The 288358-nt window shown below is 39.6% G+C and overlaps 6 protein-coding genes and 1 non-coding gene across 26 annotated transcripts; 4 read left to right on the top strand and 3 right to left on the bottom strand.

The window, feature by feature from the left end:
* The first annotated feature begins 15174 nt into the window (after window positions 1-15174).
* Window positions 15175-62194, top strand: OCLN (occludin). Of its 4 annotated transcripts, none has more exons than XM_061393334.1 (9): window positions 15175-15379; window positions 22648-22763; window positions 26023-26701; window positions 29806-29967; window positions 48358-48503; window positions 55020-55235; window positions 56885-57056; window positions 59441-59482; window positions 60825-62194. In XM_061393334.1, the coding sequence occupies exons 2-9, from the start codon at window positions 22714-22716 to the stop codon at window positions 60924-60926; spliced, it is 1569 nt and encodes a 522-aa protein (XP_061249318.1). In that variant the 5' UTR covers window positions 15175-15379; window positions 22648-22713; the 3' UTR covers window positions 60927-62194. The 4 variants fall into 4 exon arrangements, with proteins under 4 accessions (XP_061249318.1, XP_061249320.1, XP_061249319.1 ...); XM_061393336.1 differs by lacking the exon at window positions 15175-15379 and adding an exon at window positions 15490-15565; XM_061393335.1 differs by lacking the exon at window positions 15175-15379 and adding an exon at window positions 15493-15612.
* On the bottom strand, window positions 60123-60195 carry TRNAK-UUU (transfer RNA lysine (anticodon UUU)). The gene has a single exon. It is a non-coding gene; the product is annotated as a tRNA-Lys (tRNA).
* Window positions 62195-67550: 5356 nt separating the features above from the next.
* Window positions 67551-98241, top strand: GTF2H2 (general transcription factor IIH subunit 2). 7 transcript variants are annotated; one of them, XM_061393339.1, is made up of 17 exons: window positions 67551-67698; window positions 70508-70570; window positions 71203-71280; window positions 71602-71638; window positions 71858-71944; window positions 72597-72647; window positions 72964-73018; window positions 79005-79110; window positions 80567-80657; window positions 80848-80935; window positions 81432-81539; window positions 82012-82075; window positions 83927-84030; window positions 84587-84689; window positions 87317-87356; window positions 88806-88917; window positions 92088-95492. In XM_061393339.1, exons 2-17 carry the CDS (start codon window positions 70515-70517, stop codon window positions 92300-92302), a joined length of 1395 nt encoding a protein of 464 aa, XP_061249323.1. In that variant the 5' UTR covers window positions 67551-67698; window positions 70508-70514; the 3' UTR covers window positions 92303-95492. The 7 variants fall into 7 exon arrangements, with proteins under 7 accessions (XP_061249323.1, XP_061249327.1, XP_061249324.1 ...); XM_061393340.1 differs by lacking the exon at window positions 67551-67698 and adding an exon at window positions 67705-67829; XM_061393343.1 differs by having other exon boundaries at window positions 67593-67698; window positions 88806-95492.
* Window positions 98242-103971: 5730 nt separating this feature from the next.
* Window positions 103972-146122, top strand: NAIP (NLR family apoptosis inhibitory protein). Of its 8 annotated transcripts, XM_061393325.1 has the most exons (15): window positions 103973-104076; window positions 107483-108056; window positions 110351-110450; window positions 114481-114562; window positions 116193-116244; window positions 119581-119709; window positions 121920-122019; window positions 126870-126951; window positions 128657-128714; window positions 128973-131078; window positions 137117-137278; window positions 138441-138593; window positions 139173-139259; window positions 141443-141607; window positions 143552-146122. In XM_061393325.1, exons 2-15 carry the CDS (start codon window positions 107486-107488, stop codon window positions 143923-143925), a joined length of 4221 nt encoding a protein of 1406 aa, XP_061249309.1. In that variant the 5' UTR covers window positions 103973-104076; window positions 107483-107485; the 3' UTR covers window positions 143926-146122. The 8 variants fall into 8 exon arrangements, with proteins under 8 accessions (XP_061249316.1, XP_061249309.1, XP_061249317.1 ...); XM_061393333.1 differs by lacking the exon at window positions 128973-131078; XM_061393328.1 differs by lacking the exons at window positions 103973-104076; window positions 107483-108056; window positions 110351-110450 and adding exons at window positions 114924-114963; window positions 115114-115195 and having other exon boundaries at window positions 114478-114562.
* A 2507-nt stretch (window positions 146123-148629) lies between these two features.
* Window positions 148630-177271, bottom strand: LOC133233483 (survival motor neuron protein). Of its 3 annotated transcripts, none has more exons than XM_061393318.1 (9): window positions 177136-177271; window positions 164005-164076; window positions 162460-162576; window positions 161169-161366; window positions 160886-161041; window positions 159401-159493; window positions 158499-158609; window positions 153348-153398; window positions 148630-148979 (listed from the first exon to the last, which is right to left on the bottom strand). In XM_061393318.1, exons 1-8 carry the CDS (start codon window positions 177208-177210, stop codon window positions 153351-153353), a joined length of 870 nt encoding a protein of 289 aa, XP_061249302.1. In that variant the 5' UTR covers window positions 177211-177271; the 3' UTR covers window positions 148630-148979; window positions 153348-153350. The 3 variants fall into 3 exon arrangements, with proteins under 3 accessions (XP_061249302.1, XP_061249303.1, XP_061249304.1); XM_061393319.1 differs by having other exon boundaries at window positions 148630-148995; window positions 177136-177267; XM_061393320.1 differs by having other exon boundaries at window positions 148630-153398; window positions 177136-177268.
* A 10334-nt stretch (window positions 177272-187605) lies between these two features.
* SERF1B (small EDRK-rich factor 1B) lies at window positions 187606-191772 on the bottom strand. Of its 2 annotated transcripts, XM_061393323.1 has the most exons (3): window positions 191255-191460; window positions 190147-190255; window positions 187606-187872 (listed from the first exon to the last, which is right to left on the bottom strand). In XM_061393323.1, the coding sequence occupies exons 1-3, from the start codon at window positions 191259-191261 to the stop codon at window positions 187800-187802; spliced, it is 189 nt and encodes a 62-aa protein (XP_061249307.1). In that variant the 5' UTR covers window positions 191262-191460; the 3' UTR covers window positions 187606-187799. The 2 variants fall into 2 exon arrangements, with proteins under 2 accessions (XP_061249307.1, XP_061249306.1); XM_061393322.1 differs by lacking the exon at window positions 187606-187872 and having other exon boundaries at window positions 190168-190255; window positions 191239-191772.
* Window positions 191773-197526: 5754 nt separating this feature from the next.
* BDP1 (B double prime 1, subunit of RNA polymerase III transcription initiation factor IIIB) lies at window positions 197527-282771 on the top strand. Its single transcript, XM_061393324.1, has 40 exons — window positions 197527-197980; window positions 199390-199666; window positions 201484-201593; window positions 202459-202518; window positions 204496-204624; window positions 205741-205874; window positions 207078-207172; window positions 213058-213112; window positions 214831-214974; window positions 218442-218711; window positions 219851-219998; window positions 223638-223793; window positions 226312-226471; window positions 228320-228396; window positions 229243-229438; window positions 230357-230490; window positions 233136-233359; window positions 233510-235407; window positions 236078-236262; window positions 236712-236934; window positions 238549-238727; window positions 239644-239851; window positions 242847-242983; window positions 246475-246676; window positions 246936-247123; window positions 247937-248318; window positions 248943-249068; window positions 254245-254281; window positions 254755-254850; window positions 256540-256768; window positions 257252-257412; window positions 259860-260010; window positions 261971-262151; window positions 264059-264122; window positions 264512-264695; window positions 265436-265640; window positions 270487-270526; window positions 272273-272537; window positions 274898-275144; window positions 280028-282771. The coding sequence occupies exons 1-40, from the start codon at window positions 197769-197771 to the stop codon at window positions 280157-280159; spliced, it is 8301 nt and encodes a 2766-aa protein (XP_061249308.1). The 5' UTR covers window positions 197527-197768; the 3' UTR covers window positions 280160-282771.
* The last annotated feature ends 5587 nt before the right edge of the window (window positions 282772-288358 follow it).

The following is a 288358-nucleotide window of genomic DNA, read 5'->3' as shown; positions in this document are numbered from 1 at the left end:
TGGATGATTATGGATATTTGGAATAAAATCTACTTACTTCTGTTAAAGGCTGGATTCTATTTACTTCCTTTAGATGAAAACAGAATTTCTATTGGAAATTCTTAAAGCTCAAAGCAACTTTGATTCTTTCAAGAGCAACGATGATGACCTAGTATCATGCATAACTCCTCTTGTACAGAAAGGAACAAATATTTGATATCCATCTTCATTGTTTGCAGTGGGTTGGTTTCCTGTTATTTTTTTCCCTCTGTCTAGAGGAAGGGAGTAAAGGAAACTTCCTTATTAACCTACTACTGTAAGGAACATGTTTGAAAAAATTAAGCACAGGCAGCAAGAGTAGAGTTTCTCATCACGATTATGACCAGCATAATTCAACTCCAATATACTTAAGTATAGTTTATTGAGACATTGACTGTTGTTCATTTACTCAATTAAAAGTAACAGAAGTTCAAAGTACCAGAAGGAGAGGCTTACAGGGAGCCCAGGTGAATCACAAGGAGAGCTCACCCACAGAGAGCATTTAGTTTAGAAAGGCCCACACACTTAAGTAACCCGAGTTAGACAGTGATTTAACATTGGACAGTCAAAAGATTGAGGTAAATTGTTTTTGGAATATGTAAGGAATTGGGAGAAGTCACTTCTTAGAGAAGAAGTTAAAGAAGGTTTTAATAGAAGAGTTCACTCTTGAACTACTGGTAATATTTTGGTAATGAACCTGCAGACACAAGGGTGGATGGGGAACATTCCAGGCACAGGAATTAGTGTGAGCAAAGGGCAAGCCACAGAGACAAGGGTGGGAGGGGCATGTGGGCAGCCAGGTGAGCAGTTCCACCTGGCTGGCAAAGAAAGTATCCTTATCTCTACCACTCGTCCAGTGCTTATCTGTCCTCTTATTATTTTTGTTTGCACAAGTATACACTTCATCTCCTAGACTACGTGAGGGAAGACTGCCCTACAGCAGCGTGCCTTGATTTCTTCCCACATCACCTACCTTCCTTAATAAACAAGCAGTACATACACTGTGCAGGTGAGGACACAAACCAGAAAGAAATCACGTCACAAAATTCTTTTCTAATGTAAGGTCAATATTTTAATGAATTAGAATGTTTTCCACCTGTTTTTTGATCATGCTTTAACATTCTTGGGCTTTTGTTTTTTTTCTTCGGAGTACTAGATGTTGTTTGTGGGGTTTTGATGTTGTTGTTTCTTTGTCCACATTGCCCGCATGTGGGATCTGAATTCCGCAACCAGATTTCAAGCCCATGCCCCATACAGTAGAAGTGCAGAGCTCTAGCCACTGGAACACCAGGGAATTCTCTAGATAGTACTGATACTAGTATTTGATAGTACTAGAAAAAATATTATGCAGCAACTGATGCAATACCTGAGTCAACCAAGAATCAGCAATGGGCACTAAAAGCTTTCAATGGATAAAATGTTGTTGGAGAATAAGACACGTCGAACCAAAGTATTCACCCCTCCCCCACATACAGAATACTTACAAATTATAAAGGGAAAAGGGAGATCTGGAAGGTAGTACCCGATTCAAACTGAGCATCATTCATCCTGGGACAGCTTGATAGTGTCAGTCTCTGGACATAATGAACTATGAACTCCGCAGCATTGCCGAGATGGTATACTTGCCAACAGCGCTTCTTCCAAATCTCATAGTGATAGGAGAGCCCACATATCCAAACTGTAAGACCTTCAACAGGACAACTGGACCACATTCTTTTTAAAAAGACAAGGTCATGAAAGATAAAAATGGCATTGGTACTGTTCAAGAATTAAGGAGACTAAAGAGACATGACAGTGAAACGCAAGGAATGATCCTTGATGGGCTCCTGAATTAAAATAAAACAGTAAACCATAAAAGACATTTTTGGTACAACTGGAGCAATGTGAATATATTCTGTATATCAGATAAGATTATGTATTAATGTTCATTTGTGGGTATATGTTAATTGTATGTTAGTTGTTACGGAGTGAATGTTTGTATCCCTCCCCCAAATTCATATGTTGAAATCTTAACCCCCAGTGTGATAGTATTAGGAGATGGAGCCTTTGGGGAGATGATAAGGTCATGAAGGTAGAGCCCTCCTGAATGGGAAAAGCACTCTAACAAAAGAGAGCCCTCTTGTCCTCTCCTCCATATAAAAAGGGGGTTCTCACCAGAACCTGACCATGCTGGCTGGCATCCTGATCTCAGACTTCTAACCTCCAGAATTGTGAGAAATAAATTTCTGTTGTTTATAGACCACCTGGTTTATAGTACTCGGTTGAAGCAGCACAAACCAAGACAGTTGTTGAATCGGAAAATGGCTTTGTTCTTAGGAGATGGTGCTGAAGTATGCAGGCGTGAAGTGTCATTAAGTTTGCAAATTACTTTATTTATTCGTGGTTACGCTGGCTCTTCATCGTTGAGCGAGTGCCTTTCTCTAGTTGTGGGGGCTGCTCCTCACTGTGGTGCTCAGGTTTCTAAGTGTGGTGGCTTCTCTTGTTGCAGAGCCAGGTTCTAGGCACATGGGCTTCAGGAGTTGCAGCTCATGGGCTCCAGAGCACAGGCTCAGTAGTTGTGGCTCACAGGTTTTAGCTGCTTCTCAGCACACGGAATCCTCCTGGACCAGGGATCAAACTTGTGTCCCCTGCATCGGCAGGAGGATTCTTACCCACTTCCCCCACCAGGGAAGTCCTGCAAATTAGCTTTAAATGGTCAGACCAAATATAAAAGTATGAATGCTGTGTATGAATGGTTGAGCAAATATATAAATATATATATATACACACACACACACATATATATATATATTTTGTACTTATTTTGTGTCTGTGTTGTGTCTGTGGGGGGAAGCAAGCAAACAAATATGAACAATCTTAACAATCTGTGAATTTAAGGGAAGAACGTAATTCAGTGTGCCATTTTCTCAACTTTTCTACAGGTTGAAATTTTCCAACATAGTAAGTTAGGGGAAAATGAAATATCTTTTCCCTAACTGTCAAAAATAATACAGGCTTTGTATAAACAAGATTTTACTGTATAGCACAGGGAACTATATTCAATACCCTGTGATAAATTATAATAGAAAAGAATATGAAAAAGAATGTATGTATATATGCATAACTGAGTCACTTTGCTGTACAGTAACTAATACAACATTGTGATTCAACTAGTGTTCTTGTTCAGTCACTAAATGGTGTCCAACACTTTGTGACCCCATGGACATTAATGCTCCAGTCTCCTCCACCCGTGGGATTTTCCAGGCAAGAATGTTCAAGTGGGTTACCATTTCTTTCTCCAGGGTCTCTTCTTAATCCAGAGATAGAACCTGAGTCTCCTACATTGGCAGGCAGATTGTTTACCGCTGAATCACCAGGGAAGCCCAGTTCAACTATATATCAATAAAAAAATTAATTAAAAAAAATACAAGCTTGTGCAATAAGAAATTCTTTAAAAATAAATAGAAAAAGCAAGAAAAATAAGCAATTTCTCTAACCCTCTCCTTTTCAGTCCCTCTGCATCTGGAACTTCTTAGGTACAGAAGCCAACCTTTCTAATTAAGATTCATGTAGGAAGAGGAATAGGAGTGGTTTACATTTCTCAAAGATCGTATCAATTGAGTTTCAGATTACCCTGGCTCTCTTTCTCAGGTTTAATCCTTTCCACTTAGAAACTACAAACTTGAAAGACAAATATTCAAGAGTTACCAAAAATTATTTTAAAAAACAGGAAAATGCTGAGTTTGACACAAAATCCTATGGGATTCAAAATATAAATTTGTCACCATAGAATGCCTAAAACCCTCCATAGCCTTCTGGCTGCATTTAGAAGAAAATGAACACTCCGGTGGAGCGGCATCCAGGATCCGACTTCTGTCTTCCCCAGGCTTCATCTCCCCACTCTCTGCCCTTCTTCTGGCCTCTTGTGCTTTGAAATTCCAAAACAGCCCTAGATTTTGCCCTAGGATATTCTTGGCCCAGATCTCCACATGGCTGGCCCCTTCTCATCATTCAAGTCTCAGCCCAAATGTCACTTCTTCAGAGCAGCGGCCCAGAACCACTCTGTCCTGGGCAGCTTCTCCCCCTGCCTCTCCCAGCTCTCTCTGTCCCCGTATCCTGTTTCATTTCCTCAAGCCACTCATCACCACCTGACCTTATCTTGTTCATTTCCAGTTTAGTCATCATCATTGCATGTCTTTTCCCAACTAGAGTATAAACCTCCACAAGGGACTCTGTCTGTCCTGAGTCCACTGTATCTCCAAGGCTTAGAGCAGGATCTGGTACATAGGGGATATTGAGTAAATATATTTAAATATATATATATTTATTTATTTTTGGCGGCACTGGGTCTTCTTTGCTCCACGTGGGCTTTATCTAGTTGTCCTGACTGGGGGCTGTTGTGATGCGTGGGCCCTAGAGTGCGGGCTCAGCTGTGGTGCACGGGCTTAGTTACCCCACGGCATGGGGAATCTTCCCTGGCCAAGGTTCAAACCCGTATCCCCAGCACTGGCAGGTGGATTCTTAACCACTGGGCCACCAGGAAAGTCCAAATAAATGTTTTTTGACTGAATAAATATTTCTTTAGGTATACAGTTGACAAATGTGCCCCATAGACCACACCCTATGTGTGAGCATCAACATTTCAGGAGCTGTAGTGAGTCCCCTTTACAGGCTCCGGAAATTTCTCCTAAAGAAGTTTCAAATAAAGGCAGTTCCCTGGTAGTCCTGATGTTTAGGACTCAGTAAGTGCTGTGGCCTGGGTTCAATCTCCAGTCCAGGAACTAAGATCCTGCAAGCCACTCAGCGAAGCCAAAAAAATAAAATAAATTTAAGAAAAATAAAGTAAGAAATTCCAAATAACATTAGAAAAGCTGTCATGTGGAAGACATGGTAGAGGATAAGAGAACTATGTCTTATAACCAACAGAATGTCATGGGAAGTTAGTTGTCCATTTAGAGTATATCTGCTTCATACCGACCCAACTCAGGTGACTTTTCTAGGGTTAGAATTCCTTGTTGTAAATTACAAGCTCATTTCTAAAGTTTTGGAACACAAGAGGTAAAGAGCCCCAGGAAGTTAAAATTAGATGTGAGAACACAACATTCACACTATTTGGTTAATGTTTACTTTTCCCGCTTTCTATTTTTGAGCTGAAAATATTCAGGAAGGCAAGTTCCTGAAAAAGCTTTGTGAGGCCAGTTTTCCACTGCAACGGATGACTGATAAAACCCCAAAACACCCAGCTCTCAAATCTTTTTCTCTGCATTATCCATAGAATTCTGGATCAAGACCCTCTCTCTCCCTCTTTAGAGGATAAGCTCTACTTACTCTGATCCCATAGAGTAATCTTCTATTAGTGTTTGAGGAATATTACACACAAAGCAAAAAGCCTAGAGATGGGTATCCAACCACCTTTTAAGAAAGTCCCTAAACTCTATTATACTTTTAAATAAAGTTTTTATTATAAAATAGAAAATTCCTACCCAAAAGTGTATAAACCATATGTGTACAGTTTAATAACTTAATAACTTGTTGTAAGGCTCACAGCCATGTAACCTGCAAACAGGTGAAGGGACAGGCTATTGGCAGCCCACACCAGGAGCATCTCTACTCCTGCTTTCCCATCCTTACCTGCCCTTTTCTCCCACAGGTAACCACTCTCTTGGCTTTTATTGTAACAATTTCTTTGCTTTCCTTTGTTGCTTTGCTACTTACGTTTGAATCCCCAAGTGATGCAGTTTAGTTTTGCCTGTTTTTGAACTTTATATACATGGAACCACACTGTTTGGGGGTGGGGGGAGCTGCGTGCATGCTCAGTTGTGTCTGAGTCTTTTGCAACCTCATGGACTGCAGCCCGCCGGGCTCCTCTGTCTATGGGATCTTCCAGGCAAGAATACTGGAGTGAGTTGCCATTTCTTCCTCCAGAGGATCTTCCCAACCCAGAGATCGAGCCTCGTGTCCTGTGTCTCCTGCATTGCAGGCGATTCTTTACCACTGAGCCACCTGGGAAGCCTGTATGGGAGGGATGGGGACTTCTTTATTGTGTTCAGCTTTATCTTTGAAAGATTCACCCTGTTGTTGGGAGTAGCTCTAATTGGTTCCTTCATATCCATAACACTGAGTTGTACTCAATAATTTTTTATTTTAAAAATGTATTTATTTACCTCATTGCAGTGGCTTCTGTTATTGCGGAATATGGGCTCTAGAGCACAGGCTCAGTAGTTGAGGTGCACAGGCTTAGTTGCTCCACAGCATGTGGGATCCTCCCAGACCAGGGATTGAACCCATGTTTCCTGCACCGGCAGGCAGATTCCCATCCACTATGCCATCAGGGAAGTTCCTCAATTATTTTTTTATTATTATTTTATTTATTTATTTATGGCTGTGCTTGGTCTTCCTTGCTTCCCCGGGTTTTTCCTCTAGTTGCCATGAGTGAGGGGGGCTACTCTCTAGTAGCAGTGCTCAGGCTTCTCATTTCGGTGACTTCTCTTATTGCAGAGCATGGGCTCCAGGCGCACAGGCTTCAGGAGTTGCAGCATGTGGGTTCAGTTGTGTGACCCCCAGGCTCTAGAGCACAGGCTTGGTGGTCGTGGCGCACGACCTTAGTTGCTCTGAGGCACGTGGAATCTTCCAGACCAGGGATGTCACCTGCACTGGCAGGTGGATTCTCATCCACTGTACCTGGAAGTCCTCAATTATTTTTTTAGTTGTATTCAATTATTTTTTTATATAGGTACACTGTGAACTATCTCTATGGGTAGTTTTGTGGTTTTTTTGTTTTTTTTTTTTTTAGTTTAAGTGTTTCTAAAGACAAAAAAAATGATGCTAAACTATAGTAAAACTGTTAAGAACATTAGTTCTGGAAGTAGATGACCTGTGTTAGAATCCTGACTATAATTTAGCAGAAATCTTGAGAAAATGATCAAAAGTTTCTGAGCTTTCAGTTTTTCGAAAGTGAGGGAAATAATAACACTTCATAAAATTGTTATAAACAGAAAGCAGAGTCCGTAAAGCACATGAAACAGTGCCTGGCGTAGGGACATCTTTTCTCCTCTAAGACTGCGCACTAGGGAGCTCCCTGGTATCTAGTGGTTTCAGCGCTTTCACTGTCCTGGCCTAGGTTCAGTCCCTTGTTGGGGAACTGAGATCCTACAGTCTGAGTGGTGCAACCAAATCCAGAATAAATGATGGTGGGTATTATTTTTCCACTTGTTGAAGTTCCAGTTTAAGTGCTGACTTTATTTAACTTTAGATTCTTCCAGCAGGATCTTGCTTCAGTCAGTTCAGTTTAGTTCAGTTGCTCAGTTGTGTCCAACTCTTTGCGACCCCATAAATCGCAGCACGCCAGGCCTCCCTGTCCATCACCAACTCCCGGAGTTCACTCAGACTCATGTCCATTGAGTCAGTGATGCCATCCAGCCATCTCATCCTCTGTCGTCCCCTTCTCCTCCTGCCCCCAATCCCTCCCAGCATCAGGGTCTTTTCCAATGAGTCAACTCTTCGCATGAAGTGGCCAAAGTACTGGAGTTTCAGCTTTAGCATCATTCCTTCCAAAGAAATCCCAGGGCTGATCTCCTTCAGAATGGACTGGTTGGATGTCCTTGCAGTCCAAAGGACTCTCAAGAGTCTTCTCCAACACCACGGTTCAAAAGCATCAATTCTTCGGTGCTCAGCCTTCTTCACAGTCCAACTCTCACATCCATACATGACCACAGGAAAAACCATAGCCTTGACTAGACGAACCTTTGTTGGCAAAGTAATGTCTCTGCTTTTCAATATGCTATCTGGGTTGGTCATAACCTTCCTTCCAAGGAGTAAGCGTCTTTTAATTTCATGGCTGCAGTCACCATCTGCAGTGATTTTGGAGCCCCAAAAAATAAAGTCTGACACTATTTCCACTGTTTCCCCATCTATTTCCCATGAAGTGATGGGACCGGATGCCATGATCTTCGTTTTCTGAATGTTGAGCTTTAAGCCAACTTTTTCACTCTCCACTTTCACTTTCATCAAGAAGCTTTTGAGTTCCTCTTCACTTTCTGCCATAAGGGTGGTGTCACCTGCATATCTGAGGTTATTGATATTTCTCCTGGCATTGAGGAGATAGAGCTTTATTCACCAAGTGTCATCATCCTCTCTGAAATTGCCTTCCTGGTAACTTCCCCATAAATTCCTCCATGAATCCATCCAGGAAAATGTAGTATGTGGGGTGGGAGCCCTCCATTTAGAGAATGGGTGGGGAATTTATAGCCTTCAAGCAACTCGGAACTGAGTTGCCTTTGAACAAACGTCAATCATTGAATTCATCCAGGAAGCAGGTGAGGCAGAGTAGAAATATTCTAATCCCCCATATGTTCTCCTCTAAGACTGCGTACTAGGGAGTTCCCTGGTGGTATGCTGCTGCTGCTGCTAAGTTGCTTCAGTCATGTCTGACTCTGTGTGACCCCACAGACAGCAGCCCACCAGGCTCCACTGTCCCTGGGATTTTCCAGGCAAGAACACTGGAGTGGGTTGCCATTTCCTAGTGGTTATCATTCAGTGCTCTCACTGTCATGGCCTAGGTTCAATCCCTTGTCAGGGAACTGAGATTCTACAATCTGAGTGGTACAACCAAACAAACAAATAAGCAAAAAAAAAAAAAAAAAAGACCACAAGCTGGAGATGTTACCCTTGACATGCTATTAAGAATGTGCTGTTTTCACAGTGGCAGCAAGCTATCTGAGAGATGCACACAATTCCACGGGCATGATGGATGTAGGAATCAGGGTTCAATACATTCATTCATTCAACAAATATATATAGAATAACTGTGTGACACGATAGGGACTATTTCAGGCAGATGGGATACAGCGGTGACCGATTAAATGTATCAAGATGTTTTCTTGCCCAGCATATGATTTATCTTGGTGAATGGTCCACATGCCTGCCAACAATCTTATGAGTATTACTTATTGTCATCCCAAATTCACAGTGGAGAAAAATCAAACTTATGCATTTAGATTCCCTTCTAGATAATAGGTGACAACATTGAGATTTTTTTTTTTTACTCTAACACTGAGCTTTTTTTGGTAAATTAATTTATTTTAATTGGAGGCTAATTACTTTATAATATTGTAGCAGTTTTTGCCATATATTGACATGAATCAGCCATGGGTGTACATGTGTCCCCCATCCTGAACCCCTCTCCCACCTCTCTCCCCATCCCATCCCTCAGGTTCATCCCAGTGCACCAGCCCCGAGCACCCTGTCTCAGGCATCAAACCTGGACTGGAGATCTGTTCACATATTATAATATACACGTTTCAATGCTATTCTCTCAAGTCATCCCACCCCTGCCTTCTCCCAAAGAGTCCAAAAGTCTGTTCTTTACATCTGTGTCTCTTTTGCTGTCTCGCATATAGGGCCATTGTTACCATCTTTCTAAATTCCATATATATGCATTAGTATACTGTATTGGTGTTTTCCTTTCTGACTTACTTCACTCTGTATAATAGGCTCCAGTTTCATCCACCTCATTAGAACTGATTCAAATGCATTCTTTTTGATATTCCATTGTGTATATGTACCATAGCTTTCCTATCCATTCATCTGCCGATGGACATCTAGGTTGCTTCCATGTCCTAGCTATTGTAATCAGTGCTGCGATGAACACTGGGGTACACGTGTCTCTTTCAATTCTGGTTTCCTCGGTGTGTATGCCCAGCAGTGGGATTGCTGGGTCGTATGGCAGTTCTATTTCCAGTTTTTTAAGGACTCTCCACACTGTTCTCCATAGTGGCTGTACTAGTCTGCATTCCCACTAACAGTAACACTGAGATATTGAACCCAAATTCTGACACCATAATCTGAGCTCTTAACTTTCTCTTTTACATATGAAAAGGAATATAAGAATTATTTTTTAAATCTTATTCATTTTACTTCAGGTAAAGTCAACAAATTTCTAATCATGGGTCCTTTGATAATAATATTTACTTTGTTTCTGAGTCATAAAGATTTTCATTAAATAATGCTCATTAGTGGATAACAGTGATTAATACTACAATGAGTTGCCAAGAAGGAATATTTGACTAATTAAAATTTTGTTACAATTTATGATTATGTAAAGTAATTACAGTCAGCATTACATCATTCATTACATCATTACATCATTCACTATCTAACAAATTTAATTTGGCTACTGATGTGTTTATGTTTTAAGGCTGTATTTTCTTTCTGAACATTTTCAACTACTACCTAAATAGGTACACTATTAGGTAACTATTAAAAGAGCACAGTTTTTAGATGTTCTAATGTTATGAGCATTGTTTGGAAAATTTACCTAAATTGAACAAAAATTTTACACAATATTCCAATAGAAATTTAGTTTAGTATTAAGTTAAACCACATCAAGTTGCTTTTATAGTTTAAGATGATCAGTTTCATATAGCTGAAGTTAAACAAAAATCGTGCTATTCCATATGCCTGAATACAGAAGCAACTAGAGTGTGATCTACCTGAAGACAGGGATTTGGGAGTTTTGTTTACTATTATTCACATGGAAGGCACTTAGAAAATGGCTGCTGAATGAATGAATTAGGAAAGCAAACAAAGCATAGTAACTAATCTTCTATCCTAACGTCTTTGAGTTTAGGTTTAAAATGGGAATAAGAAAAATAACACAGGTATTTTAAGTTAGTCTCTTAGAATGATGAAAAGTTTAAATAGTTAATTTACATGTGAAATGAAGACATATTCACACCAAAACTTGAAGGTTTATAATATTATTTAAAATGACAGAAAGTGGAAATAACTGAAATGTCCATCGACTGATGAAGGTTTAAATAAAATGTGGTACATCCATGCAATGGAATATTTATTGAGTCATAAAAAGGAATGATGTACCAGTAGGAACTACAACATGAGTAAGACTTGAAAATATTATGCTGAGTGAAAGAATTCAGACAGAAAAGGTCACATATTATACTAACAGTTCATATAAAATGTCCAGAATGGGCAAATCAAAAGAGACAGAAAGTATCAATAGATCAGCGGATGTCAGGGTTTAGAGACAAGAGGAAATGAAAAGTGATAGACTCAGGTTTCTCTTTGGGTGATGAAAACGTTCTGGAACCAGTGGTGATAACTGTACAACGTTACAAATATACTGAATCCACTGAATTGTACATATGCGTTAAAATTAAGGGTGAATTTTACAGTATGTAAAATACATTTTAATTTTTTTTAAAGTGGGGGAAAAAACTCTTAAGTTCTCCTCTTTCAGTTCAGTTCAGTTCAGTTCAGTCGCTCAGTCGTGTCCGACTCTTTGCAACCCCATGAATCGCAGCATGCCAGGCCTCCCTGTCCATCACCATCTCCCAAAGTTCACTCAAACTCACGTCCATCGAGTCGGTGATGCCATCTCATCCTCTGTCGTCCCCTTCTCCTCTTGCCCCCAATCCCTCCCAGCATCAGAGTCTTTTCCAATGAGTCAACTCTTCGCATGAGGTGGCCAAAGTACTGGAATTTCAGCTTTAGCATCATTCCTTCCAAAGAAATCCCAGGGCTGATCTCCTTCAGAATGGACTGGTTGGATCTCCTTGCAGTCCAAGGGACTCTCAGGGGTCTTCTCCAACACTACAGTTCAAAAGCATCAATTCTTCGGTGCTCAGCTTTCTTCACAGTCCAACTCTCACATCCATACATGACCACAGGAAAAACCATAGCCTTGACTAGACGAACCTTTGTTGGCAAAGTAATGTCTCTGCTTTTCAGTATGCTATCTAGGTTGGTCATAACTATTCTTCCAAGGAGTAAGTGTCTTATAATTTCATGGCAAAAGTACACTATAAAATAATAGACGTGTTTATAAATGTAAGAGTATTAGGAAATGTTCCCTTGTTTAATTATAAACCAAGTGGAATGTTTAGAGATTTCAGTAATCTGACAGGGAACCTTAAGAGGATTAACCTGACTTCCCCAGTGTTAACAATACTAATTTAAATTGCATCATTCAAAAGCTACCTAGTCATACAGTAGTAATTGTAGCAATGACTTCCACAAAACACACCAATTAGATTAATTACTCATTAAGGCTGTCATTTTTTAATACCTTATATTTATATAACCCTTTTACTTCCTTAAGTATTGAACTGTGCCTTAAGATTTAACGTATGGGAGAGTCACATCTCTAACCATTTAATTAGAGGCAGGGAAGTGGGTGGAATTGGACTGAAATTTATTAGCAATGCTGACATTCCAGGTTGGAACACAAAGTGAAGCAGGACTTAAGAAACCTAAATTCTAGCCTTCTATATGAACTCAAAGGCTTTGGCATAGTCAATAAAGCAGAAATAGATGTTTTTCTGGAATGCTCTTGCTTCTTCCATGATCCAGCGGATGTTGGCAATTTGATCTCTGGTTCCTCTGCCTTTTCTAAAACCAGCTTGAACATCTGGAAGTTCATGGTTCATGTATTGCTGAAGCCTGGCTTGGAGAATTTTGAGCATTTCTTTACTAGCGTGTGAGATGAGTGCAACTGTGCGGTAGTTTGAGCATTCTTTGGCATTGCCTTTCTTTGGGATTGGAATGAAAACTGACCTTTTCCAGTCCTGTGGCCACTGCTGAGTTTTCCAAATTTGCTGGCATATTCAGTGCAGCACTTTCACAGCATCATCTTCCAGGATTTGAAATAGCTCAACTGGAATTCTATCACCTCCACTAGCTTTGTTCATAGTGATGCTTTCTAAGGCCCACTTGACTTCACATTCCAGGATGTCTGGCTCTAGGTCAGTGATCACACCATCGTGATTATCTTGGTCGTGAAGCTCTTTTTTGTACAGTTCTTCTGTGTATTCTTGCCACCTCTTCTTAATATCTTCTGCTTCTGTTAGGTCTGTACCATTTCTGTCCCTTTATTGAGCCCATCTTTGCATGAAATGTTCCCTTGGTATCTCTAATTTTCTTGAAGAGATCTCTAGTCTTTCCCATTCTGTTGTTTTCCTCTGTTTCTTTGCATTGATTGCTGAGGAAGGCTTTCTTATCTCTCCTTGCTATTCATTGGAACTCTGCATTCAGATGCTTATATCTTTCCTTTTCTCCTTTGCTTTTTGCTTCTCTTCTTTTCACAGCTATTTGTAAGGCCTCCTCAGACAGCCATTTTGCTTTCTTGCATTCCTTTTCCATGGGAATGGTCTTGATCCCTCTCTCCTGTACAATGTCACGAACCTCCGTCCATAGTTCATCAGGCATTCTATCAGATCTAGTCCCTTGAATCTATTTCTCACTTCCACTGTATAATCATAAGGGATTTGATTTAGGTCATACCTGAATGGTTTATTTCTGCTTTATTGACTATGCCAAAGCCTTTGACTGTGTGGATCACAATATACTGTGGAAAATTCTGAGATGGGAATACCAGACCACCTGACCTGCCTCTTGAGAAACCTATATGCAGGTCAGGACGCAACAGTTAGAACTGGACATGGAACAACAGACTGGTTCCAAATAGGAAAAGGAGTACGTCAAGGCTGTATATTGTCATCCTGCTTATTTAACTTAAATACAGAGTACATCATGAGAAATGCTGGGCTGGAAGAAGCACAAGCTGGAATCAAGATTGCTGGGAGAAATATCAATAACCTCAGATATGCAGATGACACCACCCTTAGGGCAGAAAGTGAAGAGGAACTCAAAAGCCTCTTGATGAAAGTGAAAGTGGAGACTGAAAAAGTTGGCTTAAAGCTCAACATTCAGAAAACTAAGATCATGGCATCTGGTCCCATCAATTCATGGGAAACAGTGTCAGACTTTATTTTTCTAGGCTCCAAAATCACTGCAGATGGTGATTGCAGCCATGAAATTAGAAGATGCTTACTCCTTGGAAGGAAAGTTATGACCAACCTAAATAGCATATTGAAATGCAGAGATATCACTTTGCCAATAAAGGTCAGTCTAGTCAAGGCTATGGTTTTTCCAGTGGTCATGTATGGATGTGAGAGTTGGACTGTGAAGAAGGCTGAGCACCAAAGAATTGATGCTTTTGAACTGTGGTGTTGGAGAAGACTCTTGAGAGTCCCTTGGACTGCAAGGAGATCCAACCAGTCCATCCCAAAGGAGATCAGTCCTGGGTGTTCATTGGAAGGACTGATGCTGAAGCTGAGACTTCAATACTTTGGCTACCTCATGCAAAGAGTTGACTCTCTGGAAAAGACCCTGATGCTGGGAGGGATTAGAGGCAGGAGGAGAAGGGGATGACAGAAGATGAGATGGCTGGATGGCATCACCGACTCGATGGACATGAGTCTGAGTGAACTCCGGGAGTTGGTGATGGACAGGGCGGACTGCCGTGCTGCGATTTATGGGGTCGCAAAAGTCGGACACGACTGAGCGACTGAACTCAACTAATACGAACTCAAATAGCAAGAACTGAAACTGCCCTATTCAGCAGTGCATTTAAAAAAAATTGAAATACAACATATAGATAAGTGTACACATCGTTCAGTGTAGACTCTGAGTTTTCCTAAATTTAACACTCCTTTGGGAACAGCCCCCAGAAGAAATGGAACAGAGACACAGAACTAGGGCTTCTTTTTTTTTTAAAACCCTCTTAAACCAAAGAGAATATTCAAATCGTTTAAAACCCCTGAAAATCAGACTCTCGGTCCTGTCATAGTTAAACGTGGGGAGGAGGGGCAGAGGGTCCTGAAATGGTAATAATGTAAATCGTAGTATACCCTTAATTTTGATGGCAAATTTACCATCACCAGTATCTACAATACTTCCAACCTCACTGAACCAGTCTTGAGTGACAGTCTTTTTAGCAATCCAGAGATTTAGAAGCAGTTCCTAAATTTACGCATGACATGTGAAAATCTCCCACATCTAACTGCTTCTTTCCAAAAAAAGTTTAATCAAATTTTTGAAGCAGGAAACTTTTGTGTCAGGTCGTGCCTTTCTTGCCCAAGTGCTGAGCACCCTAGAACACTTTAGGAGGAACAGTCTCTCCAGGTTTCACTCGCCAAACATTGCGCAGTTCTGCCCGAAGAGCTCCGAGAGCTTTCTAGGGTGGTCCGGCACCACTCTCCCCCAGCCGGGAGCCCGAGCCCCTATCCCCCGCCACCGCTCTGCTCTCCGTCCCCGCCCACTTGGACCGAAACGCCGCGCTGTTCCTTTAAGGCCGGACGCCGCAGGGTGTGCGGAGAAGGGCCGGTTCTTCCCGCCTCCTTTTGCACCGCTCCCTTCCCCCTCCCATCGGAGTTTCAGGTGAATGGGTCACGGAGGGTGGAGGCCGCCATACCACTCCTCCTCCCTAGCGTCCACCTCCCCCTTTCTGCTTCTTCAGGCGGAGACGGCGGGACTCCGGGGAGAGCTGGCCGGAACGCCGAGTAGCCCTCGCGGGGAGCCGCAGGTGGGGCTCCCGGGCGCCCGGCCGCGGACTTTCCGCACCCGGGCCGGGGGTTGGTGCGCATGCCCGGGGGGCAGGCGGGCAGGGTGGGTCGGGGGGAGGAGGGGAGAGAGGGGGCGGAGGGCTCAGTCCCCAGCGGAGTCCCGGCTGCGCGCAGGCTCTCTGCAAGGCGGCAGGTGCGCCCTCCAGGTGAGCGCACGCCCGGGCTCCCGCCGTGTTTGGTTCGCTGGGAGAAGGTGAGAGCTGGGCGCGGGGCCTGGGGCCCCAAGGCTCCTCCGTGCACTGTATGGTAGGGGAGGCGCAGGGAGAGGACGCCCCGCGGTGGTTTCGGTGGCGGTTTCGCTCCAGGCTTGGGACTCGCGGCAGCCGGAGAGGCTCGGGGCGGCGAAGAGAGCCGCACCCGGCCAACTCGGAGCCTGCCTCCTGGGTCGAGGGGCTGCTTGGAGCCGCCCATCTTTTCCTTCCGCTGAAACAATTCAAGCCACCACCAGTGTCTAGGCGGCGTGGGCAACTTTTCGCTTTCTTAGGGGCCGGCGGGAGATTGGTGACCAGCCAGAATCCTGCGACTGGCTCTCCAGGCTGCAGTTTTGTGGGGTTTTTGGGGGGGGGGGGCGGGGTGGGGACGCTTGTCCCTGAGGACAGAGCCTGAGCTTGAGGGATGAAACTAGAGGGGCCGCTTGCTGGCCCGGGCGGGGCGGCTGGGACTCTGGGAGGAATGTGTTGTTATCCGCCCCCATCTCACCCCTCTGGGTATCCCAGGTGGAGAAGGGGTGGCAGGGTTTAATCCGTGCAATATTCCTGGAGTCCTGGGGTGGGCCGAACGGCTGTTTTCAACCCCCTTGGTGGGGAGTTGTTACGAGCCCGCGTGGATTTAAGCTGCCGGGGCGGGGATTTAATTTCGAATGAAGCTGTATTTCCAGGGAAGCCACTCATGCTTGGGATTCTCACCCTTGACCTAAAGGCCGCCGCCAGGTGGGTGGACCTGCCTCGGGCGGTCCCTGCTCACCCAGCTAGGACGCGTACTGCCCGGTGTGCTCCTGGACACCGGCACGTGCTCCTAGCCAGACCGCCGGCCCCAGGGTGCGACCCCGGGCAGGGCCGGCTCCGCGCGCCGCCGACACGTTGCCTACGTTGGAGGAATTGTGCCGGGCAGGTGGGATGAGGGGTCAAGATGCCCCTTGCAGTTGGGAGAGCAGCCCCGAGCCCCTTGTCTAGTGTCCCAAGTGAAGCGACAGAGTCGGGGGAGAGGGGCGGCATCGTGGAGCTGGCCGGGCAACCTGCCCACCTGGGAAATGACCCGGGACGGGGAGGAGGCAGCCTTCCAGGTTAGTGTGTGGCCCTCACGCACAACAGGTGTATTATTGAGATCCCGGGAAAAGAGAAACCCTTCCCCATTAAGGGACTGGTCCCTTTTTTTGTGATTGAAAACGACTTCTTCCCAGAGGGAGGTAGATTTCTCAAACTTTTTATGTATTCCCTAGTGTAGCACTGTTTCTTTTGCACTGTACACATTTAATATTTTCTTGGTGTTTTAAAATAGGCATTTTAAAAGGTGGCACCACAGTAATTGATATCTCCGCAGACAAAGCAGCAGCACTGTCGTTTTTTGTCCTTTTGCATTTATTTGGTTACTCGGCGCCTCTTTTGTTAAGAGTGTGAAGGCGAGGAAAGGGATATTTCCACAACTTCTAGGAAATTCAGGAAGTTGATGAGCATTGCCTCCTGTGTGTAAGGCACTGTGATAAAAGCCTTTTGTACTTTAAGTCGTTTAATCATCCCAGCATGTCTAAAAGCTAGGTCTTATTAAGTCGCTCAGTCGTATCCGACTCTTTGCGACCCCATAGACTGTAGCCTACCAGGCTTCTCTGTCCATGGGATTTTCCAGGCAATAGTACTAGAGTGGATTGCCATTTCCTTCTCCAGGGGATCTTCCCAAACCAGGGCTCGAACCCGGGTCTCCCTCATTGTAGACAGACGCCTTTCCCGTCTGAGCCACCAGGGAAGTCCTGAGTAAGCACCAGGGAAAGTGAATATATATATATATTTAAATATTTACTTGGCTGCACTCGGTCTTAGTTGTGGCAGGCATCTAGTTCCCTGCCCAGGGATGGAACCCAGGGAGGGTTAGCCACTGGACCACCAGGGAGGTTCTGGGACGGTATGTTATTAAAGGGACAGTTCTTGATATTCCAGTGGAGAACCAGATTTGGGGAGCTTTTCTGGAATTCTCTACTTTTGACTAGTCCCTATGGCCTCGTATAAGTGTTCCCCATCTTGCTTGATGTAAAAGTAAAACTTTCTGTTTTCTTCTAAAGATAATGCTGTAATTTCTTATGTTTCAAAATGATGGAAGATTGCTTTCAGCCACATAAAGTAACTGATCCAATGTCCTTCACCTTCCCAAGGAGAGACCTCCCAGAAGAAAGTTTTCTTTAGCTGCATTTCAAGGCTTACGTGATTAGAATATTTATTGGATTTTTTCATCCGTATTACTATTTATAGAACTAATGGAGTAAAAAGACGGTGGTCACACCTTTGTAAAAAATTTGTCCCCAGGTTGCAGCTGTTCTGTAATTTCGTGCTTTCCAGTCTTGAATGTGGTGAGAATCACATTGAGGATCTTCTGAAAATACAGATTCTGATTCATAGGTCAAAAGTGGAGCCTGGAATTCTGCTTTTCTACCAATTCCCCGGGTGATGCCTGTACAGTTTTTTCTCCCTTTCCCTCACACTGTAAGCACTTAACTACTTTTGTGGAACTTGAAGGATTCTATTTCTTGGGTGTTAGTTATGTGAAGAACTTCAAGGCATTCACTGCTGGATTGAAATCCCAACTCTAATACGGGCTATTGTTTTCTAAATCAAATATTGATTGCACATCTCTGTACCAGGGACTAGATCTAAGGATCAGGAATAAGAGTGAAGATCAAGACAGACATTTAAGTGCTTGGGAAGGTGGTATTCCTTTTGGACTGGAGAAGATTGTAGTTTTAAAAAATAATTAAAGGGGAAATTTGCTCTGAAAATAAATTGGTGGATGGGGTGAGATACTGGGAGGACATCTCTGAGGAGGTGAAATTTGAGCTGAGAACTGATGGGGAAATGCCTGCTATGTAGAGATTTGGGTGTTCTAAACAGGAAACCCTCAAGATCAAGGCCCTCCTTGAGTTGACATCTTTATTCTAGGGAGTGATTTTCAAAATGTATGGTGTGGTTAAAAAATCATCTAGAGAGCTTATTTAAAATGTGGTTTCTGACACAGAGCTAGTCTATTTCAAAATCTGTCTAATTTCAAAATTTTAGATCCTTTACTAATGATATGCCTATAACCTAAATAGAATCATTTAATATCAAGTTTAAAAACACCTTAGACGCAGATTCATGAAAGGAACGTGATCGAAAAGGAACAGACTGCCCTTAAATACAATGTTTATTTATTTTTACTTATTGACAGTTTGCTTTAAATAATAATTTTGAAGCACAGCATTTTCAGGTCTTTTTATCTTAGCTCAGTAATCTACTGAGATTATTTTGGCCAGTAAACATTTTAAAAGAGAGAACTTTTTATTTTTTTTATCATCAGCTGGCTTTAAGTTTAACATACTCAGTAAGGGTCAACTCCAAATTGGCCCTGACTCCATCCAGTTCAGCTGTTTGCCAGAGCCTATGGCCTTTCACTTCTCATTTTACTTTTTCCTTCACTCAGCATACACTTATTGTCCAGATACTGTTAATGTTGCTGTGCTGGGCAGTGGGCAACATTCTTGGACCTTTTTCCTATTGTCATGGCCCTAGAACTTGGTCATAGGCTGCCTTGCAAGAGCCCTTAGAAGTCAGCCCTGCAGTCCAATGTCCTGCCTCTCCACCTCGCCAAATACCAAACAAGCTTTGCAGAAACAGCATGAGGTCAAATTGTTATTTGTTGTTTTGGGAGGGTGTGTGGAGAAACTTCCTAACATTGAAATGAAATCTGACCCTCTGGAGGTTTTTTTTTTTTTTTTTCTTAAGGAACTCTTTCTAGGGCTACAAAGACAGCTCTTCAGCTCTTTGAAGGCTGCCATAGTGGTTCCTAATGTTGAGTGCTCCAGGCCAAACATTTCCTGTTTTTCCAGTCATTTGTCTTAAAACATGGTTTTTCTAGATCTTTAACAATCCTAGTCTACCTCCTGAAGAGGTACCCAGTTGGAACATGATGTTCAAATTTCAGGGTTCTGCAGGGGTTTGTTTCTTTTTAATAGCTGTATCATATGTAGATCTAAGCACTAACTCTGTAAATAATGCCTGAGATTGGAATAACTTGTTAGCTTTGTTGAAATTCTGATCAAGGAAATGTACTTGTTTCCTGCACCGAGTCCTAGTTGCTGCATGTGGGATCTAGTTCCCTGACCAGAGATCTAACCCCAGCAGCCCTCTGCTTTGGGCGTACAGAGTCCTAACCACTGGACTGCCAGGGAAAAAAGTGAAAGTGAAAGTGGCTCAGTTGTGTCCACTCTTTGTGACCCTATGGACATTGTAGGCAGATTCTTTACCATCTGAGCCACCAGGGAAGCCCAGACTGCCAGGGAAGACCCAAGGAAATGCACTTTTAAAAATGAATAGTTACTAAGCCAGATTTCCCTTATCTAGTCCTCATACTATTTTTTTTAATTGAGTTTTATATTTTTAAAATGACTTATTCCTGCCACCAATATTTGAAAATGAATATAGTACACGTAAGTGCCTAAACACTTAAAATTTCTCACTTTCAGCATAATCATCTTGCTGAAAATGCTTTTGCTCATCTTCTTTAATACATTATCTTATCTACTACCCCATCCCAAAGAGGATTATCTCCCTCTTTGACTCAGGAAGTTAGCGATGCTCACAGAAGAGAAGAAGGATTTGTCCCCTCAGATTGTGAGCTTTTTGAAACCACTTGGTTTGTTTTAGTCCATCATTCCAGCCTTGCTGAGACCTTGATCAATGTTGATGTACTTGTAGCCAATGAGTTACTTATCCTTTCCAGTGTCTTGTCAACTGCAAATTTGGATACACTTGTCCATGTTGTCTGCGGTCATGACTAGAGACCTCCCTCCAGGTGGACAGAAGTGGTGCATTCATTCATCCTAATTAGGCTCCATTATTCAGCCCAGTAGAAATCTGCCCACCTACCCTCTGTACCAGTGGATGTGTCCAAGAGTCTCAGGATTCTCTCTGCATTCCCCTCATCTGCCAGTCTGGTAACCTTCTCAAAAAAGAAAATGAAGTTAATGTGCCATGACTTGTTCTTAATGAACTTTCTGAAAGTATTCACTTCACAATTTGAAATCTTCGTTCTTAGGGGAGACATGACAGCTAAGCTCTGAATCCAGGCAATGGTTTGGAAAGCAAAATTGTCTGGATTTTTGGTGAAGCTTAAAACTGTAGCCTGAGTCTGGATTTAGAATTTTCAGAAGCTACCATTGAGCCTGGAATTTTTGGCATAATCTTGAATGAGGGGTACCTAGCTATAGAAGAGGTAAGATTCCTCTAAGGTCAGTGTGTTAGTTTGATGTTCAGCTTCAGAAATAGGGTGCCATATTTAATAGTATTTAAATTCAGTTTTCCTTAGTTCTTTTTCTAAGCATCAATTAGGAAGACAGTAAATCTGGACTTTTTCTCTTTCATAGCACTGTAACTTTTTGGGTATATTGCTTGTCTGTGTGTGTGTGTTTGGGTGCTAGTTACAGAGCCATATACACTTATGATTTGTGTATTTTTCTTTATGTTATACTTCAATAAAGCAGTTTTTAGAAATAAAAGAATGTGAAGAAGTTGTCTTCTCTCACTGTGTTTGGAAAATTATGCTAATCATGTTGGTGTTACTAACATTTAATATACTTCTTCTTTGAGGTTTTACCGAAATACATTTGGACAATATTTTATTGAGAAATTTGTGATTGACTGTTCTTAAGGGTGTGGAGGATACTTGCTGTTGATTTTAAAGAGCAAAGTTTAAAGAGTTTGAATTGATTTACTATTCTTAACAGTGTAACATATGATTACACAACCCTTTTGTTTGAAAAAGAAAAAATATTAAAGACTTTACTCAGGTTATAGATCTTGTTCATGCCCTTCCTCCCGTCCGCCCCCAGGCCTCTGATTCTTTCTTGCTAAGTCTTCCCTGTTATCTCCAAACTGCTCTTAGTCACATAGTCCTAAATAACGCCTGTTGCAGTTGCTGTTTTCTTGGTGCGTTACCTTCAGGAGAACTTGGTCTCATATTTAACTTCCACACGCCTGTGGTGCTGTGTAGGTACTTAATAAATCCTTGTTGATTAGGTGAAATTGCCTCTCAGTTGTTCAGGAATTTTTGCTTTGAGGGATTTTTAGAACAAAATTATTCTGCTTTTCTCTTAGTGAACAGGACTCTCATACGGTGTACGTTTGATGTTTTTTCTTTTTTGAAAATTATATTCCATTTTGAAGACTAGGAAAAGGAGATAAGCAGAAAATGTCCACAATCCTAGATTCTTAGATGCTTTTGTAACCCTTTTAAATGACAGAAGAAGCATCCTTTTAAACCAGACTATGCTTTAGTTAACATTGAAGGGCTAGAATATGCTAGACACAACTGTATTTGCATTTTCATATGCATTCTCATTTTCTATGAACTTTGAAAAGTAATGAGATAGAATAAATGTCTTTTAAGAAATTTATGTTTATACATCTTTGTGTTCTTCAATGACTGTTTTTTTAAAACACCATTTTTACCTATTACTATCAACAGCTTTGTGAAATTTTCATTGCTGGAACTTATAATTTCAAGTTTAAGCTATATTCGTATGCCAGTGATGTGCAGAGCATAACGTTAGGTGCTCTGAGGACTACCAGGCCAGATGATTCCTTGAGGATGTTGTTCAGTTGCTAAGTTGTGTCTGACTCTTTGTGACCCCATGGACTGTAGTCTACCAGGCTCCTCTGTCCATGGAATTTCCCAGGTAAGAATGCTGGAGTGGGCTGCCATGTCCTTGTCTAGGGAATCTTCCTGACCCGGGGATCAAACCTGTGTCTCTTGCGTTGGCAGGTGGATTCTTTACCACTGAGCCACCAGGGAAGCCCGAATGATTCCTACCCTAGTGATTTCTTATGCTCAAAGAATTCATGGTCTAATGTGCAAAAATGACAGTGGGAAGGACAAGAGAAATAACCATGGAGTGAGACATCATTTGAGATTGCTGTTATTCGTTTTCTTAGTGATGCAAGGAAACCGAGCTCAGTAGTAACGTCATTACCCTACTTGTGTTGCTTAGATTGGCTGATCTCAGGAGGCTCCGGCAGTGCTCATCCTGAAGATCAAGTGACCACTGACACCAGCCATGTCATCCAGGCCTTTTGAAAGTCCACCTCCTTATAGACCTGATGAATTGTAAGTAAATATGTAATTCTTTCTTTTCTTTTTTTTTTTTTTAAGGCCTTGCTTGTGAGATTTTATTAATAGTTTCCCAACCAGGAATTGAACTCGGGCCCTTGGCAGGAAGTGAGAGCACAGTCCTAACTGCTGAACAGCCAGGGAGTTCCTCCTTTTTCTTTTTTAAAAGTCTATTACATGTTAAAAAAAAGTGTGTAGTTGAAACTTTCATCTGTTACGTGTTTGCTTTAAAAATAAAATGACGTGGATTTGTAAAATCAAATTGAACCAAAGGGTATTCAGTGAAGAGTGAGCTCCCCTCTTACCTTCAACTTCCAAGATGACAGTTTTTTTCTGCAGTGGGAGCCATTGTCACTTGTTTTTTCATTGTTGCTACAGTATAGTCTGAGCTTATATTTGTGTGTATATTTGTTTTTAAAAAATGGTATGAAGCTTCCATAGTAATGCCTTGTTTGTTTGTTTTTGTCTGTGCTGGGTCTTCACTGCTGAGAGGGCTTTTCTCTGGTTGCAGCAAGCAGGGGCTGTTCTCTGCTGGTGGCGAGCAGGCTTCTCATTGTGGGGGTTCCTCTTGTTGCGGGGCGCGGGCTCTAGGGTGTGCGGGTTTCAGTAGTTGAGGCACGTGGGCTCAGGAGTTGGGGCTCCGGGCTCTAGAGCGCCGGCGCAGCAGTCGTGGTGCGTAGGCTTAGTTGCCGCCTGCCATGTGGCGTCCTCCCAGATCAGGGATTTTTACCCATGGCTCCTGCATTGGCAGGTGGATTCTGCACCACTGAGCCACCAGGGACGTCCTCAGTGCCTTGTTTAGATGACTGTTGGCAGTAGTCAGGTTTTCAAATAGCATGTTTATTGAGAGAGAATTCACCCACTGTACGGTTCACCCATTTAGAACGGGCGGTCCATTGGTTTTAGTGTATCCCTTCACCACAGTCGGTTTTAGCACGTTTTCATCATCCCCTTCCCAAAGAAAGCCCTCTGTCCAGTAGCACTCTCTGGTTCCCCCCAGGACTAGGCAACCACCAAGCCCACTTTGTTTCTGGATGTGTCCATTCTGGACATGTCATATAAACGGAATCTTACAATGTTTGGTCTTTTGTGACTGAATTCTTTCACTTGGTATGTTTTCCATGTCCTCATAATCTTTATTTTTTGGAGCAGTTCTGGGTTCACAGCAAAACTGAGAGGAAGACATAGAGATTTCCCTGCCCCTACACATGCACAGCCTCCCCCACTATTAATATTTCCCACCAGAGCGGTGTGTTTGTTCCAGCTGATGAACCTCTACTGACACGTCACCTGAAGTACGTAGTCGATACTGGGGTTTTCTCTTGCCGGTGTCAGATTCTTCACAGGACGAGCACTGTGTGTTTTGCCCTTCACAGCCCGTCTCAGTCTGGACCAGCCACATTTCAAGTGTCCCATCTGTCTGTTGGGCTAGTGGCTGCCATATTAGCACAGCTCTGTAGCATCCTATCGTGAGGCTCTACCACAGTCCTCCATGGCACTCTGGGTAGATGTTCAGACTGTTTCCAATTTGAGATTATCATAAGCAATGTTTCTGTGAACATTACACAGTTAATGGAATTATAAGTGATACAATCATTTTTGGAAAACAGTTTGACATTGTCTAGTAGAGCTGAAAATTTTAAAAGTTTGATCCAGAAATTCTGCTCCTGGGTATATACCCTAAAAAAAGTGGCTTTGTGTACCAGGATTTAAGTAGGAGATTGTGTTAGAGCTATGCTGTTCGTGACAGCCCTAAATGGACACAACCCGAATACCCAAGTAGAATGTGGTACAGAATTTTCTTCACATTTTCAGCGTTCTCCAGTTTCTCCATTTCCTTTTCATTCTCATATACTCAAGTAATTCATCTAATTCTCATGGTGAGAAGCCTCCAGTAGGAAGCTATCTCCTTTGGCATGTGGAAGATGGTTTGTGGAAATAAGGGCAAAAACAAAAGGGGCTTTAGTCATTTTAGGAATTGAATTTATCTCCCCAGGGCCCACAGTTTTTAGATTCAGTTGTCCACACGTTAGTGTGTCTGTTACAGGCTGCTGTGTGTTTATGGTTAAATTACTGGAGTTCGCAGGGTATTTTCATAAAAAAAGATTCAAGATCTCATTAGCCATCATCTTAATGAGCCCTCATTAACGTTTCATCTACTTTGTAGGTCTTGCCTTAACTGGCAGCAGCTCACGTAGTAATTTGTTTAATGTCTTACTGCCCTGCCAATGAGGGGCAGGGCAGTAAGACATTAAACTCGGTGAGGAGCACTCTGTGAGGGGCCTGGACTGAGGCTTTCCTGTCTGTTGTTTTGTTTGCAGTGCCTGGCACAGAGCCCAAGATGTGTCGGCCTGGCGGCTCCAGTAAATAGCTGCTAAAATGAATAAGGGAATAAATATGCTTTCTTAAGGAAGAGAGCTAGGCAGCCAGAAACTGACCAGTGTGGGCCAGTGCAGGTGTCACGTCTAAAGGAACTGGCCTCCATCCACAAAGGGAAAGGATTGATGCCATTGTTCTCAACTGCCTAGGTCCCATCCCCAGCGATTATGATTTAACTGGTCTGGAGTTCTCTGTCTGGGGATTTTACACATTCCCTGGGTGATTCTCAAGTGTAGAACTTGAGAACCTCTGCTCCATAGAAACTAAGCAGTCATTCACAATGTAGCATCAGCAGCATCTGGAAACTTCTACTCCAGACCTGCAGACTAAGCAATTCTGGGGATGAGGGCCAGCAAACCCTCCAGGTGATGCTGATGTGTCTGCACAGATACCTTTACTGTTCAGTGGGTGTCTGAGTCTGCTGGGGATATCTGTAGTAGAGTATCATAGACTGGGTGGCATCAGAAATTTATTCTCACAGTTCAGCGGCTGGAAGTCCAAAGGCAGGTGCTGGTGGAGGCCCTCTTCCAGATTGCAGACTGCCAACTTCTTGAATCCTTACATTGTAGAAGGGGTGAGCAGGCTCTCTAGGGCCCTTTTTATAAGGGCGCTAATCCCATTCATGAGAGCTCCACCCTCATGACCTAATTACTTCCCAAAGACCCCACCTTCTAATACCATTACATTGAGTGTTAGGATTTTGATACTTGATTTGGGAAGGGCGGGGAGACACAAATTGCCCCACTGCAGTGGGACAGTACAAATAATAGTTTCCTTTGCCAACGGTTTGTTTAAATTATTCCAGGTACTTTTATATGTTCTTTCTGCTTACCGCTAAAAAAGTGCTAACTTAAAATTGTTTTTGTGTGCATTTCAGCAAACCTAATCACTACACACCAAGCAATGACATATATAGTGGAGAGATGCACGTTCGACCAATGCTCTCTCAGCCAGCATATTCCTTCTACCCGGAAGATGAAATTCTCCACTTCTACAAATGGACCTCTCCTCCTGGAGTAATTCGGATCCTGTCTATGCTTGTTATCGTGATGTGCATCGCCATTTTTGCCTGTGTTGCCTCCACTCTTGCCTGGGACAGAGGCTATGGAACCTTAATGGGAGCTGGTGTTAACTACCCTTATGCAGGAAGTGCCTTTGGTAGCTACGGAAGTGGCTATGGCTTTGGCTATGGCTACGGTTATGGCTATGGAACAGGCTATACAGATCCCAGAGCGGCAAAGGGATTCCTGCTGGCCATGGCTGCCTTTTGTTTCATTGCTGCATTGGTGATATTTGTTACCAGCGTTGTAAGGTCAGGCATATCTAGAACAAGAAGGTATTATTTGACTGTGATAATAGTGACCGCTGTCCTGGGCGTTATGATGTTTATTGCCACAATTGTCTATATAATGGGAGTCAATCCAACTGCCCAGGCCTCTGGGTCTCTCTACAGTTCACAGATATATGCCCTCTGCAACCAGTTTTATACACCTGCAGCTACTGGACTCTACGTGGATCAATATTTATATCACTACTGTGTGGTGGATCCCCAGGAGGTAGGAGTAGTTTTGTTTTTTTCCTCCCCTCTTTCCTTGGGTCAGAGGTTCTCATCTTGGGATGCTTAATAGATTCACTTGGGAATGTTTAAAAAAGTAGTGATGCCATGGCCCCACTGCTGTTTAAATCAGAATCTGAGAGAAGGGCTGTGTGTCCTTTAAGGTATAATTCACATACCATCTAATTCTTCCACTTAAAGTACAGTTCATTTGTTTCTAGTATATTCACAGAGTTGTGCAACTGTCACCACAGTTCATCTTAGAACACTTTCCCGGCCCTAGAAAGAGACCCCATCCTCATGAGCAGGTACTCCTCATTTCCCTAACTGTCCCCAGATCCAGAAACCACTAGTCCTCTTCTAGAGATTGGCCTCTTCTGGATATTTCATATAAGCAGAATCATACAGTATGTGTTTTCTTTATGACTGGCTTCTTTCACTCAGCAATAATGTTCTAATGTTCATCCATATATAGTATATACCAGTGCTTCATTCCTTTTTATTGCTGAATGCTATTCCATTGTGTGCATATACCACATTTTCTTTATTGTTGGCTGATAGGCATTTGGCTGTATTTCGGCTGTTATGAATAATGCTCTGAACTTTTGTGTGAAACCTGTTTTTATGTGACTTGAGTTTAGTATATACTTAGGGGCAGAATTGATGGGTCTTATGGAAACTCTTCATTTAAACTTTTGAGAAACTATCACATTCTTCTCCAAAGAGGTTGCATGATTACACATTTACCAGAAATGTATGAAGATTCCAATTTCTCCACAGCCTCAGCAGCATTGTTTTTCTGTTTGATTCTAACCATGCTAACCCTCCCAGCGTCAGGGTCTTTTCCAATGAGTTAGTCCTTTGGGCACTGATGCGAAGAACTAACTCATTGGAAGAGACCCTGATGCTGAGAAAGATTGAAGGCAGGAGGAGAAGGGGCCAACAGAGGATGAGATGGTTGGATGGCATCACCGACTTGATGGACATGAGTTTGAGCTGGGAGTTGGTGATGGACAGGGAAGCCTGGCGTGCTGCAGTCCATGGGGTTACAAAGAGACACGACTGAGCAGCTGAGCTGAACTGATGCCAATGAGTGTGAAGTGATACTGGTTTTGATTTGCATTTCCTTGATAGCTAATGATATTTTCTTGGGCTTATTGGCCATTAGTATATCTTCTTTGGAGAAATGGTAATTCAGAATCTTTGTTTTTTAGTGGGGGTATTTGGATTTTCATTATTGAGTTGTGAGAAATTTTATTTGGTTACAAGTCCCTTATAAGTTTTTCTCTCCATTTTACATCTAGATGATGCTCTTTGCACAAAAGGTTTTCATTTCGATGAGATCTGATTTTTCTTTGTTGCTTGCGCTTTTGGTGTTGTCTAAAAACACTTTGCCTAATTCAAGGTCACAAAGATTTACTGTGATGTTTTCTTCCAAGAGTTTTATAATTTGAGTTAACGTGGGTCACATCGTAAGGGAGGGGTCCAGCATTTCTTGCATGTGGATATCCAGTTGTCTTAGTATTATTTATTGAAATAACTCTCCATTGAGTTATTTTCATGCCTTTGTCAAAAATGAATTGACCATAAATGTGATGATTTATTTCTAGACTCTCAACTTGTTTCCATTAACCTGTGTTTCTGTTCTTAAGTCAGTACCATACTCCTTGATTGCTACAGCTTTGTCATCAATTTTGAAGTGGTGGTCCTCCAAATTTGTCCTTATTTTTCATGATTTTGTGGTTTAGATTCTAGGTCTCTTGTATTTTCATATGTGTTTTAGGATCACCCTGCCCATTTCTGCAAAAAAAAGCCAGCTAGGATTTGGAAAGATTGCTTTGAATTTGTAGATCAACGCAATTCTTCAAAATCTTAGCTGGGAGAAGAATTGTCATCTTTATAATGTCTCCTGCTTCATGAACATAGGGTGTCTTTCCATTTACTTGGGTCTTCTTTACTTTCTTTTAAAACTGTTTGCTAACTTTCGTTGTTTAAGTCAGTATTTCAAAAAGCTGTTAGGTGATTCAAATGTACAGGTGCGGTTGTAAAGCCTGCCTTCTATAACCATGCGTCATTCTAATTAAAGTGTTTCTAAGTTACTAACCTTTTTTGCTTTGTTTTCTCCTTACACTGACCCAGGAGTTTTCGTTCTTTACCTGAATGAGTCACTTCTCGGGGCTAGACCTTCTCCAATGGCTACCATTATTTTGAAGACTGAAATGTAGGTTTCAGAGTATTTGTTGTTGACATTTGGTAAATAGGCCTGAGGGTCTTACCATACTGTCATCCTTCTTAGTTCTCTGACTACCTGAAACCTCTATTCTTTGAAAAAGGTTATGACTGTTAGACCAGCTACAGAGAGAGCTTCCTCTTAGCAGACATTCAGACCAGAGTTCTGGTACCTGTTCAACTCTAAGTGCCTCCAGGCCAGTATACCATGTAACATACCTGTCAGACACTAGAACTGTCAGAGGTAGGGTTTCCTTGTCACAGGTCCTTCTAGTAAGTACACAAAAGACACCCAAAACAGAGAAAACTAACAGACTAAATGAATTATCAGCCCATTTTCTTTAATTTATAGCTTGGTTAGATTATGTCTGCATTATTTATGGTAAGGCAGATTCTCTTTGGACTGAAGGTTACATTCAGTGTAAAAAGTTGAGCCAAGCATGTGTTATGAACAAGACTATGTAAGCATGATTGGATATTTGAAACAACTTCTGTGAATAACATTTTTCAAAACCCTTTAGAAGTATGCCAGGGATTGAGTTAATTTATTGGCTGTTATCCTCTATGAAAATATGGCCCCTAGTTCTCAGACTTTAGAACTAGTTTTCCATAATTCTAAAACAGGGATCATTATTCCAAGGATTGACTCATGGTTGAGGTGTGTGTATGTCTCTGTGTGTATGTGTGTCTTTGTGTGTTTTGCTAGCCTTAACCCATGTGGCTTGGGCTAGGTTTTGCAGTCTTACAATGTAACCATTTGTATCAGTTTTAGAGCAGTTAAGCTAGTTAGTAGGGCCTTAGGTATTTGTAGAGTTGGATTGGAGTAAAGTAAACAATTAAAAGCTAAATATCTCAATATCTTTAATCTCTTTTTAGGCCATTGCCATTGTACTGGGGTTCATGGTTATTGTGGCTTTTGCTCTAATGATTTTCTTTGCTGTGAAAACTCGAAGAAAGATGAACCGCTATGACAAGTCAAATATTCTGTGGGACAAGGAACGTATTTATGATGAGCAGCCTCCCAATGTTGAAGAGTGGGTAAGTGTTTTATGAAAGTCAGTAAACATCCAGTTTTGCTTTGTTTTGTGTTTTTTTCCCTATAAACACCCCAGATCTGCCTTTAAATTTGATCTAGTGTGCTTTGTGAAACTTTATTCTTAGAATTATTGTCTTTGTATATTGCAAAAGTGGAGGCCTCAGGTTTTACTTTGAACATTAATAAAGTGGGGTGAGTGGACATGGATTTACTCCGAGGTAAAAAGCCAGATTTCTGTTTCTAAGAAGTGGATCTAGGCCCTGAGCAGAAATGGCTTTTAAGGAATCACGAGGGACAAAAAAACGTACGTGGCTTTGAAGAACGAAAACAACTCCTCTCCCCTTCGCTTTTATTTTCTTGCTAATCGTTTTGGAGGGAAGCAGGGTCTTTGGTCAAGATCCGCAAGGGTGTTTTTAGGGTGGTGGCAGGTGGGAAATCTTTAAACCTTTTACATGGAGAACAGCCTGGTGACTCACAAGCACTAACATAGATATATGAAATACTTTAGTGAAGGCAGAGATTACGGCAGGTTCTGTTTTTTTTTTTTGGCATATACTGTTAATGCTACCAGTAGGTGGCTTCCTAAATGATGTGAAAGTGTAGAAAGTCTCTCTTACCAAAAATACCTCCCAAATGCATGTTACTGATGAGATAAACTGGGACTTAGGGCCCTTTGCTGCAGTGCTTGCACCTAGACACATCTCTCCTGGAGCAACAAAATAGGAATTATCTGGGACTAAAAATAACTGCATGCATGCACAGTTGGGGCAGATTCTGGACAATGGACACAAAGAAACCAAAAAACCCAACTGCTATTTTTGAGGAGCCTGGAGCAAAAGCAGAGGGTCAGGAGCAATAGCCTGGTATTGCACAGGCCCCTGCACACAGCACCACCTAAGCGGTGGGCAAACCACCTCGGCAACCCCTCTGACTCGACCCTGGGATACACCCTACCCTCACTCCATTTGAAGACTAAGCCCACCACCCCCTCAAGAATCAGGCAAGCAGGGGAACCAGTTATTTGTTTTTGCTCCCCCTACTGTAACAGGGGCCCCAGTAAAGCCTTGCCTGAATTTCTTGTCTGTGATCTTTTTTTTTTTTTTTTTTAGTTAAGGAGGCCAAGACCCCTGGTCGTAACACTGATAGCTAACTAACCTGTTTTTAGGGATGTTCCAAGCTTTGTTTCTTGGAAATGCTGTGTTATGATGTTCTTGAGAGAGCAGCCTCAGAAACTGCCTTCCTTGGTTTCCTTGAGCAGATTTGTTTCTTGCCATGAAGGTTAGTTGAGACTCCTGGATTCTGGTTCCAGGATAGGTTGGTTTTGGCCAGTGGGAGCAGAGCGGAGTGGGTTGAGGGTGCATCCTGCTGGTCAGGTCTAGGGTGGAGATACTGATCATCTGGAAGGCTCCTAGCTCTTGCATACTGTGTACCTGATATTTGAAGAAATTTAGGAATGTAGATGAAATTTTCCTAGTGGAGGTACTAAGACAAAGCAGTCAGGAAAATCAGAAGGTATGGTCTGTGGATGCCTGTGTTCCTGACCTCTCCTGGAAGCCTGCTGCTTGTTTTTCTCATTTTTCCCCCCATGACTTGTGAGGGTGTTGGCGATTGTTTTCTTTTGACCTTTAGCTCCAGGCAAAGCCACCTATAGAGGGACTAGGACAGTCTGTTGTGAACTGTGAAGTCAGGGTTTCGCTGAGAGTTTCTGGGTGTGTCAGTTTTCACTGGCTGTTGGATTTGTTTACTTAAGGTTTCGAGAGCCTAAAAACTGACTCAGGAGAGACCAGGGCCAGAGATATTACAGTCCCAGGGAACTTTGACTTCTCATCTGACTTTACTGTCCTGAAAGTTTAATCAGTTCTAGGTGCTTTTGATAATTTGACAGAAGATAGCGATAGTAACTTAGGGAGGTGGTGATGATGACGAAGTGAAGGGACTTTTAATTTTTAAAAAGGCATTATTTTTATAATGCTTCCTCACTGAACCTCTAGAAATTTGATAGCTAGCCTATAGATTGTTTCAGGTGAACTTCATAGTTTGTCTATAGTAATAAATGTTTCATCATATGAAGGTAGATAATCATCTGTTGAATAGCAGATGTGAGACTTTGAACACACTAATGTTTCATGCAAAACTTAATCACTTAAATTCCTCATTTCCTTTTCCCTTGTTTTCCCAACTGAAGCGTCTAAGAAAGGCTGTTTGAAATAAGGCCTTGGTTTAAGCTACAGGTATTGTGTTTTTCCTTCCATTTTTCTCTGTCCCTCACCTGCTCAGGTGTGCTTTGCTGAACTCAGCCCCTCATTTTCATTTTTGCCTGAGTTTATGTCCACAACCAGATGCAGACACTTACTCTCTTTTCTCCACTCTTACGCAATAATTCTGCTCCAGTGGGTTTCACTCCGATAACATAGCTGCCCAAGTGGAAACGTTTGATGCTACATCTACAGTGCCTGACAGTGGAGTGGACTAGTATTTTTTCTTTTTGGTTATTAAAAATTAATATCATAAAAATAACCTCCACTTGAAATAATGGAAGAGAATCTAAATTAATAACTTGTACTACGTGATAATTAAAATTTGAATTCTAATTATGGATAAGTAAGACCTATATATATAAGTAAGACATATAGCAAAGTAGTGCTCAAAATTCTCCAAGCCAGGCTTCAGCAATACGTGAACTGTGAACTTCCAGATGTTCAAGCTGGTTTTAGAAAAGGCAGAGGAACCAGAGATCAAATTGCCAACATCCGCTGGATCATGGAAAAAGCAAGAGAGTTCCAGAAAAATATCTATTTCTGCTTTATTGACTACGCCAAAGCCTTTGACTGTGTGGATCACAATAAACTGTGGAAAATTCTGAAAGAGATGGGAATACCAGACCACCTGACCTGCCTCTTGAGAAACCTATATGCAGGTCAGGACGCAACAGTTAGAACTGGACATGGAACAACAGACTGGTTCCAAATAGGAAAAGGAGTCTGTCAAGGCTGTATATTGTCACCCTGCTTATTTGACTTATATACAGAGTACATCATGAGAAACTCTGGGCTGGGAGAAGCGCAAGCTGGAATCAAGATTGCCGGGAGAAATATCAATAACCTCAGATATGCAGATGACACCACCCTTATGGCAGAAAGTGAAGAGGAACTCAAAAGCCTCTTGATGAAAGTGAAAGAGGAGAGTGAAAAAGTTGGTTTAAAGCTCAACATTCAGAAAACGAAGCTCATGGCATCCGGTCCCATCACTTCATGGGAAATAGATGGGGAAACAGTGTCAGACTTTATTTTTCTAGGCTCCAAAATTACTGCAGATGGTGACTGCAGCCGTGAAATTAAAAGACGCTTACTCCTTGGAAGGAAAGTTATGACCAACCTAGATAGCATATTCAAAAGCAGAGACATTACTTTGCCAACAAAGGTCCATCTAGTCAAGGCTATGGTTTTTCCAGTGGTCATGTATGAATGTGAGAGTTGGACTGTGAAGAAAGCTGTGCGCTGAAGAATTGATGCTTTTGAACTGTGGTGTTGGAGAAGACTCTTGAAAATCCTTTGGACTGCAAGGAGATCCAACCAGTCCATCCTAGAGGAGATCAGTCCTGGGTGTTCATTGGAAGGACTGATGCTGAAGCTGAAACTCCAGTACTTTGGCCACCTCATGCAAAGCACTTGACTCATTGGAAAAGACCCTGATGCTGGGAGGGATTGGGGGCAGGAGAAGAAGGGAACGACAGAGGATAAGATGGCTGGATGGCATCACCAACTCAATGGACATGAGTTTGGGTGAACTCCAGGAGTTGGTGATGGACAGGGAGGCCTGGCGTGCTGCAATTCATGGGGTCACAAGGAATTGGACACGACTGAGCTGCTGAACTGAACTGGAGACATATATAAGGGCTTCTCAGGTGGTACAGTGGTAAAGAATCCACCTACCAATGCAGGAGTTGTAAGAGACGTGAGTTTGATCCCTGAGTCAGGAAGATCTGCTGGAAAAGGCAACCCATTCCAGTATTCTTCCCTGGGAAATCCCATGGACAGAGGAGCCTGGCAGGCTATAGTTCATTGGATCGCAAAGAGTCAGACACGGTTGAGCACAAGACAGCATATATATGTATATAATATGGTAATAATGGGTTGTTTGGGGTAGGGGTGGGTATCTTTCTAAACTTATTGAAGGAACAGTTACCTGCTGAATATTTGTTTACTCCTTCTCTACACATTGGGGTATGTCTAGAAATTCATTATTAAATCTTACTGCCTTTCTTAGATTTTTAAAATCTTTAGGTTAAGAGAGCAAAGCATCAGCTCAACAAGCTGAGCCTTCAGAGTTTTTTAAGCAGGTTTCAACCCATTTGTATTATCTGTGAGAAAACCTGCAACTTTCTAATTTACTGTCTCTCAATCTCCACCACAATAGTTTCTCTGCCTTCTTAGGAATCTTAGGGCTGTTTTTTTTCCCTCCCCTTTCTGGATATCTTGTGCTTTGTAAAAATAAACAGGCCATGTTTGCACACTGGATGTTTTGTAGTCAGTTAAGTTTGTACCAACATTGTTGTATTTTAAATACTTAAAGGCTCTGTTAGTGAAACTTCTAAATCCTAATTTTTTTCTATTATGTCCTCAAACCCCAGGTTATTACTTTTTCTGAATTAAAAAGTATATATATGATTATTTATCTGATTGGTAACTGTGAATAATTTTTCAGATACTGTGAAGTATGAAGAAAATTCTGCCATCTAGAGTTACCTTTTTGGTGTATTTTCTTTAATCCTTTTCCTCTCCTATTGCTTATTCTAATTCAGAAGTATGATTATAGTCCTTATCAGTGTCAAATTCTACCTTTTTAACTTGCTCTTAGAGGCTTTTTTATCACATCATTAAATATTCCTCAAAAATTTTTTTTTAAGTTTTTTTTTTTTTTTAATGTAGACCATGTTTAAAAGTCTTCTATTGACTTTGTTACAGTATTGCTTCTGTTTTAAGTTTTGATTTTTTGGCCTCGAGGGATGTGGATCTTAGCTCCCTGACCAGGGATTGAACTCCCACACCTTGCATTGGAAGGTGAAGTCTTAACCGCTGTACTGCCAGGGAAGTCCCCTCCTCAAAGTGTTTTGATACTGTTAAAAACTTTTACTGAAGTGTAACATGTATATCCATATGCACACAGAATAAAGGACATTAAGTGCACTAAATTTAATTATATGGCTTGGTGAAGTTTTACACATATAAGCCCATTTGCAATCAGCAGCTAAATCAAGATACAGTACATTCCAGTGTCCAGGGTTTTCTCATGCCTCTTGGTCAGTACCCCCTAGGGGGTGGTGACTCCTCTTATTTCTCTCAGATCAGTTAGATTCGCCTATTCTTAAACTTCACATAAATGGAATTATGTGCTGTGTGCTTTTGTGTCCACTCAACATAATGCTATGAGATTCATTTATTTGTTGCATTGGTCAGTGTGATACTTTTTATTTTTGTATGTTTCGGCAAGATAAAAGCTTTCTAATTACTCCTTTAAAAAAAAAAATCCATGGCCAAAATTATAATTTTTCAAAAAAAAACAAACAGAAAACCACAAAACAGGGCAGTCTGCCTCCCATCCTTATGTTTCCATTTGTCTATTTCCGGGTATCTTTCACACCCTCTCCCACACTCCTAAGTGCTCTTCTTGGTGTCTTATAATTCCTTTCAGTGCTTTATTTCCTGAAAAAAAAAAAAAAACACTCCCTGCTTTTTTATGCAGAAGTTAACGTACTGATCACACCATTCTGTCTGCACCTCACCCTTTTGCTTGACAGTGTGTCTTTTTTTAAAAAATAAAATATTTATTCAGCTGTGTTGGGTCTTCATTGTGCCACGTGGACTCTCCAGTTGTGGTGTGTGGGCTTATTTGCTCTGCAGCGTGTGGGACCTTAGTTCTCTGACTAGGGATCAAACCCGAGTCCCCTGTATTGTATGGCAGATTCTTAACCACTGGACCACCAGGGAATTCCCGACAGGGTCTTTTTTTGTGAAGTCATTTTATTTATTCATTCATTTCTTTTCGGCTGAGCTGGGTCTTTGTTGCTGCTCTCGGGCTTTCTCTGCTTGCAGCAGGCAGGCTCAGTAGCTGTGGCAGGTGGGCTTCGTTGCCTCACAGCATGTGGCATCTTCCCGGATCAAGGATCAGACCCGTGTCCCCTGCACTGGCAGGCGGATTCTTAAGCCCTGGACCATTAGGAAAGTCCTGCAGTGCATCTTGGTGATCTTTCCTCACCACTCGATAGCCTCTTTGTGGTATGGATGTACCATGGTTTATGTAATCATTCTCATTGGTGGGTGCATTTGTTGTTTAATGTTACAGACAGTAATAGGATTTAAAAAAAAAAAAGAAAGCTTGGTATGCCTTGTAAACATGTTTGTCCATGTATATACTTCTGTAGGCTGACTTTCCTATAGTATTACTGAGTTAAGGGGTATATATACACACACGTCTGTAATTTTGATAGACAGTGAGAAATTGCCCTTCAAAGGAGATGTACCAATTTATACAGCTATCGGCAATGTGTGAAATTCTGGTTCTACACACCTTTTCTAGTAACATTCCACTGGAGAGATGTATTTGACCAATCTGTATTGTTGTGTATTAGGTTTTTTCCAATTTTTGACCAGAATAATTATGTAATAATAAAGTCATTTTCTTACAGTAAGTATGTGTAACGTTTTTTGAAAATGGAGAAAATTGATGTTGAGGGTAACTTTGCTATTATATAAACAGAAAGCTTTTTTTTTTTTTAATTTATTTTGAACTGGAGGACAACTGTTCTACAGTATTGTGCTGGCTTCTGCCACACATCAGCATGAATCAGCCATAGGCACACACACATCTCCTCCCTCCGGAACCTCCCTCCCACTTCCCACCCGATCCCACCCGTCTAGGTAGTCACAGAGCAGTGTGTGTGTGTGGGCTCCCTGAGTCATGCAGCAAATTCCCACGGGCCACCCAGATGTTTCACTGTCAGTCTCTCCATTCATCCCACCTTCCCCTTCCCCCACTATGTGCCTGGGCTCACATAAAGTGACAAAACCAGGGTCGGAGCCCCAGTTGAGTATTTCGATGCCAGAGTGCTTTTAAGGAAAGCCTTAATGATTATATATTCTCTCTCTCTAATTGGACTCAAGTGCACAGAAATTGGTTTTTCCCCATTCTTTGTTCATGACCTGGTCGTCTTTGGTCCATTCATAACCCTCTTGTTGTGTTTGTTGATTTGTTTCATCATGAACACCCATCGTCCTGCCATACATCCTGCATTACTAGGTCTCAGTTACATTAGCCCGTGTTTTTCACTCTCCCCCCCACCTGCTTCTGCCTGCTCTCAGAGGTGACCTGTCCTGGCAGGCCTCCCCTGCTTTCATTAGGAAAGACCACGATGTGTTCCTTTCCGTTTCTGTTGTCTTGATCGCATGGCTGAAGTGCTTCTCGGTGCTAGAAGTGGAACTCGTGGTTCCACTGTGATCAGAGTAGATCCTCAGAAGTTCTCACACTGAGCAGACTTCCTTGCCGGTGTCCTGGGTACACTTACCAGCTCTGCAGGGTAGCCCTGCTTTAGAGGACACCTCTTGTTCAGTCTCAGGTGAACAGCCCTGGAGGACTGGTAGTCTTCCCCTTTCCTCCACTCTTGCTGTGTGTGTTCTTCTCTACTTAGAAGCAGTGTGTCAGGCAGGTAGAATACCAGGGTTTGAATTCCAGCTTCCCTGCTTTCGCTGTGACTCTTAAGATCAGTTCTGTTCTTTTTAACCTATGTGTGTGTCAGGGAAGCCTCGTTTGGAGACGATTCCTGGCAGACAGACAGTGGTGGACCCTAAAGCTCTGGGTTTGAGTCCTGATTCCAGCACTCTTTGGTAAACAGATTAACCCTTCTGATCCTCAGTTTTCTTATTTATGAAATTGGCTGTGTTATTTGGTCTGCCTCTCAAGACGAATGTGAGATGCCTGTGGGAAAATGAAGAAGACCAGTAAAATATGGCTGTCTGCCTTACAGGGAGAGTGAAAGGAAAACAGCTGATTGTGCAGAAAAGAATTTTGCATGAGTTGCGTGAGTACCAGTTATAGTTGACAAAAACAGAGCTTAAATTAGAAGAGGTAAAAAGGAATTTATCTGCAACATTTCAGATGGTAATTTATGAAACCTAGAAAGAGTTGAAACAACTTAGTCACAGAGGCAAGGACACGACTGTGTATCAGGAACAGCTAGAGTCAGGACTTCAGGGCCATTGGGATCTGCTTTCTCATCTTGATTCCCTCCTGCCCGGTAGGCTTCATTTTCTCACGTAGAAGGCGAGCAGAAAGCAGCTACTTAGAACTCTTGAGTAGTGCTTCACCTAAGACTGACCGGGAGAGGAGGCGCAGATGAATGAGTAGGCCTGGGTCAGGTGGCCATTCTCACACTGAGCACTGTGCCCAGGACAGGGCCCTTCGCACATCATCTGGCTTGCGGCATCTGGCTTACACCCATGAATATGAGTGGTACATGTTAATCTTTCTGTTCAAATCTCTTCCCCCACCTGCATTTTCAGAAGGTCATAAATATAAATATCAGTACATACATCTTCATTTTCTGTAAATTCTTAGAACTTGGGATCTGGCTTTGGAAAAGCACACACCTACAGAAAATATTAAAGAACTGATTGTAAGATGTGTGTACTTGAAATTAGTTTTAGTTGATAGTTGATACCTGTGGTATTCTGGAGAAATAGTTACTAGAAGTTAAGCACTTCATTTTCAGATGCTCCTATGAATAACTTCTGGTTTCGCTTTGGTAAAGTAAAAGAGAGCAGAATCTAAGAGCAGCATGGGACCTTAGGTCATCTAGTCTGTCTCAGTGAACTTACATGAAGGAAGCTGAAGACCTGTGAGGTGGACACAGCAGTAAATGGAGACTTGGTGGTGACTTAATGCATGGGGGCCAGAGGTTTAGACTCTGCTTTCTCAGTACTCTTCAGTGCAGTACATCAGGCTGATTTGGGAGGTGAGCTCCTTGGTCTTCATTTTGGCAAGAAAGTTTTTTAAAAAGTCACAGTAGCTACTGCCCTGGAGATCCAGTGGCTAGGACTCTGAGCTCCCGCTGCAGGGGGCATGGGTTCAGTCACTGGTTGGGAAGCTGAGATCCCAAGCATGTTGCATGGTGCAGCCAAAAATTTTTTTTTTTTTAAGTCACAGTAAAAGCAAGGTAGGAACCACCATTTCCTAAATAGCCATTATAGGTGTAGCCACTCTGTACATTATTCTTATAATCCTAAGTGCAGTCTTCACAGTGTGGATACCTTCTTACACGAGGGGACACTGAGGTTTGCAGAGGGCTTCACTAATTTGTCTCAAGCCTGACATACTTAGCAGCAGGATAAGTCTTATGTTTGCCTTTATAACTTGTGTTTTTTGGCGTGTTTGCCTCTCAGATCTCCAAGCCTCTGTTTTCTTTGCCAGTAGAATTGGGGGAAATAGTTCAGTAAATAGCACGAACATTAAAATGAGGTAGTATGTGTGTAAAGTGCTTTTCTCTACCACAAATCAGCATGCCAGTTTTCAGGGAGTGTTTTCTGCCTGTATCCTAAGTTGCACATTTTCTTATTATGCCACATGATTTATGTCAGAAGCAAGCACAGACTATGTTTGGAGAGAACATCCCATAAACTGTTTCTCCATTGTTAGCAAGTAGTAAATGAAGGTTGTTAAACACGAGCCTATTTTTAAGTAGGAAATGCTTAGATCTAAAAGTTAACAAGTGTGATAGTTAGCCTTATTTCTAGAAGTTTCTAAGGCTTTGACATTGTGATGCAGGACTGTTATAATGTTGTTCCCAGCACTTACCTGTTAAGGTAGGAGCTAGTGGGGAGGGTCTGGCTGGGTGTAGAGAAGAGGCAGGGTCCTGAACACTGTCCTTTGTGGTCAGCCTTGGCTAGTTTTTGGTTTCTTTGGACTCCGATGAAGATAATCACTTTGCCTGTTCATTTAGTAGGTTCTTCTGTGTACATCGGGAAAATAGAAGTTCCATCCACAGAATATGCTGATCCTGAAACAATGAAAGGGCTTAGGTCAGGGCCAACACATAATTTATTAATTCCCAATCAATTGTAACTAGAGGAATAATTGTGTTAGTATTTGCAGTGATGGCATGGAATAAAGGAGTTTGGGTAAGAATACCCAAAATATAAATACATTTCATGGTTGCAGTTGTTAAACTGTTGTTCTTCCTCTTACTTGAAAGGTTGCTATAAGATAAGAACAGATGTTTCTCTGAAAGGTGTAGGCAGGCTCTGCATCTCATCTCCTTCCACCCAGGCGGAGCAGGTGACTAGGACGGGGCGGTGGCGGCAGTCAGAGTTAGACAGCTGAAGAAACTCGAATAACTTTTATTTTCAGCAGTAAGTCCAAGCGTTCTTTAACGTGAAAGCAGTCCTGTGGGCTGCCGACAATTGGTATACCGGGCTCTCCCCCGGCAAAGGCTTTGCTGTTATCTGTGGCTTTGGGTGGGGTGAAATGGAACGAGAGTGCAAGTGTCCTACCTCTGGACTGACCTTCAGAACCCAGCAGCGTGGAGGACAGAGGCCCTGTCTGTCCAGGGCATCCTGGGGAGCTGCTGTAGACTGTTGTGATGGAAGGTGAGCAGTACTGGAGCTGCCGAGTGTCTCTGGGGCTCTGAACGCAGGGAGTCCTAGATTTCAGCACTCAATAGGGTTATATATAGTTTAGCCACTCAGTCGTGTCCGACTCTTTGCAACCCCATGGACTGTAGCCTACTAGGCTCCTCTGTCCACAGGATTTTCCAAGCAAGAGTACTGGAGTGGGTTGCCATTTCCTTCTCCAGAGGATCTTCCCGACCCAGGGATCAAATCTGGGTCTCCCACATTGTAGGCAGGTGCTTTACTGTCTGAGCCACCAGGGAAATCCAGCACTCCATAATTGAGTCAATCCTAAATATAGATATAATGGTCTAAACAGGGCAATTGTCTGTGACGTAGAGGAAAACCTCCCCCCTCCGTCAGTGGTTCTCAGACCTCCCCCCAGCACCTGTTTCTCCTGCAGCAGATCTGAAATGGGGCCTGAAAACTTGCATCTCTGAGTTCCTAGGTGACGTTGATGCTGCTGGTCTGGGGACCACACTGTGAGAATACTCCACACGGTTCCGTGGAGCCAGACTGCAGCCCTAGCCCTGCCAGCCCAGGGGGTTTTGAGTTAAGGTATGCACGTGGGCTTTTCCAGGCAGGGCAAACTTAGAACATGCTGAGGTTGTAGGGAGTACTGTCGTAAACCGAAGGGGATTTGGAAGGCCAGGTGGTGACTGGCATCGGCTCAGAGTAAGGTGTGCTGTGCCTGTGACACAGCTGCTGGGGAGGCTGGCACAAGACGCATGAGTATAAAACGCAGTCTGCTCCACGGTCTCCCTTTCTAGAGCCAGGGACCTCGAATGGGATCACTCACTGAGTGTAAGCTTCTCCACCTCACCCCTTCCAAAGCTCTAGCAATTCGCTGACTCTTTCAGAGCTTCAGAATTCCCCTTTGCTGGTGTATGTCACCTGTGGGCAGCCTGCGTTTGGGTGGGGAGCGTTGTGTTTGCTAAATCCCCAGGGCCAACTGATCAACGTAAATCAATCAGACTCTCAAGCCTGGTCCATGATCTCTTCCTTTGTGGGATTAGTGTATTTGGGAGCGTTTGCCTTCAAGCCACCCAGGGTGGAGAAAAGTCTGAGGGAACTTTCCAGAGTCAGAGCCTTTCCAGTCGCTCTTGTTGGGGGAGCATCTGTGAATGTAAAGTATCAGAAAACAGGAAAAACGAGTTGGACCACTTCATGTTTTGAAAACCTGTAGCGCCAGGGCACACGGCCGGCCGGGAAGGTGGACCTCACGTTGTAAAACTGGAGTACAAAACCTCAGGTTGTAAGACTGGACTTGAAGGCGCTCCTCCCCCTGACATCAGGGTTATTTCTCACTGTAATTACCAAGCAGGAAAAGCCGCCCCCCCCCCCGGCCCCCGTTTCCATTTTTGAGGGTGGTGTTCCTACACTGACGTAAACAAAGGTGAGATGACTGGAGCACACATTCATAGTAATTTTGTGTCCAAAGCTGCTCTCAGAACCATAGTCTGGTAGGCAAATAAGACTCTTCAAAATAAATTCACATTGTATCTCATTCGGGTGTGGCGAGGAGGTAAGGCTGTGGGGATGGTTCCTTTTCTTACAGGGAATAAATAGTCCGTGCCCAGAGGAGATGGGTACTTCATGCCATATTTAAATTACTGAGGTATCATTTGTTACAGCAGAAATCGCTGAGCTCGGGAGGCAGGTGGACCGCGTTTACATCCCCCTTCTACCCTGTCACCTTCTGTGTGACCTGGAGCAAGTTAACTGAACCTTGGAGACTGAGTTTCCCCATCTGAGTGTGAAGATAGTTGCATCTTACTCGGCAGTGGTGAGGAACGAATGGGGCCAGGTTTTGCCTGGCATGTGAACTTTCGTCTCCTCCTTAGAGGTGGGTGACTTCTATCAGGTGGCTGCACCAGTGGGATGCAGGCCAGTCTCTCTCCTCCTTAGAGGTGGACGACTTCTATCAGGTGGCTGCACCAGTGGGATGCAGGCCAGTCTCTCTCCTCCTTAGAGGTGGACGACTTCTATCAGGTGGCTGCACCAGTGGGGTGCAGGGCCAGTCTCTCTCCTCCTCAGAGGTGGACGACTTCTATCAGGTGGCTGCACCAGAGGGATGCAGGCCAGTCTCTCTCCTCCTGTGTTGTGTGAGCAGCTTGCAATGCAGATGGAACCAAGAGCAAAATGGGGCATGGCTTTTGTTGGTCCTGCTTGTTCTAATTCTAGCTGATTTGTGTGGAGAGAAAGGTTTTTTCCCAACTTTCTTTTAGAGGAGAGAATTGATTTAAAGCACTCTTGACCTTTTTTTTTTTTTTTCTTTGACCTTTTCAATCAATTCCATCCCTGACTTCAAGGTGGAGAGGCTTGCCCGTGCACCAGAAATGTTGATCTGCCTGGTTTGGCAGTTCCATCCTTATCCCGGGGAGGAAGGCTCAGTGCCAACAGGTCCTGGGAGGAGAGCTGCGCTGATCCGCCCTCTGTGCCCCACCCTTGGCACCCCACAGGGATGTGGGATGTTTTCATTAATTCTCCAAGGACTGTTGGATGTTACGTGTTACAAAGATTTTTTTTTTCACAAGTGGCATAGACCACTTCTAATGAGTGTAATTAAATTCTGAACAAAATGTTGTCCTCGATATAACTGCCTCTTGTGAAGATCTTTTGAAATTATTTCACTGGAATTTATTTCATTTTGACATTTTAGAAATGTCTTTCTTGATTGGAGTGTGACTCCTAGTAAAACTTGCTGTCATTTTAAGTTACTAACTCTTATTCCTAAACATGGTCGGTGAGTGCTTGTCCTTTTGGAATTTAGCCTCTGTAGTGTGCCTGTTTGGGACTCCTAGGGATCTTTTTCCTCCTCAGCCTCAGCCTCTCTGAGTGTCTTCTGCTGTCTTTTCTTTCCCTTTTATATGAAAAAAACTTTGTCTGTGGGGTAGGGGTCCCACTTGGACCAGGAACTCTCCAGACAGATCCTAGTGAAGAGCAGCCAGCTGGGCGCTGCCCTGTGAATTTCTGGGCAGGCAACACCCTTTCCCCTCACACCCCACCTTCCCAGAGAGCCTGGGGGTGGATCACCCTCAGGCCCAGGGCTCCTCTTAGCCTCACAGCAGCAAATTCCGGCGTTTGCTTGACTCTCAAACGTTTCTTTCCCCTCAGTACTTAGTAGAAGACATATCTTGTAGAATTTTGTTTTTCACCCTGCTTTCTTTTGCCCCTAATTTCTTAGACTTGCTCTGAAGTTCCTTGAGGAAGACTTCACCATTTACTGTTTAGAATTAAGCCAACTTTTTCTCAGGTTCCAAATCTTTATAAAAACTTACTATAGTTATGAAAATGATAGGGTTGTTTTGTTGTTTGTTTAAAGAACTTTAGCTACCTCTCGTGGGCATTGTGAGCTGGCTTGGGATCCTATCAATAACAACAGTGAGTCTCAGAAATCCCTGTTCTCACCATAGGACACACAGGTTGAAGACTCATATAATGACTGATACGGGTGGCTTCCCCTCCTCCTCCCACTGTCCTTTGAAAGCAGAGGTTTATACTCACTTCGCGTTTGTACCGTGAGAAAAAGTCATATTTCAGCTTCTTTGGGGAAACGTGAAGCATAAAAAGGAAAAAAAAAATGACCTTACTCCTTGTTTTACAAACACATTTTGCCTCTGCCTCTAGACATTTAACTCCTTTCAAGGACAAGGTACTTCTTATTCATCTTTAAGTCTGGCTGGGCATTTGTGTCAGAAATACTTATCACATCACATCCTTGCCCAAAAGTGAAGTCACTCAGTCGTGTCCAACTCTTTGCGACTCCGTGGACTGTAGCCCACCAGGCTTCTCCGTCCATGGGATTCTCCAGGCAAGAATATTGGAGTGGGTTGCCATTTCCTTCTCCAGGGGATCTTCCCGACCCAGGGATCAAACCCAGGTTTCCTGCATTGCAAGCAGACGCTTTAACCTCTGAGCCACCAGGGAAGCCCATCCTGGCCCAGGGGCCATGCTAATAATCTTTTCTGTATTGTTCTAATTTTAGTGTAAGTAAGTAAGTGTTAGTCACTCAGTCTTATCTGACTCTTTGCAACCCCATGGACTGTAGCCCACCAGACTCCTCTGTCCATGGAATTCTCCTGGCAGAACACTGGAGTGGGTCACCATTCCCTTTTCCAGGGGACCTTCCTGACCCGGGGATTAAACCCTGGTCTCTTGCATTGCAGCTACCAGGGTATTGCTCCACCAAAGCGAGCACAGCCTTGAAATTTTTTGTGTATGAAAAAGGTTGAAGTAACAAAAGACTTGTACTGGAGGGTAAAGTCAGTGATCAGGCTCTGCAGTTCTGCTGACTCTAGTAGGAGATAAAAGAGCTCAGCCCAGAACAGCTCATCTGATAAGGCAATAGAGCAGAGGTTTATGCAGCAGACTCCAGGCTCCTGCTCTTCGCCAGGTCCTGGGCTGGGCAGGACCCAAAGAGGAAGGCAGGCAGACGACTGTCCAGGGAGAGGCAGTGGATTGAAGCTGAGGCTTTCAATTATTTAAATCCCACTTTTCCATTTACTAGGTGTAGGTCCTTGGGAAAGCTGTCGTGGCACCCTGAGCCCTTGCTTCCTCCTTCAGAGAGTACTTAGTATTGTTACCTGAAAATTGGGTTCACCCTTGGTGGGTGCTGAGTTAAAGACACAACCAAGCCATAGATCGGGAGAAGGAAGAATTTACTGTTACTTGCAGCAAGTAAGGAGAACACTGGGGATCTTTTCCGAAGCAGCATCTTTCCGAACAGCGAAATTGAGGCAGTTTTAAGTATAAGTTTTAAGCAAAGGGTACCTGTGTATTTGTGAAGGGGCTTGAGCAGAGGAGAATTCGGTATGGAATATGGGGCAGAGGTTGACAGAGTCCAGGCTTTAGTTGATTCAAGTCAGGAGCGTCTACATCATTCCATCCTCCACCTGGCTGGGAGCCTTAGTTCATGCGAACCTCACAGATATGTTGTGTATCCTTTGAGGAGGAGCTAGGAGAAACTCAGGGACATGTTTTGTATCCCTTGAGGAGGAACTAGAACCCTGCTTTATCACTGCAGTGTCGTTTGAGTGTCTTTTTTCTGTTCCTGCATGCCTTGGTTCCTTCAAGATGGTTAATTACTGAGATCTGCGCGAGGGTGAGCGTTGTGGCCACGCTTAGATCACAAATGGCCTCTCTTACGTCAGGAAAACCAGTCCTGGTTCTTTTTCTCCAGGGATCCCCTCACTTACCTGCTTACAGATGGAGTGTTAGATAAAGATCACTTTACAGGTAGAGGGACCCCCTCACTTTACCTGTAAAGGTGTACCTACTGAATGATCCCTCAGTTCAGCATGTGGCGTGCTGTAAGCAAGCAGACGATGGTGGCTTAAAGAGCGGTCCACTGCCTGTTGCAATTAGACACGTGGGAGCAGCGGCACCTGTGCGTAAACAACTCTGTCTTCATTACACACGTGCTCTGGTGGGAGGTGTGTGTGCACAGGTGCTGGCGGGAGGAGAGGGAGGTGCCTCTCCCAGCGGGGGCACGTGGGGAAGGCCCCAGCAGGTGGGGGCATGACTGCTACTTGGTAGTGAGTCAGGACTTGAAGTCCACTTAAGGATTAGCCGCAAAGAAAGGAGGAAGGGCGTTCCCTCCTGGGCAGTGAGAAGTCTCTGCAGAGACACTCAGACACCTCTTTGGGGAGGTTTTGGTTTCCGGTTTGCCACGATCAGTAGGAAATCCATGAGCTCTGCACCCTCTGCTAAATTTGTAGAGAGGAAAGAAACCTGGAGAAGAGTTAAATGGTTTTTTGAGAAAAGGAGGTCTTTTTAAACCTAATATACCTTTGGGTTGGCCAGGTCTCTGCCTGTGAAGCTTGGTGATGCTGTCGAGTCCTCAAGAATTCAGTGGGCGCCAGGAATGGTTCCCACCCGACCCCCCGTAGTGGGATCTGAGCACACTCCCTGGTAATCCACCCACTGGTTTCCCAGTTGCTGCCAAACTCCACTTTGAGAAGGAAATGATTCCATTCCTTTCTGACTCATGGGAATACTAAACAATCAAGAATAAATACCTCTATGTACTTCAAGGGGTGGATAAATAAATATCTTGAGATGGGTGATAGAGCAGAGATAGGAAAGAAGCAGGTCAGGTTTTAATGCTGTGCTTTGTGGACAGCAAGATGTAAAGTGTGCGGGTGGCAGGGAACTGCACTGTGTTGATGCTGGATCTCGTTGCAAAGACTTATGTAGCAAAACAGCCCAGTAAAAGTCTGTTGTTCCCTTCAAATACTTGTAAAACTTCTTTGTTCAGTTCCAACAGCTTTGATTCCAGGAACCAGCATCTCCTGAGTTTTTATTGTGGTCACAAAGGCCCCTGCTGTGATGCCTTGTCATCTTATTTAATTGTCAGAACAACTTTATGAAGCAAGTAGCTTCCCCATGTCTTGCAGATGAAGTGATTGAGGCTTTCTAGAACTTGTACTCAGCAGATCTGGAGTGAACTGAGGTATTATAATTGGATGCTGCTGTTCTCATCACCAAGCTAAAAGAGTCCCACCAGCCCTATTTTTGAAAAATTGACCTTTTTCATGGAAATAATTTTTTGAGTTATCCCCCCCTCCCACCTTAGTTTTATTCCCTTAACTTTGAAACAACTCTGACTTGTCTGGGCTTAGCAGTTATTTTTTATAGCAGAGTAATTTATATGTGAAGATTTTTCGGTGAAATTTAAAGTCTTAGATCTACTGCATGAAATCTAATAGACAATGTTAAAACTCTAATTGGCTGTGATTATTATATATAGATTTTCTCCCAAAGGTTCTCTGGGAAACCTTTCATGTTAACAAGGCATGATCTCCAATGTGTATTAGTTCTTAGGACAGATTCACTCACGCGTCAGCATGGAATAGGAGGGAAGGTAGAGAAGGCAGTGATGCTCTGACTATACCATATAGGCTATTAGCGGTAGAGCCATTGAAAACGTAGAGGGAGAATGCACAGATCTTTTATGACTAAATCAGGAATGAGTTTGGGCTTCTTTTTTAAAATTTGAATGTGTTTTTGTTTGTGCGAGGTCTGTGTTGCTTTACAAGCTTTTCTCTAGTTAGGAGAGCGGGCTACTGTCTGGTCCTAGTTCTCAGTGTTGTGGCTGCTCTCTAGCTCCCTCTCATTGTGAAGCATGGGCTCGAAAGTGTGGCACACCCGGGCTTAGTTGCTCTGGAGCATGTGGGATCTTCTCAGATCAGGGATCAAACCCGGTCTCCTGCATTGGCAGGAACTGAGCCACCAGGGAAGCTCCTGGGCTTCTTAATGTGGTTTTAAAATGTCATATTCAGGGTGAATGGATTAAGAAGAACCAATATTCTGTGCCCTGGATTAGTGGTTTTCCAAGAGTGATGCTCAGACAGCAGCATCAGCATTACTTAGAACTTGCTAGAAATGAAAATTCTCACTATAACTCTAGAGCCAGATAAAATGAGATTAGTCTTCCTAAGATGGGGTGGATAATTATTCCGCCTAATCATATCAGGATGAGAATCAGATAATTAGGATTTCTTTTTTCTTCTTTGTAATTGATTCTGGATTTGTTAAACTAACAATAACACCATTTCTGTGCTGATTTGACTATTAACACTATATAATAACAAGGTCATCAGATACATTAATAGTATTTAATGAGCCGAGTAAACATTAGATAATTTTATATATGATATTTTTCTTCCATTTCTTTCCCCCTTTAAGTTGCAGGCTAAGTAATAACTGAGTCTCTTGAAACTGTTTCCTTAGGTTAAAAACGTTTCTGCAGGTACACAAGACATGCCTCCTCCCCTCTCCGACTACGTGGAGAGAGTGGACAGCCCAGTGGCCTACTCCTCCAATGGTAAAGTGAACGAGAAGCGACCGTATCCAGAGTCTTCCTATAAATCAACCCCGTAAGTAATGTCTTCCTTCTTTTGCTAGAATGAGCCTGAAAAAATGAGATTTGTATGTATTTATAGATCGGTTGCTATTTTGTGCCATTCAGCTTGAAGGAAAAAGAAACATCCAACAGTTTTCACAAAGGCTGAAGACTGATCTCTGCCTTACAGGTGCAGAAAATTCTTTGTTATTTCTGATTTTGAAGTTTAGATAAGGGTGGAAGGGTGTTGTGGATTGATAGCAGAGCTAAATGTGGTTCTCAGTCTCTCTCCCTGCCTGTAATTATTGTATCTCTTTAATAGAAGGAGGAGATTACTCATTGGTCAACACTATCCACATACATTTTCATTAAATTAGAACACTTCATTTGCATTCCAGAATTCTGAGACTCCTGTGCTCTGCTGTGGTGATGGTGGTTTAGTTGCTAATTTGTGTCCGACTCTTCCAACCCTAGGGGCTGTAGCCCACCAGGCTCTTCTGTCCATGGGATTCCCCAGGCAAGAATATTGGAGTGGGTTGCCATTTCCATCTCCAGGAGATTCTCCTGACTCAGGGATCAAATCCGGGTTTCCTGCATTGCAGGCAGATTCTTTACTGACTGTGTCACCAGGGAAGCCCCTTTGCTGTGCTAGATCCTTCATCTTGCTGGAGGAGGTGAAGCTGATAAAGCCTCTAGATTTTGTTTTACATGTTAAAACAAAGAAAGCCTCACAGTGAGTTTTTGGCCTAGAGGGGGTGCCATTCAGGTTATTGAAATAGTATCCCTGTTGTGGTTCTAGGTTACCCTAAAGCCGAATTCTAATTTACTTTAATGATAAGAGAGAGACATTGAGGATGTTGTTAAGGACTTGAATGTAGTTTTTGCCCAAGGATGATAAACTAGTGTTCCTGTATATAATTCTAGAACCCCAAGTTCCTTCATAGACCAAAAAATTAAACCTTCCCTTTAGCTAATTGGGTCCTTCTACATTAAAGGTTTATCCACTAGTTCAAAGTTGTATTTCCAGCCGCCTCTAGTGGGCCAGGTTTGTTGAGATCTGCTCTGCGTGTACAATAGTTCGGGTGCCTGGAACCCTATGGGATGACACTGGCAGCTGAGTTAAGTCTGGGATCAGTTTGAGAATGCTTTATTATTACCCTGGAGTGGAATTTGGAAGTAGACTGGCTTTCTGCCTTACCCTCCAGATACTTTGGTTCTTCAGATTCTACCTTGCTTTTGATTTCAGTTGTGAATGAGGAGTGAGGAAGAACATTTTCTCTATTCTCCTTCTTCTCTTTGGATTTTGACAAAAGCCAAATCACATGAGGCTGTGAGAAGAGGTGCGCCGTAGAGATGCAGTCCTTGTAAAAGTTTGAAGCTGGGGCTTGCACAACTTCCATGCATATACAATAAATATCTCTCATTCTTCTTGTGACCAGCTGTGCCTCCCAGTTAATTGTAAGGCTTGCAGGGCTCCACAACATTCCCACACGCTGTTCTTTTTCATGAGAATGAAGATATTGTCACAGATTCATTTGGAGCAATTTAAATATCTTACTTAGGGACTTCCCTGGTGGGCCAGTGGTTGAGAATCTGCCTGCTAATACAGGGGACACAGGTTCAATCACACACACCTCGGAGCAACTAAGCCCGGGTCCCACGAGCCCAGGAACTGCAACAAGAGAAGCCACTGCAAAGAGAAGCCCATGCACCCCAATGAAGAGTAGCTCCCACTCTCTGCAACTAAAGAAAACCCTCACGCAGCCATGAAGACCCAGCACAACCAAAAGTAAAATAAATTTTAAATAAATATCTTACCTTTTCTTGAATAAATCAGCACATTCATGATGTAAAATTTAAGAGGAGCAAAAGGGGATCCCTTTGTCCCCAGCTATCTAGTTCCTCTCCCCAGGAACAGCTAGTGTTACCAGTTTCTTTTGTGTCCTTCCAGAGGTTATTTTAAATGAATATGCTGGCCAAGTACATATATTGGTTATTTTTCCTTTTAAAAAGTAATAACATATTAAATGCACTGTTAGCAGTGTATCTCAGTGACTGTGCGTATCAGTATACAAAGTTTGCTCATCTGTTTTATGTCTGCATAATACTGTATCGGATGGGTGGACTAAGATCTGTTTTATTAATCCCACACTGATACACACTTTTCCCTAAAGTTTTGTTATTACAAACCTCAGCAGAGAATAAACTTGCACATTGCACCTTTATCAGTTTGCAAGTATGTGGATATATCTGGAGGAAAAATATTAAAAGCAGAATTGCAAGAGTAAAGGAAATTGCATATATGATTTTGATGGGTGTAGTCAAACTGTACTCCATAAAGGTTGTACCAGTTGGTACTTCCAGCATACACCCCAGTACTTTTTTGAAGATCTGGAAAATCCAAATATGATTCTTATTGTTCAGTTAGTCAGTTCAGTCGCTCAGTCATGTCCGACTCTTTGCGACCCCATGAATCGCAGCATGCCAGGCCTCCCTGTCTACCACCAACTCCTGGAGTTTACCCAAACTCATGTCCATAGAATCGGTGATGCCATCCAGCCATCTCATCCTCTGTCATCCCCTTCTCCTCCTGCCCCCAGTCCCTCCCAGCATCAGGGTCTTTTCCAATGAGTCAGTTCTTCGCATCAGGTGACCAAAGTATTGGAGTTTCAGCTTCAGCATCAGTCCTTCCAATGAACACCCAGGACTGATCTCCTTTAGGATGGACTGGTTGGATCTCCTTGCAGTCCAAGGGACTCTCAAGAGTCTTCTCCAACACCACAGTTCAAAAGCATCAATTCTTCGGCACTCAGCCCTCTTCACAGTCCAACTCTCACATCCATACATGACCACTGGAAAAACCATAGCCTTGACTAGACAGACCTTTGTTGGCAAAGTAATGTCTCTGCTTTTAAACATGCTGTCTAGGTTGGTCATAACTTTGCTTCCAAGGAGTAAGTGTCTTTTTTTTTTTTTTTGTAAGTGTCTTTTAATTTCATTAACCCTGCAGAAGGGCAGGATGGGGGTGGTGCTAAGGGATATGAATGCAACAGTGTGTCATAGTGATGAACTTGCAGCCTCTGGGGGGTAATAGAATTCGTTGACTGTTGTCCATGGCAGAGCACTGAGTGCTGTGGAGGATTCAGTGTACATCTTCCTGCCGACATAGTGGACTCACATTTAAGTCATAACCTGCTTTTGCTCAGGTGTTTCCTGAAGGTGTTTAGTAACCCACAGGCGCCTCTCCTCACTATTATAGTGGATAGAGAAGGAATTAGAATTGGGAACATTGTCTGAGGTCCAGGTTAAGAATGAGGTACCTCAATACTAAGATATTTTCCCCCTAAAGCATAACATACATTCAGTCAAGAACACTAATCTTGATATAAGCTTGATGAGATTTCACGCATGTGAACACTTAAGTAACTGCCACCACATCAAGAGAGGCATTTCAAATGTTCTGAAACATTCTTTTCTTCATGGATACTCTCCTTTCCCCATCACCACTATTTTGATACCTGTCACCATATGGGAATTCTTATAAAATGGAATCATATGGTAATTACTTTAGTGTCTGGTTCTTCTTGCTCACCATAATGTCCTGACCTTAGAATATTAAGACAGTTAGAATTAATCCTGGATTAGGAAACAGCAGAATGTAGCTGAAGATAGTTGCTTCTCTACCCTTTGTAAGTGGATTTGGGAGATAGCAGGTACACTCCCTCCTATCCTGTTCACACCCAGGACAGGTTATGTGTGTGCTAAGTCGATTCAGTCCTTCCAACTCTCTGCAACCCCGTGGACTGTAGTCCCCCAGATTCCTCTGTCCATGGGATTCTTCAGGCAATAATACTGGAGTTGCTGTGCCTTCCCCCAGGGGATCTTCCTGACCCGGGGATCGAACCCAGGATGAATTAACCTTTGTAAGTCAAAGAAGTAGAGTGTTGATGCAATGCAGAGCTTTCAAGGCAGGCTGACAGAGTGCCAAATGAGATCATGGTCTAGTAGCTGTATTTGGGCTGGTAGGATAATCTCTTAGGACATTTATGCAAGTTGTAGGAATTTGATGATTCACATGAGGCCCAGAGATGGTACCATCTTCCGGCATAGCATGATCCAGGGACTCAAAAAATGTCAGGGTTCTTGTTACTTCAGTACTTTTATTCTCAGTACAACTTCTTTTGTAGCAGGCTGGCTATGCACATTCCTCAGGCTGCCCTGATCTGACACTCCTGGATTCAGAGTGAAATTTCCTTTCCCAAAACTTACCTGTCAAATCCTAGTGAAAGGGCCATTCTAATTGGCCCTTTTTGGGTCCAGGAAGATGGAGTTGTCTGGTTGACAAGGCTTGGATAGGACCCTCAATGATATATGGCGGTTTAAAAATACTGTATATATTATGGACATCATTCCTACAGTCATGGCAATGATGCGATCAAGCATTTTGTTTCTCTCTCTCCCGGATACTGGGTGTCCTCAGAAAAGAGGATTCTTGTGAATGTCTTTTCAGTTTAGTAATTAGCTTGAACCTCTGCCATTTACTGGGCCAGGTACTCCTGGAAATACGGAGTTCGTGTTCCCATGGAGGTTGCAGTCTAACGTGAGTGGGAAAAAGTGCACGATAACTACACTGTCGGGGTGAGATAGAGCAGGAAGGGCATGTGTGTGTGTTTGAGAGAGAATAAAATAAGTGTAAGAAAGAAGGAAGTCAAAAACTACAAAAGAGCAGATTTCCACACCTAGGGGACTGAATCAGATACTAAGGAAAGTGTACAGGTGTTTGTTTCTGGGTTGTGCAGATTTTTTACCTAATTGGACTTGGGTCTAAAAGCAGGTTTGTAGATGACCAAGAGTACACCCATTCCCTAACTCTTAAATTTATATATACTACTTGTCTTGCCAAGCATTTCATTTTTAGCTTTTATGCTCTATCAAGTTACTCTTTAGTGTTTGAAAGGGTATAGGAAGAGGGGAGATGGAAGACTTCTAAGATGAAGATTTATAATATCAATTTCTAATATAAAATTATGAGAGGAGGCCTGCCTTGCAATTTTGGGTGGTTTTTTTTTTTTTTCCAATTTCCTTTGCCCTGTAGCATCCCCCACCCCCACTAGCCCCCAACCCCTCAGACAAACCCACTGCATTCTAAAGGTTTTGTTTGCCACCTCAAAGCTAGAAGCATAGTAGCTGGCAGAGTGTCTAGGAACTTGTTAATCATTCACTCACAGAGAAAGTCACATTTTCCTTCCTTTAGAGGTAGTGTTAACAGAGCACTTAAAGCCATGTTAACCTGGATAGAATTTAGAAAGAAAAACTCTACCATGATCACCTCCAACTACCGCCCCCCCCTTCCCCATCACCCACCAAAGCGTTAGGCATCTGCAAGAAATTAGTTAGTGTGATTAAAAGTCGTAAGACTTTGGCAACAGAACCAAGCAGTTTTGGATCACCTAGAAAACAGTCCACCTTGTGGATAAAACTCAAGATGACAGTTTCTGTAAGTTGACAGCAAAAACAACAAAAAAAATTCTTCTTTAACTAGTTGACTTGAATAGCAAGGCTGATGTCGGGAAGTCTCCGGTGCCTTGTTTCTACTCTTGCCCTTCTCCAGCTCTGCTGCAGGGGAAAATGCAGCTTTGCATTTCTGTTACTCAGAAGTAGTTGAGAGTTGCCACAGCTCTTGGTCTTTTATTCCATGTTAGTCTTTGTTTTTTGATGCTTGTGGCAGAAACAGTTTATGTGATTAAAAATCTGATGCAATATTAAATAATTGGTGCTAGAAAAATAAGTGTAATGTTAACTCTTCCATTTCAATCATTCTTCAAGGCTTCAGGCTTAACAGTGCAATTTAAAGAGGTCTTGGCTGAGCCCCTTTACTGTCCACTGGATATTATCACAACATTGTTAATCAGCTGTTTTCCAGTGTAAAATAAAATGTTTAAAAAAATAGGTGTTAATAAGTCCTTTCATCTATTACAGTATAAAATGCTTTTTAGGTTCTTTGCTTTTAGTTTTTTTAGTTTAAATTTTCAATTTGTTTCATTTTATCATTGTATCTTGAAAAGAGAAGTGATATAAAGGAGTCTAAAATTAGTATTACGGAGAGCTTATCTCTGGGAGTTGGCCCCCAAAGGGAGATATAGATGTGCATTCCTCTCCCCACTCAGCATTCCATGGAACTGGAAGAACCTGTAGAAAAGAAAGGCGATTGTTATCTTCCTAATAGCTTTTTGTGGAGTATGTCCTGGGCACAGGTCAGGTCAACACCTCTTCCAGGTCTGTGGGAGTTTCCTAAAGTGAAGTCTTATATCCATTTTACATAGAAGGTTGACTAACGGGCTCCCCTTACATGAGAGCCTTAAAGGGGCTCGTGTGTATTAGAGGAGCTGCGCTGGTGCCGAGCTGAGCACGGGGAGCTGGGGATGGGCTCGGCGCTGGGCAGGTGGCTGCTTGAGCGCGGGCCCACGCGCGGGTGCCGCCGCCCTCTGTGGTCCCAGTGCTCTGACAAAGGGCGGTAGTGCTCACGGACAGATGATTCCTGTTTTGTTAGGGTGCCGGAAGTGGCTCAGGAGCTGCCATTGACTTCACCTGTGGAGGACTTCCGGCAGCCTCATTACAGCAGCAGTGGTAACTTGGAGACGCTTTCAAAAAGGGCTCCCGCGAAGGGCAGGGCAGGGAAGTCAAGGCGGGCAGAGCAAGACCACTATGAAACAGACTACACGACCGGAGGCGAGTCCTGCGATGAGCTGGAGGACGACTGGATCAGGTACCGGAGCATCTCTCGCTGGAAGCCCTGCAAAATCCCATGGTTTTGGGGGTGTTGCCTCCTTGCCTAGGGTGGGTGGTGTAACCTCATTCTTTGCCAACCAGGCTGGTTTTTGTTACATTTTTTCCCCCTTAGTACCCTTTGTAATAAAGATTGATGTGGAGGGAGTGTGTTTATCTTTAAAACACTTTCCATGCACCCCCGCAAAATGACAAACTTGGCCAGTGCTGTATATTTTTACCAGTAGCCACCCAAAAAAGGTTTGTCAAATAAGTAAAATACACATATAGGAGAACTTTGTTTTATTAATTAGAAAATTCCAGACTAGTGTTATGGCTCTTTCTTTTGACGTTTACTTTTAAGTTAAGCTTTCATGATGAGACCAGAGATTCTTTTAAAAGTTTAATCCAAAGGACTTTTGCAAACAGATTTGTAAACAATTGAGTTAACATTTTAGTGTTGTGGTTAAGTTACTTTTTGTGTCAGTGGTTTGGTAATCGTCCAGCATTGATCCCCAGCTGTACTTGGGTATGACCTATAGCCTTTTGGCCCAAATATTCTGAGGACTGGGACACAAATCAGAAATATTTGCTGTGTGAATTGTGGTGAATCAAAACATTGCTTCTCAAGCTGTTAGGAGGGATGGATAGGGCAAACAGACCTAGAAATCCCTTACTCACTGGTGGCTCTCATATTTCATCCCCCCTTGCCCCTCTAGATTTTTGGTCTCGTTTAGCCACCTGTCTATAAAATGTTTGCCTATCTTGTATCATGCAAGATTTAAATGCAAACTTTCAGAAATTCTGAATACTCATTTCCCTTCTGAGCAAATCATTTAATTTCTCCCCTCTTTAAAATGAAGATACTTAGACTGTCTCCGATAGAACATTTAAAATTCCATATTGCTATGAAGCACCTAACCCTAACCCTAACCCTGTGGAACAACTCAGAGTATTTCCTCAGTGGATTATGGATGGTTAACAGCATCACCATCATATGTAAGGAATAGCTGGCATATTGAGAGATACAAGTGATAAGAATTTCAGGATTTTTTTCATAGTTTAACACATTGTCAGATTATTTTTACAGTGAGCATGCATTTTCATACATGTACCTTTTCATGTCTGTTTTTACAATCAAAACGATTTCTGTTAAAGAAAAACAAGACCCGCCCTCCCATTTTCCCACCAAAAAAATGCTCAAAACCATCTGAAAACTACAGACGGTAGCAGAAAACAGGCACCTGTCAATGAGCTGTTCTGCCACTGAAGGGATGAAAATATCCTTTGTGTTCATAATTCCAGTTTTAAGACTTTAAATGTAAGTGTCCATTCTCCTGTGATGTTGTGTATTCAGAACAAATGAGTTCCTAAGACCACCCTGAAATTTCATAAATGATTTTCAACACTTATTTCTAAAAACCAATAAGCAGAGTTTTAAAAAAAAAACAACAGATGAGCATCAGTGTAAGAAGCATAATCATTCTTAAAAGAACTTCTTTGTATCCCACCTTCCTCTATCCATAAGCAATAGCAACAAAAAGAAAACCAAGAGAATGTCATTCTCCACATGCCACCAGCTTTATTATCTTTGTGGAACTCAAGTCTGCTAAGGATATATAAAAAATCGTTTTCTCTCTGAATTTTTAGGGAATATCCACCTATCACTTCAGATCAACAAAGACAACTCTACAAGAGAAGTTTTGACACTGGCCTACAGGAATATAAGAGCCTACAAGCAGAACTTGATGAGGTCAATAAAGAACTCTCTCGTCTGGATAAAGAACTGGATGACTATAGAGAAGAAAGTGAAGAGTACATGGTAAATTCAAACCTGATAATTAGATATTACATAGAATTTTATTCTAGTCTATGGAGCTACATTATCCTTTATACTAGTATTGATACAGATTTTGCTAGTAATTACCAAACTGTAATTTCATTGAATAATAATTGAAATCCAGTCTTAAAGTCTTTTTGAAATGGAAGAGTGTACTAATGTAGTTAAGATTTATAAAAAAATAATCTGTACATATATCCCTTCCTGTTTAAAAGAAAATAGCTACATTACTTTTTCTGTTTATAAACAGAAAAGAGTTTACTCTTTCTGTAAAAAAAATTCAAATAATACAGAATGGAAGACAGAAAAATAGATTGCCTTAAATTTTTTCAACCAAAATATTAGTTGTTAAAATGTCCCCTCCCTGCAGAAGTGTACCTAGAAGTGATCTTTGATAGAGAATCATAAGCTTTACTTGTATCCTTCCTGCTTTTTTTTTTTTTTAACTCAACAGTAGTTTGTGGGCTTGTCTTTATTTTTTTCCCTTATCACCTGTCTGGGGTCGTGTTTGTCCATGTAAAGTTACTCTTTACTTCTTACGTCCCCTCTCTGTGTTGTGCTCTTTGGAAGGAAGTCACTCTGCATAGATCACACTTAAGAAATCAGGGAATTATGTTCCAGCTCTTTAAAGGCAGTATACCTACACAAGTTACTTGGAATTTGTCTGCACAGGAAATTTGTCACTTCCATTTATTTAATCATTTATATCAGTGTAGATGCAGGGATATCTGTTCTGAACTTCAGCTTACAATCCAGCACTGCGTAGTTTTGTTGATTGAGTTGCTTTAGCGAGGACCACTAGGAACCCTTTCAGTTGCCTCTTGTGTTTCTCTGACCTACTCCCATCGTTGTGAAGGTTTCTCTTTTTAAATATTTTCTGACGTTGCTTATATTTTGCTGTTTTATTCAACAGCAGTGTATGATTATCAACAACAGTTTATGAAACACAATGGAAATCTGAAAGCATTAACGTGCTTAATTTTTTTTAATGAATCTTTATCAATAATAAAGATCTACTTGCTGAGAAAATATTTTTGTATGTTAAAAAAAAACTTCATTATTTTCAGTTTTGTGATTGTACCATAATTTACTTAATAGTCATTCTCTATGAATAGACTTTCAAGTATGTCTCCCTCCCCATTCCCCCGACCTGCCCCTACTAGTGAACCTACACTGGTGAAGCTCTCCAGCCTTGTGCACTTACTTGCTTATCTGCTGGGACGAATTCCAGTATGTAAAATTGCTGAGTGAGAGGTTATGTACCTGTAAACTTTTGTTGCAAAACTGCCCTCCAGAAAGATTATATCAACTGTATTCCCCGCTAGTAATGCTCTAGAGGGCTTCTGTGACCCACATCTCACTAACATTTTATGCCTGAAAAATGACTGCCTTGTGTCTTAGATACCAGTATTTAACCTTTTTTTTTTTTAATTACATCATGTACTTATTGGAGCTTCATAGTCCTTTTATGAAATACTTTTTGCCATTTTTAACTGCGGTGATCTGCTCGCTGGTTTTGAAGTATTTGCTTCTTATATAGTTTGTTTATTGCTTTCTTTTCTGTCTTCTCTGTGGTCCTGTAAACCTTTCTCAGTCCATTCAATGCTTATTCACTGTTACTGTGTGCTTGATGTGGAAGTGCTGAGGTTAGAAAGGTCAATCATGTTTCTACCTTCAAAGAGCTCATGTTAAAAAACAAGAGAGACCAACACCTAACAAGTTAAACAGTGGTACTAATGTCATCTTTACAGTATGTATAGAAAGTACTGTAACTAAGTGCTCCGAGAAGGGATAAAGTCTGCTGAAGGCCTGGAGAGTTGAGGGGAGGCTTGACTGAGAGGTAACTATGGCAGATTCTCCAGACAGCAGGGGGGTACATGAGACCCTCATGAGTACAGCCATAAGGGGAACACAATGGGAATCTGAACGCATGAATGTGCTTAATTTTTTTTGAAGGAATTACAATGTGCGGGACACTGGAATGATAGGAGACTAGATCAGTAGAGAATTTAATGGGGTGCTTGCCCCAGTTTTATCCTGGTAATGGGATCAGAGCTGTGCTTTATGGGGTCCACATGGTGCGTGGACTGCACCATGGGAGAGTGCAGAGTCACAGAACAGAGAGTTACCTGCTGGTGTGATTGCAACGTGAAAATCATCTCAATGTCATAAATTTCCCATGACCGGATTCCTTCAGGCCCTCCCACTGACCATAAAGGTTTTGAGAACTTTAAGACTTCTTTATTTTAACTCCTTATATTCTTGTCATAAGCTGACAGTTTTTGCTCCAAAGTATAACATCAGGAGTGTTGTTTCTGAAAGAGAAAATGCCCCACTAAATACATTCCTTTGTTTCTTATTAATAGGCTGCTGCCGACGAGTACAATAGACTGAAACAAGTTAAGGGAGTAAGTATCCTAGATTGTAAGATTCTTGATTCTTTTAGGAAGACCTTTTCTAGTATGTGTCTTTCATTTAACCTTTAGAATGACTCTGGATACCTTTAGAGAACTTTAGATACTCTGATACCTTGTCACACATACAACAATTGTAGACAAAAGGCCCTATAATTGCAAGATGAAAACTATAAGAAGTTGGAACTTAAAAAAATAAAACAAACAAGTAAAAAAGGAAGTTAAAAATACACAGATCATAAGTATACAGCTTGGCAAACTTACACAAAGCAGCCACACACCTTTGTACTGGCACCCCCTTGAAACACATTTCCTGGGTAACCACCATCCTAATTTATAACATCATGGATTAGTATTGCCTATTTTGAACTTTGCATAAATGGAATCATAGAGTATGTAGCTTGTGTGTGATTTTTAAAGCATCTATGCACATGGGCACCCATTTGCTAGGTATTTACATAGGCATGAAATTGGAGGGTCATTGAGCAGTGGGGATCCAGCCTTGGGGAGCGATTGTCAGCAGTGTCCCTGGTTTGTGCCAGTTTATAGATTCCTGTTGCTCCATATTCTTGTCAGCACTTGGCATCATCAGTCTTTTTCTTTTTATCACACTACACGGCCTGTGGGATCTTATTTCCCCAACCAGGGATTGAACCTGGGTCCTCGGCAGTAAAAGTGCAGAGTCCTAACCTCTAGACGACTAAGGAATTCCTAGAAATTTCATGAATTTAAATTCAAGACTAAAGGGATTTCCCTGGTGGTCCAGTGGCCAAGTTTCTGAGCTTACAGTACAGGGGGCCCAGGTTCAATCCCTGGTCAGGGAACTAGATCCCACATGCCACAGCTAAGAGTTCACTTGCCTCAACTAAAACTTGCACGTGCCACAACTAAGACCTGTGCAGCTAGATAATTTTTTTTTTTTTAATTCAAGAGTTTAATGGTGTATATAGTAAAATTTCCTGTCTAATTCCCCATTTATCTAGTTTCCTTACTCTAAGTCAATCCGTATAACCAGTTTCTTGCTTTACTGATTTTTTTTTTTCAAGATCATGTGTTAGCCAAAAAGGCCTAACGTTTTCTTGATGACTTTCCAAATCATTAGAAATGAGTGTATCCTTTGAGATATGCTTGAGCAGAGAGAATCAGCTGCTCACGTGGTTAGAGGTGCTGCCAGGTGCCTTGTGCGTGTCGCTTCATTTAACGCTCCTTGCAATTCTGTATGACTAATATTCCCTTTGTGTTGTTGCTGTTCACCTCTGCCGTCCCAGCAGCTAATACGTAACTCGTTTTTATGTTATTAAACTTACTCGATTCTTTTCCCCCCACTCTTTTTTAGTCAGCAGATTACAAAAGTAAGAGGAATTACTGTAAACAGTTGAAGAGCAAATTGTCACACATTAAGAAGATGGTTGGAGATTACGACCGACGGAAAACATAGACGGCAGACGCCACATTGTTGGAGAGGTTAAGAAGTATCTGACTGACATCTCTGCAATGTTATCAGGAGTCAAAATGACTTTGGGCTCTAACCCGGGAGGCCAAATCTCTCTGATCATTACAGAGTTTTGGTAGCTTTAATATCATCAGTGTTGAAGCAGTTTATAAATAGCTTTTGATAATCAACTGGGCTGAACACTCCAACTAAGGATTTTATGCTTCAAACATTGGTTCTTGTGTTAAAAACTGTTATTTGAGGTTTTTAAACTTTTCAGGAAGGTCCTGGAGTGGACTGTGCTATGAACTTTGACATCCTGGGCAATCAGGTCTTAATACCTAAGTGTGTGCTCATTGGGTTGGTCTTGTAGGGGGTAGTTTAATCCTCCCAGAATTCTCCCTTCAGGTAACTGTTACTTATAAATAAATAATCATTCATTTTCAGATAAGGAAACTGGGCCCTTGCAATAAAGTCTGAAGTGAAACTGCTTGTTGGCTAGCTTGCAGTTTTGGTTAAGTCTATTTTATGACTCCATTGATAAAGTCCCCTGCCTTTTCCTATTTTAGCTACTATGAATACTGAATTCTACCAACCGCCCTATTGATTTTTTGTGTGTGTATAAATGCTTAAGAGCTTTTTATTTCATGTTATCCTGGTAATAAAGATCATGTAAAAGTAACAAATGTATGAAATTTGAAGATTGTAAATACATGTTTACTTTTGAAAAATCAAAGTTTAAACCTTCTGGTTAGAATTTTGTTGTGTATTTTTAAATGCCTTTTATCTTTTATGGTTTACATACTTTTTTAAAGCCAACTAGGCGTTTCCTTTTTATCAAAGTATCTAATTACATTTATAATTCACTTCTGGGAATGTTCAAGTTTTGTACATATTTTATAATTATTAAACCTGGTGTTTTCTTTCCATAATATACCTTTTTGACATCATTAGTGCTGTTAATATTAAGCTGTGGAAAACTACGCTCGGAAGTTGTATTTGTTGTTGTTTTAAATTATTTTGGGTGCTGTGCTGGTTGGTAGTATCCTAAATCCTTTGGCTAACAGAAGGCTGACTTGTCTGGAAATGGAAACCAGTATCGTAAAGCACCAAATTATTTCAGATGGTGCCCTTTAATTCTCAGCATTTTTTTTTAATTCAATATTTTCCTGGTAAAGTAAAATTAGCTGATAATACTGGATATATAGCTAACCAAATTGACTGTGATTATCCCCTCAGTTTAGAACTCTCATTAAAATATATTGTTTTTAATATATTAGTCTGAATCATTTTCCAAAGATAAACTTTTAAATAAGGTTTCCATTATAACACTGACTTAGTTCTTCAAGTTGGAAAAATTCTTAATTTTCCGTGTATTGCACATGCTGACTACAGAAGGTAATAGTTTGTTTTTCATGCCTTTTGGAGTCATGCCAAATAGTGAGGACTCTCTTGAGCAATGTAATTGATTTTTTGTGTGTGTTAAAGTTTAAACTCTATTCTAGGAAGTCAGCATAGTTTACGAAGGCACGTTTGCCAGTGTTGTGATGAAACAAAGCTATTCAGCTGAATGCAGAAAATCAAGTAGCATGAGTTTGCATTATAAAATTGTGCCATAAAATTGGACTTTGAAAGTTTAAAAAATCATTTTCCAAATGTGGTACTTACACTCTTGACCACTCCAGGAGTCAGGATCAGGATGGAGGGGAGTGTTGGCTTTCCCAACCAGGAGTAGAACCTGTGCCCCCTGCAGTGGAAGTGCAGAGTCCTAACCATTGGTGGTGGTGGTGGTGGTCTAGTTGTTAAGTCGTGTCCAACTCTTTTCGACTCTGTGGACTGTAGCCTGCCAGGTTCCTCAGTCCATGGGATTTCCCAGGCAAGAATACTGAAGGGGGTTGCCATGCCTTTGTCCAGGGCATCTTCCCCATCCAGGAATTGAACCCAGGTCTCCTGCATTGCAGGTGAATTCTTTACCAACTGAGCCATCAGGGAAGCCCTCCTAACCACGGGACTGCCAGGGAATTCCCCTGGGGGATTGGCATTAACCGGTGGGATATAATTTTGAAAAACTACTCAGGCAGTTTTCTAGTCTGAAAGTTGGAGGTTTAGCTTAGATTTCAGAGATCTCTTCCATCTTTGATCTTCTCTGGTTATGTTTGCATTATGCTTTCTGCTATAAACCACTGTTCCAAAGATTTTGTTGAAAAAGCACATGATTTGTCTGATGAGAATTCACAACATAAAGTGATTCCCTTACATGTGTGATTCTGGATTACAAGTAGATAAGATCAATATTTTAATTTCTTTTTATTTGGAAAAATTTAAAGAAACACAGAAAACTATGAACATTTAAACCCACCACCCAGAAATAACAAGTGTTAATATTTTGTCATATGTGCTTTGTATTTTTGAAATAAATTTAAAACTATAAGTATTTGTAGTAACAGTTACATAGTATACACATATATGGAATCTAATTTAATCTTTATGATAGCCTCCTGACATAACCATTTCTCATTCTCATTTTACAGATAAACTAATGATTTGATAGGTTAATTGGTCCATTGTCTCATTAGCAAGTGACTAAACTAGGATTGGGATGATCTGTTGGAATATTACCTTCTATATTCCCATTCTAGGTTGACTTTGTTAATAAATCAGCAGGTTGGATCAGGTTGGATAAGGTTGGATTGTTCTGTCTGCTGTTATTAATCCTGTTATAAATTTGAGTGCATTTGACCCTGGACCCTTGAACAACTTGGGTTTGAACTGCGTGGGTCTATTTATGTGTGGATTTTTTTTTTTTTTTCATTGAACACATACTATATGATCCATGAATGCAGAGGGCCAACCGTAAGGTTATATGTGGATTTTTGACTGCTTGGAGGATCAGCACCCCCAGCTCCCTCATTGTTCAATAGTTATCTGTACTTTTCATTAGCATAAGGTGCTTCATGTAGAAGATCTGCAGTATCTGTGAATGCCTGAATGGGTATGCCTGTGTAAAGAAGAGTCAGGGCAGAAAACTGCTTTAACCATGACTCCAGGGATCTTAAGTTGAGGTTGAAGCAGACAATCTCCCTGCTTCAGAGATGGGATAGAAGTATCTCCCATCTGTTGTTCAGTCACTTAATCGTGTCTGATTCTTTGTGAGCCCTTGGACTGCAGCATACCAGGCTTTCCTGTCCTTCACTGTCTCCCAGAATTTGCTCAAACTCGTGCATTGAGTTAGTGATGCCATCCAACCATCTCATCCTCTATTGCACCCTTCTCCTTTTGCCTTCAATCTTTGCTAGCATCAGGGTCTTTTCCAATGAGTTGGCTCTTTGCATCAGGTGGCCAAAGTATTGGAGCTTCAGCTTCAGCATCAGTCCTTCCAATGAATATTCAGGCTTGATTTCCTTGAGGATTGACTGATTTGATCTCCTTGCTGTTCAAGGGAATTTCAAGAATCTTTTCCAGAACCACAATACAAAAGCATCAGTACTTTGGCTCTCAGCCTTCTTTATGGTCTAAATCTCGCATCCATACGTGACTACTAGAAAAATCATAGCTTTGACTATACAGATCTGTTTCAGCGAGGTGATGTCTCTGCTTTTTAATATGCTGTCTCTGTTGGTTATAGCTTTTCTTCCAAGGGGTAAGCGTCTTAATTTTGTGGCTGAAGTTACTGTCCACAGTGATTTTGGAGCCCAAGGAAAAAAACAATCTGTCACTGTTAGCACTTTTTCTCCATCTGTTTGCCATGAAGTGATGGAACTGGATTCCATGATTTTAGTTTTTTGAATTGAGTTTTAAGCCAGCCTTTTCATGCTCCTCTTTCACCTTCATCAGCAGCTCTTTAGTTTCTCTTTGCTTTCTGCCTTTAGAGTGGTATCATCTGCATATCTGAGGTGGTTGATGTTTCTCTGGGCAATCTTAATTCCAGTTTGTGTCTCATCCAGCCCGGCATTTCACTTGATGTACTCTGCATAGAAGTTAAATATACAGCCTTGATGTACTCCTTTCCCAATTTCGATCCAATCCATTGTTCCATGTTCCAATAGTTCTAACTACTGCTTCTTGGCCTGCATACAGGTTTCCTTGGAGACAGGTTAAGGTGATCTGGTATTCCCATCTTTTTAAGAATTTTCCACAATTTCTTGTGATCCACACAAAGGCTTTAGGGTGGTCAATGAAGCAGATGTGTAGATGTTTTTCTGAAATTCCCTTGCTTTTTCTGTGATCCAGCAGATGTTGGCAATTTGATCTCTGGTTCCTCTGCCTTTTCTAAATCCAGCTTGTACATCTGGAAGTTTTCCAAGACTGAGCTGGAGGAATCTAAATTCAATCTGCTGGCAGCTCATGGTTTTAATAAACTAGATGAAGGACATATATGACATCTCTTTCTAGTGTGAATAGTTTTCATAAACAAAAATACCTAAGTAACTTGGGTAGTTTTTAGAAAATGTGTGAAAATAACCCCACTTTGGAGTTAGAAAAAGAACATGGACATACAACTAGGATTTTTGTGACTGCAAAACGTGGAAGGGTGTCTCCCCAAAATTCCAGTTGCTGCCACGGGACCGCTTGCTGTTCCTGCGTATGTTGTCCTATTCTTGTTGCTTTGTTGTTGTTCAGTCGCTAAACTGTGTCCGACTCTTTGCAACCCCATGCAGCATGCCAGGCTTCCCTGTCCTTCACTACCTCCCGGAGTTTGCTCAAACTTATGTCCGTTGAGTTGCTAGGTGACCTTGGACAAATTACTTATCCTTCCTATGCCTAGTTGGCTTATATGTACAAAAGACACTTGTACCTAAATCATGGTTGTTATGAAGGTAGTTAATGTGTGACTTAGAACAGTCCTTGTCAGAAAGTCAATAATAAATATGGCCAGTTACCCCTATTTTTCAAAGCCAAATGGTGAAACTTTAAACAAGTTTTTAAAAGTAAACTGGGTTTTAAAAGTACGTGTATCAACCCCATTCCACATACTTGGTGTGTGCTGAATACAGCTCTACAGTGTAAATTCTTTTTAATTTTAGGCAGATAACTGCATTAGGTTTGGCATTGAGACCATTCACAGGTAATGAACAAATGCTTTAAAAGATGGTATAGAGTTAACATCAAGATAAAGATTATTAGATACTCATAAGCAATTCTGGAGGTTTTTAATGAGTCTGAATGATTGAGGTTCCATCTAAAGGTATTGCCGTAGGCAGATTCACCTCTCCCAGTCTTTGTACACTTTGAATTTCAGCTTGATCCACTGGCTGAGCCATTTACAAATTTCCTAACTCTGTGGATTGTGTCCAGCCACCCATGGGCAAAGAACAGATTGTTCCATTATTTAAAGTTGCTCCTTAGTTTTACAAATTGAAATGTTTGGCTAGGTTATATTGTTTCTTTTTTCTACCACTTTGTACACAAAATATTATGTTAGTCATAATAATGGCAAAAGATTACCATGGATTTATGCATTTTTGTTTTTCCTTAATACCATTCCTACTTGAGCTAGGATCTGAGACTGAAACATATTTAGAGGAGAGTGAACTTCACAGTTGGGAAAAGCTTGAATAATTCAGCCTCCTGTCCACAAATATGCTTTAATTTAAATCTATTGGCAAACCCTCTGTCCTTTTCCTGGTTTTCCACAGTCTTCCCAGTTAGCTGGATGGTAAACACAAATGAGAAGCTTGGGGCTTGGGTGGCAGCTGTCTGTCCTGTGGGTTTGTATCCCGTCTTGGAACAGAATAGCCATTCAGAACAGAGAGGGAGACAGGAGGAATGTGGAGATTGTGGAAGGAAAGGAGGGAGGAGATAAGGAAATGAAAAGGAAAGGGGTGGAGTCTGTATATAGAGTCTTGGAGTCAAAGATGTGGAGGAAGGCAACGATGGAAGCCAACTGGCACTGGGAATCAGTAATGCTAATTTCCTCTAAAGACAACAACACCATTAAACAATAAGACCTTTTCTTCCGGGGATAAATAAAAGGAGCTGCTGATGGACGGCAGTTCCCTGAGCACCTATTTTAAACTGCAACCCTTTTCCGCTTCCCTGGTGGCTTTGATGGTAAAGAATCCGCCTGCAATGCGGGAGATGAGTTGGATCCCTGGATAGGTAGAGCCCCCAGAGAAGGCAATGACTAACCACTCCCGTATTCTTGCCTGGAGAATTCCATGGACAGAGGAGCCTGGCGGTCTACAATCCATGGGGTCGAAAGAGTCGGACACTACCAAGCGATAACACTTTCACTTTTCACTTTCCTCTTCCTTGCTTCATTTTTCTCTATGGCACCATCACCATTTGATACAGTATATTTTTCTTCACAATGTCATGAGGGCACGGATTTTTGTCAGTTTTTCACTACTATTTCCTCAGTACTTAGAACTGTTATCAGTCCCAAAGTAGGTGCTCAGTAAGTATTTGTGGCTTTTAGCACGGGCAGCAGAGGAGTTCCGGAAAACCGCTGCACTGCAAGTTGGCTCAGCTGAGACTGCCGCTGGGGTCATCCAGTCCTCAGATCCTGTGTGGACGGCTACTAGGCCTCCGAATTTCCAAGAGCGAATGGCCACCACCCTCCTGTCTCTTTGTGAATAGCGGGAAGGGTGCAGGAGGCGCTTCCCACACCCAAAGTTTGTACAAGGTTGCCGGGCCAGTGAGCGCCCGGCTCGAGCAAGCGCCACTCCCAGCAGTCGGAACGTTTGCGCGTCACTACCGCGCGCGGCGGAAGGACTTCGGCGGAGCACTTAGAACAGATTGAGCAGAACTTCCGGGAGAACAGAGCTCGGCAGGACAGGTAAGTCAGTGGTAGAGGATTTCCCGGAGCCGCGGCGGAGAACCGCCGCCTAGGAAGCAAGGCGGCGGGAGGGGCCTTCGCGGCTGGGAGCGGAGGCTGAATGATCCCGAAACGCCTCATAGGGAAGAAGGGTGTGTGGAAGCGTGTGGAGGAGAAGGAGAATTTCCGTCTATGAAGCTGCATAGAAGCATCTATCTAGGGCAGCAGTTTGGAGAGTGACTCTCTTTCCCTAAGGCAGGACGCAAATGCGGCCCTGGGTTTAGCTTGTGACCAGCCTCCATCTGTGTGGCCTCAATAGAGTTACCAACCTCTGAGCCTTGAGTTCCACACCTGAAAAGCAGGACTGTTATCACCCTTGCCTCTCTCAAAGCGCTTGGCAAGTTTAGCTGTGAGGGAAAGCTTCATAAATTGCGATGTTTGGTGCAAATCTCATTGTTTACATGTAACATTCTGAGCACATGTGAAGGAATCCCACCACCAGGCTTCTCCTGAGGGCAGTGGCTTTTCTGGAGTGGATTCCCAGCGATATTTGTAAGAAGGTGGACTATTCAGTCATAGTCAGTTGAAGATGCTGCTTAAGAGGTTACCAAGTACATCTTTCTCCAGGCGGCATAAATCCCTTCTCTATTAACTGCTTGCATTGTAAACATCCAGCTTCCCTTTGAACATCTGCAGTTATGAGGATCTTATTACCTCTGTCCTATCCCTGTAATTTCCCATTGCAGTCAGTTCGAGTTAAGAAATTCTTGTATGCAGTGAGCCAGAGGTGTTCCAGATTGCAGCTTCTGCTCATTGGTTCTCACGTTGTTTCTGAACTTTGAGGGAATTAAAAGTCATAAACTAAAAATAGTTTAAATATTGATGTGATGAACGGCAGTAACCACATCTTTAAGAATTTAAGCTTTTGATTTTTTATATTCACGATAAATACAAACACACCTCCATGGAAGATCAAAATGTTCAGTTTTGTCTCTGCATGATGTGTTACTACACTCCATTAAGCCTATAAGGCACCAATATAAGTGTGTTGAGAAAGCACAGATGTCAAAACTAAGTCATTTCTTGTTATTTCAGGATACTAAAGTGGAACACCTGATCTCCTGAAACAATTGAATCCTCAGAAGTTTAGTAAACAATATCTGATTGTAGCAGGTGCCAAGAAAGCAGTGATGCCATAAAGGCAGTTTTCAATTTATCAATAGATTTTAATTCCAGAAGTTCATTTATAAAAGTCTACGTTTATTTGGATTTTTAAGTATATTTTTCTATAGAACAATGAATGAGTAGTGTGAAAATGAAAATGTTAGTCGCTCAGTCACGTCCAGCTCTTTGTGACCTCATGGACTGTAATCCACCAGGCAAGAATACTGTAGTGGGTAGTCATTTGCTTCTCCATGGGATCTTCCCAACCAAGAGATTGAGCATGGGTCTCCTACATTGCAAGCAGATTTTTTACCATCTGAGCCACCAGGGAAGGCCAGTGGAGAATGGGTCTTGGTTATTGTCCTTATCACAAAAATTAATCTTTTCCCCTGCCATTGATGGGATTTGTTTTGTCCTTAATGTCTTGGCACTTAAGATTCCTTTGATCCTTCATTTATGAAAGAAGGAAGTTGAAAGTGAGAATGTAAGGTGGAGAGGGAGATTCCATTGGGGAGGGTGGAGGTGTGAATGTGATGGGGTGTTTATTTCTTGGTTATGGTTAATAGAGCGGCTTCCTAGGTGGCTCAATGATAAAGAACCTGCCTGCCAATGCAAGAGGTGTGGGTTCAATCCCTTGGTGGGGAAGATCCTCTGGAGAAGGAAATAGCAACCCACTCCAGTATTTTTGCCTGGGAAACCCCATGGGCAGAGAAGCCTGGCGGGCTGTAGTCCATGGGAATGCAGAGTCCAATGTGACTTAGAGTTTAAACAGCAACAAATGGTTAATAGATGCCTCCCAACACCAGTTTTGTCCCTGATTATTAAAAAAAATGCACATTTATATTGAAAATATGAAAATACAGAAAAGAATAAACAAAAACCCAATCATCCTTAATCCTAACATCCACTCAAAACCATTTGTCCTGTTTATTGAATTACTAAATGGTTCCGTTTTCTTTTAATAGTTGGGATTATAGTGTAGGTTTGCCATTGTATTATTTTAAAAAATTATCCTGGCTGTCCAATGGTTAAGACTCTGCCTTTCAGTGCAGTGGGTGTGGGTTTGATTCCTGGTGGGATAACTAAGGTCCTGTGTGCCATGAGGAGTGACCAAAAAATTTAAGATAGATTTTTAAAAATTAGGAGCCATAAACATTTATCATTTATGAATAAAGTAAATTTTATTAAAGAAGCTTGATTATGAAAAAATTCACACAGACACAAAGATGGAGAGGCAGTAAATGAATCACCATGTATCTATCACTCAGTGATAAGAAGTAGCAGTTGTAGCTCGTGTTGTTTCGTCTATACCTGTACCCACTTCTCATAATTCTGTGGTTCTGTCCTGTGACCCATCTTTAATGCATTTTTATTTTTTATTAATTGTAAAGAGAAGCTTATTTATATTGGTGCCAAATTTGAGCATAAATATTCACATTCTTTCTTGGGGATATGAAAAAGTTCCATGAGGATTTAAACATATTTGCATTCAACTACAATTATTGAATAAATTGCAAAGAATAATATGACTTTGCAGTCTGAGTTTTCTTTTTTTTGCTTTGTATGTTTATTTCCCTCTCTTTACTTTTCAAATTTAATTATATACATCTGGTGACTATCATCTTTAATAAATTCACAGTCTAATGACTTTTTTACAATATGTAAGGAACAAAATGGATGAAGAGCCTGAAAGAACTAAGCGATGGGAAGGAGGCTATGAAAGAACATGGTAAGTAGGGCATTATTACTCTCTCTTCCCTTTTAGATGTTGTTTTAGGTGTTTTTTTTTTCCCTCAACAACACTTTTGAAGTATATTTTACACATGTTAAAATTCATCTGTATCTTATGTATAATTCAGCGATTTTTAGAAATTTTCAGGGCTGTGAAAACATCAACATAAACCAGTTTTAGAACATTTTTACCATTCCAATAATAACCCTCATGTCCATATACAATTAATTCCATTTCCACCTGTAGTCCTAGGCAACCATTGATCTATCTACTTTCTGTCTTTTTAGATTTGCCCTTTCTGGACATTTCATGTAAATGTAATCATATAATATGTGGTCAGTTTTGTCTGACTTCTTTAACTGAACATGCTGTTTTTAAGTTCATCCATATTGTAGCATGTGTAAGTAATTCATTTCTTTTTATGCTGAATGGTATTCTGTTATATGTTTATGCCATATTTTTTATTCATCCTTTCTCCATTTGATGGACATTTAGATATAATTTTTGGCTGTTATGCATAATGTAGCTGTGAATATTCAGCTGCAGTTCTTTGTGTGGACATATTTTCCTTTCTCTTGGGTTAATAAAATTATAGCGTATCTTTTTAAACAATTAAATATTCCCTACAGGGAAATTCTTAAAGAAGATGAATCAGGATCACTTAAAGCTACAATTGAAGACATTCTCTTCAAAGCGAAGAGAAAAAGGTACGTAACCTTTGTGTGTGTTGCAGAGGTAAAATTCCTTTAAGGGTTTTTGTCCACCTCTGCCCACTCCCCAGTACTTCATTTGAGCTGTGTTTCAGAGAACCTCACTTACAGCCTTTTAAATAGTGAGGGTAGACCCAGCAACCTAGAGCCTCATCAGGGAAATTCATCTTCAGCGTTTTATCTCAAATACACATAATTATATGCATCCCGTAAGTTAATAATTTACTTCCCTAGAAAACTGCACTTTAGTTGAAAAGTTGTAATGATCTTTCAGGTAGTATATGTTATTTCCTTAAAACCTTTGCATACTTTTAACAGGGTATTTGAGCACCATGGACAAGTTCGACTTGGAATGGTATGATGTTTTTCTTTTTCACTTTACTGCTACAGAACTAGTTTGAGTTACACAAACATTCTGGCTCAAATAGAATAAACTTTTTAAAGGAATATGTTAAAAATATACATGTAGAATATGTAAATGCTAAGTGCCATTTTTACTTGTTGGTCAAAAATGTATTTGAAAATTGTTTTTATTTATGTGTTTTATTTATTTGGGGGATTTTATTTTTGGTAGATGCGCCATCTATATGTGGTAGTAGATGGATCAAGAACAATGGAAGACCAAGATTTAAAGCCAAATAGACTGACATGTACATTAAAGGTATACTAAAATTATTCTGATTTGTATTACCTGTGAGGAAGGCTGCTGAATTCCAAAAGAAATGTTTTTAAAGAATACAGTCTTTTTTTTTTTTTTGAGGTAATGCAAACTATAGCTAAGTAGAAGTGCTACTCTGGAATTACTTACCAAAATCGCTAATTATTTATGCTCTTAACTTCCACTCCACGTTAGGATCTTGCTTCGTCAGTTAGTCCTTTTCTTTATTGAATCTTCATTCTCCTTTGACTTACTTGAATTAATCTCCTCAGCTTATAAATAGATTCATATTATTCCTAACTTATTCAAGCCCATCTTCTGTTTTGCTCATTTTCCTGTTTGTCTTTTTTGAATCTTTTTCTTACTTAGATTGTTTCTGTCTTACTTGTCCGAATGGTTCCATCTTTTAAGCCTGAGCTTAAACCTGTCTCATCACTTACCATTTCAAATTCAATTTTATTTACTATTTTAATTTTTATATTTATTTAATATTTTTAAATGCATTATTTTATTTATTAATATCTTTACTACTTAATATTTTTGTAAGCTTAAAAATCATAAGAAATAATGCTTGATAAATAGATTTCACAAAACCTGTTCTCTGTGTTGTTATTTTGCTGTTACCTAGTTTTTTCTTTTTGTTTTCTTTAAACAGTTGCTGGAATACTTCGTAGAGGAATATTTTGATCAAAATCCTATTAGTCAGGTATGTAGATAAGTGATATAATTCAGAATTAGCATCCTGATATTATTGCCAAATATAATGTATTTTTTAAAACATTGGACATATGTTCTATCACTTAAGTGATTCAGATTGTGTACAAGTTACTGTGACACTTGTCAATGAAAAGCAAGATAACTCTAGAAGTTAAACAATATACAGTGAACTCATAGCTAAATTTATGTCAAAAGTTGTTCACATGTTACTTATTCCTTTTTAACTAGTCATTTATTTTAGTTACATACATTCTTATCAAGAAAAAGTAATTTAAGTTAATAATCATTTTTGTTTTTATTTTGAGATTGGAATAATTGTAACAAAGAGTAAAAGAGCTGAAAAACTGACTGAACTCTCAGGTATGCATAAAATTACCTTTTTCGCACTCAAGGACTTTGCTTTATTTATCTAACCTTGTAACCCTGTTCATGAGGTTGCCTAATAAGCAAAATGAAACCTTCCTGCAGGCTGTCTAGGTAAAACACTTTAAAAAAACTTCTGTTAAACTCTCTGTCTCTAAAATGGCCTGTTTCTTTAAAAATTTTAGTTCCCCAATCAGGGATTAAACTTGTACCCCCTGCAGTGGAAATGCAGTCTTAATTACTGGACCATCAGAGAGGTCCCTAAAATGAGCTGTTTTAAATTGAGTTCTGCACAGTGATGAATAGTATTATACTGGCTGTAAATGTTTATTCAATCATGAAAGTGTCAGGATAAAATTATTGTAATCATTCACAAGAGCCACTTAATCTTTTTTAAAAAATTATTTGTTTGTTTTTGGCTCTGCAGGGTCTTCATTGCTGTGCACAGGCTTTCTCTGGTTGCGGCGAGCAGGGACTACTTTCTAGTTGCAGTGTGTGGGCTTCCAGTTGCGGTGGCTTCTCTTGTTGTGGAACAAGGGCCCTAGGGCACGAGGGCTTCAGTAGTTGTGGCACACAGGGCTTAGTTGCCTGGAGGCCTGTGGGGTCTTTCCAGGCCAGGGATGGAACCCTTGTCCCCTGTATGGCAAGCCAGACTCAACCACTGGACCACCAGGGAAGTCCCTAAGTAAGATGTCTGTCAAGTCTACATGACCCTCCTAGTTTATAGTCTCAGCACAAGCTCCAAAGAGGGTTCTTATTGACCCTGATTAAGATCTGCCCATCTGTGAGCAGTCAAGTGGCTAAGGGAATGAAGTATTTTGTTGGTAGGCCTGGATTACATGTCTCTGCTTGAAGTAGGATAGAAGTTCCACCTGCACCATGTCGTCTAAACTGGATTATTATATAGTGAGGGAAGGATGGTTCCCCTAAGGAAAGGATGTAGGGCCAACCCTCCCGCATGTTCCCTCCCCCTAGTTAATAATAGTATTCTGTGGGTGCCTGGGAGGTAATATGTACAGAGAGGAAAAATCCTCTGGAGATTCTTGTAGGCCTCTTGAGAATACAAAAGGCCTATAACCCTCTTTTGCCCTGAACAGAATCACTGCAGTAAACCACACTGAGAGTAATGTAAATATACTTTTTTCCTATACTCATAACACAATAGGAGATTAAAAATTTTTTTGTATGGTGTGGTAGAAAGAAAAGTGGATAGAGAGCCATACTATCAAGGTTTGACTACTGGTCCTGCCATTGGGTAGGCATATGTCTTTCAGCAAATCATTTAACTTGTTAGATTTGTTTCTCAGTTATGAAATGAAGGATTTGGACTTAGGTACTTTTCATTTCTAAAATTTATGACTCTAAAAATAAACACTTGCAATATATAGCTGACCCTTGAACAAGTTGAGCATTAGGAGTGCTGACCCTCTGTATAGTTGAAAATCTGCTTATAACTTTATAGTTGGTCCTCTGTTTCCTTGGTTCCACATCTGAGAATTCAACCATCTGCACATCATGTGGTACTGTAGTATGTACTTAGTGAAAAAAATCTGCATATAAGTAGGCGTACATAGTTCAAACACTTACTGTTCAAGGGTCCACAGTATATTAACTGTGGCAGATAGTTAATATTTTAAAACTTACTCAAGTAAATAAGAACACCAAGAAGTTCCAAATGAATGAATGGGCAAAAAATACACAATTCATACCAGAATAAAAAGGAATTAAACAACTGTTAAAAAAGAAAATTTAAACAAGCTAGTATTGAAAATACTAGTTTTGAATCCAAGTCTATGCCCTGACCAATAACGCTGAAGACGCTGAAGTTCAGCGGTTCTATGAAGACCTACAAGACCTTCTAGAACTAACACCCAGAAAAGATGTCCTTTTCATTATGGGGGACTGGAATGCAAAAGTAGGAAGTCAACAAACACCGGAGTAACAGGCAAATTTGGCCTTGGAGTACAGATGAAGCAGGGCAAAGGCTAATAGAGTTTTGTCAAGAGAACGCTCTGGTCATAGCAAACACCCTCTTCCAACAACACAAGAGAAGACTCTACACATGGACATCACCAGATGGTCAACACTGAAATCAGATTGATTCTGTTCTTTGCAGCCAAAGATGGAAAAGCTGTATACAGTCAGCAAAAAACAAGACCAGTAGCTGACTGTGGCTCAGATCATGAACTCCTTATTTTCAAATTCAGACTTAAATAAAAAAAAGTAGGGAAAACCACTAGACCATTCAGGTATAACCTAAATCAAATTCCTTATGATTATACAATAGAATTGACAAATAGATTTAAGGGACTAGATCTGATAGAGTGCCTGATAATCTATGGACAGAGGTTCGTGACATTGTACAGGAGAAAGTGATCAAGACCATCCCCAAGAAGAAGAAATGCAAAAAAGCAAAGTGGCTGTCTGAGGAGGCTTTACAAATAGCTGTGAATAGAAGAGAAGCAAAAGCAAAGGAGAAAAGGAAAGATATACCCATTTGAATGCAGAGTTCCAAAGAATAGCAAGGAGATAAGAGAGATAAGAAAGCCTTCCTCAGCAATCAATGCAAAGAAATAGAGGAAAACAATAAAATGGGAAAAATTATTTTCAAGAAATCTTCAAGAAAATTAGAGATCCCTTCAAGAAAATTGGGAGAAGGCAATGGCAACCCACTCCAGTACTCTTGCCTGGAAAATCCCATGGAAGGAGGAGACTGGTAAGCTGCAATCCATGGGGTCGCTAGGAGTCAGACGACTGAGCGACTTCACTTTCACTTTTCACTTTCATGCACTGGAGAAGGAAATGGCAACCTACTCCAGTGTTCTTGCCTGGAGAATCCCAGGGACGGGGGACCCTGGTGGGCTGCCATCTATGGGGTCACACAGAGTTGGACACAACTTAAGCGACTTAGCAGCAACAGCAAAAAAATTAGAGATACCAAGGGAATATTTCATGCAAAGGTGGACTCAATAAAGGACAGAAATGGTATGGACCTAACAGAAGCAGAAGATATTAAGAAGAGGTGCCAAGAATGCACAGAAGATCTGTACAAAAAAGATCTTCACGACCAAGATGATCACGATGGTGTGATCACTCACTTAGAGCCAGACATCCTGGAATGCGAAGTCAAGTGGGCCTTAGGAACCATCACTACGAACAAAGCTAGTGGGGATGATGGAATTCCAGTTGAGCTATTTCAAATCCTAAAAATGATGCTGTGAAAGTGCTGCAGTCAATATGCCATCATATTTGGAAAACTCAGCAGTGGCCACAGGACTGGGAAAGGTCAATTTTCATTCCAATCTCAAAGAAAGGCAATGCCAAAGAATGCTCAAACTACTGCACAATTGCGCTCATCTCACACACTAGTAAAGTAATGCTCAAAATTCTCCAAGCCAGGCTTCAGCAATTCGTGAACCGTGAACTTGCAGATGTTCAAGCTGGTTTAGAAAAGGCAGAGGAACCAGGGATCAAATACCCAACATCCACTGTATCATCGAAAAAGCAAGAGAGTTCTAGAAAAACATATATTTCTCTATTGACTATGCCAAAGCCTTTGACTGTGTGAATCACAATAAACTGTGGAAAATTCTGAAAGAAATAGGAATACCTGACCACCTGACCTGCCTTTTGAGAAATCTGTATGCAGATCAAGAAGCAACAACAGACTGTTTCCAAATAGGAAAAGGAGTACGTCAAGGCTGTATATTGTTACCCTATTAATTTAACTTATATGCAGAGTACATCATGAGAAACGCTGGGCTGGATGAAGCACAAGCTGGAATCAAGATTGCCAGGAAATATATCAATAACCTCAGATATGCAGATGATACCACTCTATGGCAGAAAATGAAGAAGAACTAAAGAGCCTCTGGATGAAAGTGAAAGAGGAGAATGAAAAGGTTGGCTTAAAGCTCAACATTCAGAAAACTAAGATCATGGCATCCAGTCCCATCACTTCATGGCAAATAGATAGGGAAACAGTGGAAACAATGGCAGACTTTATTTTTCTGGGCTCCAAAATCACTGCAGATGGTGACTACAGCCATGAAATTAAAAGATGCTTGCTCCTTGGAAGAAAAGTTATGACCAACCTAGACAGCATATTAAAAATCAGAGACATTACTTTGTCAACAAAGGTCCATCTAGTCAAGGCTATGGTTTTTCCAGTGGTCGTGTATGGATGTGAGAGTTGGCCTATAAAGAAAGCTGAGCACCGAAGAATTGATGCTTTTGAACTGTGGTGGTGGAAAAGACTCTTGAGTCCCTTGGACTGCAAGGAGATCAAGCCAGTCAATCCTAAAGGAAATCAGTCCTGAATATTCATTAGAAGGACTGATCCTGAAGCTGAAACTCTAATACTTGGGCCACCTGATTCGAAGAACTGACTCATTGGAAAAGACTCTGATGCTGGGAAAGATTGAAGGCGGGAGAAGGGGACGACAGAGGATGAGATGACTGGATGGCATCACCGACTCAATGGACATGAATTTGAGTAAACTCCGGGAGTTGGTGATGGACAGGGTGGCCTGGTGCGCTTCTGTCCGTGCCGTCGCAGAGTTGGACATGACTAAACTGAACTGAGTATTCAAAAAAAGGGCACACTCAACAACATTTTCCATGTTTTAAATGAGCACAATGAAGTTTCAAAAGCAATATATGGCTTGTTGAACCATGGAGAAACTGATACTTTTATTACTGATAGTCTGGTTAATTTGTTCAACATTTTCTGGAAAAGAGCCATAAAAATGTTCCATAAGAGAATTACCTGGTGATCCCGTTGTTAGGATCCTGCACTCTGGCTGCCAAGGGCCTGGGTTCGGTTCCTGGTCAGGGGATTAAGATGGCTAAAGCCTTGAGGCACAGCCAAGGGGAAAAAATAATGTTCCTTGGAGTAAGCTTAGGAAATGTTATGAAAGAAGGAAAATTGTCAGTCTACAAATATTCTGTTTACAACACTATGTATAATAGTGACAAGTTGAAACTAAATGTTCACTGGTATGAGGATAATTTGCTGTATGATAAATTCGATGTTTTCATTATCGTTAAGTAATATGAAAACAGTGATGAAACAGGAGGAAGAGTCTGAAGAATACCATATTTTATTGAACCTCAGATTTTATTGTTTGTAAGACACCTTTATTTTATGAGCCCTCAAGAAGGAAACACTCTGGCATTTAACCTTTGACACAGTGTCAAATGACATGTGAATTGTTCATACCAGTTTCTTGGTGGTTTGACAGGTCTCAATTTTTGGCGGTTTCTCTTCCTTTCACTTATATTGCTTAGCATGAATTAGACAGTCTTTTCAGAGGCCATTCCAATAACAACATAACACAGTTTTGTCTCTTTGTGGAAATCCTTTCTTAGGTCTTATAAAGTGGTTGTTTTCTCCCCCTGCAGAAAAACATGGAAGTGTAGGCATTCTTCCATCAATGAGTTTTTGATTCCACTAACAAATTTGCACCTTACTGTTCTGTTCCATGCCTTTCTACATAAAAATATAACCTTTTGTATAAACTTAAAAAAAAAAACACTTTAAATAGAAATTAATAGGAACAGCACAAACAGTGCACGTGTTGCGGTTGGACCAGCAGCGTAGCAATAGCGTTCACAGGAGCAGGCAGTGGCAGCTGTGTCACTGGCTGCCAGTGGTTGGAAGACACATCGTGATTTCAGAGATGTTAAATGTGAACATATGTTAGTATTAAAAATGATGAAATAGGAAATATGAGGAGTAAAAAGTTTTACATTCAATTTAATATTATTAAAATGTGTTGCTAAAAGATAAAAAGATTATTTGTATTTGAGTTTTTCAATATGAGTGAGACTTTATAACATTTCTGGTAAAAGTGCATCTTGCTAAAACTGTAAATCAAAGGGATTCTGTTTAACATCATAAATATGTAAATTTGCGAGAAAGGTAAATTTCCATAGTGTATATATACATTTTATTAAAAGATATTTTCCATTTATATTTTAGGAAACCCACGGAAACATATAACATCTTTGAAGAAAGCTGTAGATATGACTTGCCATGGAGAACCATCTCTTTATAACTCCTTAAGCATGGCTATGCAGACTCTAAAGTTAGTGTTTTACACTTATTGTTTATAATTTATTTCAACATTTTTTGAATGAGTTAAGTTGAAATGATAATGTTAATATGCATCTCCGTAAACCTAACTATAATGAAATTGTTATTAAGAGAAATACGTAACATTATTTATAGTGTATAGTATGATGTTGGTTAATAATTTTGATTTTACGTTTTAGTTGCTGAGGTATATCCTTAAAGATTTTGGAAAAATATAATTAAAGATGTAGCAATATTACTAGTGGAGAAGAAATAACGATGAAAAAATTTTTTATTGAAAATTGATTATATGTGGAAGTTAATGTGGTATAATAACTGAGTTTGTTGTATATTGGTTTTTGTTAACTAATTTTATAATACATCTGTAAATTAATAATACCACTTTTCTAGCAGTTTTAACTATGTAGAATATAGCTAAAACCCCAAAGAAAGTATTCAGTATAGTTAAAGCTTATATATTTTATCCTTAGATAGTCTATCCTGACTCAAATTTTTATACCTTTAAATAATAGACTTTTTTTTAGTTTTGAAGTAGTTGAGGAGGTAACACACACAATGAAGGTAGATACAATAGCAATATCCACAGTGAAAACTGAGCCTAACAATGAAAATTAAAGCAGGAAAGCTATAAATAATTGATAACATCACACCAAAAAGCATAGATATCTCTATTTAGTTTAGAGGAGAACAGTTCATCATATCTTAAAATCCTGTAAGCCATCATTTAATTAAATGGTGGTGGTGGTGCTCAGTCATGTCCAACTGTTTGCAACTCTGTGAACTGTAGCCCACCAGGCTCCTCTATCCATGGAGTAGTCCAGGCAAGAATACTGAGTGGGTTGTTATTTCCTGCTCCAGAGGATCTTCCCAGCCCAGGGATCGAACCCGTGTCTCTTGAATCTCCTGCTTGGCAGGTGAATTCTTTACCAATGTGCCACCGAAATGGTACACAGTCGTTTATGACTATTATGACAATCACCATGAGGTTAAATTGTAGTCTTTAAAAAAGAAGTATGTTACTATTTTCAGGCCACATATGTGTACCTTAATGTTGATTCATATGGTACTGTCATACTTTCCAGTGTATACCTTAGACTTTGTATGAAACCAACCTGTTAGAACGTAAGCTGCATGATGTCAGGAACCTCACTGATCTTATCACTTTATCCTTAGAACTTGAAAGAGTATTCAGTAAATATTTATTGAATGAATAAATGAATCAGTGAATTATTTTTGTGTGTAGCTAATTTTAGAAAAACTGGTATTAAGGTTTTTAGAGTATACTCACAGTTCATTCCTTTGTGATGTTGAAACAGACGGGATTGTTCTGTAGTCTGTTTGTAAACCATGTGTACTTTTTTGTATCTGTACTAGTCTTAAGTTTTTTTAATTAATGTAATTTATTATACTTATTTGGAGTGTTTTTTTTTTTCTTCTTCTTTTTTTAGACACATGCCCGGACATACAAGTAGAGAAGTCCTAATCATCTTTAGCAGCCTCACAACCTGTGATCCCTCTAACATCTATGATTTAATCAAGGTAGAACCAATAATTTCTTCATAATCAAAACCAGTTACAGCTCTAAAGACAATTCTTTAGAGTTCTCTAAATTTATTACTAGACTTCTCCAAGTTTATTACTAGTTTTCAGAGCATTCTATTTATCAAGCATATTAATTATTCTTTTTTTTCTTCCCTCAAAACTCTCCATTTACTTGGATTTTACGAAGAGTCTAAAGGCAGCTAAAATCAGAGTGTCTATTATTGGATTGTCTGCAGAGGTTCGAGTATGCACTGCACTTGCTCGTGAAACTGGTGGTATATATCTAGAATCTTCAATATTTACTCATAATCACTATGTGAAAAGTAACAATTTATTAGTTAAAATGCTTTTATTGGTTTTTTAAAGCTGCTAAATTTAAATTAGTGTGTGTCCCAAAGTCCAAAATGTGGGTAGTCGTATTAAATATATCACCAGTTCTATAACCAATGCAAGAAGTTTTTAGTAGTTATGCCAGTGTTTAGAGGAACCATTATAACCACTGGAAAGCTAGAAATTTTACTGTGTGTAACACTTAGTGAAAATCTTGTTAATTGGCTTTAATTAAATTGAAAATTACAGTTATTGTCAGTGAAGTCAGTTTAGAGATGTTATTTAAATAAATATTTTGAAAAATGGTAATGTAACATAAGCATTTATTTTGAAAATGAACGTTTTTAGATGGTAAAACATTTATAGAATTATATAGAAATTACAGATCATTCTTATGTCTGGAAAGCTCATGTTTCTTTTCTTTTATTCTTGTCTTGCTAGGCACGTACCATGTTATTTTAGATGAAAGCCATTACAAAGAATTGTTAACACATCATGTTAGTCCTCCTCCTGCTAGCTCAAATTCTGAATGCTCACTTATTCGTATGGGTAGGTGTTTATTTTGTGTTATTTAATTAAATAAAAATTTATATGAAAAATAAAGTACATAGGTTTGGACATTCCAAAATTTTAAACAGAAGTATGTTCTTATATAAAGTGAAAGTAAACTATGTCATGGACTCCTCTGTTGTGTCAGAAAGTATTTAAGAATTGCATTTTCTTTTTAAAATGTAGTATGTGTTATGTATTAAGTGTTGTTAAGTTAGAAAATATGCATATGAAACTTTAGAATCTGAGTCCATATGGTCCTCCTCTTCCCCCATTTTACTCCACTATTAATTTTTCTTCTAACTGGAAATTGCTGTCAGTTTGACCATGCTCTAATAAATGTACAAAAGACAGGAAAGAGAACTTTTGGACAACTTTGTGAGCTTTCTGGTAGGAACATTTTTAGGTTTCTATTACTAGAATTTTTCTATTTCCTTGGGGGAGAAAAAGTAATATATTTTCTTCCATAAAGGATTTCCTCAGCATACCATTGCCTCTCTGTCTGACCAAGATGCAAAACCCTCTTTCAGCATGGCGTAAGTAAAACCTTAAAACTGTTTATGATAATGTTTTTACATTGTTAATTCCTTCCTATAAGTTACAAATTAAAAAGATAGGCTTGAAATGTAATGACTTTTGTAGACAATTACTTTCTATGTAGCTGTAAAAAGGAGAGAGAACTATATATACTCCTGTAATATTACTGGCTAAAACAGCAGGGTAGAGAAAAGTGTGTCATATGCTACCGATCATCTAACAAACTGTGGAAAATTCATAAAGAGATGGGAAGACCAGATCACTTTACCTGCCTCCTGAGAAATCTGTATACAGGTCAAGAAGCAACAGTTAGAATCAGACGTGAAACAATGGATTGGTTCAAAATTGAAAAAGGAGTACGTCAAGGCTGTATATTGTCATCGTGCTTATTTAACTTATATGCAGAGTACATCATGCGAAATGCTGGACTGCATGGAGCACAAGCTGGAATCAACATTTCTGGGAGAAATATCAACCACCTTGAATCATTAGCTGAGTGTTGATGTGTACATTCCTATCAGGACACTCCTGGAGGCCAGAGAAAGAAGCACGGAGTGGAGCAGCAGAACAGTCCCTAGAGCTCACGTGGGCAGGGAACGGCTCATTCCCACCAGTCAGTGTGGAAAGGCCTCTTAATGTCACAGGCATTGAATGGAGTCCACAGTAATGAAACCGAATTTACCCTAGACTAGCAGCTGTTCTGGACAGCCAGAAAACTTAAAAGCAAGTTTTGGCATCAAACTATTTGCTTAAGTGTATTTTGGAAAAAGAAACACAACATATTTAAATCAATACAAAAAAAAAATCCGTCACCAAAAGCACAGCAAAATTCACAGTATCTGGCTGCCAATCAAAAATTACCAGTCATGCATTATAGACAGAGAATGAACTCATGGTTGCCAGGGGGAAGGATGGGGAGAAGAGATAGGAAGTTTGAGATCAACGTGTACACACTGCTGTATTTAAAATGGATAACCTACAAGGACCTACTGTATATAGCATAGGGAAGTCTGCCTAATGTTACGTGGCAGTCTGGATGGGAGGGGAGTTTAGGGGAAAGTGGATATGTGTATATGTATGGCTGAGTCTCTTGGCTGTCCAGCTGAATCTATCACAACATTGTTAATCAACTATGATATAAAATGTTTTTAAAAAAGTTTACCAGTCATGCAAAGAAGTAGGAAGATATGACCCATAACAAGAAGAAAAATCATAGAATTGGAACATATTCAGAAATAACACAGTTGTTAGAATTAGTAGGTAAGGTGTTAAAATTATTATAAATGTATTCTGTGTGCTCAGGAAAATTAAAGAGTACATGAATTTGATAAGAGATAGGGAGGATAGAATAAAGACCCCAATCACATTTCTAGAGATGAGCAATACAGTGTGTTAGGTGAAAAATATACTAGATTAACATTAATGGCAGTGAAGTGAAGGGAAGTGGAAGTTGCTCAGGACTCTTTGCAACCCTGTGGACTATACAGTCCATGAAATTCTCCAGGCCAGAATACTGGAGTGGGTAGCCTTTCCCTTCTCCAGGGGATCTTTCCAGCCTAGTGATCGAGCTCAGGGCTCCCGCATTTCAGGCAGATTCTTTACCAGCTGAGCCACAAAGATTAATGGCAGATTAGTCACTAAAGAAGAGAAGTGAATTCAAAGACATTAATAGAAGCTATTCAAAACAAAACAGAGGAAAAAAAAGACAAATGTGAACAGAGCATAAGTGAGCTAGGAAACAACTTAAAGGTTTTAAAGTTACAGTGGCATCCCTTGTTTTGCTTTACCTGCTCACATCTTTGTATATCACTTTTTAAAAAGTAATATTTCCTCCCCCTGCCCCGCAACAGGCATCTGGATAGCAACACTGAGCCAGGACTTACATTGGGAGGCTATTTCTGCCCCCAGTGTCGGGCAAAGTACTGTGAGCTTCCTGTCGAATGTAAAATCTGTGGTAAGAAACTGACTGTTCATTTTCTAGTAAATTAATATTGGATAACTTCTTACCTATATTGCTATTAAATATAAATATTAAGCTCTGCTTATCTTTCTGGATTTGATCTGTTAAAAGAGACATAGGCTGTTTTTTTCATTGTGTGCCTAGTACTTCATTTTTAAGAATAAACATGGCATTATGGATGTTTCCTGGTTCTCTTTCCAGAAAAACTATGTTCTTTAAAGACAGTGCAGTAGATCTAGTTGACGTTTTTGCTTCTCTTCATGAAATAAATACATATGAGAATGAAGAATTAAAATAATAGAGTTGTAGAACTTTATTTCATTTACAAGTAAGCACATGGGCCAAGAGAGATCACGTACTTAGTGACAGAGCTAAGACTCCATCTTGGAGTCTCCTTTTATGGCCACTGATTAACTAAGAAATGAATAACTGCAATCCTAGAAAAAAACAAACTTGAAAATATTTAGCCTAAGTTATATCATCTGACATTTCAGCCATCATCTTTGTGAGGTTTGGGTTACTAAATATGTCTTTCTGCTTTGTATGTTAGGTCTTACTTTGGTGTCTGCTCCCCACTTAGCACGGTCTTACCATCATTTATTTCCTTTGGATGCTTTTCAAGAAATTCCCCTAGAAGAACATAATGGAGAAAGGTATATGAGTTTTGATTAATTTATACCTGTTTCAAGTGGTAAAGTTATATCCAAATATGTTGTTATTAACACTACATAAAAGAGTGTCATTCACTTGGGCAAGATTATTGCTACTACAGAAAATGAGATGTAGAATGCCTTGTTTATGACTGAAATGATTGATTGAACAGACCTGGATCTCCAGAAACCTATTTCCCTGACCCCAGCTATATGTAGCTGGAGTGGTGGTGTGTTGGTAAATCAGCTCTCCAAAAAGAAAAAAAAGGCCCTGACTTGTAGCATTTGTTGATTTCTGTCGTATAAAACTGGAAGATTTATCCAGGGAGCCTAATATCAAAATAATGTAAGAAATAAAGAAAAGATATAAGATGGGAAAGAAATATTCAAGGATAATTTCTACTATTGAAGGAGAGAATTTTCTGGATGGAAAGGAACTGTCAAGTGCTTGACATATTGAAGGCAAACAGACTTGCACTAACATGTATCACTGTGAAATTTCAGAGTACGCTGCAGCAGAACATTAGCCCTGAACATTTCTATAGAGGGAGAATGGGGTCACATGACCTGGAATTAAAATTGTTTGGCTTCTGGGACTTCACTGATGGTCTTGCAGTTAAGACTCCACGCTTCCACTGAGTGGGGTACAGGATTGATCTCTGGTCAGGCGATGGCACCCCACTCCAAAACTCTTGTCTGCAAAATCCCATGGACGGAGGAGCCTGGAAGGCTGCAGTCCATGGGGTCGCTGAGGGTCGGACACGACTGAGCGACTTCACTTTCACGCATTGGAGAAGGAAATGGCAACCCACTCCAGTGTTCTTGCCTGGAGAGCAAGAACGGGGGAAGCAGGGACCGGGGAGCCTGGTGGCCTGCCGTCTGTGGGGTCACACAGGGTCGGACATGACTGAAGCGACTTAGCAGTAGGAGCAGCAGCAGGGAACTAAGATCCCACATGCTGTGTGGTGCAGCAAAAAAAAAACAAAACATTGTTTGACATCTCGTGAACAGCACTGGATGCTGACATGGAGCAATTTCCTTCAAAATTTGGAGTGAAAATTATTGCCAACTAAATTGTATACCCAGCCAAGCTACTGTTTAAATGTAGGTAGACTAGAGACTTCCTTGGCAGTCCAGTGGTTAACACTCCACCCTTCCAGTGCAGGGAGCATGGGTTCAATCTCTGGTCAGGGAACTAAGTTCCTACATGCTGCGTGGTTTGGCCAAAATATATATATATATATATACACACACAGGTAGAATAAAGGTATTTTCAGATTTGTAAGGTCTCAAAAAGAGACTTGCTTGGGAAGCTGTGGAAGAGATGACTCAAAGGAACTGAGAATGAGAATGAATGAAAGAGAATAGGAATATTTATCTAATCAAAAGTGGCTAAAGCAAACTTGTAAGATGAAGTCCCAGAATGACACTTATTTGTCAGATACGGAGAATAGTCAGTCCAGTTTGGAAAACGTCAGAATGCTCCAGGAGAGGTGTCACCAGAAGATGGAAACTATAGAATTCTTGATGTAGCTGAACATAACAATAGGGTATTTAGGCTTCTCAGAGAACGGTTGGGGCTGAGTAATTAGAACAAATAAGCTTATGAATAACATACTTATTAACTCCAGGAAAAAAATGTATTTTACAGAGAGGAAAAGTTGTATGGCATGGCTCAGCTGAATACGTCTATATAGTGATGATAAACTAAATATTTAATATTGTTTCATCTGGAATGATTTAGCTACAAAGAATTGAGAATGGGATTTGTTATGTGTGTACTGTATTGTATTGGTTCAAGATGGTTGAAAGAGAATTAAAATCTCATCTTCCATAGTGGAAAGTTCATAGCCAATGCCTATGAAAAGACCAAGAGCTGTGAGCATAGGTAACTGTCAAACAGTTAAAATTTTTGAAAGGATTTGCTCTGTAAATGAAGTGAGGGGTGGGTTGGGAGGGAACTGATCTTTTTTATATTAAGTTTGGAGAACTTTTAATTCTTTAAACCGTTCCTTGAAAATTAAGCCCTTAGGCATCCATTTTTGCCATAAATTAACCCCTCTCTGTTCATTTGGACTTGTTTCAGCTGTCTGCTATCTTTGGGAAAGTTGAAAAATAGTCATGAAAATTGTTTTCTCTAGAATCATAGTTGAGAAAGCATACTCATATTTAACCTTGATGTAAATAAGATTAGTTTGAGGAAAAATTTAAGCTATCAGATAACCTTAGGGTATAGTGTGGAATTTTCTTAAATTACTGGTATTCTTAATTATTTCTCCTAAAAATCATGCCTAAAGATAATTACAGTTGACCCTTGAACAACATGGATTTGAAATGCAAGGGTCCACTTACATGCATTTTTTTCTGTAAATACATACTACAGTACTACATGTTCCATAGCTGGTTGGATCCTCTAATGTGAAACTGCAGCTATGGAGGGTCAGAGGGCCAGAGAGCCAACTGTAAAGTTACACTCAGATTTTTAACCTTGGGGGTTGACAGCCCTAAACTGCCTGTTGGTCAAGGGCCAACTGTACTTACTAATTAGAGAATTCTTGTTATTGAGATTTTCCTGAGCTATTTTAATGAGTAAATTCTTAACAAAATGATTCTTAAACTTTCTTTTTCAGGTTTTGTTATGCCTGTCAGGGGGAATTGAAAGACCAACATGTAAGTTCATGTGCTTTGTGAATATTAATTATTGTACAATAAATACTGAATAAATGGTATTATAAGTTTTCAATAGATTGTTGAAGACCAAGCTCAAATCAGGTTATTCCTCAGAAGTATAGCAGTAGGTGGAGATTAAATGGGAGCTATTACAGACAGTTGTTTTACTTTGTCTTCAGTTTGCAAGCTAAACTGCATTTAGCTTGAAAGTACTAAAAGTTTTTTCTCTTTTTTTTTTTAACTTCAGGGTCTCATTTTTTACTTTTTACTTTATTTTACTTTAGGCTCTCATAACTTATTTTGAAGTTACCATTTATGGTGGCCTCAGATCTTAAGAATATTCTCCCCATTGAGGAACTGAGAAAATATTTTTTAAAATGTTAACGGGGGCCAATTTGAACATAGCAACTTATGTAAAGTTGCAAATAAGATAGGTCACTGTTTAGTTTTAGTTACATGTCCATGTTTAAAACTATACTTTATAAACTATATAAAATACTAGTAGAAAGGATTGCTTGTTTTATTTTACTCTCAGCATTTCATAAAACAATTTTATTTGGAATTCTCTTGTGGTCTGGTGGTTGGTAATCAGTGCTCTCATTGCCGTGGCCCATCTTCAGTTCCTGGTCAGGGAACTGAGATTCCCATAAGCTGTGAGGCATGGCTGAAAGAAAACCAGTTAAAAAAATAATTTTATGAAGCTTTACATGCCTCTTTGACATCATTAGCTATATCTTCACTAGAATCACTGTTTGACTCATTTGATAGTTTTTAAGAATATAGCATCATTATTTCTGTGCTGTTTGAGATTTGATGATTTTTTAATCTGTGTATGATGTTGCCCTGGAAATTTCACCCCAAGGCGCTAGTATTTATATATATAATACTGATAGAATATTATTATTCTTTTTTCTTCTTATTATTTTATTTTATTATTTATTATATGACAATAAGAATAAAAAATAAAATAATTTATATATTATATATATATATTTGTCTTTTGCCTTATTATTTAGTGGTTTAATTAAAAGAGGAATATAACTTTTATAATTCCCTAGGTATAACAAATTTCTGTTAAAACTTTTGTGCTCTTTTTAATTGAATCACTCCAGTAACCTATCGAAGTATTCAAAGCTAGCACTAATTTCAAGCTCATGTGTCTTCCCCAAATAATTACTTAAAATGAAGTAATCGAGAGTATCCTATAATTCAAGGGACTTTAAGGACTCAGAAACAAAATTATTCCCTCATTTCTAAGGAATAATTTTTTGGAAAGAAAGAATTTCCATAGATTTGAGAATATATAGTACATTGGAACTAATAAAGAGGTAGGTGAGTGGGGAAAAAGTGATAAGTACATGAAAGAGCAAAGCAGCTGGCACGTCTTCTAGCTATGCTGTACTTTTGGAAACTACTTTTTAAATTCAGGTTTTCTTCTTTTTATTGCAGGTCTATGTTTGCAGTGTGTGCCAGAATGTGTTCTGTGTGGACTGTGATGTTTTTGTTCATGACTCTCTTCATTGTTGTCCTGGCTGTATTCATAAGATTCCAGTTCCTTCAGGTATTTGATTCCAGCGTGTAATACACATTGAATGTATTAAAAAGAAATTTGCAACTGTAAATAAAATGATTCTTTAGTAGAAACTCCAGTTAAAACACGAAGAACAGTTTGAAAGGAAAATCTGGTTTCAGGAGCCTGTTGCTTTACAGCGTCCTCTATAACGATTGGTTAAGTTTTCACTTAATGGAGTCTATCGAATACCAGCATTTTGGTGGTTTGTTATCTGATTTACCTTATAGTTCAGGTTAGCCTCACTAAGGTTCATACCCAAAGACTGTTTAACTTAATCCTCCTCAACTTTCCTACTCTGGGTCATCAGAAGAATGTAGGTGCAAATGTATGATGAGGTCAGGTTCAGTGAAGGTGTACTGTTGTAGGCAGAAAGGCAGAACTCTTTTTAGGGTGTACCCTTTTGAGAGTGAATCACATTTCCATAGCAAAGTAAGTTTATTTTACATTTACAAACTTTGGTCACTCTAGACTGAGTTTCATTATGATATTCATGATTTTATAAATAATAAGTCTTAGTGAAGAACATTATCAGTAAATACAGTGTAATCCCATCCTGAAGAGTCTATTCAGTAAGTCTTGGGGGGAGCCCAGGAATATGCCTTTTTTTTTTTTTTTCAGTTATACATACATATATATATATATTATTTTTCAGATTTTTTTCTCTTATAGGCTATTAGAAGAAATATGCATTTTTAATAGCACATGTGTGCACACACTTACTAATAGACATAATTAGACATAAGTACAGATCTTTCTCCCAAGAGTCATACTCTCTGCCTAGACCCAAATGGTTCTTTACTAGCAAACAGATTTCAGCTGTAGGTAACCAGGTAACTGTCAGCTTCCTTCCTTCTGCTCTGTCCACAAGAGGTATCAGTGGCTTGAAAGAGATGCCTTTAACATAATCAGAGTATCGTATCTCCCTCTACTTGAATTAAAAGAAAGGGTATGAGTAGGCACCTCTTGAAAAGTTACTTGGAAATACATTAGACACACACCCACACTACTCTATAATATCTATAAAAGGGATATTGAGTGCCTTTTGGGCCAGTTTTATCTCTTATCTCTTTATCTCTTTTGGGTGTTATTAGTATGATTGACATGGTTAAGGTGAATATTTTAGTTAGGCTTAAGGAGGAATTTCCAGTCTGAAAATTATAGAGAAAATCCTAACTTGTTTAAGATTATAGTAATAAAAATGATAACACTGTTAGCTCTGGCCTTAATTTCCCTCGTGGAACACCACGATATACTATAAAAATGAAGGAAACTATTCAACATTAGAGACCTTTGTGAGCAGTATGTCTTTCTGACTTCTATTGTTTGATTAGAAAACTCCTTGAGACTTAAAATTAATAATGAAAATTAGACTTATTTTAAATACTTTAGAATGCATACATTTTGCTTCATATTCTTTTTTATTATGCCTGACAATCTTTTATCTTTTAACTGAAGCATTCAATCCCTTTATATTTGATATGCCTACTGATATATTTTGGTTTAAATCTACCCTCCTACTTCGTGCTATTTGCTTCAGTTATTCTGTCTTCATTTTTCTCTTCTTTTTTTTTTCTTTTGGATTGCTTGTTTTCCACCATTCTGTGTTTTCCTAAACTAGTTTGGAAATTGTATACTTTATTTTCATCCTTTTAGTGGTTATCCTAGAAATTATAGTACACATAAATCCTTAACTTGGGTCCTCTAGAAAGTAGAACCTCCAGCAAAGGTGAAAGGGTTGTTACTTTATTTGAGAGGTGTAGCTCAGGAATGTAAAGATAAGGAAAAAAAAGAAAAGTGAGACAAGGAAAAACAATATGTGATCATGGTGGCCAGACTTGATGACGAGCTGTGAAAAATCACAGGAGTCTCCCAGCAAGTGTGTTCACTTAAGAGTCTGGGACGTCTCCAGAAGATATACAGGGAGGAGCTGCCCCTCGTGCAGCCCATCAAAGGGAGGGAGGAAGAGTAATGCAGTTTCCTAACTTCTCCCGTTTCCCGTTGGCCAAGGCCTGCCGCACAGGGCAGTGTCATCTGGTCCTTTGCGCTTAGTCGTTCAGTTGTATCTGACTCTTCGCAACCCCATGGACTGCTGCCCGCCAGGCTTCTCTATCCATGGGGATTCTCCAGGCAAGAATACTAGAGTGGGTTGCCATTTCCTACTCCAGGGGATTTTCCCAACCCAGGGATCGAACCCAGGTTTGCCACATTGCAAGTAGATTCTTTGTCCTTTGGTAATTGCTAAGGACGTCAGTTTGGAGAGGAAATGGCAACCCACTCCAGCCAGTGTTCTTGCCTGGAGAATCCCATGGACAGAAGAGCCTGGCAGGCTACAGTCCATGGGGTCGCAGAGTTGGACATGACTGAGCAACTGAACTAAACTGAACTGAGCATAGCCCTGCCCATCAGAGCAAGACTCAGATTCCCCCACAGCCAGTCCCTCTCATCAGGAAGCTTCCACCAGCCTCTTATCCTTATCCTTCAGAGGGCAGACAGAATAAAACCCACAATCAGAAAACTAAGCAAACTGATCACATGGACCACAGCCTTGTCTAACTCAATGAAACTATGAGCCATGCTGTGTAGGGCCACCCAAGACGGACAGGTCATAGTGGACAGTTCTGAAAAAACATGGTCCACTGGAGAAGGGAATGGCAAACCACTTCAGTATGCTTGCCTTGAGAACCCCATGAACAGTATGAAAAGGCAAAAAGATAGGACACTGAAAGATGAACTCCCTAGGTCAGTAGGTGCCTAATATGCTACTGGAGAAGAGTGGAGAAATAGCTCAGGAAAGAATGAAGAGGCTGAGGCAAAGCGAAAACACCACCCAGTTGTGGATGTGCCTGGTGATGCAAGTGAAGTCTGATGCTGTAAAGAATAGTGTTGCATAGGAACCTGAAATGTTAGGCCCACAAATCAAGGTAAATTGGAAGTGGTCAAACAGGAGATGGCAAGAGTGAACATTGACATTTTAGGAATCAGCGAACTAAAATGGACTGGAAGGGGCAAATTTAATTCAGATGACTGTTACATCTACTACTGTGGGCAAGAATCCCTTAGAAGAAATGGAGTAGCCCTTATAGTCAACAGAGGAGTGTGAAATGCAGTACTTGGGTGTAATCTCAAAAACAACAGAATGATCTCTATTTGTTTCCAAGGCAAACCATTCAATATCACAGTAATCCAAGACTATGCCTCAACTACTAATGCCAAAGAAGCTAAAGTTGAATGGTTCTATGAAGACCTACAAGACCTTCTAGAACTAACACCAAAAAAAGATGTCCTTTTCATCATAGGGGACTGGAATGCAAAGGTAGGAAGTCAAGAGATACCTGGAATAACAGGCACGTTTGGCCTTGGAGTACAAAAATGAAGCAGAACAAAGGCTAACAGAGTTTTGCCAAGAGAATGCACTGGTCATAGCAAACACCCTCTTCCAACAACACAAGAGAAGACTCTACACATAGACGTCACCAGATGGTCAATACTGAAATCAGATTGATTCTATTCTTTGCAGGCAAAGATGGAGAAGCTCTATAGAGTCAGCAAAAAAAAGACCAAGAACTGACTGAGGCTCAGATCATGAACTCCTTATTGCAAAATTCAGACTTAAATTGAAGAAAGTAGGGAAAACCACTAGACCATTCAGGTATGACCTAAATCAAATCCCTTACGTACAGTAGAAGTGACAAATAGTTTCAAGGGATTAGATCTGATAGAGTGCCTGAAGAATTATGGAAGAAGGTTCCTGACAATGTACAGGAGGCTGTGATCAAAATCATCCCCAAGAAAAAGAAGTGGAAAAAGGCAAAATGGTTGTCTGAGGAGGCATTACAAATAGCCGAAAAAAAAAGAGAAGTGAAAGGCAAAAGAGAAAAGGAAAGATATATCCATCAGAATGCAGAGTTCTAAAGAATAGCAAGGAGACATAAGAAAGCCTTCCTAAGTGATCAATGTGAAGAAATAGAGGAAAACAATAGAATGGGAAAGAGTAGCTATCTCTTCAAGAAAATTAGAGATACCAAGGGAACATTTCATGCAAAGATGGGCATAATAAAGGACAGAAATGGTATGGACCTAGCAGAAGCAGAAGATATTAAGAAGAGGTGGCAAGAATACATAGAAGAACTGTACAAAAAAGATCTTCACGACCCAGATAATCATGATGGTGTGATCACTCACCTAGAGCCAGACATCCTGGAATGTGAAGTCAAGTGGGCCTTAGGAAGCATCACTGCAAACAAAGCTACTGAAAGTGATGGAATTACAGTTGAACTATTTCAAATCCTAAAAGATGATGCTGTGAAAGTGCTGCAATCAATATGCCAGCAAATCTGGAAAACTCAGCAGTGGCCACAGGACTGGAAAAATCAGTTTTCCTTCCAATCCCAAAGAAAGGCAATGCCAAAGAATGTTCAAACCACCACACGATTGCACTCATCTCACATGCTAGCAAAGTAATGCTCAAAATTCTCCAGGCTAGTCTTCAACAGTATGTTAACTGAGAACTTCCAGATGTTCAAGCTGGATTTAGAAAAGGCAGAAGAACCAGAGATCAAATTGCCAACATCTGTTTGATCATAGAAAAAGCAAGAGAATTCCAGAAAAACTTCCACTTCATTGACTACGCCAAAGCCTTTTACTGTGTGGATCACAACAAACTGTGGAAAATTCTGAAAGACATGGGAATACCAGACCACCTGACCTGCCTCCTGAGAAATCTGTATACAGGTCAGGAAGCAACAGTTAGAACCAGACATGGAACAACAGACTGGTTCCAAATTGGGAAAGGAGTACGTCAAGGTTGTATATTGTCACCCTGCTTATTTAACTTATATGTAGAGTACATCATGAGAAACACTGGGCTGAAGGGAGCACAAGCTGAAATCAAGATTGCCAGGAGAAATATCAATAACCTCAGATATGCAGATGACACCACCCTTATGGCAGAAAGAGAAAAAGATCTAAAGAGCCTCTTGATGAAAGTGAAAGAGTAGAATGAAAAAAGCTGGCTTAAAACTCAGCATTCAAAAAACAAAGATCATGGCATCCGGTCCCATCACTCCACAGCAATAGATGGGGAAACAGTGGAAAGAGCTACAGACTTTATATTCGTGGGCTTCAAAATCACTGCATATGGTAACTGCAGCCATGAAATTAAGAGGCCTGCTCCTTGGAAGAAAAGCTATGACCAACCTAGACAGCATATTTAAAAGCAGAGACATTACTTTGCTGACAAAGGTCCATATAGTTAAAGCTATGGTTTTTCCAGTAGTCATGTATGGATGTGAGAGTTGGACCATAAAGAAAGTTGAGCATTGAAGATTTGATGCTTTTGAACTGTGGTTTTGGAGAAAACTCTTGAGAGTTCCTTGGACTGCAAAGAGATCAAACCAGTCCATCCTAAAGGAAATCAGTCCTGAATATTCATTGGAAGGGCTGATGCTGAAGCTGAAGCTACAATACTTTGGCCACCTGATGCAAAGAACTGATTCATTTGAAAAGACCCTGATGCTGGGAAAGATTGAAGGCAGGAGGAGAAGGGGACGACAGAGGATAAGATGGTTGAATGACATCACTGACTCAATGAACATGAACTTGAGCAAGCTCCCGGAGTTGGTGATGGACAAGGAAGCCTGGCGTGCTGCAGTCCATGGGGTTGCAAAGAGTTGGACATGACTGAGCGACTGACCTGAACTGAACTAAAGTCAGTGGTATGGCATTGCAGCCAATTCTGTAAAGTCAGATAGGCTTGGTGCATTTCAGTTTGGACTCCAGCCAGCTCAGGAAGCTGGGCAAAGACAGCAGCAGTGCAGAGGTGGAGGCAGGCAGCACCTTGGAAAGAAAGAAGTGGCCAGGAGAATCTGGGGAAGCATTGCTTCCAATACTCCTACATAACATCAGACCTAAAGTTAACTTGTACCTTTGCCCTCCCCACAGATAATTTATTTAACCTCATTTGCCTCCTTCCTTCCTTATATATTATTACCATTGTATATTTCTTTTGGTGTTTCACTAGACATTTATATTTGTTTTAACCAGTTAGTGTTTATTATGATTTTATCACCTATTTACCACTTTCTTGGCTCTTGATTTATTCTTATAGCTTAGATCTGTTGAGGATCATTTTCCTTCTACCAAAAGTGTACCCTTCAGAATATACTAGTGTTCAGGATATATAATATGCTACCTGCTATGTAAGAAAGAAAGAAAAATAAGAATATATATTTGTATTTGAAAGAAGCAGCAGTGGAAAGCAATAGAGGAAATCAGTGAAACCAAAAGTTAGTCCAACCACTTGACAAATATTTCGCTAAGCTGACCAAGAGAAAAAGAGGACTCAAATTACTGAAATCAAGAGTGAAAAGAGGAAACATCACTTTGGACCTCACAGAAATAAAGATCACAAGGGAACACTACAGACAGCTAGGGGCAAGAGTGAGTGTTAATGAATATGGAGTTTGTTTTTGGACTGATGAAAATGTAAGATTGATTGTGGTGATGATTGTTAAACTCTGTGATTGCACTAAAAACCACTGAATTAAACACTTTGAATAGGCTGAGTTGTATGGTGTGTGAAGTGTATGTCACGAAAGCTGTTTTTTGTGTCTTTTAATGAGGGAATTTGGGGGCCTCCCTGGTGGTGTAATGGTTAAGAATCAGTCTTGGAACATAAGGGACACCTGTTCAACCCCTGGTCCGGGAAGATCCCACGTGCCTTGGAGCAGCTGAGCCCATGCACCACAACTACTGAGCCTGCGCTCCAGGGCCCAGGAGCCGCAGCTACTGCAGCCCATAGGCCTGGAGCCTGTGCTCCTCCACAGGAGAAGCCAGCACAAGGAGAAGCCTGCACCAGCAACTGGAGAAGCGTGTGCACAGCAGCCAAGAGCCACGACAGCCAAAAAATAAATAAATCTTTAAAAAAAAAAAATAAGGGAATTCCCCGGCTGCCCAGTGGTTAGGACTCTGTGCTTCCAACGCAGCGGGCACAGGTTCAATCCCTGGTTGGGGAACTAAGATCTCACAAGCTACACCATGCAGCCAAAAGAATAAAGTTTAAAAAAAAAGGAAACACTGGAAGAATACATAGGAAGCTAGAGAACAATGGATGAGAGTAAGAATTATTTTAAAATATTTTTATATAGTTTAGTATTCAAAAATAGTAAAATTTATGGAATCCTGGGAAGTTGTGGTAAGACAAAATAAAGTAACGAATGTTAGTTATTAGTTAAGGACCTGAAATCAATCATGTTCATCAAATAAAGCTGTGGGTATGGAGCTGGGGGTTGAAGATGAACTGTAGTAAAATTGCTTTTTTATTTATTTGGGTACATATGTTCCAAGTGTACGTGGCAGGATGTGCACTGTTTGTGTTTGTCGTGACCGTGTTTGCCCTAGAGTAACTGCAAGGTGAAGATGGCAGTACTGTGTGGAGGCTGAAGAAGATAAGTAATTAGATTAAAAGCATGCTAAGTCTTGCATCTGAGGCTTACAAGTTGATCCACTGTACATCTGAGTACAGGTCACAGTTGGAACACTAACTTGTGTTGACACAGTGAGGGAAAAACAGGGATTCTGCTGCTCAGAGGTGGCTTCCCTGATAGATCAGTTGGTAAAGAATCCACCTACAATGCAGGAGACCCCAGTTCGATTCCTGCATTAGGAAGATCCCCTGGAGAAGGGATAGGCTACCCACTCCAGTATTCTTGGGCTTCCCTTGTGGCTCAGCTGGTAAAGAATCCGCCTGCAATGTGGGAGACCTGGGTTCGATCCCTGGGTTGGGAAGATCCCCTGGAGGAAGGCATGGCAACCCACTCCAATATTCTGGCCTGGAGAATTCCATGGACTGTATAGTCCATGGGGTCACAAAGAGTCAGACATGACTGAGTGACTTTCACTTTCACTGTTGCTCAGAGTGGCAGTAGGGAAGAGGAACTGTAAACATTTTGTAAGATTTCTCAATTTGTGAAATTCCTTGTTTGTGGTCCTCTCTGTGTTCAGCTGTCTATATCTCTGTAACAATCACAACACTTATAACATGAAAGCATTCATGAATGGTGAAAAGAAAGGGTGGTACAACCAGCCCTTGGGAAGTGGGGCAGTGGAATTCCCCTGTCTGTAGTGGTGAGCGTTTAGGAGAAAGGGCAAGAACCATGAGTCCCTAGGGCCTATAGTAAGGAAGAAAAGAGCATAGGAGATTGTCATGCATCTGAGAAGTAGCCTCAGAGTGTCCTGATACCCCTTTGGGTCCAGTTCTGTAAGAATAGGAGAGTCATTGTTTTCTTTCCATGTGTTCCAATTCGGTTCTATGGAGACCTCTTACACGGTGGGGTGGGGACATAGATGGAATTCTTATGGGATATAAATTCTTGATTTCACCTGACTAAATTGTTACTTGAGTCACATCTCAGGCCAGGGCACAGGAAGTAATGCACAATTTGTTCATTTATCCATTAGTTCACTCAGCAAACCTTGTACATCTGCTGTCTGTCTGATGAGACCCTAGGTGTCTGGATATAGATACCAAGAAGAGGAAACAAACCCTGACCTTGCGGCCCTGTGACCCTCCCAGCCTAAGAGGCAGACCTGTGAAGAGGTCCATGTGACAGTGCTGAGGATTTGCCAAGTGCGTGGGAATGCAGAAGAGAGGCTGTGAAATGGGCCCTGGTGCAAATTCAAATGCCCGAGGGGACTGGGCAGGTTATGCAAATACTTGAAAAGGAGCCAGGTTAATGCAAAGTGGTAAGCACCTGAAAAGTGCTGGTTCCATCTGCAGGAGGCAGCCTCTGGATGGAGCAGGGGTAGAGAGATGTAGTCTTCTCGGTACACCCTTTTCTACCTTTTGAATTTTATACATGGGCATCTGTTACCTGGTCCAGAAGAAAACAGTTTTTTCAAAGGAGGTAACTATTACTCAGCTCCAACCTATTTTTTATTTCTGAAAATGTAGTTTCCCTCAGACTGTATATTTTAATATTTAAAAAGAAACTGAAAATCTGGACTTTAAAGTTTTAAATGTTGACAGCTAATTTTTTTAAACCACACAAATGTTTATTTTTAGAGCATCATCACAACCTTAAGAGTAGGTGATGATTTCTTAGGACACAAAGAGCATCTATCTTAAAAGGAGAAAATTAAAGTCAGACTTCATCAAAATTTAAAATATCTGCTTTGGAATACTCCATTAAGAAAGCAAAAAGAGTTCATAGATGGGGAGAACATGTTTGCAGTGCAAACATATAACAGGACTAGTGTCTAAAAATACATAAACAATTCTTGCAGCTCAATAATAAACGGTAAATGACCAATTTATCTTGTTTTTACTGTTTTTTCTGACTGCACACGTCCCAGGTCTTTTTAACTTGAAAGACAGTACAGAATCATGAAATGATGTCTAAGGGTCCCCAGTATATGCCGCAAGGACCAAGGTCCCCACTGCAATGACACAAAATCTGGCATTAGCACCTGCAGGCTTTGTTAGACCTCGTTTCTTGATTGTTGCATACTCTTTCTGGTGTTCAACCAGCTTCAGGAATATTTGATATTTTTCTCATGATGTCTTTTATCCTCTCATCTGAAAAGCACAGCTTTCCCAACTTGGCTCATTCTTTGCCATGGCCTCCTGTACAGAAGTGAGACACCCTGAGGCACAGGCTCTCAGACTAGCAGCACCCACAAGGACAGATTCCACCTCTGTGGAATTCCACCCGTACACATTTGCACAGACAAGGGATTCTTGCTCAGGCCCCCACACAAGTAGAGAGTGCTGACAGGGTGCCCAGCTGCCTGCCTGGCTTCTGTACTGATGCACGCCTTGAAAGCAGGTCGTCAAGGTCCAGAGGCCTTAAAGAAATATATGAATAACCAATTCAGTCATTAAATTAAAGCACAATGAGATACATGCCTGTGCTGTAAAATGGCGAAATGATATTGCTCTTTAGGTGTGGATGCATGTTTTGGTTAAAAAAAGGCATTGAAAATACTATTACTTTAAAACTTAAAACATTTCAATCCAGAGGCCATGCCCTTTAGTGTCAGATCTGCTGAAGGAGACTGGTTGCTGTGGAAATCTCAGCAAACATGTAAATCAACAGTGAGGAACCCCACAAGCTGAGCCTTCTTACTCAGATCCAGGTGACTGCTTAAATTGCATATATACTTGGCATCTGCAAAGTTGGCATGACCCTGTCCCATGTGGTCTCTCAGTTTGCCACCAACACTGACCACTTTCATTCAGCCAAGACCCAGGGACCATGGCTAAAAACAAGTGGCCAGATGCTTGGTAGAAAAATTCAGTTTTGTGCCTATCCCCACATGACAAGATGTTCCACAGATTACAGCCAGCCTTGACGTTACTGGCTTTCCCTCGCAGGTGTGGCTGTGCACGCTCACATCTCCAGTCACTCCCTGGGGACAGAGATGCTGGTGGCAGCCACTTTGGCGAGCTCATTCTACCATGAGGACAGCAGTACTGTCAAGCACCACCCCAGAATCCTACTAAACAACCCAACTTAAAAATGGACAAGGACTTCCCTGGTGGTACAGTGGATGAGAATCCGTCTGCCAGTGGAAGAGACTCAGGTTCAATCCCTGGTCCAGGAAGATCCCACATGCCACCGAGCAGCTAAGCTCATGTGCCACAACTCCTGAAGCCTGCGCACCTAGAGCCCGTACTCCGCAATGAGAGAAACCAGTTCTTAGGCCACAATTAAGAAGCCAGCATACCACAACTAGAGAGTAGCCCCAACTCTGCAACTAGAAAAAGCCCACGAGCAGCAAGGAAGACCTGATGCAACCAAAAAGTAATTAAGAAATGGGCAAGAGATCTGATCACCTTACCAAAGGAAATATATGAATAGGCAATTAAGTCATTAAGTTAAAGCCACAGTGAGATACATACCTATGCCCTAAAATGGCTAAATGATACTGCTCTCTAGATGTGTTTGCATGTTTTGGTTAAAAAAAGGCATTGAAAATAATATTTTAAAACTCAAAACGTCAGATTCTCTTTCTGATTGTGTTGTGGACATATGTGTCTGTTTTTTGGCTACCCACATTTTCTTTCTTTGGAGATTTTTTTTCCCCTTTCTGCTATATAGAGGTGGTATGTATATCTTTTTCCAGTTAAGACTGTGCAGATGTTTTTCCTGTCACTAGGAGTAAAAGAGAAGCTCTTTCAACTGATAAAGGATATCTACTAGATATCTTCAAACTGCCGAAGTCAAGATATCTATTATTGCTGTTATTAAGCAATATTGTATTAAAGGATATACTTGATTCAAAAAGAAAACAAAATGATGCTAAAGACAAAACCATCATAATATTCAGATAATACAAATATCTACTTAGAAAATTCAAAAATATTTACAGTCAGATGTTAAAAGTAGACCAGGAGTCCTATATATCATCAATAAACATTTAGAAGATAGAATAGTAAAAAAAAAAAAATTCAATTTATAAGGGTAACAAAATCTACAAGGTGCTAAAATAAATGTAGTGTGATTGGTGTATATATTATAGGTGAGGAGTAGGTTGATGGGGCAAAATTTTATCAGCAGAAGGGTCAGCAATGTAGAGTCCCCCTGACCTCTGAACTCCTGTAGAAAGAATTGTTGGTCCTTAAGCAGCTGGATAGGAGAAGGCGATGGCACCCACTCCAGTACTCCTGCCTGGAAAATCCCATGGATGGAGGAGCCTGATGGGCTGCAGTCCCTGGGGTCACTGAGAGTCGGACACGACTGAGCGACTTCACTTTCACTTTTCACTGTCCTGCATTGGAGAAGGAAATGGCACCCCACTCCAGTGTTCTTGCCTGGAGAATCCCAGGGACGGGGGAGCCTGGTGGGCTGCCATCTATGGGGTTGCACAGAGTCAGACACGACTGAAGCAACTTAGCAGCAGAAGCAGCTGGATGTACCAGGGAAAGTGTCCTAAAAAACACTGTCATTGTAATGTTATATGTGTTAATACGAAAGTTAGGAGGAGTCAACTATTTAACAATGATTGCTCCTAGGCTGAGTAGATGGCCTTGTGGAAACAGGGCTTGGCCAGAAGAGTTTACGTGCCAATGAGGCTGGTAACAGTTTATCTCTAACTCAGCAACTGGCCGAACTACCAAAATGGAGAGGGACACCTGTTTTTGCCTTTTCTTAATATGTAGTAGGCTTTATGGAACAGTGGCTAAAAGTGTAAACTCCATTGCCAGACTGATTAATCAGAACCCCTCTATGCCTGGGTTTCCTCATCTGTAAAATGGAGATAATAAAAATAGCTACTTTGTTTGGACTGTTAAAGGGATTAAATGGACATATCTAAGGTACTTAGAACTGTGCCTGGCAAGTAGTAGGCGCTAAACAAATTTTAGTTATTATGCATAATATTATTGAAATGATTTTTGAAATTATAAACCCAGAAAAATTAAGAAAGCAGGAGGGGACCATCAGCACACAGAATATTTTAACACATTTTTGGAAGATGGAAACTCAAATAGAATAATAGTAACCAATGAAGCAGACTGACAGAGCCTGCAGCCTGAATACACATGTAACACCTGGAGACTGTACCTTGTAGAGAACCCTGGAGCAGCAGGTGGCCCAGAATGCCAGCTAAGAAGGCAGGCAGGAGAGCCAAGGGACTAACTGAAAAATCTCTGAGAGACTGCCAGCTCCGTCTGCCTCACCATCAGACTGTTGACTATGCAGGTCTTATCACTAAGGCAAAACATTAGTGCTTCTTCTCTTCTTAAAAAAAAAAAAAAAAGGAATAAACTGACTTAGAGGAGCTAGTGTGGGTCCTGGGTATCCCCAAACAAAGAATCCTTCAAGAACTGGTCTTTTTATGTTCCTTAGATGAGTTTTCAGCTGCTATCTCTGACTTTACAACTGACTTGAAATCATTTTCTGAGGTGTTTCTCTGAAGTTGAGGGCTTCTCCTGGGCAAGTATTAGCTCCCCAATCTTCTCCGTGAAGTTCAGATCACACTCATGTGGCTTTTAATCAGACTCTTTAACCAGAATTTTGATCAGTCAGCTTTGCAATCACCAAATTTTCAAACATGAATTGAAAACCCTGGGTCTCTACACATTGGAGGAAAGCTGGTAATGTGAAAAATCTCAACATAAAGGTAAATAGTAATTAGCCTTGGAGGAAACAGATCATTCAGGAAACAGATGAACACTATTTGGATTAGTACTGATAAAGATAGTTTGCACATCAGACCCAGAAAATGGGGACGACCTCAGTGACCTGGCCCAAGTCACAAATCTAAATCCAGGTCAGCCAGCACTTTCAGGAAACGCCTGACAACGAAACCTAGTATACACCAATCAGAATCGCCCCAACTCAGCTTTACCTAGATTTCCTGACCCTAGAAAACAGGACATGTTACCCTTTAATGAATCCTTGACCTCCTGGCCAATCATGCCTCTTCCCTATGAAGCCTACCTTCACTCTCCCCCTCGACCTCCGCCCTTCCCTTTGGAGCAGCACTCCATTGCCGTGAGACGCTGTGCTCCTCCAGTCCACGGATTGTTTTCCCTTGACTGAAGAGCAACAAACTTGTTATTTTAGTTTTGTCGTTTGACAGTATTGCAGTAGAGATTTTAAAAAATTATCTTGGCTAAGAAAATTAGATCTCGTGAAAGAAATAGACAACAAAAACAAGCAATCAATGCTGGAGAGGGTGTGGAGAAAAGGGAACCCTCTTACACTGTTGGTGGGAACGCAAACTAGTGCAGCCACTATGGAGAACAGTGTGGAGATTCCTTAAAAAACTGGAAATAGAACTGCCTTATGATCCAGCAATCCCACTGCTGGGCATACACACTGAGGAAACCAGAAGGGAAAGAGACACGTGTACCCCAATGTTCATCGCAGCACTGTTTATAATAGCCAGGACATGGAAGCAACCTAGATGCCCATCAGCAGATGAATGGATAAGAAAGCTGTGGTACATATACACAATGGAGTATTACTCAGCCATTAAAAAGAATACATTTGAATCAGTTCTAATGAGATGGATGAAACTGGAACCTATTATACAGAGTGAAGTAAGCCAGAAAGAAAAACACCAATACAGTATACTAACGCATATATATGGAATTTAGAAAGATGGTAACAATAACTCTGTGTACGAGACAGCAAAAGAGACACCGATGTATAGATCAGTCTTATGGACTCTGTGGGAGAGGGAGAGGGTGGGGAGATTTGGGAGAATAGCATTGAAACATGTATAATATCATGTACGAAACGAGTCGCCAGTCCAGGTTCGTGCACCGTACTGGATGCTTGGGGCTGGTGCACTGGGATGACCCAGAGGAAGGGTAGAGGAGGGAGGAGGGAGGAGGGTTCAGGATGGGGAACACAGGTATACCTGTGGCGGATTCATTTCGATATTTGGCAAAACTAATACAATATTGTAAAGTTTAAAAATGAAATAAAATTAAAAAAACAAAAGAGCTGTGGGAAATTGAAAGTATAATTGCTGAATTTAGAATTACTATTGGAAAGTTGGAAGATGCTGAAGAGGAAGTCTCCCAGAAAGTACAGCCTTAGGACGGAAAGAATATATAAGCAAAAAAAAAAAAAACCTTTGGTGATAAATTCCCGTCTGAATAATGGAAATACGAGAAAGAATGAAAATAGAATAGTAGGCAGTAGGAAATTACCAAAGAAATTATAGAAGATAACTTCCCGGGACTGATGGAGGTTCACGTGTTCAGCTTGGAACACGTCCACTGGGTTCAGTAAATGTACAAAGACCCACACCAAGACACAGTCACTTTGAGATTTTATAACCCATGGATAAAAGAGAAAACCCTAAAAAGATACAGGAAAGATGGAAGCTAACACCAAAGTAATAAAGACATGTATGTACTAGCAGCGGAAACATTAATCAGTCTTAAATTATTTAGAATAAAATACTTCTGTTGTGGGACTTGGTTTTGTGAGGCCTTTGGAGTCCTGACTAACCCTGATGACTCAGTACCCTAGGGAAGTTACTGGTGATTTCTCAGGAAATTGCAATTTGTTCTGGGTGTTAGTTCCTCAAATTGTTCTTGCTGCTTCCCATTAAAAGGACAAAGAGAATAGTTGTATTTACTCTCTACTTTCTCCTTCCTTTCAGCTGGGACTCTGGATTAACTTCGAGGTAAGTAAATTACCACCTCTGGCAAAAGTACCTTTCCACTTATGACCCTCTTGTTTCTCTTATTCTTGTTTCTCTTTGGAGGCAAAAGGACAGGGCACTGGAGTCATACAGATGTGGACTTAAATCCTTTCCATGACACAGCAGCTGCACTGGTCCTGTTAGTACCGCGGTTAAAGAGCATGAAACCTGGAGAAGGCCTTGGAGATCTCCCCAGAAAGGCCCTGGGACTAGCAAAACTGAGCACTGAACTTTGTAGACCTGCAGGAGGGATTCCAGGGAGTTTGTTGCCACCCTGTGCTTGTTTATCTCCAGGGAGGCCTGGAGCTATGGCATTGCCTATTGGCCAAGCCTAAGTGAAACATACTAACTACGATGAATGTAGCCCTGTGCTAGAATCTGAGAGGACAGGGGCAGCCCATTCCAGCTTGCTTGAGACAAGTTAGGTGTCCTGCTTTGGGCTGCATGACCGAAGCGGCAGAGAATATCCCTCCTTAGGTGAGAGAGTGATTTCCCTGAGACAAAGGTACCTAGCACGTGTCTAGGTGGTTCATTACCTAAAATGAAGCACGGACTGTATAGCGGAGGAAGGCTCCTAGAAGCTGGGCCTGGAGTCTGAGACCACGCTGATGTTTGCCTGTCCTTTGTTTTTATTTTTGTATCATATCTTTTAACTTTATTAAAGTCTGAAGTAAGTATATTATGTAGAGGCTTGTGAGTTTTTTCTTTTATCTGACCCTGTGTACTTGCTGAAGTTGGCACTGTGAATGGGATTATGGGAACAGTTTTTGACTTGATTATTTACACGCTGGCTCAGGCTTTGTTTAGGAGAAAAAAAGTGGGAGAACTACCTAGAACCACTGATGCCAGGTTGGCTGATGAAGGCATCCTGATTTCAATTCACTCTAGTACTATAATTATTCATTGGGGGGAAAGCATACCAATAGATTTTTTTTCTTTTTGCTATTTTTAAAAATTGAAGTATAGTTCATTTATGGGCTTTCCTGATAGCTCAGCTGGTAAAGAATCTGCTTGCAATGCAGAAGACCTCAGTTCAATTCCTGGGTTGGAAAGATCCCCTGGTGAAGGGAAAGGCTACCCACTTCCGTATTCTTGGGCTTTCCTGGTGGCTCAAGACAGTAAAGAATTAACCTGCAATGTGGGAGTCCTGGGTTTGATCCCTGGGTCAGGAAGATCCCCTGGAGGAGGTAATGGCAACCCACTCCAGTATTCTTGTCTGGAGAATCCCATGGACAGAGGAACCTGGTGGGCTGCCGTCCATGGGGTCACAAAGAGTCAGACACGACTGAGTTGACTGAACACAGCACAGCACTTTCCCCTCTCCTCCCCGCCACCCCCAGCAATGGAATTTAAAGGTGGTAGATCCAGAGCCAGCGGAAGCATTTAAATAGGTTAAAACAAATTCAGAGAGAGGGGAATTCAGTCAAAAACAGTGAGGCAAACAAGGCAGGCCTCCGCAGCCAGCCCGGGATCAGTGGTTCCAAACCTTTCTCCCCTTCATGGCCTGGGCTGCTTTGGCAACAATGAAAGTACTAAGAAGTAGTGATGAGTGTACTAAGGAAGAGCCCTAGGCTGCCAAGTCCACCAGGCTGGCTGGTTTCTTCTGTAAAGGGAAGGGACTTGAAACCAAAGGGAGAGTTGAGCAAATACTTCTTTTGGCTGGAATGTGGCCCTTATCTGCTAACCGCTAAAGGAATTCTACGGGGAGAGTGCATGAAGACACTAACTGAAATGAAGGCACTCTTCAGTCAAAAAGCCCAGTAACCTTGTGGACTGATGAGAGCTTCCCGAGGAACCACTGCTGAAATGGACTTAACGGCTTAGAGACAAAGGAGTTTTCTTTACACTGAGTACTCCCAGATGAAGGGCATGCTTGGGCTTAAATAAGATCTTCAGTGAGCTGCAACTTCTGCAGAAATGCAGGTAGACGGGCAAATTCCAAATCAGCTGCCCCTGGTTAAGGCGGGGCACACAGAGCAAAGTTGGTCATGTGGAACTATCCAACTCCACCTGTAGGCATTAAACGAAATACTTTGTTGATTCCTGAAATGTTGAGAATGCAAACATGTGTCTTTGAACTTGTTATATGATGATACAGATTTCCCCTCATCTATCCTTTTATCTACTTCCCTGGTGGCTCAGACGGTAAAGCGTCTTCCTACAATGCAGGAGACCCAGGTTCACTCCCTGGGTCGGGAAGATCCCCCAACAATGGTCCATCTAGTCAAGGCTATGGTTTTTCCAGTGGTCGTGTATGGATATGAGAGTTGGACTGTGAAGAAAGCTGAGCGCCAAAGAATTGATGCTTTTGAACTGTGGTGTTGGAGAAGACTCTTGAGAATCCCTTGGACTGCAAGGAGATCCAACCGGTCCATCCTAAAGGACACCAGTCCTGGGTGTTCATTGGAAGGACTGATGCTGAAGCTGAAACTCCAGTACTTTGGCCACCTCATGCGAAGAGCTGACTCATTGGAAAAGACTCTGATGCTGGAAGGGATTGGGGGCAGGAGGAGAAGGGGATGACAGAGGATGAGATGGTTGGATGGCATCACCGACTCGATGGACATGAGTTTGAGTAAACTCCAGGAGTTGGTGATGGACAGGGAGGCCTGGCGTGCTGCAATTCACGGGGTTGCAAAGAGTTGGAGACAACTGAGTGACTGAACTGAACTGAACTGATCCTTTTATCTTAAGTGACGATTGATACTATGATACTACTAGGACTCCATAGGTGACCTTACTGTTGAAGGCAGGATAAAGGTCTGCTGTTACAGACCTACTAGCATATTTTCTCTGAATTAGACTAAGTTATAAGCAGAAGAGCACTGTAATTCAGAAGAAAAGAGTAAAGGGCTGAAACACAGCAGGGGAAGGAGACGGTGGGACGAACTGAGAGTAGCATTGGCATACACGTGCTGCCGCGTGTAAAGCAGGCACTGTTGAGAAGCTGTAGAGCGCAGGGAGCTCAGCTTGGCACTCTGGAATGACCTAGAGGGACGGGATGGTGGGGGGAGTGGGAGGGAAGCTCCAGAGGGAGGGGATATATCCACATTGTTGTATGGGCTTCCCTGGTGGCTTAGATGGCAAAGAATCTGCCTGCAGTGCAGAAGACCCAGGTTCGATCCCTGGGTCAGGAAGATCCCCTGGAGAAGGAAATGGCAACCCACTCCAGTATTCTTGCCTGGAGAATCCCATGGACAGACGAGACTGGTGGACTACAGTCTGCTGTTGTACATCAGAAACTAACACAACATTGTAAAGCAATTATCCTCCAATTAAAAAGAAATATGGTATAACCAGCAAAACAAAAAAATAAAGGGCTTAAACAAATCTCAGGACTTGTAAACCAAGTGACAATGTTCATGAACCTCTTTTTTTCCCTTTTCAGAAAATGGCCACCCAGGAGAAAGCCCCTGAGGAGAGGATTTCACAGTTTGATTATGCTTTGCTCCCAGAGATGTCTGCTTTTCTAGGTGTAAATGCACTTCAATTTGTAAAAGAAATAGAAGAAAAAGAGCACAGAGACAGGGAAAAAATGCAAAAAGGCTTTAATTCACAAATGCGTAGTGAAGCAAAAAGGTTAAAGACTTTTGTGACCTGTAACACCTTCAGGTCGTGGACGCCCCAGGAGATGGCAGAGGCCGGGTTTTATTTAACTGGCACAAAATCTGGCATTCAGTGCTTCTGCTGTAGCTTAATCCTCTTCGGTACTAGCCTCCAGAATACCCCCATGGAACACCACAAGAAGTTCCATGCAGACTGTGAGTTCCTTCTGGGTAAAGATGTTGGTAACATTGCCAAGTATGATGTAAGAGTTCAGAAGCCAGAGAACACGTTGAGGAGGGACGACAAAGCCAGATACCAAGAAGAGAAGGCCAGACTCGAATCCTTCAAGAACTGGCCATTTTATGCCCAAGGGACGTCCCCAAGGGAGCTCTCAGCTGCTGGCTTTGTCTTTACAGGTAATTTGAAATCATTTTCTGAAATATTTCACTGGAATTAAGCTTAGGTTCGGTTGCAATATTTTGCTCCGTTGCAGTATTTTGTAAATCTTTCCTCACTTGGTCAACATGTTATACTAGGAACATCTATTTTCTCAAGATTCAACTTCAGTAATTTTACTTTAGCTTTAATACAACATGTCAGTTTACCAAAAATATATGCAAAATAAGAAAGTGACTTTTTCTAAAATTTTGGACGTTAGATAATACTTGACTGGATTTCTAAGGCCCTGAAAATAAACCGTGAGGTCAGCCTGACCCTAGTCTCCTTCTTACCCATCCACCTTTTACTGCTCTTAAAGGATTGTTCTCTGATTCTTTTAAATGATTCTTTTAAATTCTTAAGTGATTGTTCTTTTAATTGCTGCAGTATTGGAGGGTTTTGGTGTGTGTGTGTGTTTAACCTTAAGTTTAATTATAACATATAGGTCAAGTTGCATTTCAGAAAACTGGGTGTGCTGTCACTCAGTCATGTCCACCTCTTTGTGACCCTGTGGACAGGGGCCCACCAGTCTCCTCTGTCCACGGAGTTCTCCAGGCAAGAATACTGAAGTAAACTGTACGTTGTTTGAGTTGTCCTAGCCACGTGATAAATGTCATGACAGATCTGAGTGAGAATCCTGATTAATACATACGGCTATCATTTTCTGAGCACCTACTCGATGCTAGGCCCACCACCACCACCAGGCACGGATCCAGCACTTACACTGATCCAACAGATTTGTCCTTTCCCCCATTTCACAGCTAATGTCACTGAGGCCCAAAGAGTTTAAGAAACGTGCCTGAGGATAGCCAACAAAGACCTACTGCATAGCACAGGGAACTCTGCTCAATGTTATGTGGCAGCCTGGATGGGAGGGCAGTTTGGGGAAGAATGAATACGTATACACGTATGGCTGAGTCCCTTTGCTGTCCACCTGAAACTCACAACATTGTTAATCGACTATGTGCTGTGCTTAGTCACTTAGTCCTGTCTGACTCTTTGCGACCCCATGGACTGTAGCCCGCCAGGCTCCTCTGTCCATGGGATTCTCCAGGCAAGAATGCTGGAGTGGGTTGCTATACCCTCCTCCAGGGGATCTTCTCAACCCAGGGATCAAACCCAGGTCTCCTGCATTGCAGGCGGATTCTTTACCATCTGAGCCACCAGGGAGCGACTGTACTCCAATATAAAATAAAGTTTAAAAAAAGAAACAAAGTGTTTACATTCCACCTCAGGTACACTGCACAGCACTTGACTCACAGTACATGCTTCCCTGGTGGCTCAGCGGTAGTCTGCCTGCAATGTGGGAGACCCAGATTCGACCCCTGGGTCAGGAAGATCCCCTAGAGAAGGAAATGGCAACCACTCCAGTATTCTTGCCTGGAGAATCCCATGGACAGAGGAGCCTGGGGGACTACAGTCCATGAGGTCGCAAAGACTTGGACATGACTGAGCAACCAACACTTTCATATGTTGGATATATGATATGTTAATTGCTACTATTATTGTTAATTAATAGCAGAAGCTTGAAGAAATTCATATTGATAGTGTTACTCAAGTTGGATGTAAAGAAGAAAATTTAAAAGATTTTTAGTATAGGATTCCCCAGATGTCACAGTGCACTTATCACATATTTCTTCAAGATATTATAGTTAATGTCCTAATTGACCAAGAGACGGAAGCAGAGAAAACGCCGAAAAACCACGTCTTTCTGTCATGTTCACAGCGGTTCTGGTTTGTAGTTTGACTTTAATTTGCCTACCAGTTTGTGTACTATTTATATCTCAAAAGGCCTAAACCGCAAGTTGGTTTTCCTCTTAGTTTTGAAAGTTGATCCTTTTGTAACTCCCCTAAAAACAGTTGTCAAAAAAGAAAAATATACTTGTCGAACATACATCTCAAAAGTGGAAAAAACTATGCCCACGTTTCCACAGAAATTTCATAGCAATGCTACAGCTTAAGTCTTCTGCGCTTTACTTCGTGAGTACAGGGTCCTCTGCTTCCCCATTGCTTCCGTGGGCATGTTGAGTCCAACAGCTCGCAGTGTGTGTCAAGTATGGCCGCCGCTGAGAGGTGAGGTTCAGGCTTCAGAAATGGTCACTGAGGGCAGTGGGACTGTGGGTGGGGATTCAGCCAGATGAGAGTGTGAATGCGCAGGCGTGATGGAGCACGTCTCATCTATGCGCAGGGCAGTCAGCTTGCAGAGACAGCCCTTCTGGACGACCCCACGGTGCTGTTGCCAGGCCATCTAAGTGTCTTGCTTCCTATGTAGGTAAACACGACACTGTCCAGTGCTTTTCCTGTGGTGGATGTTTGGGAAATTGGGAAGACGATGACGACCCCTGGAAGGAACATGCCAAGTGGTTCCCTAAGTAAGTAGATAAATATTTTTTGCTTGTAATTTTTTTTAAGACAAAGCAAAACTAAAGCACCACCTTCCCAGAGCAGAACCTTCAGTTTTGACCTTTCTCCTTCCTAAATAAGAATGCTCCAGAATTTATTCAAGCAAGAAAGCCCTGATGACACTGTGAAATTTTTTAATTATATAATTTTAAAATAATTTCTTAATATTGTTTTATTATCCAAAATACTAAGATATGATTTGCCAAGTAGAAGTTTCAGAATCTGCCTTAATAAATATGGATAATTTGTATTGCGATGATGTAAAATTGTATAAAACAATGTTTAAAACAGCATTACAAATGGTTTCATGTACTGCTGAATATATACCAAATGTAAACATTGTATTTCAAAAACTCAGTAAGAGTTTTGATTATTACAGTGGTCTTGAGTTCTCTGTTTAGAAAACAACATGTTTTAAAAATTATTTCTAATGTTACATTTACTAGTATTTTCTACATGACTTTATCTACCAAATACACATTCATTCCTTTAAAATTTTTAAAACTTTCATTCTGGAAAATTTCATATGCAAGTATAGAGACCACTTATCAACACATGGCCAAATCATATTTCATTCATCTCTCACATACCTTTCCCCAGAAATAAAAATAACTAGATTATTTTAAAGCAAATCTCAGATATTATATAATGTCACTTGTTGATATTTTAGCATATAACTCTAAAATGCAAGAATATTTTTTAAAAACATAACCATAGTATTATTCTGCCTCCTAAAGAGGATTAGCAGTCATTCCTCAATCACATCAAATATCTGAGGCCGTGTTCAAATGTCCACATCGCCTCTCTCTTTACTGTTTACTTTCTTTACTGATTTGAAGTAGGATGCAAACAGGGTCCATACATTACATTTGGTTGATATCTCAAGATTTTTAGTTTACAGATTTCCTCCTCCCTGACTTTTTCTTGTCACTTTCTCATGAAAGGAGCCGTGTAGTCTGTCCTGTAAAACTTCCTCCCCTGGGTCTGGCGGAATGTTTTTCTGGTGTCATCTAACATGTTTCTCTACTTCCTGTATTTCCTGTAATCTAATAATTGGATCTGCAGTGTGCTTTGGCTCATTTAATTTATCATACTTGTCATGCACCTACCACATGCAAAGAAGTTGCTGGTTAGATCTTAGGTCCACCGCAAAAAAAACTGGGCTGTTGTTTAGCATTATATGTCATCTTTCACACAGACAGCCAGGCTCACAGAAATGGAAGGATGTCTGATCTGTTCAGTAAGAAAAAAAGCAATATAAATGTGTAGTATCTGGACTTGTTTGAAATATACAGAGGAAAAAGTTAAAATAATACAAATCAAACAATTGATATCTTAAGGTTTGGGTTTGTTAGGAGATGAGGTGGAGAGGGATTTTTCACATTTTACTTTGTTTGCTTCTATCTTGTTTAAATTCTGGGAAACATGCATTTCTTTTAAAGTTGTAAAGAAAGTGAGGGGGTGGGAGGGAGGAAGAGAACAAAGAAGGGAAGGGATTGGGGGAGAGAGAGATGGAGAGGAAAGAGAAAGGGAGGGGAGCTCTTCCTGACAAGCAGATGAAACAGTTATAGGGATGCATGAAGCCAGATGGGTAAATATTGATTACTTTTTGGCCATGCTTCAGGGCTTACCTGATCAGGGATCAAACCTGCATCCTCTGCAGTGAAAACAGAGAATCTTAACCACTGGACCACCAGGGAGCTCCCCAGATGGTTAAATACTTTGAATGTCATTCTGGTTCGTTGATGAATCAAAGACAGACACCCAGCCAATCATACTTAGCGTTGGCAGTGCCCCACGTGGGTCTGTGCCGAGTGAACATCAGTCCTGGCTCTGGGGCGCCTGTCTCAGCTTCACTTATCCTTAGGGCCCTGGGCTATACACTGGGCGACTCCCAGCAGCACCATCCACACAGACCCTCATGCGGTGGCCGAGCACCAACCAGAGCTGCACATTCTGTGTTGGTGGCCCTCATACGCCTTCTCTGATGTACAGCCTAGGGAAAGGTGAGGAGCATCGGGGGAGGATGTGAGTCCTGAGCTCAGCCCCAGGTCGGGAGGGAGCTAAGGTCTGCTGCTGCAGAGAGGAGGGCAGAGCGCAGAGGCTCGGAGGTGCACAACGCTGCTTCCTAACACCCAGACCCTAGCCATGTTACTGAACCTCTGCATCTCGTGTGCAAAAAAAAAAAAAAAAAAATGATAATCCATAGATGGTTGGTTGTTGTAAGCATTATAACAAAGTATATGCAGCAAATGCCTTGTAAAAACTACCATGTATTATATGACCATTTCACCTTTCACCTGTTTGTCACCATGAGTATATGGTTAGCCAGTGTATTTCAGAGCTGGAATTAGAACTAAGACTCCTCCAATTTCTTGTTGATTGTGCCCTAACCTTAACTGTTTGGGCATCATTTTAAAAAATATATATTTATCTAGTGGCTGCTTCGGGTCTTCGTTGTGGCACATGTTATCTGTTACATCATTCGGGATCTTTCCTTTGCCCATGGACTCTCTAGTGTTGGTGCATGGGCTCAGTAGTTGAGGTGCTTGGGCTTTGTTGCTCTGTAGCATATGAGATGTTAGTTCCCTGACCAGGGACAGAACCTGTGTCCCCTGCATTGCAAGGTGGATTCTTAACCACTGGACCATTAGGAAGTCTCTGAGCATCAGTTTTTGCTTTGTTGCTGCTTTTATAAACTATGGACACAATGTCTGGGTATATTCTTACAATTTAAAATGTTAGTACTCAGTGTACTGTGTGTGTGTTAGTTGCTCAGTCCTGCCCAACTCTTTTCAACCCCATCAACTGTAGCCTGCCAGGTTCCACTGTCTGTGGGATTTCCCAGGCAAGAATACTGGAGTGGGTTGCCATTCCCTTCTCCAGGGAGCTTCCCAACCCAGGGATCGAACCCAGGTCTTCCACATTGCAGGCAGATTCTTTACCGTCTGAGCTACCAGGAAAGCCCACTCGGTGTACTAAATCATTGTAAATAAATAAAATGATTTTTATTGTGTTTTTAAAAGAAGTAGTATGTATTGAGCTCCTTCTCAACCCACTCTAAGCATGTGGGGAGGCCCCATCCCTCATGTGCTATGTGGATTGTGTGCAGATTCGGGTTATGTATGGATTTGAGTTGTGTGGGGATTTAGGGCGCTCCTTGGAAGGATCTGTACACCTAAAAACTGGGGACCTCAGTGGCCCAGGGAGATGGCCCTAGAGCGATGTATGACTCATCTAATGGAGTTCACTTTCTCACATCTGTTCAAGAGAACACTGGTGAGATTGACCACTTTGGCAGGGGAGGTGGTATGACAGAAAAAATATAAAGGTTTATCTCTTCCCCATGAGTGGCAGAAGTGGAACTAACACTCTAGCCTCTTGACTCTCAGCCCTCTTGTTACTCTGACATCACTAGAAAGGAAGCTTAAATTTGTAAGAAAGAGATTTTTAAAAAGTAAAAATTGCTTCTGTTTTGTGGAAAGGAATGTGTTTTTTAAGTGTATTCAATATGCTCTTTTTAAAAAATTCTATCAATTTCCATTGTATATTTTTAAGGAGTAGTATATATGTTTTTCAATAGATGAAATTTATTATGGTTTGTTACCTTTACCGCCAGTAACTTTTATGTAAGCATAGGAACTAGTTCGTCACTGTAGTTTAACTTAACAAAACACCTCCAATCTATATATTGTTATAAATCCATCTCTTTGATTGTATTATGTTTTGTTTCAGGAGAAAAGATAATCTGAATATTTAGTTTTGCATTATTACACATGTTGTCATTAATGGAAATAGTAATTATATGATAATAAAGATAACTGTCATAAATTTTGGGGTAACTTTTTTGACAGTTTTATCAAAGTAAAAAAGAATGTAAAGTACACAATGCAATAAGTTTTAATGGATGTTTTTTGTGTCACTGCAGTTATAAAGATACAGGATATCTCTATCACAGTATCAGGGTACACTTTAATTTTGTTTGTTTGTTAATTATAGATGTGAATTTCTTCAAAGTAAGAAATCCTTAGAGGAAATTACCCAGTATATTCAAAGCTACAAGGGATTTGTTGACGTCACGGTAATTTATTATTCTTTTTAATTAATTTTTATTGGCGTGTACTCACTTTACAATGTTGTGTTAGTTTCTGCTGTACAGCAAAGTGAGTCAGCTCTATGTATACGTATGCTGTGAGCTAAGTCGCTTAGTCGTGTACAACTCTGATGGACTGTAGCCCATCAGGCTACTCTGTTCATGGGATTCTCCAGGCAAGAATACTGGAGTGGGTTGCCATTTCCTTCTCTAGGGGATATTCCCAAGCCAGGGATCGAACCCACATCTCTAATATCTCCTGCATTGGCAGGTGGGTTCTTTACCACTAGTACCATGTGGGAAGCACTGTACATATAACCCCTCCTTTTTGTATTTCCTTCCCGTTTAGGTCACCACGAAGCATTGAGTAGAGTTCCCTGAGCTATACAGTAGGTTCTTATTAGTTATCTATTTGGCATCATGGTAATTTATAAAAATTTTATAAATTAGTTAGAATGAGGAGCGTACATCCCTCTTTTGTCATGGCCTCTCCTTCTTGCTTCTTCCTTTATTCCATTCCCCTACCTCTCATTGGGCAGGTGGAAGAAAAACATGTTCTTTTGGTCAACTAGAGTCTTAGAATGGTCTGCCTTCCTGGTAGTTCTCTCCTCTTGGACTGAGGTCAGTTCCTCCAGCTTCCAGTGTTCTCATGAGACATTCAGACCACAGGACGCTACCCACAGTAAGCCTCAGAGATGGTTACGCTATGCTCTATCATGTGACTTCCCTAGTGGCAGGTGTTGGGAAAACCCATCTTACACAGGCTTATGCAAAAAAAAAAAAAAAAAAGCGCAGAGGGCTGGATTTATTGGCTAACATGACTCAGATGAGAACCCTGCAGCGGCAGAAGTGTTTCTTCAGAGAGAAATCTGGGTGCAATTTTCAGAGAAGAATCAGTTACTCAACACTTAACCATCCTTCTGAATCCGGTTTCTTTCCTATATCTCATACCTTCCTCATTAGTCTAAGGACCTCTGTGATATCTTATTGTAACTTAGCTTTTGAGTTAGATCTCTGGAAAAACTGACCCAGAAAAGGCTTCTTGTTGAGTATAAATATTCACAGGTTTTCTTTTCCCATTACACTGTGTAAAAAATGTCAATATTAATAGAAATAATAATTAAAGGAATAATTCTCTAACAACTCTGCCATTCAATTCAATTAAACTCTTAATTTACAGGCAGGGGGTGGAGGAGGGAGTTCTTTTAATTTTTGTTCATAGATAGTTGTATACTTCAAATCAGTAACTTGAATTTTTTTAGATTCAGGTACAGTCGATCTATGCTCAGACAGTAAAGTGTCTGTCTGCAATGCAGGAGGCCTGGTTCGATCCCTGGGTTGGGAAGATCCCCTACAGAAGGAAATGACAGCCCAGTCCAGTATTCTTGCCTGGAAAATCCCATGGATGGCAGAGCCTGTTAGGCTACTGTCCATGGGGTCGCAAAGAGTCGGACACGACTGAGCGACTGAACTGAGTAATAGTGAATATATCCAATATATATATAATTTTATTGGATATATTCACTGTAGAATATTGGATATGTACGTTAGATACTTGTGGCTTATTTATTTTATGCACATTAGTTTATATAATAGCTTGAATTTTCATTTTCTTCAGGGAGAACATTTTCTGAATTCCTGGGTCAAGAGAGATTTATCTGTGGCATCAGGTAAAGACTCAGACATATTTAGAAAAGCTCTAGTTGTTTATTTCTTTTGCTTTTTTCCCCCTAACCTTTCCATTTTCCTCCTCATTTTGTGGTGCCATGGTAATTTTTTAAAAAACCATTTCATTAGAGTTTCTTGGTCTCCTGGGGTGACTTAATTTTTTAACATAAATGAACATAGGGAAATATATCAGGGTTGGGTCCTTAATTGAATTTCCCTTAAAACAATTAATGTTTCTGGATAAAATGGTTTTGAAAACATTCTTAAATGGATCAGTGTCTATTAAGAAATTAAATGTGAAATAATAGAAAATAAATGTTGATCTCTGCCCCCAATTCCTGGCACAGAGCTCCTCAGTTCAGTTCAGTTCAGTCACTCAGTCATGTCCAAGTCTTTGAGACTCCATGGACCTGCAGCATGCCAGGCCTCCCTGTCCCTCACCAACTCCTGGAGTTTACTCAAACTCATGTCCATTGAGTCAGTGATGCTATCCAACCACCTCATCCTCTGTCGTCCCCTTCTCCTCCTGCCTTCAATCTTTCCCAGCATCAGGGTCTTTTCGAATGAGTCAGTTCTTCGCATCAGGTAGCCAAAGTATTGGAGTTTCAGCTTCAGCATCAGTCCTTCCAATGAATATTCAAGACTGATTTCCTTTAGGATGGATTGGCTGGATCTTATTGCAGTCCAAGGGACTCTCAAGAGTCTTCTCCAACACCACAGTTCAAAAGCATCAATTCTTCAGCACTCAGCTTTCTTTATAGTCCAATTCTCACATCCATATATGACTACTGGAAAAACCATAGCTTTGACTAGACAGACCTTTGTTGGCAAAGTAATGTCTCTGCTTTTAAACATGCTGTCTAGGTTGGTCATAACTTTTCTTCCAAAGAGCAAGCGTCTTTTAATTTCATGGCTGTAGTCACCATTTGCAGTGATTTTGGAGCCTAGAAAAATAAAGTCTGTCATTGTTTCCATTGTTTCCCCATCTATTTGCCATCAAGTGATGGGACCGGATGCCATGGTCTTAAGTGTTCTGAATGTTGAGTTTTAAGCCAATGTTTTCACAGAGCTCCTAAAACCCATGTAATTTCCTAAGTGATAAGATCATGAGGAGCATCTCTTGTTCTAATATTTGATCTTTGACACTGTCCCTGATACAGGGCTCCTAAAACCCTTGTAAACCCCTAAGTGATAAGAGCACTAAGAGCACTTTTGGTTTCTGACGTGGTGACTCTGGGTGGGCTCTTGGTTGGAGGTTGGTCACTGGGCGGAACAAGTTATGATTAGAAGCTTGGAATTTTCAGCCCTACCCCCTTTTCTTCATAGCGGGGAAAGGGGATATAAATTGAGTTAATGATTGATCATGCTGACTGCAGCCATGAAATTAAAAGACGCTTACTCCTTGGAAGGAAAGTTACGACCAACCTAGATAGCATATTCAAAAGCAGAGACATTACTTTGCCAACAAAGGTCCGTCTAGTCAAGGCTGTGATTTTTCCTGTGGTCATGTATGGATGTGAGAGTTGGACTGTGAAGAAGGCTGAGCGCCGAAGAATTGATGCTTTTGAACTGTGGTGTTGGAGAAGACTCTTGAGAGTCCCTTGGACTGCAAGGAGATCCAACCAGTCCATTCTGAAGGAGATCAGCCCTGGGATTTCTTTGGAAGGAATGATGCTAAAGCTGAAACTCCAGTAATTTGGCCACCTCATGCAAAGAGTTGACTCATTGGAAAAGACTCTGATGCTGGGAGGGATTGGGGGCAGGAGGAGAAGGGGACGAGGATGAGAGGCTGGATGGCATCACTGACTCGATGGACGTGAGTCTGAGTGAACTCCGGGAGTTGGTGCTGGACAGGGAGGCCTGGCGTGCTGCAATTCATGGGTTCCAAAGAGTCGGACAGGACTGAGCGACTGATCTGATCTGATCTGATCTGATGTGAGGACGCCTCCATAAAAATCCCAGTAGTTTGTGGATCCAGGAGCCTTTGGGTGTGTGAACACAACCACACTGTAAATGTGACACATCCCAACTCCGTGGCGAGGGAAGCTCCCAGATCTCTGTGAGCCAGCATCTGCGCACGTGTGCATGCCAAGTCGCTGCAGTCATGTCTGCATCTTTGCCACACTATGGGCTGTGGCCCACCAGGCTCCTCTGTCCATGAGATTCTCCAGGCAAGAATACTGCAGTAGGTTGCCATGCCCTCCTCTAGGGGATCTTCCCAACCCAGGGATCGAACCTGCATCTCTTATGTCTCCGGCATTGACAGGCGGGTTCTTTACTAGTAGCACCACCTAGAAAGCCCCCAGCTCATCTGTACCCTTGATCACGCCCTTGGTAAACAAATATAAATATTTCCCTGGGTTCTGTGAGCCACTGCATCGAATGAAGTGGAGTGGGAGCAGTCTTATGTGATTGAGCCTTTATTCTGTAGGATCTAGTACTACTAAGTAGATAGTGTCAGAGTAAATTGTAGGACACCCAGCTGGTGGTGCAGAGAATAGCTGGGTGGGAAAGTATCAGAAGTATTGTGAATGTGACGGTAGTGTGAGAGTAAAGGAGACACACTGGAGAAGACTGAGGTTTTTCCAGCACAGTAAGTCACATTCCAATTAAAAATGAAGTGAAAGCCGGAATCCTGGGATTAGATGTCATACTGAAACAAGCTTTCATCTTAAGGAATTTTGCAGTATCTACTTTTGTTACCATATTTAATAGACACATAAGTTGGTTTTCAAATCCTCAAGGGGTGCAGAAGACAAGAACCAAACTCTAGGACCAATGTGGAAAGTCTAATGGAGACCACCCCCATACAGCTGACACCCAAGGGCAAGAAATAAATCTGCCTCCTTTTTAGGGGGCAGAAAGATTTGCCTTTCTCAAGTCTTGATACTAACTTGGGGAGGAAGAGAAGCTGCTCTAGCTTACTCTTGCTTTATTCTCATGCTCTACAATGAAAAGATAATTTGAAAATATTTTATTATTAAAAAATGTATACAGAAATAAGACCATAGCAAATCCCCACCATGTATCCACCATTCTGTTTCAACAATTTAACACATGGTCAGTCTGGTTTTGTTTCTCCTTTTCTAACCCCCTCCTTCAATTGTATTGAAACAAGCTCAAACATACTGTTCTATCTGTGAACACAAAGAAAGAAAGAAAGAAAGTGAAGTCGCTCAGTCATGTCCGACTCTTTGCGACCCCATGGACACCAGGTTCCTCCGTCCATGAGATTTTCTAGGCAAGAGTACTGGAATGGGTTGCCATTAAGGATAACTCAAACACTGATAGTAGCAGTATCAAAGCTTGCTAGTCTCACCATATGTCTTTTATTCCAGTCTGTTGCAATGGCAGCAACAGTTCTTCATTTGTTAATGAAGAACTCCTCCTGCAGTCTTTCAAGTCTTGGCACCCGTCGTACCCAGTGGGAGCAGCAGCTCTGGCCAAAGCAGGTTTTTTCTACACAGGTGAGCCAGCAGTTTGCCCCAAGCTCTTGCGTTGCTGCCCACTGAAGCCCCACATGCACTTTATGATCCTGGGCTTGTATTTAACTAGGCTCAAAAATCCCTACTTCTCATTATTCCTCACATATTCTTTTTCCTTTCTGTATCATAAATCCCCTCCCAATTCTCCACACCTCCTTTAGGTAGTAAAGCCCCAGCCTTGAAAACTTAAGGTCTGGGCTAAAAACAAATACAAGTATTCTGTTGGGAATAATTATCATGCCTTGGTACACTTTACTCTCTACCCCCACTCCTCTGGAAACTGTCACATGACTCTGAGTCCCTCACTCTTGAACCAGAGCCCAGCAGTCAGATGTCCATACCTACATAGCAGAGGAGCTGGGACGTTCAATTTTTTTTTTTCTTCCAGGTAGCAATGTGCCCAGCTGAAAATTGGAGTTTCTGTTACTAAGGAAGATTGAGAGATATCTAGGAGTGTGGATAGTGGTCTTTTAAAAAATATATATTTATCTGACTGTGGGATCTTGGCTCTTCGTTGTGGCATGCAGTATCTTTAGCTGCAGCACAGGAGCTCTTTAGATGAGTCATGTGGGACCTAGGTCCCTGACCAGGCCCTCTGCATTGGGAGCACGGGGTCTTAGCCACTGGACCAGCGGAGAATTCCCCTGGATATAGGGTCTTTGCCACACTCTCCTTGGAAGAGAAAGTCAGGACATTCCTTCTTATAATTCCTAAGCATGGAGAATCTGCCATCGGTTCATAGTATTCTCTCTTTAGCTACTGGTCATCAGGAGTCCCACGTTGTCATTTGCAAAGAAAGTGGGGGGTTCCCCTCAACTTCACCTCTGCCTGCGGTATAGAAAGGTGAAATGATACTGTAACCTTTCTGGGGACCTTGCTGACCTTCTCCACACCAAACACACATGCTCAATTACAGTGAACGTCCATGGGGGAACTTCTGCGGTGGGGTGAAGTCATGAATACCACAGAGTACAGAGCAGGGGAGTGTAGTGTTCCCTTGAACTAACAGACATGTTCCATTGGTACAAAAATCTTAATGGCTCAGTATCTCAAGCACTTGGAGAGTTAGTGCTCCCCGCTTTCTTCTTGCTCTCTCTGTTCTCGTTTCCCCGTGGCAGCCTTGCTCAAGGACCTTCTGCCTAGCAGTGTCCTCACCCTCTTCCTTTTGAACTCCTCCTCACCCACAAGTCCTAGTCATCTTACCCTTTGGGGATATCGCAAGCTCTAGGACCTCCTATTTCTGTACAGACACAAAGGGAGATTTTCCTATGCTCTGGCTTTATAATGACTGCAGGAGTCCAAGAGGAGAAGGAAGATGAGGAATGTTCCATCATCTTACTAGCGTGGGTAGCTGTTCCCTTCTCCAGGGGATCTTCTCAACCCAGGAATCGAACCCTGGTCTCCCACGTTGCAGCGGATTCTTTACTTAGCGGATTCCCAGCTGAGCCACCAGGAAAGCCCAGGACTACTGGAGTGGGTAGCCTGTCCCTTCTCCAGTGGCTCTTCCTGACCCAGGAATCCAACCAGGGTCTAATGCATTGCAGGCGGATTCTTTATCACCTGAGCTACCGTGGAAGCCCTCTTAGAAACTAGGATGTTTCTAGTTCAGTGCTTTGGTAGATCCAAATGCTAATTTCCTTCCAAAAAATAGAATCTCACATGAAGACTTGATCCTATTTCTAGTGGAATAAACCTATAGTAAGAGGTGTCTGATTCTTCACGATCTTACTTACATGAGAGTGGCTATATTTGCTCATATTTTCCTGAGCTCCAGATGTATTCTTTCTGATTTATTCATTGAACAGATAACTTATAAAGTGCATAATAAGTGCTAATCACTGTTCTAGGTCCATGAGATTCATTGGGGAGCAAAACAAGCAAAAACCTCCTCCTTCATGGAGCTTCAATTCCACATTCTGATTTGCAAATCTCTTGCCCCATTGAATGAAGAGGGGACAGGGACAGGGTTTGATCAGTGTGCATGGTACATAGGAACATTCAGTGGTACTTGCTCATGATCCCACTGGTGCGAGAAGAGCCCTAGTTAGAATATTTCCTCACCGTTACACAAAGTTGTGACTTTGTCACAAAATCTGATAGAAAGTGTAAGTTGGGTTTTGCTAATATGGTTAATCTGTGTCACTTGACAAATACATCGGCCTGTGGCACTGATGGAATTTCCTCACTTCTAGGTAAATCGGACATTGTCCAGTGTTATTCCTGTGGAGGATATTTGCATGATTGGAAAGAAGGTGATGACCCATTAGAAGAACATGCCAAATTTTTTCCCAAGTAAGTGGAATGGATGCTTAGTATCTACGAATCTGGATGTATTCTAGGAATTTCCCCCTCATTTTATATTCTGATTAAGTCTTTGCCTACCTGTCTCATTCTTACAGTAAGGGAGGAGTCTTCCTTTCTTTCATTCCATTGCTTTCGCAACCCCCTTCCCGTCTGGCCCTCCTCTCACAATATTACAGTGCAGTTTTGCTTCAGTCATCGTTTTCACATCACTGTCTATGTTATCATGACTTCATAAACGGAGCTTTGTGGTAAATAACTTTTTTCTCTCCCTGTACAACTTCCAGTTTTTGTAGGGAGTGACAACTGTTTTATCAGTATGTTTGCTTACTTTTTCCCCTTAATTCACACATAAACTATTTTAAAGTGCACAACCCAGTAGCATTTAGGACATGAAGAGTGTTGTGCGATCACCTCCACTAAATCCAAAACATTTCGTTATTCCAAAAGAGAACTCTGTACCCGTGAAGCAGTCATTCCTGTCTCCCCCAGTACACCCTGTTTCCTGAGAGCTTTAGTTTTCTGCTGCTATAGATTTACCCTCTTGGATATTTTATGTAAATGGAAGCGTATAATATCTTTTGTCTCTGACTTTACTTAGCAGTGTTTTGAGGTTCATTCATGGTGTAGCATGTATCAGTACTTCATTCTTTTTTATGACTGAGATATATGTAATTGTACATGTGTATATATATGTGTGTATTTCAGTTTCTCCATCTCACCAATACCTGTTATTTTCCTTTTTAAAAAATATAGTCATTTGCCTAGTTTTTAAAATGTATTTAGCACCAGTTCATCTTCAAATTCTCCCAAATGTTTAAATCTCCTCTCCGATCATTCATACTTATAATATAGCCCACTATTTTCATTTTCTTAAAGAGGCTGTCATGAAGTCTCTGACCTGCTTCAATATGAACTCTTTGTCCTGCAGTTACCCTAGGATCCTAGGATTGTTCTTCAAGTCATCCTAGAGATTCCTATTGCCTCTCTCCTGTGTTTCCAGGATCTGTTGTTATCCTTTTCTTGACTTATTCACTCACTTTGAAATACTCCCCCACAGATCCCTGGGAAAGACTGCATAAGAAATGCATGTTTTAGCTTCCACTTAATGCATATATCTGAATATTTATATATATTTTCTCATGCTCGTTTGGTAGTTTAGCTAGGTATGGAATTCAAGGTTGGAAATCATTTTAATTCCAAATTGTAGAGACATTGCTGCCTTTTCTAATAACTTCCAGTATTGCTGTTGAAGTTCCATGTCTTTCTGATTCTTAATCTTTTTATTACTTCTTCCCATTCTGGAGGCATTTAGGATTTTCTCTTTGTTTCCAGTGTTCTAAAATTTCATGAAAAATAAAATAAAATAAAATAAAATTTCATGAAGAAATGGCTATTTTTAAATATTTGTTTTCTGTAGCTCTTTAACATTTTGGAGGGCTTATTTCTCACTCACCAAACTCTTCAAAAATGTTCAACTATAAGAAGACATTTTGTTGTTTTCACTTTGTAATTAGTAAATGCTCTTCTAGAAATAAATATTAATACAAATAGGTCTTAAATGCTTCTATCTAAGATTCTCAAGAGATATAGTTTTGAAGGTGTTTTTACAGAAGCAGTTGCGTTTTTCTTTATTTGGATTTAGTATTTAGTAAATTGTTAAACAGTGGAGATGGTCTTCTTAGTTTTTGGAAAAATAAACTAGGATACAGTCTGATTGTATTTAGGACCTTTTCCCAACTCTGTCATTTCCTTTTTGTGAAGCTTTTTATTTCTCCTCTGCCTTTTTTGTTTGTTTTGTTATTGTTTTTGTTTTTTGGTCCTCTGAGTGAGGCTTGACTCTTTTGCCTCTCTTTTTAAATTGCAAACTAGGATGCCCTTAAATAAGCATGTGGGACTTAAAGGAAAATTAAAGAAACCAAAGAACCTACCACTAAAGTTAAGAAACTGAATATTATCAAGTCCTTAGAAGGCTAGTGTGTGCCTATCTTCCAAGTTCTGATTATATCCTTGTCCCTCTAATCCAGAAGGCTTCCCTGTTGCCTCAGTTCTGCCTGCAATGCAGGAGACCCAGGTTCGATCCCTGGGTTGGGAAGATCCCCTGGAGAAGGAAAAGGCAACCCACTCCAGTATTCTTGCCTGGAAAAGCCTGCCAGGCTCCACCGTCCATGGGATTGCAAGAGTCAGACACGACTTAGTGATGAAACCACCACCAATTCTGAAATTTGTGTTAATTGTTCCTTCTACTCCAAATGGTTTCACCAGCTACATATGTATCATTAAACATACTTAACTTTGCCTGTTCTATAAGTTTAAATAAATGGAAGGATACTGCATGGTTCTTCTGTGATGACTGACTTGTTTTACTCCATAACGTTTTTGAGACTCATTCATAATTATGTTAGAGTTGCAATTTACTTGTTCTCGTTGCTATATAGTATATTGTTTTATGAATATAAAATTTATCCTTCTAGATTCAACATCTGGGTTGTTTTCAGAATGTTGCAATTCAAATAATGCCTCTATGAACCTTCTTGGACATAATTTCCAGTGCTCATATTCCTCTAGGATACATAACCAGCCATGGAATTGCAAAGTAATACGATGTACACATTCAACTTTACTCTTTTATGCAAAACTTTTTCCTAAGTGGCTGTACTGATTTATATTCTCACTGGTTTCCATTCTGTCTGCTCCCTCACTAACTTAGTATTGCCCCAATTTTTGTCAATCTAATTACTAATAATGTTGAATATATTTTCGTATTTTCCCACATAGTTTCCTTGCTCTTTTTCTTCAGAAACATATCTTGTGTATTCTTTACCCTTTCCTCTTTCTTATTCAGAAAGTATATGAAATATCCTCTTTATCTCTCTTGGTACTCCTTGTTCGTGAGTCTTTATCTGATGTTAATATTCTGTAGCCACTCCAGCTTTTGGTTTTTGCATGATTCTATATTTTTTGAAATCTTTTTTTTTTTTTTTTTTTGGCTGCAGCGTACAACGTGAGGGATCTTAGTTACCAGACCAGAGATCAAACCCAGAGAGAATGGAGTCCTAACCACTGGACCACCGAGGAATTCCCAAAATAATTTTACTTTTAACCTGTAACTTTAAAGTGAATTTCTTGTAGACAGCATAGGTGGGTCTTGCTTTTTTAACAGTCTGACAACATCTGCTTTCTTTTTTTGTTGTTATTGTTGTTTGTTTGAGTTTTTTGGCTGTGCTGTACAGCTTGTGGGATCTTAGTTCCCTAACCAGGGCCCTGGCAGTGAGAGCAAGGAGTCCTAACCACTGGAGCACCAAGAGATTCCCCAATATCTGCTTCCTACTGGGAGTGTTTAGAACATTTACATTTAATAGAATCATTGATATGGTTGGATTTTAATCTACTATTTTGCTATTTGTTTTCTATTTATCCATCTCTTGTTTGTTTCTTCTTTTCCTGACTTGCATTTGAGTATTTTTCAATATTCCATTTTATCTCCATAGTTGGCTTTTTAGCTGTACAACTTTATCTTTTTAGTGCCTGCTCTATAATCTACATAATGCACATTTAACAAATCACAGTCATCTTCAAATAATTTTAGAACAATTGACATATAATGTATGAACCAATAGTATACTTCTATTTTCCCCTTCCTATTCTCTGTACTATTGTTACCATATATTCTACTTCACATGTATTCTAAATCTCACAATGTAGTGTTATATCTTTGTTGTAAATAATTATCTTTTAAATACATTTTAGAAAGAGAGAAAGCATAGTTTATATTTACCCAATGAGTTACCATTCCTGGAACACTTCATTCCTTTGGGTAAAACCAAGTTTCCATCTGTTATGATTTTCCTTTTAAGAAGGAACTTAAGAAGAACTTCCTTTAACATTTCTTGTTGTACTAGTCTGCTGGCAGCTAAATTCATTGGCTTTATTTGTAGAGAAAAGTCTGCATTTTACCTTCCTTCAGAGTGCTTTCCCTTGATGGGTTTATCTGCACAGTCACCTTGGACAGAAGCATTTAAAGTCCTATTAGGTTTTTCTATAGCTGCCCTTCTGTTCTTGGGCTCATCTCCAAGTCATTCATCTAGGAAAATAAAAATGTGTCCTCTTGCTTTATCTCCTGCTTTCCTGTAATTCAGCAGCATAAAAATAAGCGGAGAGAGTTGTTTCTAGTTTTATCATTTACCTATTCACATTTATGGTTCTCATTTATCTGAGTTAATGATTGTGAATAGAACTCTGTAAATTTTCTTCCTGGGTTCTTCAGGCAAACATCATAACTGAATTTAGAAAGTATCGTATGTTCCAATTTCATGATGTCTAGCAAATTGTTTTTAGGGCCATTCTGTAGTCTTCATATTGATGGAGGTTTTTTTTTTTCTGAAATAAGCTTTTTATTTGGGGGTATTTTTAGATTTAGAGAAAAGGTGAAAAGATAATACAGAGTGTTCCTGTATTCCCATACTCAGTTTCCTCTAGTACCAACATCTTACATTACCCTGGTTTATTTGTTAAAATTAAAAAAAAACAACACTGGTACATTACAGTCAACTCCAGGTGTTTACATGTGTTTCACCATTTTTTTCCTGCTCATGTCCTTTTTGTTGTCGTTGTCCCAATTGGCTGGTTATCCCCACCATTACTTTATGAGCCATTTACATCTCTGCTCCCAGGAGCCACAGTCTACATGCCTTGCTTGATAAAGACACTGACAGACTCACAGGAAATGTTAATTTTATACTTAATCTTTGCCACTAAAACTCTGACAGTGTTTTTGAAAACCTAAAGCAAAGGTTTCATTGCATACAACTATCTCTGTAACTTGTAACTTGTGTGCTTAGTTGTCAGTTTCTCCAGAGTGTGAAGTCCTCTGCAGAAGTGATTCCAGACCTTCAGAGCCACGATGAACTTTCTGAGTTAACGGTATCGAATGCAACCTTGTTTATTTTCAGAGTGTGTGATCATGTGATTAAGAACTGTTTTGAGCAGGAACTACTCATCATAAATAAGTAGTGTCAGTCGCTCAGTCATGTCCAACTCTTTGTGACCCCATGAATTGTAGCCTGCCAGTCTCCTCTGTCCATGGGATTCTCCAGGCAAGAATACGGATTGCCATTCCCTTCTCCAGAGAATCTTCCCGACCCAGGGATTAATCTGGGTCTCCTGCATTGCAGGCAGATTCTTTACCATCTGAGCTACAGGGAAGATCCATCATAAATAAATCAGTCAATAAATTCTGCCAATATCTGTTAAGCATCTATTAAGAGCTACTTACAGATGGGGATACTACATTAAACACAACATAATACCTAGCTTCATGAAATGTAGAGTCAGTCCCTTCTACTTTGGTGCCCAGACTTGTTTGGACCTAAGAGTTTGATTAGCATCCAGGCTACCTAGATCCCATCAGTGATCTTCATTTGGAGGGCAGTAAGGTCTGACTTGCTAGTTGGCTTTTCTCAAAGCTGGGAAGATATGTTTCTTTTACAAATGCAAATGACCAACCAATCTGACAATTAATGGTCAGATTAATAGGTTGACCCCTTTAAACTAAGAAATTCTATATATTTCTCTGGAATATTAGCCACTACCAATTTAACACACACACACACACCCCTTATTTGAGGCTGTATATTAAGTATATTGTCATCCCATGAAAAAGAAAACAGAGTAATTTGCCATTCATTTGACTCATCTTTTACATTTGTGAACCAAAAATGAAATTGAAGGAAAACACTTGGGGGTATAGAAATAGCTGTTTTTATTTTATTGATGTATATGTGATTTACAATATTAATTCCAGGTATACTACATAGTATTAGATATTTCTGTACATTACAAAATGATTACTACCATAAGTCTAGTTACTGTCTGCATCATAAAAAGTTATTATAGTATTATTGACTATTTTCCCCTTGTTGTACATTCCATCTCTGTGACTTATTTTACACCTGGAAGTTTGTGTCTCTTAGGGCTTCCCTGGTGGCTCAGATGTTAAAGCGTCTGCCTGCAATGTGGGAGACCTGGGTTCGATCCCTGGTTCGGGAAGATCCCCGGAGAAGGAAATGGCAACCCACTCCAGTATTCTTGCCTGGAGAATCCCATGGACAGACGAGCCTGGTGGCCTACAGTCCACGGGGTCGCAAAGAGTCGGATATGACTAAGCGACTTCACTTTCACTTTAACTTTTGTATCTCTTAATCCCTTCCACCAATTTTGCTCATCTCCCCCCACCTCCCTTAAAGAACTTACTTTTAAAAGAAGAAACTTAATCTCCCTATATCCCAGGTATGTAATATTTAAAATACTTTTAATAACTGAGATCAGAAGCTACACCGAATAGTTTCTGGAGGGTCCATCTTGCTCTTGACACTGTGATTCTAATCACCTGGTCAGTAATCACTGCTCATGTCACCCAAGGGACGCACTGTTTGGGTACCATACAGAAGCATACACTTGCATGTGTTTGCAGATCACTTATTATTTCATATTTGTAGCACTCCTCCCTGCAACTGGCATAAACACTTGAGGGTGGCTTGTGTTTAGAAAATGTCTGGTTTCTGATTGCAAGTTGAGGCCCCACCCACTTACATAGATGTTAACTTAATAGAGAATTTTCTTTTCAAAGGAAACCACAAATGAAAGCAATCTTGAAGAGTCAACAGCAGTTAGTTCTATAGTGCCAGGTAAGGATTTGGAGGTAGCACATGGGATTATATGAATGTATACATATCTTTGTATATAGAGGATTTTATTATATTATTTATTTATTTATGGCCAAACTACACAGCATGTGGGATATTAGTTCCCCAACCAGGGGTTGAACCTGCACCCCCTGCAGTGGAAGCATGGAGGCTTAACCACTAGACTGCTAGGGAAGTCCCGTATGTAGGGGATAATAGGAATATTTGTTTATAACTGTGCCTCCTTGCTTTTCTCCACAGAGGTGGCCCAGGGTGAAGCCCAGTGGTTTCAGGAGGCAGAGAGCCTGAGTGAGCGCCTGAGAAAAGTCTATACCAGTGCTCCTTTCTGCCACATGTCTTTGCTTGAGATCTCTTCCTGTCTAGCCACTGACCAGTGGCTGGATTGTGATCTGTCCTTTGCTTTAAAACACATCACCAATCCTGTGCAAGAGCCTGTGGTGTTGCCTGAAGTCTTTGCTAACTTGAACTCTGTCATGTGTGTGGAGGGTGAAGCTGGGAGTGGAAAGACCATCCTCCTGAAGAAAATAGCTCATCTGTGGGCATCAGGACGCTGTCCCTTGTTAAACAGGTTCCGGCTGGTTTTCTGTCTCTCTCTTGGCTCTACTAGACCGGAGCAGGGGCTGGCCAGTGTCATTCATGACCAACTCTTAGAGACAAAGCTATCTGTTACTGAAATGGGCCTAAGGAACATCATCCAGCAGTTAAAGAACCAGGTGTTATTCCTTTTGGATGACTACAAAGAAATGTGCTCAGTCCCCCAGGTCATAGCAAGGATGATTCAAAAAAAACACTTGTCAAGGACCTGCTTGGTGATCACTGTCCGTACAAATAGGGCCAAGAACATCCGCCGATACCTGGATACAATCATAGAGATTAAGGCGTTTCCTTTCTATAATACTATTTCTATATTACGGAAGCTCTTTCCAGGTGATTTGACCCGTCTGCGAAAGTTGATGGTTGACTTTGGAATGAATCAAACTTGGCAGGGAATTCAGAAAACTCCCTTGTTTGTAGCAGCAGTCCGTGCTAGTTGGCTTCAGAATCGTTTTCATCGGTCCTTTGATAGTGTGGCTGTTTTCGAGTCCTATATGGAATGCCTTTTCTTAAAGCACAAAACCGAAGCTGACCTTCTCAAAGCAACTGTGTCCTCCTGCGGTGATCTAGCCTTGAAAGGGTTTTTTTCATCTTGCTTTGAGTTTAGTGATGAGGACCTCATAGAAGCAGGGATTGGTGAAGAGGAAGATCTAGCCATGTACCTGATGAGCAAATTCACAGCCCAGAGACTGAGGCCAGTCTATCAGTTTTTAAATCCTGCATTTCAAGAATTCCTTGCTGGAATGAGGCTGACCGAACTCCTGGATTCTGATAGGCAAGAAGACCAAGATTTGGGACTTCATTATTTGAAACGAATCAACTCAACCTTGATGGTTATCTATCCCTATGCCAATTTTTTGAACTGTGTCTCCCGCCATCCTTCAACAAAGGCAGGGCCAAAAATTGTATCCCATTTGCTTCTCTTGGTCGATAATAAAGAGACACTGGAGAATATATCTGAAAATGACGACTATCTGAAGCATCATCCAGAAATTTCAGAGGTGATGCAATTTTTCAGGTTGATATGGCAATTATCTCCGCAAAATTACCTTTCACTGGCTTCAAAACATTTGCTAGCTTTGGCTATAAAGATTGCGTATCAAAGCAACACTGTTGCTGCATGTTCTCCTTTTATTTTGCAATTCCTTCATGGGAGAACCCTGTGTTTGGATGTGCTTAAGTTACAGTATTTTTTTGACCACCCAGAAAGCCTGTTATTGTTGAGGAGCATCCAGGTCTCCATAAATGGAAATAGATTATTCAAAACAGATACGCCCTTGGAAAGAATTTTCGACAAATCCCAGGCACCAACTATAGAGCAGGACTATGCTTCTGCCTTTGAACTTGAGAGTGAATGGAAGCAGAGTTTAGATGAAAAACATGAAATCATTCAGAATTTTCAGAACATGCGACTCAATGCACCACCAGCCATCAACACTGGCTATTGGAACCTTCCTTCAAAGCAGTACAAGATTCCCCTTCTGGAAGTTCATGTGACTAATACCCATGCTGTGGATCAGGAGATGCTGAGGTTTCTAACAGAGGTTTTCTCAGCTGCACAGCACATTGAACTCCACTTGAACCACAGCAGGGGTTTTATTGAAAACATCCGCCCAGCTCTTGAGCCGTTCAGGGCGTCTTTCACCAAGTGCTGCATAAGCCAGTGTGAGCTGAGTGCAATAGAACAGGAATTGCTTCTCACTCTAACTTCCCTAGAATCTCTTGAAGTCTCAGAGACAACCCATCCACAAGGTAAGCTTGAACCTATTTTAGATGACTATTATGATGTGTACTTCCACTTTTTCACTCTTAGTTTTAAATGTATAAAAACTTTTGAAAGCATGAGACTGTAAATCCTTGCTGATTGGACAATTTAAATTTCACTAATATATTTCTCTTAGTAATATGAATTAGTGAAAAGCTTCCAAATAATAGAATGACTTTCAAACTCTAATATAAATAATAAAATGACTAATGAAGGCTCTTAGTAAACAAATGACTGCTAAGTCACTTCAGTCGTGTCCGACTCTGTGCGACCCCAAAGACGGCAGCCCACCAGGCCCCGCCGTCCCTGGGGTTCTCCAGGCAAGAACACTGGAGTGGGTTGCCATTTCCTTCTCCAATGCGTGAAAAGTGAAAAGTGAAAGTGAAGTCGCTCAGTCGTGTCTGACTCTTAGCAACCCTATGGACTGCAGCCCACCAGGCTCCTCTGTCTATGGGATTTTCCAGGCAAGAGTACTGGAGCGGGGTGGTGTTGCCTATGTAAATAATGCTTGAGAACTACTCACACCTCACTTGCTTCATGGAAGAAAGGGCTTGTACTCTGGGAAATAAACAAGTAGGAAGTAATACCTTCCCGTTATTTTTGTCTCCTTTCACTTGTCTAAGCAGTGTTTTAGAGTTTTTGGTGTAGACTGTATCATTTTTCATTAAATTTATTCCCAGATACTTGTGTTTTTGATACTCTTGTAAATGATACTAATTTTTTTCATTTTCTGATTGTTGCTAGTATGGGTTTGATTTTCAGCAGTTTATTAAATGCCTAGCAGTGCTTTGCTTTATATCTTACTTGAGGGACACTGAACATTGTTTGAATCTGTGTTGATATTTATCTTCAAATTTAGAAAAATTTTGTTCACTTTTTTCAAGTATTTTTATTATGATAAAACACAGTTTTCAGTATACAGTTTAGTGGCATTAAGTAGAATTAGAGTGCTGTGAACCATCGTCACTATTCACTTCCACCTTTTCATCATCCCAAACTTTGTACCTATTAAATAACCCCTTCCTCTTCCCAGCCACTGAGGTCTCTGTGAATTTGTCTATTCTGCTTCATATAAATGAATACATACAATATTTTGTCCTTGTGCGTCTGACTTCTTTCATTTAGCATAATGTTTTTAAGGTTCGTCCATGTTGTAGCCTGTGTCAGAACTTCACTACTTTTATAGCTAGAATAATATTGCATTGTATGTATATATACAATGGCTTTCCTGGTGGCTCAGTGGCAAAGAATCCACCAGCCAATATTAGAGACATGGGTCCTATCCCTGGGTTGAGAAGATCTCCTGGAGAAGAAAATGGCAACCCACTCCAGTGTTCTTGCCTGGGAAATCCCATGGACAAAGGAGCCTGGTGGGCTATGGTCCACAAAGAGTCGGACACGGCTTAGTGACTAACAACAAACATATCATGCTCTGTTAATCAATTCATCAGTTGATGGACACTTGCACTGTTTATTCTGGCTAAAGCTGCTGTGAACATGGATGCACAAATGTTACTTTAAGACCCTGCTTTCAATTCTTTTTGATTTATACCTAGAAATTATTGGATCATATTAATGATAGTAATTCTATTTTAATATTCAAGGAACCTCCAAACTGTTTTCCACACTGGCTGCAGCATTTTACATCCCTACAAACAATGTACCAGGGTTCCAGTTTCTTCACATCTCAAAGCTTTTTTTGTTTTTTTTTTTAAATCAGAGACATCCTAGTAGGTGTGAAATTATATCTAATTGTGGTTTTGATTTTCATTTTCCTGATGACTAAAATGCTACTGAGCATCTTTTCATGTGCTTGTTGGCTGTTCAGTTCAGTTCAGTCGCTCAGTCGTGTCTGACTCTTTGCGACCCCATGAATCGCAGCACGCCAGGCCTCCCTGTCCATCACCAACTCCCAGAGTTCACTCAGACGCACGTCCATCGAGTCGGTGATGCCATCCAGCCATCTCATCCTCTGTCGTCCCCTTCTCCTCCTGCCCCCAATCCCTCCCAGCATCAGGGTCTTTTCCAATGAGTCAACTCTTCGCATGAGGTGGCCAAAGTACTGGAGTTTCAAATTTAGCATTATTCCTTCCAAAGAAATCCCAGGGCTGATCTCCTTCAGAATGGACTGGTTCGATCTCCTTGCAGTCCAAGGGACTCTCAAGAGTCTTCTCCAACACCACAGTTCAGAAGCATCAATTCTTCGGTGCTCAGCCTTCTTCACAGTAGTATATCTTTTTTGAAGAGAGTCTATTAAATTGTTTTGTCCATTAAAAAAAATGAAAGTGTGGTTTATTTACCATGTTGTGTTAGTTTCTGGAGTACAGCAAAGTGATTCAGACTGTGTGTGTGTGTGTGTGTACACACATGTATGTATATTTAAGATTCTTTTTCACTGTAGATCATTACAAGATACTGGATACAGTTCCCTGTGCTATACTGTAGGTGCTTATTTTATACACAGTGTGTATCTATTAATCTCAAAATCCTAATTTATTCCTCCCTCCTTCCTCTTTTCCCTTTGGTAACCATAAATTTATTTTCTATGTCAGTGAGTGTATTTCAGTTTTGTAAATAAATTCATTTGTATTACTTTTTTAGAGCCCACATATAAATGGTATCATATATTCGTTTTTCTGACTTACATCACTTAATATGATAATCTCTAGGTCCATCTGTGTAGCTGCAAATGGCATTATTTCATTCTTTTTTGTGGCTGAGTAATATCTCATTGTGTGTATGTGTATCACATCTTCTTTATCTAGTCATCCTTGATGGACATTTAGGTTGCTTCCATGTCATGGTTATTATAAATAGTGCTGCTATGGATATTGGGGTGTATGTATCTTTTCAGAATAAGAGTTTTCTCTAGATGTGTGGCCAAGAGTGAGATTGCTGGCTTGTACCTCGATTTTTAGTTTTTTCGGGAACCTCCAAACTGTTCTCCCTAGTGGCTATACCAATTTACATTCCCATCAACAGTGTAGGAGGGTTCCCTTTTCTCTACACCCTCTCCAGCATTTATTGTCTGTAGACATTTTTTGTTTTGTTTTTTGTCTATTTGTAGACGTTTTGATGATAGTCATTCTGACCACTGTGAGGTGATACCTCATTATAGCTTTGATTCACATTTCTCTAATGATCAGTGATTTTGAGCATCTTATGTGCTTGTTAGCTATCTATATGTCTTCTTTGGAGACATGTCTCTTGAGGTCTCCTGCCCATTTTTAGGTTGGGTTGTTTGTTCCTTTGCCCAACCCCATGGACTGCAGTATGCCAGGCCTCCCTGTCCATCACCAACTCCTGGAGTTTACTCAAACTCACGTCCATTGAGTTGGTGATGCCATCCAACCATCTCATCTTCTGTCATCCCCTTCTTCTCCCGCCTTCAATCTTTCCCAGCATCAGGGTCTTTTCCAATGAGTCATTTCTTCAAATCAGATGGCCAAAGTATTGGAGTTTCGGCTTCAGCATCAGTCCTTCCAATGAATATTCAAGGACTGATGTTCTTTAGGATGAACTGGTTGGATCTCCTTGCAGTACAAGGGACTCTCAAGAGTCTTCTCCAACACCACGTTTCAAAAGCATCAATTCTGCAGTGCTCAATTTTCTTTATAGTCCAACTCTCACATCCATACATGACCACTGGAAAAACCATAGCCTTGACTAGGCGGCTAGAGAAGCCTCAGCAAGATAGTAGTCGCTAGAGCGGCGGCTGCACGGCAGCTGTGCAGAGCCACTGGAGCAGCTCTGAGGAGATACCCCATGTCCAAGAGCAAAGGAGAAGCCCCAGCAAGAGGGTAGGAGGGGCGAAATCACGTTCAGAATCAAACCCCATTGCGCCATAAACACTCAGAGGGCTCAAACAAACCTTGTGCGCACCTGCAACCCCATGGACTGCAGCACGCCAGAGAAGGAGAAGGAGACGATAGAGGATGAGATGGTTCGATGGCATCACCGACTCAATGGACTTGAGTTTAAATAAACTCTGGGAGTTGGCGATGGACAGGGAGGCCTGGCACACTGCAGTTCATGGGTTCCCAAAGAGTCGGACCTGACTGAGCGACTGAAATGAACTGACTAGACGGATCTTTGTTGGCAAAGTAATGTCTCTGCTTTTTAATATGCTGTCTAGGTTGGTCATAACTTTCCTTCCAAGGAGCAAGCCTCTTTTAATTTCATGGGTGCAGTCCCATCTGCAGTGATTTTAGAGCCCCCAAAATAAAGTCCCTCACTGCTTCCACTGTTTCCCATCTATTTGCCATGAAGTGATGGGAACAGATGCCTTGGTTTTAGTTTTCTGAATGTTGTGTTTTAAGCCAACTTTTTCACTCTCCTCTTTCACTTTCAAGAGGCTCTTTAGTTCCTCTTCACTTTCTGCCATAAGGGTGGTGTCATCTGCATATCTGAGGTTATTGATATTTCTCCAGGCAATCTTGATTCCAGCTTGTGCTTCATCCAGCCCAGGGTTTCTCATGATGTACTCTGCATATAAGTTAAATAAGCAGGGTGACAATATACAGCCTTGATGTACTCCTTTTCCTATTTGGAACGGGTCTGTTGTTCCAGTTCTAATTGTTGCTTCCTGACCTGAATATAGATTTCTCAAGAGGCAGGTCAGGTGGTCTGGTATTCCCATCTCTTTAAGAGTTTTCCACAGTTTGTTGTGATCCACAAAGTCAAATGCTTTGGCATAGTCATTAAAGCAGAAATAGATGTTTTCCTGGAACTCTCTTGCTTTTTCGATAATCCAACAGATGTTGGCAGTTTGATCTCTGGTTCCTCTGCCTTTTCTAAATCCAGCTTCAACATCTGGAAATTCACGGTTCACATACTGTTGAAGCCTGGCTTGGAGAATTTTGAGCGTTACTTTACTAGCAGGTTAGATGAGTACAATTGTGCGGTAGTTTTGAGCATTCTTTGGCATTGCCTTTCTTTGGGAAAGAATATATTCCTTATATATTATATAATCACAGTGTAATTACATATAATTTTTATTGTCATGTGTATAAAACATTTTCTCCTGTAAATGTCCCTTTTCACTGTCTTGGTAATGTCCTTCAATCTATAAAGTTTCAAACTCCAACTGAGTCCAATTTGTCTCTTTTTCTTTTGTGCTAATGCTCCTGGTAGCATATCAAGAATCCACTGTCAAGTCCAAAGTCATCTTTTCTTCTAAAGTGTTATACGGTTTTAGCTCTTAAATTTAGGTAGTTGATTCATTTTGAGCTAATTTCATATATGGCGGTGGCTGAACTTCTTTTGCATGGAGAAATTCAGTTGTCTGAGCCCCATTCACTGAGATGTCTCATTTTTCTGAATCCAGAGCGTAATACAGGACTTTTATATAGTAGATGAGAAAGAAAATATTGCCTGCCATTTCAGTAAACAAAGTGTGTTATAGTCATCAGCAATTGCAATTACACCCATGAGGGCGAGCCCTGAGGAAACTCAGGAAGGAAACAAAGAATACCTATTATCTAGCAGGCATTAGGCTGCAGCCACCCCAAAGGTGCAGCTTGAGGAAACTCAGGATGGGAAAACACAGGATACTGGCTCCAGATAGCCGAGGTGCGTATCAAAGGAATGATTTCAGTGAGCCCGGACTCTTGCATCTTCCCATACATAGAAAAGCGCTAAATTCTTTGAGACATTTGGTTTTCCTTTATTGACAGTAATCTTTTGCCCTTTGTTGCAAAACTGCTTCCCCCTAATCTCCTTGGAGCAATTTTCTTAGGCTTACTTGAGATGTTGCCTCCCAGACTTGACGTCCTAAGAACGTCCAGTGGATAAAATAATTCTCATACTTTTAGGGTGTGCATATATTTTTTTAGTCAACATACTAGTAAATGCTACAAAAAGCATTATTTTCATATATGCGCTTCCTAAAAAAGAATGTCTTATGGTATGTGAAAAGTTTTCATTTGAAAATATGAAAATAGCTTGATGAATCCAAATGACAGTTTGAAAATTTCCATTTGGAACTCTTTAAATTAATAACAGGAAACTGTGTGCTGCTTTCTAGACCAACTCTTTCTTAGTTTGGACAAATTCTTGTGCCTGAAAGAACTGTCTGTGAATCTGCAACAAGATGTTTTTTCAGCCATTTCTGAAGAATTCCTAAATCTCCACCATATGGAGAAATTATTGATCCAAATTTCATCTAAGTGCAGTCCTTCCAAATTAGGTAAGTGTGGCACTTTGATTTACTTGCTTTTACATCATCTGGAAAAGCTACCTGGCCAATAATTAAGAGTTGAAGATCTGAGGGTATAACCTATAATCCAGGTAAACTGTGGGAACAGCACTCATTGTTATTAAAAAAGCAGAGAGCTATTTATAATTGAGCCTTTACTACATGCTATGAATTATTCTAGCACTTTATAAATATTAACTCATTTAACATTCATACCCATTCTACAAGGTAAACTAATCATTTTACATAGGAAAACGGAGTTATAGAAATTAATTAATTTGCTCAAGGTCACCCAGAAAAGGAAATGGTAAATTTGCAATTCAAACACAGGAATTCTAACTCTTAAGTCTGAGCTCTTAAGCAGAGTATACTGCCTCTCCAAAAGTAGTTTGTAGAGTTCTCTCACTGTTTTCAAGTTGCTCTTACATTGCCACTTAGTGATCTACCAGATCAGAAGGAAGGAAATCGGCTGATTAGTAGTAATCAGAGGCACTTCCCTGTTTCTCACCAGCCTATTCTCTTGGTTAATGAACAATCTGTACAGCTATCTTTCTTAAATGTCATGTAGCAAGGTGATATAGGCATCATCAGTTCCTTAAACACCAAGTTTAAACACTTAGACTAAACACTAGAGACTGAGTGAAAAAAGACAAATCGCTAGTGAACTGACATGCAGATTTGCATGCAAAAAAACCTTGTAGCTGAGGCTGGAAGTGTAGTTTTCTTATATTTCTCAGCAATTTTTTCATCAAATTTAGGTTTTGCTTCAGAGTTGTCCCTGACTTTATGTTTCCTTGCATAGTGTTTCTATAGTGTAAACGTCACGTGCAAACTAGAGACATTAGGATATTAGGATATTAAAGTTGAGTCAATGCCATTATTATATGGAGGAGAAAATGGATCCCCAGAGAGGGTCCGTAACGACAGTTCACACAGCACGTCAGTTAGTTACTATATTACAATACAGTAAATATACTCTTTATCAGTTAGTTACAGAACCTGAACCTAAGCCCGAGTCATTACATCATGATGCCTTATTTCGATTCACTATTGCTGAAACAAATTAATAAATTAATTTTATTAATTTTATATGGTTAATTCAGATAGAACTTTTCAATCTCTGATTTCTGAAATCTGATATTCTATCTGACAGTCAGATTAGTTCAGAATTCTCCAAACCTTCAAGTGTTCCATCTGGAGTGTAATAGCTTTTCGGATTTTGAATCTCTTGTGACTGCACTTGCTTCCCGCAAGAAACTTGAAGAAATTAAGTTTTCTGGACAATTTTTTCAAGCCAACCCATTTGGTAAGAGCTATAATTGTAAAATTTTGGTTTAAGATGCTTTTGTGGACAGAATCATTTTTAATAGTCAAATTTTAAAACATGCATTTGATGACAGAGAACAAAACCATTGCAATAGATATCTGATCGTAAATGAATTTTCAAATAAGGTATATTTGTTTCCTTAATAGATGTTTAAACATTTCTAGTTATGAGAACTGTTTCCTGAGTAAAGATTTGTGTTATCTAGTTAAGCCATACGAATCAATTCAATCTGAATTATAGTAATTTCTATCACTTTTGAAATACTCTTTGCTGTGCTTAGTCGCTCAGTCATGTCCAACTCTTTGTGACCCCATGGGCTGCAGCCTGCCAAGCTCCTCTGTCCATGGGGATTCTCCAGGCAAGAATACTGGAGCAGGTTGCCATGCCCTCCTTCCGGGATCTTTTCAACCTAGGGATCGAACCCAGATTTCCCACATTGCAGGTGGATTCTTTACCAACTGAGCTACTAGGGAAGCCCCTTTATACTCTATAAATACATTACTTTTTGGTATAAGAAATGTAGCTGACATAACTAAATTTTAATTTTCCCTTTTATAGTCATTGTCTTGCCAAATTTTACTTCTCTGAAGATATTAAAACTTGGGATCCAATATATTCCAGATAAGGAAACAGCTGAAAAATTTGGTATGTTTATAACACAGTACCTTTTACTTACTCTTGATCCTTTCCCTCCACAAAATCCTATTTTGCATTAGCTATAATAAATTACAATGTTTTAGCTGCCCTTGGTCATTAGGAGGGAGGGATAGTGCTGCTCAACTTTTACCCTCCAAATGCCTTGATTTCACTTTATGTCTTTCAAAGCAATGTTCTTAAAGCAATTCATTTCTTAGAATATTTGTTATCAGTTCAGTCACTCAGTCGTGTCTGACTCTTTGCGGCCCCATGAACTGCAGCACACCAGGCCTCCCTTTCTATCACCAACTCCCGGAGTTCACCCAAACCCATGTCCATGGAGTTGGTGATGCCATCCAACCATCTCATCTTCTGTCGTCCCCTTCTCCTCCTGCCCTCAGTCTTTCCCAGCATCAGGGTCTTTTCAAATGAGTCAGCTCTTCACATCAGGTGGCCAAAGTATTGGAGTTTCAGCTTCAACATCAGTCCTTCCAATGAACACCCAGAGCACTATGCAATTTTATTGCCAGGTATCCATCCCAAACAAGTTAAATGCCTGTTGTTTCAAAGTTTTCCAGAATATGGGGAAAACTACCTTTTAAAGTTATGAACACTCTATGTGAACACCTAGACTTAACAAAATGATAACTATAGAAACTACCTTTTCTACTTATTTTTTTATGATTATAATAACCATGTGTGCTCTGGAAAATTTTCTAACAGGTATTAGAAGATAAGCGTATTTTTAAAAATTAAGAATTTTTTTCAACAAAAATGTTTCTGAATCAGACAGCCTTCACTCTAGCAGACAGAAGGGAGCTAGCTCTGAGGAGCTGTACGAAATGAAAGACTTTTATAGGCAGAAGGGAGCAGTGACAAATGACTTAAAGTAGGCAAAAATGCCTGTCAGTCATCGCAAGGTTACTTTCCTTTAGGTGATGGGGATGGCAGATGCTGATTGGTCCATTCCTGAGGGACTAGTTTAAGGTTCCATTTCTGGGGAGCCAGAACTGTAATCAGAGTCACAGTTTGGTGACATGGAGCTTGTTGTCTTATTTTTAACCCAGGAAAATACAAGGACAGTCAGTAGAGAAGAGACGCATACAGCAGTAGTGCTATCAAACTCAGCACACTTCAGGAGCACCTGGGTCTCTTCCTTCCCCTTTGTCCATCTTTGGAGGCAGCTGTGTGTGCAGGGGAGGGGCGTGGGGGCTGGGGCCGAAGAGGCCAGACCAGGGGCCGAGGGGGTGGCCGTTTTCTTCTCCAGGAGGTCTTCTCCAACTCCAGGATTGAACCTGGGTCTCCTGCATTGCAGACGGATTCTTCACTGTCTGAGCAAATAGGGAAGCCCACAAGGGGAGGCTAGAAGGAACTTTGAGGTCTTAAATTAGAATTGGAAATACTGGTGTGGACTTGTGGTTTTTAACCTATATAGGTAGATATGGGCATATCTGTATATCTCACTATATATACGTGTATATACATCCCTCAGCTCAGTCAACAGAGACTCAAAAGTACCCTAGTAGTAATGAGCATACCAACTACCCAGATCTTGACTTCTAAATACTGGCCTCCCTAAAAGGAACCAGGGTCCTTGAAGAAATGGCCGATGTAAGAACTGGGACAGCGAAAGGAAAAGCCTGCTACGTGTTTTTATGCTAGAAAGTGTTCAAAACATGTCCAGGTATGAGGCCGCAGAAGTAGAGAACTTTCTGGGGATCAAGTGATCTAAACTGTATCACACTCAGGAGGGATCAAAGTGAAAAGGCAAGTTATGAGAGTGGTGGATTGTGAAGTTAGTACTAGAAATCACTGAGGATGACAGCATCACAGAAGGGAAGGGGGCTAAAAGCATTGAGGAGCTGGCATTAATAGAGAGTCCAGTAGAAGCTTTGGTCTGAAAGAGGAGATAGTTGGGAATTCTCTGACAGTCCAGTGGTTTAAAAAAAAAAGGGAATGGGGATGTGAAGTCCATTCTGAACTTTGGGACTTCAGGGCAGGAGGCTGACTGGGGAAGGACGGAAGATTGGTTGTCTAGAGGCAGCAATGAAGATCAAGGTGTAGGCTGACCCCTTTCTCCAGCCTCTATGCTACGTGGAACCTCCTAGAATGTATAGATTTTGACGCTTTGGATTACAATTATTTGGGAACACAGAACATAGTTTTTTCTCTTTTTTGTCTCTTCTGATTAGCCTACGCTTTAGGTTCTTTAAATAACCTGGAAGAATTGATCCTTCCCACTGGGGATGGGATTCATCAAATGGCCAAACTGATCATCCAGCAGTGTCAGCATCTTCAGTGTCTCCAAGTTCTCCAGTTTTTCAAGACTTTGGATGATGACAGCGTGGTAGAAATTGGTGAGCTACCCTCAGATAAACTCAGCTCACATGAAAGCCAGTGGTACTACTCAAGCTTTCTGCTGCAAAATGTCTATAAAAACATTTTCCTCTCTAAAAATGTTCAACCCACTTCCCACTTCCTCATTTTCTCTATCATAATGTTCCCTCTAATGTTCTGTGGATTTTTGGTTCATTCTGGTCAGATTTGGGAGTAAAAGATAGCCTCCTGTTTGAGACTATACAAACCTTCAAGTCCACTCTTAACCTGTAGTGTTTCAGACAGCTGGCCACATACCCTCCGTATACTCCTTTTTATCAGTCAGTTCAGTTGCTCAGTCGTGTCTGACTCTTTGAGACCCCATGAAATGCACCAGGCATCCCTGTCCATAACCAACTCCCAAAGTTTACTCAGACTCATGTCCATTGAGTCGGTGATGCCATCCAGCCAATCTCATCCTCTGTCATCCCCTTCTCCTCCCACCTTCAATCATTCCCAGCATCAGGGTCTTTTCCAATGAGTCAGTTCTTTGCATCAGGTGGCCAAAGTATTGGAGTTTCAGCTTCAGGATCAGTCCTTCCAATGAATATTCAGGACTGATTTTCTTTAGGACTGACTGGTTGGATCTCCTTGCAGCCCAAGGGACTCTCAAGAGTCTTCTCCAACACCACAGTTCAAAAGCATCAATTCTTCGGTGCTCAGCTTTCTTTATAGTCCAACTCTCACATCCATACATGACTACCGGAAAAACCATAGCTTTGATTAGACGGACCTTTGTTGGCAAAGTAATGTCTCTGCTTTTGAATATGCTGTCTAGGTTGGTCATAGCTTTCCTTCCAAGGAGCAAGCCTCTTTTAATTTCATGGCCGCAGTCCCCATCAGCAGTGATTTTGGAGCCAAAAAATAAAGTCCCTCACTGTTTCCACATCTATTTGCCATGAAGTGATGGGACCGGATGCCATGATCTTCGTTTTCTGAATGTTGAGTTTTAAACTGACTTTTTCACTTTCCTCTTTCAAGAGGCTCTTTAGTTCTTCTTCTCTTTCTGCCATAAGGGTGGTGTCATCTGTATCTAAGGTTATTGATATTTCTCCTGGCAATCTTGATTCCAGCTTGTGCTTCATCTAGCCCAGCATATACTTTTTTTTAATTGAAAATTAATACACATAAAGAAAAGTACAAAATTAAGTATACAGCTTAATGGATTTTCAAGTGAACAGTCTTGCTACTTATACTTGGCTAACAATTACTCTTTAGACTACAATATAGATTATTACATTACAGAAGCTTCCTTTGTGTTCCTTCTGACACTACACTCCCCCTCCTTCTCAAAGGTGACCACTATACTGCTTTCTTTCACCATAGATTAATTTTACCCATTTTGAAAATACGTCATGGAATCCTACGCAGGATGTTCTCCTGTGCCTTTTTCCCTACACATTTTTCATTTATCTCTGCCTTTACCTCTATTATCCCCTGGTACTTTCTTTGGATATAATTTGCTTTTTATTTTTGTTCTAAATTCATTCTTTCTTCTTTCATTCCTTTTAATGTCCTAATGTCCCGAGGTGGACAGTTAGAGCACTAACTTTGGCTTTAGCTCTCTCTCACAAGTTTTAGTGTCATATTTTCATTCAGTTCAAAATATTTTCTAATTTTAATCGTTCATTTTTTTGCCACACCAGTTAGAGATATATCACTTTTGTTTTTAATCTATGTTCTTACACTTAAAGTGTGTCTCTTATAAAAATAGTTTTAAAAAATGTAATTTATTAATCTTTACTACTTCAGTTAGAAGTAAATCTAATGTATTATTAAATTTATATATTTTTATTAAAATCGGGCATTTTCTATTTTAAGTGATGGTGGGAGAAGAGGTGTGTTAAAATAATCTAGCCTACCAGTATTAAAATTGAAGTCCCTATGATTCTGTTCTCATAAATATTTCGCTTTTATATTTATAGCCAAGGTAGCAATCAATGGAGGTTTCCAGAAACTCAAGCATCTTGATTTTTCAATGAACCACAAGATTACAGAGGAAGGATACAGAAACTTCTTTCAAACACTGGACAACCTGCCTAGCTTGCAAGAGTTAACTATTTCCAGGCATTTCAAAGAATGTATCAAAGTTCAGGCTGCAACAGTCAAGTCTTTGAGTCAATGTGTGTTAAGGCTGCCAAGCCTCTTGAGACTTAACATGTTAAGTTGGCTCCTGGATGCAGAAGACATCACGCTGCTTACTGCCACAATAAAAAAGCACCCTCAGTCTAAACATTTCATCCTTTCCTGGAAATGGATACTGCCATTCTCTCCAATCATTCAGGAATCTATTAGCTAAAATCTACTAAATCAAGAAAATTTTTGTCAGTAATTCTAAAAACTGTTGGATAAAATTTTGGATAATATTAATTATCCAAAAACTCATTAAATGCTGCATACAAAAGAGTAAAATGCATAAAGCATGTAATATAAAAAACCCCAAACAGCCTGCTTACCCGTTACTGAGCTTAAGAAACAGAGTATTACCAGTGACTCTGAAGTCCCTAAATGATCCTCCCCAATCAAAGATCAGCCCTTTAATCAAATTTACACATCCAACTCTTCATTACTCAGGTCACATAGGGCTTTCAGGCTAACTTCGGTAAACGGTAACAAAGCCACAGGGAGGGGTGGGGAGAATGGTGTATCCATGGTAAAGCCACAATATGCAAGGAATATTCAAGTTATTACAAAATGGCTAATTTAAGGACTGCATCTGTTTCACACATAGGTGTGACAAGAGATATTCCTTAATCCTTGTAGTGTCTGTTTTTGTACATTTAATTTAGTGTGGCAGGGTTTATGTATACCTTCCTTTTATCTATTGCAGAAGAAATAGGATTTAGGGCAAATGCTCATATTCTAGAGCCCTTTGATTCAGTGCTTATTGTAGAAGCAGAAAGTAGTTTAGAATTTAGCATCATTGGAAATTAGCTAAATCTGCGGTTTTGAAAATACTGAGTATCAATGTTTTTTTAGATGTTTGAGAATCTAACGTATACATTTATAATGGCCTTAAAGTCTTATGTATCCACTTTGCTCAAGAACATATTTTGTCAATGACTTTATATATAGTATTATAATATATATAGTATATATAATATATATATTATATATATATAGTATCATATCAGGTATTACATCTGATGTCAATGTCTACATCTGTGCCTGTGTCCAAAATTTCACTATTAGTTAATCAGTGGAGTGTTCTGAATGGCTAGAAGGCCATTCCAAATTCATAATGCTAGTGTAAGCTGGAAAACAACCATTCTTTTACACTAATTTTTATTTTTACTACAAAACATAGGGACTGTATATATGGTTATGATTCTATTTGTTTAAAAAATGTACTCTCATGTTTCTAGATGCATTAAGAATTTCTGCAAAGAATATACAGGAAAAATTTTAACAGTGGTAACCATTTTAAATGATTAGAAAAGGGATAGGAAGGCATTCCTTTTTCTTTTTTGTACTGTTTTTTGTTTTACAAGCGCCTGTTTTGTATTTAAAATATAAAATTAGTTTAGCATTACCACGTGAATAATTGCTCTGTAGAGTGAGATTACTGGAAGCTGAGAAGGGCTATCTTCTTGTCTGCTTTTATATCTAATACTTTTGTAATCAGAAAGGTTTTAAGTACTGTATCAGAGTCCAACTGGGAGACAGAAACCACCTAGTAACTTGGGGAGTTTACTGTTAAGAGTTATTTACTGTAATAGGCAATTGGAGTACCAAGGATTACTTGTTACTCCAAGCATGGACATAGGGAATAGCCTACTGGCTTTTCACATTAGGGTGCGACAGAGCACCCAAAGGACTGACCCCAGGACTGAGGTCTGGACCTCAAGAGAGAAGGCACAGCCATGGACAACAAAGGTTGGCTAAATTAAAGAGCTGCAACCCAAGAAGGTGTAAGCTTGGAGCACTTTGCTTAGAAACTTTGGGGGTGCCAGAGGAAGCCTTCTATATGGGGGTGCTAAGTGCTGCTGGCCACCAGGTACTGCGGAAGCCAGGTGCTACACATGGTGTAGAGACCATGAGCTCCACATACCTGCTGGAGAGGTACACTGGACCCAGAGGTAGGCCCGTGCCCCTCCTGTCAACAGCACCCTCTACTGCGAAGCTTTTCACGGTACCTGCTGACAAGGCAGGGGTATTTCCAAGGTCCAGATCCCCTACTGCAGAGCAGGCAGTGAAGGCTGGATTTGGACATGAAGGCAGTAACGCTGAAGTGGTACAAGTATTACTTATTACATTTCATAGTTCTGACCTAAAGGAAAAAGAACCTAGTTAAATTTAAGATTGAGAGCATATGTACATTCAGGTTCATCCTGTCACAGAAAAACTTCCTAAATACACAAGAATCTGGTATTAATGATGCATTTCAGGGAGAGGGGCAGGATAGTGGGCAGGGGAGGGAGGTTTACTTTACATACAATCATCTGAATTCTGCACTATATACATGTACTATTAAAAATGATACTTTACAAAACTAACAGGACTCCATGCAAATTATTTGTCCAGAGCTTCTGCTAAGGACTTCCAGTATAAAGCAGGGGCAGTGGGAATTCCTGGCAGTCCAGTAGTTAGGGCTGCTTTCACCGTCAAGGGCCCAAGTTCAATCCCTGCTCCAGGAACTAAGATCTCACAGGACATATAGCAAACCCCCCAACCCTGGAAAGCAGAGAGCCGCAAAGTATGACCACAGACTACAGACTACGAGCTCAGAGTATTTCTTACATTTTTAGAGGCCCACAAAACTGTCTCCTGTCACCCTGTTTGTTTAACCTACACGCTGAGCACATCATGAGAAATGCCGGGCTGGATGAGTTACAAGCTAGAATCAAGATAGGCAGGAGAAACATCAACAGCCTCAGAAATGTGGATGATACCCCTCTAATGGCAGAAAGTGAAGAGGAACTAGAGAGACTCTTGATGAGAGTGAAGGAGGAGAGTGCAAGAGCCTGCTTAAGATTAAATATTAAAAACATTATGATCATGGCATCTGGCCCCACTACTGCATGGCAAATAGAAGGGGAAAAGGTGGAAATTGTGACAGGTTTCCTCTTCTTGGGCTCCAAAATCACTGCGGACGGTGACTGCAGCCATGAGATCAGAAACGATTGTTTCTTGGCAGGAAAGTGATGACAAACCTAGACAGCATGTTGAAAAGCAGACGTCACTCTGCCGACAAAGGTCCGTATAGTCAAGGCTGTGGTCTGCCCACTGGTCACACTTGGTTGTGAGAGCTGGACTGTAAGGAAGGCAGAGCACCAAGGAATTGGTGCCTTTGAACTGTGGTGCTGGAGAATTCTCCCACTTGCTCAGGCGAAAAACCGTGGGAGTCATCCTGGACTCCTCTTTCCAGCTCCACATGGACTCTATTGGCAAACCCTGAGATCTACTTGGAAAATACACTCAGATCCAGGTCCTACTCAGCCTGCTCTTTCTTGAAACTTCTCATCTATTTTCAACAAAGCAGTCAGAAGCTTTTTTTAAATTATTTTTTTGGCCACACCACTCTGCATATGGGATCTTAGTTCCCCAACCAGGGATCAAACCCGTGCCCCTATAATGGAAGTGCAGAGTCCTCACCACTGGGCCACCAAGGAACTCACCCAGAAGCCTCTTCCAACGCATCTGATCACACAATACGTTTGGTTCAAAAACGTTCCAATGAATTCCTAGCTCCAAGAAATGTTGAAGACGTTGCAATGGTCTACATATGACCTGACCCCTGGCTACCTCTCTCTTACCTCCATTTCTTTCATCTCTCCTTGCTTACTTCCAGCCCAGCCAAGCTGGTTTCTTTGCTGTTCCCTGAACATGTAAACTCTCTTGTCTTAGGGCCTCTGCACCTGTGATTTTCTTTGCTTGGGAAGCTCTTTCTCTATACACATGAATGGCTCTCATTTTCTTTGATCTCTATTCAAATGTCACCTCAGTTAGGAGTTCCCTGTTCTTTTTTTAAAACAAGTGTCTCTGCTTCCAATCCCAATCTGCCCAACCCCCTTTCCTATTTCCCTTTCCTCTATGACGTGAATCACTATTGCTACTTTATAAATTTCACCTGCTTACTAGCTAGTTCCCACAACTGTAAGCAGGAACATTCATCTGTGTTGTTCCCAAGCACATAGAAGAGTGCCTCACACAAAGCCAAGTAACTATTTGCTGAAATGAATGACTTTCCTGAATGTACAACTACTCTCCAACCATATTAGGTGTTAAGGAAGGTAACATCCGAAACTCTCACAAGGCAAATAAGCTACCTTCAGAACTAAACTTAACCTGGCACATTTTAGGCAATTAATTTATTAGGTGCTTGTTATGAAAAATGATGAAACTCTATTTACCCTGTACAAAAAATTCTGTAAAGCTTCCTTATCAATCACTTGAATATTCACTTATGTATTCAATAAATACTAATATGCTCGGCACATGCAGTTTGCCCAAGCAAAACCTCTGAAAGAAATAGCACTTATCATATTAACATCTCCCACAGCTAAATGGACTAGGGAGAATCTCAGGCTATGGACACCAGTGCTTTAGACTGAACTAAACCAGTATTATGTTCTACCTCTCTAGAGAGTTTGAACAGAGAGACTCACATAGATACAGTCAAACGGATGGCAGATGGAACTGCAAGGCGGTGGTGAAGACAACGGCTTGGGCAATCATGTCAGGCAGGGTACGTGAGGAAGGTGTGGAGGAGGCTAGGAGACAGGCAGGCAGGCAGGCAAGAAAAGGTGCTGGAGGAGAATGGCAGTATGACTTCGGAGCAACAGAACACAGGCTTAGCGCCCAAGCAGCCAGGCCCAGTCCTCTGACATTCAGCTTCAGACAGGCTTTCTGCCCTAACCTTGGATTATCAGCAACACTGTTTTACAGTTGGTTGTATCTTTACAATACTATCCTTTACCCAAAAAAGCCTGAGTTGTTCTTTTTACATCTTTCCATAGGCTCCAACTTACCATATGTATTCCAAAGAAAAGCATTCAGATAGTCAAGTTTTTTTAAAAAGTTATTTATTTTTAAAGGCATTAATAAAAAGCTTAACATACTTACTAAGAAAGTTACAATATACAAATGGGCTCAGTTGCAATTTTGATGGATTGACTTTCTGCACTGTGTGTGACCTTGAGTTTCTTTTAATCATATTTCCGTTGTTCAGTTATTCAAACTGATTATTCCCTTAAAATATCTGTTTATTTAAGCATGAGTCACATGCAACAAGGGGAAATGCAGATGACATGCACCCATCCAAGTGTGCATGAAGAAAATGATGAAACATTTGTTCACTTCAACCAGGGCACATCAAAATACCATCTCCTTGGGAGAGAGCTACACCTGAATCTGAAAGATAAAAAACCTAAATACAATCATGAATCTAAACAAAACCTATTTTCATATAAAATCATGAAGAGAGAAAACAGCAACACCGTCATCAGGGCAAATAAAACTAGAATAAAAATGTGCTAATGTAAAAGACAATGTAATCCTAATTTCGATCTTTATGGGATAGTTAGGTATTTAGACAAACTGTGAGATTCATTTGAAGGAATAGACAAGAGTATTCTTTAAAAAAAATCTTAAGGACCACTGGTATCTGATTTGTCCTAACAGAATTTAAGACATGTTAAAAACAATGATAAAACTTATGTGTTAAAAAGAACAGTAATTAGACCAACACAAATGACATTCTACAATTACAGTAACAATAAAACCAGAAATTAAACCTAACTACCTAAAATTAAAATTTACTAAAAATTTCCAGAATTAAAAACAATTTTGAAATTTGGAATATCTAGAAAACAAGAATTCTACAGAATCAACTAAATTTTCAGAGAAAAATTTATGGTCCTGAAATGTCCATTTTAATAAATAACAGATAGGAAGACATGTTTAAAAACGTGTATGGAAAGCAGAGAGTGGAAATCAATCCTGAGTATATCATCTGGGTCCAATTTTAATTTCTGTGTTTGTTTTTCTTTATTTTTTTATTGGCTGAGTCTTGCCTTAGTTCCCTGATTAGGGACTAAACCCAAGCCACAGCAGTGAAAGCACCAAATCCTAATCACTGGACCACCAGGGAATTCCCATTTTTGAGTTTCTTATTCAAGCAGTTCTAACTATTTATAAGGATTCAGGACTCACTCTGAGCGATCTGCCAAAGAACAAAGATTTAAAAAATAAATAAAAAATTTTCATTTATTAAAAAAAAAAACAACTATCTTGCAGTTAAGCTGTAACTCTATTGGACTCTTTCATAAATCTACAATGTAGAATCTTAGTGATTTAATTATCCCTTACTTGAAACATTCTGTTAGTCTTCATCTCAGGATTTAACTCACTGTGGTAGCCAGCCTTCAACAGAGTCCCCAGTGATACCTGCCCTTATCTAATCCCCTCCCATTGGCTGTGGGCTGCACTTCGTCAAAAGGATAGAAAAAGGTGAAAGAGATGGTGTGTGATTCAGAGACCAAGCCATAAAGTGTATGGGGTGTTGATCACTCTGCACTGGGTTACTCACTCTGGAGAAGCCGACCGTTATCTGCTTATGAGGACTCTCAGGCTGCCTATGGAGGGTCCCAAAGAGCAAGACAGCCTCCTGACAACAACCATGAGGGGGGGCTTGAAGCAGCCACTCCAGCCCCAGAACTCTGAGATGATCATTGCCTTGAGGCTGATGCCTTGCAGTCTTAGGACAACCACCCACCTCAGTTGCCCTTGCATTTCTGACCCATAGAAACTAGAGATAAATAAATAAATATCTGCTGTTTCAAGGTGCTAAATTTTAGGATGATTTGTTATGGAGCAACAGATAACACATTCACCAATGACCTTGAGCTGTGCTTAAAAAAAAAAAAAAAGACTAAAAATAAGAACATGAAAGGATGGAATCACTGGAAAGGATGATGAAATAAATCATTAGCAGTGAAATAAACATCAGTGTTACACCATCCTTCAGTATTTCTATTCTGTTGTCCAAAATACCGGATTATCTTTCAAGAAGTGTTAATGGAAGTCTAGAGACACCATCCTTGTAATCTTTTTTTTTCCTATAAGCTTTTTTTGATCACAGTTGAAAATTCAGACCTTTTCATTTTTCTGTCCATAAAAGCAAAGAGAACAAAATCGACAGAGTCAGTTCAAAATTATTAAAATGAGGACTTCCCTGGTGGTCCAGTGGTTAAGAATCAGCCTTCCAACGCAGGGGACCTGAGTCCCATCCCTGGTCAGGCAGCTCAGATCCCATGTGCTACAGGGCAGCTAAACCCACACGGCACAGCAGCTGAGCCCACACGCCACAGCTAAGACCCGATGCAGCCGAAACAAATAAATGAAATAAAAAATGAAGAATCCGCCTTCCAATTCAGGGTATATGGGTTTGATCCCTGGTCTGGAAAGACCCCACATGCTGCAGAGCAACTAAGCCCGTGGGCCACGACTACCGAGCCTGTATGCTCTAGGGCCCATGCATCCCAACAGGGTAAGTCACCGCAATGAGCAGTCGGCACATTGCAGTGAAGAGTGGCCTCTGCTCACCGCAACTAGAGAAAGCCTGCATGCAGCAATAGACCCAGCACAGCCAAGAAAAAGATGAAAGAAACAACTGATGCCTAACCTCTCATGACGGGTTAAAAAAATCTGACCTGAAAAAACTCTGAAATCTCACTCCCATTCACTACTTTCTCTCCTCTTTGACATTCCATCCAGTCTATGCTCTAAGCCCACCTAGACTTCAAAACACTGTGCCCGATACTGAAGACATGATGGAGAATGGGGTCTAGTGCCTTATCGCTAACAATGGAGGGAAGACAAACACATAATAAGGATAATATACAGTGACAAATAAGCAGAAAACAGAAGAGGGGAACTAACACAGACGGGGAACGCGTAAGAAGGCTGAGTAGCATCAGAGACAGGGGCATCACCTGGGCTAACGCAGGCCCTGAAACACACTGTCCTAATGCTCCAGTTTGTATGTTCTCTGACTGGAACACTTCAACCCAATTCACCCCTTGCCTAATCTTTCTATTCACCTTTTTAGACTTAGCACTTAGCTAAACAACTTTAATTGAATAAAAATGACTTTAATCGAAGAATGAAATATAGGCAACTACACAGTTAAGTGTGAGGATTTATATTATTTTAAAAATACCCCTCCCAGGAATGCATCGATTTGGAAAAGATGTTTTTTGAAATTTGCTTTTCAAGGTAACATAGAAATATCCACCAAGAATCATAATGTCCATACTTTTTATTAAGAGTCACAGCACAGAAAGTTACCTTAAGGCTAAGACAGAAGAGAATCAAGCACTATATAAAAGAAGGTATTTACTAATGTTATCAAGACACCAAAGGTTACTGAACTAAAGGAACAGTGACATAGCATACAAACAATCTAACAGAATGTGTCAAAACATTAAAAATGTGATGTTAAGTGCAGATATGTACACCCACACACAGGCACAAAATACTGATGACAAACGTATCAAAATATAGATGAATATGGACCAAAAGTGTAAAATAAAGGCGAAATGGTTGTCTGAGGAGGCCCTACAAACAGGTGAGAAAAGAGAAGTGAAAGGCAAAGGAGAAAAGGAAAGATATACCCGTCTGAATGCGGAGTTCCAAAGAATAGCAACAAGAGATAAGAAAGCCCTCTTAAGTGATCAATGCAAAGAAACAGAGGAGAATAATAGAATGGGAAAAAAACTAGAGATCTCTTCAAGAAAATCAGAGATACCAAGGGAACATTACATGCAAAGATAGGTACAATAAAGGACAGAAACAGTATGGACCTAACAGAAGCAGAAAGCTGAATGCCGAAGAACTGATGCTTTTGAACTGTGGTGTTGGAGAAGACTCTTGAGAGTCCCTTGGACTGCAAGGAGATCCAACCAGTCAATCCTAAAGGAAATCAGTCCTAAATATTCACTGGAAGGACTGATGCTAAAGCTCCAATACTTTGGCCACCTGATGTGAAGAACTGACTCACTGAAAAAGACCCTGATGCTGGGAAAGACTGAAGGCTGGAGGAGAAGGGGATGACAAAGGATGAGATGGTTGGATGGGATCACTGACTCGACGGATGTGAGTCTGAACAAGCTCCAGGAGTTTGTGATTGACAGGGAAACCTGGTGTGCTACAGTCCATGGGTCACAAAGAGTCAGACACTACTGAGTGACTGAATTAAACTGATCCTTACTGTATCACAAATCAAAAAGCAAGTCTGATTGTCTATAGTGATACAAAATTTCATCTCTGATTCTAAGGATATCTCTTTAAAAATTTTTATTTTTTAATTTATTTACTTATTTTTGGCTGCGTTGGGTCTCAGCTTAGTTGCCCTGTGGCATGAGGGATCTTAGTTCCCTGACCAGGGGCTGAACCCATATCCCCTGCATTGGAAGGCGGATTCTTAACCACTGGACCACCAGGGAAGTTCCTTAAGGATCTCTTTATTGTAAAGGTGTGTTTTGCCTTCCACACCACCAACCAACAAGTATTTGCTGAAAAGATACTTTGACATCATGAGGATTCTAGAGGGGATACAGATCTACCTTATATCAAATAGTTTTGCATCAAAATGTCTTTAATATAGTTTTACATTAACTTTTTTACTTTTCAACATTTTAATTTTCAAACATATATTTGCCACAAACTATAAAATTCATATAAAAGTAAGATTCTCTTTTAAAATGATGGCAGACTTACTCCTTAATTGAAATGTGAGTACCTTCCTTCTTTTTGACTTTGTTTGAAACCCTGTAAGGAAAATAAAGGAATTTAGAAGAACAGAATACACATTTTATATAGAAGTAAACATTGTTTCACATATTTCATTAATTCTCTTTAATAAAATATCATCAGAAAATAAGTTTATAGCCTTCAAATGTGCTTTAAAAAAAAAAAAAAGGTGTTTTTTTTTGGATGTGGACCATTTTTAAAGACTTTATTGAAGTTGTTACAATATTGCTTCTGTTTTTGTTTTGCTCTTTGTGGCCCCTAGGCATGTGGAAACTTAGCTTTCCCACCAAGGATCAAACCTGCACCCCTTAATTGGAAGGAGAAGTCTTAACCATTGGACATCTGGGGAAGTCTCTGAAAGGTGCTTTAAAGTAAACAATTTCCTCAAGATGTCACGAAGTCTAAGATATACATACAATGTGTCATACTCATTTATTAAAACCATTAAAATGTTTTGGCATTAGACAGAGGCACTTTACAGGTGAAGAATGGAATGTTTGCCGCTTTTCCTGGTCTCAAAGCACAGAGTCCTGCTCCTGGCTTCCGGCCTCGGTGCCTGCTACCTTCCCCCACACATACACTAACTTTCTAGTTCACTAATCTCTATCTTTGAGGCCATAAGATGTATTTAAAAGTGATTTTTTAGTAATAAGTACCAAAGTTAGAGCCTATGCTATGTTATTTTAATAATATTACCCTCATTTATTTGCATTCTGTTAGGATTTCTAGAAAAAGAAAAAGGTATAGGTTAAGAGCTAGACCCAAACCTCTGTTGCCCATATGGGAACACGTTAGCAATGGAAAAGTTGTCAAACATGTATGCTTCTGTGGAGCAACAGTTAAGCACTGCAAGCTGAAGGCAACAGTCTCTAAAACACATGTAAAGCCACTGGAAAACATGACAATGAATAGTAGCTTCTTCTGTTTAATGGTAACAATTTCCAAGAGAAAAAAAATGCAAGACCTAGAAAATGGGAATTTGTTTCTGAATATGAACCTACGTTTATATTTTAATTTATACAGATACCCAAGTAATGCCTCTAAAAGTAAAGATCATTTTCTCTGGAACAAACTAATCATAGCTTAGTACTGAATTTGTGGCAAATATATCAGACAAGGCTCCTCTCCCAGGAACTGTTGCTTGGAACTGTGGAAAGAAACAGAAATAGCTGCGGTTTGCTGATCAGGACCGGTGTTCAGCCTGTTGAGGACTTCCCTGGTGGTCTAGTTGTTGAGAATTCACCTTGCAATACAGGGACACAGGTTCAATCCCTGGTCTGGAAACTAAGATCTTCCATGGCGAGGAGCAACTAAGCCTGCGAGCTGCAGCTACTGAAGCCTGCACGCTATGGAGTGGGCAGGCTGCAATCACTGAGCCTACATACCACAACTCAGAGAGTCTGTGCACCACAACGGAAGATCCTGCACACTGCAGCTAAGACCCAACAAGCCAAATAAATAAATATTTTAAAAAACATAAACAACAAAGTCTACGGAAAATCTGCTAGGTTTTAACAACAGTTGAATCAAGTACATGAAATATGAATATTTGAGCACAGTTAACTCACTGTACTCACTTCAACTCTAACTTTCATCTATGTCATCTTTCAAATCAAATATATTCTAACGCATTAGAACATCCCACTTTTAAAAAATACGCTTATTTATTTGGCTGTACTGAGTCTTCATTGTGGCATGAGGGAGCTCAGCTGTGGTATGTGAACTCTTAATTGCCGTGTGGGGGATCTAGTTCCCCGACCAGGGATCGAACCTGGGCCCCCTGAACTGGGGGCATGGAGGTTAGCCACTAGACCACCAGGCAAGTCCCAGAACATCCATATTTGTAACTGCTCTTCATCAGAGTTATAAAAGATGAAAGCAATACGGTGTATAACTATTTTAAGGCTGTGGCAAAACAGATGTTTTCAAGTTGCACTCGTGGCAATACACATGAAAAGAATTGTGAAAAGTCGGTCAATAGTATCAAAAGTTATTAAAATGTTTTTTTAATTAAAAGTTTATACTTTTTGACCCAATAATGGTACTTCCAGATATCATACGAAACTAATCTGCAAGAAGCTTGCTAATGTTTAACATTTAGCAAATGATGAACTTATTCTGAACCAGACACTGTTCCTGATTCTAGAGATTCAAGGGTTATAAGACAAAGTCCCTGCTCCCATGGAGCTTACATTCTACTGGAGGGAAACAGTTAAACAGGTAACGAAAATCATACCAGAAACAGTAATTGCCACACAGAGAATCTAAGCGGGGTGATACAATAGAGAGGAAGGGTGGATCTCTTCTAGCTTAAATATTTCTAGGCAAGATGGAATTTCAGTTAAGATCTGAATAACAAGTCAGACAAGTTAACTATAGGGTAACAGCTTTCCAAACTAAAGAATAATGAGTGCAAAGGTCCAGAAGACGGTATAAACCTGGACGTGAGCAAGAAGAGAGGCCAGGGTGGCAGGAGTATAGTTGAGTAAGAAGAGCAGGGAATAAACTGTGGGCAAAGAACCTGACAAGATACGGTGCATCATCTTTGCAAACCACAACGAGGGTTTTGGAGTTTAACCTGTGACTGGAAGCTATCAGAGGGTATTAAAAAAAAGACACGATATGCTTTACATTTTAAAATATCGCTCTAGCTGCTGTATGCAGAATGGATTTGGCAGAATGGGATGTGAGATTTCATAAGCAAAAAGAATACTTGGGATCTGGTGCAGTTAGGTGAGAGATGTTGACTTATCCAGAATATATACAGAGCTATTACAGCTCATCAACCAAAAAGACAGGTAAGGGATTTGAACAGACAGTTGTCCAAAAAGATTTATATATAAATGGCCAATAAGCACATGAAAAGATGCTCAACGTCATCAGTCAATAGGGAAATACAAATGAAAACCATAATAAAGTATCACTTCACACCCACCAGAATGGCTATGATCCAATAAGGAGGCAACAATACATGCTGGTGAGGAAGTGGGGAAACAGGCCCTTCACACACTGCGTGAAGCTACATAGGATGATGTGGTCACTCAGAAAACAGCACAATGGTTCCACTAGAGTGGCCTTTTGAGCCAGCAATTCCATTCCTACGTCTATATCCAAGAAAACAGAAAACCACTGTGTCCATATAAACTTTGTAGACAAATGTAGAGAACAGAATTATTCACTGTAGCCAAAAAGAAGAGACAACCCAAATGTCCGTCACCTGATTAATGGGTACACACAATGTCTTACCATCCACACAGTGGAGTGCCATTCAGCAGTGGCAGGAGCATCAGTACACGCTAAAGCAGAGGAACAGCAAGAAACACAGGTCAAGTGAAAGAAGCCAGGGGCAAAGAGTCGTGTATTGTACCATTTCATCTATATGAAATGTTCAGAATAAGCAAATCCTTAGAAGGCAGATTAGCAGTTGCCAGGAGGTGGGTGCAGAGGATATTACTAGTGACTATTACCAGGTATGGCTTTTTTAAAATACAAAATAAAAATATTCTGGAATTAGGTAGTGAGAGTGGTTGTACCTTTTGAATACAATTTAAAACCCAATTAATTGTACTTTTTAAGAGTGAATTATGGGACTTCCCTGATGGTCTAGTGCCTGACTCTGCACTCCCAGTGCAGGGAGTCTGGGTTCAATCCCTGGTCAGGGAACTAGATCCCACACGCCACAACCAAGATCGGAGATCCTGAGGGCCACAACTAAGACCCTGTGCAGCCAAAGCAGTGCATAAATATTTTAAATAATACATAAAATAGTCATTATGTCTCAGTTAAAAGAGACGATAGTATCCTGAATGGGTATAACAGCAGGGGAGTGAAAGCAAAGTGCACTGATTCAAGATCTGTATGGACATAAGTCAACAGAATTTTCTTACAAATTGGTTGAAGAAAGTGAAGGAAAGTGAGGAATCAATTAATGCTAATTCCATGCCTGTGCCTTGAGAGAGTGGTGCTGCTGGCGCACCAACGTCACTGCTTTCTGAGACGTCAGAGGCTGTGGGAACGGCGGTGTATGAGATGACTCTCGTTGTCCGGTGCTGGTGAGATGTGTTTGAGATGCACCTAACAGCCAGCCAGGTGGTGGGGGAAAACAGCCAGCTGGATAAACCAGTCTGATGTTCAGAACTAAACATCTGAGAATTTAACAGTACAAACATGGCATTTTAAGTCCTGGAGTAGATGAGGTCACCTAGTGAGTTTATAGCTCGAGAAGGGGGCTATATATATTGGGCATGAGGGATCTCACACAGATACTGGGTGGAGGAGGAAAAGCTGTCTACGGAGTCTAGAAGGAGCAGCCGAGAAGAAGACTTAGGACTAGCAGACTACAACATGTTATTGAAGGCAGGAGAAAAAAGTGTAGTCAAATAGATCAAAACATTGCTGAGAAGTAAGAGATAAAGCAGAGAACTGAAAAACGGAGTCAGCAATCTGGAGGTAAGAATCTGAATACAGTGGGGAAGACAGAAGTCTACCCGATAGACCTGAAAAAACGATACAAAGTAAGGAAGCAAAGAGGACAACTAGACGTAACTTTTTAAAGAAGTCTGTTTATAAACGGGAGAAAGAAATGATGTGGTAACTAACTAGGGAAGTTAGAAAGAATATAGTTGAAGTAAACGGTCACTCAGTTTAGTGAAACTGGCCACCAAAGGACTGATGAATAAGAAAAGCAAATTTCGCTATTCTTCTGTGTGTGGCTGTGCTTTGTTGCATGCAGAATCTTAGTTTGCCAACTAGGGATCAAACCTTTGCTCCCTGCAGCTTTAAATAGCTATACTGTTCAAACTGAAGGTTTTGTGGCCACCGTGTTGTCAGACAGTAGTTAGTATTTTTTAGCAATAACATACTTTAAAATTAAGGTTTGCACACTGTTTTTAAGACATCATGCTATTATATACATTCTAGAATACAGTATAATGTAAACATAATTTTTGTATGTACTAGGAAACCAAAAGAGTCACATGCCTTGCTTCACTGAGGAATGCCTACAGTTTTTAACTCTAAGGATCTACCTAACGTAAGAAACCACTTTTTAGTTACAAGCAAAACAAAGTCACAAAACCACAAAGTGACCGTCAGGGAAGATGCTGAGTGATCACTTACCATGTAATAACCAGTATGATAACCACTCATGTACCAAGAGATTAACATACTTCCCAAAGCATCAGCATCATCCAGAGAATCTGGACATATGGGAGGTGGTGGGGGAATCATCTGGAAACAGAAAGATATACTTTAAAGTCAGTAGACAAAAATACAAAGTATGGAAATGTATTTCATGTACAGAATGCTCAATGTTAGTTGTATCTTTCCTGACATCCCATGTCATCTCTTGGTTAAATTTTTTTTTTTTAAATCTGGGATTTGGAGAAAGCTAACCAGTAATGAATAACAAAAAAAGACCAATAAAATTAAACTGAACAAGAACCAAAAGACAACAGGTCCCATAAAATATTTAAACATTTTGCTTTCATTAGACCTATTTATCTGTTCCATTATGAATCTACAGGTAAAAAACCAAGGATAGATACTTCTATGATTTTCCTCAAAGAACACCCACATAGCATTTCAAGTAAAGGTTCTGGCTAGAACATCTATACTGCCCCCACACCAACACAGTTTGCCAAAACAACTGTCTTTGTATTTCACCTATTACTGATATTTAAAAGTCTACCATTAGCTATCCACAGTCTACATGCCTTGAAAGGTAAAACACTGATCCCTAAGCATGGTGTCATTAAATCCTTCTAGACAGGAGCTACTTCCCTTAGAACGAGACACTTCTGCCAGGAAGGAAGCACGCACAGCAGGGATCAGAGCCGGGTCCCTAAGAGGACTGAGTCTGGGCATTAAAAAGAAAAACCCGAAGGTTTAGCCTGAACTTTTACCCATCAGAACCTGGCCACAGGGATGGTATACAACGACATTTCCAAACTACCTGTGTTCTGGCTAAATCCCAAACTCTGTATGAAAGTACAGTTTAATCTGAATTCTTTTGCACTTACTGGTGGTCCAGCAGGAAATGGAGGCAGCCAGCGTGACAGGAAATGCGGTGGGGGTGGGGGTGGCGGCGGTGGGCCACTGAAGTTTAGACCTGACTATAAAGAGTATTTCAAAGGAAAATTTATTTACCAGTTTTAAAATGTAAAAAGCAAAAAAAAAAAAAAAAAAAACCCCAAAAACCCAAGGTCAAAAGATTCAAAATAGCTGCCCAGAATAACATCTATATTATTCATATCAAAAAGGTTAGATAGAATTTCACATACCAAATGCTGACATCATACAGATTCTTTTTTTTTTTGGCCGGGGGGGGGGGGGGCGGGGTGCGGGAGGAAGGGAAGGAGGGCCATGCTGTAGGGCATGTAGAATCTCAGCTCCCTTACAAGAGATCTAACCCTCACCCTCTGCATTGGAAACACAGTCTTAACTGCTGGACCGACAGGGAAGACCCTAGACTCACAAATTTAGATTTTTCTCACTTCCTTTCTATATAGACAGTCAGGAAGTAAAAGCAAAATAAGGAAAAATTTTCATTATCTAGTAAGCAAGAGATCAAATATTCAGCAAGACGTTTCAATCATGTAAGACTATCTCTCCCACAATTTCATAAACTAAACTGTATCATCTATTGGATGTCCTTTCAGTTACACATGCTAACTTAAGAGTATGTATTATAAAAATATATATTATAAACTATAAACCTCTTCCTTAACAAGGAAATCAGCTCCCTGAGACCAACAAAGCATTATGTACATAAACTAAGAGGTCTGATCATTCTGAAAAACGTAATTTAATACAAATTTCAATAAGGAGCTCTCAACAGGAAATCCTAAGAAAAAGTTTTAATGTCATGCTTGATTAAAAAAAATGTTTAGTATTATTATTGCTTGAAGAAATCAATGCTTTAACAAGACAACTGGATAGGGATTTGGATTCTATGACAAAGGTAAAAACCTTTTTTATTTGTTACTGATAACCAAAAAAACTGTAAGTAAAAACAGTATTTACATTTTACTCTACAAAACAATCTGGGAGCTTCTTTGGATTTCACCTGTACCAGATGTAAATACTGGGTTCTCTTCCAATTTTTATATACCTTATGCAAGTGCCATAAGGAACTAGAGTACAACATCCAGCTGATGATAAAATATTTTCAAATTTAAGTTTGCTAAATTATTACTCTAACACCTATACTCAATAAAAATTGTTGGGAAAGGCATTACTGTCTTATTTCCTTTTCAGGGAATTCTTGGTACCTATTCACAACACGTGTAGAAAGCTACAGAAGCTTCATGAGGGAGAGCTCTGGTGGTCCCGGTGGCCCGGGTTCAAGCCCTCGTCAGGGAACCGAGATCCTGTGGACTGCATCCACAGCCAAAAAAACACCCCAACAGTTTAATGAGAAAAGCTACAATTCACTTAATGCAGGGGCTGAAGGTTCCAATACTGTTAACCACGTCCTGGGAAACCTTTCCTGGATTGAAGTTTACCTTTCCTGGTCCCAGGCCTGATCTTGGCATACGGGGTGGTGGAGGCAGAAAAGAGTTCCATGGAGCAGCTCTCGACCTGATGTTATTTGGTTTATTTAGAGGAGACCTGGAGGAGTTCTCACTTTCATCTGTTGAAATTTGACTTTCATTTTCATTCTTTTAAGAGAAAGAAATATACGTATTTTTGTTATAAAGGCATCATTGAGAAAAATTTAAAGCTTCAGTGGATCAAAGTTTCTCATCTAGTCTCTGCTTCTAAGAATTCTAATTTTTTTATCCTTACCTCCTGAGCATTTTGCTCTATATTAGCTACTTCAGAGGTTGGGGAAAGTAGATCAGACAAATTTTGCTCCTCTCTATTTCCATATCCAGTGTAAACCACAACACAGGTTTCTCTCTTAAAATCAATTGAAGCGATAGTAGCTGGGTAAATGCACCCGTCTTCTGACCAAATGGCACAACAGTTATCACCAACTTTCCACTGTAAAAGAAACCAAAGACACAAACACATTCCTTAAAAAAAAGTAAACTGTAATCCTGTTTGAGTGGGGTGGAGTTGGGGGTGGAGGAGGGAGTCTCCAGTTAACTGTTCTGGGAGACAGAATGTTACAGAGAAAAAGATTTGGGGCCCAAAACACATAAATTTGAATTCTAATCGAAATACCACATAATTCCGTCATTTATATAATCATGGACAAGTTTCTTAATTACTCTGAGCCGTGTTTTCCTCATCTGTTAAGTGGTTGTAGTATAATCTGCCTCACACATGTGCTGTGACAAACAGAGAGGATGGGAAGCATGACAAGTGTCCAGTATCCTGGCCCAGCGCACAGCAAGTTCCCAATCACACATCAGCTCTCTTCCCCCTTCATAAAGTGAAAGTAAAGTTGCTCGGTCGTGTCTGACTCTTTGAGACCCCGTGGACTGTAGCCTACCAGGCTTCTCCGTCCATGGGATTTTCCAGGCAAGAATACTGGAGTGGGTTGCGACTTCCTTCTCCAGGGGATCTTCCCGATTCAGGGATCTAACCTGGGTCTCCCGCATTGTGGGCAGACGCTTTAACCTCTGAGCCACCAGGGAAGAGTTTAGCTCCCCCTTGGTAAAGAGGACACTAAAGCTACTAGTGAGATGCCAAAATAATTAATTACCTTCTAGGTTGACTGTTTAAATAGGAGAAGCGACTCTACCCAGAATATGTAGTCCCTGGGTATTAACAGTTTTAGGATTTTGAAGGAAAAGGAGGACACATCTCAGTTTTAGAAAAGTCAAACACTGCCAATTCAGTGTAAGCCCTCAGGTACCCCTCCCATGAAGCACCACCTTCCTCCCCGCTACCCCAACATACAGTAGACACTGTCCTGAATTTAGCATGTGTCATTCCCTCCTAATCCCTTATGGTTTTATTAACATGCATGTTCCTGAACAATAGAAAAGTTGAGGTGCTTCAGAAATTTTATGATTACATGTCAATGGAAAACACTGTACTAATCATTTAATTAAAGATATTTTATACTATTTAATAAGGACTGTAACAAGAAATGCTCAGAAGTTAAATCTTGTGGTTTTAAAATAACCTGCTTTGAAGGACTTGTGGTGTTCTTTCTTTGGCTTTTATTCTTAGCAGATTTTCTCTTAGGTGTGCCTTTTGGTTTTTCTGAGGCTTCGGAAATGTCACCGTTCTTCAGAGCGTGCTATGAAAATGTGAATAGAAATGTGTTACAGAGTGATATATTATTAAAAAGTCACAATGTAACTAAGCCACTACAAAGTGGCCTCCAGGCCCTACCACCTCAGAGAGGCTCTTTGTCACCATCCCACAGGCTACAGAAACTGCTCTTGAAGATATCATATACTGATCACCAGCTCTAAGGACCCTTTCGAGCAAGTCTCCCCACTCTCAGCCTCTCTGTCAATCATTTTTCTTGATAGTCACAGCATTTTTGATGACATAGCAATGCAGAGCCCTAATGCTTTTATTACTTCTCTCGTCAAGTTTTAAACTTGGGCATTCCCAATAAGAACTGCCATCTTTACCTGCTTATGATCATCTATTCCTGTTACTTCAATTATGCTTACTATGCTAACAAACTTCCAAAACTATTATCTAGTTCTGGCTTTTCTCCTTAGTTCAATATTTCTGACCACCAATTTCATATCTTCACATTAACCCCACCACTAAAAGGAAACTATCTCTTGCCCACATCAGTTCTTTTTCTTTACTCAGTCTACTTCCCCCTTCAATATCACCAACCCATCCCACATTCAGCCCTATTTTCATCTGCATTTCATGGCACTCTCTTGGTAACTCTGGCTGTCATACAAGTCAGACAGTCTAAATGTATGTGGGAAAGCATGTTACTGGTCAATTTAGAGTTCATCCATGTTATCAAGGATGACATGCAGATCTCCTCTTTCCTTCATACTACAGGAGTGACCAGGAAAGGAAGTAGACGCTACACTTGGTGCTCTGCAGGGGAGTGTATGCTGTGCCCAGACTACTGACGGGCCAGGCATGATGCTCAATGAGACTAAACACCTCCAACAGCAGAGAAAATGATCATATTGGACAACTGTGTAAAAGTCTTGTTTAGGTTGCAAAAATACATGCTTCACCCTGCAAATGAACTGTGTCTTTCTTGACATTCATCACCATCAGGAACACTTGATACCTCATAGGATTTTGGGAGGATTAAATTAATTTAATGCATGTAAAGCACATGGAACAGTGCCAGGAACACTATAAACACCTGCAAATACTCGTTACTGCACTACGGCTATTTATCATCAATATTATTTCAATAAGGGTTTGTTAAATATTTTAAAAGTATAATTTAGACTGTCCTTCCACTAATCTGAAATAGAAGACCCCAAAAGTTTGATATAGTGTAAATATATTCAAAATAATGTTTGAAAACTACTTAAATTGCCTCTGTTAAAGAGATGACATATGGTCAGGTTACCAACTTCTGAAGGAAGCTAATTAATTTATCTGTTATCCTTTAATCTTCAAAATTAGAACTGAATAATATGTACTGTAACACTTTGGTGTATGTTATCAATTTCTTCCCAAATGAGTATACATGAGGAAATAAGGAAAAGAATAAATAAACATTTCATACCTTAAATGAAGCCACAGCTTTATCATATGCTTTTATCAAAGCTGTATCATCCCAAACGTCAGAATCATCACTCTGGGAAAGGTAAAGAATAAAGATAACTCACGTTTGGTTGTGTTTCATCAAGAATGTGTGTGAGGAACAAGAGTTAATCCAGACATAATGTCACACTAAAAAGGGGTATTTTATAACCTAGATAAATCACAAGAAGCCCATTTGCTTAGAAATTATGTGACATTACCCCCAAAGCTAGACACAAGGAAATGTTCTAGGAGTGCCATGATGTAAATACTCTACAATGTAACTCTTATCCACCAAACATAAGTGGATCTGTTCAGGGGTAACCCAAGTTTCAGTCTTTTCTAAGAGCAGATGAAGGGGTTCAGTCTGGCAGAATGGGAAAACACCCGGCCATCAGCTCAGCTGTATCTAGACTCTGGGAAGGCCGTTCTAACCACTGACTCTGTGGTCCAAAGAATATTTTTTCCTTTTGACCTTACAGTGTGTCTAGATTGTTCAAAAAAAAAGAATCCTCAAAATGTTTAAAGATACAAACCATTAAAAGTGATTTATCAATTAATTTTAATTTTAAAAGGCAGTGATATTAAATAATCAATACCTAAAATAATTAAGCTATTTCTTTTTATTTATATTTAATCCAATCCAAAAAGAAATATTTTTGAGCGCCCACCATGTACTAAGCACTTTTCACTGAGAGGTACATGAAATCATGTTCTCAGGAGAGATGGTCTAATCAGGGATATAAGACATATTGTCACACAAAACAAAAGAATGATATAAAACAAATACAATAAAATACTAAAATGTGAAGTCAAACAATAAGCGTTTTAATGCAAAAGTGGGAAGGAAAGGCTGAGGAAGAATTTTGCCATAAACTCCACTCCTGGCGTGGCGACCCACAATCAGGAGGAAACGCAAAAACCTGCATCTTCTTCCTGAGGAGGAAAAGGTCTGAACCCCAAATTAGGTATCCCAAGTTTTAAGACCAGTAACTGAGAGATGAGTCACCAAAACATCTAACTTAAAAAACAAAGTGGGACATCCCTGGTGGTACGGTGGATAAGAATCCACCTGCCATGCAGGGGACACGGGTTCAATCCCTGCCCTGGGAAGACCCGACATGCCGTGGGGCAGCTAAGCCTGTGTGCCACAACTACTGAGCTTGCGCTCCAGAGCCAGGAAACCACAACTAGAGAAACCTGTGTGCCCCGAAAGTCCGTGCTCCACAACGAGAGGCCACTGCAACGAGAAGCCCATGCCCCTCAACCAGAGAGCAGCTCCTGTTCTCTGCAACTAGAGAGAGCCCTCGTGCAGCGACGAAGACCCAAATAAATTTTAATTTATTAAAAAGTCATTAATTAAAAATAAAACGGGTTACTATTAAAAAACAACAACAATAAAACAAGGGGTTTTTTATCTACAAGTCACACAAAGGAACAGAACTGAGGACTGGCTCTGAAAGGGTTCCCATGCTTGGAACCCCTCCTCCCCCATAATACCGGTGCGGAAGCAGCTGGCTGAGAGGTGCCCAGACTTTCTGTAAGAGGCTCATGTGCTTATCTTAAAGTGGTGGTCTGCAGGATACACATGCGTGCTAAGTCGCTTCAGTCGGGTCCCACTCTGTGTGACCCTATGGACTGTGGCCTGCCTGGCTCCTCTGCCCATGGGATTCTCCAGGCAAGAATACTGGAGTGGATGGCAATGCCCTCCTCCAGGGGATGTTCCTGACCCAAGGATGGAACCCAAGACTCTTACTTCTCCTGCACTGGCAGGCAGATTCTTTACCGAGAGCCCCACCTGGGAAGCCCAGGCATTTAATTTATCATCTGTCTGGTGACCGGCTAGGACACTGAGACCAGAGGCGAGGAACACCGTCTTTATGCTGTCTGCCTCACTCCAGCCTACAAGGGCCATCTTTGCCCTCTGCTGCTCTCCACAGCACCAGTTATCTCCCACAGGGGACGTATGCACATCTGATGGCCTAATAATTTACGTCTGGTGTACTGGTTTTTACAGCTGCAGCCCAGGGTGGGCGCATGTTCTTGGGTCCCACAGGACCAACAGTCAAAGAAATGGTCCTTGGCAGGCTACTGCCCCCAGGGGACTGCACCAATAACAGACTGAAATACACCCCAATCTTTCTGTGAAATAGGCCCATTGCTTGTCCAGAAAATTAGGCTTGAGGAGAAGGCTTCTAGTTTGGTGCATGTCAGGGATCTATGGAGATGCTCAGAGGCTGCCAGATGCAACATTTTCACCCTCTCTGTCTGGCTCAAGCTCACTGTACTCTCTGAATGAAGCTTAATGTAACATGTGACATCAAAGGCACAATGTGGAGGGGAATAAAAATGCAGAGCTCTAGAACCAATTCAAATTCAACTCATTATCAACTTAAAATAGAGGACTATAAATATAAGTTATTATATGTAAGACTTGTAACCACAAAGCAAAAAGCAAAAATCTATAGGAAATACTCAAAAGATAAAGACAAAAACATCTAAGCATACCATTAGATAAAATGATCAAACCACAAAGGGAGAGGAAATAAGGAGACAGAAGAACTATGAGACCTCCAGAAGTTTAACAAAATGGCAGTAAGAAACCTACATAACAATTACTTAAAATGGAAATGAACAAAATTCTCCAATCAAAAGACAGCCTGGTTGAATGGATTAAAAAAAACACAAAACACCTATATGCTACCTACAGGGGACTCACTTCAGTGTTTACATTATTTTAGGTATCACTTATAATAAAGTAAGGAGGAATGTGTATGTCCAAAGACACAGAAGGCCAACAGGTACATGGAAAGATGCTCAACATCACCAATCATTCAGTTCAGTTCAGTCGCTCAGTTGTGTCTTACTCTTTACAACCCCATGAATCGCAGCACGCCAGGCCTCCCTGTCCATCACCAACTCCCAGAGTTCACTCAAACTCATTTCCATTGAGTTGGTGATGCCATCCAGCCATCTCATCCTCTGTCATCACCTTCTCCTCCTGCCCCTAATCCCTCCCAGCATCAGAGTCTTTTCCAATGAGTCAACTCTTCACATGAGGTGGCCAAAGTACTGGAGTTTCAGCTTTAGCATCAGTCCTTCCAAAGAACACTCAGGACTGATCTCCTTTAGAATGGACTGGTTGGATCTCCTTGCATTCCAAGGGACTCTCAAGAGTCTTTTCCAACACCACAGTTCAAAAGTATCAATTCTTCAGCACTCAGCTTTCTTCACAGTCCAACTCTCACATCCATACATGACCACCGGAAAAACCATAGCCTTGACTAGATGGACCTTTGTTGGCAAAATAATGTCTCTGATTCTTAATATGCTATCTAGGTTGGTCATAACTTTCCTTCCAAGGAGTAAGCGTCTTGTAATTTCATGGCTGCAATCACTATCTACAGTGATTTTGGAGCTCAAAAAAATAAAGTCTGCCACTGTTTCCACTGTTTCCCCATCTATTTCCCATGAAGTGATGGGACCAGATGCCATGATCTTTGTTTTCTGAATGTTGAGCTTTAAGCCAACTTTTTCACTCTCCTGTTTCATCAAGAGGCTTTCTAGTTCCTCTTCACTTTCTGCCATAAGGGTGGTGTCATCTGCATATCTGAGGCTATTGATATTTCTCCCGGCAATCTTGATTCCAGCTTGTGCTTCTTCCAGCCCAGCATTTCTCATGATGTACTCTGCATATAAGTTAAATAAGCAGGGTGACAATATACAGCCTTGACGTACTCCTTTTCCTATTTGGAACCAGTCTGTTGTTCCATGTCCAGTTCTAACTGTTACTTCCTGACCTGCATATAGGTTTCTCAAGTGGCAGGTCAGGTGGTCTGGTATTCCCATCTCTTTCAGAATTTTCCACAGTTTATTGTGATCCACACAGTCAAAGGCTTTGGCATAGTCAATAAAGCAGATGTTTTTCTGGAACCCTCTTGCTTTTTCCTGATCCAGCGGATGTTGGCAATTTGATCTCTGGTTCCTCTGCCTTTTCTAAAACCAGCCTGAACATCATTAGGTAAGTGCAAATCAAAACCACAATGATACATCACCTCACACCTGCTAGAATGGCTATTATGAAAAAGGCAATAACTGGTGGGAAGGAGGCTTAAAGGGAGGGGCTATATGTATACTTGTGGCTGATTCACTTTGTTGTACAGCAGAAATCAACACAACATTGTAAAGTAATTATCCTCCGATTAAAAATGAATTTGAAAAAATAAAATATATACACATTAAAAAAAAGATAACAAGTGTTGATGAGGATGGAGACGTAAGGGACAACAGTACACTCCTGGTGGGCATGTAAACCGGCACAGCCACTGCGGAAAATAGTATGAAGTTTCCTCAAAAAACAGAACTACCACATGATCCAGCAGATTCCACTAATGGAATCTATCCTCAGAAAACAAAAACACTAACTTGAAAAGATACATGCACCCCTCCCCACATTCACTGCATTATCACTTACAAAAGACAAGAGATGGAAATAAGCGAAGTGTCCAACAATGGGAGAACGGAAACAAAATGCATACAGGTTTTGCCCCCCACCTGAAAAACCTGAAAGTGGGATATTCCTACGAAATCTTTTATAAATGGAGACAGAATAAAGCAAAGAATCAATGACGTTAGAATATAACCTGCTAATGGATTAAAAAAAAATCAGGATAAAGCACAGATGCTCACAGGCACAGTTCAAAGCTACGCTGGCTTGATGCTGAGTTAGCTCCTGGGGAAGGAGCCTGGTGGTGCCACTCTCGCTGCTTGGGTGGCATGCGGCCTCTATCATGCCTTGCTGCAAAACAAAACAGTGTTATCTTTACTTTTCACTTTTTTTTTTTTTTCATAAAAGTGAAAATCCTCTCTGGATTTCTTTCAGTTAATGAAAACACATATTAATGTAGGTCTTTTATGAAACCAAAGTGGCAGAAAGTCAACTTAAAAAAGCAGGGGATACCTGTTCATATACAATAGAATATTATTCAGCCATAACAAAGAATGAAATCTTGTCATTTGGAGACTACATGAATGGTCCCTGAGGGCATTACACTAAATGAAATGAGAAAGACAGATACATACCATGTGATCTTACTTTTATGTGGAATTTAGAAACAAAAACAAAACAACCAAACAACAATAAAAAGCCCAACCTCAAAGACTCAAAGAACAGACTGGCAATTTCCAGGAACAGGGGTGGAGGGGTTGAAAAGGGCACCGGGAGTCAAAATGTACCAACTTCGAGTTATGAAGTCAGTCAGTCATGGGCTGTAATGTGCAGCATGCTAACTACAGTTAATAACACTGCACTACACGCTGCAAAATGCAAAACTCAGAATCTCAACACCAGGAAAAAACAATTGTAACCAAGTATGGTGACAGACATAACAAAAGATATACCCATTTGAAAGCAGAGTTCCAAAGAACAGCAAGGATATAAGAAAGTCTTCCCCAGTGATTAATGCAAAGAAATAGAGGAAAACAATAGAATGAGAAAGACTACAGATCTCTTCAAGAAAATTAGACATACCAAGGGAACATTTCATGCAAAGATGGGCTCAATAAAGGACAGAAATGGTATGGACCTAACAGAAGCAGAAGATATTAAGAAGAGGTGGCAAAAATACACAGAAGAACTCTACAAAAAGATCTTCATGACCTAGATAATCACGATGATGTGATCACTTATCTAGACCCAGACATCCTGGAATGCAAAGTCAAGTGGGCCTTAGGAAGCATCACTACGAACAAAACTAGTGGAGGAGATGGAATTCCAGTTGAGCTATTTCAAATCCTGAAAGATAATGCTGTGAAAGTGCTGCACTCAATATGCCAGCAGATTTGGAAAACTCAGCAGTGCACACAGGACTGGAAAAGGTCAGTTTTCATTCCAATCCCAAAGAAGTATTAGTTGCTCAGTCGTGTTCAACTTTTTGTGACCCCGTGGACTACAGCCCGCCAGGCTCCTCTGTCCATGGGATTCTCTAGGTAAAAATATTGGAGTGGGTTGTCATTTCCTCCTCCAGGGGACCTTCCCAGCTGTACATAAAGGAGACTTCATTAATGTGCATTAGAGGACACCCCAGGTTAACCTGTTATAGAAAACTGTCGCTTGAGTCTTTAAATTCTATACCAATTCTATACCTCTGGTTGGCCAATTGTTTGTTTATTTAGATTTTAAGGTGAATGACCTGGGGCTATTTGTTTCCATCAACCTGACTGCAAATCCCAAAGAAAGGCAATGCCAAAGAATCTTCAAAGTACCACACAATTGCACTCACCTCACATGCTAGCAAGTAATGCTCAAAATTCTCCAAGCCAGGTTTTGACAGTACATGAACCATGAACTTCCAGATGTTCACGCTGGATTTAGAAGAGGCAGGGAAACCAGAGATTAAATTGCCAACATCCACTGGATCATCGAAAAAGCAAGAGAGTTCCAGAAAAACATCTATTTCTGCTTTATTGACTACACCAAAGCCTTTGACTGTGTCAATCACAATAAACTGTGGAAAATTCTGAAAGAGATGGGAATACCAGACCACCTGACCTGCCTCCTGAGAAATCTGTATGCAGGTCACGAAGGAACAGTTAGAACTGGACATGAAACAACAGACTGGTTCCAAATAAGCAAACGAGTATATCAAGGCTGTATATTGTCACCCTGCTTATTTAACTTATATGCAGAGTACATCATGTGAAATGCCAGGCTGGATGAAGCACAAGGTGGACTCAAGACTGCTGGGAGAAATATTAATAACCTCAGATATGCAGATGACACCACACTTATGGCAGAAAGTGAAGAGGAACTAAAAAGCTTCTTGATGAAAGTGAAAGAGGAGAGTGAAAAAGTTGGCTTAAAACTCAACATTCAAAAAACTTAAGACCATGACATCCAGGCCCATCATTTCATGGCAAATAGATGGGGAAACAGTGTAACAGTGACAGACTTTATATTTTGGGGCTCCAAAATCACTGCAGATGGTGAGTGCAGCCATAAAATTAAAAGAGGCTTGCTCCTTGGAAGAAAAGCTATGACCAACCTAGACAGCATATTTAAAAACAGAGACATTACTTTACCAACAAAGGTCCGTCTAGTCAAGGCTATGGTTTTTCCTGTGGTCATGTATGGATGTGAGAGCTGGACTGTGAAGAAGGCTGAGCGCCCAAGAATTGATGCTTTTGAACTGTGGTGTTGGAGAAGACTCTTGAGAGTCCCTTGGACTGCAAGGAGATCCAACCAGTCCATTCTGAAGGAGATCAGCCCTGGGATTTCTTTGGAAGGAATGATGCTAAAGCTGAAACTCCAGTACTTTGGCCACCTCATGTCAAGAGTTGACTCACTGGAAAAGACTCTGATGCTGGGAGGGATTGGGGGCAGGAGGAGAAGGGGACGACAGAGGATGAGATGGCTGGATGGCATCACTGACTCGATGGACGTGAGTCTGAGTGAACTCCGGGAGTTGGTGATGGACAGGGAGGCCTGGCGTGCTGCGATTCATGGGGTCGCAAAGAGTCGGACATGACTGAGCGACTGATCAGATCTGATCTGATAAAGAAATTCAAATCGTCCCGCACACTGGTAGTACATGGAGAAGCTGGGACAATATGAAGAAAAGAGACGGCTTGTTGGTCCCCAGCTGCTCAGTCACCAGCTACTGTAGCTCCGACAATTATGTGCATGTAAACACATGAAAGGAATGAAGGAGACCCACCCACCGAGACCTTCACAGGCTCCTGCCCCACGGAAATTATGAGGAAAAAATAAAATGATTATTGTTCCAAGCCACCAAGTTTTGGGTGACTTGTTACCCAGCATAGCAAAGAGAACAGACCATCAGGACTGACTTTTATTTGTTCCTCAGTCATCAACAGTAGCCCACCTCTGTCCCTACAGGCATTTCAAAATGAAATGTCTTCTCCATATCTCTCAAGTCAGTGTGCCAGAGGTGGGAAGGAATCTTCCTTGTTCCTCACCTCCACTTCCAGATGATTCTTCCTCCCTAAAACTCCCAGGTTTGAAAATTCTGTCACCAAACTCCACCGTCCACTATCCCTTCTCACAGCAATCACCTACAGCCTCCTGGGTCAACCTGCTTCATTCCCTGAGGTTTATATCCCAGTACTCTCTCCAACACTACTCCTGTCCTAAGTTTTGGTTATTTAAAAACCCATGTACATGATCCTTCCAATACCCTATCCTTGTTAGTTCTGTAAAAGCTTCACTACCAATGACCTTTTAGAGCGCCCAGTCTCAGCTACCCACTTCTATGGCTTTTCATATAACCATTAACTACAACCTCTCTATAAACTCAACTAAGAATCCTACTCTCCAGCTACCACCTGCCAGGCTCTCCAACTTACTCCCAGTAAGTTGATGATGACTAGGTTAAATTTCTACTCAATGACAAGTAGAAATTAATAGGGTTATGGTTTTAACCTAGTATGAAGTGAGGAGGCCAGTACAGAGAGTTATCTTCTTGACTGATGGTGGAATTTAAGCTGGCTAAGAAAGAAAGGGAGGACATTAGGATGGTGAGAGACAGTTTAAAAAGTGGGAAGGTCACAGTTTCACCAGCCCCAGGGAGGTGAAGATGACTGTCATCATCAACCTACTAAGAGTAAGTTGGAGAGCCTGGCAGGTGGTAGCTGGAGAGTAGGATTCTTAGTTGAGTTTATAGAGAGGTTGTAGTTAATGGTTATATGAAAAGCCATAGAAGTGGGTAGCTGAGACTGGGCGCTCTAAAAGGTCATTGGTAGTGAAGCATTTACAGAACTAACAAGGATAGGGTATTGGAAGGATCATGTACATGGGTTTTTAAATAACCAAAACTTAGGACAGGAGTAGTGTTGGAGAGAGTACTGGGATATAAACCTCAGGGAATGAAGCAGGGTGACCCAGGAGGCTGTAGGTGATTGCTGTGAGAAGGGATAGTGGACGGTGGAGTTTGGTGACAGAATTTTCCTGGGAGTTTTAGGGAGGAAGAATCATCTGGCGGTGGAGGTGAGGAACGAGGATGCTACAGCATATTTCATAGGAATATTTCATAGGAACCTGGAGTGTCAGGTCCATGAATCAAGGCAAATTGGAAGCGGTCAAACAAGAGATGGCAAGAGTGAACGTCAACATTCTAGGAATCGGCGAACTAAAATGGACTGGAATGGGTGAATTTAACTCAGATGACCATATCTACTATTGCGGGCAGGAATCCCTCAGAAGAGATGGAGTAGCCATCATGGTCAACAAAAGAGTTCGAAATGCAGTACTTGGATGCAATCTCAAAAACGACAGAACGATCTCTGTTCGTTTCCAAGGCAAACCATTCAATATCACAGTAATCCAAGTCTATGCCCCAACCAGTAACGCTGAAGAGTTGAACGGTTCTATGAAGACCTACAAGACCTTTTAGAACTAACACCCCCAAAAGATGTCCTTTTCATTACAGGGGACTGGAATGCAAAAGTAGGAAGTCAGAAACACTTAGAGTAATGGGCAAATTTGGCCTTGGAGTACAGACTGAAGCAGGGCAAAGACTAATAAGAATTTTGCCAAGAAAATGTACTGGTCATAGCAAATACCCTCTTCCAACAACACAAGAGACGACTCTACACATGGACATCACCAGATGGTCAACACTGAAATCAGATTGATTATATTCTTTGCAGCCAAAGATGGAGAAGCTCTATACAGTCAACAAAAACAAGACTGGGAGCTGACTGTGGCTCAGATCATGAACTCCTTATTGCCAAATTCAGACTTAAATTGAAGAAAGTAGGGAAAACCACAAGACCATTCAGGTATGACCTAAATCAAATCCCTTATGATTATACAGTGGAAGTGATAAATAGATTCAAGGGACTAGATCTGATGGATAGAGTGCCTGATGAACTATGGACGGAGGTTCGTGACATTGTACAGGAGACAGGGATCAAGATCATCCCCATGGAAAAGAAATGCAAAAAAGCAAAATGGTTGTCTGGGGAGGCCTTACAAATAGCTGTGAAAAGAAGAGAAGCAAAAAGCAAAGGAGAAAAGGAAAGATATAAGCATTTGAATGCAGAGTTTCAAAGAATAACAAGGAGAGATAAGAAAGCCTTCCTCAGCGATCAGTGCAAAGAAATAGAGGAAAACAATAGAATGGGAAAGACTAGAGATCTCGTCAAGAAAATTAGAGATACCAAGGGAACATTTCATGCAAAGATGGGCTCGATAAAGGACAGAAATGGTATGGACCTAACAGAAGCAGAAGATATTAAGAAGAGGTGGCAAGAACACACAGAAGAACTGTACAAAAAAGATCTTCACCACCCAGATAATCACGAAGGTGTGATCACTGACCTAGAGCCAGACATCCTGGAATGTGAAGTCAAGTGGGGCTTAGAAAGCATCACTACAAACAAAGCTAGTGGAGGTGATGGAATTCCAGTTGAGCTATTTCAAATCCTGAAAGATGATGCTGTGAAAGTGCTGCACTCAATATGCCAGCAAATCTGGAAAACTCAGCAGTGGCCACAGGACTGGAAAAGGTCAGTTTTTATTCCAATCCCAAAGAAAAGCAATGCCAAAGAGTGCTCAAGTGAAAGTGAAGTCGCTCAGCTGTATCCGACTCTTTGCGACCCCACAGACTGTAGCTTATCAGGCTCTTCCGTCCATGGGATTTTCCAGGCAAGAGTGCTGGAGTGGATTGCCATTTCCTTCTCCAGGGGATCTTCCCGACCCAGGAGTCGAACCTGGGTCTCCCGCATTGTGGGCAGACGCTTTACAAAGAGATGGGAATACCAGACCACCTGACCTGCCTCTTGAGAAATTTGTATGCTGGTCAGGAAGCAATAGTTAGAACTGGACATGGAGCAACAGACTGGTTCCAAATAGGAAAAGGAGTACGTCAAGGCTGTATATTGTCACCCTGCTTATTTAACTTATATGCAGAGTACATCATGAGAAATGCTGGGCTGGAAGAAGCACAAGCTGGAATCAAAATTGCCGGGAGAAATATCAATAGCCTCAGATATGCAGATGACACCACCATTATGGCAGAAAGTGAAGAGGAACTAAAAAGCCTCTTGATGAAGGTGAAAGAGGAGAGTGAAAAAGTTGGCTTAAAGCTCAACATTCAGAAAACAAAGATCATGGCATCTGGTCCCATCACTTCATGGGAAATAGATGGGGAAACAGTGGAAACAGTGGCAGACTTTATTTTTTTGGGCTCCAAAATCACTGCAGATGGTGACTGCAGCCATGAAATTAAAAGACGTTTACTCCTTGGAAGGAAAGTTATGACCAACCTAGATAGCATATTGAAAAGCAGAGACATTACTTTGCCAACAAAGGTCCGTCTAGTCAAGGCTATGGTTATTCAGTGGTCATGTATGGATGTGAGAGTTGGATGTGAAGAAAGCTGAGTGCTGAAGAATTGATGCTTTTGAACTGTGGTGTTGGAGAAGACTCTTGAGAGTCCCTTGGACTGCAAGGAGATCCACCCAGTCCATTCTGAAGGAGATCAGCCCTGGGATTTCTTTGGAAGGAATGATGCTAAAGCTGAAACTCCAGTACTTTGGCCACCTCATGTCAAGAGTTGACTCATTGGAAAAGACTCTGATGCTGGGAGGGATTGGGGGCAGGAGGAGAAAGGGATGACAGAGGATGAGATGGCTGGATGGCATCACTGACTTGATGGACGTGAGTCTGAGTGAACTCCGGGAGTTGGTGATGGACAGGGAGGCCTGGCGTGCTGGGATTCATGGGGTCGAAAAGAGTCGGACACAACTGAGCAACAATCATACTATCTAGTCTCCTTTAAATTCATAACCACAAATCTGAAGTAGGCCTTGAATGTTTCCTAGCAACAATTCCACTACATTTAATCCAACACTCACCCAGTCTCCTAGAGGCTCACTTCCTACCTTCTCTCTCCCCTAACCTCCAACACCTGACCCCTGCTCCCTCCTCACTACTGATGACTTGCTTCTTTTACTGAGAGAATAGCAACAATCAAAACAGAATTTTCATAATCTCCTGCCACTCTATCTGCCCATCCACACAAATCTGTACCCATACAACTGAACTGTCAATATTTCTAACAAAGGCCAAATCCATTCCCTCCTACCTACTCTAGAACATTGCTGCTGCAATCCTCTTCTTTCTTCTGCGAAATCAATTATATCGTCCTTATTGGATCTTTCCTATTAGTCCACAAACATGCTGAAACATTGTTCCCATCTTCAAAATAAAAAACCAATTAAGAATCCTCTTTATCTCACTCCCTCTCCATCTGATTTCTCTATCTTCCAGTACCCACAATAAAACTTGAAATATTTGCTTATATGCGTTGCCTTGAATTTCTCCTCTCCGACTCTTGAACTCGCTCCAATCACATTTCACTCAAGAATGAGTTCTAAACTACCACAACACTGTTAATCGGCTATGCTGCTGCTGCTGCTGCTAAGTCGCTTCAGTCGTGTCCGACTCTGTGCGACCCATAGACGGCAGCCCACCAGGCTCCACCCCACCCCCCGCCCCCGGTCCCTGGGATTTTCCAGGCAAGAGTACTGGAGTTGGGTGCCATATCCCAATACAAAAGTTAAAAAAAATATATTTTTTTAAAGAATGAGTTCAAATCTTACCCCCTTATGAACCTGCTCTACGTGTAGTCTTCCCCATCTTAGTAAAAGGCAACTTAATCTTTTTAGTTCTTCAGAACAATCTTGGAGTTATCCTTCACTTTCCTCTCACGCGTCTATTATTGTATCCACGTGCACAACCTGTTGCCTCCGATTTCAAAATATATCCAGAATCCAAGTGATTTTGCTCTTCACGGCTTAACAATTGGATCATTTCAATAAACACCTAACTAGTTTCCCTGCTTCGCCCTGGCCTGTCCCCACACAGGTCCCACCCCCTCTCAGAGCTAGGGGGTGGACAGCCAAGGGACAGTCAAGTGGCGGCAGCGCTCAAAGTCATTACGGAGCCCAAACTGGGCGAAGAAGGAGCTTGAGGCTGAGGCTCCAAGGTGGGGAAAGATGTAGAAACATGCGGATCACGGCCGCGCAGTGAGCAGACCGGCCGGGGAAGGAGAGCGGGGGTCGGTGGGCGACAGCGGGGCCTCAACCTCACCTCGCCAGTGCCGCGCCGGAACAGTACCGAGTCCTCTGGCTCCGGGAAGCCACCGCCGCCTCCGCCCATCGCCATGGCTAGCCTGCCGCCGGGTGCGCGGCGTGGGTTCCGTCCCTCGGCGAGTGACGACTTCCGCCGCCCGGCCTCTGGGACCGGAAGAGCATGGCGGCCGGAGGCTGCCGGCCGGCGTCCGGGGTGCCCCGAGTGCTCTCCGCCCGCTGGCGCCACCTGCCTCCGTCGGCTTCCGTCGGGCGCGTTGGTGTGCCCTCTCTGTATCCTTTAAGTTCTTTGATCTCACTCTTTCGTCTGCTCGTGGAATGTTTCGACCCGTTTTTTGTTTTAAATAATAAGTCCTCTTAGAAAAATGGTGTTCGTTGCAGGTCACTTAGAAAATATGGGTAAGCAAGAAGTAAAAGTTGGTCCATTGTTAACCGATAATTATATAGCTGCCATTTTTTTAAAAAGTGCTTTTAAGACATTCATGTACTTGTGCTAAGTTGCTTCAGCCGTGTCCGACTTTGTGTGACCCTATGGACTGTAGTCCACCAGGCTCCTCTGTCCATGGGATTCTCCAGACTGCAGGGGGTTGCCATTTCCTCCTTCAGGAGATGGTCCCCATCCAGGGATTGAATCTGCATCTCTTGCAGTCTTCTACATTGGCAAGGATGGAAGGATGTGTGGGTCCTCAGTCATGTCCAGCTCTTTCCGACCCTATGGACTGTGGCCCGCCAGACTCCTCTGTCCATGGGGATTCTCCAGGCAAGAATACTGGAGTGGGTTGCCGTGCCCGCCTCCAAGGGATCTTCGCAAGCCAGGGATCGAACCCACATCTCTTGCGTTTCCTCCATTAGCAGGCAGGTTCTTTACCACTAGCGCCACCTGGGAAGCCCCTTTATGTACTTATGTTCACAACAATCTTTTGAATTAGGGGCTGTTATTACCATTTAATCGGAGAAGGCAATGGCACCCCACTCCAGTACTCTTGCCTGGAAAATCCCATGGACAGAGGAGCCTGGAAGGCTGCAGTCCATGGGGTTGCTGAGGGTCGGACTTTTCACTTTCGTGCATTGGAGATGGAAATGGCAACCCACTCCAGTGTTCTTGCCTGGAGAATCCCAGGGATGGGGGAGCCTGGTGGGCTGCCGTCTATGGGGTCGCACAGAGTCGGACACGATTGAAGCGACTTAGACTGGCAAGGTGTTCCCATTTAAAGTTGAGTAAACCGAGGCACAGAGCATTTACACAGCTATCTGGAATCCAGCATTCCTTTAACACGGCCCAGCCATAGCATTTGGCTTAATATTCTCCCAAATCTTCTTGTGACTTTTTGAACTTAAAACCATGAATTGTATTTTTTTTTTAATCTTTGTGTTTACATGGGTCAAGCAGGTTTTTAGTTCTTTGTAGAAGCTTGCCCTATACTTTTCCAGTATTCCTTATTGAGCATTTAGACTTGCTAAATGGCTTCCATGTTCCTATTGTAAGTGAATTTTTTTTTAAAAGTCAGGGAAATTTGAGGGCTCCCTTCGGCTTCTGTAGATACCAGAAATAGATGTATTTTTTAAACGCTTCAGTCATAATTCTCACAATGGCAGTATGATGCAGAAGTTTAAACAGTTTGGAACCAGGTTTCTTTTTAAATTTTTTTAGATAGACTTTACATTTTATAATACTCATCATTTAAAAAAATTTGATGGCTTTTGGCTGTGCTGGGTCTTCCTTGCTGCATGGTCTTTCTCTAGTTGTGGCAAGGGAGCCTATTCATTATTTAAGGCGTACAATTTAGCGGGTTTTCGTATAGTCACAAGACTGTGCATTTCCACCACTAAATTGCAAAATGTTTTAATCACCCCTCAAAAGAAACCTTGTATCCAGTAAAGTCACTCCACATGCTCTCCTTTTCCCAGTCCCTCACAACCACTAACCTACTGTCTAGATTTGCTTGCTCTGGATATTTCATGTAAATGGCATCATATATGATCTTTTGTGCCTTTCTTCACTTAGCATGTTTTCAAGGAGGAATTAGCTTTAATTAGTATTTAATGGCAAGTTTCTTTGTTGAAAAAGTATTTCTACTTACCAGAAAATTTCCCCTTACTTGGTTCCTCAATAAAAATGAACTACAGCAATTTTTGTTATCAGAGAAAACATGTTCTTTTTTTCTTGATGGTGACATCCAGATTTGAATCACTATATGGATTATACAAAGTTATTGCACATGATAGACAAAGCACTCAAAGCATAGGGTAGTGGATTTTCAAAGGAAACCATTTCATCCGATTTGAAGGCACTTACGTAAGTATTACATTTAACATCACAATCATGGAGGGTCCCAGGTCTGAGTACCTTGCCTGACACGAGGCAGGGGCCCCATACACATGGCTGAATGTGTAATTCCCCCTACTGCAGGAACGGCTCCATTCTCTAAGGTCCTAGGACCCTCTTACAGGCTAGTCCTGGTGGTTCTGTCCTGTACACACAACACTCTATTTTCATATTCTGTTTTTCCTGCTAGCAGCCCCTGTGAGCAAGTGTCTTCACGTTTTATCTCTGTTCTCATGAGGCCAGTTCAGAGTAAGTGATGCCTAAAAAGTGTTTGGTAAATCAATGAATTGTTCGACCCCATCCCAGCTTTGACACTTCTGTCAGTAGGCTAGTCTGCTGCTACTGCTGCTGCTGCTGCTAAGTCGCTTCAGTCATGTCCGACTCTGCGACCCCTACTAGAGGAAGGTTATTCACAAATGTATAAATTGTACTTGCGTGAGAAAGAATTTCATTAAGTAGACCTCCAGATGTTCAAGCTGGATTTAGAAAAGGCAGAGGAACCAGAGATCAAATTGCCAACATCTGTTGGATCCTTGAAAAAGCAAGAGAGTTCCAGAAAAATATATGCTTAATTGACTATGCCAAAGCCTTTGACTCTGTCGATCAATACAAACTGTGGAGAATTCTTCAACAATGGGAATACCAGACCACCTTACTGGCCTCCTGAGAAATCTGTATGCAGGTCAAGAGGCAACACTTAGCAATGGACATGGAACAATGGATAGGTTGCAAATTGGGAAAGGAGTACATCAAGGCTGTATATCGTCACCCTGCTTATTTAACTTATATGCAGAGTACGTCATGTGAAATTCCAGGCTGGATGAAGCACAAGCTGGAATCAAGATTGCCAAGAGAAATATCAATAACCTCAGATATGCAGATTACACCACTCTTATGGCAGAAAGCAAAGAGGAACTGAAAAGGGACTGTTGGGCCATTTCTTAGCATCTGATCCAGTTGGTGAGGAAATTGACAGCATTCCAAAGGAGGCTGTTGAAAGAAACCACTCTTTCCCAGTAACAGCTCTTTTGCTTAAAATTGCCTTCCCACTGTCACTGGAGCTGTTTTCAAGTTATCGTGAAATGCCAACAGACGGTGTGGGTTAACTTTAACAGTAAATCATGGCTTCATAGATTAATTAATTGCTGCACAAATAAGTTGATGTATATGCTTTTAAATCTTACATAACAAGAAGTAAAACAAGTCAAACCATTTTTTCTTTGAAGACCTAAAAAAACAGAGTGTCTCTGATGATCTTTAAAACTGTATACTGGCTTCAAGGCAGATTGTTCTGTAATTTGACCAACAATAATGTAGAACTTTTCATACATGTTTATAAAATAAACCTTAAAAGAAAAAACCTTAACTTCATGAACTGGAACCAGTCTTTGTGCATATGGCATTTACACACCAAAAACCTACATTTGGTGAACCTTGGAATTTGCCATGATCAAGTAGGTTACTCAAATGATTAGTGAACAAGTTTCCACTTAGGGTAATATATATCGGTATTGTCATGTACAACAGCCAATAAACAAAAGACCAAAACCAAGTAGTTCCTTTTACCTCATCTTCAGAGTCTATCTGAAGGATAGATCAGGATATTAGAGATGTGTCAGTGATTTGTGTACAAGAATGCTCACTATTAAAGCAGCAGAAATTTGAAAATTCCAAAGGATGTTTTGGAAGAATATTTGAATGATATTATGGACAGATAGTAGCATAATTCATAAATGACACAGATATAATCACTCATCCAATATGTAAAGTTTGGATTCATTTCCCTCACATCATACACCAAAATACATTCTGGGTGACTTTTTATAAAGTAACCTTTGGGATGGGGGAGATTTTAAGACAGAAATAAGAAACTATGCAAGGACTGAAAACTCAAATACCTTTTGGGGGTCAAGCAGGAAAAGGAGATGAGTAAAGAGTAAGCAATAAGGGGTGCTGGGTACTGTAATCAGTTAACTCAAGACTACCCCTCTGCATACCTCCGCACCCCCACTCACTCCACCTACTTCCCATCCTAAACAAAGGCATTCAAGTTCACAGTAAAAAATTTTAACATGTCAGGACAAGTCTGCCGGTTGTCAGTCTGCATCTTCAGTTAATAAACTACACATTTAAATCAAAAGTACAATGAGATATCACCTCATATTGGTCAGAATGGCCATCACCAAAAACCCTACAAATAAATGCTGTAGAGAGTGTGGTGAGAAGGGAACCTCCTACACTATTGGTGGGAATGTAAATTGCTACAGCCACCATGGAGAACAGTATGGAGGTTCCTTAAAAAACTAAAAATAGAACTACCACATAAATCCTGTAATCCCACTCCTGGGCATACATCTGGAGAAAACCATAATTCAAAAAGATGCATGCACCCCAATAATCACTGGAGCACTATTTACAATAGCTGAGACATGGAAGCAATGTCATTGACCGCAATATGGATAGACCTAGAGATTACTGTACTAAGGGAAGTAAGCCAGAGAGAGATACCATGTAATATTGCTTACATGTGGAATCTAAGAGAAAAAGATACAAAGAAACATATGTACAAAACAGAAATAGACCCACAGACATAAAAAACAAATTTATGGTTACCAAAGGGGACGGGGGTGGGAGAGAGAAATTAGGATTTTGGAATGAACATATACACCCAACTAGATGTAAAATAGATAATGAATACAGACCTATTGTATAGCACAGGGAACTATGAAACTCAATATTTTGTAATAACCTATGAAGGAAAAGAATCTGAAAAAAATATACATGTATGTATGTATAACTGAATCACTTTGCTGTACACCTGAAACAACATTTTAAATCAACTATATACTTCAATTAAAAAAAGAAACTAGGCATTTGATTATGTAAATAACTGACAAAAATGACGTAAGTAAAATGAAAGGACAATAATTTAGAAAATATTTGTAACAAGAAAAGTGAATATTCTTTAATATATATAAAAAAAGCTTTGTCAAATACAAATAACAGCAAAGTAAGCTAGTCATAGAAGAAAAAAACAAAAGAGCCAATAAATATTGAACAAATGTCCAAACTCTGGAAGCTCTGAATTCAGTCTGCTTGGACTCATATTCTTAACCTGCCACTAACTAGATGGGTGACCTTGGGGAAAGTCCTTAATCAAAACCTCAGTTTCGGGGCGGGGTGGAAAAAAAAAACCACCTCAGTTTCCATAAACTCTATAAAAATGAACATAACAGGACTTCCCTGGTGGTCCAGTGGATAAGAATCTGCCTGCCAATACAGAGGACACAGGTTTGATGCCTCAGTTCAGTTCAGCCACTCAGTTGTGTCAGACGCTTTGTGACCCCATGGACTGCAGCACACTGGGCTTCCCTGTCCATCACCAATTCCCGAAACTTGCTCAAGCTCACGTCCATCGAGTCGGTGATGCCATTCAACCATCTCATCCTCTGTTGTCCCCTTCTCCTCCCGCCTTCAATCTTTCCCAGAATCAGGGTCTTTTCAAATGAGTCTGTTCTTTGCATCAGGTAGCCAAAGTATTGGAGTTTCAACTTCAGCATCAGTCCTTCCAATGAATAATCAAGACAGATATCCTTTAGGATGAACTGGTGGATGGTTGGATCTCCTTGCAGTCCAAGGGACTCTCAAGAGTCTTCTCCAACACCACAGTTCAAAAGCATCAATTCTTCCGTCCTCAGCTTTCTTTATAGTTCAACTCTCACATCCAAACATGACCACTGGAAAAACCATAGCCTTGACTAGACAGACCTTTGTTGGTAAAGTAATATCTCTACTTTTTAATATGCTGTCTAGGTTGGTCATAGCTTTTTTTCCAAGGAGCAAGCCTCTTTTAATTTTATGGCTGCAGTCACCATCTGCAGTGATTTTGGAGCCCCCAAAATAAAGTCTCTCACTGTTTCCATTGTTTCCCCATCTATATGCCATGAAATGATTGGACTGGATGCCATAATCTTAGTTTTCTGAATGTTGAGCTTTAAGCCAACTTTTTCACTCTCTTCTTTCACTTTCATCAAGAGGCTCTTTAGTTCTTCTTTGCTTTCTGCCATAAGAGTGGTGTCATCTGCATATCTGAGGTTATTGATATTTCTCCCGGCAATCTTGGTTCCAGCTTGTGCTTCATCTAGCCCGGCATTTCACATGATATACTCTGCATATAAGTTAAATAAGCAGGTTGACAATATACAAGCTTGATGTACTCCTTTCCCTATTTGGAACCAGTCTGTTGTTCTATGTCCATTTTTAAGTGCTTCTTGACCTGCATACAGATTTCTCAGGAGGCAGGTAAGGTGGTCTGGTATTCCCATCTCTTGAAGAATTTTCCAGTTTGTTGTGATCCACACAGTCAAAGGCTTTGGCATAGTCAATAAAACAGAAGTAGATGTTTTTCTGGAACTCTTGCTTTTTTGATTATCCAACCAATGTTGACAATTTGATCTCTGGTTCCTCTGCCTTTTCTAAATGCAGCTTGAACATCTGGAAGTTCGTGGTTCACATACTTTTGAAGCCTGGCTTGGAGAATTTTGAGCATTACTAGCATGTGAGATGAGGGCAATTGTGCGGTAGTTTGAGCATTCTTTGGCATTGCCTTTCTTTGGGATTGGAATGAAAACTGACCTTTTCCAGTCCTGTGGCCACTGCTGAGTTTTCCAAATTTGCTGGCATATTGAGTGCAGCATCATCTTTTAGGATTTGAAATAGCTCCATTGGAATTCCATCACCTTCACTAGCTTTGTTTGTAGTGATGCTTCCTAAGGCCCACTTGACTTCGAATTCCAGGATGTCTGGGTCTAGGTGAGTGATCACACCATCATGGTTATCTGTGTCATGAAGATCTTTTTTGTACAGTTCTTCTATGTATTCTTGCCAGCTCTCAATATCTTCTGCTTCTGTTATGTCCATATCGTTTCTGTCCTTTATTGTGCCCATCTTTCCATGAAATGTTCCCTTGTTATCTCTAGTACTTGTTTGATGCCTGGCCCGCGAATATTCCACATGCTGCACAGCAACTAAGCCTGTCCGCCACAAATACTTGAAGCCTTAGAGCCCATGCTCAGCAACAAGAGAAGCCGCCACAAGGAGAAGCCTGCACACCACAACTAGAGAGTAAGCCCTGCTCACCGCAACTAGAGCAAAGCCTGCACAGCAACAAAACCCCAGCAGAACCAAAAATAAATATATACATAGTTATATAATTATGTGTGTGTATATATATATATAATATGTATGTATATGTATATACATATGTGTATATAAATGATCCCACAGGCCACAAGGCATGGTCAAAAAAAAATACACAGGATTTCTCTTATTCTTTATGAAGAATTTTATATGAATTTATAATTATCTCAAAATTTTAAAAAGATTAAAAAGACCAAGTACTTTATTTCAACAATGAATTCATTCAAGTGCCATAAAAATTAATCAAAAAACATTGTCTTGGATTTAAATTTTAATGATTAGTTACAACCTAGAAATCTTCCTTATCAATATCTATATTCTTTTGAAGATGGAAATTTTCTCCAGATTTTTGAGAATTAACGTTTATTTATTGCCATGCCTTGAGGGCCTGTAGGATCTTAGCTCCCTCAAGTGACGTGTTAGTCGCTCAGTCATGTCCAGCTCTTTGTGACCCTGTGAACTGTAGCCTACCAGGCTTCTCTGTCCATGGAATTCTCCAGGCAAGAATACTGGAGTGGGTTGCTATTCCCTTCTCCAGAGAATCTTCCTGACCCAGGAATCGAACTGGGGTCTCCTGTATTGCAGGCAGATTCTTTACTGTTTGTTTACTAGTTCCTGACCAGGGGTCAAACCATCCCTACCCCCCACCCCTGCCCACTTTGGAAGCTATGAGTCTTAACCACTGTACCAGCAAGGAAGTCTCAAGAATGAACTTTTGAAAAGTCCAAAGTCATTCCTCTCCACAGGATATTTTAGACATGAAAATTATTCATCTTTTAAAAAAGGAAATAAAGGGGGGCTTCCCTGGGGGTCCAGGGGTTGGGACTCTGCTCTTCCACTGCAGACGGAGTGGGTTTGACTCCTGGTCAGGGAACCAGGATCCTGCTGCATGCCACTCAGTTTGGCCAAAAAAAAAAAAAGAAAGGATGCGGCTTCAAGCATAAGCTCTTTGTACTCAAGGCTTATCACTCTGTAAAGAAATTCTGGAGATAGAATTACAGAAATCAGACTCAAAGAATCTTTGTGGTACAATCAGTCTTCTTCATTATATCTTTCATTGGAATGTAACTTAAGCTGTTGTAGTCCTTTTGACCTTGTGAGCACCATCAAATAAAGTGGTTTTTTTTTTTGCCATGTGGTATGTGGGATCTTAATTTCCTGGCCAGGATCAAACCCATGCCCCTGGCATTGTAAGTGCAGACCTCTAACCACTGGGCCACTAGGGAAGTTCCTCCATCATATAAAGTTTTGAAGATGAAAGGTAACCCCCACAATAGAACACAGCTTTATTTTAACTGAAAATCTTTGTTAATATGAAGATAACTCAAGCTAAAAAACATGTTTGCCTTATTCGTATTAGAGACACTTAGGATTCCGTCCTGTTTATGGTTGGTACCATGGGTAAGTGACCTATCACAAGATCACTAGAACTATCATTAAGATGTTAGCTGAACTCTTGAAGATCTGTCCATTCATGTAGTGGTAGACGTAATAGATGATCAGTAAAAACCTGAATTGTATGATGTGAAAAATCAAATATTTGAGTAATATTTTAAAGTTATTCATCACTTCATGATATTTTTATTCTTCTTGCAATAAATATGCATGTTTACTTCAGAATAGAATGAGGTTTCAAACGTCAGTTTCTCTAAGTTAATGTATTTCCAAATTTAAAATCAAGTCACAAATTTTTGAAGAGTCTCAGAACAGATTAAAATTGGCAAATATAGATAATAAAGGCAGTGGATCAGCCAGTAAAAAGCTAGTATGAAGGTTAAAAAACAAAAGCAACTAAAACTACAATTAGATGCTAAGTAATGCATAAAATAAAAAGATATAAAATATATCAAAAACATAAAACGTAGGGTGTGAAGAAAAGGGAACACTTGTACACTGTTGTTTGGGTATGTAAATTGGTGTAGCCACTGTGGAAAACAGCATGGAGGATCCTTAAAACACTAAAAATAGAAACACCATATGATCCAGCAATAACACTCTTTAGAGTATCTGAAGAAAATGAAAACACTAATTTGAAAAGATGCACGCACCCCAATGTGCACAGCAGCATTATTTACAATAGCTAAGGTATGGAAACAATCTAGTGTCCAATCAACAGATGAATGGATAAAGAAGATGTGGTATATATGTGCGTGCAGATTCACACATACACACAAATATTACTCAGTGATTAAAAAAAAATGAAATTTTGCCATTTGCAACAATGTGCATGGACTTGGTGGGAATTAGGCTTAGTGGAGTCAGACAAAGACAAATTCCGTATAGTTTCACTTACATGTGTAAACAATTAGACTGCAATAAAAAATACTAACATATCATAGGAAAAGAGGCACTCTTAGAACACTAAGAGTGAATCCTAATGTAAACTATGTACTTTGGGTGATAATGATGTGTCAATGTAGGTTCATTAGTTATAACAAAGGTACCACTCTGGCTGGGGATGTTCATCATGGGGAGGCTATGCATGAGTAAAGCCAGGGGGTATACCAGAAATCTAATAAATTTTGCTGTGACCCTAATTTTGCTCTAAAAAAATTAAGCCTATTAAGAAAGGCACTCATTCCAGAAAATTTTAAAGCTGTGAGTGAGTTCTTACTGAGACTTCATTTAGTTTACCTTCTTTTAGTTGTGGTTCCAAGTGGTTTGCACTATTTTGTAAATTCTTCAAGCAAACTAGTTGACTACAGAGCAAAATTAGATAAATGTATCTTAAATTCTGCTATACTATGTTATATATATTACTATATGCTATATATAAACTATTATACTATTATATATTATAAAGTAGACTTTAAAGATCTACTTTAACAAAGTTTATGGCAAAGATTCTAGATTTGTATACATGATCCTATTACCTGATCATATTACCTTTCTAATAAATTATATAAATGCTCACTGCTGATAAAAAAAATAATGTTCACCAATATGTCATATGCATGGTTAGTGTTTTATTCTTTGAAGAGTGGTTCTGAAACATCACACTAAGTCAGGTTGAAAGGAAAAGTTTAAAATAGTTTTATAAGGATATAACATATGTACTGACTGTTCACTCTACAAAATCTTGATCATAGAGCTTATGATACACCTAGTTAGCAGTAGCACCCAGGTTTTCCAGATAGTCATTATTTCTCTCTTGTTTGCATAGACTTCCTCTCATTGGCTGCCTTCTGCTTTTGTTGCATGATCTCAGAGTCCCTATAACGGGGAAAAAGGCTGTAAGTCGTTACAGAAAAATTATGTTCTCCCTTGTATTCTATAATAATCCATTCAGTATCATAGAAGACAATTTAAAAGAAGATACACAGTTTCATGTCTTTCCATTTTCATGGGTGGAGATGGAATGAATGGGAAGGCAAAGAACAGAAATGCTTTGAAGTCTTATTTTGAATACAGTTTGTGTTCAGGTATGTGTGTGTGTCCTTATGTTTCATATATACCACACATCTACACATCATTTGACAAGAGGCAGTTATATGCAGAAATAATGGCAGTTATTCTTGGTTGTCAACACAGTTAATTCACTCTAAATTTTTTCATGAAAGGGGCATTTCAGAAGTGTTCTAGGTATCTTAAATGATACCTAGGATTAGGACATAGATGTCATTATATTAAGCAATTCAGTTTCTTACAAGCCAAAAGCCAAATAGCTAGTGATGAAAAATGGATTACACTCAAGCAGGATATTCAGGGCATTTTCTTAACCCTTTGTGTCTCTGGTTGAACAGCAAGTACTAAGAACTAAGACCAAACTACCTGGGCTGGATGGTCCATGAGCCCATATTAAAAACATATTACACCACTGTATATTCAACAGCTCCAATGTGCCAGGCATTTTGCTGGCTCTGAATTAAATCCCACAACAACTTTGAGTTATTGTCTTTATGTTTCAGGTTAAAAAGTTAAAGGCTTAGAGCTAACTCATCTGCCTCAAATCATAAAAACCAAGGTTTGTCCAGTTTCAAAGTCGAGGCTCTTTCCTATATTGTCACTGCATATTTCATATTAGGCTTTAATTCAGGATAAGTAGCTCTGTCCATGTCATTAAGACATTTCTGTAAAGCCAATAGCAAAAATAAAGAATGAGAAGGAAGGAAAAACAAGACAGTTACCCAAAAAAAATGAGGTATCCTGAATAAAAAGTTACTTTTCTGTTTGTGACCAAACTCTGCTGTGTTTGCTGTATGACACTAGTAGTGTTATTGAAGTTCAGAGCCTCACTCACTCTCTCATTGCATGCATTGAGGCTAATACTGCTTTTCATGATTGTAATGAGTAGAGGTTGATATAGAGCACCTAGCACAGAGCTTTGTAAATAGTGGGTAGTCATTACGCAGTGGCTATCACTAAGCCACGCTGTACTAGGTCTCCCAACAAAAATATGATTTCAGCGTTACTGACCTGTATCACTCCGCTGATTAGTTCACCTCTACTCCTATCTAAGCAAATTTAAAGCAAAGCTTATCACTTTAACAATAAATGTCACAGAAAATGTGAAGTGGTAATTAAGGGATTCAACCTCATTAAACTCTGGCTGTATATCAGAATCACCTAGGGAACTTTTAAAGTCAGGTTTAACTTAAGTATAATAAAATGTACTACCTAGAGCACCTTTCTGGGGGCTCTGTAGCATGGTGGCATACAGGATCTTAATTCCAGGACCAGCACAGAGTCTCAGCCACTGGACCACCAGGGAAGTCTCCCTAAAGCACCTTTTAATGTCCAACCCCAGACCAATTAAATCAGGACTGGGTGTAAGGCACAGGTTTGAGCAGACGTGAAGGTTTCCCAGGTGGTTCTAATGTGTAGCCAGGCTTGAGGACCGCAGAGAAGCCATAATGAACCCTGTGTCATCAATTATTCACCTGATCTCCAAGTTTCACATGGACCACAAAATTTGATTTTAGAAAAAAATTAAATTTTGCTAACTTTTTTTTAGAAAAATGAATGATTTTCCTAAAAAACCCTTAAGCTGTAAAGTATTTCTGTAGCAACTTTATATTATTTGTCATTTATAGTCATATATCAAGGCTGTATATCTGCATTCTCTCCAATTCAGTGGCTTCTGAAGATATAACTACATATACTTTGTATCTTTTTCAAAAGAGTTATCAATATAATTGGTGACCTGTCATACAGACAAGTATAGGCAGGTTGTCTGCTTTGAAAATGTTTATCCTTAGCACCTAACAATGCTTTGCACACAGAAGCTAAATGAAATTCTTATGGTTGTTGTGGAGTTGAATGAAATTCTCTGCAAGACAAATTATAGCTTGAGAGCTTCAAATTCTTCATCCATGAGTTGGGATAATGACTACCCTACATAGTTTTAGTATGACTGGCACATAACCGATAGGCAACTGTTACCTGTTCCTGCAGGTTAGGCCTCATTCTACTAAGGACTTAAAAACTGCTTTCCATTCTTCAGAATGAAAACTTCTGTGACTTGAGAATTCCTTCACTATCACTTACCGCTGCTTCCTCTGAGAGGTAGTCAGGCTATCCTCTTTTCTTTTTCCCTTACTAATTTCCTGGGATTTCTTCATGTTTTTCTGGCGGGCAAGTTCTCGTTGATTTCCACCTACAAAGAGAAACAGCCATGTTATTTTTCCATCTCCAAAATTGATAATTCCATTCTAGGGCTCTTATTTAAAAGGATTTGAAGTTTGCCTTTGACAAGATGAGCCAGCAGAGTACTGCATGGAAAGGTGTTTAGGGATCTGACGACAAGAAGGAAGCTTAAAGGTAAATACTTAAGGTCTTAATAATATTATGGTACCCGTTAAGGTGCTCCCTGACTATAAATACCAGACCTCTTAAAAGAAGCATTCCAATGGTCTGTCTATATGGACCAGTATCCTAAAATAAAGTCTGGCTTTTTGAGATGAAGAGAGAAAGATCCATACCACAGATCATATCTCGCACACATTTTGTTATTTTTAGTCGCTCAGTTGTGTCCAACTCTTTTGCGACGACTGTAGCCCGCCAGGCTCCTCTGTTCATTGGATTTCCCAGGCAAGAATACTGGAGTGGGTTGCCATTTCCTTCTCCAGGGGATCTTCCAGACCCAGGGATCGAGCCTGTATCTCCTGTATTGGCAGGCGGGTTCTTTACCGCTAAACCATCAGAGAAGCCCTCGCATAAGTTGACCCATTGTAATTCAACCGTTAAGCGAGCAAATACAGCTGCTTCCAAGACAGTACCTTCCAGAGCCAAACAAAGAACTAGAGAGGAGACCCAGTGCTCGTTAGGCCTCAGGACTTTAAGTAGTAAGTACCAGCATAAACCACCTCCAGACCTAGGACCTCGCTCCCTGGGATCTCCACACACCTCACCTCCGGGGAGGGGTTCCTTACGTGTCAACTCGCCCCAGTGAGGCGGACACCTACCTGCCGGACCTTTCAGGCCGGACCAGACTCCAAAGCCCCTCTCCCTCCGCGGACTAAAAACCTGGTCCGCGTAGCTGCTAGACCGAAGGGGTTTCACCAGCCCGCCCCTGCCTCCTCGCCCGCCACGCCGCGGAGCTCGACTTCCTCGCAGGACACTCCCCGCCGCTTTCCCTACCCGTCCGCACACTCACGGGCCATGATGACAACCGGACCGAGCCTGGAAGAGAGCGACTCGGAAAAGCAACGACCGCCTCGCACGCTCAGCCGCCGTCCCCACCCGTTGATCTGGAAGACTAAGCCCCCGCCGGCCCCTCGCCGGGATACGCCTGGGCTCTGCCGGCGGCCCCGCCCACCGAGACTCGACAACAGCCGCCGGCGTGGCCGGCGAGCGACTGCGCGTGCGCGGCCAGGGGGGCGGGGCTGTGCTCTGCTGGGGCTCCGAAGCCGCAGCTGCCAGAGTAGCGCCGTAGGTTGGTCTCAGGGTTCTCTTTGGCCGTGCAAGTTTGGTGGCGTCCTGAAAGCGGGTCCTTGAGTCTGAGAGATGTATAGGCGTTTGGGGATTTCCCCCTCTGTATCCGGGGCACTGGGGCTTCACTAGCCCCCATATTTTTGGTAAAGACGTAAACACAACAGTATCTATAACTTTTTCGACAAAGAACGTTAGTTTTTTTGTTGTTGTTTCACCGCATCCCATTGTAGAGGCCGAACAGAGAGAAGGGGGACAGAACAGGTTGAAGGTTAATTGTGAAAGGCAGTGTTGGCCCTTTACATCTTTTCCTTCTTTATTCACGCACCAAGCCTCAAGGTAGGCTTGTGCTGTGCTGTGCTTAGTTGTTCAGTCGTCTCCGACTCTGCGCCCTCAGGGACCGCCATGGGATTCTCCGGGCGAGAACACTGCAGTGGGTTGCCATGCCCTCCTCCAGGGGATCTTCCCAACCCAGGGATCGGATCCAGGTCTCCCAACATTGCAGGCGGATTCTTTACCATCTGAGCCACCAGGGAAGCCCAAGGTAGGCTTAATTCTCATTTTAGGAAAGAGGAGCCTGAGACTCTGAGACCAGAAGCGCAGACCTAATAAGTAGGGACTGATAGAAGTGAGATTCAAATTTAAAAAGGACTCTCAAAGTCTCTTCATTTCCCATTTGATCCCAGTGCGCTTGTCACGGTGGATAGTACTTTAGAGTTCTGTGGATCTGTGCTTGGGTTGTGTGATGGGGAGAGAGTGCTAGGGAATGCAGTCTTATCACGAATTCAAAATAGCCGAGAATGTAAGTTATGACCAACCTAGATAGCATATTAAAAAGCAGAGACATTGCTTTGCCAACAAAGGTTCATCTAGTCAAGACTATGGTTTTTCCAGTAGTCACGTATGGATGTGAGAGTTGGACTATAAAGAAAGCTGAGCACCAAAGAATTGATGCTTTTGAACTGTGGTGTTGGAGAAGACTTTTGACCGTCACTTGGACTGCAAGGAGATCCAACCAGTCCATTCTGAAGGAGATCAGTCCTGAGTGTTCATTGGAAGGACTGATGTTGAAGCTGAAACTCTAATACTTTGGTCACCTGATTCGAAGAACTGACTCATTTGAAAAGACCCTGATGCTGGGAAAGAGAAGGGGATGACAGAGGATCACCAACTCAGTGGACATAAGTTTGGGTAAAATCTGGGAGTTGGTGATGGACAGGGAAGCCTGGCATGCTGCAGTCCATGGGGTTGCAAAGAGTTGGACACAACTAAGCGACTGAACTGAACCTAAACTTACATAAAAGCCATGGAGCATTTGCCATTGCTAGAAACAGACATGGATGATTGGTGCTTATTTTCTTTGTTTGTTCCTCTATTTCAAACTGAGAAATGTGTAGAGTTTGTCTGGACACCCTAAAATCACCCTATTTTTTTAAAAGTTTTTAATTTGGAAGGTTTCATATATATAAAAAAGTATAGAACATACCATGATGGACCTCTAAGTATATATGACCAAGCTTCAACATTTTTTATTTCACCTCATAAAAACTACTTTTTGAGGGTTCTGGATGTGGAATGTCTGGATATTGAAAGCCCAGCTTTCCCAATGAGTAGGTGTGTGAACTTGGGAATGTTATTTCATTGCATTAAAGCTTTCTTACCTAAAAATTGGGGAGGTAATTGTGCCTCCTTCACTCATCGAATGAGTATATGTGAAGTGCTCAGTGCCCAGCACGGGAATGCACTCACATGTTAGTTATATTTGTCATCATTCTTTCAACCTCCCAGAGCCTTTCCTGCTTACTGTTGTCCCTGAATCCCACTCGTCCTCCTCAGTACTCCTCACAGGCCAGGTGTCTGTTTCCACGTAGAGTCCTCTTCTGCAGTAACTTGAGCAGGGGGAAAGATTGATTTTTCTGGCACTTTATAGAGATAAAGAGATCATCTAAAGAGGAAGGAAGGGGAGTTTGGGATTAAAGTTAAGTGGTAGAGTTGTTTCTGTGTGTGGTCTTAAGAGTCTAATTGAGTTTTTTCTTTGTAGCTACAACTATAGTTATTGAGTTGCAGGGATACACATGATATATACTATGTATACAAGTAATATGTGTGTCTGCCAGACAAACCTGGGGACTTTTAAAATTATAATACTGATAAGACTATACCAACTTTGATATGTAAAAATATCTTATGATTTTATCTTAAATAGTAAAATTGAATCTGACTCTAGTCCCATCTCTTTACAAATAGGAAATTAAATCCTAGTCATTTTTTACTTCTTTACCCGCAGAATTGTGTGAATACCATAGACTCTTAGGTGAAACAGAGCATTAGGGGAAAGGTCTGGTGTCTTCAGTGTATACCAGAATATGCTGTCCAAAGCTGTATGGTTCTGGCGGTAGCTCTAAGATTTTTGAGATATCTTCAGCAGGGGTTATTTTTATCAAGTCCTTGAGCTGTCTTTCAGGATTTTCCACAGTTTATTGTGATCCACACAGTCAAAGGCTTTGGCATAGTCAATAAAGCAGAAATACATGTTTTTCTGGAACTCTCTTGCTTTTTCGGTGATCCAGCGGATGTTGGCAATTTGATCTCTGGTTCCTCTGCCTTTTCTAAATCCAGCTTGAACATCTGGAAGTTCACGGTTCACATATTGCTGAAGCCTGGCTTGGAGAATTTTGAGCATTACTTTACTAGCGTGCGAGACGAGTGCAATTGTGCAGTAGTTTGAACATTTTTTGGCATTGCCTTTCTTTGGGATTGGAATGAAAACTGACCTTTTCCAGTCCTGTGGCCACTGCTGAGTTTTCCAAATTTGCTGGCATATTGAGTACAGCACTTTCACAGCATCATCTTTCAGGATTTGAAATAGCTCCACTGGAATTCCATCACCTCCACTAGCTTTGTTCATACTGATGCTTTCTAAGGCCCACTTGACTTCACATTCCAGGATATCTGGCTCTAGGTCAGTGATCACACCATCGTGATTATCTGGGTCTTGAAGATCTTTTTTGTACAGTTCTTCTGTGTATTCTTGCCACCTCTTCTTAATATCTGTGGAAAATTCTGAAAGAGATGGGAATACCAGACCACCTGACTTGCCTCTTGAGAAATTTGTATGCAGGTCAGAAAGCAACAGTTACAACTGGACATGGAACAACAGACTGGTTCCAAATAGGAAAAGGAATACGTCAAGGCTGTATATTGTCACCCTGCTTATTTGATTTCTGTGCAGAGTACATCATGAGAAATGCTGGGCTGGAAGAAGCACAAGCTGGAATCAAGATTGCCGGGAGAAATATCAATAACTTCAGATATGCAGATGACACCACCCTTATGGCAGAAAGTGAAGAGGAACTAGAAAGCCTCTTGATGAAAGTGAAAGTGGAGAGTGAAAAAGTTGGCTTAAAGCTCAACATTCAGAAAACAAAGATCATGGCATCTGATCCCATCACTTCATGGGAAATAGATGGGGAAACAGTGGAAACAGTGTCAGACTTTATATTTTTGGGCTCCAAAATCACTGCAGATGGTGACTGCAGCCATGAAATTAAAAGACGCTTACTCCTTGGAAGGAAAGTTATGACCAACCTAGATAGCATATTGAAAAGCAGACATTACTTTGCCAACAAAGGTCCGTCTAGTCAAGGCTGTGGTTTTTCCAGTGGTCATGTATTGATGTGAGAGTTAGACTGTGAAGAAGGCTGAGTGCAGAAGAATTGATGCTTTTGAACTGTGGAGAAGACTCTTGAGAGTCCCTTGGACTGCAAGGAGATCCAACCAGTCCATTCTGAAGGAGATCAGCCCTGGGATTTCTTTGGAAGGAGTGATGCTAAAGCTGAAACTCCAATACTTTGGCCACCTCATGCGAAGAGTTGACTCACTGGAAAAGACTCTGATGCTGGGAGGGATTGGGGGCAGGAGGAGAAGGGGACAACAGAGGATGAGATGACTGGATGGCATCACTGACTCAATGGACGTGGATTTGGGTGAACTCCGGGAGTTGGTGTTGGACAGGGAGGCCTGGCATGCTGCGATTCATGGGGTCGCAGAGTCAGACACAACTGAGCAACTGGACTGAACTGAACTGAGCTCTCTGAGGTGTGTTTGAGGTCTTGTTCCCTCTCCAGAGTACTGGAGGGAGACCATGTCAGACCTTTATTTCCTTCTCAGTCTTAAAGGAATCTCTTCTGATTTTTCAGCCTTGTTTTCCTACTCTTAAAAACACTTGTCTCTTTTCTTTCTGTTTCTGGATGAACTAGCAATCTCTTTAATCAGTTCAGGATTTTATTCCTTTGACATTTTGTTCTTAATGTAGTAACATGTTCTTATAGAATTTTCTTCTCCTTCTAAGAAGGAAGTCAGGTCTTTGTTTTCCACCTATGAGTCAGGGGACTTGTATAACCAGTTCGAACACAGGCCCACAATCTACAGAGTCAGTCTGTTCTCTGGACATTTTCCCTCTCATCATAGAGTACTTCCCTAACCACCCTGCATAAGGTAAGCCAGCCTCCTATTAACCTCTGTCATAATTTCCTTTAAATTTCTTTCATGGCATTTAATAATTCTTAAATTATCTTGTTCACTTGTTGAATTTTTTTCTCCCACCCAGTATTCCTTGCTTATTGCTTTATTGCTCCCTCTTGAAGCATATTAAGAATGCTCACATTAATTGACAAAGTTTAACTATAGTAACTTTTAAATTTCTTTTAATTTTTGACTGTGTCACAAGGTTTGTGGGTCTTAGTTCCGTGATCAGAGATGAAACCAGGGCCCTTGGCAGTGAAAGTGCAGAGTGCTAACCACTGGACCTCCAGGGAATTCTCATTAACTATAATAATTTTTGAACAGAGATTATATTCACGTTTAACAGTAAACAAGGTATACAATGAATGTTGTTCTTCCCATGACTTACTTCTCAGAAACACAGTTCCCTTTCTGGAAATTAACTGTTACCACTTTCTTCACACTTGAATTTCTAATCTACATTCTACTCAATTTAGAATTTTTTGGAGAACTTTATTTTTTACCTTATTTGTTTGTTTATTTATAGCTGTGCTGGTCTTTGTTGCAGCTGGTGGGCTTTTTCTCTAGTTGTGGTGAGGCAGGGCTACTTTAGTTGCTGTGCAGGGACTCATTGTGGTGGTTTCTCTTGTTGCTGAGCACAGACTCTAGGACCCAAGGGCTTCAGTAGTTCAGCTTGTGGGCTCTAGAGTTTGGGCTCAATAGATCTGGTGCAGGGGCTTAGTTGCCCCTTGGCATGTGGAATCTTAGTTCCCGGACTAGGGATCAGACCCATGTACCTTGCATTGGATCAAGGATTCTTAACCACTGGACCACCAGAGCAGTCCCTTCAATTTAGAATTTTTAAGCCTTAGGACGTGGTGACGAACAGACAGTGTTCTACAGGACCCTCTAAAAATGGCCGGTGGCTCAGAGAATAAAGCATCTGCCTGCAATGTGGGAGACCCGGGTTCAATTCCTGGGTTGGGAAGATCCCCTGGAGAAGGAAATGGCAACCCACTCCAGTACCCTTGCCGGGAAAGTCCCATGGACAGAGAAGCCTGGTAGGCTACAGTCCATGGGGTCGCAAAGAGTCGGACACGACTTTGCCACTTCACTTTCACTAAAAATGTCCAGTAGTTTAAAAAGAATTTTTTTGGTCACACTACCTGGCAGGTGGGATCTTATTTGCCCAACCAGGGATGGAACCAGTGCCCTCTGCAATGGAATCACGGGATCATCAGGGAAGTCCCAAGGCCAGCAGTTTTAATAATTTCCGTAAAAGTGTGGGCTGAGGGATTTACTACTTCCTTCTCCTCTTTTGAACGCCTCCTAAGGACCCCTGGAGAGAGAAGAGCACACTGCCACAAGTCTTTCTGTCAGTATTTCCGGTTCTCAGGTAACCCAGGCTCCCTAGCTTGACAGTTACCATGGCTCCGGTCGCTGTACGTCATTCTCCGGCGCTGGATGATGACGTAATCAGTTCCGGCGCCCTCCGAGGGCGGGGGAGCAAGGTATAGGAGAAAACTTAGCTATTAGTGTAGCAGGGTCATGAAGAAGAGGCGGCGGCGGGAGATCCCGGGCGGTGGCCGGGGCGCGAAATTGCGGTAGCTGGCCGCTGGGCTGGTGGTGTGGCTTTGTGAGAAGGGCGTAGTTCCTAAAGCCCTCTCCGGGCAGCGGCCGGGGCTCGGGGCTGCGAGCGGCCCTGGGGCCGCCTCCCCGGGCCCCCTGGCTCCGCCATGTTCCGCAGGGCACGCCTTAGCGTGAAGCCGAATGTCAGGCCCGGAGCAGGCGCCAGGGCCTCCACCGCCCCCAGTTCCCAGCGTGAACAAGAGGTTCCAAGGCCTCAGGAGCCTGCCGCGGCCTCTGCTCCGAAGCCGGCGGAGTCCACAGATGTGCCCCCGGTGGATTTCGGGGAAGCGCAGCCCCAAGAAAAGACTCCCAAGAGCAGGTAAGTGCTCGCAGAGGGGAGCATTTTCATTTGCCCCTGCCTCTCCGGGCGCGTCACCTGGAAGCTGAGCAAAGAAAGTTTACCGTAGAAGTACTCCCTCGCTTGCACTAAGCCTGACAGTTGAGGCCCACGAACACGCTGCCAAGTGCAGTTGGTCCCTCTGACCACGGTGTGGCAGGTGTGGGTTTTGTTACAGGGTGTAGATTCTCGGGGAGAGGACCATGTCTTCAAGTGGTGGTGGGAGGAATCCCGGTCTAACCGTCTTCGGGAAAACTCACACGTGGTACTATTCTTTAGAGCGTGTAGGTTACCACTGTTTTCATCCTTTTGAAGTACATTGTGGGGGTAAGTGGGTAAATTTGTTTTTTTAATCTTGAAAACACTTATTTTTAAAAGAAAAGCAGTGTTATTTTGATTCTGCTGATTTATGTCAGTGGAAAGGAAGTCTGGTTACTTGTTTTGATTTGTGGGTGTGCCCCTTTAACTATGGTGAATCTGTTGTCTGAACAGAAAAGCATGTATCATGTACCACAGTTGGATTCAGGATTCTTCTACTTATTTTACAATTTATAGACTTTGCTCAGGCAGAATTTACTCATCTGCAAAGTGGGGATAACTCTCACTTCAAGAGTTATTGTGGAGATTAGAGATAACTGATAAAAACTGTCTTGCACAGGACATGCGGAATAGTTGCCTATCTTTAGGTGTTTAAAGGTGAGGCAACAAAGTAGTTAAAGTTAAGATATGTTAAGCTAATAATGATCTCTGTTTCTATACTATAAATGTGAGGGGACCAATGAAAATCAACCCTATTAAATAACAGTGAGATGGCATAAATTTCTTTTATATTGTGACAGGAAGGTGACAATTTATTTTTTATTCCTTTTTTTGGCCAGACTTCTGTTGATCTCAAACTGGTACTTAGTAATTTCCAAGTTTTTTACATGAATTTTTTCAGAATTTCTCCCAACAATGGAATACAAATAGCAGTTACTGTAGTGTTGGGACCAGCTGCAGTTGGCAGTGTTCCTGGGCTTCAGCTGTTAAATTAATAAAGTTCACAGAGATAATGTACATGTGATGCATGATTATTGATAATTTACAAAATTACTCATTCTGTAGTCTTGATCTGTTTAAGTTCAAGAATACAGCTTGACATTTTGGGAATATGTGTGTTTTTTATCATATATTTCCTATTTTTTGGGTGGGTTTTTGCTAATTGTAAGAGCCCATAGATTGTATGTTCTTCTCCTTATTGCAACCTCTGTTTAAGTCATTGATTTTTAATAAGTGATTATGATTTTAATAATCCAAAAGGCTTTGCTGTTTTGAATTTTTGTCAGACTAGTACTAGAATGTTTCAAAGAAGATCCATAATACCGTTTTTTTTTCTTTTTAAATATCAACAGTGTTGAAAAGACTGATGATGGGAAGGATGTTGAAGAATCCAGTAAGCCTTCCTCTACTGTTTCACAGAGAAGAAAGCGAATACCAACTACTTCTAGTCTGGTCAAACCTAGTGTCAGTGTTCCTTCAGAACCTCATCCATTATCTACAGTTAATCAAGAAGCTCCACAGCCAAACCCTGTTCCAACAAAAGAGAAACAGCCATGTTCAGACAGATACCGAATATACAAAGCCCAGAAACTGAGGGAAATGTTAAAAGAAGAATTGAGGAAAGAGAAGGTATGATAGAAAAATCAGAATTTTGACTGTTGCCTTCTAGGTTTCTGTTTTTATGTTAGTCGACTTGTCATTTGGAGGAAAAATAAGCATCTGTAACATTAAAATTTTTTTTTATTTGGCTGCGGTGAACCTTGGTTTGATCTTCGCTGCAACTTACAGGATCTTTAGTTGTGGCATGTGGACTCTGAGTTGTAGCATGTGGGATCTAGTTTCCTGACCAGGGATGGGACCCCAGGCCCTCTTCCTTGGGAGCAGAGTCTTAGCCACTGGACCGCCAGGGAAGTCCCAAGCATCTATAGCATTTTGATGTGGGAAACAAAACCAAATAAGATCCCTCGTATTAATAGAGTATCTCCCTTTGTTGAGAGAATGATTGAGAAGCACAATGGAATTATAAGCTATTTTTGCCCCGTATTAATTTTTCTGTATTTTATTCATCTGTATCTTTCATTCTTTTTGGTGGAGGCCACAGATAGAAGTTTCACATTTGCACACTCACATATACAGATACACAAACAAATGTATTTATAAACTAATCCTTCAGTGAGATTTTTCGCGAGGATGTCCAATTGAGTTACATTCATTTGAATTATGACACGTGTAGTTGAGCAAAATGAATTAGTAATATTTTCTAAATTGCTGCTGCTGCTGCTGCTAAGTCACTTCAGTCGTGTCCGACCCCCATAGACGGCAGCCCACCAGGCTCCCCCATCCCTGGGATTCTCCAGGCAAGAGCACTGGAGTGGGTTGCCATTTCCTTCTCCAGTGCATGAAAGTGAAAAATGAAAGTGAAGTCGCTCAGTTGTGTCCAACTCTTAGCGACTCCGTAGACGGCAGCCCACCAGCCTCCTCCGTCCATGGGATTTTCAGGCAAGAGTACTGGAGTGGGGTGCCATTGCCTTCTCTGTTTTAAACTGACAATATGGGAAATTATGAATGGGGGAAATACGTGTGTATATGTATAATAGAGTCTGCATTCTTTTTCTGAGTGCAATGTAACAGAGTAGTGAAACATGTAACCTCTAGAGTTTGATACTTAAGGGCTGAACTTTAGAGTCCTCCCTTACTATTAATATGTGATGTTGAACAATTTAAGTAATCTTCCATGTCTGTTTTCTCATTTGTAAAATAGACTGGTAATAGTGTCCATCTGCATTGGAAGGTTGTGAAGCATAAATGAGTTAATATGGGTAAAACACATTTAGACTAGTGTCTACCAATTAGTAAGCCCGGCAAATATCAACTTTTATTATTAGTTTGTAGAGTGCCTCCCTTTTTAACTAAGAGAAAGGCCCTTATCTTGGTGCCTTTTTTTTGGCCACGCCTTGAGGCTTGCTGAATCTTAGTTTCCTGTCTAGGGATTGAACTCTTGCTCTGGGCAGTGAAGCGTGGAGTCCTAACCACTGGCCCTCCAGGGAAGTCCTTCCTCGTGGTTTATGTCTATCTCATTCAAATATCTCAATTGTATGAAGTGGCTGTCACTATTTATTTAGGAGGAAATAAGCTCCGAGAGGTTTTATGTGCTACAAGTTTTTGATCAGTTTATAAAATTTTTCCTAAAATTAGGCATAATTGTTATGGGAATAATACACTCAATAACACACTTGCAATGAATGTAGTAAATATATACATCTAAAAATCTCTTTTTAAAAGTATTAAAAATTTATGTATTTTTTTTGGCCCCCAGCAGGAATTGAACCGTGTCTCCTGCAGTGGAGGAAGCACGGAATCTTAACCACTGGACTGCCAGGGACTTCCCCTAAAGCTCTTCTGTATTTGTCAAATAACAGTGCATGTCTGTGTGTTTGTGTATCTAGAAGCAATGGAAAAACAAGTATGCCGTAAATGAAACTCAGAGGCCACTGGATCGTTCCAAAATGACTATGAGAGACTTCATATATTATCTACCAGAAAGCAATCCAATGACGTAAGTAATCTTTATTTCTATTTTACTTTCTTTGAGTATGTAGTGATTTAAGTATCACTTTTAGAGTTCAAGTTTTCCAAAAACATGTTGATGAAATGTTTAGCACGTGTGATGTCCATTTGGATAAGAATTTTATAACAAAAATTAGTGTTATTTCAGGTAACTATTTTCTTGGGATGGTAAATGATGACCTTTACCTCTGAGATTAAAGATAAATTTCCTTTGTTATATTATCAAGATGCAGTAAAAACCAACTAAACAGCTTTTCTCTAATCTGGATTGCCATTTATATTTCTTACATACTATAATGTGGTCTAAAGGGGTGATCTAACTTTTATACCCTACCTCCTAATTAAACATAGCAACATTTGATTAACCAATCCTACAAGAACAAAATTTGTTTGATCAAAGTTAGTCTGGGGAGGCAGAGAGATTATAATACATCTGCTCATTGTTGTGTTGTTGATGGGGTAGAAGGTGAATGTAGGAGTAGTGGCATATTTTCAGTGTAGCCTGTTTCACATTCAGCAGGTCTTTGACCTACTTGAGGGAAGGGCTGGAAACCGAGATTTTGAGTTGTTTGACATCTAGGAGTTGGAAACAAGCCACCGAGTTTGCTTCATGCTTTTGCTGAGGAATTGAGGGAACAGTGTTTCCTTCTTAAGGCCTAACAAATTATTTATATTGATAACAAAAGTTCCTAAGTGAAAAATTGAGTGTAGGACCACACCATCATTAGTGTTAGTGTTATGGTATATCATAAAAAAAATTGCAAGGTAAATTATTTGCTTCTTGCCTCAGATGGAATTGACAAACTGTAAATTACTTGTTTATTAAAAGGTATGTTTTAATTTGTGATTGATAGTTCTTCACTGGAGCAGGAAAAGAAAACTGAAAAATCATCAACACCAGTCCGAACACGAGAGTAAGCATCTCATCTGTTTTGAATATATTCTGTTATGGGTACATTTAAAAAGAAATGAAATCAAATGATTCTTCCTATTTTAGTTAAATTACATGTGATAGGAATTTTTAGACCCACAACAAGAAAAAAAGCTGCTTGATTTAAATCAATATGGAAGCCTCACACTATGTATTTGTACTTTGTGTGTTACATATATAAATAGTATTATGATTTTAAAGTTTTTAGACTTAAAAAGGTTTTCTTTTAGAATAATGATATTCATATGGTACAAAATTCAAAAGGGACTAAAATACTGAGAAAATCTTTCTGACTTTGTTTTCTGCCACCTAATCCTTCTTTCTGAAGGCAACAAATGTTCAGTTCAGTTCAGTTCAGTCGCTCAGTTGTGTCTGACTCTTTGTGACCCCATGAATTGCAGCACGCCAGGCCTCCCTGTCCATCACCAACTACCACTCTTTAAATGTATCTTTTTAGTCTAGTCTATGTCTCTCCAAGCAAACCTATTTTTTTCTGTTTCCTTTTCTTTTCTTTGTTTTCCATTTTCTCCTTTTGCCTTTTCTTTTTCTATCTTTCCATTTTTTTTCCTTAGCATTCTGTATATACTGTCCTTCAGTAGGTATAGTTTTGACACAACTACAGAGTCCCTTTTTGCATACAAGCTTTCACTGTTATATATATTAGTTTATTCCTAAGAAATGTCTGCAAAAAGGACTTGCCTTGTGGTCCAGTGGGTAAGACCCTGTGCTTCCACTGCAGGGGGTGTGGGTTCAATCCCTCGTCCAGGAACTAAGATCCCATGTGCCACACGGCACGGCCCAAAAATAAAGAAGAAATCCCTCCAAGACACTGGAAGTTATTATGGACTTGCAATTGTGGAAAAATAGCAGAAACATTGGAATTTTCTGGTTATTATTTCAAGTAAGAATCCTTAAGTAATGATTACTTTTTTTTGGAGTGGGGGATCATACCACGCAGCTTGTGGGATCTTAGTTCTGTGACCAGGGATTGAACACAGGCCAGGGCGGTGAAGTGTGCCGAGTCCTAACCACTGGACCGCCAGGGAATTCCCTGTAGTGACTAATCTTTTTCTTAGAATCTGCATTGTTTTATTTTTTAATGAATTAATTATTTTGGCTTCCCTGGGTCTTTGCTTCTCCCTGGGCTTTCTCTAGTTGCAGTTGAACAGGGGCTACTGTTGAGTGCAGTGTGCGGGCTTTCTCTTTGTGGTGACTGCTCTTGTGGAGCACAGGCTCGGCGGGCAGGCTTCAATAGTTGCAGCATGCAGGGTTAGTAGCTGGGGCTCATGGGTTTAGCTGCTCTGTGACATGTGGAATCTTCCTGGACTAGAGATTGAACTCCTGTCCCTTGCATTGGCAGGTGGATTCTTATCCACTGTAGGGAAGTCCAGAAATGGGTTTTGTTTTTACAGATTTATAGGTTATGCCTCTTTCAGTAAGACCTTAAAGTGATAATCTAATTGAATGGAAAGTGTATGGAGTTTGGAACCATTATTTGGAAAACTGTGTTTGGCTTCTTGGTCTACTCTTATTGTTGTGTAGTCTAGAGCAACAGTAATTTATCTTCTCCAAACATCAAATGGGTGTGAAAATCTAACCCCCAAGGATTGTTCTGAAGAGGTAATAAAATGATATGGAAATTAATCCTGTATGGATTATTTTTTATTAATTTTATAATATCTGTATGGTTTACTCCAATGCTCTATTGAGATAGAATAGATGAGCATTTATTTCTCTTTTCAAAGAGAGTAAAGACTCCTATGAAATGCTACTAGATACAATTTGAGGAAATCTTATAGCCATGGTCTCAATAACATAGTATTTTCAGTTAGGTTATAGCAAAAGTGGGAAATAGCTATTAACAGAAGGTTGAAGGTGCAGTAGTTTGTTTTAGAAGTTCATAGTACTCAGGGGATGTCTCTGATGGCTGTATGAAGTAACCTACCTTGACATTTGGTAGGCAAGAAAGCAAGACTACTCCTGATGGTGAAGATAACGAAGAAATAGAAGAAGAGTTGGATGATGGGCCCTTGCTGGTTCCTCGAGTAAAAGTGGCAGAAGATGGTTCTATTATTTTGGATGAAGAAAGGTAAGTTAAGAGAGAGAGAGATTGTGGTTTTGAGAACAAATGAGTTTTGTCTAATGAGCGAGATTGAATTTCCGTATTTCTCACTGTCACTTTGACTGATATTTATATTTGCGTAATAGATGTTATAAATAGAAGGGTGGGTTAGATTTGTTTATAATTTTTAGCAATTTTTTATAATTGTGTCCTTTACATGAGAAGATGGTACTGCTGACCTGCCACCCACTAACCTACTACCATTGTTTTACTAATTTTACTGGTAGTTGAAATGAGCTATTGAACTAATCACATACTGTCCGCAACTAAGAATACATTTCAAAGATTAATTCGGCCTTGATATCAATATTTATTAACTATTACCATATTCTGGTGTGTGGTGTTAACTGTTGAAAATTCAATGAAACATATTTTATGGTTTTTAATTAACTTTCTGGCTTAATTTCTTAGTTATAACATTAAATTTCTCAAATTTGGCAGTGCGAAACTTACTTGTCTTTCCAATGTGTGTTTTTTTAAAAAAGAAGATAAACTAGGAAGAAAAAAAAAAGAGATGGAAAGTCTCCTTACAGTTTAATTAATAATAAATTGGTTTACAGGATATAAATTCTATGATAAATGAAAATATAATGCTGTTAATAATAATTGTTTATGCATGTTGTTTTGCACTATTTTGTGATGATGATTTTATTGTTAAAAGCATTACTTAACTGCTTTGTGTGCAGGAATATAAAATGTAAATATAAAATGCTTATATTTCTCAATATCCCCTATTGGGTATTGCATGATAAGCTATGTTAAATGTAGGAGACATGCAGAAGTCAGTAAAAAAACAGTTATTTAGGTGGCCCAAAGATATTTTACAGATTTTATATTTCTATTAAGGATTTTAAAAACAAGTTGGCATTAATTTTTGCTCCCTGGCAATCACATTTTAAGTGAAAATTGGCAGATTCTTAGAAAATATGCATACTTCAAATGTATATTACTTTTTTGTTTTGTGTATTATACTTTTGATGTGGTTTTTGGCATGGTAGATTTCAGAATATAACTATTAAATCTCATTTACTGTTTGTTTCCTTACATGTTTAGTGTGGATCTATTTAAAAATGTTTCTTTCAGTTTAACTGTAGAAGTTTTAAGGACAAAAGGTCCCTGTGTGGTTGAAGAAAATGACCCCATATTTGAGCGTGGTTCTACAACTACATATTCCAGCTTTAGGAAAAGCTACTACTCTAAACCATGGTCAAATAAAGGTAACTGATTTTCATTTTGAATTATGTAGATTATTTACTGGAAGTGAATTTGTTTCTTGGTTTCTGTGTTATGCCAGGTATCCCCTGAGTAAAAAATAAATAAATAAAATGCAAACCAGCTAGTTTTTTCTGTAGCTAATTTTATTGGCACCTTTCCCCTGCCCCACCATAGAACTATGCCTCTGACTTTACTTTCGACATCTTTTTAGGGGTTAGCCTTATGATCATTTCAGCTGGAATATTCTTCATTGTCAAATCCTTGTACAGCAAACATCATTTTAATGAAAAATTACCAATATTTTTAGTGCTCATAATAATATTCTACCTCACTATTGTATAATATAGTCTTTAATGATAAAAAGTACATGTAAAAAAGCATATATTACCTACTGCAGGCTGTTGTTTGTTTTACTTACTTTTTATTATAAAAATGGTACAGTTTGTTTTGGGGAAAAATTCAGACACAACAGAGTAATACAGAATGAATTTCTGACTTCCCCAGCCCTGTTCTCTTGAGGCTAGTTCTGTTCCTGAGTGTTTTTCTAGCTACTTTTCTTTTGTGTACTACTTAGCACATCTTAGTTGCTTACATTGCAGCAATATACTGGTTCTTTTTTTTTTTTTTTAATGTACTGGTTCTGACTGAAAGTTTTCTTCAAGGCATTTGAGACCAGATAGGCAGAATGTCTTTTTAAAAATTCCAGCTACTTTGATATGAACATGAAAATTTCTTAAACCATATTTTTATATAAAAGTTTAACAAAGGTGTTTTTAGATCCATGAGGCTCCTTGCAGTAAAATTGAACTGTCTATGTGTTCATAGGTATATTTCTATGATTAAAGATTTGATGGACTTTAATAAAAACTTCAGTATTGTCAAATTTACTTTTAACTCGAAATACATACTTACGTAGGGCTTCCCTGGTGGCTCAGATTGTAAAAAATCTATCTGTGATGCAGGAGACCCAGGTTTGATCTCTGGGTCGGGAGGATCCCCTGGAGAAGGAAATTGCAACCCACTCCAGTATTCTTGCCTGGGAAATCCCATAGACAGAGGGGTTTGGTGAGCTATAGTCCATGGGATTGCAAAAAGTCGGACACGACTGAGCGACTTAACACTTTTATATACTTGTGTAAAATTTTTTTCCTCTGAAATATTTATAAGATTAATTCTCAGTCTTTCTAAATCTTTTATTTTTACAGAGACAGATATGTTTTTTTTAGCCATCAGCATGGTAGGAACTGACTTTTCTATGATTGGACAGCTTTTTCCTCACAGAGCAAGAATAGAAATTAAGGTAAAGTAAACTCATTACATTTGTTGATTGAAAAGAGATTAAAAATTACTGTCTTTTAAACCTTTGGTTGAAATCTCAGTCCATCCTTTTTTGCTACTGTGTTTTTGGTACATCTGTCCTTTATCATTCAAAAAGTAGTGTAATATAATATTTCTCAGTTCTAAAATGAGTATTGTCTCTTTAACCCTCAGTATTATATGTTCTTATTTATCTTTTTCCACTTCTATAAGGGATTTGAGGGCGTACCAACAAAGCCAATGAAACTGAGATAAAAGTAGAGTTAGATAATGAAGAGGAATAAATGTACCAGAATTTGGGGGTTAAGGATAGATTTTGAACACAAAATGTATCTTTGAATTTTCTAGGAAAAGAACACGCTGAGTTATGTAGTTCTCTAATTGTTGCTTTCCTAGGCCACTTTAACTTTGAGGACAACCAGTGATACTAATTTTTGTTTTTTTTTAAGTGATACTATTAACAACAGCAATGATGTTTATCAATTAGTGCTTAAATATGCCTAAAAGAATGATCTTTCTCTGTCGTATAGTTCTTTTTGTTGAGAAACCTCATCATAAGTTTCCTGTGTTGGAGTGCATTCGAGTGCACACTATGTTGCTATAATGCGTTTCTAATTCATAGTGAGATTTTTATGCGACCATGGGCTTTCTTTTTCATTAATTGAAGGGACTATTAGGAAAGTTAGGTTTGTTTTTTTTTTTAAATAGATCAGGCATAGACTGATTTACTGGGAACCATTGTATAGCGTAATGGTCTTTCTATTTCTGTAGAAGATGAGGGATCTTTTATATTCTTTATGTGCCTTTTTGAATATTGATCTCTGATACAATGAGAACAAAATGTTAAAGTGTTTGAAGGCTAGAAGTTGATTGTTTAGGGGAGCTCTTGGATCTGAGTATTTAATGATAAATTTGTCACTAGACTGTTCATGGAGTTGCAGAGTCGGATACGACTGAGCGACTGAACTGAATTGAGACTGTTTCTCTTAAAAATAGTTTAGATTCTTCCCTTAAAAATTTAGTGTGAAAAAAAAAAATTTAGTGTGGTCCCAGCAAGTCTTTGGGCAAAGTACAGAAAAGTAAAAATGGACTAGTAAATTATATTGAGTTTCAAATTTTGAACCAACATTGCGTTGCTGTGATAAATCCCAGTTAGTCATACTGTATTCTTTTTATATGTTGCTGATTTTTAATATATTTTCTTGAGGATTTTTTGTATCTTTTGTTCATGACAGTATTGGTCTGTAATTTTCTTTTAGTGTCTTTGTGGTTTTGGTACCAGCATTTTGGTGGTCGTGGAAAATGAGTTGGAAAGTGTTCGCATCCTGAACTCTGAGAAACTTTATTTAGGATTAGTATTATTTCTCCTCTTAATGTTTGATATAATTTACCAGTGAAATCATTTGGGCCTATATTTCCTTTGGACAAAGGGTTTTCACTATAAATTCAATTTCTTTAATAGAGATACGGGTATTTATATTTTCAGTTTCTTCTTGTGTCAGTTTAGATGCTAAGTTGTTGAATTTATAGGCATACAAATTTCATACTATTCACTTACCGTTTTAATGCTTGTAGGATTTATTGTAGGATGTATCTTACTGATTGATGATTTTTCTTTCTCTCTTTTTTTCCCTTGTCTTGCTAAAGGTTTTTGACTTCAAAAGTCTTTTAATGAACCAACTTTTAGCTATGTTATCAATTGTATGTATGTTTTCATTGTTTTTTTTTTTTAAAGTCTAGCATTTCCTTCCTTCTTCAGGCATACCTCATTTTATTGCACTTCACACATACTGCAATTTTTTTTTTAATTAAAGGGTTGATGGTTTGTATTTTTTTTTGTATTTTCTAACAATGAAGAATTTTTAAATTAAGTATATACGTTGTTTTTCTAGACATAATGCTATTGCACCCCTAACAGACTGTCTCAGTGTAATGTAAATGTAAACGACTGTTTTTTGCACTGAGAAACAAATGAAAATCTGTGACTCGCTTTATTGCAATATTCACATTATTGTAGTGGTCTGGAACTGAACCTGCAATGTCTTCAAGGTTTATGCCTATACTTACTTTGGGTTTAATCTTCTCTTATTTTTTTCCCTTAGCTTCCTTAGATGAAAACTTAGAATGTAGACTTTAAACTGTTCTTTTTTTAATTGAAGACATTTAAAGCTATATAGTTTCATATGAACTGTAGATTAGCCTATAATATCGATAAGCTGTTTTCATTGTCATTCAGTTAAAACTGTTGTCTAGTTTCCCTTGTGATTCCTTCCATGACATACCAGTTGTTTAGAAGTGTGTTTAATTTCCAACGTTGGGACATGTCTTAAATATCTTACCATTATTGTTTTCTTTGACACTGTGAAAGTCACAGGACATAATCTGTAAGATTTCAGTCTTTTTGAAATTTGTTGAGATTTATTTTAAAGCCTCTTGTACTCTCATCTCGATGAGCATGCACTTGAAATGAACATGTATTCTGCAGTTGTTGGGTGTGGTGTTGTCTGAGAGAAGAGTTGATGCCTCTAATCACAGTTATAGATTTGTGTTTCTCCTTTTAAATTGATCAGTTTTGGGTGTAATTTGAACTTCATGTGTATTGAAGTTCTTTTATTGGGTGCATTCACATTTTAGCTTGCTGTTGAATTGATCCTTTTATTAGTAGGAAATGTCCCTATTTATCTTTGCTATCATTCCTTGTCCTAAAATGGGGGTTAGGAGTCCTGATCCTCCTTACAGTCAAGAATATAACTTCTGGTTGGCCTTATGTATCTGTGTTCCCTATTTCTGGTACTCCACTTATATGAGTGAGTTTGTGAGACATTGTACTAATGCTCTGTCCATTTTTTTCCCAGTCTTTTTTCTTTATTTCAATTGGTTAGCTTCTGTTATCATGTTTATAGGTTCACTGATCTTGTCTTCAGCTGTTTTCAATCTGCTAAGTCCTTTCAGTGATGGTTTCATTTATGGGATTTCAGCTTGGTTATTTTTCTTAGTTTCCATTCCTCTGCTGAGATTTCTGTATCTGATCATTCCATATTTTCCTTTGAATTCTTGAACATATTTATAACAGCTGCTTAACTTTCTTGTCAGCTAATCTCAACATCTGAAGTCTGTTTCTGTTGACTATTTCCTTGACCATGCAGCACCTTTTCCTATCTTTTCTCATGTTTTTTTTTTTTTTTTTTTTTTAATTGCAGGCTGGACATGGTGGATAATGTGTTACACAGTGTTTGGATTATGTTTGTTTTTATTTTTTCCTTCAGAGTGTTTATGTCTGTATTGTCAGCTCTCCTTATTCTTATGAAGTCTTGGTTTTAGGCTTTCTTAAGACTGATCCTTACTCTAGGTTTCTCATCTGAATTACAGAAGATAATTTGAGTTACTGTTTTCTGATTTTTCCAAGAACGGTCATATTATACCATTCTAGATATATAGGGCAGAAGATAATTCATTACATATAGTAGGTCCCTTGGGGGCACTGGGGCGTAAATCTCATGCTACAACCCTGTCTGAGAAAGGCTGCTCTAAGGTGTGACCCTGTCTCTAACTGGTGCTTGTTCTGATGTCTGAGGTAAATGTGTGGGTGTTAAACAAAGTCTTTGCATTCAGGTATGATGAACCCTGTCATCTCCCTATGTTACGTGGCTTCTAGGATCTTCTTTCTGCTCCCATCCCTGTAGTAGCTATTCTCTACTAGACTTCATGCTCAGGGCATATGGAACCCAGATGTGGACCAACCACCTGTGGAATACCTCTACCAGATCCGTGAGACTCCTCTTTAAATAGCTCTCTTCTCTGTAGAACCTGCCTCTGAAGGTACTTTACTTCCTCAGCTCAGTGGGATCTCTGGGCTCTGTTTGGCCTTTCTCTCTGCGTGGTTAGGAAATTTAGCCCAGGCAGAGAGTCAGGGCGAAAGTTGGTATATCTTTAGTGTTCCCCTTCTTTCTGAGATTGTGGAATTGTGGTCTTGCTCTCCCAAGATTGTAGTCTTGTCCAGTGCTTAAAAATAGTTGAAGCGTTTGTTTTGTTCAGTTTTAAAGGTATTTATGGTGGGTTGGATGTGTGGAACAAGTCCATTACCAGTTACTTTGTCAAGGCCAGAAGTGGAAGTTATGGGGTTTATTTTATGATCATGGAATTTGGCTTACAATGATTCCTGCATGGATTCAGTGATTAATATCAGGGAATTCCCTGGTGGTCCAGTGGTTGGAACTCTGTGCTTTCACTGCTGGGGCCCAGGTTCGATCCCTGGTCAGGGAACTAAGATCTCACACGCATGATGAGGCCTAAAAAAGAATGGTTAATATCAATACATCTTAAAAGTTTTAAATTGTTCTGGACTATATTCTCAATTAGATAAAATATGCTGTAGCCATGTTTTAGAATTGAATAATGCCTAAAGCCTATTGGCATTCTTCAGGATGTTTAGTGATTGTAGCCTGTCACTTTTTATGTAACTTCTGTTATGTGTAGATATGACTTTTGTTAACTTTTGAGGAAATATTTAAAGAATAATATCATCTTTAAGGGAGAAAGATGATTTTCTTTGGAAACTTCTATTTTACTTGGTAATAAGGGTTAGGAAGAATGGAAAAGAGAAATAATCTGTAGATTGAAAAATGTTAGTCATATAAAAAATTGTGTCCAACTCTTTGCAGCTCCATGGACTGTGACATGCCAGGCCTCTGTCCCTCACCATTTCCCAGAGTTTGCCCAAGTTCGTGTCCATTGCATCAGTCATGCCATCCAGCCATCTCATCCTCTGACGCCCTCTTCTCCTGCCCTCAGTCTTTGCCAGCATCAGGGACTTTTCCAGTGAGTCAGCTGTTCATATCAGATGACCAAAATACTGGAAAATATAGGAAAGGTTAGACTATAGAGCCTAATGGTGTACCCTTGGATGAGAAACAGTAAGGAAGTGCAGGAAAGTGATTGCTTTAAAGTCAGGTTAGCGGGTGGTTTCTTTTGGAGGGAAGAAGGGGTCAGTGAAGAGGTTATTGTGTGTGATTTCTCTCTCTTTTTTCAATAATATGATTTTTGTATTCTTAATAAAAGCTTTTAGAGCACTGATCTGTAAAGGGAGAGACTGGCTAATCATTCCCTCCCCTAGGATGTGTATGTGTATGCCCTCAGACTTTCTGAAGGTCTTGGAATGCATTGAACCTTAAACCTTAACCATCTCCATCTTAAAGGAGGTTATTTGGAATAGAATTGGATCTTAGGATGCGTTGAGCCTTAAACCTTAACCATCTCCATTTTAAAGGGGGTTATCTGGAATAGAATTGGATCTTAGGATGCATTGAGCCTTAAACCTTAACCATCTCTATCTTAAAGGAGGTAATCTGTAGTAAAATTGGGAATGGGGCTCTTTAGTGCTCAGGAAAGCATTAGGGAATAAAGAAGGTTCTAAAGATAAACTTGGCCAGCTTCAAAGTTTTTCTCAGCTGTTTTTGTACAGTCTCCCCTTCATGCTGTTAAAAACATTAGAATAATAATGTAAGAAGTTTAACTTGATATAAATATATTAATTTTTAAAGAGTTAATACTAGTTAGCTTAATTGATCACAGTTTGATCTGTTTCCATGCTAGTCAACTTTATTTTTTATTTTCTGTCCTCGTAAATCCAGCTTCCATTGCTAATCCATGTTATTGATCTTGAGGAGCACAGAGCTTAGTAGAAATCTTTCATCTCTATTTTTGAAAAGCTAAGGGTTTAAGTAATTTACCTATTAGCAAGTTATTTATTATTCTCTATTAGAGAATCATATGTTATAAGAATTTTACTTTGATGTAATTTTTTAAACATAATCTTCACTTGTTTAACAGGAGAAAATTACCATAGGGTTTGTTTTGTTTTGTTAACAGAATAAATTTAAACGTGAAGAGAAAACAAATGGATGGAGAATAGACAAAGCATTCCGTAAGTATTAATGCCTCTTTAAGAATGAATGGTTTGAAGAGCCTGGCAAATGACCAGTATTTTGTCTTTGGTTTCAGTGTGTTTTAGGTTTGTTTTATCTCCCTATATTGTCATAGGAAGAATAGCACTGGAAATTTTTCTCTTTAGCAGTTCAGGTCTGGCAGTTGATATAGTTTATAGGCAAGGGAGTAACTAAAACATCAAGAACTAATTAAGCAGGTTTCTGAGTCCCAAGAAATTAGAGGGACTGAGGAAACCATTTCTATATGCTGTTTATTCTGGGGGAATTGTATTGAAGAAGTTCCTTGTTTCTGGAAGACACTATTAAACGATTCCTTACAATGGTAAGTCCATTATTCAGTTGGTAATGCAGACCACCTGCCCTGCCCCAGCTACTGTTGTAGGCTCTGAGAATATCATGGTGAACAGGACAGTTGAGAATCCTGCTTTTAGAGCCTTAAGTCTAAGTGGGTGGGGGAGGAATATAATTGGTAAGCAGGATAATTTCAGATAGTGTAATTTCTAAGAATCAAAAAAGAGGGAGTTTGGATATTCAGGGAAGGTCTGTCTAAAGGTGTGACATTTGAATTTAGACCTGATTTGAAGAAATGATGTATACCTTTCAATTTTTAACTAATAACCTCATTAAAATGAGGCTGTTAGTTTCTCTTTAAGTCCAGAGAAATACATCAAGGGATCTGTAAAGAAAAACAGAATTAAATGTACTGTTTGAAGTAGTTCCTGCATTCTTTGTTTGGAAGATAATCACCAACATTTCATGATAAATGTGTTCTACGTTCATTTGCTATAGTGCTAATCTTAGAAACCAATTCTAAAGAGAGGTACTTAGATCGTGTAGCTCTGCACGTTTATTTCCTGAGTATAGGCACAGAGGTAGTTGAGTGGGCCCCGCACCTTGTCAGTGTGGTGCTGAGTGCTCAGGAGAACCATTCCCAGGAACGGCTCCTGGGGGGCCTGGAATGCTGTAGTCCTCAACTCTCTCTATTTTAGAGAAGTGCTCTTGAAACTTTTCATTATATTTAATCAGAAAAGAATCCATAAATCTATGAACAGTCTTTATGGGGTGTGGAGTCTTTGTCAGACCATTCTAAAACCTTTAAAATTCACTGTTTGGTGCTTTATAGTAGAAATTATTTTACTGTTAATGGGTATTTAGTGGAATGGTCCTAATTAATGTTCATTTACTTCCTCCTTTGCTGATATTTGAAAGAGTAGAGTTAATAGTGAAAGGTGGTAATAAAGTGAGGATATGAAGTGGGTGGTAGGCTTTTGAGAACTTCTTAGTCATTCCATTATTTTAAAAAAGTTTATTTATAACTATGCACAGTGCAATTTATAGTTTGACTTTTGATAAATAATTCACCTGTGTAACCACCACTTTAAATAAGCCATGAAACATTGTCATCACTCCAGGAAGGCCCCTCTTTTCCCTTTCTAGTCAGTCTCCACTCCTAATCCCAACCCAGGCAACCACGTTTATTTGAATCATCATAGGTTAGTTTCTCTTGTTCTAGATGTCTTATTTTATTGCTCAGTGGGATTCTGTTATGTGACTGTACTATAGTGATTAAAGTTGTTTGTTCTCTTGCTGACAAGATCATTTGCTTTTGATGTTACTTAAGAAAAATTAAAACTTGGAAGTTCTTTTCCTTTTTTTAAAAATAAAAACTTGAAGGTTCTTTTTTTTTTTTAAACAGAGGAAAAGCGCCCTTTTGACTTCGATTTTTTTGCTCATTTGCTTCAGAAAGTTCTTGCCGAAGAAGAGAAAAGAAAACAAAAATCTGTTAAAAATCAGAGTTCAAAGGAGAAGAAGTCGTCTAAATCACGGAAAAATGCAAAAGGTATTTATTGAAAAGAGTTATTTTACTTAGTAAGAATAGACCCTCTGTATTGTGTCTAAAGTCTTAGGGCGTTCACATAGTTCAGGCAGTTGAGATCATGAAGACATCTGATTGGAGGGCATTGGTTTTTCTTCAGTCTTCTAGTTAACTGGCCACGAATAGCAGCTCCCTTTGTAATTTTATAACTGGTGTAACTGGGCCGTTAGCATTTTTCTTGCATCTGGGGCATAGTTGTAGCTAATAAAGGAGAGTTAGAATCGTGAGCTGTCATGTTTGCTTACTTATTATTTTTCTCTGTAAATCAAATCTGGCTCAAAAGTCGAATATAATGAAAAATGGAAGTCCAATACTTTGAGCTTGTGACTAAATTGTATTGTTTGGGCACAACTTATTTCTGAGGGACTTATACCAGGTATATGTGGGTATTTCTATTTTTAGGCTTATATTTTCTTAACTATTTGAATTTTGATCTGAGGACAATGTTTAGCTATAATCTTATCATTTAAAGGATCTTTGAACTATAGGGAACCTTATGTGTTAGCTGTACATCCCAGCCCCTTTCCTTTTGTTTTAATAACCCAGAAATAACCTCAGAGATCCTCTCATTTTTTTCTTAACGTATCACAGTGTTAGTAGTGACAGCAGCAAAACTCAACCTAGGACTGTGAGAGTCTGTGATGGGGGACCCCAAGAGGACCCCCAGATTCAATTATTTGCTAAGACTCATAGGATTCAGCATATAGTTGTACAAATAGCTGAGATTTATTGCATTGAAAGAATGCAGAGCAAAATTGGCAAAGAGAGACGGCACAAAGGTCAAAGTCTGAGGGGACCATGTGCAGGTGTCTACGAGCCACACGGGATGCGCTTAATTTCCCAACATCATGCAGGAATGAGACGTGTAAGGGGGTCCAGTGCTTAAGACTCCGCCCTTCCAATGCAGGGAGCATGAGTTTGATCACAGGGTGGGGGCTCAGATTAGAGAATCTGCCTGCAGTGCAGGAGACCTGGGTTCGATCACTGGGTTGGGAAGTCTCCTTGGAGAAGGGAATGGCTACCCACTTCAGTATTCTTGCCTGGGAAATTTCATGGACAGAGGAGCCTGGTGTACTACAGTCTATGGGGTCGCAGAGTCAGACATGACTGAATGGCTAACACACTTGGGGGAAATAAGATCCCACATGCTGTGTGGTATAGCCAAAAAATAAAAAGTAAAAACTTAAAAAAAAAAAAAATTGTCTACCAGGGAAGCTTGTTACCCAGTCAGCACCCAGGGTTTTTCTTTAGAGGTTGGTCATGTAGACACCATCTTCCTGTCATGTACCAGAATTCAAAATGCCCAGAAGGACAGCAGTTGTTCAGCATAAACTACATTGTTTAAACAGTTTAGGTACAGTGAGCCACTTTTGTCATCAGTTAGGCTAATGGAACTCTTCCCCAGACCCAAGTTTCCAGACACAGCCCATGGGCCAACCTTTTATGCAGGCGTTTCAAAGGAGTGCAGTGAGCCCTGCTTTGTTAACTCTTTTCTGCACAGAGCCAATATAGAACTTCTTTCTCTAGAGCATAGTTCCCTGTCTTTTTAAACATAGTGTTAAAGACTGCAAAGTCGTTTCATTCTTTAGTCAATTTTTTACTTTCTTTAGCCCTGGGAAACTAAAATAAATATACTAATCTATCAATAATCTTGTGATTACTATGTTACAGATGATAGCATAAGTACCCCCATTGTAACTTAATGTGAGAACTTCTCAGGTATTTTGTTACAGGTCAGAATTTAAAAATTGCTGATTATTATTCTGATAAGAAAATAATCCAGAGTATTTTCTTAATTTTAAAATCTTGTTTGACTTTTTTTGAATAAAATTGGGAGACCTGGGTTCAATCCCTGGGTTGGAAAGATGCCCTGGAGAAGGGAAAGGCTACCCATTCCAGTGGAAGATCCCTTGGAGAAGGGAAAGGCTACCCACTCCAGTGCAAGGAGATCCAACCGGTCCGTCCTAAAGGAAATCAGTCCTGAATATTCATTGGAAGGACTGATGCTGAAGCTGAAACTTCGATACTTTGGGCACCTGATGGGAAGAACAGACTCATTTGAAAAGACCCTGATGCTGGGAAAGATTGAGGGAGGGAGGAGAAGGGACGACAGAGGATGAGGTGGTTGGATGGCATTACCAACTCAATGGACATGAGTTTGAGTAAACTCTGGGAGTTGATGATGGACAGGGAGGCCTGGCGTGTTGCAGTCCGTGGGGTTGCAGAGTTGGACACGACTGAGTGACTGAACTGAACTGAACCCACTCCAGTATTTGGCCTGGAGAATTCCATGAACCGTATAGTCCATGGGGTCGCAAAGAGTCGGAGACGACTGAGCGACTTTCACTTTCACAAATGACATTGAATTTTATTGTTTTTGTTTTTTTTAATGTAATTTGTTATTTTATCTTTTTTTTAATATTCATTTTCATTTTTTTTTACTTTTTTTTTTTTTATTCAATTTTAATTAAAAAAAAATTATACATGTGTTCCCCATATTTGGCTGTGCTGGATTTTAGTTGTGGCACTCAGATCTCCTTAGATCTTTAGTTGCAGCATATGGGATCTAGTTCCCTGATCATGGATCAAACCTGGGCCCCCTGCATTGGGAGCGTGAAGTCTTAGCCACTGGATGACCAGGGAAGTCCCCATTATTTTACCTTTTTGATATAGTTAACTGTTAATATGTCTTCAAAGAAAAGCACTAGAAATTGTTTAAAAATCTTTGCTAATAAGGTTGTTCATTGAAAAACAAAGAATATAGAAAATGAAATTCTTGAACTCTCTCTCCTACCTTGCCCTCAAGTCAAATTCTTCAGCTTTCTTCGGGATAATTATTAGTAAATAATGAGTTAGTATGAAGGTGAAAAATGCTCAGTTGTGTCTGACTCTTTGTGACCGCATAGACTGTAGCCCTCAGATTCCTCTGTCCGTGGGATTTTCCAGGCAGGAATACTGGAGGGGATTGTCATTCCCTTCTCCAGGGGATCTTCCTGACCCAGGGATCAAACCCAGGTCTCCTGCATTGTTGGAAGATTCTTAACCATCTGAGCCACCAGAGAAGCCTTTTAGTTAGTACAGTAACTCTTTTCTATAATATGCCTATATATGTTTGTGTCTTGGAATATATGTAATTTTTATCCTTAAAATAAAAATGAGATGATACTGTGTATATTGTTCTGCAACTTGATTTTTTAAATGCAACAATAATTTTTGAAATCTTATATATTACTGCATATAAAGCTACCTCATTATTTACTGCCTAGATTTCTATTGCATAAATGTATTATAACTTATTAGTCATTCTCTATTGGACAGTTTAAGTTGTCTTTAAATTTTTGCTAAGACATCCTTAAGTATTTATCTTCTCCACCTTTAAGCATTTTTCTATAGGTTGTTTTTGTAGTTACAACAATTTCTCTCACTTTCAGTGAAAAAAGTTGCTAATGATGATCGAGATGAGTCTGTGAGCACTAAAATTTCAAACCCAGGAAGGTCGCAAAAGGATGCTCAGACAGTTGAAGAAGAACTGCAGTCTCTGACTTTATCTGAACAGGATTCAGAACAGAATGCATTAGGACTAGATGTAAATCAAAAGAAAAGAAGAAGAAAGAATCAGGGTGAAGGTAGTGAACAAGAAGTGCATCTTTCAGGAAGTGCCACTGTTCAGCCAGGCTCTTCTAAAGGAGAAAAACACAGAAGTAAGTTTATTACATATTTTAACAGCCCCTATATTACTTGTGAAGACACGTATAACTTAACTATGCTTCCTCTGAATAATAGCAACTAATGATGAGTATTCATTGGTTCCGTATTCATGGTACTGTATTAAACCCTTTTAATTTAAAGAAAAAATAGTTTATTATTTTAAAAAAATGAAGTGAAATGAATTTTTTCCTCTCAATTTGTCTTTGAGAAGTGTTACCTCTTAGGTACTCATATTAACAAGGTTCCAAGTCATGTTTATATAGTTAAATGTATACTGTATCTGTTAATAAATCACGGATTTTCATGTCCTATGTCTACAGAGCCCCTCTATGAACCCAAAGTAAGTTGTTTAATTTGTGTAAAAGGTGTGTGTGTATGTGTTAAGTCGCTTCAGTCGCTCCAGGTCTTTGCGACCCTATGGACCGTATAGCCTGCCACGTTCCTCTGCCCATGCGATTCTCCAGGCAAGAATACTGGAGTGGGTGGCCATGTCCTCCTCCAGGAGATCTTCCCGGACCTCAGGGATTGAACCTGTGTCTCTTACGTCTCCTGCATTTGCAGGCAGTTTCTTTACCACTAGTGCCACCTGGGAAGCTCTACTGAAATAAATATTCTTCCATTTTTTCTTTTGTTGAACTCCCTAGAATGTAGACATTTTGACACTTCTCAGTTCCTGGAGAATGAGAGCTAAGAGTTAAGGGACATCTTAGTCTCTTTCTTTAAGAGTTCATATATAGATTACTATATATGTGAATACGTATATATAGATTTCTGTATCTAAGTAATACAGATTACTTAAAGCAGATAACCAAGTAAGAGAGGAGGAAAAGATAGTAGCAGACTAGAACAATCTTTCTGTAGAATTTAAATTTTATGTGGTTCAGCTTCACCAAGATTTTAAGTGAATACTGATAGGTAATATAGTGTGATTTATAGGCATCATAATATTATGCTCTTTTGTGGCTTACGGTTAAAGATATTACATATGAAGGAGAAGAGCTCAACTATCAAGAAATTGCACTTTGGGCCAGTTTCATAATCCTTACTTTATAGGGTTGTATGTGAATTCCTTTGTGCTTTTTGAAATGTTTTTGCTATCATTTTTATAATAATATGTGTTTTGTATTAATAGATAAAGGCCTGTCTTTAAGTCCTGAGATTAATGAAGATGAATCCAGTAAGGAACAAGAGCTTCCCTGTGTACAGGACACAGATGACCTTGTGGATTTATCCTCTAGTGAAGACGCTGAGCAAAGAACTGACCCTGTTCTTTCACCAAGGTATTTTTTGTATGGTTACTCACTTTGTCTACATCTTCTCAGAGATGCTGAAGGAGTGTGAAATCTCCACCTGTAATTGTGAATTTGCCTATTTCTCTTTCCAGTTCTGGTTGTTTTTTCATGTCTTTTGAAGCTCCTTTGTTAGGTGTGTACATTTCTAGGATTGTTGGATCTCCTTGGTGAAATCACCCTTCATCACTTGTGTGATATCATTCTGGTCCTGCTCTTTGTTCTGATGCTTGCTATGCCGCTACAGCCTTCGTGTGGTTAATGTTTGCATAGACTTATCATTTTCTATAAATATTTTCTCTTAACTTTGGTTTTCAGCTGTTTGAATGTGATATATCCTGCTGAGAGTTTTTTGTTTGTTTTTACTCCCAGTAAAAAACACATAAGATGAGATCTACTCTTCTAAATGAGTTTTTAAAATGTGCAATGTTGTTAACTATGCACACGACTGAAACTATCTATTGAGCAGTAACTCTGTTTCCTCCCCATCTCTGGCCCCTGGTAACCACTCTACTTGCTGTTTCTGTGAGTTACTTTAGATACTTCAAATACGTGGAATCATATAATATTTGTCCTTTTATGAGTGGCTTATTTCACCTAGCATAATATTTTCAGGGTTCATCCATATTAAAGCATATGACAAGATTTCTGTTTTTATGGTCAAATAATATTCCTTTGTAGGTATATATCACATTTTCTTTATTTGTTGGTCTGTCCGTGAATATTTACAGTGTTTCCATCTTTTGGTTGTAATGAATAATGCTGCAATAAACATGAAATTGAAGAAAATTCTAAGAGCTCTGTTTTCAGTTCTTCTGGATAAATACTCAGAAGGAGAATTGCTGGATCATATGAAAATTCTTCTGCTTTAAATTTTTTGAGGCGCCTTCATACTGTTTTTATTGTGGCTGCATTTTACATTCCCACCCACAATTCATAAGTATTCCAGTTTTTCCACATTCTTACCTGCATTATTTCATTTTTAAAAAACTAATATATATTTAATTAATATATTTTAATTACATTTAAAAAATTAATGCAATAGCTCCTAATAGGTGTGAGATGATAACTTATGGATTTGATTTGTATTTCCCTGATTATTGTGATGTTGAGCTCTTTAAATGCTTAAATACTTGTTGGCCATTTGTATATCTTCTGTGGAGAAATGTGTATTCAATTCCTTTTCCAGTTTTAAAAAAAACTGTTTTATTTTCTTTCTTTCTTTTTTGGTTGTACCTTGCAGCCTCCTGTGGGGCCTTAGGTCCCTGGCCTTGAACCCCTGCCCCTGCAGTGGAAGGGCGGAGCCTTAACTTCTGCCAGGGAAGCACGCTTTTCCAGTTTTTTAATGGAGCTATTTGTTTTCCGGTTACTAAATTGTAGAAGTTTCTTATCTATTTTGAGTATTAAGCCCTTGTCTGATACATAGTTTACATATCTTTTCTCCCATTCAACAGTTTGCCTTTGACTTTTGATTGTTTCCTTTGCTCTACAGCAGGTGTTTAGTTTGACATGGTCCCACTTGTCTATTTTTGCTTTTCTCACCTGTGCCTTTTGTGTCATGTCCAAGAAATCATTGCCAGTACCAATCTTATGAAGCTATCCCCCTGTTTTCCTTTAGCTTTATCCTTTAAGGTGTTTTATCCGGGTTCTTTACGGTTTAAGCACCTTAAAGCACCTTAAAAGGTGTTTTACGGTTTCAGTTTTATCCTTTAACGCAGTGGGCCTGGGTTCAGTCCCCAGGGCAGGGACTAAAATCCCACAAGTTGTGTAGCACAGCTGAGAAAGGGGAAGAAAAAATGTTACCTTTAAATCTTTAATACATTCTGAGTTAATTTTTGTGTGTAAGATAAAGGTCCAGTTTCGTGTGTGTGTGTGTGTGTGTATGTGTTTCTAGCTTTCCCAACATAATTTGTTGAAGAGATTATCCTTTTCCTATTGTGTAGTTTTGGCACCCTGTCAAAGATCATTTAATCATATATGCATGGGTATATTTCTGGGCTGTTTTTTCTGATCCATTGGTCTCTGTATACCCTTTCTGAAAAATCTGATGAAAACCACTTACTGTCATGTAAAATACATGTATGCACCTGTGCCAGTTTACTCACACAGTTCAGAAGATTAATGGTTTCTTTGAAGACAAGCCATAGACCTCAGGTCTTTAACTTGCTGGGTGACAAATATCTAAGTTTTCACCTCAGACACGCAACTAACTTCATAGACTATGCACAAAACAATACTGATGACTTTTTTTAAGGGGGGAAAACAACCCTGTTATGACTGTTTAAATCCCATTGGTTTTGCAAAACAGTGAGCTGATTCCATAATTGTTATGTCCCTAAGAGTGAAGGGTCATGAATGGTAAAGACAATTTTGGAAAACAACTCTGGAGATGAAATGTATTGGGTTATTCTAAAGCTAGAGTAATCAAAAGTGTGGTTGGTACTGGAAAAGGACAAGTTGACTGAGAGGAACTGGATGTAGAATCTAGGAAGAGAAATTTAGGAATCTGATGGATGTCAGAGGTAGCATTAGCAGTTATCTCCCATATGCTATGATAAACCATATGGAAAAGAATATTAAAAAAAGAATGTGTGTGTGTGTGTAACCAGATCACTTTGCTGAGTAACAGGAATTAACAATAAGTCAGCTATACTTCAATAAAAATAGATAAGAAAAAACAATGTACGGTAAAAAAGAGATTAGCAGGTAAAGATTGAATTAATCATTCATTAAATGGTGTTTAGATATGAAAAAAAATGATAGTAGATCCCTATTTTACCTATTTACCCTATGCAGTAACTTTCATAGATTAAAGATGACATATATAAAGCAAATCTTTAAAACTTTTAAGAGAAACTGTATAAAAATATTTTTGTGATGGCAAGGATTTCTTAAGACATAAAAAGCACAAAGTTTAAAGGATAAAACTGATAAATTCAACTGCAGTAACGTTAAATACTTTTATTGACAAAAGGCTCCATGAAGTAAAACTCAAGTTGCTGATTATGAGGTTTTACATGTAACATCTAACCTGAAAAAGAATATGCAAGGAGCACTGGGAGAAGAAACACCCAGTAGGAAAAAAAGCAGCAAAAATAAAGCATGGCTAAATGTGAATTTGTGTTGAAATTGAATGCTGGCCACTAGCTAGTCATTGTCTATATTATCGTTAGTTGAAATGTTTCACGATGCAGCAGTCCTCTCCTTCCGTGGTGCTCCGTGAACTGCAGCTTGGTATTGGAACTGCGTCCTTGATCTCCATGACTCTTGGGTAATGCGGCAGTACTGTGTGAAGGACTGCCGATAATAAATTTTAATGAGATAATTCCCAAACTTTACACATACGTTTGGTTTGTGAACCCCGTGTAGTTGAGTTGTTCATTTTGTAACTTGTTGAGCACTTACCCTGTTCATTGTGGCTGCTAATTGTGTCCTAAGGTACAGTAAGGAAGGACGGTGCAAGGAAGGATCTCAGAGAAACCAAAATACCCGTTTTGTTTATTCCATGATATGAAGGATCACCTTCCAGAATTTTGACCTTGTATATTTTAAAAAATCTTTTAAATGTTTAGTAGAAGATGTAAATTACTAAAAGGTTCTTTTCCTAATATATTTTCATTTCCTTCATAGTCAACAAGATGTTGTATCAGTAGCAGCTGAGACTGCAGGATCAAACACTTCAGACTTGCTTTCATCAGAAGGTGGAGCAGGAGCATTGTGTGAGGTGAACAGTGCTGAGAGTAGTCGTACAGAAGAAAGAGATGTTGACCTAAAAGATAAATCACTGTAAGTATTTTACATGGTAGGATTTTAAAATTTGTCATTAAGAAATGATGATAATGTTGTATTCTTAAGGGATTAGGAGGGTACTATAGACCATTTAGTATGTAATTGTACTGTGGCCTGAGAGACATCAAAGGTTTTTACTTTTATATTTTATTACTGAAAGATTATCTTTTATATTTGATATATAGTAGTGATAGGAGTTATAGCAAAGTGGTAACTTACAATGAAATTCTAAAATAATTTGGAAACCTAAATATTTGCTATGAGATTTAACTTTTACTTGGTCTGAGTTATTTTTCATACCTATTGTCAAAGTAGTAGATTTTGATACTGATACTTTAAAGAGATTATGTGTTATGCTTGCTAGTGTGAAAATAGTGGTTAAATTAATACCTTCAGTAAAAACAATAAAAGCACCACAAGACTCTTCCTTTGAAAAGATATCTCAAAAATTCAGATTTCCTTTTTGTCTCCTTTATAACTCCTCTGATGAGTTTAAAACCTGTTTAGTTTATGAATTTTTATTTTCAGTAAAGCATGGTCACATTGAGAATCAAATTTATTTATTTTTTAAAATTGGTTTTGGCTGAGTGGCTTGTGGGATCTAAGTTCCCCGGCCAGGGATCAAACCTGTGCCCTCCACAGTGAAAGTGCAAAGTCCTAACTACTGGACTGCAGGTAATTCCCAAGACTTATTTTTTTCCAATAAAAATAGAAACTAGTCTTTGGAATAGGTAATATATTCTTGGGGTTCAAACATTCAAAAATACAAGAAGTTACACAGTGAAGTCTCTCTTCTACCATGGCCCCATTTACCCTAACAAGTAAACAAACAGTATTACTTATTTCTGACATTCTTTCAGAGATTAAAAAATTAAAACACAACCCCCCCCCCAAAAAAAAAAACAAAAACTGACATTAAAGCTAATACAAATAGACAAAGTACATAATTTTTTTTTTTACTCTTTTCAAAAACTTAGTGGTAGCATAGTATACTTGCTGTTTTGCAAGTTTTTGTCCTATATCCTCATATCTTTACGTAAAGGCCTTCTCTATTCTTTTTATAGTTGCATACTGTTCTGTTGTATGGATGAATTACAGTTTATATTATCCGTGCCCTGCTGATGACTCTATGTTGTTTTTACAGGCAGTGCTTAGAAACTTAGGCCTCTGCCCTTTCACCTTTGTGCAGTGTATTTGTAGGTTAAGTTTCAAACATGAAATTGCTGGCCCAAAGGATGTATTTGTATGTGAGTGTGTGTACATTTGTGATTTTAATAGATACTTCCAAAATGCTCTTCCTAGGAGTTACTCTAGTTTATATTTCCACTAACAACATAAGAAATGTCTCCCTTACCAACAGTGTTACAAACTTGGACTTTTGCCAGCCTTGCTAGATAGTAAAAGAAAATAGTGTCTCAGTATGATATATCTCTCCTCCTCCTTTTTGACCAGGCGTATATAATTCTATTATTTTTTTCCCCTTCAGTTGCTTATTTAAAAATTTTCTGTACCTAACGAAAAGTCAAACGAATGGAATAATGAACATTTGTATATGATTCCCCTTAGAGTCTCTGATTCTTAATATCTTTTCACATTTGTGCTTACTTGCTCTACTTTTAATTGGTATTCAATACGTTTCTCATTGGGAGTGAAATTGAGCATCTCTTCACATTGCAAACCTATCTTTATTTTTATTTTTTTTTTTCTGAGTTCATACCCTTTGTCCAGTTTTCTGATGAGTTATTATTGGTGTATTTTGTAGGAGGTCTTTACATTTTAGAGAGGTTAGTCTTTTACTTTTATTTATTTTTTTTTTAGGTTAGTTTTTTAATAAGAGTTGTAAAACATGCCTTGGTTTGTAGTTTGTCTTACAACATATCTTTTGGCCATGTAAAAGCTTTTTATTTTTATATGGTCAGATTTCTCTCTCCTTCTTTTCTTTTTTTTTCCTTTTATGGCTCCTGATTTTTTAATCAAGTTTTAGAAAGGCTTATCCTATTTCAAATTTATAAAATAATTGATTCATGTTTTCTCTGTGGTTTCACTTAAATCTTTGATTCATTTGGAATATATTGCAAGTACAATGCAAGGGATGAAACTTATTTTATTTTATTCCCAGTATTACTAGTTTTCCCGTCACCATTTAATTGAATATTTATTAAAAAGATATATTACTTCTGTGTTCATTTCATTCTATTTTGAATTGCTAACTTTATTGTATACTAAAATCATATGTATTTTCAAGTTATCTCAGTTTTTTTTGGTTTCAGTTATCTGTTATTCATGTATTAGTACCACAGTATTTTAATTATCGATGCTGAGTATTGTAAATATCTGATAAAACAAATTAATAATCATTCATTGCTCTTCTTGTTCAGTTTTCTTTGCTACTTTTATTGTAAGTAAGCTTAAAAGAATTCTTTTCTAGCTCTAAATGAATTTTTAAAGAATTTTCCAGAATTTCTTTTGAATATGTCTGCATGTTGGTAAAATTTGAAGGATGTTAATTTTCTAGGGAAACTGATCAAACAGAAACTGTTAAACCAATGACAAGAGGACGACTCCAGAGACCTAAACCCAATTTATCAAGGGCAGTTGGGAAGAAATCAGTTCTTTCACGAGGTAAAACAGATGCAGAGAACAAGAGTTTGCATAAAGAAACTCCGATTGAAAAGGTATGGAGTAAGAGGCATAATGGAAATTAAAATTATAAAACTTTTTTCCTAAGTAGTTGGGAATAAAAATGTTTAACTTGTAATTGTAAAGTAAATGATAAAAAGCCAAGATATAAGAAATTCACACATTAATAAATTGTCTTACTGCTTGCTACTGCTGCTAAGTCGCTTCAGTTGTATCCGACTCTGTGCGACCCCATAGACGGCAGCCCACCAGGCTCCCCTGTCCCTGGGATTCTCCAGGCAAGAATACTGGAGTGGGTTGCCATTTCCTTCTCCAATGTATGAAAGTGAAAGTGAAGTCGTGCCCGACTCTCAGCAACCCCATGGACTGCAGCCCACCAGGCTCCTCCATCCATGGGATTTTCCATTTTCTTTAGAATATCTGATATATTTTGAACATCCTTAGTCGTGATAAAGCTATCTTCTGTTTACTTATATAAGATTTTATTAAAAGTATTTTTTAAACCAGCTATAGTGAAATTATACCCACAACTCTCTTTTCTAAACACAGATCTATTCCTCTGTCTTTCCTTTATAGATTTTCTCTTTTTATGAAAAGAAACATTTCTGTATTTTTTAGTTATTACATATATTACATTTAAAACTTTTTTCTCTGAAACTATTAATTTATACTCTCTTGGGGGTTAGTTGATCTTTTTAATAGCTGCTTCAGATGAACATTATTATTACTTTACCTGCCATTTCTCTGATGTTTAGGTTGTTTCCATTTTTTTTTTTTAACTCTATTAAGTAAAAGCAGTTTTGTAAATAGCAAAGAATACATTTCTAGAGGTGGTAGGGATTACTGGGCCATAGTATTTAAAATGTATTTTTGGCTCTTGTTATGTATTATCAAACTGACAGTCAAAAAAAAAATGAATCTTAGGAACTCGCTGGCAGTCCAGTGGTTAGAACTCAGTGCTTTCACTGCCTGGCTCTGGATTCAATCCCAGGTCAGGGGATTAAGAACCCACAAGCCATGCAGCACCCCCCCCAGCCCCCCAAAAAATCTATTTAAATTTCTGTAAGCATTATGAATGTTTGCTTCATTATATCTTTGCCAGTATTATATTATTAAAAATGTTTTATTTTTGCTAAAATAATTCTTTGAATTTTAGTCTACTTTTTTCCTCTTATGTGAAATCTTTCCATACTTTTTGTAATGTAGTTATTATATTCTCGAAGATATTTTTAAATTCTAGAAAATTGGGAAAATACAGACTTATGTAAAAATTAAAATAGAAATTAATTGTTTAATCCACATGCAACCAACTGTTTTAGGATATATACTTCCAACTTTTTTTTTTACAAAGTTGAGTAGTATTGTTAATTCAGTTTTGTATACTTTGGTATTTTCACGTTTCATAAATTTTTTTTCACATCATTAAATGTCTTTTGAAAACATGATTTTTAGTGACTTCATAATTTCATAATATTCTATCAGTGAGTGTAACTAAATTTATTTAACCGTTTATTCATTGTTGGATATTTGTCAGTTTATAGTATTTGCTGTTTTGCATAGTGTTTCAGTGACCATCCTTGTACTTAAGTCTTTGTCTAAATATTTTCTTAGAGTAGCATCTAAGAAATGATATTACTGGGTCAAAGAATATGAACATTATTAAAGCTCTTGATAGATATTGGTAAGGATATATCAATTTGTGCTTCTATTAGTAATGTATGAGATTATATGTTTAAAATGTTCTCATCCGTGTTTATGATTTTAACAACTCTTTTCTAATAATTAGTTAAGTACAAAAAAGATAAATTTTATTATTTCCACTTATTTATTTATTATAAAGTTTTTATGTTAAGTAGATTAAATATAAAAACTTAAATTTGTAGAATCCCATGGAAAAGGATTGTATTTCTGGAATGGAGAATACAGAGAAAGGGAACCCGGAACCTGAGACTGTATCTAAGTAAGTATTTAGGAACTAGAATAAAAATAGTAACTCTTAGGAATGATTGTAATGGATTGTTTTCTACTTGCTAATGTCTGAATTTTATTTTCAGCTAGTGTAATTAAGTCCATTTTTAATTATATGGATTGTTGAAACATTTAATAATGTTATTTATGCTTGGTATTACAAGCATAATAAATACACTTAAATAAATTATGGTGTGGGTCCACTAGTTAACCAAATTTTGTTAGATACATTAATGGTTAAGATGTTTGATGATGGGTAATTTTATTTATAGCAAGGGGTTTCAAAAGGGCATATTTAGGGGAATTCCCTGGTAGTCCAGTGGTTCAGGCTCTGTGCTTCCCCTGCAGGTCACACATTCAATCCCTGGTTGGGGATCTGAGATCCTACATGGCTGCTCGGTGTGACCAAAAAGAAAAAAACAACAGAATATTTAACACAGAGTGAGAATTATAATAGGTCTTGGTCCAATATAAACCTGAACCAGTGGATTCAGGACTGTATATTTATGCCATAATCTGTGTCTAGTGCCCTGAAGATGTATGTTACACAGTGCTATCCTGAGTGGGTAATAATATTCCATATTTGTCGGGTATAGATTTTTTCCAATTTTGTGGTGAAAATTTGATTTAAAAATGTTTTTTTATAGTCATGCTTCTAGGACTGTGTCTGTTCTAGAGAGTTAAGGTATTAAGAGGTATGTGTATCTTTGCAGGTGTTCTTGACACTTGTGACTTATTTTGTATTTCCAAATGGTTTAAAATAAGTCTCTCTGTGATATATGAGTAATTATGTGACTTCAGAATAACCACTGATTTTATTCCTTTGTAATTACTCTAGTTTGAGTGAAAAAACTTGTGTGCAGGAAGATGATCAACCAAAGGCTTTCAGACCTGCACGACTAATGCGGGGCTTATTACAAAGGCCAAAACCAAATGTAGGTAAAGCTGCTGAAAGAAAAGAAACTGTTACATCACAGGAAACACCTGGTGCCAGTATAGAAAAGAATGAAAACGAATCCTGTATCAACAGAGATGTAAGTATTCTGATGCCCTCCAGTGTTTTGTTAAACAAAACATAAGCCTCCTTTCATCTCCCGTTTTAAAACATCAATATTATACAATTATCTACACTGTTCTTTAAATTTAATGCCTGTATGTCATAGCCAGAAGCTTTGCTAATTGTGAAGTCACTTAGCTCTCAGCTCTGTGGATTTTAAGCATTTATATAATGAATCATCTGCTTTTACCTTATGCATGTTTGGACTTGCCTTCTTCCCCCATCACTCAGCAGGTATGATTACACTTCCCTTTTGAAGGGAATTACAGGATTATACTTCTCTTTCGAAAATATAGGTAGGTGTCTGAATTTTAACACTGATTTAAACAAATAGAATGTTAAAAGCTCCCTACTATAATATTCCTTCAACAAACATTATAAACTTTAGATATTTATATAATAACTGGTCTTTGTGATAAGAGTAAAAATTGGTATGGTTTGAGATTGGAATTTCTTTTGTAGTAATTCCCAAGGTCTATAATGTGATTTTAATAATCCAAAAGATTTAGAAAGACAGAACCCAAGGAATAATTTTAACAGATTACTTGCTTTCTGACTGGGAAGGAAAGAATAAGGGCTTTGAGATGAGATAAAAGGTGTGGCTTATGAAATTTTCTATATCTTAAGAAAAAACATTAAAAAGTGCCTCTTAGGAAATTCCCTGGTGATCCAGTGGTTAGGATTCTGTGCTTCTGCTGCTGGGGGCCTGGGTAAGATCTACTAGCTGTACAGCCCAGCCCCAAAAGAAAAGTGCCCCTTGAATATCATTTTACAGTTTTGAAATGTTTACCATTTTCCTTGTACTCAAATTGTACATAATGAATGAAATCTTTTATAAATGGGTGTTTCATTCTAAGACCTAAAACTTTTAAAAAAATGTGTTTGTTTTATTAAGACTCCTGAACAGCTAGAAGATCAGTCATGTGAAAATTTTGAGTGTGAAGACATTGCATCACTATCTGAAAAAAAAGACAATTCCTTTCAAAATGTGCAGTCAGATGACCCTAAGGCTGTTAATGAATGTCTGAGGTAAGCATCATCTTATTGATGGTATAATATTTTAATTATATGTAAAGTTTTAGAAATCATCAAACATTTTTTAAAAACAATAGCAAATCAGATTGATTTGTTATCTGTTTATCAAGTTACATAGTTATTTGCAAACATACATTCACCTTTCAAGGCAGTTTATCTCACTGCCTTCATGTTGATTTCTCACTTACTGGTATTTTGATGAATTTTACCCATCAGAAATTAGACCTTGAGTTATTAATAACATGCATAGTTACTAATATCACTTGGCAAGCATATTAAACTATATGTCTATATCCAAATGTGAAAATCCTACTTACTTTAGTATTTGTTTCTTTAGGCTTAGATTGATCACACATATGTAGATCGTATATAATACTTATATATATAAATTGATACCTTTTTACAGCCAGAGTTCTCTGTATTTGTTATTTCCCCTTTGGAGGATACCAAACTAGATCGACAGAGCTATTAGTTAGCTTTAACATTTTTTTTCCTTTTGGGAATATTCAGTGCACAAAAGTAGTGAGAACAGAATAACAGATTCCTGTGTACCTACTATCGAGTTTCAGCAGTTATTCATATTTTACCAATCTTTGCATTCACAGTCTGGCCTATTGTATACTTTAAAGCTATATGAACCCATTTAAATACTACCTAACCTATGAGTCGGAGAAGGCAATGGCACCCCACTCCAGTACTCTTGCCTGGAAAATCCCATGGATGGAGGAGCCAGGTGGGCTGCAGTCCATGGGATCGATAAGAGTCAGACATGGCTGAGCGACTTCACTTTCACTTTCACTTTCATGCATTGGAGAAGGAAATGGCAAGTGTTCTTGCCTGGAGAATCCCAGGGACGGGGCAGCCTGGTGGGCTGCTGTCTATGGGGTCGCACAGAGTCAGACACGACCTGAAGCGACTTAGCAGTAGCAGCAGTAGCAATAACCTATCAGTGAAAACTAAGTTTCCTGAACTACTCAAAAGGTCTCTGTTAGAAGACAAAAAAATTCCTTTATTCCTCTCTTCTTTCTCTCTTCCTTTGCTTCTTAACTTCCCTCTCTGTATCCTCTCCCTATGCCCCCAACCTATTTCTCTGCTTTGCCGTAGAAATCCCGGGTAGAACCTTATACATACAACTGCATTGCTGCTGCTGTTTAGTTGCTAAGTTGTGCCTGACTCTGCTACTCCATGGACTGTAGCCCACCAGGCTTCTCTGTCCATGTGATTTCCCAGGCAAAAATACTGGAGTGGGTTGCCATTTTCTTCTCCGGGGATCTTCCTCACCCAGGAATTGAATCTGCGTCTCCTGCACTGGCAGGCGGATTCTTTACCACTGAGCCACCTGGGAAGGCTGTACAATTGCATTATTACATATCTCTGATACAAATATGAATTACAGCCTGACACTGTTGAAAAAAATCTAGGGACTGAAAAAAAGAGGAATATCCCTACAGGCAAATGCCCCAGGAAAGGGCAAAAATGTAGGTGAAGTGGAGACAGATTTGAAACTGGAAGAGAGATTTCCCCAAGGGAGAAGATACTGGAGTTTATTGATGCCACTGAGGAAGTAGATTTAGAAGAGACTGAAAGAAGAGAAATACCTACACCAGAAAAGGCCTAGGAGATCAAAATATTAACCAGTCACTAGGTGGTTTTTCATTCAGTTGTATATTTTTATTGGCTTTACCACCAGTATGATGATAAAGTGCACAGCAGTGTGCTGCTGCTTTTTTGGAAAATAAGGTACTTGGAGTAGATAGTGATAGCATTCAGCAGACTGCACGATGTTGTTTATTTTCTCTTTTGTTTCATTCCCAGTTTATATTATGAAATCACAAGCTTTTAGAGAAATGACTGTATAGGAAATCTCAAATTGAATTGTTTTTAAAAAGTGAGGAGGGGTATACTTAGTTTTTAGTCATAAGACTGTATCTTATTCAAATTATACCTCCATCCAACTACTTGAGATCTTGGTTAATCTGGCCATATAAATGAGTTCTTTAACTCTTATCCAGGCATGTGTCTGGATAAAGGATAGTAAGGGTGAAAAGGTAGAAATAGCAGATACAAATTGATTTAACTCCAAGTTGAGAATGGAAGAGTCTTTCTCAGTAGGTATTTGCCAACACTGATGTGGATGACAATTAGCGAGAGACTATTCAGGCCCAATTTGCTATTATTCTAATTGACCTAGGGCTGCTGTGGTGACTCAGACAGTAAAGAATCCACCTGCGAAGCCCCTGGGTTCAATCCCTTGGTCAGAAAGATCCCCTGGAAAAGGGAATGGCTGCCCACTCCAGTCTTCTTGTCTGGAGAATTCCATGGACAGAGGAGTCTGGCGGGCTGTAGTCCATGGGGTTGCAAAGAGTTGTACACGACTGAGTGACTAACACACTTTCACTCATTGACCTTATTGATAGATTTAATTATTTTTAAAATTTACTGTAATTTCCAAGGATGGAATTTTTTTTCTCTCCTTTAATTTTTAAATTTGGCCCAAAGAGTCCTGGTGCTCCATTAATTTTTTTTGTTAATTTGAGAGTTCCTGATTTTTCAGTAGTTATTTCTTAATGATCACATCTTCAATTGACAGGTTTAAAATTTGATTGTGTGTGTGTTTTCTTTCTTTCTTTTTTTTTTAGTATTCAGGAGGATAATAGAGCAAATAAAGATGTTCGAATTCCAAAGACTCGATTTCAGAAACCAAAGCCAAATATAGGAAGGAGAACTGGAAGAAGAGGAATTTCCTCAAAGGAAGAGGTACCAAAGGAGGTAATTGCCTCTGAGGCGATGACAGCAGCTTTGAGAGAAACTGCAACACTGGAAACCTCACTAAGGGAGAAGGAACCTGTGGAGACTAATACTACTGAGGAAATTGGAAGAAAAGACATCTCTTCCAGGGATATAATGCCAGAAACGAGTGATGTCACTGTGGAAATGGAGACTGATTTGAAAGAAACTGAAGAAAATGACATCTCTCCCAGGGAAAAAATGCCAGAAATAAGTGATGTCACTGTGGAAATGAAGACTGATTTGAAAGAAACTGAAAAAAATGACATCTCTCCCATGGAGAAGATACCAGAAATGATTGATGTCATTGCAGAAATGGAAACAGATTTGAAAGAAACTGGAAAAAACGACATCTGTCTCAGGGAGAAAATGCCAGAAATGAGTGATGTAACTGCAGAAATGGAGACAGATTTGAAAGAAACTGAAAAAAATGACATCTCTCCCAGGGAGAAAGTGTCAGAAATGAGTGATATCATTGCAGAAATGGAGACAGATTTGAAAGAAACCGGGAAAAATGACATCTCTCCCAGGGAGAAAATGCCAGAAACAAGTGATGTCATTGCAGAAATGGAGACAGATTTGAAAGAAACCAGAAAAAATGACATCTCTCCCAGGGAGAAAATGCCAGAAACGAGTGATGTCATTGCAGAAAGGGAGACAGATTTGAAAGAAGCCAGAAAAAATGACATCTCTCCCAGGGAGACAGTACCAGACATGATTAATGTCACTGCAGAAATGGGCACAGATTTGAAAGAAACCGGGAAAAATGACATTTCTCCCAGGGAGAAAATACCAGAAATGATTGATGTCTCTGTGGAAATACAGACAGATTCGAAAGAAACTGGAAAAAATGACATTTCTCCCAGGGAGAAAATGCCAGAAATGAGTGATGTCACTGAGGAAATGTGGACAGATATGAAAGAAACAGAAAAAAATGACATCTCTTCCAGTGAGAAAATACCAGAAATGATTGATATCACTGCGGAAATGGAGACAGACTTGAAGGAAACTGGAAAAAATGACAACTCTCCCAGGGAGAAAATACCAGAAACAAATGTTGTCAGTGTGGAAATGGAGACAGATTTGAAAGAAAATGGAAAAAATGACATCTCTCCCAGGGAGAAGATGCTAGAAATGAGTGATGTCACTGCAGAAATGGAGACAGATTTGAAAGTAACTGGAAAAAATGACATCTCTCCCAGGGAGAAAATACCAGAAATGATTGATGTTGCTGCAGAAATGGAGACAGATTTGAAAGAAACTGGAAAAGATGACATCTCTCCCATGGAGAAAATGCCAGAAACGAATGTTGTCACTGCAGAAATGGAGGCAGATTTGAAAGGAACTGGAAAAAATGACATCTCTCCCAGGGAGAAAATGCCAGAAATGAGTGATGTCACTGCAGAAATGGAGACAGATTTGAAAGAAACCAGAAGAGAGATTTTCCCAAGGGAGGAGATAACAGTGGTGACTGATGCCACTGAGGAAAGAAAGACAGATTTGGAAGAAACTGAAAGAAGAGAAATGTCCCTACAGGAAAATGCCCCAGAGGAAGTTGATACTATCGGGGAAGTAGAAACAGATTTGAAAAAAACTGAAAGAGAAATTTCCCCAAATGAGGAGATACCAGAGATGCCTGATGCTGCTGAGGAAGTAGAGACAGATCTAGAAGAAACTGATAGAAGAGAAATATCTACACAAGAAAATGCCTCAGAGGTCAAAACTGTAGGTGACGAAATGGAGATAGATTTGAAAGAAATTGGAATAGAAACTTGCCCAAGGGAAAAGGTATTAGTGGGGATCAGTGCCACAGGGGAAAGAGAGACTGATTTGGAAGAAACTGGGCAGAGAGACATTTTCCTGATGCGGAAAGCATCAGCAAAGGTGGCTGCCGTTGAGGAAATAGAGGCAGATTTGAAAGACACTAGAAAAGAAATTTCCTTGACGAAAAGCAGATCAGAAGAGATCGAGAAAAGCATGGCAGATTTGGAAAACATAGAAGAAATAGACATTTCTCTAAGGGAAAAAGATCCAGAGGACACTGGGACCTCAAGTCGAGCTGAGGCAGATCCCTTGCAGACCAGTAGTGATGACTCCAGCACTGTGTCTTCACTGACTAATAGAGTATGTATTTTTCTGTCCTTTAAAAATATCTTTTGAATAGTTTTTTTTGGAGAAAAGTTATCAAAGTAATTCCAGGATTATTGGCCTTAAGTCCAATAACATAAAATCACTAAAATTTTTTAATTGTGGCAAAGTTACTGTTCTTAATGTCAGTTTAAAGTTACTCTTAGATAAAAGGAGTATAGGAAATTGGACTGAATTTGTGCTAATGCTCGTATGAACATACAGTGAAATTGTTTCTTTTGACCGTACCTGTATCAGTTTTTCTCTTTATTTCCTGCCCCACCTCATTTCACTTTATTTTTAAAAGTTCCTTTTATTGAAAGTTTCCAGTTCATTGAAGTTGCAGATATTCTAACATTTTCTAGTTTTCTAACTTTTTTTGGATAGGTAATGGTGTTTCTAGTTTGGAAAAAACATAATGTACAATATATAGAAAGACTTTCCTAAATTCTGTGTTTCACCATTTGTAAATTAAATTTAATTTTATTTAAAAATGAAAAACCTCCAAACTTCTGTATTTTTAAAGACAATAGAATATATAGGCTTTTGTTTGAAATGTATGACATGGCCAAGAAGTTGATTTCCGTTTTACCGTAAGCTCTTTTCACATAGAAAAATCTGAATGAACTTTTTGGCCAACCCAGTATATGTGCCGATTTATTTCCAGGACTTGGGCAGGGAAGTGCTGTCCGTGGTTCATACATCTGTAGAAGAAAAAAATTCTGAAAAGGAAGTGTCAAATCAGTTGAGTCATTTGAACATTTCTTCGCAGTCTTCGGAACTTGATAAAGTAGAAGACCAGAGGATGCGACCTCCAAGTGTTCCAGAGCAGTTTTCAGATATTAATTTAAGGTACAAGTATATAGGTCTGTGTGCTTTTGAAGAGAAAGATATAAAGTTAAATTTGCAGATTATGTTAAACTAAGGTTTTAAGACATACCATCTGTAGCACAGTGTTGAAAATTTTAAGCTGGTTTGGGGGAAAACTGGGAGAGGTTTGAGGTCATTTTGACAGTAGATTGTGAGAATCACCAAACATACAAAATTGTGTGCAACACATACTTTTAAGTCATTACAGGTGTGACAAACCTGTATTTTCTTTGTGCAAAGATACTATAATTCCTGGGCTTATTCCTGGATTGTACCACTCATGTTTTTCAGGATCTACCAAATAGTCTGATTTGTTTTCCTGTTAAGACTTAGAATTAAATATTTACTGCCAGTCTTTAAGGTTGTCCTAAGACTCCACTCCTACTGCCCCTTCATTTCATCCTAAAGCTTGATAATCCTTGTTCCAAAAGCAAATCTCTTCCTCAAGAACAGACGCCATGTGAAATTAAGCTGACACCTTTTGTGAGAAGTAGATTCAAAAGACCTAAACCAAACTTAGCAAGAGCAGCTTCAAAAAGAGAGACTACGAAAGCAGAAAAGCATGCACCTGGGAATGAGGCGGAAGCTGATAAAACAGAGACGGTTGTGATACAGCAGAACTGTGAACAAATGAGTACTTTCCCTTCTCAACATGTGAGTGTTATTTAAAATGGAGGTTTTCTGTCTTAGTTATTACAATTATTAAAGTAAAACATTTGGAGTGAAAGTTTGCAAATATTTTCTCATGTTATTTTAAAAATGTATTTGTTTGACTGCATTGGGTCTTAGTTGCAGCACGTGGGATTTTTGTGGGCTTCTCTTTAGTTACAGTGCATGGGCTTAGTTGCGCCAAGGCATACAAGGTCTTTGCTCCCTGATCAGGAATCAAATCTTGAGTTCCTTGCACTGAATGGTGGATTTGTAACAACTGGACCACCAGGGAAGTCCTTCTCACGTAATTTTTACTGTGTTCGATATTATTGTTGCTGAACTTAATGTACCTCATTATTCCACATGGTTTTTGTAAGAATCTCAAATCTCTGATGATGGACAAATATCAGGGGAAGGATTTTAAGAGGCCCCAGCTGTAGTTCAAGTTATTGAGCTACATTATGTGACCTAAAGTTCATTATGTGACCATAAGCCATATAATGCAGCCACTTTCTTCACAGGGAGATTGAGAATGACAATCCATCTTTATTTCACTCTGTTGTGAAAGTAAAATAAAAAGTTAAAAAGCTTGATATGAGTTAAAGGAGATGATTTTTATTTACTTGATTAACGTAGTCTATAAGAGATCAAGAAGTATGATACAGCATCAGAAACCTTGAAATGAAACGTTCACACTAATAAGTTGAGTGCTGTAAATGTACAAAGTACTTTTTTGAATTAAAGTTCTTTTACAGCTTAACTTAATTCTTACTATACTTGAATATTTGTGCTTTTTCCTCCTAATCTTATATTTAAAAAAGATAAATCATGGAAATACCCTGGCAGTCCAGTGGTTAGTATTCTGTGCTCTCACAGCTGAGGGTCTACGTTCAGTCTCTGGGGAACTAAAATTCCATAAGCTACATGGCATGGCCCCCTCCTCAACCCTCTAAATCACTTTTTGTTGATTATTTTATCCAATTATAAAAATTTCAAATAAAAAAAAATAATCTAAAAAGTTAGTCCTTTATAATGTTCCATCTCTTCCTCCTAAGTTAATCCCAAGTAGCAATTTAAAATATGTCTATCTAAATTTTTCTGTATAGATACTTATTTATATAAATAATAGAATGTGTTGGTATTTTCATTGTTTTCCAAAAATAGCATCATCTTATAATTTTTTTCATGTACAATATTGTGAACATCTTTTTGGATCAGTATATACAAGTTAAACTTCTTTTAAGTGACTGTATTATTACATTGTAAATAAATTATAATTTATTTATTCAGTTGCCTACTGATTTGTCTTATTTCCAGTTTTTTTTTTTTCTTTTTTGGGGAGCTAGCAGCAGCAGCAGCATTATATTGCTACAATAAATATCCTTGTTAAAAAAATAAATAAATAAATATCCTTGTTATAATTTATTAGATCCTTATTTGAGTGCTTTTATAAGATACATTTCTAGAAGTAGAATTGCTGGGAATTAAAATTATTGATTGATACTGCCTTATTGTCTGCAAAGACTATATCAATTTATTCTTCTAATCGTTTATAAAGTTCTTATTTCCCTATACTTTTACCAACCCTTGATGAAATTTTTTTTATCTACCTTCTAGGATGTGGCTTCTCTAATGACATCAAGAGAAAAAGACAAATTAGATCACGGTCCAGAGGAGACTGTGATATTACCATGTGTGCAGACCGAAAAGGACCTTTCACCTTTGAGTTCTTGTGAATCTAAAGAGGAGTCTCAGTCCACACAAGCCCAGGAAAAGGAATTACTTGTTTCTATGGGGTAAAAAGTGATAGTATTTTAAAAATCTAAAATAGAATCATTTCAAGTATTCATTTTTTTTAAGATGTGTTAGTGTAGTTTAAAAGTGAGTATCAAGAGTAGTTGGTTTATTTTTTATTCATGTGGCAGACTGCCTAAAATAGAAAATCAGTTTTACTTCAACACGTTTCAACACTTGCCTGCTTATATTCACTGTTAGCTGCTTAGAATCTTATGCAAAGCAATGAATTTTAAAAATATGTGTGTATAAGGTATGTATTGATTACCTCTTTAAAAATTTTAGTAAGGTACATATGGGCTTCACCAGTGGCTCTGGTAAAGAATCCACCTGCCAACAATGCAGGAGATGCGGATTTGATCCCTCAGTTGGGAAGATCCCCTGGAGAAGGAAATGGGCAGCCCACTCCAGTATTCTTGCCTGGAAAATGCCATGGACAGAGGAGTCTGGCGGGCTGCAGCCCATCAGGTCAGGGAAGAGACAGGACTTGGCGACTAAACATCAACAAAGATACATATAAAATTTGCTATCTAACCATTTTTAAGTGTATTGTCCAGGGCCATTAAGTACATCATCAGTACACCATCACCACCATTTATCTCCAGAACATTTTCTTCCCAAACTGAAACTCTATACCCAGTAAAGAGGAACTTCCCATTGCCCCTTTCTCCAGTCCCTGGCAGCCACCATCGTACTTTCTATTACTATGAATTTGGATATTGTAGGTAACCTCACTACCTTTTGAAAATTGAAATAACTTTTTTTTAATAAAATGAGTTACAATCAGAAAGTAATTTAATTTTCCTTTACTGTACAAAATGTTTTTATAGTTTTATTAGATTCAAATTTTATATTTTTACAGTAATTTTCATTTTTTACAATCAAGCTTTCTCTCTTTTCTCCTGTCCCCTTATCTAGGACTCATAATATAAACACTTTTGAACAAGGAATAAAGGAAAGGGTTATCCAAACTGCTCCACTAGTAAGGGGTCGACTTCAGAGACCCAGACCAAACTTAAGAAAGGCTGGCCAGAGACAAGTAATAGAAATTAGTGAAACCAAAGAAACAACTAAGGAAGAAAAGATGCTACAAAAAGATGAAACTGGAGAGAAATTCCTGACTGTGGTGAGTTATTGCTGTGTAATTAAATCAAGCCCTTTAATGCATATGAGAATATCAAATGGTAGCTCAGACTTGGCTTAGAATATAAGCACCTGATGTTTACTCTAGTTAATTAATACATACCATATTTACTTTTGTTTCAAATTTACTATTGTGGATTTTTTTTTTTTTTAATGAAAATAGATTCCCCCTCCCCCCCACTAACCTATTAATTACAAAAATGTTCAGAATGGGAGAAAATAATAGCAAATGAAGCAACTGACAAACAACTAATCTCAAAAATATACAAGCAACTCCTACAGCTCAACTCCAGAAAAATAAACGACCCAATCAAAAAATGGGCCAAAGAACTAAATAGACATTTCTCCAAAGAAGACATACAGATGGCTAACAAACACATGAAAAGATGCTCAACATCACTCATTATCAGAGAAATGCAAATCAAAACCACTATGAGGTACCATTTCACACCAGTCAGAATGGCTGCGATCCAAAAGTCTACAAATAGTAAATGCTGGAGAGGGTGTGGAGAAAAGGGAACCCTCTTACACTGTTGGTGGGAATGCAAACTGTACAGCCACTATGGAGAACAGTGTGGAGATTCCTTAAAAAACTGGAAATAGAACTGCCTTATGATCCAGCAATCCCACTGCTGGGCATACACACTGAGGAAACCAGAAGGGAAAGAGACACGTGTACCCCAATGTTCATCGCAGCACTGTTTATAATAGCCAGGACATGGAAGCAACCTAGATGTCCATCAGCAGATGAATGGATAAGAAAGCTGTGGTACACAGTTATCAAGACAGTATGGTACTGGCACAAAGACAGAAATATTGATCAATGAAATAAAATAGAAAGCCCAGAGATAAATCCACGCACATATGGACACCTTATCTTTGACAAAGGAGGCAAGAATATACAATGGATTAAAGACAATCTCTTTAACAAGTGGTGCTGGGAAATCTGGTCAACCACTTGTAAAAGAATGAAACTGGACCACTTTCTAACACCATACACAAAAATAAACTCAAAATGGATTAAAGATCTAAACGTAAGACCAGAAACTATAAAACTCCTAGAGGAGAACATAGGCAAAACACTCTCCGACATACATCACAGCAGGATCCTCTATGACCCACCTCCCAGAATATTGGAAATAAAAGCAAAAATAAACAAATGGGACCTAATTAACCTTAAAAGCTTCTGCACATCAAAGGAAACTATTAGCAAGGTGAAAAGACAGCCTTCAGAATGGGAGAAAATAATAGCAAATGAAGCAACCGACAAACAACTAATCTCAAAAATATACAAGCAACTCCTACAGCTCAACTCCAGAAAAATAAACGACCCAATCAAAAAATGGGCCAAAGAACTAAATAGACATTTCTCCAAAGAAGACATACAGATGGCTAACAAACACATGAAAAGATGCTCAACATCACTCATTATCAGAGAAATGCAAATCAAAATCACTATGAGGTACCATTTCACACCAGTCAGAATGGCTGCGATCCAAAAGTCTACAAATAGTAAATGCTGGAGAGGGTGTGGAGAAAAGGGAACCCTCTTACACTGTTGGTGGGAATGCAAACTGTACAGCCACTATGGAGAACAGTGTGGAGATTCCTTAAAAAACTGGAAATAGAACTGCCTTATGATCCAGCAACCCCACTGCTGGGCATACACACTGAGGAAACCAGAAGGGAAAGAGACACGTGTACCCCAATGTTCATCACAGCACTGTTTATAATAGCCAGGACATGGAAGCAACCTAGATGTCCATCAGCAGATGAATGGATAAGAAAGCTGTGGTACATATACACAATGGAGTATTACTCAGCCATTAAAAAGAATACATTTGAATCAGTTCTAATGAGGTGGATGAAACTGGAGCCTATTATACAGAGTGAAGTAAGCCAGAAGGAAAAACACCAATACAGTATACTAACGCATATATATGGAATTTAGAAAGATGGTAACAATAACCCTGTGTACGAGACAGCAAAAGAGACACTGATGTATAGAACAGTCTTATGGACTCTGTGGGAGAGGGGGAGGGTGGGAAGATTTGGGAGAATGGCATTGAAACATGTAAAATATCATGTATGAAACGAGATGCCAGTCCAGGTTCGATGCATGATACTGGATGCTTGGGGCTGGTGCACTGGGACGACCCAGAGGGAGGGTATGGGGAGGGAGGAGGGAGGAGGGTTCAGGATGGGGAACACATGTATACCTGTGGTGGATTCATTTTGATATTTGGCAAAACTAATACAGTTATGTAAAGTTTAAAAAAAAAATGTTCAATCAATACAAAATAATACAATAATTACCCCAAAGTCTCACCACTCTGAGGCAAGCACTGAAAACCTTTTGATATGCATGTGTGTGTGCATACTTACATAAATTTATATAATAAAATCATTGTATACATATTATTTTGTGACTTACTGTTTTTCGCTTGTTATACTAAGTGGTTTTCTATGTCATGAAATAGGAAGTTAAATAATTTTTAACTGCTGGGTAACATTCTGCTATTTTGAATGACAATTTAATCAATCTCTTATTAATGGAGCTTTTGATATTAGAAAGAAATCTTAAGCAGTTTAATGCCCCATTTCAACAGATCTTGTTTTTCTGTTCTTTTTTTCTCTGCTAAGGGAAAATCTACATTTAAAATAAAGTGAATGTAATCCTTATTTGCTCCCTCCCCTAATTAAAACCAAATGTATTGAACTCTTTGGGAAGGAGAGTCACAGTAGTTGATTATTGTAGTTTTTAAAGCATTACACGAATGTATTACTGCAATAATTGAAAATTTCTCTGAGTTGGCAGTTTTGTTTTGGGCAGCAAAACATGAACATTGCATACACAAGTTTGAGATTTCATTTTAAAAACCTAAATACCTTTCTTAATGATGGAAATATTTTAGGAAGTATGTTCTGTTGCTTAAAAAAAAACCCCCAAAAGAACTAATATAGTTTTGTCATTTCAGCCGAATTCTCAAATTGCAACCGAAACTGAAGTTGTATCCTCTGAAGTGTCAGAAGGCAGAGTGTCTGAAAACCAGAGCCACGTTCTTTTAGAAAACCTTCATATTAACAAGGTAGATGTTTTAGGTGAAAAGATGAGGTGAGTTTGCTTTTAATTAGAAAATCGTAAAACCTTTCAAAGATAAAGGTTGGATATTTGTATAATTGGTTTTATGTAATTTCACATTTCATAAGTTTTATGAAAGAAAAATAATTAAGGAATTAGAATATTTTAAATCTGCTTCTTGGGACTTCCCTGGTGGTGCAGTGGTTAAGAATCCTCCTGCCAAGGCAGGGACACAGGTTCGATCCCTGGTTCTGGATCCACATGCTGCAGGGCAGCTAAGCCTGCACCACAAGGACCAAGCCTGCGCTCTAAAGCCCACATGCCCTGGAGCCCGTGTTCCCCAACAAGAGAAGCCACTGCAGTGAGAAGCCTGTGCAGTGTAACTAGAGAGTAGCCCCTGCTCACTGCAACTAGAGAAAGCCTGTGCGCAGCAGTGAAGACCCAGCACAGCCAAAAATAAATAAATAAAAATTTTAAAAATCTGCTTCTTCAAATACCGTAAGAATTACGTGACTGGTGTTCTCTTAGTTTATAACTTAGCTGAGAAGTTTGGCAATCATCCTCATTTTTAAAGTAAACTTTTATGGGAGAGGTTCTTAAGTTCTTTGCATCTTTAGAAATTTACAACCTACTGATAAAATTCATAAATAGGAAGTGCTGTAAAATACTTCCTATGTGCTGTCCTTGAAGTTGTGTCCCATGCCAAATGATAAGAATGTTGTGTTTTAAATGGAACACTAGATGGTTGAAGATATTTTAGCACTAGTCTTTTTATTTATCACTGCAATCTACTTCATTATTGATACAGGAGCCCCTGGTGGCTCAGACGGTAAAGAATCTGCCTGCAGTGCGGGAGACCTGGGTTCGATCCCTGGGTTGGGAAGATCCCCTGGAGAAGGAAATGGCAACCCACTCCAGTATTCTTGCCTGGAAAATCCCATGGACAGAGGAGCCTGGCAAGCTAAAGTCCATGGCGTCGCAGAGTTGGACGCAACTGAGCAACTTCACTTTCACTTTCTTTTATTACTGATGATGTTAAATTAGGATTTGTTAGTTTCTTCTTTTTTAATGTGTAAGGAAAATTTTTAAATCTTCCCTTTCCAGATATGGTTCATGGTCCATCTAATTTTAGTTTATTACACTATTTTTGTAACTAGGTCATGTTTTAGTGAATATTTATTAGTTTTCCTCCAGAATGTCTTCAGCACTTGCAGATTGACATTTAAACATTCTAGCTTTAATTATATGGAATTAACTTGATTTTTGGGAAATGAAAAAGAGATGGTGCTGTATCATTTTTTCACTCTCTGTGAAGCTGTAAGAGTAGGATTTGGGCATGGTGTCATCTGTTTGAACAAGTTATGCTATTGATTTAGCTTAACTTTATACAGTCTACTTTCATTAAGGCATACTTCTTACATGAAGCACTTACTGTTTTAGTATGAATTTCTGTCATTTCTTTTGTTTCCCTTTATGTGTGTGTATGTGTGTCTTGAAAAGCCTTTTTATATTTGTTTTTCTTTTAAGACTAAGTCTTTAATTTAAATTAGCAAGTGATAAGAGAATGCTTCATTGCAAGAGTCCCCTTGGAGAAAAGCCCTAAATGAAGTGCAGGAGCAAGTCAAGGGATTTGTGGGGAAAGAGGGAACAGCAGTTGAGAAGTACTTCAGGCAAAATCATGTCTGACATGTTTGAGGGCCAGCAAAGGGGGCCAAAGTGAAACGGGATGAGAAAAGAGGAGCAGTTACATGAAAGGTAAAGACTGAGCGGGAGAAGCACAGGTTATGTGGGGCCACTGTCAGGATTTTGAGTTTTACTCTAAATGAGCCTTTAAAGACTAGTGACCTTTGAGTTCAGCCTTTCCTAATACCTCATTTATGACTGACTGTAGTTTATAATAGATCCAGAGGATTTAAATGGCTTGCTCAAAGTAACATTGGCAAGTTAGTTTTTAAACTTAATGTTTTTAGAATTTATGACTTTTAGACTAGCAGATTCCTTTTTACACTCAGCCTTCATATTTTTTAATGAGCTAGATCAAACTTTCAAATGTCTATATGGAAACCCCTTCCTCACCCACCCCTTTTAGTTTGTTTGTTTAGTGTTGGCTGCGCTGGGTCTTTGTTGTTGCTGAGAAGGCTTTCTCTGGTTGTGACGAGTGGGGGTCACTCTTCACTGTGGTGCTTGGGCTTTTCACTGCGGTGACTTCTCTTGCTGCAGAGCACAGGTTTTAGGCTCGCAGGCCTCAATAGCTGTGGTGCATGGGCTTAGTTGCTCTTCAGCATGTGGAATCTTCCCAGACCAGGGATTGAACCCAAGTTCCATGCATTGGCAAGTGAGTTCCTATCCACTGTACCGCCAGGGAAGTTCCCCACCCTCCTTTCCAGCTTTTAGCTTTACCATTACTGATACTTTCTTCAAAGTATATATTCAGTCTAGTTTTAAAGTTAGCATATTCTTATGTCCAGCAGTTTTTTTACCTCTTTTAACCCCAGTAGCAGATTGAGCTTATATATATATTTAATAATCAAGTACCTTTGTAGAATCACATTTGACTGTAAGTTACTTATACTTGAATATATCATGTTTTCCCAAATACCTACACTGGTAATGCCTATACTGGAATGTATTAGCTAGCATCATAACCTTGTTAGAACATCTTATGAAGTTCCTTGGTGTTTCACTGCTGGATGAACTTAGCAGGATTGGAACATTTAGAAATGTAACTACTTTGTTTTCTAGGTAATTTATTAGAAATATTACTTAAGATTAGTCTTTAATGCAGCTCTTTCAGAGGACTCACGATCGATACTTACATATCCAGTTTTTCTTTATCCAGATTGTATTAGTTTTAAACTTCTTAATTCACATGGTTGCCAGTTATTAAATATTTCACAGGAAACTTTAGGATAGCTGTTTGTGTTGCCTTGGGATCTATGGCTACTGTATTGAATGTTAAAACCTTGTCTTTCTCTGACTTGGCAGATACATATGGGTTTATTTTGATTTTTATGACATTGCTGTCAATAAACCCTTTTCTGTGAGTTGACAGGCATGTGGTGGGAGAACAGACTCTAGCTTTCAAATCTGCTTTTGAACTAGAAGAATCAAGGTTGTTGGGACCAGTGTATATTTGTTCATGCTTCAGAGCCCAGTTGAGGGATTTGTTTTAAAGTGTCATTATGAAATCCATCTTCAATTACTGGCATTTTTGTTTTGTATCTAGTTATTTCTCTGAAAATTAAAGTAGCATGAAGCCACACTCCAGAATCAATGAATGAAAGCTAAAAAAGATTGAATATCAATATATTAATGTGAAACTATTCTTCAAGCTAAGTGGAAGTTCTAAAAGCTTTTAATGTTCTTCATATCAGCACATGAGGTTTCGTTTTATATGTTTAGTTTTATAGCCTATTTATGTCCTTCGAACATAGAATTGGTTTGCCCCCAGAATTGTTTAACTGCACTTGCATCAACAGGAATTCTGATTTTGGTTCTTCAACATGATTTGTATTTCATTCTAGACGTGGACATGAAACGTATGTTCCTAGTCCACCACAAATGATAAGAAGACAGTTCCAAAGGGCTATGCCAGACTTGGGAAGAGCACAAAGTAAGAAAGAAGCATCAGACATAGAAGAAGACAGAGCAGATCAGAGGAAGGCAAGGAAGCCAGAAGACAGTTTGTCGCAGCATGAAGATTCTGACAGCCAGCTTCTTCAAAAAGTAAGTTTGAAAAAAAAATTTTTTTATTAGTGGGCTCTGTTGTATCTATATTATGAAAGAGAACATTTAAAAAATAATTTTGCTTTTTGTATTATAACTATTTTCATGAAAGCTGATTGACTCCTAATATTTTGATAGTTTAGAAACCAATCAGTTGCGTATACGTATGTAAGCGCAGCGCTTTAAACCAAACTACCAAACCAAATTACCATACAGATTGTTTCCATGATAATATCAGCTGTTTATTCTTAAATTTAAGGGAAAACCTCAGTTTCTGACATCTCTGGAGGTTTCAGCAAGAAAAGATTCTGTAGGTTCCAAGGAGACTGAATTGGCAAAAAAAGATGATCAATCAGAAGTTGAACCATCTGGAAGTGTTGGAGAGAAGACTGGAGAGGATAATTCTGTGTGTGCAGTTGTTGAAAAGCAGTGTGTCAGTAAACCAAGGTAAAGTTTTATTTAACAAGTGCTTTCAGAATAGTAAATACAAATAATATTCCTTATGGATGTCCTACTCTAATTTATTGATAAGAGTAAAAAGATTTGTTAACAGAAGTGTGGGTTGTTTTTTACTGACAGGTCTGTTTCTTTCCCACTTTTGATTTTTATTTACTCAAATTTACTTTTTAAAAATAATCTCTGAAAGATTTTTCTTTCCTACATTTAAAATTTCTGGGTATTGAGTATATTAGGCATGAGCAGGAACCTGACTAAAGAGTAGTGTGTATTGCCTAAATAACTAGGATGCTAAATTGAATGGAGTCACAAACACAAGTGAAGGGTATCCTTTTCCCATAGTTTTCAAGGAGAGTGGAAGGGAGCCTGAGTTCTAAAAAAACATTGCTTTATTGGATTTCCATCTTTTTTATTTTAACCTAATCTGTTTACCTAGTAAGATAAACCATATGACTTTTTGATCCCTAATTTTGTATTTATTGGCCCAATGTTCTTTATCCTTTTTTCTTCTAATAATTTCCAGTCTTGTATTTCATCATCGCTTAAACAACAAGGGGAAAAATGGCTCACAATTAAAAACTTACTGTGAAAAATTTGTAGGTAGATAACTAAGATTTAACTCTTGAGTGAGAAACTAGTAACTGTAAATTCCTCTCATTCTCTTCACAGCATGTGTTGACAGAATGGGTGGTGAGCATTTTATATTAATGGCTTGAATTGAGATTTCACTTTAAAAGTTGAGATTTCATTATAATCATCCTTGTGCACGTAATGACTATGTTGCTATTTTGATTAAACATCCAGCTCCCCTCAATTGTTAAAAGAACCAGATAACTCTAAAATTGCTCTGGATCGAAGAAGAGCGCTCTCTTCTGCCTCTGAGCGTGAGATAGATCGTAGTAGAAGGAGAGTACGTCGAAAGGTTAAACCCAGCGTCCCCAAAGGGCGTGGCTCAAAACGAAGCCGGACTAAGACTTCTAAGAAGGAGCCCAGAGCTTCCAGGTCTGTGCTGGTGACTCTTCGAGCTTCCCAGGAAGAAGACGAAGATGATGGTGAAGACTTTGACTATGAAGAAGAAAGCTATCATCTTGCTCCTGAAGAAGTAAACAAGGCTCCAGTGTTTGTACCTATTGGTCTCAGATCTCCCGAACCCGTTCCTGTTCAGATTGAGGAAACTATGGAAGAGGTAGTTTGACTTTGGAATCCTTGGAACTTTATCTTACTTGTTTTTTGCTTTTGGTGGATCATTATCTCTTCTCTTAGCGATATTAGAATCTGAGGATTACTAGTGTAATTTGTTTGGGGCCTAAATTAGTAGAAATAGACTTGTGTGACCTCCTGTGTTTGCTCAGCCCCTGCAGCTCAGGCCCAGCTCAAGGTAGTGAGTATAACAGCACTAAGACAAATTAATTTCACTTGCAGGCAGGGACCAGCTTGTCTTACTGAGCTATGTATTCTTGTACCTATAGCCTTCTCGTTTTTAGGAAGCGTTTCATAAATGTTGACAGACTGATGAGAGAAATTGTGGGAAAGTAGGGACAAGTTGGGGATCATGGAAAGTAAAATGCTGGTTACTAAGAAAACTAGCTCTGGATGTTTTGCTTACCGTTTGTCAGAACCACAGACCCTTCAAAACCCTTAAATGTTTCATTTTTGCCAAGATGATGTCAATCAATAAGAATTACTGTATTGTAGGTTTTTAAATTGTGTATGAATGTGAATTATCTCTTCAGTTTAATATTTTATGATTCGTTTTGTTTTCCTGTGATGGTATGCCAAAATGAAATAATGAAACTTTTCATGTTGGCAGCTTGTAATCCCCACGAATGTCACAGATGTAGGATGCATAACTGTTGTTGAACATCAGCTTTCATCAAACATAGATGTGATTCCTCAAGAAATGAGACAAGAAGAAAATTTGAATACATTATCAGTTGTAAGCATCCGTTTTATTATGTTTTACCTCTAATTCTTTACTTTCAAAAGACTCAGTTTATTTTGAAAGCTATAGGTTTATAGTTAGTTCCTAACTTGTATGATTGGCATTATTATTTCTAGGAGCTGAAAGTGTAAATGGTAGAAACTAGTGAATAATTTATAGATTTTATATTTGACTTGAAAAGTATAGATTTTTGTGTACAGGAATAGCTCTTAATGTTAAAATTCTGATGCATTAAATATAAACTAAATTTCAGTTATCTAAAACATACTTAGTTGCCTTTTGCTTGGCGCACTCTTGCTCACTTCCTTGGTATTTAACTTGTTTTTGTAAATGAAATCTTATAACTTTTAAAAAAAACAGCTTTATTAAGATACAGTTCACACACCATTCAGTTCATCCATTTGAAGTATACATTTCATTGGTCTTTAGATATCGGCATAGTCGATTTTAGAACATTTTTGTCACCTCAAAAAGAAGTCTTGTGCTCATTGATAGTTGCTCCTCATTTCCTTCCAGCCTTGCCCAGACCTAGGTGACCAGTGACCTATATTTGTCTCTATAGATTTCTCATTCTGGACGTAAACACACAGTATGGTCTTTATTCATTCATCTCTTCATGGACGTATAGATTGTTTCCATCTTTTGGCCATTATAAATAATGCTGCTATGACCATTCGCATCCAAGTTTCTATATGGACATATTTTTCATTTCTCTTGGGTACATTCATGGAAATCTAATTGCTGTATTATATGGTAACTTTGTTTAATCATTTGAGAAACTAGCAGACTGTTTTCCAAAGTTCCTGCATCATTTTATATTCCCATCAGTAATGTATGAGAATTCCAGTTTCTTCACATCCTGACTTTTTTATTTTACTTTTTGGATCTAACTGTCCTAGTAGGTGTGAAATGATACCTATCATTATGGTTTTAATTTGTATTCCCTAATGATTAATGATGTTGAGCATCTTTTCATGTGCTTTTATTGGCCATTTTTGTATCTTCTTTGGAGAAAATGTCTGTTTGGAGTCTTTGCCTATTTAAAATTTATTTTGGTCCATTTGTCTTTTTTTTTTGAGTTGTAAGAATTTTTTTATATTCTTGATACAAGTTCCTAATTGTATATATGGTTCTCAAATGTTTTACCTCATTCTGTGGGTTGTTTTTTATTTTCTTGACAGTTTTTTAGAGTACTTGGAGTTCCATTTATCTATTTTTGTTGTTGTTGTTGCTCATGCTTTCACTGTCATATCTAAGAATCCTTTCTCAAAGCTAAGGTCTTAAAGATTTACTCCAGTTTTACATTTAAGTCTTTAATCCATTTTGAGTTGTTTTTTTTTTTTGGACATGCCATGTGGCTTGCGGGATCTTAGTTCCTTGACCAGAGCTTGAATGCGGGTGCCCAGCAGTGGAAGCACCAAGTACTAACCACTGAATTGCCAGGGAGTTTTCCTCATTTTGAGTTAATTTTTATATGGTGTGAGATTAGAGTCCCAGTTCATTGTTTTGCGTATGACTGTCTAATGGTTGCATCATTTCTTTGAAAAAACTGTTCTTTCCCCGTTGAAGTTTTTTTATTTTTGTCAAAAATTAGTTGGCTGCAGATACGTGGACTCTCAATTCTATTCCATGGACTTATTTGTCTGCCTTAATGCTGGAGAGGCTCTATTGTTTTTTGTTGCTCTGTAATAAGTTTGGGAATTTAAAATAGGATGACTTATACTTTTTTTCTGTTTTTAGGATTGTTTTGGCTATTGTGGGTCTGTTGGAATTCATATGAATTTTAAAATCAACTTATCAGTTTCCATAAACATGTCAGTTGAGATTCTGATTGTGATTACATTGAATTTGTAGATCAGTTGGAGGAACAGGTATTGCCTTCATAACAATGTTGAGTCTTTCAGTCAATGGACATGGAATATATTCCCATTTACTTAGCTCTTCTTTGATTTCTTTTGACAGTGTTTTGTAATTTTCAGAGTATGAGCTTTGCGCTTCCTTCATTTGCAAGTATATTTTTATTTTTACTGCTATCATGAATGAAATTGTTTTCTTTAATTTCAAATTTGGCTTGTTTATTACAAATTTATAGGACTGCATTTGATTTTTGTATATTGATCTTGTATCCTGCAACTTTGCTGGACTCATTTATTCTAACAGTTTTTCAGTGGAGTCCTTAGGATTTTCTACATACAAGATCATGGCATATATGAATAGAGGTAGTTTTACTTCTGCCTTTCTGTATTACTTTTGTAGGGCTACTGTAACAAAGTACCATGATCTGAGTGGCTTATTCTGTCATAGTTCTGGCGGCTAGAATTCCAAAAGCAAGGTGCCGCTGGTGATGGCAGTTGCTGGCAGTCCATGCCATTCCTTGGCTGTGGCAACACAGTCCAGCCCTGCCGCCCTGGCCCATGATGCTGTTCTCCCTGTATGTGTGTCTGCTTTTCTTATGAGGACAGCAGTCTGACTGGATTAGGGCTAACCCTAACCCACTATAACGTCATCTTCACTTGATTATATGTAGAAGACCCTGTTTCAAAATAAGGTCACATTCGCAGTACTGGGGGTTAAGACTTCAGCGTGTCTTTCTGGGGGATATAATTCAATTTATCACACATTCCAGTCTGGATGTCTTATTTCTTTTCTCGCTTTAATTACCATGTCTAGAATTCCAGTACAGTCTGAATATAGGAAGGGAAAAGCATCCAGTCTTTCACCATTAAGTTTGATGTTCAGGTCAGTTCAGTCACTCAGTTGTGTACGACTCTTTGCAATCCCATGAATCGCAGCACTCTGTGCCTCCCTGTCCATCACCAACTCCCAGAGTTCACTCAAACTCACGTCCATCGAGTCAGTGATGCCATCCAGCCATCTCATCCTCTGTCATCCCCTTTTCCTCTTGCCCCCAATCCCTCCCAGCATCAGAGTCTTTTCCAGTGAGTCAACTCTTCGCATGAGGTGGCCAAAGTATTGGAGTTTCAGCTTTAGCATCATTCCTTCCAAAGAACACCCATGGCTGATCTCCTTCAGAATGGACTGGTTGGATCTCCTTGCAGTCCAAGGGACTCTCAAGAGTCTTCTCCAACACCACAGTTCAGAAGCATCAATTCTTCGGCACTCAGCTTTCTTCACAGTCCAACTCTCACATTCATACATGACCACTGGAAAAACCACAGCCTTGACTAGATGGACTTTTGTTGGCAAAGTAACGTCTCTGCTTTTGAATATGCTATCTAGGTTGGTCATAACTTTCCTTCCAAGGAGTAAGCGTCTTTTAATTTCCTGGCTGCAGTCACCATTTGCAGTGATTTTGGAGCCCCAAAAAATAAAGTCTGACAGTTTCCACTGTTTCCCCATCTATTTCCCATGAAGTGATGGGACCGGATGCCACGATCTTCGTTTTCTGAATGTTGAGCTTTAAGCCAACTTTTTCACTCTCCTCTTTCACTCTCATCAAGAGGCTCTTTAGTTCCTCTTCACTTTCTGCCTTAAGGGTGGTGTCATCTGCATATCTGAGGTTATTGATATTTCTCCCAGCAATCTTGATTCCAGCTTGTGCTTCTTCCAGCCCAGCGTTTCTCATGATGTACTTTGCATGTAAGTTAAATAAGCAGGGTGACAATATCCAGCCTTGATGTACTCCTTTTCCTATTTGGAAGCAGTCTGTTGTTCCATGTCCAGTTTGATGTTAGCTCTGGATTTTTCATAGGTGCCCTTTTCCAAATTGAAAAGTTCCATTCTGTTCCTACTTTGTGTTAAGTGTTTTATCATGAAAGACTGTTGGAATTTGTCATATGCTCTTTCTGCACCTCTTGAGATGATCATCTAATTATTATCTTTTATTATATTGATATGATGTAACACATTGATTTGATTTTTGGATGTTAAACCGAAAAATTGCATCCCTGGGATAAATTCTTCTTAGTTATGGCATATAATTTTTTTATGTTGTTGGATTCAATTTGCTAGTATTTTATGGAGGATTTTTTTTGTCCATATTCATAATAGATACTAGTCTATTATCTATGATAATCTGGTACCAAATTTTTTGTGATATCAGGAACTGAAAGCCCTCCAGCTGTGGCCCACAGGGAGAAAGGTCCCAGTTTTCTTGGCTGCAGCAGTCTGAGGTAGAGTTTCTGCCTCACTGAGTTGAAAGGAGGGAGAGAACAGTCTTAGTTCAAATAGGACGGACTTTCACCTTTGTTACTGAATTTTCAACAGTTTTTCAAACATATGAGCATCTTATGCCTTTAAGATCTAGAGGCTTTAAATGGTGGCTCTTTAATAAATGTTGCCAGTTTCATTGGGGAGAGGGCCAGCAGAGCTCCTCATGTTGCCATGCTGGGCATAAATCCTGTAACTACTTCTCTCTCTCTCTTTTTTTTAAATTTTAATGCATTATTTATTTATTTAAATAATTACTTAATTTATTTTGGCTGTGCTAGGTCTTCGCTGCTGCACTGACTTTTCTCTAGTTGCAGAGAGCAGGGGCTACTCTAGTTGTGGTGTGCAGATTTCTTATTTTGGTGGCTTCTTTTGTTGCACAGTAGGGGCTCTAGGGCCTCTGGGCTTCAGTGGTTGCAGAATGTGGGCTCAATAGTTGTGGCTCCCAGGCTCTGGAGCACAGGCTCAGTAGTTGCAGGGCATAGGCTTAGTTGTTCACGGTCTGTGGGATCTTCCTGGATCAGAGATTGAATCCAAGTCTCCTGCATTGGCAGATTGATTCTTTACCACTGAGCCATCAGAGAAGCCCCTATACGTTCTTAATTTGCTAAAAGTTTTTAAAGTTTGAAGCCAACTAGTAGTATAAAGAATTCATGATATTCTTCCGACCTTGGTTTCCATTGGGTCAAAACTAGTAGCAGGTATGACTAAAGTTGAAGGATTATGAAAGTGAATAAGAAAGGCAGATGCTTGTTACATATGACTACAGTTAAAATTTGCATATAAGGAAAAGGTAAAAGAAGGAGCAAGAGTTGAAAATATTTGACTGTTAAACTCCATTTCTGTTGTTTTATGAAATGTTATAAATAATTATAAATTTCTACTCCATTGTAACCACAGGCACTGAAAGACCTGTAAAATGTAGTGCTTTTTGATATACAGAACATGTATTTGGGAAAATACATAAGATATTATTAATGGTTTTCTTTTGCTGTTTTAGGAAATGACCGTAGGTGGACATTCCCAAGCTGAAACAGGTAACTGTTAATAAGGAAACTGCTAAAAATTCTTGGTTAACCCCAACAAGCACAGTGATTTAGCAGTGGTGATAGTAAATGAGTCAGTTTTCTGAAAAGTTGAAGGAGAAGATTTAGCAGGTGAATGTATTATTTCTAGGAGAAACTTGGATTCTTGGAATGCTGGTTTAGAGAGTGATTAACTGTTTAATAAAGGAGTATGTATTTTCTCTGATAATGCACAGATGTGAATATTTCCTTTGAAGCTATTGAGTTATTTAATGGGAAGGAGGCACTTTCAGTGGGTTAAAGTCAACAGTTGTTACTTTCTTTATTTGTAGTATATAAACTGAATGAAACACTACCCTGGTAAGGGGTTAGTGGTATGGAAACTTGTTAATAGAGGGTAAACATCTACATTGAAATTCTTTTCTAAAGAAACAAACTTAATTTTCCAGATTCATTCTTCTATTAATGTTGGTTTGGTTTTTCAGAAAGTACCAACGATGGGAGCACTGAAGCTGCCATAACCCTACTGACTATGGGAGATCTGGTGCTGCAGTCAGAGATTAGCCCAGAACAGAGTGATGGTAAGAATAAAAGAGAAGTCCTAACAAAAGAAGAAACCTTTAAAATCCAGTGTTTAAGAGATTATACTCATATTTGAATATTAAGTGACTATCTGCCTTTTTATATTTGAAGTTAGTGTCACTTTGTTATTTTTCTAGAAAAGGTAATATGTATGTATATGATCCCTGGGTTGGGAAGCTCCCCTGGAGGAGGGCATGGCAGCCCGTTCCAGTATTTTTGCCTGGAGAATCCCCATAGACAGAGGAGCCTGGCAGACTACAGTCCATGGAGTCGCAAAAAAGTCAGACACAACTGAGCGATTAAACACACACACGCACACACACACATGTATTGATCCATCCTACCTACTTGGCCCTCCAAATGTAGTGGCCTCCGTTTTCACGTAGTGCACTGGGTTTACTAAGGATAATAGGTATTCGTGGAATAGTTAATCTGCTGAATCCTCTACCTTTATCTATACCAATAAGTATCATTGGTCAGCTAAGTTCATTGATCACTGATCACTGTGCATGTTTCTTTGGCGGAGAAGCTGCTGCTTTAGATAGACGTCTCAATTCCATGACAGTCAAATACAGTGTGGAGGATAGTAGCAGTCACAGAGATTATTTAGACTATTACGTTAGTCTAAATATGTGTCAGCCAAGACTTTGAGTATTTTATTTTAGCCTGTGGTCTTTACTGTCGAAGTACCTTCTACTTTGTGTGTGCGTGTGTGTGCGCGCACTCAGTCATGTCCAACTCTTTGTGACCCCGTGGACTGTAGCCTGCCAGGCTCCTATGCCCATGGAATTTTCCAGGGAAGAATACTGGAGTAGGTAGCCTTTTCCTACTTCCCAGGGATCTAACCTGCATCTCTTGGATTGACAGGTGGATTCTTTTCCTCTGTGCCCCCTGGGAAGCCTGCCTTCTACTTTAAGTATATTAAATAGATAATTATGTTAATTATGCTGCTGTTAATTATTTTAACTGCAGGTTACTCCTGACGAGTAACCTGCCATTGAAGTGTCAGCCTTCTAGGCCTATAACTGTATAATTATCAGGGAAGTGTCTTGATTTGTGTTCCCTGTAGGACCCCTTTTTCAATGGGGAAGTATTGCATTGCAACCTGTCACAAATGTCTAGCACGTAAAATACTGGTTTTAAAAAATCATAAATAAAGATAATCCTGTCTTGAAATTCATCTGAGGTTATATAGTTACTGAAAGTAACAAAAGGATTTATTTATAATAACAAAGTTTCAGTCTGTAAGAATTATTAAACTTAGAACATGTCAAGTTACTAGCATGAGATATGAGGTCATAAATTTAAACTTGGAACCAGAAAGAGCATACTTTAAAAATAATACAGATATTTAGTTTCTCAAATGTGTTTTACCCATTTTATCATTCCTTCAGTCCTATCCTTAATGAATTTAATAAATCTTTAACACATTGTTTACTCAAAAAAAAAATATTAGGGACTTCCTTGGTGGTCCAGTGATTAAAACTGTGCTTCCACTGCAGGGGATACGGATTTAGTCCCTGGTTAGGGAACTAAGATCCAACATGTTGTGCAGTGTGGTGGTGGCCGCACTCCCCTGCAAAAAAAAAAATTAAAAAAAAAAAAAATTTGGCAGTTGCTGCATGTTGAAGGATTTATTTGGACATCTATTTGTGTCAATTTTAATTTTCTGTTTTTTTCTGCAATAGGGATATGTATACTTCCTGATGCTCATTCAATCGATCAAAGCCATATTCCTTTTAGCCCAGATAATGTAAATCTCAAAACTGTTCATGAATGTCAGGAACCTTCTTCATCTGTCCATAGTACATCTCCATCAGTAGAAGAAAACAAGATTGTATTGGATGTGGATAAACAGAACACTAAAGAAGAAATTGGTTTGACAGAAGAAGTAAAGGAAAATACTATATCATCCAGGTTTATTTTGCTTTATTAAACTATTACTGTTTTTTGAGCTTTACAAAATAAATTATAGTGTTCAATTTATAAATATATATAAACCAACCATCAGCTTGGCTAATACCTTTGAGTAATAATTAATTAAATGTAAAGTGGGCAGTGCTAGTTTTTCACCCTTTAAAAGTAAGGATTAGCTGATTTTGATTTTAGTTTAATGGTTTACATATTAAAATTAACCACAGTGCATGTTTTAAGCTTTAAAGAAACCGTCCTATGTAAATATAGTTCCCATTTTACAGACCTGGTCCAGATTCTCTTCTTTTCTCAAAGCTTTTAGATATTTCTACCATGTAATAATTTTAGCATTAAGATATAAACACCCTAGATGACGTAGCTCCTGAGAAGATGGCATTTAACTGTACCAGTGCTGGATAGAGGGAATCAATGTGAGAGAGAGACTTTTTCCACAGTTGATCAGTTTCTCTTCTCACCTGTTTCTAGGACTACAACTTCTGAGGTGACCAATAATTTGAGAAAGAGAAGTAGATTTGCCAAGCCCAAGCCAAATCTCAAGAAGATTTTAGGGACCAAGAGATTTGGTGCTCATCAGAAAGTTCCTAGTTTGTTTGTAACTAAAGGAGAAGAAGTGGAAATTCAAAGAGGTAAACTTTATTGTTCCCTTAAAAGTTACAAAATTACTTTGTCACAAGAAATTTTATTGTCATTTCAAATGGGATATTCAGTTGTTGCAATTATTTTAACCTGACTATTAAAAAGTTAAAACATACAGAAAGTAGAATGAGCTATAAAATACCCATAAATCCACCAACTAGTTTCGGTAGTTATTACCCTTTCACTATATTTACTTGATCGAATTTTCTCTTTGTGTATATATATATATGTATGTGTGTATATATATATTTCTCTGTGTCTGTTTATATGTCAGTACTCAAGCATACATCTCTTAGGCATACATGCATGTGGCAGAAAACAAGACGGTACCCAAAAGGGAAAAATTTTTTAAACCCCCTCCTTTCTTGGTTTCCCAGTCCCCTAATCCCATTTCCAGTATCAGTTTTTATTATGGACTTCCAGGAATGTTTTCGAGAAGGCAATGGCACCCCACTCCAGTACTCTTGCCTGGAAAATCCAATAGATGGAGGAGCCTGGTAGGCTGCAGTCCATGGAGTTGCTAAGAGTTGGACACGACCGAGCGACTTCACTTTCACTTTTCACTTTCATGCATTGGAGAAGGAAATGGCAACCCACTCCATTGTTCTTGCCTGGAGAATCCCAGGGACAGGGGAGCCTGGTGGGCTGACGTCTATGGGGTCGCACAGAGTCGGACACAACTGAAGTGACTTAGCAGCAGCAGCAGGAATGTTTTATCCACATGAGGATCTAAATAAGGGTGTATGTATATACACACATACACACATATATGTACACACATGTATATTCCTTTCAGCAAGAACAAAAATATATGCATATTATATCTACTGTCCAGCATTTCTTGAAGGTGGTGGTTTTGTTGAGATAACTCATATACCATAGAATTCACCATTTAAAGTGTACAATTTGGGAATCCCCTGGCAGTCCAGTGGTTAGGACTGCATGCTTCAACTGCATGGGTTCAATCCCTGGTTAGGGAATTAAAATCCCACAAGCTGCGCTGCGTGTACCCCCCGACCCCCTGCCAAAAAAAAAAGTACAGTTCAGTGGTTAGTATATTCACCTTTTGGATTTTATAAATAATGCTGCTAAGAACATTCATTTATGTGTTTGTGTGGGCTTGTGCTTTTATTTCTCTTGGGTTTATGCCTACAAGTGGAATTGTTGGGTAATCTTTTGAGATACTGCCAAACTTTCAAATACAGCTACACCATTTTATATTTCCGCCAACATTCAGTGAGGGTATCAATTTCTTTGTATCCACCCAAACCTTTGTTAGTATTTGTCTCTTTGAGTATAGCTATCTTAGTGGGTGGGAAGTCCTATCTTGGTGGTTTTGATTTGCATTTTATTTCCCTTTTAACTAATGATGTTGAGTATCTTTTTATGTGCTTATTTGCATATCTTCTTTAGAAAAACGTCTCTCAAGATCCATGCTCATTTTAGAATTGAGTTGGTTTTCATTATTGAGTTCTTTATGTTAGTGCATTCCATTTTTAAAGATTGAAAAAAATATTTAAATTTAAATTTTTAATTATTTAAATTTTAAATAGTGAAAAAACATCTTTCCATATGATTGCATAGTGCTCTTGTTCCATTTTTTCAATTTAATTTATTCAGTTTTTTCAATGGCCTTACTATATTGTGACTTACATGTTGAACCCTAGTCCCACTTCCTTTTGCATCTGCCCTTCTTGTCAAGGTCTCAACCCCTTAGGGTACTAGTGGGAGCAGGAAAAGCAGTGGTAGGCTGCCTAGATTGTATTCAGTCCTCTCCACATGTAGAGGATCTGAATATTTAGCATCATTTTCCCCCTGTTTGGGGGTTCCTGGTTTCTGATATTTCTTTTGAGCCAGCAGTGCCTGTGATTCAGTTAGTAAATTCATTTCTTTGGCTTGAGCAGTACCCAGAAGATCCAGTGTGTAGGGTCCAGTTACCTCTTTATAGTGACATCATTGTCTTCCTATTTGTGACATTATTCTTTACAGATCAGCTCTCTCCCCAACACTTCCCCTAGGGTGGACAGCCAGACTTCATGAGTACCCACCTCTAAACCTCTTTGTATGTGTGTTTCTGATTATACTGCTGTTATAATAAAGTAGAAATATAGTTGTTGGTGATGGACAGGGAAGCCTGGTGTGCTACAGTCCATGGGGTCTCAAAGAGTCAGACATGACTGAGTGACTGAACTGAGCTAATAATTGTTGTGGCTGCCAGGAGTGAAATAGGTGCAATGCAGATTCATTAATTATCTCATTTACGATAAAAAGTGTAACTGGCCCAGACCACCTTTCTGCCACGTGAAAAAGCTTGCTTTTTGGATTAAGAGAAGTTTGGAAGAGCCACTGTATGGTAATCTTTGAAAAAAGAATATATTTCTAATTTTGACTTTACTATTTTATAAAGTCTATGTTTTAAATGTGTTTTTTATTTAAGAAACTGAGAAAAATGCTTCTCAAGAAACAGCATTAGAAGATAAAAACCTTGGGTCAGTTACAGCAACAGAGAGTACAGAGCAGAGCAAGGTGGCATCTGTACATGGTATTGAAGAGACCAGTATTTCACAAGAAACACACCTAACTGAAAGGTAAGAGAGGAAAGATGTTCTGGGATTTGCTTCATATTCTGGGTCAACTTTGACCATAAGCGGTAGCTGTGAAAATTTGTTCTATTGCATTTAGTATGTCTTTTTTTTTTTTTTTAATTGAAGGCTAATTACTTTACAATATTGTATTGGTTTTGCCATACATCAACATGAATCTGCCACAGGTGTACCCGTGTTCCCTATTCCATCCCTCTGGGTCGTCCCAGTGCACCAGCCCCAAGCATCCCGTATCCTGCATCGAACCTGGACTGGCAATTCGTTTCATATATGATATTATACATATTTCAATGCCGTTCTCCCAAATCATCCCACCCTCGCCCTCTCCCACAGAGTCCAAAAGACTGTCTATACATCTGTGTCTCTTTTGCTGTCTCGCATACAGGGTTATCATTACCATCTTTCTAAATTCCAGATATATGCGTTAGTATACTGTATTGGTGTTTTTCTTTCTGGCTTACTTCACTCTGTATAATAGGCTCCAGTTTCATCCATCTCATTAGAACTGATTCAAATGAATTCTTTTTAATGGCTGAGTAATACTCCATTGTGTATATGTACCACAGCTTTCTTATCCGTTCGTCTGCTGATGGGCATCTAGGTTGCTTCCATGTCCTGGCTATTGTAAACAGTGCTGCAAGGAACATTGGGGTACTCCTTTCTCTTTCAGTTCTGGTTTCCTCAGTGTGTATGCCCAGCAATGGGATTGCTAGGTCATAAGGCAGTTCTATTTCCAGTTTTTTAAGGAATCTCCACACTGTTCTCCATAGTGGCTGTACTAGTTTGCATTCCCACCAACAGTGTAAGATTTATTGCTTGTAGACTTTTGGATCACAGCCATTCTGACTGGCGTAAAATGGTACCTCATTGTAGTTTTGATTTGTATTTCTCTGATAATGAGTGATGTTGAGCATCTTTTCACGTGTTTGTTAGCCATCTGTATGTCTTCTTTGGAGAAATGTCTAGTTCTTTGGCCCATTTTTGATTGGGTCGTTTATTTTTCTGGAATTGAGCTGCAGGAGTTGCTTGTATATTTTTGAGATTAGTTGTTTGTCAGTTACTTCATTTGCTATTATTTTCTCCCATTTTGTAGCTGTCTTTTCACCTTGCTTATAGTTTCCTTTGTTGTGTAGAAGCTTTTAATTTTAATTAGGTCCCATTTGTTTATTTTTGCTTTTATTTCCAATATTCTGGGAGGTGGGTCATAGAGGATCCTGATGTGATGTATGTCGGAGAGTGTTTTGCCTATGTTCTCTAGGAGTTTTATAGTTTCTGGTCTTACGTTTAGATCTTTAATCCATTTTGAGTTTATTTTTGTGTATGGTGTTAGAAAGTGTTCTAGTTTCATTCTTTTTCAAGTGGTTGACCAGTTTTCTCAGCACCACTTGTTAAAGAGATTGTCTTTAATCCATTGTATATTCTTGCCTCCTTTGTCAAAGATAAGGTGTCCATATGTGCATGGATTTATCTCTGGGCTTTCTATTTTGTTCCATTGATCTGTATTTCTGTCTTTGTGCCAGTACCATACTGTCTTGATGACTGTGGCTTTGTAGTAGAGCCTGAAGTCAGGCAGTTTGATTCCTCCCGTTCCATTCTTCTTTCTCAAGATTGCTTTGGCTATTCGAGGGTTTTTTTATTTCCATACAAATTGTGAAATTGTTTGTTCTAGCTCTGTGAAAAATACCGTTGGTAGCTTGATAGGGATTGCGTTGAATCTATAGATTGCTTTGGGGTAGTATACTCATTTTCATTATATTGATTCTTCTGATCCATGAACATGGTATATTTCTCCATCTATTAGTGTCCTCTTTGATTTCTTTCACTGCATTTAGTATGTCTTAAAAGTTGGAAAACCATTAAATGAGATGAACCTTGACATACCAGCTCTAAATATTATTCTGTGGCTGTCTCCTTGATTTCAGATATATACTAACCTGTCTTTCAGAGGTGAAGATCAAGAACGGAGATCTGAAGAAGTTCCGATATCATCAGTTGCTCCAGCTGTTTATTCTGAGTCAGGGCCCCATACATGTGGTTTGGGCATGGGTCTTGGTGAGAGTTCTGTTGAAGAGCCTCTGGGAAAGGACTTTAATGGAGACCCTGTGCTTACACTAAATGTGCCAAAGGTAAAAGGATGTAAAATATAACAGGGAGTGGCTAGCTAGTTCTAATTTACGCACAATAAATTTCACCCTTTTTAGAGTATAATTTAACAAATTTTGATAAACATATATCATTATATAACTGATACATAAAAAACATATATCATTATATAACTGATACATAAACAATTCCATCACTTTCAAAATTTTCCAGTGTCCTTTTTTAGTCACTCCTCCTCTCCACCCCCAGCTTCTGACAGCGACTAATCTTTTCTTCTTTCCCTATAATTTTCCTTTTCTGAGAATGTATGTGGTAGAATTTTTATTGAGTGTGTTTTTAGTCTCTGGAACATAGAGATAAAATAACCAATGGCTAGCTTTGTGTACAAGTTTTAAAAAAGGAAGTGTTTTATACAGAGAGAATTCTTGCTTCAAGTTCCTGTAGTTATTCTAATGTGCATCCAGCTCTGAGCAAATCCTTAATCTGGAAGAACAAGTATGAATTAGCCCGGTGAAGGGAGAGGAACGTGGATGAAGAACAAGTGTGAAACAGCATGACATGCTCTGGGACTATATAAATAGTTTTGAGTGGAATATAAATGAAAAAAGTGCTTAGAGATGAAGTTAGGCAGCCTGGGGACATATCATAAAAGGAGTTTTTATGGCTTGCTAAGGAGTTTGGGTTATATCCAAAGTTACTGAATTTTCCCCTACTGCCCAATTTTTTTAATTTTTACTTTTTATTTGGAAATAATTTCAAGTTTAGAGAACAGTTGCCAGAATCTGACATAGAAATCTGTTAACATTTTGCCTCATTTGCATGCATTCCTGGCTATAAACATTACTTTCTCTGTGGGTTGCTGTCCATCTTGGTAGATACTTTAAAAAAAACTAAACCATTTGAAAGCAAGCTATAGACATGAGCCTTCACCCACAAATACTCCACAGTTTCTATAAGACCAGGGACGTTTCCTTACAGAGAAATGATAGTACTATTATCACACTCAGTTCCAGTCAAGCCTTTTACGTTGCATTTAGCTGTCGTTTCTTTTTACTCTTATAATCTAGAGTTGTCCTCCTACTCTTTTTCCTCTTTTGTGTACTTGACGTTTTAGAAGAGTCCAAGCTAGTGTGCAATCTGGATTTCTTTTATTGCTTCCTCATTATAGACTCAAGTTATGTGTCTTTTGGCAAGAGTTACTATAGAGGTGATGTTTTACTCTTGTGTTGCAGTCCATGGGGTTTCTAAGAGTCGGACACAACTGGGCGACTGAACTGAACTGATCATATCAGGGGACACATAATGTCAGTTTATCCCCTTATTGGTGGTACTAACTGATCTCTGGGGTAGAATGGTACCCACCAGATTTCTCTGTTAAAATAGCACCTTTTCCATTTAGTAATTTAGTTTGCATTGATGATTCTTGCCTGAATCAATTAACTGACATTGTTGGTTGCAAAATGAAAGTTTTAAGATCTTAAGCAGTGGAGAATTATAATTGGAATTGTATTTTAGAGAAAACGGTGTTTACAGTTTTGTGGAAAACAGATTGATGGAGCCATGCTGGAGGCAAAGAGACCAGTTTGCTTCTATATACATGTCACCTCCTAGTGGTGCGGTAGCTGCTGAGATGGGGATAGAGAGAAGGTTGAGCGGTTTGTGTCTCCCTTTTCTATTACTTCAAAAATCGTTTCATATTCTACACATACTTAACAACTTATTTATAATTCCTTTGTGTATATATGTGTATTTATTTAAATTAATCAACATTTTATTGGTACATCTGAAAGTTTCAAAACACCTGAAAAATTCTCTGCTTAGGTTAGCTAAGTTGTTGAGTTTTGAAACAGTAGCTGTTCACATTGTCAGGAAATCTTTTTAAAACTTAGATTTGGTTAACCTTACTCTTTTATTTAATTTTTTATGGCAGTGTATACCAACTGGTATTCCAGAAGTCCAGCAAGAGAATGTAAACGATCTTCAAGACCTAACAGGTATGATAATCTGCTTCAGTGGTATTGTAGAACTTAATAGTATGTTTTTTACTTACTCCCCATTTGACTATAGAAAAAAAAAAAGCAGTTTTATTGGTCTATGACGGCCTTAAATTTTTTTTTAAAAGACACTTGAAATATTTAGTATATAAGCTTTGTTATTCAGAATTATAATTCTTATTAAAAAGGAATTGTAAATCTTCTCAATAGAGAATCATCTTTATCCTTTACGAAATTACTCTTTATTTACTTATTTCTTGAGGGGTGTAATTTAGTTTTTTTATCCTTTGGGATAAATTGTCATGAGACTTTTTAGAAATGAAATAAATTAGTGATTTTCTGTCACTTCACGGTTCAGCTTTTCATTTCTAACTTTGAAACTTTGATAGTCAATCTAGTTAATGTACATCAGGATGGTGAGGATGAACAAGCTTTCATTTTAACTCTGGTGGAAATCCCAACTCATGCAGTAGAAGAATATGCTGATAGCACTGTGCAGTTAATGCCAAATCCTTTACTGCCGGCGCCCATATTGGTCAAATCAGCGAATACAAAAGAAAGAGAAGACACGAGGTAATGAATCATCTGACCTGTTTTTGCTAGGAGGAAGGGATGCTTTATGAATTGAATAGTATTGATTGAATAAGCCATTCACCAACCTTATTTGTAATTGTCATGGAGATCTTATTTAGTAATTATGTGATAAGTTAGAGAAAAATTACTGATTTTATATGATAAAGTTGCCATTTAAACATATAATACTTTGTGTGAAACTTTGTTGGTATTTTAAGTATTTTGAAAGCTAAAAAAAATTAGCAATGTGGATCATAAAATATCATCTGTTAAAGATGTGGCTACATTGTATACATTTACATATATTTTAAATTCTGAAATAAATATACATTCACAGAAATTTACAAAAATAGTACAAAGAGGATGTACTTTAAAATATTTGAGATACTCATTTTCTTTGCTGTAAAATTCTTAAGTTGTATTTTAATAGTCATTGGTTAAGATGCTTAATTGTCTATCAAGTAACATCTGAAATTGAAGCCTTTCATATTAGGAAGAAATACTTTAGACTAAAATTTAACTTTACTGACAAAACATTTTGATGCCTCAGATTTAATTCAGTATTATGGAATTTAAGTTGTGAGATCTTAAGTATGAATGGAGCTGAAAACTAACATTTTTGTGATCGTGGCCATGTATATATTAGTTATTTAGAAGTTTCTTTGGTAGTTTTCTTGAGAGTAGCTCAGCCTTTAACATCATTAAGTAATTAATTTACTGTGTGTGTATTTTCTATGCAGTATCAGTTTTCCAGTAACTTCAGTTGGTCAAGATGACGTGTGTTTATCTAATTCTGAAAGAGATGGTTCAGAAAACTCTGCTGCTAATTTGGATCTTGTATCTAGGAAGAGATATCATTGTAGCCTTGATGAAAGTGACCATGTGCCTCCTGCCAAAAAAACTTCACTCACTTCAATAGATGATTGTCAAAAATATACCTCTGAGGTAAGAGGAAATCATTAAACAAGTAAGATGGCCATATCAGTGGACCTATTTCTGTTCTTCATTTAGACTCTTTATATAAACATAGTTCTAATAGTTTCTACCATAAATAATCCAGATAAAACTGGTTTTGGACTTTTACTTTCTACTAGTTCTAGGTGGAAATTGATAGTTGTTACTCAGGAAACCCATTCCCAGTTCATTGTCATTGGCTAAAGATAAGACTGAAAGCATCATACAGATGTGGATTTTGGCTGTACCAGTTAAAAGCTGTGGGATCTTAGGAATGATACTGAATGAGTTCCCTATTGTGTAAGATGGTAATAGTGATCCTACATGTGTGTGTGTGTGCGCGCACGCACGCTCAGTCATGTCCAACTCTTTGCAACCCCTTGGACTGTAGTCTGCCAGGCTTCTGTGTCCATGGGATTTTCTAGGCAAGAATACTGTAGTGAGTTTCCATTTCTTTCTCAAGGGTATCTTCCCATCCCGGGGATAAAACCCACGACTCTTGAATTCCTGAATTGGCAGGCGGATTCTTTACTACTAGGGCCACCTGGGAATATCATCACTACCATTATCATAATGTTTAAAGCTTCCCATTGCTCTTAGGAATAAAACCAAACCTCTAAGGCCCTGTTTGTTTATTTGGTTGTTTTCTGTGTCTAATCTCATCTTGTGCTGGTCTCTGCCTTACTTTGGCCATTTTTCAGTTTCTTGAGTACACCGTATTTCTTCATGTTCCAGGGCATTTCTTTTGCTCTCTCTTCTTTTTGAAATGTTTCCTTGCAAAATACAGACTTCTTGAGCTCAGTCGTAAACCTCAGGGATGCCTGACAGTACTGTACAGATTCAGTTACCGGCCTCTGTGTTGTAGGTTTGTTAAGCATCCTCTCTGTTTTTGTTTCTGGTACTCATCATAAGGTACTACAGTATGGAAAGATTAGAATCTATATTCTCAAAAGAATGGTTGAAGACCAGTAGTCCTTAGATTATAGCAGACAACAGAAGTGGTATAGTCTTCTATATCTAATAGTTTAAAAAATGGTATTCCAGAATAATTTTTAATTTCTCTTAGTATGTGTAAAGTTGAACATCTTTTCATATACTTAGGGCTTCCCTTGTGGCTCAGCTGGTAAAAAATTTGCCTGCAATGCAGACCTGGGTTCGATCCCTGTGTTGGAAAGATCCCCTGGAGAAGGGAAAGGCTACCCACTCCAGTATTCTGGCCTGGAGAACTCCATGGACTATATAGTCCATGAGGTCACAAAGAGTCGGACACAACTGAGTGACTTCCACTTCACTTCATATGCTTAAGATCCAGTTTTATTTCCTTTCCTGTGACATGACTGTATTCTTTACTCTTTTTGTAATTTGGTTTGTTGATCTTTATCTTATAGATTTAGAGGAACTGTCTATTTTGAATATTTGTGTATGAGTTGCAAATTTTTTTTTCTTACGTTGCTGTCTTTTTTTTTGGCTGCGCTGGGTCTTCGTTGCAGTGAGGGGGCTTTTTCTAATTGCAGCTTGCGTAGGGCTTCTCTAGTTGTGGTGTGCGGGCTGAGTTGCCCTGCACGTGAGTGTCCCTGTGGTATCTAGTTCCCTGACCAGGGATCGAATCCTCAGCCCTTGCACTGGAAGGCAGATTCTTAACCACTGGACCACCAGGGAAGTTCCTTCAGGTTGTTGTCTTTTAATTCTACTTTTTGTGATTTTCTTCTGGAGACTATTTTGCTTAACTTTTTAATGTGACAGTCTTGAAATTTTTAAAAAGGTAGTTGTTGTCCAGTTGCTAAGTCGTGTCCTGCTCTTTGCAACCCTGTGGACTGCAGGACACCAGGCTTCCCTGTCCTTCACTGTCTCCCAGAGTTTGCTCAGACTCATGTCCATTGAGTCGGTGATGCCATCCAACCATCTCATCCTCTGTCGTCCCCTTCTCCTTTTGCCTTCAGTCTTTCCCAGCATCAGGGTCTTTTACAGTGAGTCGGCTGTTCACATTAGGTGGCCAGAGTATTGGAGCTCCAGCTTCAGCATCAGTCCTTCCAATGAATGTTCAGAGTTGATTTTCTTTGGGATTGACTGGTTTGATCTCCTTGCAGTCCAAGGGACTCTCAAGAGTCTTCGCCGGCACCAACAGGTCGGAGGCATCAATTCTTCAGTGCTTAGCCTTTGTATCCCTATGTATCTGTCATCCAGTTTCAACATTTTGTCAGCATTCTATGCAGACATTGTTTCATTTTGTTTTAAAAGTATATTTAATGACATGGAAAAAAGACCATAGTATATCATTATATGCAAAATTATGCCACCAGTTTATAATATTCCATTTAACAAATGACAGGCTTCCTGGGTGGCTCAGTGGTAAAGAACCTGCCTGCCAATGCAGGAGACATGAGAGACTTGGGTTCTGTTCCTGGGTTGGCAAGATCCCCTGGAGAAGGAAATGGCAACCCATTCTAGTATTCTTGCCTGGAAAATTCCATGAGCAGAGAGGAGCCTGGCAGGTTATAGTCTGTGTAGTCGCAGAGAGTCAGAATGACTGACCATAGCACACATGTTAAAAAATGATAGCTGTACTTTGGAGTGACTAAATCTTAAAAAAAAGGATGTATAGTGTAGTGTCTGTTGGGCCTATTTGAGAGTTTTATTTTCTGAAAAGTCGAAGTTATAATTTCAAATTCTAGAATGTATATACATTACACTTAGATATACAAATGATTTTTATTTTTCTGTAATCAAATTTATTAGCCTTTTGGGCTATTCCCTGATGATCCAATGGTTAAAACTTGGCGCTCTCACTGCTAGGACCCAGGTTCAATCCCTGGTAGGGGAACTGAAATCCCACAAGCTCAAAAAAATTTTTTTCTTTTAATTAGTCTTTTTATGTGTGCTTGTGGAGATTACGTTATACACTGAAAGTCTACCTTGAAATTAATATAAATTCTTCTGATTAATATCATTGATTTGTTTAGAATTTATTTTGGTTTTAAGAACAGTGGAACCAACTTAATTTTCCCCAGATACGTATCTGTTTGTCCCAGCATCATTTATTGAAGAGTTCATCTTTTCTCCACCGATTTAAAATTCCACTTTTGGGGACTTCCCTGATGGTCTGGTGGTTAAAACTCCATGCTTCCATTGCAGGGGGCATAGGTTCAGTACCTGGTTGGGGAAATTAGATCCTGTATGCTGTACTGCGAGACCAGAAAATAAAATAAAAGTGTAGTTTTGGAGGAAAAAAAACATTAAAAATTAAATAAAATTCCCATAAATCTTCTACATTGATTTATCTGTTTGTTCTGGGGCCAGTTTCACACTGTTTTAAAATCATTGTACCTTTTAAGTGCTTTAATATCTTAAAGGGACAGTCTGTTCTCCTCCCTGACCCCCAGTACAATTTTATTCTTTTTCCAAGATCTCCCTAGTTGCTTATTATGTTTTAAAGTTTATATTAATTTTAGCATGTGCTTATCTGGAGCTTAAAAAAAAATCCCTGTTGGTACTTGTGTTAGGATCGTGTTACCGTGACAGATTAACACAGAGAAAACTGACATCATAAATGTGATGCTGAATGTACCTATCCAGAAACAGTGTATCTTTCCATTTCTTTAAGACTTCTTTTGTGTCTGTCTCTTAATGCTGTTTTAAGTTCTTCTTCATATAAATCTGGTTTATTTCTTACTGGGGTGTATCTAAAAATTTTATCTTTTTGTTGTTGTTGTTAGTATTATCATTAAGTTCTTTTAATTTAGAATGCTTTACAGAATTCCCCTCATTGTGTGTAATATTTTTTCAGTTGGTTCTTAAGAGTTTTCTAAGTAAACAGTTATATCATCTGCAAATATAATTTTAATTCTCTTCTTCTTTTTACACCTTGAATTTCTTTCTCTTTTTCTAATTATATTGGCTGATATAACTTTAAAAAAGTCAGAAAACAGCCCTGATATTGGACATCTTTTTCTTACTCCTGACTTCAATGGGAATATGTCCAGTGTTTATGAAATGGGATGCCGGCTTTTGGACTGCAGTAGTTAATATTTTATATTGTTAACAAAATACCTGTCTATTCAATTTTAGGTTTTTTTTTTTTCCCTAAGAATGAATACTATTTCATACTTTTCCTGCAAATAGAGAGATGAGACTATTTCTCTCTTCAGATCAGTTGATTTGTATTAATGTTTTAAAATACTGAGTCATCTTTACATTCCTGAAATAAACTTCTTGGCTGTGCCAAACAGATTATGCGATGTTGGTCCCCCAACCAGGGATTGAACCCATGCCCTAGGCAGTGAAAATGTGAAGTCCTAACGGGCTGCCAGGGAATTCTCAAACTCTGTTTGATTATGATGTTTTAGTCTTTTGATGTGCTGCTAAATTATGCTGGTAATACTTCATTTGATGTTTTTGCACTGATGTAAAACTGCTTAGTTGGATCAATATTACACTTGATTTGTAGAAGGCATTTGGAAGCTTTTCCTCTTCTGTTATGCTACAGAATAATTTAAATAGTAGCTGCAGTGTTTGATAGAACCATCTATCACAGTGTTTTCATAATGTTTGATAGAAATCCTGTGAAACATGTCTGATCCTAGTGCTTTGTAGGAGATCACCAATTTCTTTACTTAAGAAAGAAAGAAGGAGGACTTCCCTGGTAGTTTAGGGGTTAAGACTCTGCACTTGTGCTGCGGGAGGTGATGGTTCATTCCCTGGTCCAGAAAGTTCTACATGCCTTGCAGTGCAGCCAAAAAAGTAAAAAAAAAAAAAAAAAATTGAAATTTTTTTTTTAAAGGAAGGAAATAAAATCAATTTTGACAACTGTAATATTTTTTTGTAAATTTCCTTGAAACAGGTGTGTTCAAAGAAATTAACAGATGTTTTGGAGGAAACAGGTGAGTGAAGTGATTGCATTTTGCTTAGTACCCCTCATAACTATTTTTTAAATTTGGGATAGAAGATGAGTCTTGCTCATTTTTCTCTAAGAATCAAGCCTTTATTATTAGAGGGTGTTTTGTTTTGTTTTGTTTTGTTTTTGGTCCCTTCTGAGATCTTAGGTTTAGCACTTTGATAGCCCTAAAAAGCTACTTTCATCCTATACTTAGTAAAAAACCATATAACTCCAGGATTTCCTGTAAAAGCTCAACAGTTACATTTAAGGAATTAGGAAGCTGTGTATAAGGGGGTTTTTATAGGTCCTTAGTTAGCTTTACCCTTTTTTGTGTTTAATTTTTATTGAAGTACAGTTGATTTACAGTGTTGTGTTACTTTCTGTTATACAGCAAAGTGAATCTGTTAGGCGTATACATATATCCACTTTTAGATCTTATTCCCATATAGGTCATGACCGAGTATTGAGTAGTGTTCCCTATGCTGTACAGTAGGTTATTATTAGTTATCTAGTTTTATGTATAGTAGTATGTATATGTCAGTCCAAGTCTCCCAATTTATCCCACCCCCCATTCCTCCTTGGTAAGCATAGGTTTGTTTTCTATACCTGTGACTTTTACTTCTGTTTTGTAAATAGGTGCATTTGTAGATTGCACGTATAAGTGATACCACGTGATATTTGTCTTTCTGTGTCTGACTGACTTCACTCAGTATGACATCCCTAGGTCCATCCATTTTGTGTCAAGTGGCATTATTTCATTCCTTTTAATGGCAGAGTAATATTCCATTGAATATAGGTACCATAGCTTTGTCCGTTACTCCATTGATGGACATTTAGGTTGCTTCCGTTTCCTGGCTATTGTAAATAATGCTACAGTGAACACTGGGGTACACGTATCTTTTCAAATTACAGTTTTCTCTGGATATATGTCCAGAAGTGGGATTGCTGAATCATATGGTATCTCTATATTTTGTTTTTTAAGGAACCTCCATACTGTTCTCCATAGTGGCTGTACCAGTTTACATTCCTACCAACAGTATAGGAGGTTTCCCTTTTCTCCACACCCTCTCCAACATTTATTGTGTGTAGATTTTGTGGTGATGGCTGTTCTGACCTTAGCTTTACCCTTTGATTAGAAAGTGATACTTTTTCATTTTGCTAGTTCAAGAAATATTTATGTAGAAAGCTTTTCTAAGTCAAAATATTGATATATTGATATAACTATTTTATATCTGAACATAGAAGCTGTTCCACAGCTTTGACCTATTATAATATGCCTGGGACTTCCCTGGTGGTCCAGTGGTTGGGAATCTGCCTGCTGGTACAGGGGACACAGGTTCGATCCCTGGTCTAGGAGGATCCCACATGCTGAAGGGCAACTAAGCCTTGCATCACAACTGCTGAAATCCAGGCACTCTAGAGCTTGCATGTGACATCTGCTAAGCCCTAGTGCCCTAGAGCTTGTGCTCTGCGTGGAGGGGCCACCGCAGTGAGAAACCTGTGTGCTGCAAGTAGATGGTAGCCCCTGCTTGCCACAACTAGAGAAAGCCTGCATGCAGCAACAAAGACCCAGTGCAGCGAAAGATAAATAAAAAAATTCCTAATAGTCCAAGTAACTTGACTAATTTTTAATTTAGCTTATCAAAGTAGGTTCACGATAGAATAATCATGGGTTTTCTTCTTCAGATATTGCAGAATAATTGAATATTAATTTCAGCATATGTGCTTACCATTTTTTTCTTTTTTGAAGGGGAGTCTTACAAGGGACAGGATATCTTCCCTACCTCAGGAAACATACAGACAATTTCAGAACCTCAGAAAGAGCAACTTGAACCAGCTTCTCAGAGTATCAGATCTGGATCTCTTGATAAAATAACAGATACACAAGAACAGAATGCATCTCAGTTACCTCAGAATGAGACAATGGTGTCTGATAAGGAAGAAAGAACTTGTACTGCTTCTGAGTCTGAACAAATGGGTAGCATCACATCGTCTTCAAACCGCCCCCTAACCAGGTATCATGAGAAAGTCTTTGATGTTTCTTTTCTCTCCACATTTTGCTCTCAGTGGATAAATTAAACCTATATGGAATAGGTGTAACATGTATAAACACTAAGTCCAATACTAAGGATGGTGTTTTGTGAACATACCCCTCTGTCATTAATATAAAGGGAATGGGTGTCATCAAAGGAAATACAGTTAATGCCACACACTTTCAGAGGACGTTCCATATGACAAGAGCTTAACTTTAAGGTCAGGGCGTCCCTCATAGCTCAGTCGGTAAAGAATCTTCTGCAATGCAGGAGACCCAGGTTTGGTTCGTGGGTTGTGAAGATTCTCTGGAGATGTAAATGGCAACCCACCCCAGTATTCTTGCCTGGAGAATCCCATGGACAGAGGCGCCTGGCAGGCCACAGTCCATGGGGTTGCAAGAGTTGGACATGACTTAGCAACTAAATGATGATGGTGGATTTTCAGTACTGAAACTTTGACTTATAGATAGAAAATCTTTAGAATTTAGGATTGCACACTTTCTTTTTCAGATTGTTCATGGTTATTATTTTGATAATTATTTATTCTACCACACAGTAGCTCCCAGTGCAGATGTAGATGGTGTGAGGCATAGGGCTGACATCAGAAGTAGTCTGCTGCTGCTGCTGCTAAGTCACTTCAGTCATGTCCGACTCTGTGCGACCCCATAGACGGCAGCCCACCAGGCTCCCCGTCCCTGGGATTCTCTAGGCAAGAACACTGGAGTGGGTTGCCATTTCCTTCTCCATGCGTGAAATGCATGAAAGTGAAAAGTGAAAGTGAAGTTGCTCAGTCATGTCTGACTTTTCTCGACCCCACGGACTGCAGCCCACCAGGCTTCTCCATCCATGGGATTTTCCAGGCAAGAGTACTGGAGTGGAGTGCCATTGCCTTCTCCATCAGAAGAGGTCTGGAAGTGGTTTTATTGAAGTCCCAGATAATGTGTGCATTTCTTTCTCTCTCTCATGGCATACCAAAGAGGTCAGCTTTGGCTTCTCCCTATAAGATAAGTGTGGAATTTAAGCCCCAACCAGCTTCTCCCACATTATGTCCTAGTACTAGAAGCCAGTCTGCTGGGTTATGGACATCTATTGGCTTAGCAGCAGCATTCAAATCATCAGTGTGGTGCTGGTGAATCGAAGAGGGGAGGATACGTATCAGTCTCCACTAAAGGAAAGTGGGAGGAAGGACGGATATAACTTGCCAGTCTGCTGGGTTATGGACATCTATTGGCTTAGCAGCAGCATTCAAATCATCAGTGTGGTGCTGGTGAATCGAAGAGGGGAGGATACGTATCAGTCTCCACTAAAGGAAAGTGGGAGGAAGGACGGATATAACTTGAAAAAGCATATTTAACAAACCTGTTCTTTTTGTTATATAAACTACATCTTTTCTGGAGTTAGGAATGCGCTTAAAATAGAAGGAAATGGCAACCCACTCCAGTACTCTTGCCTGGAAAATTCCATGGACTGAGGAACCTGGTGGGCTACAGTCCATGGGGTCTCAAAGAGTCGGACACGACTGAGCGACTTCACTTAAAATAGAATGAAGGCAATGTCATGGGAGTTTGGGTTTTAGAACAAGGGTTCTATAGAACATTATATATTACCTTGTGATTATATAATCATATATATATATATAAACAAATAAGCATGCTCTGTTCCAGTGAACTTATATAATCGGTTGGTGGACTGCATTTGGCATGTGGATCATAGCTTGCTGACCCCTACTCTGGAGTCTTCCTACTCAAAATGTGGTCCTGGGACCAACAGCAGGGACATCATTTGAGAACTCAGTAGAAATACAGAACTCGGGCCCCATTCCTCTTCAACTCAGTCAGAATCCTCATTTTAATAAGCTCCCCAGGCGATTTGTGGGCACTTTTAAGCTTGATAAGTACTACTCTAGAGAAAGCCTTGACCTTCATCACAAGTATGTGCCATGGCATAGTGATATTCAACGCCTAGTGGTGTCAGTGCTTAGATCTGTGCCGCTCTTGTGCTATCACACGTACCAGTTTAGCATTCGTGGAAAGAAGCTGGTATCGAGAATGTGTCTTCCTGGGACTTCCCTGGCATCCAGTGGTTAAGACTCCAGGCTTCCAATGTAGGGAGCATGAGTTTGATCCCTGGTGGAGGAACTAAGATCCCAATGGCCGGGCAGCAGGCCAAGAGAAGAAAGTTTAACTATACAGGTATTGATGTTGTCCTATAAAATTTTATACATTCCTGCTTTTAGTTTCTTTAATAATCTGCCTATGAAAAATTTAGTGACTATTAAAAAGAAAAAAAAAAGAATGTGTCTTTCTGGCTATTCTTGAACATCTTTACATTTGCATTTCTAGACCTGGCAGAAGACCCCTGGGATTTTTGTCTTTAATATGTTCAAAGAATAGCTTGGACTCTGATGAACCTGCACAGGTTCATAGTAAGAAACGCCTAAAACCTGTTATACCTGTATCAAGACAAAATTTGAAAAGATCTAATCTGCCTAGTGTAAGCCAGAAAAAAACTCAAGAGTCCTCTGATGTTCCATCTCCAAGTGTTGTTGACAATACTCAACCTACGAATAATGATGGTTCAGCAACTCAGGTATGTGATAACTGTTCTTTGTTTATTTGTATAGGATGGATTGGTTATCAGGCTCAACTAGGAAAGACATGGTAATTGCTTTCTTCATCTGGATGTCAGAAATTATTGCAGGGCAACTCCAGTCCATCTCCTTGCTCTCCTACCCTGCTTATTAGAAGAAGATAAGGTGCTGAATTAGAAAGTTACAGCTAGTTTAGTACAGAGCCGTTGAACTAACCATAAATGAACACTTAATTGCCAGTCCTTTACTGCAAAGATCCTTCTGACCTTTTTGCTCCTTTTGTGGAAGCAAAACAAAGCAGTGCTTGCATTTTATTTCCTTTAGGAAAAACGTCCTGACACCTACAGGAATTCAAGGAATGGTAAAATTAGAATTTGCTTGCATGTTTCATTTCTGTGCATTCTAAAGCTGTCATAGTAAGTACTAGGGCACAAAAATCTGGGAACTTATATCAAAGACTTTGGAAGAATATTGGGGTGACTTATCTCAACAAAGGAAAGGCTGGTGACTATTATTGGATAGCATGGAGCCTCAAAGGAAAGAGTATTTTTGTAAAGAACATTTTTAACATTTTAAAGTATTTTATGTTATTTCCTACAATTATATTCTGAGACCAGAATTTTATGAGTCTTTATTATTGTCACCAAATTCCTTTGGAGAATAGTAATTACCAAGTGTAACCGTGCCAGTTTGGTCCCGTCTTTACCAGCCTGAGATATAACTTTTCAAAATACACTTGTTTTTCTTATTTAATATAGTGGTGGAGGAGTGGAAATGTAATTTCATTTTCTGAAAATTAGGTATGTATTTATTTCTGGCTCTGCTGCGTCTTTGCTGCAGTGTGAGGGCGTTCTCTTGGAGGCCGGCAGGGGCTACTCTGTGGTTGCCGTGTGTGGGCCCCTCTGTGGTGGAGCCCGGGCTCCAGAGTGTTGGCTCAGCAGTTGTGACACAGGGCTTAGTTGCCCCAAGGCACTTAGGATCTTCCCAGACCAGGGACTGAGCCCACGTCCCCTGCATTGGCGGGCAGATTCTCAACCCCTGGACCACCAGGACTCCTGTCATTTCACTTTTAAAATTTGCATTTCTTCAGTTATTAGTGAGTTGGTTTTTTTCCCGTTTATATTTACTAGATTCTGTTTCTGTCTTTTTTTAAATTGCTGTGTTGTTTTTGCTTGCTGATTTATAGCTTTTGGAATCCCAGTAGTTTTCTTTTGTATGAGTTCTTTATGCATGTAAATAAGCCACATACCTTTTAGCTCTTTACTACAAGTATTTTTTCCAAGTTTGTTTGCTTTTTAAAATTTTGTTACACCTAACTTTTAAATGTTTAGTTAAATCTATTACTCTTTTCTTTGTAAGTTATTAAATTACTTTTATGATTAAAAGTTTTTCTCCACAGGTATAAAATTTTGAATAATCAGTTTTAAAACTTTATTCATGGTTATTGACGTTGGTATATAGTGTGAGGCGAGGATTTAATCTAAATATCATCCTCAACTTGCTGCTTTGTTTTTTTGACTAACATATTCCACATGTTTTAAAATGCATAACCTACAAAAGAGAGTTTATAGTAAAATGTTTCCCACATCTGTCCTTTAGCTTTGTAGTTCCTCCTTTCTGCAGGTGTGTCGTGTTATCAGATTTTGGTTTACTTTTCCAGAGACTTTTTAATATACACAAATATAAACATTTTTCTTCTTCTTTTACATAAATAATGGCATGTCACCTCTTCTTTGCTTTTCATGTGTAGCAGTGTGGCTTTGAGACATTACAAAACAGTAGATAAAAGGCTTCCTTCTCTCTATTGCTCTTTCTTTTTTAAAAAAAAAGATATTTACTTTTACTTATGTGTTTGTTTGGCTGCACCAGATCTTTGTTGCAGCACGCGGGATCTTTAGTTGTAGCATGCAAACTCTTAGTTGTAGCACGTAGGAACTAATTCCCTGACCAGGGATCAGACCTGGGCCCCTGCACTGGGAGCAGAGTCCCAGCCACTGGACCACCAGGGAAGTCCTTTGCTCTCTTTAAAAAAATTGAATTATTAACTTTTTATTTTGAGATAATTATAGATTATCATGGAGTTATAAACAACCATATGGAGGGATCTCATCTATCCTTCACTCAGTTCTCCCCAGTGGTAGCATCTTATGAAACTCTTCTCCAGTATCACAACCGCTATACTGACATTACGATAGTCAAGATACAGAACAGTTCTGTCACTAGAGGGATCTTTTGTTTAGCCCTTTTATAGACACACCCACTTCCCTGCCATCCCCACTGTCCCCTTATTTTCTGGTAACCTGGTTTCCAGTAAATGTGTCTTTTTGGGACTTACCTGGTGGTCCAGTGGCTAAGACTCTGTGCTTCCAATGCTGGGGGTCCTGTTGCGATCCCTGGTCAGGGACCTAGATCCCACGTGGCACAATTAAGAGTTCACGTGCTGCAACTGAAGATCCCGTGTGCCGTAACTCAGACTGCTGCTACTGCTACTGCTGCTAAGTCGCTTCAGTTGTGTCCGACTCTGTGCGACCCTGTAGACGGCAGCCCACCAGGCTCCCCGTCCCTGGGATTCTCCAGGCAAGAACACTGGAGTGGGTTGCCATTTCCTTCTCCTGTGCATAAAAGTGAAAAGTAAAAGTGAAGTTGCTCAGTCGTGTCCGACTCCTAGCAACCCCATGGACTGCAGCCTACCAGCCTCCTCCGTCCATGGGATTTTCCAGGCAAGAGTACTGGAGTGGGGTGCCATTGCCTTCTCCGATAACTCAGACTGGGTGCAGCCAAATAAATAAGTAAAATAATTGTATATTTCTCTTTTAAAAAGTGTGTCACCCCAAGAATGTTTTATAAATGGAATCATGGCTTTGGGACTAGTGTCTCTTCAGTAGTGAGTCATCCAGACGGTTTTACATATCAGTAGTTTATTCCTTTTTGTTGCTGGATAGTATTTCCTGGTGTGGATGTGCCAGCTTTCTTTATCCATTTACCCACCAAAGGACATCTAGTGGTTTTCAGAGTTTGTTATTATAAATAAAGCTGTGAGCTTCTGCATGCAACTTTTTGTGTGGACATAAATTTTCCTTTTTTTTTTTCAGGAATAAGTGCCCTCATTGTTTTTAATGATTCTGTAATATTGCATTGTTTGAGGGTACCATAGAGCGATACTGGTCTCACACAGGCATTTAAGTTACTCCTAATTGTTTGCTATTTCAAACAGTGTAGTAACAACTCATATATAAATAGACCATTTTTCACATTTTGGGTTAAATTCCTAGAAATTGAATTGCTGGTCTAAAGAAATGATTTTCCTTTTGACAGACACTGCCTGATTATCCTCCATAGGGATTGTATCAGTTTCAGTTCATAACAGCAATGTATGAGAGAGCCTTTCCCCTCACAATAGTATATTATTAATGTTGTTCATTTTTTATCTTCTTCATAGATTTAATGAACACATGTGTCTGTGATATAGGTTGCAGTTTTTTGTCCCTCTGTGGCATTTATCTTTTGATTTTGTATATGGTGGTTTGTGCCATGCAGGTATTTTTTATTTTTATGTACATGAATTTATCAATCTGCTATGATTTCTGGCTTTCATGTCATTCCTTCACACTCTGTCCCCACCCTAAGATTATAAACCATTTTCCTATGGTATTTTACAGTAGATTGTTTTAAAACTCAATTGTAGTTTTGGCGAGGCTGCACCTTTGTTGCTGCACAGGGTTTTCTCTGGTTGCGGCGAGCGGGGGCTGCTCTCTAGTTGTGCTGTGCGGGCCTCTCACTGTGCTGAGCTCTTGTTGCAGGGCACGGGCTTGGAGTGCATGGGCTTTGGTTGTCGTGGTGCGTGGGCTCGGTGGTTGTGGCATACAGGCTTAGTTGTCCCACAGCATGTAGGTCTCACTGGACCAGGGACTGAACCTGGGTCTCCTGCACTGGCAGGTGGATTCTCTACCACTGAGCCACCAGGGAGCCCCTATGGTCGATTTTTAAAAATGTTTTTACATTTAAGTTTATTGATCCATCTAGAACTTGTAATGGTGAAGTATAATAGGTTGGATTTCCTTTTTGTGAGACAGTTATACAGTTGTCCAGTATTATTTATTGGATTATCCACCTTTTCTCAATTTTTTTTTGAAATAACACTTTTATCAGGACTAAATTTCCATCCATATGTGTTAGGGATATTTCTAGTCTATTTCATTGATATGCATGTCTGTTCCTGTACCAGTACCATGCCGTCTTAATTTTTCTAGATTTATAAGTATGCTAATTTTTGATAGAATTGCTTTGATTTGTGATATTTCCTTATGTACCATTCTGTTTCATGGGTCCTATTTTGGTCATTAAAATGTTTTCATTTAGATTTAATAGTGTTATATTTTCTATGTTATTAATTTTTTCACAGAAATTTGAAGTAATAAACATGTACATTACAGTTAATCTAGTTATGTCTAGTATTGTATATTTGTTGGTTTTATTATTATAACTAATGCTGCAAAGGTTATCTCTTACTATGTTTAGGATTATTTCCTTAATATAACAGCACAGAAATTAAATTATTGGGTCAGTGGGTATAAACATATTTAAAGCTCTTATAGTGATAAAGAATCTGCCTGCCAGTGCAGGAGACACAGGTTCTATTCCTGGGTCAGAAAGATCCCCTGAGTAGGAAATGGCAACCCGCTCCAATATTCTTGCCTGGAAAATTTCATGGACAATGGAGCCTGGTGGGCTACAGTCCGTGGGGTCGCAAAGAGTCATACGTTGCTGAGAGACTGAGTGAGTGAGTACTTATTGCTATATTGCTTTTCAAACAGGTATCAATTTAGACTACCACTATCAATATAAATGTTATACTGCATACTTAATTTTATTATCTTTTTAGGTTTCTCATAATCGTCCCTTACCGAAAGGAGAATGTAAAGGTGGCCAAAACCGGGTGCCTGAAGAGGAGCCAACCACAGTCTCTGAATATTTCTTTAACGATATCTTTATTGAAGTGGATGAAACAGAATAGAAAATCGCCTTTTTTATTTTCTTTTTAAGTCTAGGATTTCCAGAATCAGTTATATCAACAAAGCAGTATTTAGAAAGAAGCATCACTGGCAGTTTTTCTTTAGGTTGATTTTGAGTATTTATTCAGCTTGATTTGAAGCTTTTATAATCAGTGAAAAACATTGCTGGGGTCCTTGTCATTCTGATTGGCTCAGCATTTTGGAAATATCAACCAGTTAAGACTGCTTTCTCAGACAGAAATAACAGGTCTTGTTTACATTTTGACTCTTTCTGTATTGAACACACATGAACATCCTCGAATGTTGTGGATAATGTCTGTGTAAGTCACAGTGCTGATGTATTTGGAAGTGGATTGTATTTAACGTTTAGCGAACCTTTTGTGAAGGTTTTTTTATGTTTGCGTAGGGTTTTTGTTTTTGTTTTAGGATTTTGGGGGGTTTGGGTGTTTTTTTTAATTTTTATTTTTTAGTATGGTGAAAGCCTTTTCATTTGCCTCTAAATATATGAAAGGAAATTGTGAAACTCCAGTTTAGTATGGTAACTGTTAAAAACTTTTCTATTATCATCTATTTGACTGAAAAATGTGTATTTTTCTAATTCATATTGATGTAACATTAGTCCTAATTGAAGAACTAGTATTTAAACTTACTATTTATAAAGATAAAACATCAAAAAGCTTATTTATTTTTAAATTTTTTATTTAAAAGAATATTCAGTTTTAATTTTTTACCCCTGAGATTATGGGTAAAGAAAGCATTAACAAATTTATGTTTGTCTCCTTTCCCGCTTTAATTTTAAAGATATTTAAAGTGATATAACTAAAGTATTTGAATAGTATATATGTTTGAATACATTTTTTTCTCATAGTTCAGTATATTGACTTTGTACTGTGAATTTTTTGTTTTTCTTATTTCTTAGATAATCTCAGGATTTGTATGGGAAAAAAAAACCTTAACCTTATTTATGAGGCAAATTTCCATACAAAACTCAGTCTCCATTACATAAACATATGCTCACATACACACATTCCTTTTTTAAAAAACAATTTCTTATTTTCTTTCCCCCATTAAATTCTCCTTAAGGACCTAAGTATGTAGGTCTTTATGGACAGAGCATAATTGAGAAGTTAAAAACAGAAAATAAGATCACAATAAGCGTTTATTAAGTCAGTGATTATCATCAATATGAATTTATGGGTTGGGTTTAAATTTTGAGATTTTGTGATTTACGTAGGTAATTCCTTTATCCACCCAAGCAAATCTTTGTGGTTCAAATTAAACTTCTGAAAAAACAGAATTATTCTTTTATATGAAAAGCCCTCTGGGTTGATAATGCCTTGGATCAGGAATCAGAAACATTTTCTGCAAAAATATTTTCGAATCCGTGGGCCAGATGCCTTCTGTGGTAACCACTCGACTCTGCCACTTCAGTATGAAAACAGCCACAGGCAATACTTACACGATGGGCATAGATGGGTTGGCCCCTGTATTAGACAGTAGTTTTCCTATCTTAAGGTGCTGATGTCATTACCTATGAGATATTTGTCCCGAAATGATGAGTTGTGCCTAACAAAGAAAACTGTTGATTGCATTATGAAATCAGTATTTCAGTTGGGAAGATATTCTAATGTCTAATTATGTTTGTAAATTGAAAATTATAAAAAATGGTGACCAGTTTTCAGGTTCACTAGTAAAACTGGATTTGGCTTGGCAAGTATAACGGTAATCCTAATGTATTAAAACAATTGATATTAGAACATTTCTTATTCATTGCCTTATAGTGAAATTTACAGTTTAAACTTTTTTGTCATAAAGGAGGATTTAGAAGGAAATTCTCTATAGATACGCATTTATTTATTTCATGTGATTAATATGTTACAAAAACCATGGTCGTAAATCACATTGCTATTTTAAATGCCGTTTTTATACATTTTAAAAGTCTCATTCTGAAAAAGTTTCTTTAGTTCATGTTAGTTTAGGTGTTAGGTTGTCATAGCTAAACTATGATTTTATCCCTTGTTTAATATAACTTTAAATGTGTTAACATCTGTCTCTTGTTCATCTACAATGAGTCAATTTTGTGGAAGATGTAACTTCTTACTGTATAAAGGATAATTTTATCTTTGGGCATTCATTGCATTAGAGAATCAAGTCAGCTAAATTCTCCTACTGTTATATCCTTAAAACTACTCTTAGAAAAAGAAAATCAGTGTAATTTACCTTACAAGGGGGAAAGACTTGTTCACACCTGTGTTTAATCTGACTCATATAAAGATCATGTGAAGAATTTGTATTTTATAAATTTTCAAAGAGATATGATTAAAGGTCTTTATTTTTTTCTTGTCTTTTCCTCCTGAACACTTATATCTTAGCAAGTGATCAACATGATGACTTAAAAGCCTAATTGTTGGTAAATGATTGAGGCACAGATAAAAATATGATATCCACTGCTTACCACCATGTTTTTTGAAATATAGGTCACCATGTATATTATCTTGCTTAAAGAAGTCTTTGACAAAAAGCAATATCTGTCATTGTAAATTTTCTTGTTCTAAAGAAAGCAGTTATATATTCTGTAGGTGTAAATTATGTAAATAAAAGTTATTTTATATTATTTGTTGTGTCCTTTTTTTCAAATGACAATAAAGATATTAATGTGTTAGTGAACGAAAAATAGTCTTAGAAGTACAGTTTACACTTCCACAAAGATATAGTATAATTGGAAGAGTTAATTTTTTCTCTCATATATGCTGTGAAGGGTATTATTTTGATTTTGCAAGAGTAAAGAATAGATTTTCCCCACATCTGGGACATATGAAAAGTTGCTTACTTTTTTGTTTATTTGCTCCTCATGCAATGAAATTTTAGATAAAAGAACTCAATCTCTTTTACTTTTTTTTTTTTTTCCTGGAGAGAAAGGCAAATGGGAAACTTCAGTTATGGATATAAACCTAGACTTCTGACAGTGTCTGACCAGACTTTTAAACTTTTTGTCTGGCATAAAAGGATTTTTTATTTTCTTAAAACTCCTCCCCACTCTTTTCCTGCTTTCTCCCAATATGTTAATCACAATTTGGGTTTTCATATTCAGTATTTGTATGGTATTAGTGGAAGTTATTCACTGCTCTACCACCTGATGAACTTAGATGACATTTCCTTTCTGGTACAGCTCCTTGTTTTTCTTGTTTTTCTTCATTTGCTTTGGGTTTGTTTTTGAACCTGTAGCTTAACCTTCATACCCTCCAGCAAGTCTGGTTATACTTTATATATAAGTTTATACTTTTCGACATGGTCAAGTTGTCAGATAAATTATTTCCTTCTTCTTCCCCCTCCTCCCCCACCCCCCTACCACCCCACTCCTGGAAAACTTACGAAAATCTTCCTTCCTGCTTTCATCTCAACTGAGTCTTCACAGGTCTCCATGTGCAGCACAGTTGCCATGCTGGGTCTTCTCTTGTGAGTCCACTACCCTTCTTTGGTGGTTTGGACTCCCTATTTCTGGAGCCCATGTCTTTGTTTTTCTTGATTTGATTCGGAGAAGGATATCTTCCCCTATTTACTGCAGAAGGGTATGTGGATGATACTGTAACTTGAGACTTTACGTGTCTGAGAGTTTCTTTTTTCTATTCTCTCACTTAGTTGGGCTCTAAGTGGAATTCTTGAGTAATTTGAAAATAGTTTCCGCTTCATTTCAGAATCATCCTCGGATTATATTCTGGTCTTCAGTGTTTAAAAAAGTCTGCTGCTATTCTGATTCCCTGTCCTTTGAATGTGGGCCACTGTTTACATGTTTTCTGACCCTGGTACTCTGCATAGTGGGCTTCCCTGTGGCTCAGTGGTACAGAATCTGCCTTCCAAGCAGGAGACTCAGGTTCAGTGCCTGGGTCAGGAAGATCGCCTAGAGAACGAAATGGCTACCCATTCCAGTATTCTTGCCTGGAAAATCCTATGGACAGAGGAGCCTAGTGGGCTAGTCCCTGGGGTCCTAAAAGAGTCAGATATAGCTTAACAACTGCACCACCACCATGGTGCACGATAATGTGCCACCCCCATCGCTTCCTGCCCCCACATGTCATGGGCCTTTTTAATATGGAAACCCATTTCCTTCCCTTCTGGCAAAAGTTCTTGCATTATTACTTTGATAATTTCTCTCTTCCATTTTCACTGTCTGCTACCTGAAATTCCTATGAATCAGATTTTTAAATCTCCTTTCAGTCAGTTCAATTCAGTTCAGTCGCTCAGTTGTGTCTGACTCTTTGCGACCCCATGAATCACAGCACGCCAGGCCTCCCTGTCCATCACCATCTCCCAGAGTTCACTCAAACTCACGTCCATTGAGTCGGTGATGCCATCCAGCCATCTCATCCTCTGTCGTCCCCTTCTCCTCCCGCCCCCAATCCCTCCCAGCATCAGAGTCTTTTCCAATGAGTCAACTCTTCGCATGAGGTGGCCAAAGTACTGGAGTTTTCAGCTTTAGGATCAGTCCTTCCAAAGAAATCCCAGGGCTGATCTCCTTCAGAATGGACTGGTTGGATCTCCTTTCAGTCCAAGGGACTCTCAAGAGTCTTCTCCAACACCACAGTTCAAAAGCATCAATTCTTCGGTGCTCAGCTTTCTTCACAGTCCAACTTTTACATCCATACATGACTACTGGAAAAATCATAGCCTTGACTAGACGAACCTTTGTTGGCAAAGTAATGTCTCTGCTTTTGAATATGTTATCTAGGTTGGTCATAACTTTCCTTCCAAGGAGTAAGGGTCTTTTAATTTCATGGCTGCAGTCACCATCTGCAGTGATTTTGGAGCCCCCAAAAATAGTCTGCCACTGTTTCCACTGTTTCCCATCTATTTCCCATGAAGTGATGGGACCGGATGCCATGATTTTCGTTTTCTGAATGTTGAGCTTTAAGCCAACTTTTTCACTTTTCTCTTTCACTTTCAAGAGGCTTTTTAGTTTCTCTTCACTTTCTGCCATAAGGGTGGTGTCATCTGCATATCTGAAGTTACTGATTTTCTCCCAGCAATCTTGATTCCAGCTTGTGCTTCATCCAACCCAGCATTTCATGTGATGTACTCTGTATATAAGTTAAATAAGCAGGGTGACAATATACAGCCTTGATGTACTCCTTTTCCTGTTTGGAACCAGTCTTTTGTTCCATGTCCAGTTCTAACTGTTGCTTCCTGCATACAGGTTTCTCAAGAGGCAGATCAGGTGGTCTAGTATTCCCATCTCTTTCAGAATTATCCACAGTGTGTTGTGATCCACACAGTCAAAGGCTTTGGCATAGTCAATAAAGCAGAAATGTTTTTCTGGAACTCTCTGGCGGTAAATTGTTTGTCTACAATGTGAGAGACCTGGGTTCGATCCCTGGGTTGGGAAGATTCCCCAGAGAAGGAAATGGCAACCCACTCCAGTACTCTTGCCTTGAAAATCTCATGGACGGAGGAGCTTGGTGCAGGCTACTGTCCATGGGGTCGCAAAGAGTTGGGTACGACTGAACGACTTCACTTTCTTTGTTTCTGGAACTCTCTTGATTTTTCGATGATCCAGCAGATGTTGGCAATTTGATCTCTGGTTCCTCTGCCTTTTCTAACCAGCTTGAACATCCTAGAAGTGACTTTGTTGGTCACAAAACCCATAGAGAGAAGGCCAAAAGTCGATGCTTCAGACTAACAAATGTGCACAATTAAGTCAAAATCTGAGTTCTTCTTTGACTTAGTTCATAATTTTGAATCAACAGTTTTTTCCAATGGACATTTTTAGAGCATAATTTGCATTTAATAAAGTACATAGATCTTAAGTATTCAGTTTGAATACTGACAATGTATACAGCTGTGTTCAGTTCAGTTCAGTTGCTCAGTCGTGTCTGACTCTGCGACCTCATGAACCACAGCACGCCAGGTCTCCCTGTCCATCACCAACTCCCGGAGTTTACCCAAACTCATGTCCATCGAGTCAGTGATGCCATCCAGCCATCTCATCCTCTGTCGTCCCCTTCTCCTCCTGCCCCCAATTCCTCCCAGCATCAGAGTCTTTTCCAATGAGTCAACTCTTCGCATGAGATGGCCAGCGTATTGGAGTTTCAGCAAAACAATGTTTTCATCCTCCCAGGAAGTTCCTTTAAGCCCTTTCCCCACTGCCACCCACCCAGGTTACTTCTACCTGATCTTGAACTTTATATTATGTATTCCTTTGTATCTGATTACTCTTGCTCAACATGTTTTTGGGACTCACTAATTTTGTAGTGTGTTAGCAGCTCCCTGTTGTTACTAAGTTGTATTCCATTTTATGCCTGTTCCACATATGAATATACCGTAGTTGTCTATCCATTTTCCTATTGATTGTTTCTGAATTTTACCTCTTGAATAAAGCTACTGTAAATATTCTTGTATAAATCTTTTGGTAGGCACGTTTTTATTTCTCATGTGTAAAAACCTAGATTTATTTTTCTAAGTACTTGATGTTCTTTGACGTGTTTACAAATGGTATTTTTAAATGCCCATTTTTATTTATATGTTTATTGCTGGAACTTAGAGAAACAGTTGATTTTTGTATTGCAATTAAGATTTTAGCAAATGAGGATTCCCTGGCAGTCCAATGGTTGTGACTCTGTGAAAGTTCACTGTTAAGGCCATGTGGCAAGGCCAAAAAAAAAGATGTTAGGAAGTGTATTTTCTATACATCCATTCACAGTCTTACCTAGCCTTTGGAGCTATTAAAGCAAGCCTTTAAAAAATATATATATATATATAGGAATGCTATTTGTTCTTAGAAAACAGACTTAGAAACTCAGTTATTGGGACTTCCCTGGTGGTCTAGTGGCTAAGACTTCTAGCTCCCACCTCAGGGGCCTTGGGTTCCATCCTTGGTCAGGGAGCTAGATCCCACATACCACAACCAAAAATCCTGAGCGCTGCAAGCAAAAATCCTATATGCCCTAACGAAGATAGAAGATCCTGTGTGCTGCAGCTAGGACCTGGTGCTGTCAAATAAATAAATGAAACTCACTTATAATAAGATAAACAGAATAAAGTAAAATTTTAAGTAATAAAATTTAATGCTCCTGGGAAACATTTGCTAACTTCTCATTTATTTAATAAATTTAAAGGGTAACAGAGTATCTTACCTCTTTGAAACCTTGTTTTCCCATCCTTTTAATAATTTCTCATTAGGGAATTCCCTGGCAGTCCAGTGGTTAGGACTCTGTGCTTCCACTGCAGGGGGTACGAATTTGATTGCTGGTCAGGGAACTAAGACCCCACATGTTGTGGGGGCAACTAAGCCCAGGCTTGCAACTACCCTGGAGCCTGAGCGCCACAACTAGAGAAGCTCATGTACCACAAGGAAGAGCCCAGGAGCCCTGCACGCTGGGACAAAAGGCCCCGCGTGCCGCAGGGAAGGTCCCACGTGCCACAACTAAGACACGATGCAGCCAAATATTCTTTAAAAATCAGTTGCATTTCTATGTGCTAATAATGTACAAACTGAAAAGGAAATTACAAAAGTAACTCCCTTTACAGTAGCCTCAAAAATAACAAAATAGAAATTAACCAAGGAGGTAAAAGACTTGCACAATGAAAACTAAAAAACAGTGCTGAAAGAGATTAAAGAAGACATAAATAAATGGAAACATCCCATTTTCATAGATGGGCAGACTTGAATACTGTTAAGATGTCAGTGCTACCCAGTGTGATCAATAGATTCAGTGCAGTCCCTATCAAAATTCTGAGATTTTTTTTTTGACAGAAATAGAAAAATATACCTCTAAAGTTAATATGGAATGTAAGGGATCTCAGTCAAATAAATCTTGAACAAGAATAAAGCTAGAAGACTTAACATTTAATGATTTCAAAACTTACTACAAAGCTACAGTAAAAAAAAAAAAATTGTGGTTTTAACATAAAATACAGACGTATAGGACCTAGAATATAATACAAAGTCAGAGATAAACCACTGCGTATGAAATAATTTCTGACAAGCGTGCCAAGACTATTTAATGGAGAATGGACAGTCTTTATGACAAAAGATGTTGGGAAAACTGGATATCCACATAGCCAAGAATGAAGCTAACATTGTGTACAAAAATTATCTCAAATCTAAGACTAAGTAGACTAAGGAAGATAATTTTTTTCTCATTTTCCAGTGTGTGAGAAATTGTGAGGAAGCTCAGATTGTTGTTGTTGTTTCTCAGCCACTCAGT

This window comes from Bos javanicus, chromosome 20 (genome assembly GCF_032452875.1).
Source record: "Bos javanicus breed banteng chromosome 20, ARS-OSU_banteng_1.0, whole genome shotgun sequence".
Taxonomy (NCBI): domain Eukaryota; kingdom Metazoa; phylum Chordata; class Mammalia; order Artiodactyla; family Bovidae; genus Bos; species Bos javanicus.
Note: the sequence above shows the minus strand (reverse complement) of the source record. Positions and strands in the feature narration are given on the sequence as shown.

What these genes read in the sequence shown, in the direction of transcription:
- OCLN (XM_061393334.1), top strand. Translation starts at nt 22,714, where the DNA reads ATGTCATCCAGGCCTTTTGAAAGTCCACCTCCTTATAGACCTGATGAA. An exon ending in CTGGAGGACGACTGGATCAG is followed by an intron (nt 55,236 to 56,884) that starts GTACCGGAGCAT and finishes CTGAATTTTTAG; the next exon opens with GGAATATCCACCTATCACTT. An exon ending in AAGAAAGTGAAGAGTACATG is followed by an intron (nt 57,057 to 59,440) that starts GTAAATTCAAAC and finishes TCTTATTAATAG; the next exon opens with GCTGCTGCCGACGAGTACAA.
- GTF2H2 (XM_061393338.1), top strand. Translation starts at nt 70,485, where the DNA reads ATGACTTTTTTACAATATGTAAGGAACAAAATGGATGAAGAGCCTGAA. An exon ending in ATGGCTATGCAGACTCTAAA is followed by an intron (nt 79,111 to 80,566) that starts GTTAGTGTTTTA and finishes TTCTTTTTTTAG; the next exon opens with ACACATGCCCGGACATACAA. An exon ending in ATGCTCACTTATTCGTATGG is followed by an intron (nt 81,540 to 82,011) that starts GTAGGTGTTTAT and finishes TCTTCCATAAAG; the next exon opens with GATTTCCTCAGCATACCATT.
- NAIP (XM_061393325.1), top strand. Translation starts at nt 107,486, where the DNA reads ATGGCCACCCAGGAGAAAGCCCCTGAGGAGAGGATTTCACAGTTTGAT. An exon ending in AGCAGGTTTTTTCTACACAG is followed by an intron (nt 119,710 to 121,919) that starts GTGAGCCAGCAG and finishes CCTCACTTCTAG; the next exon opens with GTAAATCGGACATTGTCCAG. An exon ending in TGACAGCGTGGTAGAAATTG is followed by an intron (nt 141,608 to 143,551) that starts GTGAGCTACCCT and finishes TTATATTTATAG; the next exon opens with CCAAGGTAGCAATCAATGGA.
- LOC133233483 (XM_061393318.1), bottom strand. Translation starts at nt 177,210, where the DNA reads ATGGCGATGGGCGGAGGCGGCGGTGGCTTCCCGGAGCCAGAGGACTCG. An exon ending in TAGAGCAAAATGCTCAGGAG is followed by an intron (nt 161,042 to 161,168) that starts GTAAGGATAAAA and finishes TTCTCTTAAAAG; the next exon opens with AATGAAAATGAAAGTCAAAT. An exon ending in ATCATACTGGTTATTACATG is followed by an intron (nt 153,399 to 158,498) that starts GTAAGTGATCAC and finishes TTTTCCTTACAG; the next exon opens with GGTTTCAAACAAAGTCAAAA.
- SERF1B (XM_061393322.1), bottom strand. Translation starts at nt 191,757, where the DNA reads ATGGGATGCGGTGAAACAACAACAAAAAAACTAACGTTCTTTGTCGAA.
- BDP1 (XM_061393324.1), top strand. Translation starts at nt 197,769, where the DNA reads ATGTTCCGCAGGGCACGCCTTAGCGTGAAGCCGAATGTCAGGCCCGGA. An exon ending in ATTTGAATACATTATCAGTT is followed by an intron (nt 249,069 to 254,244) that starts GTAAGCATCCGT and finishes TTGCTGTTTTAG; the next exon opens with GAAATGACCGTAGGTGGACA. An exon ending in TAGCCCAGAACAGAGTGATG is followed by an intron (nt 254,851 to 256,539) that starts GTAAGAATAAAA and finishes TTTCTGCAATAG; the next exon opens with GGATATGTATACTTCCTGAT.